Source organism: Trachypithecus francoisi, unplaced genomic scaffold, assembly GCF_009764315.1.
Source record: "Trachypithecus francoisi isolate TF-2019V2 unplaced genomic scaffold, Tfra_2.0 Lachesis_group17, whole genome shotgun sequence".
Taxonomy (NCBI): Eukaryota; Metazoa; Chordata; class Mammalia; order Primates; family Cercopithecidae; genus Trachypithecus; species Trachypithecus francoisi.
Genome location: NW_022681462.1, coordinates 6,150,390 through 6,438,747, shown reverse-complemented (window position 1 = coordinate 6,438,747; position 288,358 = coordinate 6,150,390). Strand labels below are relative to the sequence as shown.

Here is a 288,358-nt window from a genome sequence, read left to right as displayed (position 1 = left end):
TGAAACAAAAAACAATGGAAAATATTGACAAAAAGAAAATATAAACAAAATCAACAAACTTATAGCCAGACTACCTAAGAGAAAAAAAGTGAGAAGACCCAAATAAATAAAATCAGAGAAGTAAAAAAAAAAAAAAGGCATTATACCTGATATCACAGAAATTCAAAGGATAATTAGAGGCTACTATGAGCAACTATATGCCAATAAATTGAAAAACCTAGAAAAAAATGAATAAATTCCTACACACATATAACCTACCGAAATTGAGCCAAGATGAAATCCAAAACCTGAACAGATCAGTAACAAGTAATGAGATCAAAGCTGTAATAGAAAGTTTTCCAGCAAAGAAAAGCCTGGGACCCAGCGCAATTCACTGCTGAATTCTACCAAACACTTAAAGAATTAATACCAATCCTACTTGAACTATCCCAAAAAATAGAGAATGAGGGAATTCTTCCATATTCATACTACAAAGTCAGTATTACCCTGATACCAAAACCGGATAAAGACACACTTAAAAAAAAAAAAAAACTACAAGTCAGTGTCTCTATGAACATTGATGCAAAAATTCTTTTTAAAAAAATTAGCAAACTGAATTCAATTGAAAAGGTCAGTCACCAAGATGAAGTGGAATTTATCCTAGGGATGGAAGGATGATTTAGCATATACAAATTTGCTGGGCGCAGTGGCTCATGCCTGTATCCCAGCACTTTGGGAGACTGGGGCAGGTGGATCACCTGAGGTCAGGAGTTCAAAACCAGCCTGGCTGATTAAAAATACAAAAATGTCTCAACTAAAAATACAAAAATTAGCCGGGTGTGGCGATGGGCAGATACTCAGGAGGCTAAGGCAGGAGAATCACTTGAACCCAGGAGGCGGAGGTTGCAGTGGCCGAGATTGTGCCATTGCACTCCAGCCTGGGTGACAAGAGTGAAACTCCATCTAAAAACTAAAAATAAAATAAAAGTACACAAATCAATAAATGTGATACATCATATCAACGGAATGAAAAATAAAAACCATAAAATCATTTCAATTGATGTTAGAAAAGCACTTGATACAATTCAACATACCTTTATGATAAAAAAAAAAAACACTTAAAAAACTGGGTAGAGAAGCAACATATCTCAGCACAACAAGAGCCATATATTATAGATCCACAGCTAGTATCATACTAAGTGGGGAAAAGCTAAAAGTCTTTCCTCTAAGATCCGGAACATGAATACCCATGTACACCACTGTTATTCAACATAGTACTGGAAGTCTTAGCTAAAGCAATCAGACAAGATAAAGAAATAAAGGGCATCAAAATTGAAAAGGAGGAGCCAAATTTCTCCTGTTTGCAGATGACATGATCTTATATTTGGAAAAACCTAAAGAATCCACCAAAAAACTATGAAGACTGATGAACAATTATGTAAAGTTGCAAAATACAAAATCAGCACAAAAATCAATAGCATTTCTCTATGACAACAATAAACAATGTGAAAAAGAAATTAAAAAGTAATCCCATTTACAGTAGCCACACATGAAATTAAATATCTAAGAATTTACTTAACCAAAGAAGTGAAAGATCTTGACAATGAAAACTATAAAACACTGATAAAGGAAATTAAAAAGGACACCAGCAAATTGAAAAATATTTCATGTTCATGGATTGGAAGAATTATGAATCATATTGTTAAAGTGTCCATACTATCCAAAGGAATCTACAGATTCAATGCAATCCCTATGAAAATATCAATGGCACTCTTCACAGAAATAGAAAAAAAACAGAGGAATCATATTACCTGACTGCAAATTATACTACAGAGCTATAGTAACCAAAACAGCATGGTACTAGCATAGAAACAGAAACATATACCAGTGGAGCAGAATAGAGAACCCAGAAATAAATCCAAACAACTACGGTGAACACATTTTAGACAAAGTCGCCAAAAACATACATTGGTGAAAGGACAGTCTCTTCAATAAATTGTGCTGGGAAAGCTGGACATTCTTATGCAGAATAAAACTAGACCCCTATCTCTCGCCATAAACAAAAATAAAGTCAAAATGGATTAAAGACTGAAATCTAATACCTGAAACTATGAAACTACTACAAGGAAACATTGGGTAAACTCTCCAGCACATTGGTCTGGGCAAAGATTTCTTGGTAATATCCCACAACACAGGCAACCAAAGCAAAAATAGACAAAACAGATCACATCAAGTTAAACAGCTCCTGAACAGCAAAGGAAACAATCAAGAAAGTAAAGAGACAACCCACAGAATGGGAGAAAATATTTGCAAACTATCCATTTGACAAGGAATTAATAACCAGAATACACAAAGATCTCAAACAACTCTAAAGGAAAAAAATCTAATGATCTGATTTTAAAATTGACAAAAGATCTAACTAGACATTCCTAAAAATAAGACATACAAATGGCAAACAGGCATATGAAAAGGTACTCAACATTATCGATCATCAGAAAAAAGCAAATCAAAACTACAATGAGATATTATCTCACCCCAGTTAAAATCGATTATATATCCAAAAGATAGGCACTAACTAATGCTGGCAGGGATGTGGAGAAAAGGGAACACTTGTACAGTGTTGGTGGGAATGTAAATTAGTACAATTACTAGGGAGACCAGTTTGGAGCTTCCTCAGAAAACTATAAAAATAGAGCTACCTTATGATCAAGCAATCCCACAGCTAGGCATATACCCAAAAGAAAGGAAATCAGTATGTCAAAGAGGTCTCTGCATCCCCATGTTTATTACAGCACTATGCACGGTAGTCAAACTTTGGAAGCAACCTATGTCCATGAACAAACAAATGGATAAAGAAAATGTGGTATGTGTACACAATGGAGAACTATTCAACCATAAAAAAGAATGAGATCCCATCATTTGCAACAACATGGGTAGAACCAGAAGCCATTATGTTAGTGAAATAAGCCTGGCACAAACTTAACATGTTCTCACTTATTTGTGGAAGCTAAAAATTAAAACAACTGAATTCACAGAGATATACATAGAATGATGGTAACCAGAGACTGGTAAGGGTAGAGGGTAGGGGAGGGAAGTGGGGATGACTAATGGGCACAAAAATACAGGTAGATAGAATGCATAAGATTTAGTATTTGATAGTGCGACAGGGTAAAGACAACATTAATTTATTGTACATTTTAAAATAAAAGTATAACTAAATTGTTTGTAACACAAATAAATGATAAATGCTTGAGGTGATCTATACCCCATTTACCCTGATGTGATTATTATGCATTGTATGCCTGTATCAAAATATTTCATGTACCTCATAAATATGTATGCCTACTGTGCACTCACAAAAATTTTTCAAAAAGAAATGCTCCAAAGTTGGCAAGCTGTGACAGCAACACAATGGTAAAGATTCTCAGCTCTAGAATGAAAAAGGTCAGCATTCAGATTTGATTTCTATTACTTACTAACCATGTATTATTGATGAAGTACTTAAGCTCCTCCACTCTTTCCCCTCATCTACAAATTGAGAATCATATTAACATCTACCACATCGAAATTTTGAGGATTGAAAAAAGGCTATATATAACTAATTGAATGAGTAAGCAAGTTATAAGTCACACTTAATTCTATGAAAGTAACAAATAGTGGTGGAATTCCAAAGGAAGGAGGGGTCTGCATTAGCTGGTGCATTCAGGTATCTCTTCTCAAAGGAGATGATATCCTCCTTATGGGTGAGAAGGACCCACATTCATACAAAGCAGAAGCTAAAGAAAATACTTATGTAGACTTTTCCTTTAAATGACAGGGAGCTGACTGAAATTTGATAAGCCAGGGAGAAAGTGATACAAGATGATGTCAGAAGTCAGATGATACAGAATTTTTGAAGCCTTCATGAGGAGGCTGGTTTTGCTCTTTATACAAAGGAAAATATTTAATGGATTTCAAACAGGGGAGTAACAGTATGGCGGGAAGAAAACTGAACTTGGACCCAGGAATCCTGACTTCACACATAGATGCATACTCTTATTACCTGTGTAATTCTAACTAAGTTTCTAAATTATTCTATACCTCAATTTCCTCATGCAAAATGGTAATAATAATACTATACCAACCTCAAGAGTTTATTATAAGGATAAATGAGACAGTATGTAAACACCATAAGACATATCAATGTGGTAAACAGCAGGTGTGGTGGGGGTGGGGGTGTGGGAGGGTGTGTGTGGTAGAGGTAGTAGTGGTAACAGTAATATTTAAACTAAGTACAGAACAATTTAACATTCAAATGAAAGAGAAATTTGAGCCTTGAAATTGTTATATTGGCCAAATGCTTAAACAACAAATACTATTAAAAATGAAAATCCCCATCAAATGAAAATCTCAACCTCAATCATCCACTTTCTTATTATCTGAACTTTGTCTATCACAATGGGGCTATAGTATTACAGGAGGCTTTGGATGCTACTCCCCAGAAATCTACTTGACCCAATTCCATGAATTAGAGAGGAGATACAATATCTGGGATATTATTAGGAAATCAGGCCATCTTTGGAGTAGACTTAATGTTTATATTGAACTATCATAAGGATCAAAAAATGCTACTTCAAAAATTAATTGAATTAAAATTAATTTGAAAGATCCTGTCTTCTTTCAAAAAAAACTTGCTACAGCACTTAAAATTCATAACGCAAGTTTATAAAGAAAGTCTCCAGATCTTGAGGTTCACCTAACATCAGAGAGAGCAGCACTCACTTCATGTTGCGATCAAGAGACCTGGGCCACAGTTCTGAAGTTATACCCACAAGCACCACCTGGTTGCAAGAATATTACCAAGAACACACTAAGGGACACTTAATGTGACATGCTCTAAAATTTCCTTCTTTTAGGGCATTTCTTCTGCCTTCTCTCCTTGTAAAAGAAAAATACATTTTTACTCAGCCTATGTATGCATGCTCCCTTGATTTGATCACACCGAATAGCTTGTCCATTGAATATTTCATCACGAAAGTGCTTTGACTCTATATTGTCTTCTAAGAGGCTAGAGAAGAGTTTTTTTATTTTTTCTGAAAACTTGTGTTTGGCTTCTGCAGCCACAAGATTCTAAGTTTCTTGGGGTCAGGAACTAAGGATCAGTTTGCTCTCGCTACATAGTAAGCTACACCAAAACTTAATAGCTTTAAGCTATTAATCCTACAGCTCATAATCCTACAAGTCAGTGAGCAGTTATTCTGCTCTCAGCTGGGCTCCCTTAGACATCTGTAGTCAGCTGCAGGTCAGCTGAGCCTCTCTGGTCTAGAAGTTCAGTGCCTATAGTCTGGGATATCCTTGTTTCTCTCCACGTGGTCATTCATCCTCCAGCAAGGGGGATGGTGGCAAGGCTTTTTAAGACCTAGGCTTAAGATTACCTAGCACATTGTCACCTTTGCTGTACTCTGTTTACCTAAGTAAGTCCCAAGATGAGGTCAGATTCAAGATGTAGAAAAATATTCACCATTTTATAGCCACCAGGTCCCACTGCAAAAGGTATAGATACAAAGAAGAGTGAAAATTGGAGGCAGTTTAGCAATTAATCTTACTTACTTGTGACTATAGCTCCAGAATCAAGTCTAGTGGTTAGGCTATAGAAAATGCTCAATAAATAATTGCTGAAGGAATGATTGAATGTTGTATTTGGACCTCAGCCCCAAAAGATCTCTTATTTCTCACTGTGATCCCTGACTGATATCACAGATGTAAGTTGTGTACTCTCTTCTTCCTATTCCTGTTCTCTGGCCTCAGATCAGTCCTGATGTCAAGTAGAAAACTGCCAGTATAACCAGTCATCATATCATTATCAAGGAAAAAAATCTAATGGAAATATTTTCATTCTGACCAGGTTTAAAATATTTAAACTTTTTTACTTTGCATATCAAAGTGGGTGAGATAATTAAATGATTTCCACAAGCTGATGTTTTACAAGGATGGAGGACAAAAATATTGTGTCACACATACATACCAAATACCACTAGGATCTTTAAATACATAATCTTATTTAGTCCTCTACTATTGCATGTATTATTATCCCTATTATAAATATTGAGAGGTCCAAATAACATCCCAAAGGACACCCAAATTGTAAGAAGCACTAATGACTCCAGGTCATACTCTTTCTTCTACAGAATGTGTCCTCTCAGGTCTAATCAAAAGTCTTGAGTCTGAATCTTCAAGCAACCTACAACAAGAAAAGTCATGAAATCTGAAATGTGAATGTTAAATTATGAGTCCATATCCTTGAGGCAAGCCAATACCAGCTTCCTTTAGTGAACAGGTTATCTTGTAGTTATGCAGTAAATGGCAGAGGAAGATAGCTTCATCTCTGCATCCTCCATAGCAGAAATAAGAATAAGTTGGCCGGGCGCGGTGGCTCAAGCCTGTAATCCCAGCACTTTGGGAAGCCGAGACAGGTGGATCACGAGGTCAGGAGATCGAGACCATCCTGGCTAACACGGTGAAACCCCGTCTCTACTAAAAAAATACAAAAAAACTAGCCGGGCGATGTGGCGGGCGCCTGTAGTCCCAGTTACTCGGGAGGCTGAGGCAGGAGAATGGCGTAAGCCCGGGAGGCGGAGCTTGCAGTGAGCTGAGATCCGGTCATTGCACTCCAGCCCGGGCTACAGAGCGAGACTCCGTCTCAAAAAAAAAAAAAAAAAAAAAAAGTTAATAGACCAGATTGACTGTCAAGGAGTTCAGAACAAAATGGTGGCCTGAAGACACGCCTGGACCCCAGTGAGAGACCAGTCATGGAACCATTAGGAGATGAAATATATTTCCATTTGGTCACAGTGTAAGTGTTTTGTTCATGGCATTGATGAAATTATCTTTCCTTTCCTTAAATCTAACCCCAAATAGAAACAATTCAAACATCCTCTCTTTCTGAGATCTTCTATTATAACAAACCTCTAGGGCTCATTCAAATTCCTTGTATAAAGTAGATTTTTATTTCATCAAATCTTTTGAAAACAGAGCCAGGTGCAGTAGCTCATGCCTGTTATCCCAGCACTTTGGGAGGCCGAGGGGAGCAGATCACCTGAGGTCAGGAGTTCAAGACCAGACTGACCAACATGGAGAAACCCCATCTCTACTAAAATAAAAAATAAAAAATTAGCTGGGCATGGTGGTACATGCCTGTAATCCCAACTACTCGGGAGGCTGAGACAGGAGAATCTCTTGAATCTGGGAGGCAGAGGTTGCAGTGAGCCGAGGTTGGGCCACTGTACTCCAGCTTGGGAAACAAGAGCGAAACTCCATCCCTGCCACAAAAAAAAAAAAGAAAGAAAGAAAGAAAAGAAAAGACGTAGAAATTATGTGACAAGTTGGCATGGACAGAGAACTGGGAAGGCAGGGAGTCTTTTTCTAATACCCAATTTTGTGTAACAAGATTTGTTTCTGAGCAGAACTCTTCGTATCTCAGAGTACCATTCACTTCATATGGCAAATCAAACTGAAAAAATTAAAAAAAAAAACTATCATTATTGGACTAGCATATACCCTGAGTGCCTGCCACCTCCAGACGTCTATTGAGACAAATTAGTTCATTCATTTTCTTACATAGATTCCCATGCTTTAGATCCTGAGACCACAGCTCTTTGGACCAGGATCATACCTAGACTCAAAGAGCAGGCCTCAAGAGGATGGCTGGTGACCTCTGCCCAACAGGAGAAGGCTATCCTGGATAGCGTTCCTGGCCTCATGCACCCTCTACTGACTTGTATCCTGATGAAGCCACTCCCCACATAACACTGTATGTCATAGCTATTTTTTTTATACATTTCTCCAAAATACACCCAACAATCCAAGAAACCTGCCACCTAAACAACAGTTGATTTATTTTAACTCAAAAGACAGATGTTACAATAACACTATACAATGATAAGGTCTTATCTTATAGATGCAAATGAATGTTAATAATCCTTGGCAAAACATCTGGTCCCTAGAATTCAGCCAAGAAAGGCCTCAAAGGATGATCCTTTGATGATGAGGTGATAAATGGGTATATAATACCAAATTGCAATAATTGAACCAACATTTTGGGAGGGAGATGTAGGTGGCTGAGAATCAGGTTTGTTGGTTCTGCAAAGCTGGAGTTTGACAGTTAAATGATCTACTTTTTAAAAAAATTTTTTTAAATCGCTTTTAAAATTTTGTTTAGTTCTGCAGGTGATACAGTGCTTTTCTGACGGCTGGCAATCTCCACGGCGAGAGATGTCAGTAACTGGTTGGACATGACTGCATTATTACTGTGCTTCATAGTTGTCTACCCTGTACTTAAAATTATCTACATCTGGACCAACTGATTGACTTTATTAGGCCTCAATTTACTTATCCTTAAATGTAGGTAACAATACACGGTTGCTCTGAGAATTAAATAAGAAAATATTTGTAAAATTTCTAGCTTAGTGCCTAGCCCTTAGAAGGTGCACAGTATATTTTAGCAATTATTTTGTTATTAATAATGTTATCACTCCTCCTGACCCCAGTTACAGCTTTTCCTCAAAACTTAATCAAATATTCTCCCCTTTTTTCTCCCTACACTCCTTAGGAAAAGTCACCACTCCCAAGAATTCAATTCTTAGATTTATGTCCCCAAATCCTGTTTTTTTCTTTTCTTTTCTTTTCTTTTTAATTATACTTTAAGATCTAGGGTACATGTGCACAACGTGCAGGTTTGTTACATATGTATACATGTGCCATGTTGGTGTGCTGCACCCATTAACTCATCATTTACATGAGGTATATCTCCTAAGGTTATCCCTTCCCCCCTCCCCCAACCCCACGACAGGCCCCAGTGTGTGATGTTCCCCATCCTGTGTCCAAGTATTTTCATTGTTCAGTTCCCACTTATGAATGAGAACATGCGGTGTTTGGTTTTCTGTCGTGATAGTTTGCTGAGAATGATGGTTTCCAGCTGCATTCATGTCCCTACAAAGGACACGAACTCATCCTTTTTTATGGCTGCATAGTATTCCATGGTGTATATGTGCCTCATTTTCTAAATCCAGTCTATCATTGATGGACATTTGGGTTGGTTCCAAGTCTTTGCTATTGTGAATAGTGCCACAATAAATGTACATGTGTATGTGTCTTTATAGCAGCATGATTTAAAATCCTTTGGGTATATACCCAGTAATGGGATGGCTGGGTCAGATGGTATTTCTAGTTCTAGATCCTTGAGGAATCACCACACTATCTTCCACAATGGTTGAAATACTTTACACTCCCATCAATAGTGTAAAAGTGTTCCTATTTCCCCACATCCTCTCCAGCCCCTGTTGTTTCCTGACTTTTTAATGATCACCATTCCAACTGGTGTGAGACAGTATCTCATTGTGGTTTTGATTTGCATTTCTCTGACGGCCAATGATGATGATCATTTTTACTTGTGTCTATTGGCTGCATAAATGTCTTCTTTTGAGAAGTGTCTATTCATATCCTTTACCCACTTTTTGATGGGGTTCTTTGATTTTTTTCTTGTAAATGTTTAAGTTCTTTGTAGATTCTGGATATTAGCCCTTTGTCAGATGGGTAGATTGTAAAAGGTAGATTGTAAAAATTTTCTCCCATTCTGTAGGTTGCCTGTTCACTCTGATGGTAGTTTCTTCTGCTGTGCAGAAGCTCTTTAGATTAATTAGATCCCATTTGTCAATTTTGGCTTTTGTTGCCATTGCTTTTGGTGTTTTAGTCATGAAGTTCTTGCCCATGCCTATATCCTGAATGGTATTGCCTAGGTTTTCTTCTAGGGTTTTTATGGTATTAGGTCTAACATTTAAGTCTTTAATCAATCTTGAATTAATTTTTGTATAAGGTGTAAGGAAGGGATCCAGTTTCAGCTTTCTACATATGGCTAGTCAGTTTTCTCAGCACCATTTATTAAATAGGGGATCCTTTCCCCATTTCTTGCTTTTGTTAGGTTTGTCAAAGATCAGATGGTTGTAGATATGTGGTATTATTTCTGAGGGCTCTGTTCTGTTCCATTGGTCTGTATCCATGTTTTGGTACCAGTACCATGCTGTTTTGGTTATTATTGTAGCTTTGTAGTATAGTTTGAAGTTAGGCAGCGTGATGTCTCCAGCTTTGTTCTTTTGGCTTAGGATTGTCTTGGCAATGTGGGCTTTTTTGTTTTTTGGGGGTTTTTTTTGGTTCCATATGAACTTTAAATTAGTTTTTTCCAATTCTGTGAAGGAAGTCACTGGTAGCTTGATGGGGATGGCATTGAATCTATAAATTACCTTGGGCAGTATGGCCATTTTCACGATATTGATTCTTCCTATCCATGAGCATGGTATGTTCTTCCATTTGTTTGTGTCCTCTTTTATTTCACTGAGCAGTGGTTTGTAGTTCTCCTTGAAGAGGTCCTTCACATCCCTTGTGAGTTGGATTCCTAGGTATTTTATTCTCTTTCAAGCAATTGTGAATGGGACTTCACTCATGATTTGGCTCTCTGTTTGTCTGTTACTGGTGTATAGGAATGCTTGTGATTTTTGCACATTGTTTTGTATCCTGAGACTTTGCTCAACTTGCTTATCAGCTCAAGGAGATTTTGGGTTGAGACGATGGGGTTTTCTAAATATACAATCATGTCATCTGCAAACAGGAACAATCTGACTTCTGCTTTTCTTAATTGAATATCCTTTATTTCTGTCTCCTGCCTGATCACCCTGGCCAGAAATTCCAACACTATGTTGAATAGGAGTGGTGAGAGAGGGCATCCGTGTCTTGTGCCAGTTTCAAAGGGAATGCTTCCAGTTTTTGTCCATTCAGTATGATATTGACTGTGGGTTTGTCATAAATGGTTCTTATTATTTTGAGATACATCCCTTCAATACCTAATTTATTGAGAGTTTTTAGCATAAAGGCTGTTGAATTTTGTCGAAGGCCTTTTCTGCATCTCTTGAGATAATCATGTGGTTTTTGTCTTTGGTTCTGTTTATATGATGGATTATGCTTATTGATTTGTGTATGTTGAACCAGCTTTGCATTCCAGGGATGAAGCCCACTTGATCATGGTGGATAAGCTTTCTGATGTGCTGCTGGATTCGGTTTGCCAGTATTCTATTGTGGATTTTTGCATCGATGTTCATCAGGGATATTGGTCTAAAATTCTTTTTGTTGTGTCTCTGCCAGGCTTTGATATTAGGATGATGCTGGCCTCATAAAATGAGTTAAGAAGGATTTCTTCTTTTTCTATTGATTGGAATAGTTTCAGAAGGAATGGTATCAGCTCCTCTTTGTACCTATGGTAGAATTCAGCTGTGAATCCATCTCATCCTGGACTTTTTTTGGTTGATAGGCTATTAATTATTGCCTCAATTTCAGAGCCTGTTGTTGGTCTATTCAGGGATTCAACTTCTTTATGGTTTAGCCTTGGGAGGGTGCATGTGTCCTGGAATTTATCCATGTCTTCCAGATTTTCTAGTTTATTTGCATAGAGGTGTTTATTGTATTCTCTGATGGTAGTTTGTGTTTCTGTGGTATTGGTGGTGATATCCTCTTTATCATTTTTTATTGTATCTATTTGATTCTTCTCTGTTTTCTTCTTTATTGGTCTTGCCAGTGGTCTATCAATTTTGTTGATCTTTTGAAAAAACCAGCTCCTGAATTCACTGATTTTTTTGAAGGGTTGTGTGTCTATCTCCTTCGGTTCTGCTCTGATCTTAGTTATTTCTTGCCTTCTGCTAGCTTTTGAATGTGCTTGCTCTTGCTTCTCTAGTTCTTTTCATTGTGATGTTAGAGTGTCAATTTTAGATCTTTCCTGCTTTCTTTTGTGGGTATTTAGTGCTATAAATTTCCCTCTACACACTGCTTTAAATGTGTCCCAGAGATTCTGGTATGTTATGTCTTTGTTCTCATTGGTTTCAAAGAGCATCTTTATTTCTGCCTTCATGTTCATTATTTAGGAGCATGTTGTTCATTTTCCATGTATTTGAGCAGTTTTGAGTGAGTTTCTTAATTCTGAGTTCTTGTTTGATTGCACTGGTTTGAGAAACAGTTTGTTATAATTTCTTTTCTTTTACCTTTGCTGAGGAGTGCTTTACTTCCAACTATGTGGTCAATTTTGGAATAAGTGTGATATGGTGCTGAGAAGAATGTATATTGTGTTGATTTGGAGTGGAGAGTTCTGTAGATGTCTATTAGGTCCCCTTGGTCCAGAGCTGAGTTCAAGTCCTGGATATCCTTGTTAACTTTCTGTCTCGTTGATCTGTCTATGTTGACAGTGGGGTGTTAAAGTCTCCCATTATTATTGTGTGGGAGTCTAAGTCTCTTTGTAAGTCTCTAAGGAACTGCTTTATGAATCTGGGTGCTCCTGTATTGGGCGTATATATATATATATATATATATAGGATAGTTAGCTCTTCATGTTGAATTGATCCCTTTACCATTATGTAATGGCTTTCTTTGTCGCGTTTGATCTTTGATGGTTAAAGTCTGTTTTATAAGAGACTAGGATTGCAACCCCTGCTTTTTTTTGTTTTCCATTATCTTGGTAGATCTTCCTCCATCCCTTTATTTCAAGCCTATGTGTGTCTCTGCATGTGAGATGGCTCTCCTGAATACAGCACACTGATGGGTCTTGACCATGTCCAATTTGCCAGTCTGTGTCTTTTAAATGGAGCATTTAGCCCATTTACATTTAAGGTTAATATTTTTATTTGTGAATTTGATCCTGTCATTATGATGTTAACTGGTTATTTTGCTCGTTAGTTGATGCAGTTTCTTCCTAGCATCGACGGTCTTTATGATTTGGCATGTTTTTGTAGTGGCTGGTACCGGTTGTTCCTCTCCGTGTTTAGTGCTTTTTTTCCAGAGCTCTTGTAAGGCAGGCCTGGTGGTGACAAAATCTCTCAGCATTTGTTTGTCGGTAAAAGATTTTATTTCTCCTTCACTTATGAAGCTTAGTTTGGCTGGATATGAAAGTCTGGGTTCAAAATTCTTTTAAGAATGTTGAATATTTGCCCCCACTTTCTTCAGGCTTGCAGAATTTCTGCCGAGAGAGCCACTGTTAGTTTGATGGGCTTCCCTTTGTGGGTAACCCAACCTTTCTCTCTGGCGGCCCTTAACATGCTTTCCTTCATTTCAACTTTGGTGAATCTGACAATTATGTGTCTTGGAGTTGCTCTTCTCAAGGAGTATCTTCGTGGCATTCTCTGTATTTCCTAAATTTGAATGTTGGCCTGCCTTGCTAGGTTGGGGAAGTTCTCCTGGATGATATCCTGAAGAGTGTTTTCCAAGTTGGTTCCATTCTCCCCATCACTTTCAGGTACACCAATCAGACGTAGATTTTGTCTTTTCACATAGTCCCAGATTTCTTGGAGGCTTTGTTCACTTCTTTTTACTCTTTTTTCTCTAAACTTCTCTCTTCATTTCATTCATTTGATCTTCAATCACTGATACCCTTTCTTTCACTTGATTGAATTGGCTACTGAAACTTGTGCATGAGTCATGTAGTTCTCATGCCATGGTTGTCACCTCCATCAGGTCATTTAAGGTCTTCTCTATGCTGTTTATTCTAGTTAGCCACTCATCTAATCTTTTTTCAAGGTTTATAGCTTCTTTGTGATGGGTTTGAACATCTTCCTTTAGCTCGGAGAAGTTTGTTATTACCGATCGTCTGAAGCCTTCTTCTCTCAACTCGTCAAAGTCATTCTCGATCCAGCTTTGTTCCATTGCTGGCGAGAAGCAGCGTTCCTCTGGAGGAGAAGAGGCGCTCTGATTTTTAGAATTTTCAGCTTTTCTGCTCTGGTTTCTCCCCATCTTTGTGGTTTTATCTACCTTTGTTCTTTGATGATGGTGACATACAGATGGGGTTTTGGTGTGGATGTCCTTTTTGTTTGTTAGTTTTCCTTCTAACAGTCAGGACCCTCAGCTACAGGTCTGTTGGAGTTTGCTGGAGGTCCACTCCAAACCCTTTTTGCCTGGGTATTAGCAGTGGAGGCTGCAGAACAGCAAATATCGCAGAATGGCAAATGTTGCTGCCTGATCCTTCCTCTGGAAGTTTCGTCTCAGAGGGGCACCCCGCCTTTTGAGGTGTCAGTGGGCCCCTACTGGGAGGTGCCTCCCAGTTAGGCTACTCAGGGGTCAGCGACCCACTTGAGGAGGCAGTATGTCCATTCTCAAATTTCAAACTCTGTGCTAGGAGAACCACTACTCTCTTCAAAGCTATCAGACAGGGATGTTTAAGTCTGCAGAAGTTTCTGCTGCTTTTTGTTCAGCTATGCCCTGCCCTCAGAGGTGGAGTCTACAGAATCAGGCAGGCCTCCTTGGGCTGTGGTGGGCTCCACCCAGTTCAAGCTTCCAGGCCGCTTTGTTTATCTACTCAAGCCTCAGCAATGGCGGACCCCCCTTCCCCAGCCTAGCTGCCACCTTGCAGTTCAATCTCAGACTGCTGTGCTAGCAGTCAGTGAGGCTCTGTGGGCGTGGGACCCTCCGAGCCAGGTGCAGCAAATAATCTCCTGGTGTGTCATTTGCTAAGACTGTCGAAAAAGTGCAATATTAGGGTGGGAGTGTCCTGATTTTCCAAGTACCATCTGTCACGGCTTCACTTGGCTAGGAAAGGGAATTCCCTATCCCTTAGATTTCCTGGGTGAGGCAATGCCCCACCCTGCTTCAGCTCATGCTCTGTTGGCTGCACCCACTGTCCGACAAGCCCCAGTGAGATGAACCTGGTACCTCAGTTGGAAATGCAGAAATCTCCCATCTTCTGCATCACTCAAGCTGGGAGCTGTAGACTGGAGCTGTTCCTATTTGGCCATCTTGGCACCTCCTCCCTTTTTTCTTAAAAGATCCAAATTCAACATCAAAAACCAAAGTTAACTATCCAACTGACAACGTTCTAATATCCAGAATCTATAAGTAACTTAAACAAACCAACAAGCAAACAACAAATAATTCCATTTAAAAATGGCAAAGGAGCTGGGCGTGGTGCCTCATGCCTGTACTCCCAGCACCTTGGTAGGCTGAAAGGGGTGGATCATTTGAAGTCAGGAGTTCAAGACCAGCCTGCCAACATGGTGAAACCCTGTCTCTACTAAATACAAAAAATTAGCCAGGTGTGGGGGCAGACACCTGTAATCCCAGTTACTCAGAAGACTGAGGCAGGAGAATCACTTGAACCCAGGAGTCAGAGGTGGCAGTGAGTCGATATTGCACCACTGCACTCCAGCCTGGGTGGCAGAGTGAGACATCACCTCAAAAAAAAAGGGGGGGGGGCAAAGGACATGAACAGACACTTCTCAGAAAAAGACATACAAGTGGCCAACAAACATATTTTTAAAATGCTCCACATCCCTAATCATTAGGGAAATGCAAATCAAAATCACAATGAGATACTATCTCATACCCATCAGAATGGCTATTATTAAGAAGTAAAAAAACAACAGATGCTTGCAAGGCTGTGGAGAAAGGGCAATGCTTATACACTACTAATGGGAATGTAAATTAGTTCAGTCACTGTGGAAAGCAGTTTGGAGATTTCTCAAAGAACTTAAAACAGATAGAATATCATTCAACCCAGCAATCCCATTACTGGGTATATATCCAAAAGAAAAAAAATATTCTACCAAAAAGACACATGCACTTGTATGTTCATTACTGCACTATTCACAATAGCAAAGACATGGAATCGACCTACATGCCCATTAATGGTGCATTGAATAGGAAAAATGTGATACATATACACCATGGGATACTATGTAGACATATAAAAAGAATGAAATCATGTCCTTTGGAGCAATGTGGAAGCAGCTGGAGGCCACTATCCTAAGCAAATTAATACAGGAACAGAAAACAAAATACCACATATTCTCAATTACAAGTAGGAGCTAAACATTGAGCACTGGAGACCATACACGTGAGAACAATATACAGTGCAAACTACTAGAGGGGGGAGGGAGGAAGAGGAGAATAGGTCAAAAAACTACCCTTTGGGTACTCTGCTCACTACCTGAGTGTAATATAACCATATAACAAACCTACACATGTACCCCCATTTCTAAAATAAAAGTTGAGGAAAAGAAAAGTTATCTTCCTTGCATAAAATTGGCTCTTCTTCATTGCTTTATATTCTTAATTATATCTCTATTGTCTCTTAACTCTTAGATTCAGATCTTTAGCCACGTTTGTGTCCTCCCACTGTCACATTAGCCAGGGCAGCAAAATCTTACTCCGTTGGGTCTTTCCATTATTCAAGCTCAACTCTCAGTAGATAAACAATTGAACAGGTGAGCTTCCTATCAAACATTTTGTCTGCAGTTTGTCTTCTCTCTAACATAGCCTTCATTCTACCTAGATTATATCATACTCAAGTTCAATGGCTTTCATATTTCTCTGATTTATCTCCTCCAAAATCTGCCAATGACCTATTTAACATCTCCTACTACTGTACTACATGAGCCCCCTCTTCCAGCCAGATTTCTCTATTTATTGTGTCTTGAATATACATTTCTTTATTCTTCTCCCACTGCCTGGAATTGTTCTCTTTCCTACAAAGCAGGTGAAAACTTTGTATCCACGAAACAAGCCTTGGTATTCTGTTTTAAATCTTGACCATAATTCAGATTCTGGAAAAATGAAAATCCATTAAAAATTTTGTGTCTGTATGTCAACACAGTGTCCACAACCACCAATCCACATTGCTGTAGAGTGTTTCATCAAGTGGTTGCACCAATATCTTTCATCCAGGACACTCTTTACAATGAAACTTTGGCATTTCTCTTACCAAAATGTGGAGTCTATTTCTTCTTCCCTTGAATCTGAGCTTGTACTGTGATACGCGTTGGCCAATAAAATTCAGCTGAAGTGACACTGTGTGGTTTCAAAGACTAAGCTTTCAAAATTCCTCGTAATTTCTGTTTTCATGAACTTAGAATGTGTTGCTACCTGTTTGAGTGCTTTTGTAAGACTACCAAGCTATGAGGAAGCTTAAGCAGGCCATCTAGAGTAGATCTTAGATGCACTGGCCAATGCCCCAGCTGAACTCAAGCCCCATCCTATCTGCCAGCTAAACAGCAGCAAGGGTGAACCCAGATAAGACCAACAGAAAAACCACTTAAACAACCCACATAATCAGGAGAAATAATAAACCATTGCTTTAAGCTATTGAGGTTTAAAGTGACCTGTTACATAGCAATAATTAAACTCACTATCTACTCCATATATAAATTGTTCCAATTGTCAAAACACTTACTAAAACATTTTTAATATGAATCCTATCAGTCATGCTTTGTATTTGGTTGGTCTGAGCTTAAGTTTCTTCTTATCTAAAACTGTCATCCTACCTTTCCTTTCTAATGAATTTTTGAAGAAGTTAGACCAGTTGTATGTGAGTGTCCCATAGTCTAGATTTGTCTAATTGTTTGTTGATGGGTCATTTATTTTTAATCTCTATCTCTTACATTTCCTATTTCCTATCAAGTCTAAGTTAGAGTTAAAGTATTGATTACACTCAGGTTTGATATTTTCTTGGCAAGATGTCATGTACTTCAAAATGTATCCTATCAGGGAAGTTATAATATTAGGTTGTCTAACTATTAGTGTGATGTTAAGTGTGATTGCTTGATTAAGTTGGTGACAACCACATGTCTCCACTGTATAGGTATATATTTTTTTGCAATTATCAAGTAATCTGTGAGTTTCTTTGCTAGTTTAGAATGACTTGTTCCCTAATGGCCTGTCTCTTAAATGTATAACATTCATTATTGACCTGTTATCCCTGTAATCAATTACTTCACTAAGGGTTTCAAAATGGTAAATTTCTACTTTAGTTATGCCTTATCCATTCACCAGCTGTTATTCTTCTGGAATGAAGAGTTTTGCCTTATCAAATTGGGCTAAATTACAATAAAAAGTTCAATGTAAATGCTTTATTTCTTCTTTTATTCCATCTGGAACTGAATGTCCTGGCTCCAGTCTATGAATTTTTCTCTTCATGGAGAGACTTAGTTATCTGCAGTAGTATAATGAGGGCAGAATACAAATTAGAATTACTTCTATCATCACTAATCTCATTATGGCAAAATCACTGACTTCCTTGAACAAAACAATTCTCAACACCTAAAAGCTTTATCATGTAATTAATTCTGTTGAAAAAATAAACACATTGGGTCTGTTTTTCTGATTTTCATTTGCAAAAGTAATTAGAATAAGTTAGAAACCTGAAACTCAATTTTCCTACTCGTAGATTGTGCTGCAACAATTGCACAACAAATGTATTGTCATTCTTGTGGGTGACTTCCTACTGTGGAGAAAGCTCTCCAGTGGTAAATGTTTGTGCTAAAGATGGTATATCCAGTTATGTGTGTGGCAACAGCCCCCACTGAACCATGAAAATAATCACTGAACTTAAAGAGGATGAATTAAAATTATCTTGTCTGAGAAACTGAAAGAAATAGACAATAAAGAAAAAAGAAGAGATCTTCAGAGACCATCATACTTGCAAACATGCTCATGAGGGGAGTCTCAGAAAAAGATGACAGAGAGAAAACAGAAAGAATACTTGAAGTAATGACCAAAAAACAAAAACAAAAACTTTCCAAACTTGATGAAAAAATGTTAATCTATTATTCAAGAAATTCAACAAATTCCCTGTGAGATAAACTCAGAGAACCACACACAAATACATCATAATTAAACCATCAAAGACAAAGAAAGAGCCTTGTAACCAGCAAGAAAGAGGCTAATTAAAAACAATCAATTTCTGATCAGAAACCATGGAGGCCAGAAAGCAGCAAGATGGCATATTCAGTTTGAAAGGAATGTTATGAATAATTGTCAACAAGTTATATAACCTAGATGAAATCAATAAATTTCTTGAAAAGTCACTTATTGACAAAACTGACTCAAAAAGAAATAGAAAGTCCTAAGAGATGTATAACAAATAAAGGCGTTGCATTAAAAAAAAGAAGAAGAAAAGAAAAGAAAAGAAAAACGCTTTCCAGAAAAGTCTCAGAATCAGATGGCATTCCTGGTGAGTATTAAAAAAAAAAAAAAAAAAAGTACCAATCATCAAATCATTCACAAGCTCATTCAAAACATAAAAGAGAAGAGAATACTTTCCAAATGATTTCATGAGGCCATTATTACCCTGATACCAAAAACAAAGATATCACAGGAAAACTACAAACTAATATCACTTGTAGATATACAGGTAAAAATTCTCAACATAACACTAACAAACTAAGTCTATCAACATGTAAGAAGAATTCTACACCATGATTAAGTGGAATTTAGCCCAGGAATGAAAGCTTAGTTCAATATAGGAAGACCAATCAATGTACTTACACCACATTTAATGGAATAAATAACAAAAATATAATTATACCAATAGATGCAGTAAAAGCATCTGACAAAATCCAACTTCCTTTCACGATAAAAACAGTCACCAAAGTAGAAACAAGGTGTTTCTTCAACCTGATTTTTTAAAAATTTAGAAAAACTCACAGCTAACATCTTACTTAATGGTGAAAAACCGCAATCTTTCCTGTAAAATCAGAAAAAAATACAAGGACCTCAACGCTTGCCTCTTCCAGTCAACATTTTGCTGGAGGTTTTATCCAAGCCAATTAGACAAGAAAAAGACATAAAAGGCATCCAGTTTGGAAAGGAAGAAATAAAACTATGTATACTAACAAATGGCATGATCTTATATATTGAAAATATTAAATAATTCACTGAAAAACTATTATAACTAATAAGTGTTGGAAGACACACAATGAATGTACAAAAATCCATATTTCTATACACAGCAATGAATAAATGAAAATGAAATTGAGAAAACAATTCTATTTACAATGGCATCAACAAATAAAATAGGAATAAATTTAACAAAAGAAGTACAAGACTTGTGTACTGACAACCATAAAATACCACTTAAGGAAATTAAAGAAGAACTTCAATGAAAATTTAATGGAAAGCCATCCCATCTTTGTGGATTGGAAGACTTAATATAATAGTATTATGTTGAGAATATCCCCCCAAATTTATCTACAGAGTCAACACAATTCTTATCAAAATCCTAGTTGCTTTTTCTTGGCAGAAACTGACAAGTTGATCCTAATATTCATATGGAATTACAAGGGACCCAGGATAGCCAAAACAACATTGAAAATGAAAAACAAAGTAGAAAAAATTCTCAATTTCAAAACTTACAACAAAATTACTATAATCAAGTACGCAGTGTAGAACTCATATAGGATAGGCACAAAGAACAATGAAATACACTACAGAAATAAACCTATACATTTATGGTCAATAGCTTTTGACAAGGGTACAAAGATAATTTATTAAGTGAAAGAATATTCTTTTCAATACAGAGGCTTGAGTTAAATGGATACACACACACACACATACACAAATTGAACCCATACCTCACACCACACACAAAAGTTAGTTTAAAATGGATCATAGACTTAAATGTAGATGCTAAAACTATAATAAACTTTTTAACAAAAATGTAGGCTCAAGTCCTCATGACTTTGGATTAGGCAATGGTTCCTAAATATGACATAGAAGCACAAGCAAACAAAACAAAATAGTCAACAAATTAAACATCAAAACTCAAAATATTTGTTTTAAAGGAGACTATAAAGAAAGTGAAAAGACAACCCCCAGAGTGGAAAAAAAAATATTTGCAAAGCATAGTCTGATAAAGGACTAGTATATAGCATATATATAGAACTCCACAATTCAACAACAAAGCCATAAACAAACCAATTTAAAAATGAGCAAAGGACCGGGCACAGTAGCACATGCCTGTAATTCCAGCACTTTGGGAGGCCGAGGTGGACAGATCACCTGAGGTCAGGAGATTGAGACCAGCCTGGCCAACATGGCAAAACCCCATCTCTACTAAAATTACAAAAATTAGGAGGGTGTGGTGGCAGGCACCTGTAATCCCAGCTACTCAAGAGGCTGAGGCAGGAGAACCTGAGAGGCAGAGGCTGCAGTGAGCTGAGACTGGGACATTGCACTCCAGCCTGGGCAACAGAGTGAGATTCTGTCTCATAAATAAATAAATAAGCAAAGGACTTGAATAGACCTTTCTCCAAAGAAGATAAGGAAATGGCCAAGAAGTACATGAAAAGATGCTTGACATCATTATTAATTCTGGAAATACAAATTAAAACCACAGTGAGAAACAACCTCACCCCCACTAGAATGGCTATATTAGAAGGACAATAACAAGTGGTGAGAATGTGGAGAAAATAGAACCCTCATACACTGCTGGTGGAAATGTAAAATTGTATAGATGCTTTATTATAGAAAACAGTTGGAAGCTGCTCAAAAGATTAAATACAGATTACTATATGACCCCATAGTTTCACTCCTAGGTAGATACCAAAGATAATATAAAAATTTTCCACACAACTGCTCATTGCAGCCTATTTGTAATAGCCAAGAAATGAAAATAAGCCAACTGGCTTATGATTAACTGATAAATATGGCATATCCATACAATGGCCTACCATTCAGCCTTAAAAATGAATAAACTTCTGATACAGCCTATAATATCAATTAATCTTGTAAACATGCTAAGTAAAAGAAGTCAGACACCAAAGTCACATATTGTATGATTCCTTTAACATGAAATGTCCAAAATAGGGAAATCCACAGCGTCAAAAGTAGATTAGTGGTTCCCAGGGGATGAGGAATGGGAGAACAGGGCTCATTAGTCAACGTTAATGGGTATCCTGATGAGTGATGAACATGTATACGAATTAGATAGTGGAAATTGTTGTACAACTTTGTGAATATATTAAAAACCACTGAATTGTGCATTTTTAAAAGGTCAATTTATGGTACATGATTATAACTCAATTTTTCAAAATGAAAACATCCTTGTAAGGTCAGTGTTAGTATTATCTTTTTTAAAAAATGAAAAAAACATCTTGTAAGGTCAGTGTTAGTATAATCTAGTGTAAGTGAGTTGCACAGCTGGTTAGCTTAGATTTTGTGACTCCAAAGTATGTGTGCTTTACATTGCAAGACAATATATGTGCATATATATGCATATGTGTAGGTAAGTATCCTTATTTTTATATCTAAATATGTATGTATGTTTCCCAGAGGAGAGATACATCATTGCATTCATTCCCATGTTATTAATAGCCATTTATTGAATTTACTCTGTGCCAAGTACTGAGGACACAGAAAAAAAATAAAAAGTGACCCATGCCCTCAATGTGAATTACTTTAGTATATTAACTATGAATGAAACAATGGAAGAAAGTATACTCTAGATCATTAAATGAGCTCACCCTTCCCAAATGAGAACAACCAACTCAGATGCTTGCTGCTATCACAGGACTTTTTTGTTCCTGATCTATACTCCTTTTAACACTTTATTACCCCAACTGCATTATCTTGCTTGGTCCTGCTGTGGATTCTCCCTCTGACCCTCTGGAAAGGGTATCTGTCCTTGATCTCCCCATATCACCCAGGTATCATTAATGGCTTCAGCCCAGTTTCTTAACTGCAACACCACTGACATTTTGGACCAGATAACTGTGGGAGCTGTTCTGTGCACTTAGGAGGCTCAGTTTCATTTCTGCCTCGACTTGCTAAGCAGCAGTGACACCCTCTGCAGTTATGACAATCAAAATATCTCCAGACATTGCATATGTCTCCTGGGGAATAAATCACTCCTGGTTAAGAATTACTTAGCCTGACATTTTTACTCTAAGATTCTTCTTGGCCTGAACTGCTTGCTTGGGAGGCTGTCTCTCCTAAACCACACCTCTCTAAATCAATCCCCAACGACAGTGTACACCCACTGCAGCACCAGGCTGCGTGTGAAGGGTTATGTTAAATTCCTTGAAAGCTTGTTTTTAGTACTCTTCTTCAACAGCATCCAATTAGCTCTATTTAGCCACCATAATCTAGGGTATGTCTCTTTATAAAAACCCCTTTCTACTCTCAGAGAAATGCCCCGGATGGATTATTTAGTTTCTGGATCCAAATATGTCAACACTGAGTTGCTGTGAAGAGGAAGTAGGACAGGTCAGGGAAGGCTTCTGATCATCAGATGTTCTGGTTGCTTCAGTCCTGATTCCTCCTTCCTTTTATACATGCTCTATTTACCAGGCAGCACTTAACTGAGGCAGCTGCCTCAGTTGGAAAGAATGAAATTGGGCAGGAGCAAGCCTCTATCAGGCCCTGACTTAAGATGTTCTGGGCCAAAATCTGAAATGCAAGTAGGAGCTTTTAACCTAACAGGGGAAGGATAGATGTAAAGAAAAGACCAGAGAAAAATGTCTACAAAGGGAGTCATTCGTGATGAACAGTACCATTCAATAACTTTCCTGTTAGGAGAGGGAGCCTATGCAAAATAACTCAGAGGAAAAAAAAAATCCACTGTTGCTGTCTGTGGGAGGCAAATTCTTACCAAAATTATGAAATGGGTTGTATTGGAACTTTCTTTGACAGAAATCGTACTCACCTAGCTTGGGAGGAAAAGGAACTGAATAGCTCACATCACTGGGAAAACCAATGCCTAAGGGTGGACTGGTTCAAGCATAGCAGAATCATCAGGTTTCTCCTTTACTCTCTGTCCTCTTACCTTGCTGTTTGTTTCATTAGCAGGTACACTCTTTCTTTGTAGTGATAATCAGTCATCACCAGCATCTTATTTTAATTTTTTTTTTTTTATTTGTGGGGCACAAGTGTAATTTTGTTATATGTTTATATTGTGTAATGGTTAAGTTGGTGCCTCACCCAAATAACATGCATTGTACCCATTAAATAATTTATTGTCATTCATCCCCCCTCTCAGCCCCTCACCCTTCTGAGTCTCCAGTGTCTGTTATTCCATACTCTATGTCCATACGTACACATTATTTCACTCCCACTTCTAAATGAGAACATGCAGTATTTGTCTGTCTATGTGAATTGTTTCACTTAAGATAATGGCCTCAAATTCCATCCATGTTGCTGCAAAAGACATGTTTTCCTTCTTTTATATGGCTGATTAGTATTCCATTGTGCATATGTAACATATATACCCCATTTCCTTTATTCATGTATCAATGAATACTTACAATACAATGATTACATATCTTTGCTATTGTGAATTTTCATTATTTATATCAGCCCCAAGAAAGGACTCTGATAAGTCCTACTTGCATTACAACTGTACCTGTGGACCCATCACAGCATCAGGAGTCAAGAGTGAAGACAGGCCCACTACTGTCTGATTCTGTATGCCAGAAGAGGGGAAGTGCTGCTGGGATGGTAAAAGCCACAGAGGTCTTCTGGACAGTGAGGTTACTTTAGGGCTTTGCACTACTTTCTCTACCCTGCTCCCGCTAGGCATTTATTATCTTCTCACTATTTATCCACTGTCCAGCACTCCTCTCTGCTCTCTTTGGATTTATAGCTACCTATTTCCTTCTGCGCCAACTTTAACTGTATCCTTCAACCCCTCTGCCTCCCTATTAAGGATGAAATGCACAAATTGGGAGCCTGTGACAGAAATGTTTGGAGCCTCCTTGGGTGAAAAACTAAAAGGATAAGGATAGAGTGTATCAGGGTGAAATATGTAGGCAGTTGCCTTGCCTCACTGAGTGTGTACTGACTCAGCTCACTCTAGCAAAAGATGAAATTTTATTTAGTCATGTGCCACATAAGGATATTTCAGTCAATGACCACACGTACGACAGTGATGTCATAAGATTACAATGGAGCTGAAAAATTCCTGTTGTCTAGTGACATTGTAGCTGCCCTAACATTGTAGCACAATACATTATTCACTGTGGTAATGCTGGTGTAAACAGACCGACTGCACTGCCAGTCATATACAAGTATAGCATATATATGTATAGCATATAACGGTAGTGATAACAAATGACTATATGACTGGTTTACATATTAACTAGGCCATACTTTTATTGTTCTTTTAGAGTGTACTCCTTCTTACTAAAATAATAAGAATAAAGTTAGCTATAAAACAGCCTCAGGTAGATCCTTCAGGAAGTTTTCCAGAAGAAGGCATTATTATAGGCTGTTATCACAGGGTGTTACTGCTCCTGAAGCCCTTCCACTGGCACAAGATGTGGAGGCGGAAAATTGTGACATTCATCATCCTGACCCTGTGTAGGCCTAAGATCATCTGAATGTTTGTGTCTTAGTTTTTTAACAAAAAAATTTAAAAAGTTAAAAACCTTTACATAGAAAAAACTTATTGAATAAGAATATAAAGAAAGAAAATATTTTTGTGCAGCTGTACAATGTGTTTTAAGCTGTATTATTATAAAAGAGTCAAAAAGGTTTAAAAGAATGTTTATAAAGTTAAAAAGTAACAGTAAGCTAACATTAATTTGTCACCGAAAAAAGAAAACTGTTTTTATAAATGTAGTGTTGCCTAAGTGTATGGTGTTTATAAAGTCTATGATAGTTTAATGTTCTAGGCCTTCACATTTATACACCATTCACTCCCTGACTCATCCAGAGCAATTTGCAGTCTGACAGGCTACATTAATGTAGGTGCTTTATACAGATGTACCAATTTTTTTTTTTTTTACATTTTCACTATACCTTTTCTGTGTTTAGAAACACAAATACTTACCACTGTGTTATAATTGCCTACAGTATTTTGTACAGTAATATGCTGTACAGATTTGCAGACTAGGAGCTATAATCCATACTATATAGCCTAGGTATGTAGTAGGTTATACCATATAGGTTTGTGTAAGCACATTCTATGATGTTTGCACAAGAATAAAATCATCTAACAATACATTCTCAAAAATGTATCTCCATCATTCAGCAAGGTCTTACTGTATTTGAATTCATGCCAAAAGCTTAGGAATACATCCTCTCTGAGGTGAGCCCTAGCAAAATACAACATATGCTTGGAAAGCTTCTAAGGAAGCCTGGCATTTGCCTTATCAACTCAGACAACACCAATTTAAGAATCAGTTAAGGTTACACCAATGGAGGCCAGAATCTGGAAACAGAGCTTCCCCCAAGGCTAGACCTGTCAAAGTGGCCTCTCAGGGCCCTCACTCAAGGGAAAGTCCCTCGGAATCTGCTCAACATCTCTGAGCCTATTCTGTGTTCAGAGTGGATCAGGGGACTAACAACCAAAGAAAACACATCACAAACCCCCAAAAGGGCCAAACATAGCTTCCCTCATCCTCAGGAAAATGTCACCTTCCTTGTACATCTTTCACAGCTTCAATGGATTATGTTTTGTTGTGTTTTGTTTTTTTAACAGAAATTGGATCAGAAGGAGTAGAAAATTATGTCAAAACCAGATATCACAAAATTCGGAATGATATGTCGGACTCTCCAGTTTAAAATAGACCCAACATATGTTTTGTTTTCTTGCTATCGCATGATGCCCTTGGCCACTGGGGCACCAGCCACCAACTAGTTAAGGACTAATACTGTCATGATTACCAAAGGCATCACTACTATGTCTGTGTGGAGATCTGTATCAGCTGCATTGACTATGTCTTTAATACATACATGAGAGGCCAAAAGAATCATCTGTTTCTGATACATACAGTACACTTGGCAAATACCAGATGCTCTCAACCTCTGCCACACAGAATCACCTGGAGGGCTTTCAAAATATACATATGTCCTGCTTCATCCTCGGAAATGCTGATTTAATTAGCCTCAGGTAGAGCACAGGCACTGGAATTTATTTAAAATTTTCCCAGTGGTTCTGTTGTACAGACAGAATTAAATACCTCTAGCATATACAGAAAAACTGCTATTTATTTAGTTCTTGAATTGCATTAAATTTAAGTTTAATGCATTAAATTTAAATTTGCATTAAGTTCTTAAAAAGCATTATCTCATACAATCTTTTAACAACTCCACTAAATAATTACTGTTATCATATCCATTTCATAGATAATGTAATTTAACTTAGAGAAATTAAGCAATTTTCCCAAGATTAAATGGCCAGTAAGTTTTAGAAGCAGAAATGTGTATCTTATCTGTATGCCCAAAGAGTCATGTTTAACAATTACGTTATACTGTCTCCTACATGCTACCTTCTGAATAGATAGGATTATAGTAACCCTCAGAGTAGAGAAAAATATATATACCTAATAAGAACAGAGAAAGAAAATGGAAAGTCTCCAAATAGATCATGGAGACTTGCTAAATCTAAAACAAATAAGTGTATTGTTGCCCTAGCAGCTGTGAGGTCACTTTCTTGACTTCACATACACTATACAATTTCTTCTTTGGAGAAGGAAATGATGACAATGACAACTGTGACATGGCAATAACACAGGAATATGAGTATCCTTACTCTTTTAGGTACCAGAAAATTCATAAAAAGAAGATAAACACACTCACACACAATGCAAGATTTTAAACAAATCTTAGAATTATCCACATCAGCCCTCTAACTTTACATAAGAGGAAACTGTGATTCAACTTCATATATTTGAAGAAACTGACACTAAGTCTCTGGAATTCTAGTCTGAGCCACTTTTCCATGTCTACCCCCTCAGGAAGATTCATCAGCAGCAGAAAATAAACAACATGGTAGAATAGCATTCCTCCAACCTGTGCCCATGACATTACCAACTGAGCCACACTCATGTGCACATGCTGAGAGTCAGGAAACAGTTTGCAGGTACGTGGCCTTCTTGGGATAGTCTCAGATGTATGTTCTCCATAATCTGCATCCAAAACAAACAAACAAACCAGAGTCTGTTTTCCAGAATGGCTGCCTAACCATGATAAATGAGGCCACTGAAGCCATAAGGATTCAGGTTCCACTTTGTCAGACTTTCCAAAACTGTGGTTCTAGACACTCAGATCAAAATTACCCAGGGTGCTTATTCAAAGTACATGTTTGTGTGCCATGAGCCAAATCCAAATTTCTGGATAAGAGGCCCATTTTAACGAACTACTCAACTGATTCTTCTGCACATGAATGTTTAAGAACCACTGATCTCAGATAACGGCCTTTCCTTCTCTGGTGAGTTCCCAGAATAATCTGAATTAAATCAGTAACTTCACAACGAAAACACACACACACACCCAAAAATGTGTGTGTGTGTGGTTTTTTGTTGTTATTGCTTTCTCAGTTCTGATTCTGAACTCATGCTGAGGACCATGACATTCTACTAGGAAATCCCTAGATATATCACAAGCCAGGCTGTAAGGTCTAGACAGAGTCCTGATTCTTCTCACCTTTTCATGCTGGATGTAAGAACCAGCAGAGCATGGACACATCTGTACTCTGACTCCCTAGAGCCCCCTCACTTCACTGATACCTTATCTGTCATGAAGAGGACCATCTGAAGAGGTAAATGGCAGACACTGAGGCTTAGCTTCTGCCCTGTTCTGCTGTGCTTCCCTCAATCTGTGGCTTCCCGGAGAGTGACCCTCTGAAACTCCTGCAGTCATTTTCCATGTTTATGCTTTTTGTTGTGTCTGTTAGGCATTCAGGCTTTCAATTTCTGCTAGCAATGGAAGTACTAATGGAACTCTCTGAACAACATGAAAAGGTGTTAGCCCTTCTTTTCGTACTGTTTAACCAAAAAAGCAAAAATTCATGAAGAACACCAGGGCTTGCTCTTTGAAAAGAAGGCAATTTCTCCATATAAAAGACATCCATTTATTTTCATTCTAAAACTGATTTTTCAAGGCATCGATGTGCCGTCTGTGATTTTATAGCCTCATAGTACTAGGCCTATCTGATCAGGAATGCAAACCATCCTGACAATTTGATGTCATGCATTTGTGTCACAGGTAGAAAGAAGCTGGAGAACAGGGAAAGACAGAGGAGCTGCCTACACATACCATCTATATAAAATGTGTCCATCTAGGTATGGAAGTGAAACATGTGCCGTTATACATGGACCATAATACATTACCTAATCCAAATCCTTAGTGAGTCTCTTCAAATAGAATCAACCCATATATTAAAGGTAAATTTACTAAAATAGAAAAAGACTGGAAAATTCTTATTATCCAGCATCCTGAATAAACAAAATCTAAAGTTCTATCTAGTTTATATCCCTAGTTCAAATCTAGGTCAACATGATCAAGATTTCTACAACATGGCATCAAAAGAGATTACAAATGAAAACCTATTTTGGACAAACTGTTCAACTAGAATCTGATCATCGGTTATAGCTTCCAGTTCTTAAGAGAAATACGGTAGTGGTGGGAAATCGAAACAAAAGTTTGGGCCTGGGTAATGGGTATAAATGCACACCCCTGTGTTATGAAACCCCGAATCTGATATGCTTCAAAGCTGCATGAATCAAATGGTTAATGCTGAGCCCCAGTGAGGTAAGACTAATATATTCCCTCCCTCGGTCAGGAACTGGACCTAGGATTGAGCCCTTATGTGGAGACATCCATAGAAATATCTGTGAAGATCTGGAAAAAATGAAAGTGTAGGCTAAGAAAGCAATTGAGGATAACAAGGTAGCCAATAATAGAGGATGCAGTTATACATAGCATTCTGGTAGAATCAGCCAAGTGGAAAAAAGTCTCCCATTTAGTTCAAATTGAAAACTAATTTTCTTCCTCAATCACAAGACTTGTCATTTTACTCTGAGGTGACTATCTACAATCAAAGTTTCTCAAAACAGAGGACAGTAGAATTATGTGGCCAGACTGAGACACCTGCCACGGGCACCAATACAGGACATTTGTGCTTGGCCCAAAGAGCTGCCCATCATATTGAGTATTAAATCCAGGACCATCCAGCTGGAATACTTCATCTTCTTCCAGTTCTCTTAAATACAGAGACACTGGGCTCCCCAGTAGTGGGAGCATTTAAAGAGCACATCTTTAAAAGGCAATGATTATTAACTACCAAATGGTCTTACTCATTTTTTCTAGAAATATTTTAACACTTAGTAATACTTAATAATATGTCATACTCACATGTGCCTCTCACAGTATCAGAACTCAGTAAATGTTGTTCAAACCATAAGACAATGTTTTATAATACTTTACAATGAATATAAATATATTTTAATCATTTAAAGTAATAAAACTCTATGTTTACCCTAAATGTGTTTATAATTTATTATTAATAGTATTTTATTATACAAACTGGTAAAATAAAAGAGAAGCCCAAGCCAGGGGAACCTGAGTTTGTTAAAGATAGATAAAGCATGAACACATATTTCTAAATATCTACTGCTCAGCTCTCAGAGTGTTTCTTTTTCACTTTATGGAGGAAGACTGGAAAGCTTTGCAGATACAGTGGACATTGTCAATCTCAATCCACTTTTTACCTATTATTTTCTCTCTGCCTTTTGAGTACTTTGAGGAAATGTGAAAGGTTGGGAAGAGACACAAAGGTTGATTTAGTTAGTTAATCTGTCTATCAATGTACTTTTAAGTATACTTCTTTTTATCCTGTAGTATGAAGTGCACCATGTGTACTAGTCCATTTTCACACTGACGATAAAGACATATCTGAGACTGGGCAATTTACAAACGAAAGAGGTTTAATGGACTTACATTTCCATATGGCTGGGGAAGCCTCACAATCATGGCAAAAGGCAGGGCAAAGCAAGTCACATCTTACATGGATGGCAGCAGGCAAAGAGAGAGAGCTTGTGCAAGGAAACTCCTATTTTTAAAGCCATCAGATCTCATGAGACTTATTCACTATCTCGAAAATAGAACTGGAAAGACCTGCCTCCATGATTCAATTACGTGCCAGTGGGTTCCTCCCATGACACATGAATTGTAACTCCCACAATTTCCAAGATAAGATTCAGGTGTGGACACAGCTAAACCATATCACCATGCATTACAAGCAAGCGCTTTTTCATGCATTTTTCACATTCCTCACAATCACCCTATGAGACACATATACTTACATCCATTTGATAACTTAGGCTTAGATTTGCTGAAGGCTATTGATAGCTTAGATTTGCTGAAGGCTATTTAGTTAGAAAGTGATAGAGTTAGCAGTCCAGTTCAGCTCTGCCTAGCTCCAAATTAGTATACCTAGCAATTACCAGACATCACCTCCTGCTGTAACCAAGTACCTTGTACTAATGTAGTGTTAGAGATGGGGATAGAAGTGGAGAACTGTCCCAATTTGAACCAAAATTTGCAGAATTTAGATATTTCCCAGCATATTTGCAAAACTGGCAGGATGGGCATAGTAACATATATTTTCATGAGGTGACTTAAAGTCAATTTGCTTTGATTATTGGGGGATTTTTTTAAACCCTTAAATTCACATACCTACAAAATATTTGTACAAATTCACAAGGCTCATATATCTACTGCAGCCCATTTAGACCCAGTCAGAGCTCCTGGACTCAGGTCAAGAACTTCATTTCTAAGGGAAGAAAGAACCAGTCACAGCAACCTCGCAATATTAACAAAATCTTAATCATAGTGCAGGGTCATGTATTCACCTTTGCCTGTTGTCCCAACCATCCACTCTAATCCTATGGTAGTGGAAGCTGAAGAGGGGTGAGTACTGGAAAGATTACACACTTATGCAGAATTGGAATGCAACACAGGCTACTTTTGTGTAACAGAGAAAACCACAAACATACAAAAGAGAGCACCAAATCCTATCCAATTTAGTTCTAAAACCCCATACAGCTTTGGCACATTGGGCGATAGGCTTGAGAAATGGTAGTGAGGACTCTCAGAAATGTATAGATATCATCAGGGAGTAATTATTATGACCTGGGCGGGACTTCCAAGAAAAATTTTGGAGTTAGTCCTAAATGAGGAGAGAGACCAGAGACTTGACAAACATAGTGGCTCAAAAACATGGACACAGGCACACACACACATACTTGGTGGGGGCGGGGGCGGAGAAGAGAGAATTATTGTTATTGCTTGTTTTTAAGAAACTTGAGGCCGGGCGCGGTGGCTCAAGCCTGTAATCCCAGCACTTTGGGAGGCCGAGATGGGCGGATCACGAGGTCAGGAGATCAAGACCATCCTGGCTAACATGGTGAAACCCTGTCTCTATTAAAAAATACAAAAAACTAGCCGGGCGAGGTGGCGGGCGCCTGTGGTCCCAGCTACTCCGGAGGCTGAGGCAGGAGAATGGCGTAAACCCGGGAGGCGGAGCTTGCAGTGAGCTGAGATCCGGCCACTGCACTCCAGCCCGGGCGACAGAGCGAGGCTCCGTCTCCAAAAAAAAAAAAAGAAACTTGAGGGAGGGATTGGAAAGTGAAGAAAGCTTTCCTTGGAGTGAAAAATGAAGTGAGAAGACTGGAACATAAAGAGGGGAGTCTCCAGTGTGATCTAGGAACAAAGGCTCAACTTTACAAATGAAATTACTTTTATGTATTCTATTAGGACCCTTTTTACTCTCCCTTTTCTAGTGGGCCCATTGAATTCTGTTAAAGCTATACAAAATGATTTCTCAACAGATTGTTTACCAAAACCATAAATGTGTCATGTAAGAGCCTCCTATCTCCTATTATTTACTGTAATTCAAATAACTGTCAAAATAAAATGTTAGTTGCTTTTTCAGTCAGAAGAGTCCCTTCAGACTGGGAAAGAAATGGTAATTAAAAGAGAATCCCTGCTGAATGCCATTGATCTTTCACTCGGGATTGAAATCTTTCAGTAAGAAATCAGAACTGACATATTAAATTAATACGTGCATATAAAGTGTCAGTATGCTACAAGTATTTAATTTCAAATACTGATTGCAAAAAAATTAGACTATAGTCTTTTCTTAAAGCACTAGAGATTTCTACCTAGTTTGCTATAAATGGCTTAATTTTAAAGGTAGAGCTTCATATGTGCTACTTTTTAACTTGTAGTCATTGTATATTAATTATTTGTATGTTACAATGTTTTCTTGTTTCTGTTTTTCTGTGGTTTGGTGGTGTTTTTGATGCTGTTTTTATGACCTCATATCATACGGTAGAAATTGATTATGTTGTCATGGAAATAATCTTTTGTTGAAGAGTTTACTATGTAAAATCATCAGTTATGATAATAAAACACACTATGACAGCACTAGGGTAGGATTTTGTTGTCTATTGCTGCTGTTGCTTATTGATATTCTAGGTTTTGTTTTTTGTTGTTTATCAGTTTAGTTTTTTGGGGTTTTTTTTTTTTTTTTGCTTTTGGATACTGGAAAGGTTTTATTTGTTTCCAAACCCATTGGCTTTTTTAAGACATATCATACTCCATCTGCTACACTAAATAATCTGAACTGTTATTTTATAGTTGAGATTAAAGAAGACCATAATAACCAATTTAATCATCCAGAAATATCTGTTGGGCATCTACTACATTCCAGGCACTGTTTGGGGCACCCAGGACATTTCACTGAACAAATTAAGAGGTCAAATACTGCTTCAGGAAAAAGATGACACTTAATCTGGGTCCAAACATGGGTGAGTTTTACATAGGAATCATGACAATATTCAAAACACACAAGGAAGGTTTGTGGGTAAGAGGGAGCATGGTATGTTACTTAGTATGAATAAACAATTGAAAAAAAAAAATCTGAATGTCGTAAAGACTCCATATTAGAAACTGATGAGAGGGATAGAGTTATTTCTTACTCTGATATTTTGCACCTATTCACATTTTACAATTATATTGTATGTATTTCCTGTAATTTTATACATGTATTCCCATGTATAAAAACTGAAATTTATGTCTATGTCTGTATCTATACAGCTCTTCATGCTGGTCTTCAGAGAATTACCTTGCATGCTATTAATGTCATTTTAATGTTTAAAATTCTGTATTTGTCATTTACTCTGGACTATGCATATAGTTGTTTATATGTAGACCATACCTGGAATGAAAAAAAATCCAAAGAGGTCAAACCCTCATGAGCTTATATTTGAATAAGTAAGAGACATATAACCTAATATATAACAAATAAATGGTATGTTAAAATATAAGAAGGTGACTAGTGCTATGGAAAAAGAAAAAAAGAGCAGAGCAAGAGAGGATATAGTAGGAGTGGGGCTGCAATCTTATATAGCGCAGTAAGGGCAGGTCTCGCTGAGATGATATTTGAGGAAAGACTTAAAGGAGTTGAGGAGGTTATCTTTGTAGATATCTGGGAAAAGAATATTCCCAGACAGAAGGACAACCAGCTAGTCATACGACATAAGGTGGAAGTACATCAGGTGAGCTCAAGGAATAACTATAAGGTCAGTATGTCTGGAAGGAAACAAGCCAGGGGGAGAGTAGTAGGAGAAAATGTCAGAATATAGGAAGACTTATAAGCCTCTATCTGGAAATTGGAATATTCTTTAAGTAGAATGGAAAAACCATTGGAAGATTTTGAAATAAGGATTGACACAATCTAACTTAGGTTATAATTAGATCACTGTAGCTGCTCTGTTGGGACTGGACCATAGGAGGTGAGGGTAAGGATAGAAGAAGGAAGACCAGATAGGAATGAAGTTATCCAGATGAGAGAACATAGTAACATAGCTTTAAAAAACAGATGAATGAAGGGGTGGCCTGCCCCTCCACACCTGTGGGTGTTTCCCGTTAGGTGGAATGAGAGACTTGAGAAAAGAAATGAGACACAGAGACAAAGTATAGAGAAAGAAAAAGTGGGCCCAGGGAACGAGCACTCAGCATACAGAGGACCCATGCCGGCACTGGTCTCTGAGTTCCCTCAGTATTTATTGATCATTATCTTTACCATCTTAGAAAAAGGGAAGTGGCAGGATAATAGGATCATCGTAGGGAGAAGGTCAGCAGTAAGACATATGAATAAAGATCTATGTGACATGAATAAGCTTAAGGAAAGTGCTGTGCCTTGATATGCATATGCAAACATCTCCATAAACCTTTTTAGTGCATAAAGAGCAGCATGGCACTAGCAAGTCCCACCTTTCGCCCCAAGGCGGTTTTCTCTTTTCTCAGTAAACAGAACATACAATCGGGTTTTACACCGAGATGTTCCATTGCCCAGGGACGGGCAGGAGACAGATGCTTTTCTCTATCTCAACTGCCAAGAGGCTTCTTTCCTCTTACACTAGTCCTCCTCAGCACAGACCCTTCACGGGTATCAGGCCGGGGGATGATCAGGTCTTTCCCTTCCCATGAGGCCATATTTCAGACTATCACATGGGGAGAAACCTTGGACAATACCTAGCTTTCCTAGGCAGAGGTCCCTGTGACCTTTGGCAGTGTCCCTGGGTACTTGAGATTAAGAGAATGGTGATGACTTTTCACAAGCATACTGCCTTCAGGCGCTTGTTTAACAAAGCACACCCTGCACAGCCCAAAATCCTTTAAACCTTGAGTCACCGCAGCACATGTCTCTTGCAAGGACAAGGTTGGGGGTAGGGTCACAGATTAACAGCATCTCAAATACAGAACAAGATGGAGTCTCTTATGTCTACTTCTTTCTGTGTAGACACAGTAACAGTGTGTCTTTCTTTTCCCCACAATGAACAGATAATAGGAGGTGATCGGATTCTGGACATAATATAAAAGTACTGCCACGAGATTTGCTGATGGATTACATATAGGAGAGAGAGAAAAGAGAGTCAAAGATGACTCCAAGGGTTTTGACCAAAGCAACCAGAAGGATAGAAATGTCAACATTTGGAAAACACATAGCCAAAAAGTAGATTTACATGACTCAAGAACTCTAATTAAAAAGTGTAGATTGTGTTTGGGTGAGGGAGAAAGGACAAGATGGAGGAAGGTGAACAAGAAGGCACAATCCATGTTGCTTCCAGGTTCTTCCTCACCAACTTTTCCGCGTGCGGGAAAATGCAGCCCGCGCCCGGGAAGATGCAGATCAACTGAGCATACACCAGGTGAGGTCAATCCGAAGAGATGGAAACTTACCCGGCCACGCCTATGGAGACGCCCCTATTAGGCCCTTATCCCGCCCACTGCCCTCCCCCTTCCAGTACCAATGCATGAAAGTCCGCTGCCGGCAGGAGCCGGTGTGACTTCTTCAGCCCCGCATTTGTGGACTGGAGAACCTCACCCGACAGCACCGGCGCGACTTCCCTGGCCCCATACCTGAGGACTGGAGAACCTCGCCTGAGAGTGTGTGCATATTTGCAATAAACGGCTGCCGCTTTCTTATGTACTTTGGCCTCATGTTTAATTACTTAGCTCTCCTAAATTAAGTTACATTAAATTAAATTAAGACAGATTGGATTTCTGGTTTCTGGTTCAGCATGTAAGCAGCTTAGAAGTTGCTACTCTGTTTTAACAAGTAAAAAACCTAGGCAAACTGAAAAATCAACTCTTATTTCCATCAGAGAATTGCGATCACAAGGCAAACTGCTTCCCCCAGAATTGGAGATACAGATAAGAAAATACAGAACATCACAACCTACTGGGGAGAACCCACGAACTTCCATGGGAATCAGTACTGAGGTAGGAAAACCTAAACAGTATTTGACAAATTGGGAGGCTCAGTGTGAAAAAATCAGATAATTAAAAACTCTAGGGGACCCAGTTATGAGGCAAGTGGTACATTTTTATGAATTTTACCTCCAGAAGCTCTACAAGGTCCTCCCAGTGAATGTTGAACTAAAGTTTCTTCCTCCCTCTGGGATGGGGAAGGGGAGAGAAACTATTTTGAAATATGCCAGAGCATTCTGTTCTACACGAGGGCTACACTTAGGAGAAAATATTTTACCAGAGCTTAACATGAAGTTTTGTCAGAGCCTAGCCTACCTGGAGGAAGGAAAATATGAACTCCAACCAGTTCTAGCCTTCCTTGTGAGGGAAAAGAAATAGCCAATTCCAGCCCCATCTCTTCATTCTGCTTCACCAAAGCCAGGGAACCTCGGGTACTGAGAAACACTGCCACAGCCCACAGGTTCAGGCTCGCCAAAATACTGAGACCTAATCATAGGACTGTAGAATGTTTCCCCTTTCCCAGTACCCTACCACTACCTTACTAAAGATCTTTTACCCAGTACATTATGTCTCTCTTTCAACAAAAAATTACAAAGCATACTAAAAGGCAAAAAGAAAAAAGAAAACAGCTTGAAGAGACTTAACATGCATCAGAACCAGAGTTAGATATAGCAGGAATATTGAAATTATCAGACCAGGAATTTTTTTCAACTATGATTAATATGCCAAGGGCTTCAATAGAAAAAAGTAGACAATATGCAAGAACACATGGATAATGTAAGCAAAGAAATGGGAATTCTAAAAAATAATTTAAAAGAAACATTATACATTAAAAACTCTGTAAGAAAAATGAAGACCACCCTCCATGGGCTCATTACCAGACTAAATAGAACTGAGGAGAGAAGCTCTAAGCTTGGGAAGATGGCAAGAGAAACCTAACTGAAAAGAAAGTGAAAAAAAGCACTGGGAAAAAAACAGAGCAGAATACCCAAGAACTGGGAATAACTATAAAAGGTATAATATACCCACAGTATAAACAGCAGAAGGAGAAGAAAAAGAGAAAAGAATAGAGCAATGTTTGAAGCAATCATGACCGAAGGATTTCCCATAATTATTTTCATACACCAAACCACATAGCCAGGTAACTCAGAGAACATCAGTCAAGATAAATGTCAAAAGAAAAAATATGTATACACTAAAACAAAAAGTACATGTACACATATCATTCAAACTCAAGACAAAGAAAAAAGTATTGAAGGAAAACAGGAAAAGCCACCTCACCTACAGAAGAGCAAAGATAAGAACTACACCTAACTTCTCCTAAGAAATCATGCAAGCAAGAAGAGAGTAGAGTTAAATACTTAAATTGCTGAGAGAAAAAAATAATCAACTTAAAAGTCTGTACTCTGTGAAATTATCCATCAAAGGCAAAGAAGAAATTAAGACTTAGACAATCAAAACTGAAGAGAATTTGTCCTCAGTAGTAACTGCCTTGCAAGAAATGTTAGAAGTTCTTCAGAGGAGCCATTCCTTACGAGTCAGTCTGGAAGATAGCCAAATAGGAACAGCTCCAGTCCCCAACTCCCAGCACCAGCGACACAGAAGACCGGTGATTTCTGCATTTTCAACTGAGGTACTGGGTTCATCTCACTAGGGAGTGCCGGACAATCCGTGCTGGTCAGCCGCTGCAGCCCGACCAGCGAGAGCTGAAGCAGGGCGAGGCATCACCTCACCTGGGAAGCGTAAGGGGGAAAGGAATCCCTTTTCCTAGCCAGGGGAACTGAGACACACAACACCTGGAAAATCGGGTAACTCCTACCCCAATACTGCGCTGTAAGCAAATGGGCACACCAGGAGATTATACCCACACCTGGCCGGGAGGGTCCCACAGCCACGGAGCCTCCCTCATTGCTAGCAAGCAGTCTGCGATCTAACCGCAAGGCAGCAGCGAGGCTGGGGGAGGGGCGCCCGCCATTGCTGAGGCTTGAGTAGGTAAACAAAGCCGCTGGGAAGCTCAAACTGGGTGGAGCTCATAGCAGCTCAAGAAAGCCTGCCTGTCTCTGTAGACTCCACCTCTGGGGACAGGGCACAGCTAAACAACAACAACAACAACAACAACAACAAAAGCAGCAGAAACCTCTGCAGACGCAAACGACTCTGTCTGACAGCTTTGAAGAGAGCAGTGGATCTCCCAACATGGAGGTTGAGATCTGAGAAGGGACAGACTGCCTGCTCAAGTGGGTCCCCTGAGTAGCCTAACTGGGAGACATCCCCCACTAGGGGCAGTCTGACACCCCACACCTCACACGGTGGAGTACACCCCTGAGAGGAAGCTTCCAAAGTAAGAACAAGACAGGTACACTCGCTGTTCAGAAATATTCTATCTTCTGCAACCTCTGCTGCTGATACCCAGGCAAACAGGGTCTGGAGTGGACCTCAAGCAATCTCCAACAGACCTACAGCTGAGGGTCCTGACTGTTAGAAGGAAAACTATCAAACAGGAAGGACACCTATACCAAAACCCCATCAGTACGTCACCATCATCAAAGACCAGAGGCAGATAAAACCACAAAGATGGAGAAGAAGCAGGGCAGAAAAGCTGGAAATTCAAAAAATAAGAGTGCATCTTCCCCTGCAAAGGAGCGCAGCTCATCGCCAACAACGGATCAAAGCTCGACAGAGAATGACTTTGACGAGATGAGAGAAGAAGGCTTCAGTCCATCAAACATCTCAGAGCTAAAGTAAGAATTACGTACCCAGCGCAAAGAAACTAAAAATCTTGAAAAAAGAATGGAAGAATTGATAGCTAGAATAATTAATGCAGAGAAGGTCATAAACGAAATGACAGAGATGAAAACCATGACACGAGAAATACGTGACAAATGCACAAGCTTCAGTAACCGACTCGACCAACTGGAAGAAAGAGTATCAGCGATTGAGGATCAAATGAATGAAATGCAGTGAGAAGAGAAACCAAAAGAAAAAAGAAGAAAAAGAAATGAACAAAGCCTGCAAGAAGTATGGGATTATGTAAAAAGATCAAATCTACGTCTGACTGGGGTGCCTGAAAGTGAGGGGGAAAATGGAACCAACTTGGAAAACACTCTTCAGGATATCATCCAGGAGAACTTCCCCAACCTAGTAGGGCAGGCCAACATTCAAACTCAGGAAATACAGAGAATGCCACAAAGATACTCCTCGAGAAGAGCAACTCCAAGACACATAATTGCCAGATTCACCAAAGTTGAAATGAAGGAAAGAATCTAAAGGGTAGCCAGAGAGAAAGGTCAGGTTACCCACAAAGGGAAGCCCATCAGACTAAGAGCAGATCTCTCAGCAGAAACTCTACAAGCCAGAAGAGAGTGGGGGCCAATATTCAACATTCTTAAAGAAAAGAATTTTAAACCCAGTATTTCATATCCAGCCAAACTAAGTTTCATAAGTGAAGGAGAAATAAAATCCTTTATAGATAAGCAAATGCTTAGAGACTTTGTCACCACCAGGACTGCCTTACAAGAGACCCTGAAGGAAGCACAAAACATGGAAAGGAACAACCGGTACCAGCCATTGCAAAAACATGCCAAAATGTAAAGACCATCGAGGCTAGGAAGAAACTGCATCAACTAACGAGCAAAATAACCAGTTAATATCATAATGACTGGATCAAGGTCACACATAACAATATTAACCTTGAATATAAATGGACTAAATGCTCCAATTAAAAGACACAGACTGGCAAACTGGATAAAGAGTCAAGACCCATCAGTATGCTGTATTCAGGAGACCCATCTCACATGCAGAGACATACATAGGCTCAAAATAAAGGGATGGAGGAAGATCTACCAAGGAAATGGAGAACAAAAAAAAGCAGGGGTTGCAATCCTAGTCTCTGATAAAAAAGACTTTAAACCATCAAAGATCAAAAGAGACAAAGAAGGCCATTACATAATGGTAAAGGGATCAATTCAACAGGAAGAGCTAACTCTCCTAAATATATATGAACCCAATACAGGAGCACCCAGATTCATAAAGCAAGTCCTTAGAGACTTACAAAGAGACTTAGACTCCCATACAATAATAATGGGAGACATTAACACTCCACTGTCAACATTAGACAGATCAACAAGACAGAAAGTTAACAAGGATATCCAGGAATTGAACTCATCTCTGCACCAAGTGGACCTAATAGACATCTATAGAACTCTCCACCCCAAATCAACAGAATATACATTCTTCTCAGGACCACATTGCACTTATTCCAAAATTGACCACATAATTGGAAGTAAAGCACTCCTCAGCAAATGTCAAAGAACAGAAATTATAACAAACTGTCTCTCAGACCACAGTGCAATCAAACTAGAACTCAGGACTAAGAAACTCAATCAAAACCGCTCAACTATATGGAAACTGAACAACCTGCTCCTGAATGACTACTGGGTACAGAACGAAATGAAGGCAGAAATAAATATATTCTTTGAAACCAATGAGAACAAAGATACAACATACCAGAATCTCTGGGACACATTTAAAGCAGTGTGTAGAGGGAAATTTATAGCACTAAATGCCCACAAGAGAAAGCAGGAGAGATCTAAAATGGACACTCTAACATCACAATTAAAAGAACTAGAGAGGCAAGAGCAAACACATTCAAAAGCTAGCAGAAGGCAAGAAATAACTAAGATCAGAGCAGAACTGAGGAGATAGAGACACAAAAAACCCTTCAAAAATCAATGAATCCAGGAGTTGGTTTTTTGAAAAGATCAACAAAATTGACAGACTGCTAGCAAGACTAATAAAGAAGAAAAGAGAGAGGAATCAAATAGACGCAATAAAAAATGATAAAGGGGATATCACCACAGACCCCACAGAAATACAAACTTCTATCAGAGAATACTATAAACACCTCTACGCAAATCAACTAGAAAATCTAGAAGAAATGGATAATTTCCTGGACACTTACACTCTCCCAAGACTAAACCAGGAAGAAGTTGAATTCCTGAATAGACCAATAGCAGGCTCTGAAATTGAGGCAATACTTAATAGCCTACCCACCAAAAAAAGTCCAGGAACAGATGAATTCACAGCTGAATTCTACCAGAGGTAAGAGGAGGAGCTGGTACCATTCCTTCTGAAACTATTCCAATCAATAGAAAAAGAGGGAATCCTCCCTAACTCATTTTATGAGGCCAACATCATCCTGATACCAAAGCCTGGCGGAGACACAACAAAAAAAGAGAATTTTAGACCAATATCCCTGATGAACATCGATGCAAAAATCCTCAATAAAATACTGGCAAACCGGATTCAGCAGCACATCAAAAAGCTTATCCACCATGATCAAGTGGGCTTCATCCCTGGGATGCAAGGCTGGTTCAACATTCACAAATCAATAAACATAATTCAGCATATAAACAGAACCAAAGACACAGAACCACATGATTATCTCAATAGATGCAGAAAAGGCTTTTGACAAAATTCAACAGCCCTTCATGCTAAAAACGCTCAATAAATTCGGTATTGATGGAACGTACCTCAAAATAATAAGAGCTATTTATGACAAACCCACAGCAATATCATACTGAATGGGCAAAAACTGGAAAAATTCCCTTTGAAAACTGGCACAAGACAGGGATGCCCTCTCTCACCACTCCTATTCAACATAGTGTTGGAAGTTCTGGCTAGGGCAATCAGGCAAGAGAAGAAATCAAGGGTATTCAGTTAGGAAAAGAAAAAGTCAAATTGTCCCTGTTTGCAGATGACATGATTGTATATTTAGAAAGCCCCATTGTCTCAGCCCCAAATCTCCTTAAGGTGATAAGCAACTTCAGCAAAGTTTCAGGATACAAAATTAATGTGCAAAAATCACAAGCATTCTTATACACCAGTAACAGACAAGCAGAGAGCCAAATCAGGAATGAACTTCCATTCACAATTGCTTCAAAGAGAATAAAATACCTAGGAATCCAACTTACAAGGAATGTAAAGGACCTCTTCAAGGAGAACTACAAACCACTGCTCAGTGAAATAAAAGAGGACACAAACAAATGGAAGAACATACCATGATCATGGATAGGAAGAATCAATATCGTGAAAATGGCCATACTACCCAAGGTAATTTATAAATTCAATGCCATCCCCATCAAGCTACCAATGACTTTCTTCACAGAATTGGAAAAAACTACTTTAAAGTTCATTTGGAACCAAAAAAGAGCCCGCATTGCCAAGACAATCCTAAGTCAAAAGAACAAAGCTGGAGGCATCACGCTACCTGACTTCAAACTATACTACAAGGCTACAGTAACCAAAACAGCATGGTACTGGTACCAAAACAGAGATATAGACCAATGGAACAGAACAGAGGCCTCAGAAATAATACCACACATCTACAGCCATCTGATCTTTGACAAACCTGAGAGAAACAAGAAATGGGGAAAAGATTCCCTATTTAATAAATGGTGCTGAGAAAATTGGCTAGCCATAAGTAGAAAGCTGAAACTGGATCCTTTCCTTAATCCTTATATGAAAATTAATTCAAGATGGATTACAGACTTAAATGTTAGACCTAATACCATAAAAACCCTAGAAGAAAACCTAGGTAGTACCATTCAGGACATAGGCATGGGCAAGGACTTCATGTCTAAAACACCAAAAGCAACAGCAGCAAAAGCCAAAATTGACAAATGGGATCTAATTATACTAAAGAGCTTCTGCACAGCAAAAGACACTACCATCAGAGTGAACAGACAATCTACAGAATGGGAGAAAATGTTTGCAATCTACTCATCTGACAAAGGGCTTATATCCAGAACCTACAAAGAACTCAAACAAATTTACAAGAAAAAAACAAACAACCCCATCAAAAAGTGGGCAAAGGATATGAACAGACATTTCTCAAAAGAAGACATTCATACAGCCAACAGACACATGAAAAAATGCTCATCATCACTGGCCATCAGAGAAATGCAAATCAAAACCACAATGAGATACCATCTCACACCAGTTAGAATGGCAATCATTAAAAAGTCAGGAAACAACAGGTGCTGGAGAGGATGTGGAGAAATAGGAACACTTTTACACTGTTGGTGGGATTGTAAACTAGTTCAACTATTATGGAAAACAGTATGGCGATTCCTCAAGGATCTAGAACTAGATGTACCATATGACCCAGCCATCCCATTACTCAGTATATACCCAAAGGATCATAAATCATGCTGCTATAAAGACACATGCACACATATGTTTATTGCGGCACTATTCACAATAGCAAAGACTTGGAATCAACCCAAATGTCCATCAGTGACAGACTGGATTAAGAAAACGTGGCACATATACACCATGGAATACTATGCAGCCATAAAAAAGGATGAGTTTGTGTCCTTTGTAGGGACATGGATGCAGCTGGAAACCATCATTCTTAGCAAACTATCACAAGAACAGAAAACCAAACACCACATGCTCTCACTCATAGGTGGGAACTGAACAATGAAATCACTTGGACTCGGGAAGGGGAACTTCACACCCCAGGGCCTATCATGGGGAGGGGGAGGGGGGAGGGATTGCATTGGGAGTTATACCTGATGTAAATGACGAGTTGATGGGTGCTGATGAGTTGATAGGTGCAGCACACCAGCATGGCACAAGTATACATATGTAACAAACCTGCACATTATGCACATGTACCCTAGAACTTAAAGTATAATAAAAACAAAAAATGAAAGCAAAAATTAGAAATATTTTGTTATCATAAGGCACTTCCACTACCCGCTAAGTGGTACACTATTATTTAAAAGTGGATTTGAAAGGATGATTACCAGAGGCTGGGAAGGGTAGTAGAGGGGTGAAGGTAGGTGGGTATGGTTAATAGGTACAGAAAAATAGTATGAATAAATGAAAGCATAATAGGGTGAGTATAGTCAATAATAATTTAACTGTACATTTTAAAATAGCTAAAAAAGAGTATAATTGGATTGTTTGTAACACAAAGGATAAATGCTTGAGGGGACGGATACCCTATCTTCTATGATGTGATTATTAAGCATTGCATGCCTGTATCAAAACTTGTTATACACTCCATAAATGTATACACCTACTGTGAATTCACAAATATTTAAAATTTAAAATAAATTAAAATATAAGTAGACTTGGATTCATTGTAAAAGTATATAGCAAACTCCAAATCAACGACTAAAAAGGTAATGAGGTATAATTTATATTATGAAAAAGAAGAGAAAATGGAGTCATATAAAAGTCTAAATTAAAATCACAAAAGGCAGAAAAAGTATAGAAGACATTAGGAACAAAGAACAAGAATAACAAATAGAAAACAATAACAAATATGGTATTTATTAATGCAACTATATCAGTCATCACTTTAAATGCTAATGGTCTAAATACACCCATTAAAAGACAGGGATTGTCAGAGTGATCAAAGAAACAAGACCACAAGAAATACACTTTAATTACAAACACAATATAGATTAAAGTAAATGGATGGAAAAAATATATCATGCTAACACTAGAGAATGAAGAGAAACTCAGGCAGAAAATCAGTAAAGACACATTTGAATTCAACAACACCATCAATAAACCGGATATACTTGACATCTATAGACTACTTCAACTAACAATAGCAGACTACACATTCTTCTCAAGCTCACTGGAACATTCACCAAGATAGACCAAATTCTGGGTCATAAAACATGTCTTAACAAATGTAAAAGAAAAAAACTCATACAATGACATGCTCCCAGACAACAGTGGAATTAAACAAAAAATCAGTAACAGAAAGATAGCTGGAAACTGCCCCACCCCCCACAAATACTTTCAGCTTAAACAGCAAACCTCTAAATAACATAAGTCAAAGAAGAAATACAAAGAAAAATTTTTAAATATTTTGAACAAAATGGGAAAGAAAATAGAATTTATCAAGATTTGTGAGATACATCAAAAGCGGTGATTAGAGAACTTATAGCCTTGAATGTGTATACTAAAAAAAGAAGAAAGATCTAAAGTAAATTATGTAAGTTTTCTACTTAGAAAATTAGAAAAAGAAGAGCAAGTTAGATCCAAACTAAGCAGAATAAAAGAAATAATAAACATTTGAGCAGAAATCAGTGAAATTAAAAACAGGAAACCAATAGAGAAAAATCAATAAAAGCAAGAGCTGGTCCTTTGAAAAGGCCAATAAAATTGATTATCCTCTAGTCAGGTTAACCAAGAAAAAAAGAGAGAGGACACAAGTTACTAGTATCAGAAATGAAATAAGGGGCATCACTACAGATCCCATGGATATTAAAAGGATAATAAAAACAAATATTATGAACAACTCCATGCCCACAAATTTCTTGATCTAGATAAAATCAACTAATTCCTTGAAAGACACAATCTGACAAAACTCACACAGGAAGAAAAAGATCATCTGAACATGCCTATATCTATTTTAAAAATTGAATCAATAATTAATAATTTTTTAAAACAGAAAGCACAAAATCCAGATTGGTTCACTAGTTAATTCTATCAAACATTTAAGTAATAAATTATGCTAATTCTCTAAAATCTCTTTGTATTAGTCCATTCTCACACTGCTATAAAGAACTTCCCAAGACTGGGTAATTTATAAAGAAAATAGGTTTAATTGACTCACAGTTTAGTATGCTGGGGAGGATTTAGGAAACTTACAGTCGTCATGGAAGAGGAAGGAGAGGCAAGGCACCTTCTTCACAAAGTGGCAGGAAGGAGAAATGCCAAGTGAAAGGGGAAGAGCCTCTTATAAAACCATCAGATCTCATAAGAACTCATTCACTATTATGAGAAGAGCATGGAGGGGGAACCGTCCTCATGATTCAATTACCTACACCTGGTCTCTCCCTTGACACGTGGGGCTTATTGGGATTATAGGGATTACAATTCAAGATGAGATTTAGGTGGGGACACAAAGCCTAACCATATTGGTCTTCTAGAAGATATAAGCAGAGGGAATACTTCCCAAGTCATTCTATTAGGCTGGTATTATCCTAATACCAAAACCAGACAAAGGCAATACAAGAAAAGTAACATACAGACAAATACTTCTCTTAAACGTAGGTATAAAAATCATCAAAAAAAAAAAAAAAAAGCAAACCAAGCCCAATTATGTATTACAAAAACTATGCACTATGACCAAGTAGTATTTATTTCAGGTATGAAAGTCTGGTTCAACATTTGAAAGTTAAATAATGTAATCCATCACATCAACAGGCTATAGAAGAAAAAACACACAATTATATCACTAGATGTAGAAAAAGTATTTGACAAAATTCACCACTCATTAATGATAACAACTCTCAGCAACATAGAAGAGAATTTCCTCAACTTGATGAAGAACATCTACAAAAAACCTGCAGCTACACAATACTTAAAGGTAAAGAACTAGAAACTTTCCCACTAAGACTGAGTACAAAGCAAATTTATCTCCTCTCACCATTCCTTTTAACGTCATACTCAGAGTTCTACATAATACAACAAGTTAAGAACAGGAAATAAAATATATATGAGTTGATAAGAAATAAGTAACACTGTCTTTGTTCACAAATGACATAATTGTCTTTGTAGAAAATCCAAAAGAAACAAACAAAAAACTTCCACAGCAAATAAGCAATTACAGCTTGAAGGGTACACAGTTAATATGCAAGAATTGATTGCTTTCCTATATGCTATCAATGAAGAAGTGGGATTTGAAATTTAAAACACAATACTACTGACATTAGCATCCCAGGCAATAAACTACTTAGGCGTAAATCCAACAAGATATGTTTAAGTCTACATAAGAGAAACTACAAACACAAAGAACTAAATAAGTAAAAAGCAATCCTATGTTCATAGATAGGAACACTCAATATTGTTACCAAATCAGTTCTTCCTAACTTGATCCCAATCAAATTTCAAATTCCAGCAAGTTATTTTGTGAAATACTGACAAACTGATTCTAAAGCTCATGTGGAGAGGCAAAAGGCCTAGACTAATAAACACAATATTGAAGAAGAAGAACAAAGTGAGAGGACCAGCAGTACTCAACTTGAAGGCTTACTATAACGCTATAGTAATCAAGACAATGTGGTGTTGGCATAAGAATAAACAGATCAATGGAATAGAATAGAGAGTCAAGAAACAGACCCATGTAAATATAGTCAAATAATCTTAGGCAAAGGATCAAAGACAATTCAATGGACCAAAGAGTCTTTTTGACAAATGGTAATGGGGCACTAGACATTCACATGCAAAAAAAAAAAAAAAAAAAGAATCTAGACATGTAACTTACCACCCTTTACAAAAATTAACTCAAAATAAGTTATAAATCTAAATGTAAAGTCCAAAACTCTACAACTCCTAGAAAATTACAATAGAGAAAACTCTATAACTCCTAGAAGATTACAATAGAGAAAACCTAAATGGCCATGGGGATTGTCAATGACGTTCTAGATACAACATCAAAGTCATGATTTATTAAAGAAATTGTTGATAAGTTTAATTAAAATTAAAAACACAAAGACAATGTCATGAGAATAAGAAAACAAGCCACAGACTGATAGAAAATATTTTCAAAAGCTACATCTGAATAGGGACTGTTATCTAAAATATGCAAAAAAAAAAAAAAACCCTCAAAACTTAACAATAAGAAGAGCGGCAATACAATTTAAAAATGGGTAAAAGACACCTCATCAAAGAAGATATACAGATGGCAAGTAAGTATATGAAAATACATTCAACACTGTAAATCGCTAGGGGACTGAAAATTAAAACAACAATGAGATTCCACTACACACCTATGAGAATGGTCAAAATCCAAACACTGATAACACCAAATGTTATAGAGGATGTGGAGCAACAGGAACTCTCATTCATTATTAGTGGGAATGCATAATGGTACAGCCACTTTGAAAGGCATTCTGGCAGTTTCTTACAAAACTAAACATACTCTTCCCATACAATCCAGCAATCCCACTCCTTTGTATTTATTCAAATGAATTGAAGATTTGTGTCTACACAAAAACCTGCACATAGATTTTTATAGCAGCTTTTATTCATAACTGCCAAAACTTGGAAGCAATCAATGTGTCTTTCTGTTGGTGAATGGAAAAATTGTGATGTATCCAAACAATTGAATTTTATTCAGTACTAAAAAGAAATGAGCTATTAAGCCATAAAAAAAAATGGAGAGAACTTAAATGCATATTACTAAGTGAAAGAAGCCAATCTGACAAAGCTATATGTCACAATTCCAACTATCTGACACTTTGAAAAAGGCAAAATTATGAAAATAGTAAAAAGATCAGTAGTTTCCAGGTGTTTGGAAGGATGAATAGGCAGAGCACAGAGGACATGGAGGGCAGTGAAACTACTCTGTATGATTCTATAATGGTGAATACATGTCTTTATACATTTGTCAAAGCCTATAGAATGTACAACACTCAGAATGAACCCTAATGTAAATTGTGGACTTTGAGTGGTAATGTACCAATCATTCATTGATTGTAACCATTGTACTTCTCTGATGTGGGATGTCCTTAGTGAGAAGTTGTACGCATGTGGAAATAGAGGTATTGAAACTCTGTATTTTCTGCTCAAATTTTCTCTGAGCCTAAAACTACTCTAAAAATTAGTTCACTAATTTAAAAAACTAAAGAAATTGGTAATTCTAAAGAAAATATTTTTCAGGAGAAGTAGAGATTGTTATACTAGATTTTTAAGAAGCAGGCACAAATATATGTTATTTATAGGTGATGCACTTTAAATAGAAGCACAAAAGTAATTTGAGAGTGCAAAAATTTAAAAAGACACTATGCAAACCAGCAAGATTTAGAAAGCCGGTGTGGCTAAAATTTATATCAAATTTAGTAGAATTCAGGGCAAAAAATGTTATAAATCTAGAGACATTTCATAAGAGTAAATGAGCAATTCCTCAGAAGGATATAGCTTATTTTCTCTTCCTTACATGGGTGTTGGTCACTAAAAAAAATTTTCATCCCAAAATCCATGTCAGCATTGGCTGCTGGAGAGCTCATTCTGAGACAGTAAGGTTGACTCAACATATAAAAATTAATAAATACGACTCACCACAATAACCAAATAAAAGAGAAAAATCAGATGATCAACAAAGTAGACACAAACGTTTGGCAAAATTCAATACCTGTTAATATTTTTAAAATTCCACCAACTAGGATCTTGGTACTCCTACACCTAGTTTGAACTGTGACTGGGCAATTATAGCAACCGGAGCCTGACAAGGACATGATGACCACAAGATGATTGTCGTGAGTGAAAGTCTAGGTTGCCCCACCAACCAAGCCACTTGAACCAACAGAAGTGCTAGCTAAAAATGAGAAAGCTAAAACATTTAATACAGGTGAGGGGAGAAGGATTATAAAAATCAGTTATGGCCTTGGGCTCAACAGCAGCAACAAGAGTTGTAGCTCATCCCAGTAATGCTTGTAAAATTTTCCAAGAAAGTATGATGAATTAAGCTGTGGCAGGGTAGAGTAAACTTAACACGAGATACAAACTATCAGAGCAACGCAAGAGGAGGGACACTAATGGAAAATGCTCCTATTATGCACAGATCCCCTCAGACCACTCTATCATTTCTGTTTTCCCTAATCCCAGTTTCTATACATTTTGTCACCGATGGGCTATACCTGCAGCTCTTCTTTGCCCTACTGCCCTCAGGTTACCGAGTCACTTGTGTAGAAAGGCAGAAATGTCTGGACCTTACATTCTCACAACCACATGCCTACACCCTTTCTCTTCATTTGGTCCTTTACACTTGAGAGAGAGCATGGCAGAATGAAGCCCATCTTACTTGCTCAGGACAAACTCTGAGGTGTAATTTACACTCCATAGTTTCCTTATACCATCAGGTATAGCTATCCTCCAGGCTGAAGCTATCCTCCAAAAATTTTTCTCTTGCTTAGATTCTTCCCTTTGCTTTCCTACTTCCCCCATTTCCTTTCTGGTTTCTCTGGAGAGCAATTTCCTTGCACAAGAGGAGAGTCTGGTACTGGGACACCCAACCTAAAATATTTTGTTATAAACCTCCACAACACCTTATATTTCTACTTCATATTAGTCAACTCATGGGCAATGATTTGTTAAAAGCCTATCTTCCCTACTAGTGTGTAAAGTACATAAGCAAAGGGACCGGGTGCTTTTGTCATCCCTAGTGTCTAAACTACTTTGTGGCACATAGATTCAAACACATGTTGTATGATATATGAATGAAAACAAACCAAGAGTATCACAATTAATTAGTGAATTGGCATGTTTGTGATGTTTTAAAAAGAAACATTATTTGTTTCTTTTTACATAAAAAGGCTTTTATACATAAAAATGCTTTACTGCTTGTAAGTGGATTTAGTACATTGACTTAGGATAGATAAGCAAACACCACTACTAAAAATAGAAGTTCTTAGGAATCCACTTGTGATTTTTCAACCCCTCTGGGCACCTTTCTGTAACTGTTATTGGTTTGTTCTATATTTTCTAGTCTGATTATTCTTTTTAAAAGACGAGACAGACTCAAAACAGAAGCAAAGTCGGTACTAATTGCACCCATTACCAAAGTTATCCTGGGCATTCTTCTCTGTGGGTTCCATCCTTAAAGTTACAGTGAATTGTATGATGTTCAGAATATCTGATTACTTGAACAACATCAGCAGGGCACAACACATGATGTGAGCCCAAAATCACCACAGTTGCTGTTCACATCTGCTAAGCGGGGCCTTAACAAATTGTTCAGGTCATTAGAGAGGTAAATACAGGAAAGAAAACATGTACATTAATCCACACACTGGGAGCTCTTCATTGAAGAAGGAACTGACTGGTGAGTGCTCTTAGTCACTTAATGACACCAAATTGCTACAAGTAGAGTTTCAGAATAATTTTAAGGCAAAGAATACAGAAGAGATGAACAAATTCAAAAAAATCAGAGTCAGTTTTCTATGATAGCATGCCTAGAATTCTAACTACCAAACTGAGCCAATTTGAATTCTTTGTTTTTAAAATCTTTCCTCAAGTCTTCTTCTTCCTCTGTGAGCTGATTACACTTCATCCAATATAAATGCCAATTAAGACGTGTGCGTTAATCATGATACCTTGGCTCCACTTGTACTATCTTCCCTTTGGGAGCAAAAGGAAATTTGCTTCAAATAAAATAATTTGGGCCCCGTTATACGTTGAAGAGGATCTTGGTGAGGAAAAAGTCAATGTACATTGTGTGTAGAGGTATCTTTATAAAAGCCTCATGCTAAAATTTTAGAGGTTGTTATGCCATCTTAGAAAAGAACGAGGACTACGTTTCACTTTATCCACTATAGAAATATATTATTTGGATATTTTTAATTCAGTTACTAAATCTGTTTAACTATAAATGCAAATTCTTAAAAAATATGTATGTATGTATATATACACACACATATATACACATATACACACACACGCACACATACATATATATGACATATTTATTCCAAACTTTAGATGAACAGTTTATTCACAACAGCAAATGCAAAAAAAAGTGGGGGGGGAAAGTAGAGTTGTTTTATTTCTGTTCTGTTTTTATTGCGGGTGGCTTAGTATTTTATTGTGGATGTCTTAGTATTTCCTTAATTCTCCCCCTGTGGAATGACAGTCATTTTTAACTACTGAATGTATCGATATCACAGCTTTTTCAAAAATATTTTTTTGAAAATGCCATTATATATATATACATACATACATATATACATGTGTGTGTATATATATATTCTGAGTTACTTCACTTAGAATTATGGTCTCCAACTCCATCCAGGTTGCTGCAAATGCCATTATTTCATTCATTTTTATGGCTAAGTGGTACTCCATGGTGTGTATGTATACACAAAGAGGGGAGGGCACAAGCAGCTTTCCAATTGGACATACCCACCAGTCTGCCATGTCAACTTATCATTGCCATGGCAACACCTGAGAGTCACCGCCTCTTTCCATGACAATGACCCAATGACCCATGTATACACCATGTATACCCAATGACCCACGTATACACGCACATACCATGGAATACTACTTAGCCATAAAAATGAATGAAATAATGGTATTTGCAGCAACCTGGAGTTGGAGACCATAATTCTAGGTGAAGTAACTCAGGAATGGAAAACCAAACATTCTGTGTTCTCACACGTAAGTGGGAGCTAAGCTATGAGGAACCCAAAGACATAAGAATGATATAATGGACTTTGGGGATTTGGGGGGAAAGTGGAAGAAGGGGATGAGGGATAAAAGATTACACATTGGGTACGGTGTATACTGCTCGGGTGATAGGTGCACCAAAATCTCAGAAATCACACCTATAGAACTTCGTCATGTAACCAAACACCACCTGTTCCCCAAAAGCTATTGAAATGAAATAAATAAACAAAATAGGTCAATTAAAAAACAACTAGGAAATAAAAGGAGAGAAGGATGAAGAGCAAAGGTAGAGAGAGAAAGCACTGTGGAAACTTACAATGCAGACTCTATATCCCTTCATTGTCAGACTTTAAAAAATCTTCTGCTGAATTCTAGCAAAATGAATATTTTTATTGTTCTCTTCCTGAATCAAGGAGAGAGCAGTTAAATGTAGGAATCAAAATGCTTAGCTATTGTCAGTTACCCCAGGATACCACACAATGCATGTATCCAATTCCTCCTTGTTTGGAGCACCCTTGTAGCCATCTTCCTTTTTCAACAATACCCTTTGTCATGTACTTTGAATTATCAATTCGTTCTTCATTCAGATACTGTTTGTCTCCCTTCTTTCCAAAATTCATCATAACTGCTGCCCCATGGAGCACATTATTTCTTATGGTCTAGTGGGGTTATGCATTTATTTATCAAAATACTGTTTAAATCATTTTTAAGGTTTGAGGCAAGAAAAGGAAGCTGCAGCAGGTACTCATTCTGATGTTTTGAAATGAAAGTTTTTTCCTGTTTACTCAGTGAGATGAAAAACAAATACAGAATTAAATAATTGTAGGGATTTTGTTGTAAAACCTACTGTTCATATGTGAGTATCAGACCAATGTCCTTTTTTCCCCTCCATTCACACAATCACCATCTGTGATTGGCCAAAAAAGAGCCTATGGTAGCCTGGATGATGTAAAAAGGACAGAACGTCACAATATTTAACTGCACAGCTAGAATTACTTTATCTGGTAGTGACAGATCTTCAGCACTTATGTGATTTTTCTCTTCCAGTCTAATAGTATAAATTGCAACAGACCACGGGGTCTGGGCTCCTATGTCTTTGACATAGGCTCAATGGTCTGTGAAGACCATTGAAATTTAAAATAAAGGCAGCAATAAAAACCTTACAACAACTCAGCAATATAGATGTTATCTACATACAGCACGTGAGGAAACAGTCTCATTGAAGTTAAATTGCTCAAACTCATAAAGCTAATTATAAAGTCAAATGCTGAACTTGCTGGCCCAATTTCTGCCTCTCTGAAGTCAAATGTTCTTTATTGAATGCTGCATTTAATACAGCATACTTTAAGATAGCTCCAGCCCAGTGTGATGGCTCTTCTATAACTTCTACTGTATTCACTCTATAATTCCCACCAAAAAAAATCTTCATCTTGAGAGGTTGAACCGTATGAAATTACTGTTTTAATAATCCAAAAGTGGTCAAATATTGGCAATTTCCTATGGTTCAACCTAATATACTGTCTGTAACTACATAACAGGGTGGATAATTTTTAGTCTTTAGAAGGAAAAGAATTAAAAATGTATATTAGCATATGAATTCCTCATAGCAGTGCCTTGAGCTTTGTTGGGCATCTACCTTGATAAGCCAGCTTGAGGTAGGCAGATCCTTTCCAGGAATAGATTCCAACCAAGGTTTCTACTGGGGAAATCAGTTTGCCCCTGATGTAGAGATAGTATGAGGCAACAAGAAGCTTACTACAGAGTGCGAACTCCGGAAATTAGTGGAAATCATTTGGATACTGCTTACTCAGATCAAGAAACTGGATGTCTGAGGTACTCCTATCTCGATCTCAAGGATCAAAAGCTCCAGCTTGCATCCCAGATACTACTCTTACATGTTATTTCTTGAGAGTAGTCCGCCCTATGAGTCAGGAACCAAAGCTGTGTTTACTCACATGGCAGTGATAGGCATTCATTAAATATTCGTTGACCTAAGGAACAATCATCCCAATTAGACTGTCATTATTTTACTGGATATTACATAAGATGATCTGAATTCCCTACAGTGCCTTAAGCACGAGTTTGAAACTTGAAAGGCATGCATTTAAAAGCTCAGATTCTGATTGCCAGTCTAGCAGCTTCAAAGCTGGTAAAAATACTCTGCTAAGATAGATACATTAACCTTTGTCCCAGAGAAGATAAGATCATAAACTAATAACTTGGTCACATAAGAGAATGGTGCCACTCATTTTGATTGATAAAGGTATTAGGCAATAGCAAGATTCAGACACTTAGTTATCCATCTTCTCTGTCATTTAAAGTTGAGGCTAATACTAAGTGTAGAAAGTCTTATTCCACAATCTTATTAGTGACATCCAAGAAGTATGTGTGTTCTCTGAGCACATGTGTGTGTGTGTGTTTTCCTATTGATCTCTTAGTCACATGTATCTATTATGCCTTTCCCAATAATGTATAAGTTTCTTAAAGAGGCCAAGTTTTCCATTTATTTGGTACTTCCCCTCCAAAATATTTCCTTCTGATTACTAATGTTTTAAAAATAAGTAGATAATAATGAAGTTTAATTTTAATCTATATAAATTAAAAGACTAAGAGGACTTTATAACAGAAACATTTTTAAATATTTTAAAATATCATTTGAAAGCTTTAACTCCATTATAATGGAGAATGCTGCAAGTTGAGGAATATCTGAATATTTAATCCCTCATTATGAGCATATTTTAAAACATGCCTTTGGTTTATGTTTAAGATAATGAATCATCTGTATTACTATTATTACTACCATCATACAAGAGCATTAGGACATGTAATGACTATTACAAATGGACTTAATTTAGGAAAGACATTTTGAAGAAGACAAAAACACTGTGAGATTAAATAATTTATTACCATTGCTAAGATGAACACATATACTTAATACTCAATTTTATGCAGAACTTTAAAAAAATAGTTTTAATACAGTATCAAAATTTACACAACTTTATTTTGTCAAAAGACCAGTGTCCCTTGTATTAGCTTCTGCAGTCTCTGCTGCAGGCACAAAAGCTTATTTTAAATGTCTTCAGAGTGTAGGAATACAACAATTTAAGGATGAAAGCTTTCCTAGGAAAGAAGGTGTAAATATAGCAAGCAATTTTCTTTTATAGAGTAATAACATTTTAAAATATAACATTTTTAAAGGGAAGCTTAAATCGTTACCCAATTATGATAATTAGAGAGATAATTCTATAGTAAATTAATTCATAAATATTTTCTGAAAATAGAGGGATGATTTTTCATCACAGTAACATTTTCGAAAGTATAACAAAATTCCTTCACAGTCTCCTACTAGTGACAATTAACTCATTGTGTAATGAGCCCATCTAAAACAACAACAGAGAATATCTGCTATGAATCAAATCTCAGAAATGTAGAACCTATCCCAAAACTGGGAATTGTTGCATTTCTACTTTTATAATCTTAAACTACCATAAAAACGTAGCATTCGGTCACAGGCCTCTTGCACATTCATACAAGAAACTATCATTGCATTTGGATAAACACAAAATACCTATCATAGCATTTCCAGTACACACATTCTAATATTATATATATGTATATGTATACCAAAAATAAGAAATAAACTAAGCAAAGCTAGCACACCTCTTTTTCAAACCTCAGGCAATCTGAACAAGAGCTTTTAGCCTCAATAATGAAGGACATGCGTCAGTTTCATAAAATGTTAGATTGCTGCAGTAGGCAAAGAAAGCTTTTCTCATAAATGCAGTGCAATATTTTAAAGTTTTACATAAAGTTTATTAAATATACAGCATGTCTAGAAACTAAATTATAGAAATTGACATCTCACAGCTCGAAACACTTAGAAAAATTATGTTTGCTAGTTTTTAGTTGAAATTGTTAATATGAACATCAATGGATCCACTGAATGAATATGAAGGCTTGTATGCCCCAAGATGTGTCTTTATGAAAAACTTATTAAGACGAAAAGAAAAAGATGTATTTCTATTGATCAATTGAAGTCAATGGTACTCTCTTTTTTTTTTTGAGGCGGAGTCTCGCTCTGTCGCCCGGACTGGAGTGCAGTGGCCGGATCTCAGCTCACTGCAAGCTCCGCCTCCCGGGTTTACGCCATTCTCCTGCCTCAGCCTCCCGAGTAGCTGGGACTACAGGCGCCCGCCACCTCGCCCGGCTAGTTTTTGTGTTTTTAGTAGAGACGGGGTTTCACCGTGTTAGTCAGGATGGTCTCGATCTCCTGACCTCGTGATCCGCCCGTCTCGGCCTCCCAAAGTGCTGGGATTACAGGTTTGAGCCACCGCGCCCGGCCCAATGGTACTCTCTTATAAGCACTCTACAAAGTCTTACTACCCTTCTAGCTGGTAGGGAGAATTTACGTGGTATTTTTTAGCACCTCAGAAGTCAACACCAAGCTCCAAAAACTTAATCTTCTCTTGCATCCAAACTAATTATGAATCCGGAATTAGTAGTTTGTTGGTTGACTGAAGTATAAGAGGTAGATGCCAACTCTCAAACTTGGGAAGCTGGAAAATACCTCTTCATATCTTCAATATGACATGGTAGAAAACTCCCACCATTATGTGCAAGGAGTCAACTCTATTCAGAACACTGAGGCTCCACTGGACTCTTAAAACTATGCAGATTTCCCAATTACGATATTATATCTGGGGAATTAAAAACACTTAGTTCTAATGAAAACACTGGTACCAAAATGGTGATTTTCAAAGCTACTCTTTTTGAGATTTTCAAAGCTACCTTGTTTAAGATTGACTGTTGTGGACATTGAGGTGAGAGACACAGAATATTAGCTTGACGGGAGAAGTTGTACTACAGGTTTTAGAGGGGAGATATGTGCAATGTACAATCACTCCATGTTATTCCATGAGTCCAGGTTTGTGGAAACCCACTGTTTCCTTTTTCTTCTTCTTGTCTTCTATCTCTTTCTGGCAGTGGTGATCTCCTGTTTGAAAAAGAGCGCATCTCACATTGGTCCTTTGTACTGGTTTCCTGACAAATGTTGCCTAATTCCAGGACACGAACCTGCAGCATCTCCAAGTTTCCTCCACACAACCTTAAAAAAAAAAGAAGAAGGAGTGAGTATCTTACTTTTCCTCTTCCACAAGGAGATTTGCGTTTCTTAAGGGTAAATTAAGAGAGGACCAAAGATGAAGTAAAGACAAGAGACAAAATATCCACATGAATGAGTTCAAATACAAAATAAAATGTGATGACAAGCTTCTTAAAACACAAGAACTACTTAGTAGTTGGGACTACTAAACCTTGTTAATAACCAGGGTCAAAATTTTAAAATGATATATTAACTTACTGTAGTTACATTAAGTGGTCCCCAACTCTGACTGCACACTAAGCGCTTGAGGAGCTCTTAAACAGTAATCCCCATCCTCGAAGATTCTGATCTCACTGGGAGCAGTGAGGCATGGACAACTGTGCTTTTGTTGTCCAAAAGCTCTAAAAGTAATTATAATGTGTAGCCAGAATTAAGAACACCTTAGCAAGATCATCCTGCTTCCTATATTATACAGCCATAACAAAGGATATCAGTGTTTAATGCGCTGAGGAAAATGAAGGAGCTTTTGTTATTGAGCTATTTAAGTCCTGAGGTGGTAGTCTTAGGGCCACTAGTAAATTTCTCTGGCTTTTTCTACAGAGTGGGGTCATCAGTTGTCACAAATCTTAGCTACCAAGCAATATGATGTCTCGGATTTCCAAAACAGAAAGCATCCAAATGTAGGAAGATGATAAGAATAAATTCAAAATCACTGAAAGAGATACAATTACAATATGTTAGAAGCTGGGCCACATAGAGAGACAAAAGGTGTGATCAAGAATAATGTAAGCATAAATGTAAAGCTACTGAATTTGCTAATAATGTATCAATACACTAACATTGATTGGAATACACACACATGCACATGCATGTATGTGCACATGCACAATAACAGCCATACCCTCCCAGACTATTTCACGCAAAGGATTATGATCAGATTGATTGATTGCACAAAACTTTACAATACTCTAACATGAACATAAAACTAGTTTGTTCATTAATTATTCACAACTGTTTCTTTTGTTTGCTTTTGTTTCTGCTTTTAAATAGAAGTGGATACTACAGGGAAACCCAATATCATTAATAGTAATACACAATATAGGGTTCTGTTTATCTTCATTTCCAAGCCAAAGAAACTATTAATCTCAATGTCTCAGCATATACCAATACATGGCATAAATATCCTGTTGTACGCAAAAGGAGCTGAAGTTAGGGTTCTTAAATATCTGGAAAGGAATTATTAATATATAGCAATGGATGGCTCAAGCTATACACAAGAGAGTTAGGAAAGTCTCATTTCTTAATAAATTGACAAGAGACAAACACTGAATCAAGGAACCAAAGGATGCTACGGACTTTCCTTTTCTAGCCCTTAAATACAATTACATCTATCCAGAATGCTTTGAATGTGTGGTTTAGAAGCAGAGGGTAGTACGGGTGCGGTGGCTCAAGCCTGTAATCCCAGCACTTTGGGAGGCCGAGATGGGCGGATCACGAGGTCAGGAGATCGAGACCATCCTGGCTAACACGGTGAAACCCCGTCTCTACTAAAAATACAAAAAAACAACTAGCCGGGCGAGGTGGCGGGCGCCTGTAGTCCCAGCTACTCGGGAGGCTGAGGCAGGAGAATGGCGTAAACCGGGAGGCGGAGCTTGCAGTGAGCTGAGATCCGGCCACTGCACTCCAGTCCGGGCAACAGAGTGAGACTCCGCCTCAAAAAAAAAAAACAAACAAACAAAAAAAAGAAGCAAAGGGTAGACTTAAGGACCTTACAAGGATAACAGACACCAGCACCAGATGATTATTACAACTCAAAAGTGCAACTCCTCTTCAAATACTGAAATGTAGAATGCAATGAGCTTACCCCAGATATAACTATGTGGTGAAAGGAAACTTAAAGAAGGCAGAACCGGCCGGGTGCGGTGGCTCAAGCCTGGAATCCCAGCACTTTGGGAGGCCGACACGGGCAGATCACGAGGCAGGAGATCGAGACCATCCTGGCTAACACGGTGAAACCCCGTCTGTACTAAAAAAATACAAAAAACTAGCTGGGCGGGGTGCTGGGCGCCTGTAGTCCCAGCTACTAGGGAGGCTGAGGCAGGAGAATGGTGTGAACCCGGGAGGCGGAGCTTGCAGTGAGCCGAGATCCAGTCACTGCACTCCAGCCTGGGCGACAGAGCGAGACTCCGTCTCAAAAAAAAAGGCAGAACTTTGAAATAAACCGACAATACTAAGGTTGACACGGGAGTAGTGACTTATTAACTAAAAAAGGCATAACAGGTGTGTGTTTGAGACTGACTGAGATGACCAATCAAGTATTTCAATTGTCCTCAGGGAATTTACAAGAGCCAAACAGACAAACCTAAAATAAAACAACTACTACAAAAAGACAGATTTACTATTTCTTAGGGGGCAGTATATTAATTTCTGTAGCACAGTTTGGGAAGAAAATAGCCAACTACATACTAACCCACATAAGGTAATATGAATAATAATCTTTTTGCTGTGTAGATGTCAACAACATCTTATCTCTAGGAGCAATACTAGAAACAACAGGAAAACTTCTATTGTCCCAAATTCTATCGGAGTCTTATAACTCATCTCATATTATGAGAAAGCTTTATTTTTCTGTGACATTATTATAAAGGTATATAATTTCTCTACTAGAAACCAAGCCTTCATAATTTTCACTAGTTTCACAATTTATCTATGCAACTGCTTTACAATCTGCATTTTTCTTTATTCTGTGGCATTTACTATGTGTTTTTGATCACATAATTAATAATGGTGACAATAAAATTTTTTGATTGTTTCCAAATATATAAAATTGCTTAAGAATCAGATTTGGGTTTGTTTGCATTTTTTCCTCAAATTCTGGGGATCAAAGACAAATGTAGACAGAAAACATACTCCTAGAGAACTTTTAAAGGTAAACAAGGAGGGCAAGCTTCTGGCTTTCTGAAAGTATCTCATATAGTAAAAAATAAAAATAATACTGTATGGTGCCTTTCAATTCATTTTTGAAAATGCAGGCAAACAAAAAGACCAACATAAAACAAATCAAAATCCAATCCAGTAATGGGTCTCTATTGAGACCAAGATACGAATTTTCTAATGTCCAGAAATTGAAAGGAAGGAAAGGAAAGGGAAAGAAACTATCCTGGAATTTTTTGCAGAAATTCTGGCATTAAGCACCGTGGAGATGGCCCCCTCTGTAAGATACGTGCCTTTCACTTTTCGTTCCTCAGGAAAGGTCCTCAAAGGAAATCTTGGTGTACTCCTGACTTCACTATTCATTAGAAAATAGTTTGAGCAAGTAACTTAATTTCTGGATCTTAGTTTCTTCAAACATAGAATTAGAGTGTTTGGGTTCTTACCCAGGGGTTCATATCTGAATCGCCTGAGGTCTGATGTTAAACTCAGAGATCTGAATTATGAAGGAGGTCCATATACTATTCTTTGGACAAACACTGGAGAATGACTTCTATGGCCCCTTCTAGTTCACAGTTCCTATTGTCTGAACTTTCCCTCTCATTCCATAGTCAATAGATGAGAAGCAACAGGCATTCCTACGTATGTGGCTCACTTTTTAATATTTATCTGCGGGGGATATTCAAACTGAAAATCTTAAGCACAGGTTGAAAAGCTATAGAAGGTGAATGGTGGTGCATTTAGGAAAGATGACATCTAGAACTAGTGACCTTTTGAAAACAGACAATAGATATGCAGGAAAGAAAAACAAATAACGTAGGAAGAGTTGGAAGAGAAAAATCGGCCACAACACAGGCAAGCAAGAGACTACAAATCTCATTCTAGCACATAAAAAATGCCCAGGGAACTTATGTAACATTTACTGGATTCCAGAAACATCTCGAGGAGGTAGATGAGTAAGTGTCTGAGAAAATCTGGTCCTAACAGATTTAAAGCTGAAGGGTATTTCTAAGCAATTTCACATCCTGATAGGATAGAGAAAAGAATATGAGGATAAAAGCATAATGTAAAGCCAATTAAAATCAGTGTTTAACATGATCAGTGCTTAACCATGATTTCTTGCTTCCTCTACAATATTCCATTTAGCTATTTAAAACTTCACAAATTATATTATTGATTAAATGATACATCCCATGTATATTACTCAAAAAATTAAAATTTAGTCAGGGATTAATAGTAAAATCCAAGCCATATTAATGATTGCATTGAATATGCATCATGAAAATAACATCTTTTTTTTTTTCCTGTGGTCTCTGACTTCATGGATAGATTTCTATTTGTCTATCCTCTTTTTTCTTTTCTGAGACAGGGTCTCATTCTATTGCCCAGGCTGGAGTGGAGTGGTATGACCATAGCTCATTGCAGCCTCAAACTCCTGGGCTAAAGCATTTTTCCCTTTTCAGCCTCCCAAAGTGCTGGGATTCTAGGTGACAGCCACTGTGCCTGGCCTAACTATCTTTTAGGTTCTTATCTGTCTTTCTTACCTTACTATATTCTGAGTTTGGGTCAACAACTGAAAGCTAAAGATAATACTTTGCATGACATGAAACACACATATATGATATATGAAGACCTAAGCAAAATTACCTAGTAAGGTGGCAATTTTTTCCAAGAATCGTTACAAGTAAATCTAAAGGTGGCTGTATTTTCTTTATCATAGGTTTTTAAACACTGATCTTTAACAAACTTCTTAAAGGATAAAATAGAAACCCATTTATTTTTATCAAAATTAGAAACATATTTTAGACAGTACATTTAGTATTTAGAAATGTTTGTAGAGTCTTCTGGAATACAGAATTGGCTGATCATCTCTAAATTGAATATTTTGTAACATGATTGTGTTAATAAAACTATAATAAAATATACTGAATATAAAAACAAGGGAAATTTGTTTTATTTTCATATAAAAATGTAAAGGCATTTGGTTAGCATTTTAAAAATATTCATAAAACAATAGCTAAGCTACGATGTGGCTTTCAACACAGAATACACAATAAAGCACATTAAACTTACATTGCACATTTCTCTGACTATAGCTTTTTCTGTCTCACTAAGGTCATGTTCATACTCTTTACCCTGTTGACGATCTATAGTTTCCTGAACATCCAAGACCTGGATTTGTTGAAAAAGAAAAGCAAATTTCACATGGAAAAAACTTGTTAGTTATGATAAAACCATCAAGGAGCTCCACTTTGTAAAACCTTTAGTTTTCTCCATGTCTGCATATCAGAGTGGATTAGTATATGGCAACATATTTTTTAAATAGCTGATTGTTCTGAAATCTGTTTGAAATTATTCTATTTGATTTTCAAATGGCCATTAAAAGCAATCCATTGCATCACTAATAATCAATGGAATTCATTAATGTCTAAAATAAGTATATGCATTTACTTTGGTCATTAAGATAACCTCACTGTGTCAACCATTTGGATATAGTCAATAACTCTTGCTCCACTGTAACGATGACCAATATAATTAACTATGTGCCAAATGGTCCAAATGATATGTAGACATGGCCTGCATAAAAGATGATAGCGACAGGTGAAACTGGTCAAAACCCAGGAATATGCACATAAGAACTACTGACCTCGCAGTTCTTGCCTGGACATGTTCCCAGTGCCTGAGAAAAGGCATGTGGAGGTGGCTCTTTGATAGTATCAAAGAGAAGTACTGGCTCCTTATAGTGAAAATATTTGAACAACACTTTAAATATTTTTCATGAAAGCAAAATGTCTTGGAATAAAATGCCTTTTAAACAATTTTAGAGTCCTATGTTTCTACTTCTCTAAATTAGTCCTAAATAGGTCGAAAATAATATTCCTTTAAAAATGTCTAAAGTTTTCTTGTGGGTACTTTTTATACTACAAAAGGAGAAAACAACTTTGGCTTTCTGTGTTGTTTTTATCTATATCAGTTTATAAATCAAAGTGCTGAAGTAATGCAAAAAACTAATGCTCTTCCTAGAATTTCCCACAGAATCCACACCAACTGCAACACTGCTAAGCTACTTGATTCTACTGTCATCATGGTCAATGCTGATGGTCAAATCTAAAGGTGCTACCTGAGAATTTACACCAAGTGAGCCAAACTAAATGACTTAAGCATGAAGTGGGACCTTCAGGTCAAGTTCACAGACACTATCTGAATCTAAATAGAGTTCAATCCTGTAATAATTAATCTAATCACAAACTACTCTCATTAATTTGAAACTTCTAGCCATTATTATTATAAAAATGCCACTTCTGAGCCCTGATACCTCAGATTACAGTTAATTTACCTTCTTTACATATTTAGAGAAAATCACTGACTGTTCTCGGTGAATATTCATAGAAAACGTAAAGAGCTCCTTGAGCAAGCTCATTTACCTACAAATTTGATTTGTAATGCACCTCAGAGAAGTGTACTTCAAATCAGTTAATTTTTACTAAATGAAGTAAAGTTCCAATTAATAGTTATCATAAATTTTAAAACAAGAAAAATACAGTGTTATTACAAATGTACTAATTTCTTACAGTGATTTACATTTCCCCACAAACCATGACCACAGATTTTATAAAGCCTAGCATTTTCCATAAAATCTATCAGAAAGTGAGAAACTGAGCCACTGTACTAATTATTCTTTTCAGAACAGACATATCTCATGAAATAAATCAGCTCTAGACAGCTGGCTCTCAAAAACAAAACATGTCAAGTGGCCACAATTTCTTTTTCTTATATTGAAATCTTTTTAAGATGCATTTCCCAAAAATGATGTTTGTATATATTTCTGTGTCCTAACACAGTTAACTCATGGAAGCAAACACATTTGATATTCAAGGGCCCCAGTTTTCTAATAAAGATGTTTTAGTTGCTCAGTATCACTCATCTGCCAACCAACGACACTTGGTTGAGATATATATATCAAGAGAGGGAGATAAATATATATATCAAAATATATGAATACATATATCAAATATATATGTAAATATATATCAAAATATATATAAATATATATCTCTGAAAATATATCTCTAAATATGTATCTCTCAAAATATATACATAAATATACATCTCTCTCTTTATATATATGTATATATTTTGTTTGTTTGAGAAGGAGTCTCGCACTGTCACTCAGGCTGGAGTGCAGTGGCACAATCTTGGCTCACTGCAACCTCTGCCTCCCAGATTCAAGCAATTCTCCTGCCTCAGCATCCCAAGTAGCTGGGATTACAGGCGCCCACCACCACGCCGGGCTAATTTTTTGTATTTTTAGTAGAGACAGGGTTTCACTATGTTGGCCAGGCTGGTCTCGAACTCCCAACCTCATGATCCACCCGCCTCAGCCTCCCAGAGATAAAATTGTGCAAATTAGAACTAAATTCAGAGAAAATTGAGGAGCTCTTCCTTGCCCTCCCCTTCCTTTTAGGCCACACTAACAGCTGCATTGAGAAATCTGGAAAAGATTTCAGTGTGACCCACTATGCTGCTCTGATTCAAATAACAATTGCCATTTAATAAGGCAACAGGCTGAAATGGCTTTCAAACAGTTTGAATAGGAGGACAAGTTGCTGCTGTTGGAGTGTGTGCAGATGCTATAACACTACAAGATAGAAGCCAATCTCTGGTCCATTTTCTACTTCTAAAAGGCTTTTCAGACAGCTAGTGCCTGATTCATGCTAAAGTTCATCCAAGTGCTGCCACAGAGAACAAGATATTCAACAGTCCATAAACCAACACCCACCAGAGGCAAAGCCGTGCCCCCTCACACTGGCTGTGCCTTCCCAGGAATTCCTCTCAGTTGCTCACTTTGTGAATCATCCCAACAAAGACAGAAAATGCCAAGTGCGTTGTCAGTGGCCACTAGCATGGTTGCCCTACCTTCGCTCATCAATCATCAGTATATGTTTCGGAAAAGCAAATTCATTTTGTATAAGCTAAAGCAAAATATCCTGAGGGAGCAAAATCTTCTGCTAAAACTTAATCATCTCAAAATGAAATAAACATTGTGAAGTTCTCATCTATGTATTTGTTTTGTGCATGCCACAGAAAGTGCGGCTCACTCCAAAAGAGGAGTGCATCTTCAGGCTGATGATAAATCATTTTGAAATTGAAACAATTTTAAGAAGAGTTGTGAAACTCATGTGGTAAAAGCAGAATGGAAGCACTCTACCTGTTTTATGGGTCAGAAAGGTTTGATCAAAGCTACATGTTAGAAATTATAGACAGATTTGTTAGACAGTTTTTCATACTCTAAAACTGATAAAATTTCAAGAAACCGTCTCAATTTTAAGATGATTTTTATTGCCTGCGTTAGTTTCTTCTGAGATAGGTAAATATTTATATTGTTTATTGTTTATATTATTATATTGTTTATATTATTATATTGACTATTGTTGTACTTATGGTCCTGATTTTTCATTAATTTTACTTATTGGAAAGCTCATTATTGGTAAAGAAAATAGATGACAAATTTTAGGCAAATTTTTGTGAAATCACTGCAAAACTTGAAGACAGACACAAAAGTAAAGTAGCTTTATGTATAAGACCATATATCTATTTTCTATTATTCTATAACGGGGCATTAACTGGAGTTGGAGAACCTAATTTCTACTTAGAAGAGGAAAGACTAAGTTTGTATTTATTTCATTATTTTATTTAAGTTGTATAATGTACTTCAATTGCATCAAGAAAGAATAATGTGGCATCCTTCCATATTCTGACCAACTATTAACTCCCTGTATTTGAAGACATCCATGCTACAAACATTGCACATAAAATACCTATCACAGTTTTTTACAAATATGGATATACATGCACAGACTTCAACTTCGATGCCGATAGATATGAATCACATTACTCAAAACAAAATGATAAAACTAGAGATTCAACCATAAGTACTCAAACTCATTGTCACTTTAGAACAATTAAAATCACACTTCAAAAATTAAGATTTAAAAAGTTACACCATAAGGAGTCAAAAAATAAAATATCTATGGTTCAAGCAAGACTGTGAGGACTACTAGACTACAGCGAACAAGCCACAACACAACTGAAGCTCTGGATAAATGGTTGCATACGATTGGTTACCTTAAGAGAATGTACCACAGGTTCAGGCTGCTGGGAAGGTGTGGCATGTCCACTGAAGCTAGCTGCAGAGTTGGGTGAACTGTTACTCCCATCAGCCCCTGATGACAACCTAAAAGAACCCTTAGTAGAAAATCAACAACTTTGTTATTAAAACAAAAGTCGTTTATAACTGCAAAGATGTCATTCAATATTCAATTTCACTACCAAATGAGAATTAGCCATTTTGTTACTTTTTCCTAACCTATTCTACAATGCTATCGATCTGTTCATTGGAACACACTTGCTGATTGACCAGCAAGAAAACATAATGAAGAGCCACCTCAATACATTTCCAGATGCCATCTCTGAAATGCCCCACCCCCAAGGAATGGCCCTTAAACATATTTCAAGAATGATTTTTGAAACTCAAAGATACTCAAGAGTAGGAAATTCATGAGTTACTCCATAGCTGAGTTAAACACGCTCACTCAGCAAGCCAAATGCCATATTCCGTATGTCTCAGAATATGCAGACACATCACACTCTTGTGTTGGAGAAACTGTGTCTCTCATAAAACCTTTTTTTGAGGGAAAGACCTATAATAAAGCATTTTCAAAAAAGATTTATCCAAATTCAATATTTTCTTTAAAAACTGAAAATTGTCCTTTTCTGGTCTTTTTTTAAAGATGAAAAACATAATAGATATAAATTACCTATTTTTAGTTTAGTGGTTCTTCAACTTAATTGGTGAGAAACTAGAACCTATACATGATTAATTTGACATGTGCAGGCCACATTCTTCTGTACAAGAACTGGAAATTTCCCCTAAGGATCTGTACTTTTTCTAAAGGGTGCTTGGGGGAAGACTAATGGATCAGCAAAAGAAAGAGAGTATCAGTTATCTACTCTTCTAGAAAAAGCAGTCACATGGGAATTTTCCAAATCTATTTTTACATAGATAGATCATTACACTATTAGGGAACCTGAGATTTTAATTTCTGCCTATCAACCTATTTACAGAATTTTTCATGTCTAATTGATTAGTAATTGCTCCACTCAAGATGATTCTATCAATCTAATACCCTGAAGAGGAGTCACTGAAGGTGTATCATGAGAATTCATAAAGAGAGAGACAATGGTAGTTTGGAATATTAATTTGCAGAATCTCTCCATCACCCAGGCTGGAGTACAGTGGCACGATCATTGTTCACTGCAGCCTTCAACTCCTGGACTTAAGCAATCCTCCTACCTCAGCCTCCTGAGTATCTGGGACTACAGGCATGTGCCATTATGCCTAGTGACATTTTATCTTTTTCACAGAGACAGGGTCTCATTATGTTGCCCAGGTTGGTCTTGAACTCCTGACCTCAAGTGATCCTCCTGCCTCAGACTCCCAAAGTGCTAGGATTACAGGCGTGAGCAATTATGCTCAGCCAAGAGAATTTTTATGCTGTACATTTTAGAGACAAGAGGAGAAATCTGCACCCAGCAATTATAGGTATGGATTACATGTAAACCATGCTTTACAGGGAAAGCTTATTATTACTAACTTAGTGTTATTATTATTATTGCAGATTATTATTTTTGCAATTTGGAAGACTTTCTCTCTTTCTTTCTTGCTGTCATTTCTCCTATGTCCTCAAAGGCTCCCCCTGCCAGCTCACTAGCCTACTGAGGCCACATTCTTTTCCCTGCTCAAAGAGTTCTACAATCCAGTCAGATCCTGCCCCCAGCCTGACTAGTCAACAAGGAGAGGAAGCAGTAGAATACGGCACTTAGGTGGTTTCTTCTGCTTCTGTCCTCCATTGCTACTAAAACTAAAATGTACAGCAGGTGATGAAACAAGATTGTCAATTAGAACAGCCCCAATCCCCTGTGGGAAAAGAAATTATAAAATTTATTTTCCTATATTTGTAACCCAGATCAAATCATACACAATAATGCCTAATACATCTAATGGAAGGGAAATTATCTGAAGTTTAAAGATGGTTAAGGGACACACCCTTCACCCACCCTTACATTTTGGACATCTTCTTCCTCTGTACTTTGGATTCTTTGAAATCAAATGGTTCCAAAACTAAGGAGTTATAAAAGGAAGCTCCTCTTTCCTGAGTAATGCTGGTCCTATACTCTTCTCTTTTCCTCCTGGTACCACTCTTATGAATGATTCCCAAAGATTTCTCAGGTTACACAGAATTCACTTCAAACCTCTTGTTTAGGACCCACCATTGCAGTGCCATATTTCCTCTGACTTAAAAGTCATATTTCCTCTAATTTAGAAGGCGATAAACCTTCCCACTCTGAGCTACCTCCTTCCTGATTTTACTTTCAAATCCTTTTCTGCCCAGCCTTTCTGCTTCAAAGGTTCTCTTTCCAGACCTGGTAAAAAGATAAGCATATCAATAATAACATGCATGGGTCTCTATCGTTCAGGACATTTGGGTTTAATAGAACTTCTAAAAATCAATGTAAACAACATCCTTAAACCAAATCATCTGAGCCATTTTCCATTGTTTAAACGTAAACAAAGTCCTGTTGTGGCCATATCTATTCAAAATCACACATTTTTTTAAATGAAAGTAGTTTCCTTAAAAAAAGGGCGGGGGCTACAATAGTATCTTGCCTAGAGTATACGGGGAGGGGGGGAATTCATCATTTAGGGATGAAAGTTATACTTCAAACTAGCTTTGGGAGCCATGGACTACAAATCAACCAGAAAGATCAAGGCTTATATTTTATTTTGTTTTTGTGAAGCCATAAAGGTAACCAAGTGCCTGGTGAAGTTTAGTTCCAACAGATGTTAAATAATGTTCTAGATTGCAATAACAGAATGAAGCACCTCATTCTATTGTATCTCATTTAGTACTATAAAATAAAAGGTTAGTTTTCTATGCACTTAGTGGAATCAGACTAATATTTGGAGAATTATGAGGGTTCAATTTACATATACTCTCAGTTGACTAATATAATTTCACAGAACTATTTAAAAATATATGCTACTGAGCCAAACAGGGAATTTAAAAAGAGAAAAATCTTACTAAAACTGGAAATGTGACTTCCAGATTGAGTGGCTTGTTTTCAAGCTACACATGAACACACAGTGCATGCATCACCTCTGTCAGTAGACAATTTTAAAGGGCAAAGGAGTACTTTTCTGAGCTTGTCTAGAGGCATATGATTTTCAAGACCACTGACCTAAACTCCTTTTATCATGAAATGTCCAGGGTACCTTTGTTCTTCTCTCCTGCATGAGGTTGCTCCACTTTCACCCCCATATGTCGGGGGGAAAAACAAGAAAATCGTTTAGGAGGTGAAAAATTCTACTCCCATCCTCCCTCCCCAGACTTAGACATACAACTTTCTTTCATGTGTATGAACTTGTTTTCTACCCCCCAGTATAACTTTTTCTCTAGCAACAGAAGTCATCTGGTTATGCACAAGCAAATGCATCCAGCTGACTCATCTTCACTCACCGGGAGAGTGGGCAGGCATCGTCCTATTCCTCGGCACCCTTGCCACCACTGCAAGACCCGCCGGGCTCTGGGCCCCCAGCCTTTCTCCATATTTGAGCTGTTTCTAGTTGGAGGTTGCCTTCTATTCTGGCTGGCCTTATATTTGGAACAATATGGTACAATCACTCAGAAAAATACTGTTTCCCAAGTCTCAAGAAAGCAGATAGAACATGAAGCTTAATGAGATGAACCACAATGACCACAATGGCAAGCTGTAACATGCACCTGTAGCTAGGGAAAAAATAAAAATAAAAACAATCTAAAGTCCTATATATTAGACCTAATCCTGATTTAAGTTTCTGGTAAACATATAACTACATTATCAATTCTATCAAAAAGTAGATGATAAAGTCAAAATTACAGAAAAAACTTGAAGCTACTTAAACAACTTTATTTTATGGGTTTTACCAGCATAAAATAATAATATGTTTTACCTGGATATTATATAGAAATAAACTACATAACTTCAGAACTTAACAAAAGTTATTTGAAATACAATTGGCAGCACTATGCCCTTTTGTTAAGAAGTGCAATTTGGGTATACATATTCAATAATACTCAGAAAATTGAAACTGCACCAAATTTTTAACAAAATTTTTGCATATTGAAGAGTATGTAATCAGCTAAGAGGTCATCACTGCAGTAAAATAAATATTTTACATAGAAAATCTACATGATTATCAAACTTTCTATTAATAAGTTAACTAAAATTTTTTTGTATTTATTAGAACTAGAGACATCACATAATTGAAATGAAAAGAAAAAGGTCCTTAATTTTAGCTTTTTCCATCACCAAACTATAGAATCCTATTAAAATGATCAGAAACAAAATGAACTTATTGGAACATGATTTCCTCTCCTGCCAACTTTCACTAAGACCTATAACTAAGAATATTATGTCCCATGGAATAAGAAAATAATTTTAATAATTTAAATTATTAAAATTAAAATCCACAAAATGGTCCCAAAATTCTTGTGCCTAAATGTTGAGGTTGACTTTAGAAGACTGAAAATAAGGACATAAAATTTTAGTTCTCATCAATTCATTTTTTTTTTTGAAGTTAGTGCTCTATATCTGAATAGTACTGGTCCAATTTTCACTCTTCTCTAACTTTTGGAGGTTGAAGAAAGAAAATGCACAATGGTCTTAAGTGAAGTAAGAAAGAGTAGAAATAATGACCAGTAGTTGGTACTCACAAAACTGTTTTCTGAACCTATTAAATTGGCACCAGTTACCTATCAAATAAGTCACACATACTCTATTTCTCACATATAACAGAGGCAATTATATATTTGCACTTGGGTCATAATGTTAATTTCATCATAGCAACATTAACTTGAACATTGCTCTTTTGATAATTATTCCATGTGTAGCATCTTATTTGTTTCCATCATCAAAAGAATTATCTCCAAAAATTTATAATATGGTTCACAGCTTAATACTCACCTCCCACCCCAATCTGCATAGTTCTATTTCTCAGATGATCATTAATGAGTAATGCAAATTTTATAGTTATTTTTACAAATAAGGAGATCTAGTATCTGAATTTGATTATTTCCATAACATGCACCTCTCAGATCTTATCCTTTTTGGATTTAACAACTGAGTAAAACATATAGGAATTCTACTTTCATTCTTTCTTAATGTATAGCAAGGCTAAATCCCAATGCCTCTCCATTGTAACAAAGCTTATCATCATACCCATGAAATCTAAGGTAGGATCTATGTCCACTTGGAAGCCAGCTGGCAAGAGCACCATTTAGCTACTATGTCGAGAATTCACAATCATTTCCAACTTTCAGAAAGTAGATATTACATAAAACAATAGCTATACTTTAAGTATTGTAAAATGTTCCTTTAAAACATATTAAATATGTATTTTATAGTATTATTAATCTCATAATGGGGACAATAAACAGGGTCCAGATCTTTGTGGAAGAATAAACTGACGATATAACCATTTTAAAGGAAAAAGTACTCTTTTAGAACCAGGATTAATTAACTTTCTTCCCATGTCGGCATATATTTTTTTTTAATGTAGGTATATAGAAAAATGTGTTCTGGGCTAGCCATCATCTTTGACTTTCAAATAAACTACATCAAAATGGTATTTATAGACTAATGAAGGCTTGGTGTTTCACCAGGCCTACAATTGCCAATCATGGTGTTTTCTGAAGACAGATTCATAAAACATAAGAAGCCTTCAGTAATTCAGTCATTAAACTTGTTTCTGGCAACTTTGGAGCTCAAAATGGTGGAACTCAGATTCCGGTCACTAATTAGAAGAACAATTCCAAACAGTGTTAAGACTGTCACTTCCTATTTTCTGAAGAATTCTGTTTTGCTTAGTTTTGTTTTCTGTAGTTTTCTAAACTTCCAAGCTTGTGAAAAAGAATTCCTGAATGACCTTAACACTCCCATTGTGTGGGAAGTAAATTGTAGATTACTTACTCTGTGGTAAGTACTCAAAGAAATCATAAAAGAATATGAAGAATTACGAATCACTGAGTCTTTTTAAGTTTCACTATAACTGTACTATAGTCAATAGTTTTTATTCCTTGAAAACTCTGGAAACTTCTATAGAGGTAATAGTGTAGAGTTTTTCAGAAAATGAAAATTGTGAGGAGGAGGGAAAAGTGAAAATCAAGTACTGAAAGGAAGAAAAAGAGGGAAATCCAAACTGTACTTCTGACTCACCAGGCATCTCAGCAAACTTCAGACACACATAAATGTTCCTCTTGAACAATGAATAGAAAAAGTCCCCAAGAACTATTTGTTGGAAACCTCAGTAATAAAGAAAGTATAAAGTGACCTATGTTTTAAGCTAAGAAGAAGGAGAAGTCAGCCTGACTTGAAGACTTTTACCTTGCTGACTTTGAAAGGCATAAAGATGGGCAAATGAAATCACATATGGGCATTTGCATGGGTTTAGCATGAATCAGAGCCTTTAGTCCTCAGGACTTTCGGGATCAGATTCTGGTTAGTTCTTCAAACTTCAACAGGGTATAAAATTCTCTGTACTTAAACACGAAATCAACATGAAGTTTTCAACAACATCTGCAACATTTTCTCTTCAAACTATGATCATTCTAATAACAAAGAGTTCTCATCTATTTATTTAAAGATGCACAAGGTTCTCTAAGGCACTATAGTTTATCTTTCCCTTATTGCTCACAATGAGTTATATATGGAAATGAAGGAAACAAAAACCAATTTTGCAAAAAAGAGACCATTTAACTTTTTTACAGTCATGTTTCTTTTCTCAAATTTGCATGAATTAAGTGTTACTGTTCCTCATAGAAATAATAAAAAACACTAAGAAATGTCCAATATTACATGTTATCTAAAATACATGAATCACAAAATGATGATCACTCAGAATTTGATGTGTGATCTCTGCAATAGGGAAAATTACCTAAAAAATAAAGCTGCTAGAGAAATCCTTTAAAATGTTTTCATTAGTAATGAGCTCAAGGAAATTTTTTAATTCAATGAAAATTCTTCTTAAAAAAAGTTTTGTTTGCACACCAGAAAAATAGAAAACAAATATACTGGGTTTCTTATTGAACATATACATATATGTACATATGTATGTATATATATAAAAATATATATGCACTATATAAATATTTCCAATTGACTAAAAATCACATTCAATAGAGTAATATTGTAGTGTTACATAAAATAGTTTCTCACTTTGATATAAATCAGATGTAATGCACTTATAACAAATTTGAGAGCCCAGCCCTCTCATTCACTATAGAAGGCCAACTATGGAAGCCTGAAGATTGATCAGCTAAAGTGGTTTTCTGTTACTGAAAGATGCTTAATTTTTTATAACTCCTGAACTTGATTAAACTATCATACAATGCTTAATACCTCATCAGTGTGTATGCCTAGTTTCAGGGGGAGGATAAATTCAGTTTTCAATTATTACAGGGCAAGGCAGATGCTTTGCTTAATCTAATCAGGGAAATAATATTTTGTTCAGTTTGGCCAATCTTCATTCTCACATATTGTAAAACTGTCCTAGCATATAAATAGAAGCTCTGATTGGAAGAGACTTTAAAGGTCACCTTGGCAAACCCTTTCCAAGAGATTCTTGTGCATAGGCTTAGAAATGCTAAGATCCTCTTGCCTTACTCTAATGCTAATATTTAGTTGGTTATATCCAAAGAAAAGTGCATTTTTCATTTAAATTAACTAAAGAATCTATTCAATGCTGATTTAAAATAATAAGTAATTCCCTGGATGTATAGTCATTCATTTATTCACTTAATAAACATTAACTTTAGGTGATATTGCATGCAATGGCATATAGATACCTATTCCAACAAATTGTTGTTGAAAGAGAAACACAGTGAGTTCAAATCGTAGACTCCAGGATTGCAGTGCCTGAGTTTAAATTCTTGATCTGACACTTATGAGCTGCATGACTTTGGACAAGCTATATGACCTTTCCATGCCTTAGTTTCCTCATCTATAAAGTGTAAATAATAATGGTAAAATGGTACAGTCACTCTATGGGTTTGGAAATTTACATGGAAAGAGCTCTTAAAACAGTGTCTGGCCCACGTAAGTGCTCTATCAGCATTTGCTGTCCTTATCATGAATGTTTTTGCTTTGCTTGTCAACATATTTTATGACTTGTCAATTTACGTCCACATGTTTATTATTGAGAGTGTCAGTTCTCAACAGGGGTGGGGGTGATTTGGCCCCCAAGAGAAAACATTTGGCAAAAATGCCTGCAGACATTTTTACTTGTCAAAACTATGCAGTTTCTACTGGCATTTACTGGGTAGAGGCCAAGGATGTTGCCAAATATCTTTAAATGCACAGGACAGTTCCCTCACAAAGAAAGGATTATCTAGCCCAAAATGTCACTATAGCTGAGGTTGAGAAACCCTGATTTAGAGAAAGAGAACTATATTGGGAGATTGCAAAGCAAAATTTCTGGTGACAGCTCTACAGCAGATTTTGCATATGAGGACATGTTGCCCACAGGATTTGGAGCTTGAAAGGATTTAGAAGGAAACTCCTTAAGCTTCAGCCCTCAAGTGGTCTAAGTATAAAGGCGGCCACGTTTCCACCCCCAAATAAGAAATTACTCTAACAAAAGAAACAGAATTGAAAATACCCATATCATCCTACTGTAACAACACTAGCAGAAAGAGGATACGTTGTGGGCAGCCACAGGGCGGTGGTCCAAAGGAAAGAGTTCTTGAGATAGAGACATACAGTATGCTACAGTACCCAGAAAATCGTGACCCCAATCCCACATAGAGAATACAATCGGCAGAAGGGGCTCTGTGGAAATTATGGAAGATCATAAAGCTTCCTTAACAATTTGCTGGGCAAAGATTCTGCACTTAACTTGAAGCAGTCACATTAGGAAAGAATAAAATTGCCAGCAAATAGAAGTGGGGGCCTTGACACATGAAACATCTCAGTGTCAATGACAGCATTATAAGACAATCGCAAAAGATTAAATAGATAAAAAGATAAAAGAGAGATTTAATTATAAAAGATAAAAGAAATAAGAAGGAGAAATCTGGACCGGGAGGCGACTACTCTCTCCATCACATGTGGTGAAGGATTGTAGCCTAAGTACAGACTCCTCGGCGGGCAGAGGACTTCTTGAGGGTGTGTTTTTGATATAACAGCTCTCAATCACTAAGCTCCTACCATGTTAGGACTACCCTAAGTGCTGTCCATTAAAAGATTACTAAAATTGGCTAATCTGAGCTCCTAAAATGCTAGGCGAACATCCAAAATACAGAAATAACTCAAACATCTCAATAGCAAGGAAACAACCCAATTGAAAAATGAGTAAAGGACCTGAATAGACATTTCTTTAAAAGAAGACACAAAAATAGCAAAGGGATATATGCAAAAATTCTGAAAATTCTCTAATCAAGAGAAAAATGCAAATTAAAACCACAATGAGGTATCACCACATGCCTTTTAAAACGACTATTATCAAAAAGACAAAAGATATCTTGGCAAGAATATGGAGAGAGGGGAACCCTTGCACACTGCTAGTGGGAATGTAAATAAGTATAGCTATTATGGAAAACAGTATGAAGGTTCTTCAAAAAATTACAAGTAGGACTACTATATGATTCAACAATCCCACTACTGGGTATACATTAAAATTAAACAAAATCAGTGTGTCAAAGAGATATCTGCACTCCCATGTTAAGTGCAGCATTAGTCATAACAGCCAAGATACAAAAACAACCTAAGTGTCTGTGAATGGATGAATAAAGAAAATGTGCTATCTATATATGACAGAATACTATTCAGCCTAAAAAACGAAGGAAATCCTGTCACTTGTCACAACATGGATGAACCTGGAGGACATTACACTAAATGAAAAACATCGGGCACAGAAAGATAAATATCGCATGATTGCACTCATATACGAAATCTAACAAAGTTGATTTCTACGCAGAGAAAGGTGGTTACCAGGAGTTGGGAGGACTGGGAAGGAGAAGGAAATATCAAAGGATACAACATTTCAGTTAGACAGGAGGAATAATTTCAAGTGATCTACTGTACAGCATGGTGACTATAGTTAATAATATATTGCATTCTTGAAAAATGCTAAGAAAGTGGATGTAAAGTGTTCTCACCCAAAAATAACTATGTGAAGTGATGTAGACATTAATTAGCTGTATTAAGTCATTCCACAATGTGTATACACTTTAAAACATCATGTTGTACACAGTAAAGACATAATTTTATCTATCAATGTAAAAAAAGTTTTTTTAAAGATACTAACTGTGGGCCTGGTAATGTTTTCAGTAATTTATACCCCAGAGTGATTTTTCTTTCTTTGGGTCCCAGAAGTCTCCTTCTAGTCTATGCACTCATTCTTTAGCTCCTGGGTTGCAGCGAGATCCATATGATCCCAGGGAGGGTCAGGTTGGTTGGAATGGCTCAGCAGCCTTCAAAGGAATTGGATTATAAGCATGTAAATATTAATAACTAATACAGATGAACTACTACACACCAGATTAACATCAGCTCTGTGCTCATTTGACCTTCTCCACTCTAGGTACATAACTGTGGCTGCAATCATTACATAAAATGTATGTCTATCCTAAAAAACAAATGAAAGTAATATTAATTCACACACCCTTCATTTATTACGCCAAGTAATGGCTGAGAATGATGTCTGTGGAGTCACAGTGGATGTGGTAAGCAGCTTCAATTCAGAGAACCTAAAGTCTTAGGTTGCTGACATGTTCAGGAAAAGAAAATTAGTTCTATCTTCCTGTAGTTGAAGGATGTGAGCACAGGATGTGAGGCCCAGAGTAGCAAGAGCTGAATATGACATGACATGCAGGAGTCGCATGGGAAATCTCCCATGCCGTAAGAAGGATTTGAAATTTATTCTATGTGGAGCCACAGATGTAACAGGAACTGATTGGTGGTGGACAGATTGATCTGGTAATAGTGTGGAGAATGATTTGGGAGGGGCCAGACTAGCTGAGAGGAAGTTCCAATTAGGAGATCAACAAAAAATTTGAAGGGAAAAAATATTGCTTATTGCCTACACTGGAAAATAGCAGAAGAAATTAAAAGGACAATATTGATGGATTAGAGGGCAAGACCCTATGAGCTTTAATGTCTATTTGAATGTAGGTAGCGAGGTTGAAGGAGTTATCCAGGATGACTATCAGCTTTCTGGTTAGGTACTAAATGGTCATGCTATTAACCAGGATAGAAAATACTGGGGGAAGTAACAGATCTAACTCCTTCATCAGATTTTTAAAATCAAGATCAAAGAGGTGATTAATAATGCAAAGCCCTGAAGCATTCTTTGTCACAAATACCCTCCAAAAGGTTTTCTTCTGATATGTGAAATAAGAGAGTTTGCAAAACATTTAAATTTTAAATGATTTTAACTTCATGCAGTGCTCACTGTATCACTAATGAAAATATCTCTGCAAACAATAAAATGTTATTGGAAGGAAAAGAAAGTAATTTTGAAATACCTGTTCCTCCAGGTGAAACTTACAGATACAGAAATATAGTTCCCAGAAAAAATAAAATGAAATAAAAGTAATTACAGAAGGTTAGTAGGATGCCTTTTTACAAAAATTACAAAGGGCAAACTCCAGAAAGAAAAGAATTAATATCTTTTTAAAGGGCTAAGACAGCCAACACCTAGTGTCTCTGCAGCCAGAGTGACAGCAGACAAAGAATAACAATGAAGGCCTGGTTGAAAAAAAGAAAAAAGAGGCTGTTAAACAATACCTAGGAAACATAGGCAACCGCTTCTAGGCAATGAGTCTATGTGCCTAATACTTGACTTTTATTAACTATAGAACTCCCAGTGAGAAACACTGAAATTCCTACAGAAAAAGACTGATACTTCTAAATTGCTTTTCAATCAGGTTGGTATTAAAGAGTAAAAGGTTATGGCATTGCTGTTGAGAACATATCTGAATACTTTCAGGTTTAGGGCTTATTTTTTAAAAGGGAGAAAAGGAAAGCACAAGTAGGACAGACAGTGTAAGGGCATGGAACTGAATTGTCAGTATGGATGCAATGGCAAAGAAGTAATGCTAATTAACGTTGCATCTGACTTGCAGACCAGAGCCAATTAATAATTGTATTAAACACCTCAGCATGCTATCAGGGCCCAGTGGAATTGGGCTATGCACAGAGTTAGAGCCCCAGGAACTAAACAGTGACTTAAAATAAATCTTTGCTGGGTTGACTAATAAATATTCCACTGTGAGGTAGTGTTTGCTGCCCTAGCTTTGGCAAAAAGAAGGGTCTTAAGTTCTTCGATCAGTCTTCTAGTATGTGAAGCTCCCATGCAAAATAGGAAGGTCAAGACAAGAAAGATGTTAATAGAGAAGCAAGAAGAGTCAGTTTCTTACAAGCACAGCTACCGCTCTAGGATACATACAATAATACAAACAAGCACAGCTACCCATTAGGCTGTAGGTCCACTCATGCCACCTGCTGAAAGATCTATCATGGAGCATTAGCAATGATCTTATGCTTAAATGTTTACAAAAATGAGAGTAGCCAAAATGAATCTGGGCAGCGTGGCCTCTGCATACTTGGTAGTAGTAAAATCTCTGGCAGGAAAAAATGAAATCCACCATCAGCGAGACCATCATCAAAGCACAAAAGGAAGCATCATGGAAGCATGAGCTCTTATTGTCACAAACCAGTTCTTACTAGGAAGGAAGAAAATAAAGAGATTTTAAATATATGTTTATCTGTGCCCTACCTTCTTACAAAAAAAAATTACGATGGAAAACAAGATTTTTTTATTCAAACTATATATACACTCATTTAACTGAATCATATTCAAAAGGATAAGTCTAGGGCACACAGAGTTAAAACAAAATATAAAACATCTTTGCAGAGTCAGTCCATTGAAGTAAGTTCCTAAATCATCTGTACCCCTGGGAGACTAAAAAAGCTAAATAGGACTGGGAGCGGTAGTTCACACCTGTAATCCCAAAGTAAGCACTTTGGGAGGCCCAGGGGACAGATCACCTGAAGTCAGGAGTTCGAGACCAGCCTGGATAACATGGCAAAACCTAGTCTCCACTAAAAAAATACACAAATTAGCCGGGTGTGGTGGCACAGGCCTGTAATCCCAGCTACTTGGGAGGCTGAGGAAGGAGAATCACTTGAACCTGGGTTGCGGAGGTTGCAGTGAGCTGAGATCACACCACTGCACTCCAGCCTGGGTGGCAGAGTGAGACTTCATCTTAAAAAGAAAAAAAAAGAAAAAAAAAAAAAGCTAATTGGGTCTCTCTTTGCAGTTCACATTTGGCTCCTCTCTTTAAATCTTGGGGTGTCCAGGATACAGCCCACAAACCTCTTCTCTTTTTTTCCTCAACATTCATTGACAAGAATGGGAATTCAGTCCCATAGTTTATATATATAATATATATATATATATATTTCGTTCTTCCCAATTTTTTATCTCCAGCTCTGATAGCTCACATCCAACTCTATGTGACATCTCCTTCTTGATGTACAACACCTCAAATTGACTATGTCCAAAATAGAACTTGATTCCCCTGCACCTCCTAACCTGTTCCTCCCAGTCTTGCCTATCTCAGTAAACAGCACCACCAATCATATGATTGCTGAGATCAAAATCCAAGGAGTCATCCTCAATTCTTCCCAGGGTTGACACTCGTACCATCCCTGGGTTGCCATTCACTGCATAGTCTCTGTGAATTGTTCCTTCTGGGGCTGTCAGTACCCAACCTGTGAAGCCACATGCAGTCCCTTTCCTTTACAGTCCACATCCCACCTGTCATTAAGCACTCTTAGCTCTACTTAAAAACACGCTGTGAATCTAACCCCTCCTCACCATCTCCGCCCTATCACTGAGTTCAAGCCACTGTCAGCTCTCTTAGACTACCAAGCTAGCTCCCTAATGAGTGTACCAATGTCCCCTCTCCCTGTCTCTACCTTCTTTAGTCTGGTCTTTACCCAACATGGAGAGTGATCCTTCAAAAATGTGAATTGATGATATCACATCCCTGCCCAGATCCTCCAATTTAGCCTTCCATCAACTCACATCCAAATCCACACGCTTGAGCTTGGTCAACAGGGCACACAGGGTCTTCCTGTTTCTCCAACTTCATCTCCTTTTATTCTCCATTTTACCCACTCTGTTCCAGTCACACTGGCCTTGTTCCTGTTTCTGAACCTGTGTCTAGCTGATTCCTAATTAAGGCTTCTATCCTTGCTGTTCCCACTTCCAGAAATATTATTTTCCATGCCATACTTCCTTTACTCAAGTCTCCTCAGATGAAAGGCCTTTCCTAAATATCCTCCTACTCTAGTCACTCTCTTATTCTATGCCCTGCTTTTGTTTTCTTCACAGTGATTACCTCTTTTGGGTAATGTATTATATATTTATGGTTTTAAAGATAATAATCCAGCTACTAAAATATAAGCTGCATGAGACAGAGGCCTTAACTCTCTTGTTCAAGACTGTATTCTCAAACAGTATCTGTACATAAGATTCTCAAAAAAGACTCAAGGGGTGAAAGATTAAACGAATGGCCAATGCAAGCCATCAGCCTTCCATGACCTACAGAAATTCTACTCCCTATTTTTAAGGGATGTTTTGCTTGTGCTAAGAAAAGCAGTGGAAGCCCACTAATTATCTACCACTGAATAAATATTCCTGTACCAAACCAACAATAAATGTTAACCTTTCTCATTCCAAATAGTGAGGTCACTGCTTCTGTTTAGCCTATAAGAGATTCTGGGGATAATAGAGAGCAGAAGTAACTGGAATAAAAAATGGTTTCATCTCATCTCTCCATACAAACTTTGACCACAACTATTGTCACAGACTAAGGCTTCTTGCTTAACACAGTCTATTTTTTTCTAAAGTCTCTGGGTGATAGGAAGAAAATGGCCAAAATTTTGAGGGCATTACCCAGGTAAAGGTAACCCTTAACACATACAGTCGAAACTTTCTGAAAAGTTAACAGAAAAGTTCTGAAGAGTGACACTGTAAAGTGTTAGGAAAGGCAAATTTTTAAAAGAAACTTAAAAACTAGAATTTTTGCAATAGTATTATCCTGAAAAACAATCTGGTTAACCAGTAGTAAGTTCCCCAAGGCTAGTTAGAGATGTCTTTAAAAAAAAAATGAAAAGCATTTTTGCTAACTCAAGAGAGAAATAACCCAGAGACTAATGAGATCCATAAACCACTCACTGCCTGACCCTCAGCAAGTCACTTGTCCTCAACGCTAAAATGGAGAGGCCTATCAATTAGCTTCACATGGTAGCTGTGAAGGGAGACTAATAAGTTTGATTGCAAAGCATTCTGAAAACATTAAGTGCTACAGAGAGGCTTGAAAATTGCTAGGTTGACATCAGTCACTGACCAAGCATTGTGAATGTATTTGGTTAATCTTTTTTTAAAAAAGTTTATTTTATATTTAATTGACCAATAGTAATTACATGTATTTATAGCATACAATGTGAACATCAAACTGGCTAATCTTTTTAAGCTCTCTTCCACCATTTGGCTCTTCTGATGTCAATCGGTCCTGGGGAAAAGGACAAGTAAGTGAGGATTCTTCTCACTTTCCTCTAAGTCTTGTCCTGACCCACAGAAAACATGCTGAAGATGTGAACTAGCCTTTGTTCTCCTCTGTCCTTTCGAAAGCACCTTGCAGATTCCCAATGAAGAGATGCTGCAGAAACAGCCAACCAAAACACCTTCACCTTTCCTTTACAAGAACACATATATAATGACTAAAACCCACATATATGACAAAGATCATGTGAAAGGAGAATATTAATATGAAGAAACTGAAAAATGCAGAATTCACTTACTTCCTACTTTTTTCTGCAAGTTTCTCCTTTTTTCATGAAGTACCTTCACTCAAGAGAAAAGGGAGATTGACTTCTGACTCCTCCTTAGCCAGAAATGGTTTTCTTCATCCATCGAAAAACATAGATTTAGCATTTCACTTGTCTGTGAAGGTGTATATAGAAATTCATGTTCTTTCCAAGCTGCTGCCTATGTGGTATCTATTTCAAAGATAAGCCTGTGCCATATTAGTTTCTTACCAATCTCTCTAAGATAAGGAAGAGATCGCCAGGACACAAAAGTAATATAATCAATCACTCACTAAAGGGTACCTACAATCACCATAGACATATGTTTCAGAAAAGTACAAATTTCCTATTCAATGATATCACAAAAATTGTCCCTTCTATATGGGAGGATCTTCCCTTTTCAAGTCAAATGCAAGCATCCTGGTCTCCAAAAAGTTCTCAGCCTAAAGCTAAGAGATTAATTAGAAAAAAATACCTTGCCTCTTGCTCAACCAACGCTAGTTAAATCACAGCACACTTCAAATCCCAATACTGGTAACTCAGAGCAGGTTTTGGGATGACAGGACAAAGAATTTGAACTAATGCAAAAATAAGTAGCAAATACTAGGAAGAGCATTTGTATAAAGTCTTTATGTACAAAAGAAAACATACTCAGGCCTGTAATCCCAGCACTTTGGGAGGCCGAGGCGGGTGGATCGCCTGAGGTCAGGAGTTCAAGACCAGCCTGGCCAACACAATGAAACCCCAACTCAACTAAAAACAAAAAACAAAAAAATACAAAAAATACAAAAAATTAGTCGGGCATGGTGGCAGATGCCTGTAATCCCAGCTACTTGGGAGACTGAGGCAGAAGAATCGCTTGAATCTGGGAGATGGAGGTTGCAGTGAGCCAAGATCGCGCCATTGCACTCCAGCCTGGGTAACAAGAGTGAAACCCCATCTCAAAAAAGAAAGAAAGAAAGAAAAAAAGACAGTCATATAAGAGATAACCCAGAGACATGGATGAATAAATTATTTTAGTATCAAGCAGGGATCAGCAAACTACTGCCAGAGTTAAATCCAGGCCACTGCCTATTTCGTATATAAAGTTTTGTCCTAATACAGCCACACCTGTTCATTTACATGTTCTCTGTGGCTGTTTCCTGCTCTTCTCACACTACAATGGCAGGATGTGAGTAACTGAAGCAGACCATATGGCCCATAAATTTGAAAATATTTACCACCTAGTTCTTTGCCAAAAAAGTTTGCCAACCTTGCTATAGATAATAAAGAAGTCACTACAGATTGGAATAGTCTGGGACATTTCTGGAGAAGGAGGCAAGGTGCTTAAATGAACCGGAAAATAAGTGATAAACAGACAAATGTCCTTTGCTGAGTAACTGTTTATTGGAAGCTAGAAATTTCTTAAGAGTTCTAAAAGGATAAGACCTTCCCAACTGGATAAAACATTAGTAGAGAAATGAACTCTCGTGGTAAATATCAAAACAGATGGACTAAAAACTAAACCAGGTTTCTTGGCCCAGGTTTCTTGGAATCTATAGTATTCAGATGCCAATACTACAGCAGAGGCTTGTTTTGGCTGATGGTGGTGGAGATGGTGGTGGTAGTGTTATTTTCACAGCTATCTTGCTTCAAGAGATGCACAAGTGTCACATGACAAGTCTGACCAAAACAGAAATACTAGACCAGAGGTAACAGAAAATCTGGACACAAACACTGCCTCTGCCCATTAATAGGTGACATTCTCTCACCTGCAAAATAGAATAACCATGGGGGGTCAGAATGGGAATCATCATCAAGATGGACTCAATGCTGGGCCAGTATCCAGGACTCCAGCTGATACTCAGGATGTGGTTAGTGCTTGAAACAGAAACAAAGCACCAAGTTGCAACTGATGACACACTGGTCTCCATATTGTACTGTGCCCTGTCTGTAACCTGAGTCAGATCCAACTGTAAGGGTTATAGACGCTTATAAATATCCATCCTGCTCTGGCATAAGCTCTGTTTCTCACAGAAAAAAAGGTCCATTTCAGGCTGCAACCTCATCATTTAAGAGAAAAGAGCATAGCAGAAAAAAAAAAGAAAAAAAAAAAGAAATGGACACTATCCCTTCCATGACCTACAGTGTCTCTCCTTGGGCCCTAAAGACTTAAGATACTGAACACACACTGAAAACCCAGTAGGACTCATGCCTTCAAAAAACATTAACATAAAAGATATATCTAAAATAAAAACATAGTTTAATAAGGCAATAAAAGTATTTAAAATCAATGTGATAAAACCACTAAATATTTTCAAATGCTTTAAAGACCAATTATTACCAATAAATTATGGCATCATCTGTAGCCATGAGAAACTACCCCAAAATACCTCTATCTAGAATTGAAAGATGTCTTATCACACTCTCATGACTGATTCTGATGAATTTTATCAATATTAAGATCCTGAGCATGGTGGGTATTTAAGTGAACATTTGAGGGCAGCTGTCCCTACTTGCTCTCACGCCTATCTTGATCTCTTCTTCAAGTGACAACAGCTCAGTATGACTGGTTTCCCAACCAAGAGAATCCTCTCCAATAAAATCAATGAATCAATGCCCAGAAGACTGCATGAGACACCGTCTTCACAAGTGGCTATTTAGGGCTCAATCTTTTTTTTTTTTTTTTTTTTTTTTCTGAGATGGATTCTCGTTCTGTTGCCCAGGTTTGAGTGTAGTCGTACAATCTTGGCTCACTGCAAGCTCCATTTCCCAGGTTCACACCATTCTCCTGCCTCAGCCTCCCGAATAGCTGGGACTACAGGTGCCCATCACCACGCCTGGCCTATTTTTTTTTTGTTTTGTTTTGTTTTGTTTTCAGTAGAGATGGGGTTTCACCATGTTAGCCAGGATGGTCTTGATCTCCTGACCTCGTGATCCACCTGCCTCGGCCTCCCCAAGTGCTGGGATTACAGGGGTGAGCCACTGTGCCCGGCCTAGGGCTCAATCTTAAAATGACCTCTCCAAAGTCCTTTTCTTTTCTATTTTTCCCTTGAAATGGAGTCTTGTTCTGTCGCCCAGGCTGGAATGCAGTGGCACAAACTCAGCTCACTGCAACCTCTGCATACCAGTTTCAAGCAATTCTCCTGCCTCAGCCTCCCAATTAGCTGGGATTACAGGTGTCTGCCACCATGCCTGGCTAATTTTTGTATTTTTAGTACAGATGGGGTTTCACCGTGTTGGCTAGGCTGGTCATGAACCCCCGATCTCAGGTGATCCACCTGGTTCGGCCTCCCAAATCCAAAGCCCTTTTCCATTAGCAAAGAACCTAGGCTGCCATCACCAACTATCTGACAATTTAGAGAACTTACTAACAAAAGCATGCGAGTTTCACTGGTTAAAGAATCATGTATTAAAATGGGAGAGTGGTAGAAACATGAGTAGAAAGTGAATGGGGCTTGTTCCAAACAAAAAATTGCAAAGTACAAAGTTGATAAAGGCCCTTTTGTTTAAAACTCTTTGTCAGAAATATTTCATCCAAATTTTAATGGTAGCTTCTGTTAACTTTTGGCACTCAATACTTGCTAGGCACCCAAAAGCATAACGACTAATCATTCCCACACAATTTAGTTGTGACCAAATGTACTGGTTAGATTTATCTCTGAGTGTGCATTTTATCTTTTCCCCTTTGACATTTCTGTAGTTACAGATACTAAATTTCATCACATATGAAAATGCTTAAATTAAAAGAATTATCCCCCTTTGACATTAAGACACCCCTGCCTTGGGTGTCACAAACAATTGATAGAGCTTGGCTATTAAAAAGCCTCCCTTCTTGGAGCCAGCTTTTATATAAGTCCAGAATGGCTCCCATCTGGTCCTGGGTTTATTGGTTATTTGTTATCTGTCAAACATTAGAACTCCTGCCTTGCAAGTTGTTCTGTAGCAAGCGAGAGGCATTTTAGGTCATGAAAAGACAATACCTAATTCCTTTACTTGCTATGCTGCATTTGAGTCAGATTGACACTTCTTCTGTAATCTGTACATTTCTCAATTCAATCTTTTTCCTAATATAATTGCTAAGAACAACAATTAATAAAACTAACAAAAAATGTAATCCAAGGGCTTTAAGTGAAGATGTGAGCTGTCTTATTTTATTTTTCTCTTTTTTAATAATAATAATTCAAAGGTTGCTTCTATACCACTAACCTATATTATATAAGTTACAAAAATCGTAAAGAGAAAAAAAAATTCTGAAAGAGGGTTTCATTATTTTGGGTCTCAGTTAAGCATTTCTGAAATCACAAATAACTGAGGTGAGTAAATTTTTGTGAGATACTATGAAGTTTGAGGACAAAGAGTTCTCCCAAAGGTAAGAAATAGACTAGGTAGACACATGTGAACTAAGGAGAATAGAGTGCTTTCAAAGGGGAAAAAAAATTCTGAATAGACTGTGTCTTGACCAATAGTAAGTATTCCTTCCCACCTCCATTTCCTGGGCTTAACACTAGACCCTGGGTAAGGCTGGGAGCCTGGAATAGGGTAGAATCCAGGTAAGGGTGGGGGAATTTTCTCAGCCCAGAGAATATTGGAAAACTTGGGAGCTCCAATCCTAAGAGCTGTGGGGAATGGCCAGACTGTGGCAGCCAGTCAGTAGCCAGTCAACAGCCAGGCTCAGGAAGGGGGAAGTGTGGAAACCCACAGGACTAGACTTAAGACAGTAGGTGAAGACTTATATACCTGATTGGGGAACAGGTCCCAAAAGCCGACTCAAAGGGGCTGGGCCCATGGAGAACACTGTTATCATCTCTGTGACCCCAATTTGGGCTGGTGTGGCCTGAGGAAACACAATCTACTCAGTAACGCTATGTTTCCAATTGTGGCTGGGCTGTTTTTCAAAAGACTCCATTGATTATTGATGTTAGAATACTTTGTAGAATTTTTAATTCTAAAATAAACTCTAAATCATCTTCTAGTAAGAATTACTTACCAAGCCACTGAAGGCCCTTAAGTAGTGAAACAATTAAACTAAAGCCTATAATTTATTTAATATGTTCTTTCTTCATCCTGCTTCTCCAGCATGCTTTAATTAGTGTCATATGTTAACATGCTACCAGGTTAGACAGGCTCAGAGGCCCTCAACCTAAAAGATCATGTATAAGAGCTTCTTCTAAATGGTAAAAGCTACACTCATTACTGTGTCACTGTGTGCCTCCTATAATTCTTTCATTATGTCAGCCAGAAAATCTAAAGAAAGGCCTCATCCACTTCTTGGTGGCTATTTCAGATGCTTTAGTCTACAGAATGAATCCAGTAAATCAGGTATCCTTTGAAAAATAACATTTTCTTCCTCTGTATATTATTCTTTATGTGTATCACAAGCACAGATGACTTTGATTTATATGCAGCTTCTCTTTCATTATTCTCCCCAGCATAGCTACACTGAAAAAACTAATGTGTGATACCTCAAGTCTTTGTCATCTCTTTGTCATAACAATTTATTTTGGACAGTCTCAGAACTGAATTCCTGAAAAGTATGCCACATTTAAAAATAAAGAATACCTATTGTTGGGTGTAAATTACACTTAGATAAAAGTTATTTTTTTAGCATTTCATATGTTAGCATTCTCTTTTGTCATAATTTTTTAAATTCCCTCTGTGAAATGTCATGCCTCCTTTTATTGTATGCAATATGAGAAATGTTATGTCTTCTTTTATTATATGCAATATGAGATAATATGTGGTCCCTTTAAAATATGTTTAAGTGTGATATCTTTAAAATCTTCACATTAGTTCACAAACTCAGGTGAGAATATCCTAAGTTCAAGTGATCTTTACCTGGGCCAGTATGGCCTGAGGAAACACAGTCTACTCAGTAACGCTATGTTTACAATTGTGGCTGGGCTGTATATACCACCCTTCACAAGGCATTTTCTTCTCAAATAATGCCTAATAAATAACACTGCATCTCCCCCAAATAATACGACTGTTCCTAGTCTTGGGCTCTCTTTAAAAGGTTGCATTGGATTTAAAGGACAGCTTAGCGATCTTCATTGGGTATCACAGAGAACGTGGCAGTACAAAGAGCTGTGCATTCACTGGGTGATGACCTGCCATGGCGGCTGTATCAGCATTCCATCAGCACTTCCGGTGGGTTCCTCTTTACCAACTAAATACAACCAATTCAATCTTCACTGCTTCTCTCTATCTGTTCTTGAATAAACAGCCTTTATTCTGAGACTTGGTAGTTTGCAAATGTATAAGGCATGAGCCCAAGCCTTTATTTACACCTGGTCTCAGAATGTCCAGGGCTGAAAGGAACCATACTTACAAATGAAGGAAAGTTAGCTCTTTGGATCTAACCAGACAGAAATCCACAAGCCTTTATCACACTCATTTTATTTTTAAATATGTATATTGTTAGGGGAAACTAGAACTCTTATGTTCATTATACATGATTTTATACAAAGAATAGAAAGAAACATTAAGGGGACTGCATATTATCTCTCCAAATACACATAAAGTCAACACTGATTAGACTAGCGAATGAGCACACTATCTGTGTATCTGATATGGTCTGAGCCTTAAATATACATGCCCATGACTGTATGTTACTTAAATAGATTCAATAGCTATCTAATGAAATTTTATTAACTTTAGAATCCAGTGAGGTAGAGTAACCCCCATGATGTAAGTAGGCATCTGTAAATTAAAGATCCAATATAGTGTAAAGTTGCGGTTTTAAGGAATCCGAGTATCAAAATAAAAAGAATACACCTATTTTGTATATTCATTATACAGAAACACAAACTTTCTCTGGATAAAGACTCGTAAATTTGCAAAGCTGAGTAGGTCTTTCCATATCACCTGTGACAATTTTCTTTTATAAACAAGATATGTAAGACTTAGAGACGTTAGGGGTGTCCTTCCGGTCTAACAGCTGATTAAAGACAGAGCCAGGCAAAGAACTAGTTCTTGTAACCCCTATTCAGTGTTGTTTCTAGCAATTCACAGTGCCTCATTGAATTACTGGCAGAGTCCAAAGTCACTGCTGACTATGTCTCAGCTTCCTAAACACGGCTCAGTGATGTTTTGCTTATTTTTCACACAATGACAGCTTTTCAAATGTAATTTAAGAAAGTCTTGCCAGGTGCAGCGGCTCACCCCTGTAATCCCAGCACTTCGCAAGGCCGAGGCAGGCAGATCACTCCAGGCCAGGAGCTTGAGACCAGCCTAGCCAACATGGTTGGACCCCCTCTCTACTAAAAATACAAAAATTAGCTGGGCGTGGTGGCGCGTGCCTATAATCCCAGCTACTCAGGAGGCTGAGGTAGGAGTATCACTTGAATCAGGGAGGCGGAGACTGCAGTGAGCCGAGATTGCACCACTGCACTCCAGCCTGTAGAGTGAGTCCCTGTCTCAAAAAAAGAAAAAGAAAGTCTCAAATCACTTACAAATTTATTCACTTAAACTATCTTATATTGTCAAAGAATATAGATCTTTATTTATATGACATTTGTGATCTATATTATGTTTATATTTAGGCAACATAGATATTGCCTATATTACATTTATCTTTGTCTGCTTTATATGTAAAGGATATAGAAGGCACTAACTTTAATTATTAATGTGTTATATTTGTAAGCATGTTCACTTTGCTCAGGCTACAGGAAAGAAAACAAAAAATGAAAAGTAGAAAACTTTTACATGAAAAGTGCCTAAATCTCATTGTAGGAAAGGTCTCTGAACCACAGAGGAGGAGGGCAGCTTAGTTCAGATGCTTCCTTTCCATGAGTCAGAGCTGTAGTGACCTCCAGCAGGAAATGGAGATCAAAGTAAGACTGCTCTACTGGGAATCACAGCATCTTTAAAAGCTTCCTAGAGGCCAAGATGTCATAATTTACTGCTTTTTTGATATCTACATTTCAGTGGAATTTACTACATTCCAGAATCTAACACTATACAATGTTTTCCACTTTCTATGAGCCTGTTACCTTACTTTATTAGAAAATAGAAGACTGGATTACAGGCGCCCGCCACCACATCCAACTAATTTTTGTATTTTTAGTAGAGACAGGGTTTCACCATGTTGGCCAGGCTAGTCTTGAACTCCTAACCTCAAGTGATCCACCCACCTCGGCCTCCCAAAGTGCTGGGATTACAGGCGTGAGCCACCGCGCCCAGGAGGCTGAGGCAGGAGAATCACTTAAAACCCAGGAGGTGGAGGCTGCAGTGAGCCAAGATAGCACCACTGCACTCCAGCCTGGGTGACAGAGACAGACTCTGTCTCAAAAAAAGAAAAGAAAAGAAAAAAGAGAAGAGAAGAGAAGAGAAGACTGTTTCATCTTTAACTTTCAACTTTTTATTTTTGGTTTTTTTTTTTTTTAAGCAAAAGAAGAACAGAAAAGAATTTCTATAAGTTCATGGCAACATTAGCTTCTCTTATAATTCCCTTTCAATTTTTTTCCCCCAAATATTCCTTAGTATTGCTTCTCATAAGTATCTGCATTTCTAGTTGATATTACTATATAGCCAAACCTAAGACTGATAGGATCCCATAATTTTTTGTGAAAAATTCTGCCAAGGACAGGTAACAATAATGCTACATCTTTATGGCTATTACAAATCAAAAAATATGTTTTGAATGTACCTTAGTGATAGAATTATTAATATACCAGTGTAGATATAAAAAGACCACACTATTAAATATGAATTATTGATAACACAGTCCCAAGTAGTTTAGTACCTTTTAAATAATTCTAATAAGTTTAATCAGCAGCATGGCCATATTTTGTTTTCATTTCCCTTTCACCTATATTCTCCCATTAGAATGAAGATTTATCATCATGTATCAGAGGTTCTCAAATAAGAACCCTCAAATATGAGGAAATCTCTGAAGAATATTATGAACCCCCTCACTTTGAGAGCCTCCATGTCGCCTTAGACATTTTTCCTGTGAATTATACTCTCTCTGACGTTTTCTCTGACAAATTTTAGGTTTTCCCTTAATCCAGTCTCCATTTATTTAGGTTTTCTAGCATGATTTTTTTCTCCATAAATTTACTTTTCATATCTAATTATCTCTTTTATCCCAACACACCCACACCACTTGTGCTGCTCCCATCTGTCCCCTGAAAGCTCTACTGAACTACACATAAAAACCTTTTTCCTTTAATTATATAAATTATGTCAATTTAGAGAAAACGTTATTCCATAAGACTATTCATTTGGCAGAGTCCATTTTTTCCCAAGTGTGACTCCAGCAGCAACCAATCCTTAATGGATTTAACTGATTTTTCCTATCAGTAGCATCCAGATTCTACACAGGTTGTGCAACATAATTAGGGTCGCTCTTCATGAGAAAAAAAGTATAATTCTGCCCAAATTTCTCCTCAGGAGTGCCACAATGGTAATTTCTATGCAAATAACAGTTAAGGAATACCATCACTTGCTTTAAGGATCCTGGAAAGCCTTACTCTGACAGTTTTTGTACAACAGTTATAGATTTTTATTTTTCAGAGCAATTCCAGCCCTAAAAGAGTCATACATCTATGGCCCTATGAGACTAAAACAAACAAAAGGCAAAGCAAAGTCAGAAAATGTGAAAAGGATAAAGAGGGAAAAAATACATATCTATCTCCACAGCAAACAAGGAAACACACGAGGGGAATAATGTGTCTGAGAGAAGCCTCTCTTCTCTGCCCCCATGCTAGTAATTCTGCATAAACACCAAGGTGAGGTGAGGGAGGACTTCAGAGATGAGATGCTGGACCTGTGCTGTGTTGCCATGGAAGTGAGAGCTTGATTTGTTTAGCTCCTAGGTACCCTTCTCAGCACTTCTGGCAACAGTGACAAGTTCTTTTCCTTTGTTCCGAGACTGATCTGGCAACCACCTTGCCCCTTGCCAAGGCACTGAAAGACTGTATTGCAAGGCCACATTGTAACCAAATTACTTGAGAAGGAGACTTTCCTTTCCATTTCTAAAATTAGACTCTTCTGTGTGTGCTAGCACTACAGAAATAGAAACACTTGCTGGAAGGGGCTCACTCAGGGGTGATCTGAGTTACCATGCCTTTCAAACAGGTTTGCAGATCCACAGTCCATGTTTAGGTATATGATAGCAGGCAGTTCCAGGTGCCTTTACAGATTCAGAAACTGGCTTCCAAATGTTGGCTTCAAGAGGTGGATGGTTTGTTCTTGGGAGGGTCTCTGGGCAGAAAGAACATATACTGCTTTCCAAGCAGATGTTGGCACCAGAGCATTTGATCAAAAAGAACAAATTTCCCAGTAGGACTTTTAACAAATGTGCTTAATTGACTTAGGAGCTACAGCAAACTGCTTGTTCATGTCTCTAGTCAAGTCTCCTTATGATGCAAAATCCCAAGTCAGCATAAAATAGGTGAGAATAGTTTAATAATAATAATTTTACCTCAGCATTACATCTGAATAGTAACTGATGTCTTAACGGGTAGCACTATTTATTTATAATAAAATCATCAGGCAGGTATTCTATATCATCCATTTAAAGATATTTTCTAGTTGAATGGGCCTCATTGTAGATGCAGCATATAAACATATCGACTACGTCTGGATTAAAACATCTTTGTGACCATCAAGAAAAGGATAATGAACTGAGTAGAAAGAGCTAAGCAAGGTTTTGAATTTGGGCTAAAAATCAAATTTCAATTTTAAAATTTCAGTTTTAAAACCATGACTGTAACTCTCAGTTCCCCCTATCCACTCGTTTGGTTCACTCTGAACCAAAAGGCCCTCTCTTACCACATTCTGTTAGGCATACATTTTCCATGCAGGAGTGGGTGGGTATTTGTGTGTATGTAATCAATCTTTATGATTCTCAAGTATTTTGGAAATGTGTCAGGGAGAAGACCCTGTAAAATACACTTTTTGTTTCATTTATGTTGTATACCATGGCGTTAAGAAAAACTGAACATTCATTTCAAAGCAGGAATACAATACACGTCTAACAAATCTCAGATAGCTAAGCAGATCCAATGTTAGGTTTTAAGATAAATGTTGGAAAAAATGAATTTGTCAATAAGATAAAAATAGGTTTAGTAGCTTAATTACACTGAATCACATTAATGGTATTAACGGATTAAGGGAGCCACTGTGCACATGCTAGAAAGAACACTGAATAGGCCTACATCTTATGCCTGGCCTTCATTAGCTGCCTGACAGGAGGATGCTCCTAACCTCTGTGAACCCAATATACCTTGACCGAAAAAGGCGGTTGTCCTATGGATGTGACACACACAAAGTTCTATACAGCTTTGGAAATTGATGATTCTTTGTATAGAGAAAACCTGTATTTATTTGTAAGTAGGTAGAGAAGATAGGTGTGTTCCTTTTTATTTTGATACAAAACTCCTTAAAACTACTTTACACCCTACTATGTCATTATTTACAAAATGCCTACTTACGTTATTCAGAGTGACTCCATCTCACTGGATTCAAAAGTTAATGAAATCTCATAGACAGCAGCTACATTTATTTAAATAAATTTCTTTAAGCACGATTTTTGTTTGAAGTTCACATCACATCACATATGCATGCAGTGGAACTGACAGCCAATGTGAGCAGTTTAGCATTATGTGTATTATGTGTACTGTAAGAGATTATATGCAATTCTTTGAAAAGATTTAATTGCGATCTTTAAAAAATGTTCCCATTTGTTCATGTGCTCGGAAGAATATCCTAATGTTCAGGTGACCTTTAACTACCATTTGTATTAACTTTGAAGAGGCATTTTCTTCTCAATAATAATACCTAGCACATAATGCAGCATTTTCTAAAAATTATAAGACTGGTTCTTACCTTAGGATACCTTCGAAATGTTGTGTTCACAAACTGGATTTAAAATACTGCTCAGTGATTCTTGCAGGACACAGTACACACCACGGCAGATCAAGGAGCTCTACCTTCAATGGGGATGACCTGCCATGGTGGCTGTACAGAGGCTCCATCAGCACTTCCTGTGGGCTCCTCTTCAACACTGGATAAAACTAACTTAATCTTCACTACCTTTATCTGTTCTTCAATAAAGAGCCCTTCATTCTGGGACTTGAAAATTTTGCATATGTATAAAACATGGGCCCAAGCCTTTATTTACACCTGAGCCCACAAAATGTAAGAGCTGAGAAGAACCCCTTCATTTACAAACGAAAAAACTGAGGTCTTTGCATCTAACCAGAGAGAAATCCACAAGCATTTATTATACTCATCATGTTCATTTTTAAATATTTATATTGCTAGGGCAAAGTTGTGACTTTCTGTTCATTATACACAATTTTATATAAAGAATAAAAGGAGTACTGAGGAGGATTTCTTCCTCCAGGACAATGCTTTATGTAATTAGTCTAAACTCTAAACTAAAAGCAAAAATCCTGGCTACAAACGCAAAGGTATTTTACATACTTGGGGTTCCATCTGCCAACTACATTCTTACTTCTGTTTATTCAAAGACAAATGGACATACTTTAATAAACTTGGGAGTGAAAAGGAATACCTTCTGATCAAGACATAGCGAACAAGCTCTTATAATTGAAAATCAAGTATTCAAATATTGAGATTAACTTGGGCTAGGATGTCAGCTTTTCTCGCTGAATTAACCTTGCAAATCAGCTAACATCCTAGTTAGAAATAGTTTCTGCAGGGAAATCTCATGATACATTATTTGTAATAGTATCAATAACACCTAAGAGTAAGTTGTACAGGTAAATGCCTTTGTGTAATTCAGCTGAAGTCTCAGTCTCTCATGAGAATTCTCTTTACATGATGCTCACTGTTCTGAGATCCATTTATTGTGTTCCATCCTAGGGTCTTACCTACTGTCTGTATTCATGTTAGTTTGTATTTATAGTAGTTACAACTGGTACCTCTATTATATCTTAGTAGTAACTGAAGGCACCACTCTCTGGATATAGAAATTTAACAGAAGTACTGTTTTTGAATTGACAGATCAACTGCATTCTTTGCATATGTCCAATAGCATATTTCAAACAATGGGTTCTCTTTGCATTACATTACTTTGACAAGTAAACAGCTGTTTAACTAAAACTAAAACACTGTTTTCCCATTTGTAACATCACTGGAATCAGCAAGAATCTGGCATGGTATAACTGATATCATTTTTCTTTTGTAATGCTACATATCATGATGGTGCATCCCACATCAATAACATCTTAGAATCAATAAAACATGATCTTTCTTAGCCACTTTAGAGAGAAAAAAAATGAAACAAAACAAAATGAACCAAAAACCTTCTTTGGTAGCAAAATAGTAATGTATTTAAAAGGATATAACTGAACACTTTACATTGAGTAGTTCTTTAATCTTGTTTAGTCTTAACTATGCAAGTACTATGTATTCAAATATACATACACATATCAAGTATAGTTAAGGACTCTTCTGATTTTCCTTCAACACTTCTAACACTTTTACAGATTTTTAAAAATCAACGTTATCATCATTTTCACATTTGTTGTTTCTCTTTTTTTTTTTGATAAGACGGCATACATGCTTTTTGCTTTTTGATGTCAGCCTCAATTCCTTTTCAGAGGGAAACTAAGAAACAAAAATCATTTGGATTTTTTTTTCTATTTCTTTTACATTGCCAGTTGCCTGAGAGATGGCACAACCATGTTTAATAAACTAACTACATTTTGTAGGTTTCTTTGTAGCAAGTAAGAAGTTAGATGTTTTCAGTCAAGGGCCTTAGCACAGTCATACTGTGAATTTAACATAAAAGGCAAAAAGGAACACAAAAAAATTTTTAAAGGAAAATAATGAAGAGCAAAGAGAAAACTAACCCACCAGTAGTATTTTATTTCATGATACAAACAATCTCTTCTGTCATCATGAATTTTAACACAGGTACAGTTTGAGAAGAGACAGAAGTACAGAATTCCACCCTTAGCCTCAGTTTCTGTCACTCGTAGTCAACCAGGACCCAAAAATATTAAATGGAAAATTCCAGAAATAAGCAAGTTTTAAATTGTGGGCCGTTTGGAGTAGTGTGATGAAATCTCATGCTGTCCTGCTCCATCCCACCTGGGATGAATCTACACCATCTACACTTCCTGCCTGTTAGTCACTTAATGGCCATCTCGATGATCAGACCAATGGTCACAGAAACTCAGTGCTTGCATTCAAGTAACCCTTATTTTATTTAATAGTACTTTACTAATAATAACTTTGTTATTAGTGTTGTTAATCTCTTACTGTGTCTAATTCGTGAATTAAACTTTATCACATATATTTATGTATAGGAGAAAACATAGTACTGTAGGTTGTGGTACTATCCATGGTTTCAGGCATCCACTTGGGGTCTTGGAATGTATTCCCCTTGAAAAGGGGGGGACAACTACTGTAGGTTTATTTCACTTAATCTCATGATTTCTGGGCAGACTGTTAGCCAATGGAAGAAAGAAAAAAGGATTCTTATGTGCAGTACCTGATAGCCCAAATCATCACTAATGAGCAAAAGTAGTTCAAAAACAAAACAAGATTTAAAAGACCTAAAATGTCTTTCTAAAGGGTCTTTGCATTAATGTTCAAATTTCTTCTCCTGAAATACCAACCTGAAGATTGGTTAATCTTTGACATTTTATTTAAACTACTGCTTACAAGTTGTTTGAGGTTTAATTTTCCCTTAGTCATTTATGAAACAGAAATAATCACCAGAATGTAGAAAGAACCCTAGTGACTAATTTCTTAAAAAACTTCTTGTTATAAAACATTAATATATATTATTGTCCACATGCTTGGAAAGGAAACCAACCTAGAATCAGTAGATTTGTTCAACTCCTCAACAAAACATTTTCTGAAAACCACCTCCTCAAAAGACGAGCATCATTCTCATCAAGTTAACAGCCCAAGGAAAGAATTTTATAAGTGAAACATATGGGAAGACATTAAACATCCTGAAAAAAGTGCCACTTTAGTAAGGGGAAAGAAATGAAATCCCAAAGAAAAACTGTCATTTACTGTCATGACTTTGTTGCACTGAAAGAGTTCAATTATACCACAAAGAATTTTAGAAAGTACTAATTTAAGTATAATGTGAAACCTTCCAACTACCTACTGCTTCGCCTAGTTCAGAAATTAGCAAATTTTCTATTTAAGTAAGAGTACCTTCCCTGTATCCACCAACTACATGCATGATGTATATGAGCAACACTATCAACATGTCTTTATTTTCTACTTCTCATTATTTTATCTTTATCCTTTGTTCTTCCTTTCAAAATTACTTCACATTCTCATTTCACACATCTGCATCCTTTAGTGTAACACTTAGAAATCTGGATAAGATGATGGCCATCATGGAACGTAATCACACCCTACATTGATGAATGGCTATTTACAAAATGATTTCTATGATTTAAAAGAGAAAACATCATTGAGCTTTTAAATTTCAAATAAAATGCTACAACTTAAATGGCACTGACTAGCTATGAGCTTCTGGAAGTCACCCACCTGGGGCAGCATGCGATTTTCTTCCTCCAGCTGTCTTACTCTTGCCTCCAGCTGCCTAACATAGGACAAGGTTGATTCTAAAATTAAAAAGAAAGAACTCACATTATACACACAGGTCTTGTTTGGTGCACTGTCAGGATATTTCTGGCTTGATTTATTCAAACCAGATAGTGACTACTTAAGTCTATTATTTAAAATAAGAAAAAAAAAAAATCTCCCAGAAAAATAAAAACAGAAGCCACTGAAATGAAAAACAGTTTTGAACAATTTTACAATGTTAAGAAATATTAGATAAGATACAAACTGGCATGTTTACAGGTGGTAGTACACACAATTGATAGATGATTAGTATTAAGATTCTATACAGAACTCTTACAAACCAACAAGAAAAGACAAGTAAAGGTATGGAAAATATTTCTCAGAAGTGGAAACACATTAGACAAATAAATCTAAGAAAAGCAGTCCAACACCATTATTAATTAGTAAAATCACACACACTTAGAACAGGGCAAAACCAGAATTCAAACCTGGATCTAATACCAAAATCCAGTCTCTCCAATGCTCTAAGCCCTTTTAGCTATTTTTAATCACTAAATATTGAGACATTTCAAAGGAAGACTTTTAAAAATATTTCTGAAGTTTGATCCTCTTAAGATCGAACAAATATTTTTCTGAAGTAAAATCATTTCTCATAAATCTTTCTTAAATGTTTAGTATTTCCTGTTCTGAAATAAAATGTATTGAGGTCAATTAAAAATATATATATTAGAGAAATTTATAGGTGGTGAGATTGCAGGCTTTTTGCATACCAACCAGCCTCAGAATAATAGGCATCTTGAAGACAATTATACTCTTTTCTTCTGATTTTGTACATTTTGAGTCATCAGTGAGTTGTTCCACATATACAAGACTATTTTGTAATGTTAACTATAACCAAAATAAACTACAAAGCTCCATTAAAAAAAAAAAAAACAGAAAACACAACAAAATTTTTCAAACATCCAGTTCTCTTTATTTCCCCCAATAAAAATTTCAAGCCTTAAGAAACATATTTGTTCTTTTCACAAACCCACAGATATTGACAGAAAAAAACATGAAAGAGCTATTTAGAGTTAGAATGAATTTTGACTGATTTTGGCTGTGACAGAGACCCAAGTTTTTCACACATCTTTAGGCAAACCAGGAGCAGACCTGAAATTGATTATTGTTTTCATTCCTTCACGAGCTCAGGCATGTGCTGAAAGCTCAGAATCATTATCGTGCTTAGTTTCTGTTCCATACTGAAACTCTAAAGTTTACGGCTTTATATCAGGAAAAGGGGTTACAGGTCAAGAAAAGTGAATTTTTATTTCTGGGAACAATCTGATAGTAGCTCTTCTTCATTAAAGTGAAAATATTCAAGGTCCTCACATAGTAGCAATTCATTCATCACACAAGAACAAACATATTTCAGGTGCAGTGAAAGGTACACAGCAACAGACTTTCTCCAGAGCACACTTGTGTTACATTAGGTAGCTAGTCAAACATGAGCAAGACAGGAGAGGGCTCCCCACAAGCCCACCCACCAAGAATGTCAGGCAACCATCACGGGATGGTCAGGTGTTTGTTAACTGTCTCTCTAAAATAATAATTAGCTGCAGCCAACACCAGGGAAAGGCAGTCTCCCAATAAACAGAAAAAACCTGGCACTGGTGATCAGCGGTTTCCCAATAAGACCTCTGGAGTTGGGCAAGTGGTCTCAAGCATGTGTACTAAGAGGAAAAATAGCAGTTAAACCAGTATATGACCTTCCTCTGGGAATGTGAGACGGCTAAGGGAAGAATGCCTCAAGTGAGCATGCATACATCTTCAGCAAACACACTGTACATGCTCCCCTCCCAAGTGCTAGCAGGCCACTGCACATGTGGACAGTCCACCTCAAGGGAAGAATCAGGGTAGAAGGGATATGAAACCCCAAAGCACACCAATGTATAAAAACCCAAGTCAAAAGGTCAAACAGTGCACTTGATCTCTCAAGTCACCCACCTGACCCTCTTCCAAATGTACTTTACTTCCTTTCATTCCTGCTCTAAAGCTTTTTTTTTTTTTTTTTTTTTGAAATAGGGTTTCACTCTTGTTGCCCAGGCTGGAATGCCATGGCGCGATCTTGCCTCACGCAACCTCCGCCTCCCAAGTTCAAGCGGTTCTCCTGCCTCAGCCTCCCTAGTAGCTGGGATTACAGGCATGTGCCACCACACCCAGCTAATTTTGTATTTTTAGTAGAGACGGGGGTTTCTCCATGTTGGTCAGGCTCGTCTTGAACTCCCAACCTCAGGTGATCCACCCGCCTCGGCCTCCCAAAGTGCTGGGATTATAGGCATGAGCCACCGTGTCCGGCCATTCTAAAGTTTTTTAATAAACTTTCACTACTGCTCTAAAACTTGCCTCGGCTTCTCCTTCTGCTTTATGCCCCTCAGAAGAAATAATTCTTCTGAGGAGGCAAGAACTGGGACTGCTGCAGACTCATATGGTTTCGCAGCTGGTAATACTTCCATAGTTAATATTGAAGCAGAAGAACCTCCTCAGTGTTCGTGTTCTTCAGCATCAGACACACAAAAAGGGCAAGAGGCAATACAGTAGTGCACCTAAGTGTTTGGAGCCCCTAAGGATCCACAGGATGGATATTGATGCCCTGATCTGAAATTCTTCATGGAAACACAATTATTTTTATGTGGAAATAGTTTATATGAACCCAGTTCCGCTTTTGTGACCTCTAAAGCAAGGAGCTAACATTTTATTTTCCTTTATTTTTTTTAATTTTCTAAAATACATAAGCATCAGTCCTTAATTCACAAATACAACAATTAAGCTCATCTCTGGCTAACTCAAAGCAGGCCTGTTTTCCAAAATAGCATGCAGAAAGCCCCCATCACTGACATTAACATGGTGACCCATAGACCTCACACCATTGGAGAGGATTAGCTTTGAGCATTTCTCATATAAGAAAATAGAAGCACGGGTAAAGAAAATTGAAGACATTTGCTAAAGATATCCTCTCATTTTTTTAGCTTAATAAAATGTTAAAACTCTGCTTTCTGGACTCTTCCAAAGAGGGAAAAAAGTATACAGCATAAACGAATAGTAACGTTATTGATTTCATGAGTCTGCTTTACTCTTGCAAATGAATAAGTGATTCGCAGATCATCAAGATGTGAATGTAGATCGCCTGATTTACCCTGTTTTGCAAGCCCTGCTCTTTCCTCTGGAAAAACAACCACTTGATAAGGCCATCCAAATGAAAAGTTGATCAGCAATATTCTATTTAAACCGCACAAAAATAAACTTATATTCTTTTTTGTTCACAATTTACACCTTATCTTTATTGCCCCTATGCTGCACTATCTGTAAGGCTGTGATACTTAAAGCAACTGAAAAGACTACAGAGATTGATTCAGATGATATTTTTAAAATGCTATTGAAGGGAATTTGTTTTAATTTAGTGACTGTCTTCAGTCTCTTTATCTATTTCTCTTTTCAAAATCTTTGCAGTTTATATATCTGATGTTTTCACCAAGTCTCTACTTACATTATGAAACTATTATGTCAGTTCAGGAAAAAAGGGGTAAATTTCTGAGTTTGGAAAATATTCTCTAACTCCCACTTTTAATGTTCCATTACAATAGATCATGTACACATCTTTTTTCTAAAGCATTCACTGCAAATATGGGCTGGGACAAGAAGAGACAGAGCATATTTTTAAACAGATAAAATAATGAAAAAGAATAGCTTTACAGTGAAGGCAAAGGCAAAAATATTTTGAGTTCATTCATTCAACAAATATTTATTGTCACTGATTTGTGTCAGGCACTGTTCTAGAGTTAGGATGAAGATAAAGCCAGTTATTGCAAATCTTGATAAGTTTCTCAGAACACACATTCCCTATTAGATTACAGATGTTCCAGAAGGTCCTGTTAATTGTTCCAGGCTCTTAGCCCCTGTTGCAATTATTACTTAACAATTAATGGATACTCAAACAAAAATACGCTCTTCCTGGGGGTAAAACACAGGAAGAATATCTGATCTACATGTATAAATAAGAGTACTCAGGCTGTTTTGTTTTATTCAGAAAGAAATTGATTACGCCATCCCTTAATGGGAGTGGAGTAGAAAAATATTTTTCCGGAATATACTGTGAAATCAGCATTGTGTCACCAAGTCCCTATAGGAAAAGCCATTAAATAAAAAAATCCAATCTCCCAACTGTGACATGAGAAAAAAAGAAGAAATATTTGTTTAGTTAAACCCTTGGGATTTTGAGGTTTGTTACTTACCATAGATCAGCTGAGCCTGACTAGTAGTGCAAAACCAATAATTAAATTTTTTAAATGTAAGCTATATTTTAAATAAAATAGAATAAAATAAAGTATGAGAAACTCAACACTTTTTTTAAAAAGGTCACATCCAAATCCATATCTCAGTCATAGCTAATTATTAGGAAAAATTGATAGAATCTTCTCATGGTGTGAAGAACAGAAGAAAGAAGCCTTTTGGGTACTGGAACACATTGACGACATCTGCTACAACCCTCTTCCCCATGCTGCTTTTTCCCTTTTTTGTCCTTTTTCAAGGGTGTCAACTATAAAATAAGCTGATCTCCTGGTACACTCAGGGAACATGATGGATAGCTGTACCTAAGGGAAGTGTCTGACTAAAACTGGCATTCATTTTATCATAAAGTCATTCATAGAAAGCTGCATTTGAATGTACTATAATTTAAATTGACCATTACATTTTATACCACTGGCTGACAGCTTCACAAAACTGAGATTTCAGAATGCCATTTTTGGCTTTTAGAACTCTGAGAATGAGGCTCCAAAAGAAAACCAAAAATAGCCAAATTATCAGGTACAAAGTATATAAATATATAATGCATTAAAAAAGGAGCCGGGTGGGTGGTTCACGCTTATAATCCCAGCACTTCAGGAGGCTGAGGCAGGTGGATCACGAAGTCAAGAGATTGAGATCTTCCTGGCCAACATGGTGAATCCCCGTCTCTACTAAAAATACAAAAATTAGCCAGGCATGGTGACGGTTGCCTGCAATCCCAGCTACTCAGGAGGCTGAGGCAGGAGAATCGCTTGAACCCGCAAGGCAGAGGTTGCAGTGAGCCAAGATCGTGCCACTGCACTCCAGCTTGGGTGACGGAGCCATATTCTGTCTCAAAAAAAAAAAAAAAAAAGGAGCCTATAAGCAGTTGGGGGAAAATAAGAGGGAAAAAACAATAAGGTACTTTGAAATTTAGTGGTAAATCCTGTAAAAGGGGAGCAAAGAAAAGTCAGCATTAGCAGTAGTTCTTATGAAGGAGAAACTCAAACTTAAAATACATCAATAGAATTTTGATAGGCCAGAGTGATATGAGTGGAACCACAGATGAATCTGGGCCAGAAGCCAAAAATGATTCTATTGTAAATACAGAAAGAAAGGAATCACGTGACAGAAAAGAAAGGGACATGCAGGTGCAGGAGGAGAGGCCAGGTTATTTCCCACAGTCACTTATCTTGAAAAGCTAACATCCAATCATGAGAATCCAGTGGCAATTTGCTTTAAACCTCCCAAAAGTTATTTTATTTCTCTTTCCACCCTGGGAAACCTATGGGCATCTAGACATTAGAAAAGTAAAGTGAAGCAAACAATATTAATGTGAAAATCCAATGAAATCCTCAAGATGTTCTTTGGGTGAATCTCAGGCCCATTTTCAAAGCAGAAATGATTCTTTGAACCTACGTGTAAAAGTTTATAGCATCTCTTGCAAGAAAAACAAATTAAGAAACATGCATAAGAATTCCACTAAATTCCGCATCTTCTAAATTCAACTTTTAGCGGTAGAATGTACCTTAGACGTTTTCTAATTCAACTTGTGCCACAATCCTCTGACTTGTTTTGCAAATGAGAGAACTAAAGCTCAGAGTGTGATGAACCTGGTTGCTAACAATGGAGACTAGTCAAATACATTCAAACAATTGTGTTTCATTACTCGAGCACCACATTAATTCTCATATTGGATCTACTAATCATAAAGTAACATACATAGATAAATACTAAGTTCTTTTTTCTCTCTCTGACTTTAGATAGTCTTGATGGATTTACCTTTACGGTAACTTGATATTTCCTTGGACAATATTCTTGACTTGATTTCACTTCAGCTAACCTGAAATGCATTCAATGGTATAAAGGAGCTCTGTTCATTTTTTCTGTGAGTTTGAAAACACTCTGATAAAAATGCTAAACCCTCTTAACTTCCCTTTTGTTTCTAAAGCAGTGTTTCCCGACAGAACATCTATCCTTGAAATCACCCACAAATTACACTGATGATTGTATACAAAAGGTTTATTATTGGTATTTGCAGCTGTCTAAGGTTTGTCACACTTCTGAATGGTTTTGATTAGATGAAGTGCTGTCATATCTCCAAAATTTCAGGGCAGAAAATAAAATCTGGTAATGGTCCATTCTAACAAACTACAGCATTTGTAAGAGTGTACAGAAGGCTGGGCACAGCGGCTTGCACCTGTAGTCCCAGCACTTTCGGAGGCCAAGGCGGGCAGATCACCTGAGGTCAGGAGTTCCAGATCAGCCTGGATAATATGGTGAAACCCTGTATCTACTAAAAATACAAAAATTAGCCAGGCGTGGTGGTGTGTGCCTGTACTGCCAACTACTCGAGAGGCTGAGGCAGGACAATTGCCTGAACCTGGGAGGTGGAGGTTGCAGTGAGCCGAGACAGTGCCATTGCACTTCAGCCTGGGGGGACAAGAGTGAAACTCCATCTGAAATAAATAAATAAATAAATAAATAAAGTATACGAGGAAAATTATCTGGAAGACTATAGTGGCCATGAGTTTACAGATGTTAGCTTTTATGTGGCTCTCAAAGAATCAGTCTCTGTGTTGGCTTGATTGTTTATCCCTTTCAAAAATCATGTTGAAATTTAATTGTCATTGTAACAGTATTAAGAGGTGGGACCTTTAAGAGGTGACTAGGCCATGAGGGCTCCACCCTCACGGGTGAGATTGGTGCTCTTATAAAAAGATGAGTTTGGGCCAGGTGCGGTGGCTTACGCCTGTAATCCCAGCACTTTGGGAGGCTGAGGCAGGTGGATCACGAGGTCAGCAGTTCGAGGCCAGCCTGGCCAACATGGTGAAATCCCATGTCTACTAAAAATACAAAAATTAGCCTGGAATGGTGGCAGGCACCTGAAATCCCAGCTACTCGGGAGGCTGAGGCTGGAGAATTGATTGATCCTGGAAGACAGAGGTTGCAGTGGGCCCAGATTGTGCCACTGCACTCCAGCCTGAGTGACAGGGCACGACTCCTTCTAAAAAAAAAAAAAAATGAGTTTGGCCCCCTCTTGCTGTCTTACCTTCAGCCATGACATGATGTAGCAAGAAGGCCCTTACTGAATACCAACCCCGTGATCTTGGATTCCCCAGCCTCTAGAACTGTGAGCTAATAAATTTCTGTTCACTATAAATCACCCAGTCTGAGGTATTCTGTTATAGTAGCAAAAAGTGGACTAAGATAGTCTCTCTCAGCAAAAGAGGCCAATAGCCACATGCTTTCCAATTCAAACTTTTCAATAAACCCCAAGCTCTAAAGATATGATTTGCACTCATTCCACAGGAATCCCACCATCTACAGGGTTTTTCATATCCCTAAGGAAATTACTTCAGAACTGTGTATTTTAAAAATTATTACTGTTCTGAAACAAGTGTTTTTCTTCTTCAGGAAAGCAAAGGTCAACCTCCTACTTAGAATCCTTATTAACTCCACAAGTATAAGTGATTATATTTCTCACTGAAATTTGATGCTTTTCTTATTTAAAAAAAAAAATTGGTTAGAACCAGCACTTTCAGATTTGCCTGGATATTTAATTCATACTGCTTTATTAACAGAAATAGAATTTTTAATGGGGCTTTAATTGCCCTAAATAATCTAAAATTGATATCAGATCTTGCTCTAGTCCACTATTTATGAAGCATATTCTACTCTCCTCAGACCTTTTTCTCTCTGCCCACCCAAAAGAGATGACAGTTAGTTCCTCTCCCTCTCCTCCCATGCAGAAACCCTTTCAGTTTGTCTTTGGCCCAGAGCTCTCTCAGCTCTGTGTCTCTGCCCACACATTCCTCTAGCCAGCAGTACTTTCCTTATTCTTCTCTGCCTAGTCAAATACTCCCTATTCTTCCTTTCATGGAATGAAAAATAGCTTTGTGATAATTAGAAATGGCAAAGATTGGAATATACTGCTTTGCACTATAATGTGCTCATGTTGTTGGAGGTATTCAGAGAAAGCGCAATGAGATTTTGCAAAGCTCTCTACCTGTGTATATTGTTAGGCTGATCCCTTTAATTCTGAAGGCCAGTAATTCTATAATATCAAATTCTCCCACTCTGCAAGTCTCTTTCAATTTTCCTTTTCCTCAACTTATCTGTCAGTGAATCACATATTGAATGTCTTGTGATTTCTCTACCTATTTCTTACAGTATTGTTTTCAATTTTTGCCCAAAAATGCTACATGACAATATTTCACTAACCCTCAAACACTGACTAGTTGTGTTCCCTGCAGGAGTTTAATGAATATTTGGTAATTTACTTTAATATTAAAACACTTCCTCACCCAACAGTTATTATCTGCTATGTGCCAGATATTGTTCTAGGTCCTGGGGATACAGTAGCAATCAGGAATGATAAGATCTGGGTGTTTATGGAGCCCACATTCCAGTGGGGAAGACAGGCAGTAAAAACCAAATAAGATATTCTATGAAGGTGATTTGTACAACAAAGGCAACAAAACAAACACAGAGTACTAGGATAGAGATTCGGGGAAGACAGCTACTTCAGGAAGCAGGGTCAGGGAAGAGCTCTCAGAGAACTAAGATCTGCATGTGAAAAAGCCAACTATGCAAAGATCTTGGAGAAGAGGGTTTTAGGCAGAAAGAAAGGCGGTGCTCAGAAGCACTGGCTGGGAAGACCCATATTCTGGAATCTAGTCATGGAGAGGGAAGTGACAGCAGCTTGAGACAGGAATCTGTTTGTCTTGTCACCTTCCTCCACTGCTTAAATTTTTAAAGCCTTGTGCTCTTTTTGGCTGTTTATACTTAGACCTAGTTTTAGACTCTTCAAGTTATTATGCTTTCCTTTTAACAAAAATTTAGCATTATGCGTGGTTCCTCTCTCTCACACCCCACTTTCCCTCCATTGGGAAATTTTTTTTGACCCTACCTCCAAAATATCTTGAGAATCCAACCTCACAATAGTTTCTTACAAAGGACCTGCTTCTATTCTTGCCTCCTCCTCCCCCAGAGCTATTTTCACTCACAGTCTATTCCAAACCCATAGCAGCCAGGGTTTTCTTTCTAAAATGCTAAGTCTGATCGCATCATTCTTTATTCCAACCTCTGCAGTAGCCTCACCATTTTGCTCCAAATTAAAGCCAAAGTTCTTAAAAAGTCCATCAGGGTCCTATGTGATCTGACTACCTGTTTTCTCTCTGACTTCATGCCCTCATTCATTCTGCACCAGCCACAGGACCTCCTTTCTGTTCCTGAACACCATAGGTGTCTTCTTGCCTCAGGAACTTTGCCTTAGTTGTACCCTCTTCCTGGAATGCTCTGCCCCCAGTCAGCTGTTTGGCTAACTTCCTCACCTCTTACAAGCCTTCATCCAAATCACAACTTCTCATTGAGACTCGCCCAGTCCTCTCATTTGATCCTGCCACCTGCCACACCTCCAACCCTCACTCCTGATCTGCTTTATCCTGCTGTATCACCGTACTAACTTTATTTTCATCAAAATACTACACCACCTTCTACCATATACATTAGCTTGTGCATATGTTATGTGTATTATATAAGGTCTGTTTTTCCCTACCAAAATGTAAACTCCACAAGACAGGGATCTTTGTCTATCACGTTAAGTGACATAGTTGAGTACCTAGAATAGTGTCTGGCACAATAAAATTCTATTGAAGGTATCAACCAGTGATGTAGAAGGCCCTCTAAAGGAAATTATTTCATAGTATAGACCTATACTTTTCCATTATTTCAGGCAAAGCAGGATTTGTATTTAAATGGGGCCCAATACCAATTCTGTAATGCCGTTTGAAAATCACTCTATGGAACATTAAACTTTGGATGGAAACTTTGAACAGGTTCTCAGATGATGTCAGATCCAACCATTTGTGGGTAATTTCAATAAAAATCTTAAGTGTTCACCAGGCTCAAAAAGGCAGAGGAGGGAGAGAAGAGGGAGAGAGGGGGAAAACGGGGGCAGTGAGAGAGGGGGAGAGAGAGATAGAGAGACAGAGATAGACATTGAGAGACAGAAAAAGGGAGAAAGAGCACCTGTGGGGGAGTGCTATGGCCTGAGCATTGTGTCCTTCCAAAATATGTATGTTGAAACCTAACCCCCAAGGTGAGGGTATTAAGAGATGGAGCCCTTAAGAGATGACTAAGCCATGAGAGAATGGGATTAACACCTTTATAAAAGAGGCTTGAAGGAGCCCTTTCCGCTTCATGGCAGGCGCTATCTATGATTAATGGGCTTCCACCAGACACCAAATCTGTGGGTGCCTTCGTCTTGGACTTTCCAACCTCCAAAACCGTGAGCAATAAATTTCTATTGTTTATAAATTACCCAACCTAAGGTATTCTGTTATATCAGCCTGAAAGGACTATGAAGGGGTGGCAAGAAGAAAGGAAGACACAGAATTAGGTATGGAGGGGTCTACACAATATAGACTATTTCTACCACTAAAGTCTTGGAATACAATCTAAATGCCCCTCAGATAGAAATCTGCTTAATAAGGTTCTCTTTTGGTTACAAATGCCCACTGGAAGGAAGTTAAACTTCACCTAAACATTCCACCCCACTCCACCTCCCATCCCACCCCACTGGAGGTGTACTGAGGGAGCAGGAGCAGGCACAGCAGTGAGCAATGCACGGGGCAGGTGTCAGACACTGACTGAGGTGTTCTGCACTGCCAGAGCGCAGTCTGAGGTCGGGGGTTGGTGGGGTGGCGGGGTGGGCAGGGGGCAGCAGTCCATATCAAAAGGGCATCTTTTTGTGAAGAGAAAAATCTAAAATTTTCAAAGGAAGGTAAAAGCAAAGCTATGTGCTGTCCTGTATAATTATAACGAAGGCTGAAAATACTGAATCATTTTCCAAGAAGGGTTTGATGAAAAAATCATGAGTGCTGTTCTTTTACTGCCATGCAAGTGCTGTGCTTTCTGAAACAGCAGTGATTTTGGTTTCATTTAGTATTTTCTATAACAGAGTAAACAAATGAACATCTAAAACTGACGGTTTGCACATAAATCAATTTAGAAACTAGAAAAAAATTATTAGGGTCTATTGTACCAGAAGATAATCACCATAAATGTGTTCAACCCCCTAATCTTCCCAAAGCAAAGAGTTTTTTGGGTTTATTTTTTTTTTTGTATGAATTTAAAAGGTATAAGTGCAGTTTTGTTACATGGATATATTGCAGAGTGCTGAAGTCTAAGCTTTTAATGTAAACATCACCCAAATAATGTACATTGTACCCATTAAGCAATTGGTTTTTTATTTTATTTTAAGTTCTGGGATACATGTGCAGAACGTGGAGGTTACATAGGTATACAGGTGCCATCGTGGTTTGCTGCACCTATTAACCCGTCATATAGGTTTTAAGCCCCGCATGCATTAGGTATTACCATTAAGTAACTTCTTATTACTCATCCCCTCTCCCACCCGCCTATCCTCCTCAGTCTCTAATGTCTATTATTATTCCACACTCTGTCCATATGTACACATTACTTAGCTCCCACTTCTAAGTGGGAACATGTAGTATTTCCCTTTCTGTTTCTGAGTTATTTCATCAAGATGATGGCCTCTAGTTCCATCCATGTTGCTGCAAAAGACATGATTTCATTCTTTTTTTTAAGGCTGAACAGTATTCTATTGCGTCTATACATATACCACATTTCCTTTATTCAATCATCCACTGATAGACACTTAGGTTGATTCCGTATCTATGCTATTGTGAAATGTGCTACTATAAATATACAAGGGTAGGTACCTTTTTGATATGATGATCTCTTTTCCTTTGGGTAGATACCAAGTAGAGGGAGTACCAGATCAAATGGTAGTTCTATTTTTAGTTCTCTGGGAAATTTCTATACAACTTTCCATAAAAACTGTACTAATTTACATTCCCATGAACAGTACACAAGCGTTCCTAAAGGAAAGAGTTTTTTAAAATGGGGCAAATGGCATTTTGTCATATATGTGCTGTTATTCACCTGTTTCCTTGGTCCTTGGGAATTGGTACCTGGTGGTTTCAGCTTCCATTTCTCTCTCTAGATGGGGCTCCATGTGGTCAAACTTTGCCTTACAGTTTGTTTCCAAGCTGCCCTATGACTAGCACAATGCTACGTGCTAGAACAAGTTGAATAATGGAAGAAAGGAAAGAGGGAGGGAGGGAGGAAGGCCCTCATCATTCTGTTCCCAGATACTACCGAAAGTTTTGTGTTCCCAGGACAGTTTCAAGTAGTGACTCAAGATGCAATTACATTCCCACCTATAAAACACACAATAACAAGCAATCTAAACAGAAGCCTGGCTCAGAGGAACTTTTGTATGCCCTAAAATTGCCTTCACTTTTACTCTTCCCTTTGAAAGCATCAACCCCACAAAGGAGGTGCCAGGTAAGTGGCAATACATTGGGCTACAGAACTGGGGACTACATGGAAAATATTTCAATCTCTCAAGAGCTGTTTAGCATGAACACCATCATAACAGCTATTCAGGGTCAAATGTGTCTTACTTTCCACTGTAATGTTGCTGCTGTTATTGTTATTTCCCAGAGAAAATTACTGCCTTTCCTAATGCCAGAGGATAAAAGCAGATGCCATTTTAATAAATGTAACAATTTTCTTTAATGTATGTGGCCCTGTTGTAACTGCATCCAGTCGGTATTGTCAATGAATGCACAAAAAAGGAAATTGGTAAAAAAAGAAAAACAGGAAATCTGTAGAAAACAAATTTTCAAGAGATAGTAAACCTATAAAAATGTAATTTTCTCAGGATAATTAGTGTGCCTTTTATGCATATTTAGATGCTTTGAAAAGCCTATGTATGGTTGGTTTTTTAGTTACACTTTTCAGAAAAACAAAAATAATTTTTGTCAAATTATACAGCAAAGCATCATTAATTTGAACTTGATCAATTGGAAATTCATAAACAAATTCATTGAATTTAGCCAGCATATGCTCTGTACTGGCTATGAAACAACAGATGGCAAAACAAACTCATATACAATGTAACAACTAAGGAATGTTCCTTTATATAAGAAAAGCGAAGTTTTCACATTTTACTTAGCATTATCTATCTGTACACAAACTGATTATTTCAGATAAATCCAGTTAGTTTAGATAAACGAAATTAGAAAGCACATATTTTAAACTTTTTTGTATGTTGGCATTTTTCATGTATTTATCAACAAATACTTCATAATTACTCTGTTAACATATTTATTAAGTACTAACTACGTGCTAGGGATACTCCATTGAAAAATAAGCAAACAGGACTCCTTCCCTCCAGGAACATTCTAGTAGGGAAAACAGATACATAATAAGCACACCACTGCCCTGTATGCCCCACCACCACTTTAGCTTAGATCTACATCATCAGAGAGGATCTGGGGTATCCAAGTTCAGACCTAAATATAAACATTTGGGAATGAGCTTTCCAAGTAGCAAGAACAAAACTTGAGAAGTCCCCAAGATGGCAATGAGCCTGAGAGATTCAGAGAAGGGACAGAAGACTGAACTGGTCAAAGTGAAGTGAAGAAAATGAAGGGTGAAAGGAGAAGACAGGGAGGATGCAGTTGTCTCCTCGAACGGAGACAAGTCCCAGGGCATCAATAAACTAACATAAGGAGCTTGGATTGTGTACTGTTTGCAGGAACACATTGAGGAAGGGGGGTGTGGTGTACTGTGGGCACATAATCTGATTTGTATTTTAAAATGATCATTCTGGCTGTCCTATGGCACCCGGAGAGAAAAGAAACAGGAGTGGAGAGAGGGTGACCACTGAGGGAGCTGCTGTGGGACTGGACCGAGAGATGACTATGGGTTGTGCATAAGCCAGGGCAGTGATGCAGAAAGCAGCCAGCTTAAATATGTCTCCAGGAGGTAGAGCCAACAAAACATACGCATAGGGTAGATGTGACATATTAAGGGAAAATAAGGAATCAAAGATCATCGCTATATTTTTGGCATGAACAACAATCATGCAATGGCTTGGAGAAGCAGCACAATTGGGGTTTGAAACCAAAAGTTCTATTTTGTTCATGTTAGGCTTAACATCTCCACCAGACAAGGAAGGGAAGATGCAGAGTACACAGTTACCTAGATAGGTCTGGAGTTCAGAGAAGAGACCTGCAGTCTTGGTTTAAATGTGAAGTCCACAGCAAAGAGCTGTTGAAAGAAAGTATGGGGATGGACAAGGGTCTGACGACAGAAGTCAGGTGCAAGAGGCAGAGCTACGAAGCAGAAACCCTTCCCCAATTAACTTTATCCCCTTCTCGCCAGCCTCGAACCTTAGAAAGCTGAGCAAGTATCCAGCCTCCCTCAATAGACACAGACACAAATCTCCTGTCTTCCACTTGGGTGCATTTCAGTGAGTTCTCTCTATCCTTCAGTCTTACCTCTGTTCTGTTCCTAAATCCAACCCTCTCATTGTCTTGCTTATCTCCTGCTGCTTCCTTTCAGCATGCTTTTTTCATTCTTCTTCATCTGGGACCCCTTGCTCTTCAAGGGAAATTTGGAAAGAGTGAATTATGCACAGTGACAGAGTGTAGGTTCTGTTAGACTTCCCGGATTCAGATGACAGCTCTAATTCTTCCAGTTTGTAACTTTTCGCCAGTGTTTTAACCTCAGTTTCCTCATCGGATAAAGGGGATAATTACAGTATCTTCCTTATTAGATTGTTGTGAAAATTAAGTGAATTAATAATGAAAAGTTCTTAAAGCGAGAACTAGCACAGAGTAGGCATTTGGTAAATATTAGTCTAAGCAGTCAAAGTGAGAGCCGAGCAATGCTTAAAACTCTTTTTTTTTTTGGCTTACTCTACTCATTCCCAGTAATTACGGAATATTTCTCAGTACTTGCTCCTTGTCTCCCCTGATTCATATCAAGGAGAGACAAAACTCTTTCCAAGCATACAGACATTTTATTCCATGTATTCCTATAGATTTCTATGTTAAGGAACCGGGGCATACTAACTGGGTGAACTATACCATGCTGAATGTTATGTCCACTAAAATTAGAATAATTATACTACTAAGACACTGTATGCAGGGATATCATTTGTCACAGCTTAAAAAATTTTTAAATGTAACAACCATACTGATTTAGCATAAAAGGCAAATATGACAAATCTTTAAGAGTAATTCTAAATAACTGAACATATACACAAGGAAAGAAGAAGTTATTTTATCAGGGCATTTTAAGGGACCAAAGGCCAAATGCATACCCACCACAGGAAGGGATTTTACCAGTTCAAACAGCTCTGGGTTGGAAGCGTTCCCTTTTAATTCAAACTCTGTGACTGTCCAGGCATATTAGCATCATTGGGTTTTAATTTTCAATAATCATTCATGAATACTGAGGTAGATGATCTTTCAGACCCTTTAACACCCACAATTCCTGGGTTACAACTGCCATGCATTTTACAATAAGCCTTATTACTTACTGGTTTAACTGCTAAAGGCAGCTAAGATAGTCTTTCTAAAGGCATATGCATATTATGTTGCAATTCTTTCATTTCTTCATTACACAAACATTTATGGAATATCTACCATGTATAATATAAGGCTTTGGGAAAGCAGAAAATATTTAAGACAATGTTACAATGTTCTGAGAAAAAGAATAAAGCACACCCATGTGACAGATGCATACCAGTTCTGACTATGGCAGTTAAATATCCTTAGCTGAGGCTTGTTTACATTTCAAAACACTCTTCTTAAAAGTACTTCCATACAGATTTCTGTCCTAAACTCTGTATGCTTAAAAACTCTTTGCACTTAAAAAATTACCTGATTAAGAAAAAAATAAAAAAACCTTCACCTTAATCCTAGTATAAAGGAATATTACTTGATGTCAGTAAGAACAAATTATTGAATGCTTGCAAAAAACGGTCAAAAAGTTATGAAAGAACAACATATTCTATGCTTTTTATTTGATAAAACTATTCTAACTAAACAATGTATCAATTTTTTTTTTAAATTTTGGTAGTAAAATTGAAATAAGAAATAAATCTCAAGAGTCCTCTTAAATCCCACCAACACAGGGCAACCTAAATGTGTTCACCAGTTCTTTATGCCTTTTAATTTTAGAAACACTTCACAATAGTGTGGTAGGGAGGAAAAGTTCTGGTCAGGAAAATTCCTGCGGACCTTGAAGTTCATTTGGGCCCTTCAAGTTTCACAAGGATTCCATCATTTTGTCTTCACTAAATAGTTACTAGGCAACAACAGACTAGTCAATTTGGTCAAGCAAGCAAATCAGATGACACAAAATAATGCTAATGACATTTATTTGATTTATTATGTATCAAGCACTTTGCCTAAAAGCACATGCATTTTTTACATGTATTTAATCTTCACTGCAAAACTAAGAGGCAAATATTATTATCCTTATCTTACAGATAAAAGACTGACAGCTTAAAGATGTTAAGTAATTCCTCAAAGTCACAAAGATAGTAGGCTGCAATTCTGGAACTTAACCTGAGGCGTGCCCAGCAAAGCCCACTTCTGCAGCATTATAAATAGTTCTCACTGCTGGAGAACATAGACGCTGCAGAGAGACAAAGTAAAGGCCAAATTAAGCAAGTTTCAAAGAATTTGAGCGGCACCAAGTCTGCTTGATTTAAACCCTCCTCCTTATCATTATACTTGAATGCAACACTATCCCTTAGTTGATGCATTTGTTGAAGGAATGAAAACCATATTTTGCCTAAGACACAATAACTGCATCATCTCCTTAATCAATTCAGTGGTGCCTTCAAATAAACAAGAGTCAGCTGAAGTGAAGATGGCACGTTTCAGTCAACAACCAAGCCATCCAAATCAAAGTACTTGAATCTGCTAAGTCATTAGTGGGCTTAATAAATACAGATACCACTCACAATGCAGTCTGCAAAAAATTTCACAAACTTCTTACAACCCAACTCTCAGAGGTAGATAGAAGAAAACGACAGACACAGGCAAAGCACAGTTTCTTCTGGCTTGTAAATGTCTAATTTTAGTTTCCAAATGAACTATTTTCCTGAATCTCTCCTGGATTTTCTCTCTTCTGGACAACTGAGGAACCCAAGGAAATGTTCACTCTGTTCAATTTAAAGTCATGGCTATCAATACTGTTAACATTATTTTTGGTGGATAACAAAAGATAATTTGATGTATATCACCTAACAGAAGTCATCACAGACATTAGAACAGAAGTTGCTTATTCCCCACAAATCAAATATCTCAATGTACTATTTTTAAAGTAATCCATTCTTGTCCACAAAATCTTATGGACTTTGAGAATATATATCAATATTTATGCTACCTGAGAAATCGGGGTAAATACAATAAGCTTCTATACCTAAAGTAACTATTATCTTCAAATGATGGTTTCTTAGGCTAACTACATCTCCATACAGGCTATAATTATACATATAACGACCAAAAGGATGGTTTCTTAGGCTAACTACATCTCCATACAGGCTATAATTATACATATAACGACATTTCAAATTCATGCTGGCCATACAATTAATCTGTTAAATTTGGTTCTGCTTACACTAATTTTGAGATTGATTTTTTATATCACAGAAATATTGTGTGCTGTATTATAAAATCACATTCTTAAATCAATAATTTTTATTCACCCTCACAAAATGCAAGAGTGCTTCTTTAACTTTCAAAGCAGATAAAATAGAAAATATTTAAGTTTTCATGTTAGTTATCCCTTTTCAGTGCATGGTCATTTCAACTGTTTATAGGAAACTTTAAATTATAAATGAAAAAGAAAAATATAAATAAAAAGTGAAGAAATGAATAGAAGAGACTATTAAATCCATGTACCATGGGGAAGGAACTGTGATTTATTCATGTTTGTAAGCCCAAGTCTGACACCAATATTTTACCCCAAAGAGTTGCTAAACTAAGGTGCATGCCTCTCAGACATAAAAATACTACCTTTGAGTATTTAAAGAGTTAAAAATATCTCTGTAAAATTCAAGACTAGGAGAGCTAAAAGAAAATACAAGCAGTTGACTTTATGGAATAAATACAATTGTGAATAACATAGAAGTGCAAATAACAACAAAAACATTCCCCTTTAGAATACATTAAAATTATGTTTAAAAAGTCTACCTGGTCCCACATGGTTTGAGTGAGACATTCTAATTAAAAACAATAATAATTAAATGATGTTTTAATACACTTAGGAAACTTCCAATTCTTATCTAGTAAGATATCTCAGGGCATGCTAGGTGGAGGGAGGCTGGCCAGAGGAGTGTCTCCTGCTTGTATTTCTTTAATTAATAATTAACATTATTCTATCCTGGCTCCGCAGGGAGTACATAGCTATAGGGAGCATCACCACTGTATAAAAAGAATTATGAATCTATTTCCCCCTTGAGAGAGGACAAAGTCATGCAAGATTTTAAACAATGCAAGAAATGGAGGGTCTGCTAACAGAGCTGTCTATAAATACACCCTTCTCCCCTCTGTTGGCAGCTCAGCTTTCTGTCATTAGCACCAGTGACCCAACTGGGGCCTCTGTTTGAGGCTCCTGGCTTAGCAGATTTACTGAGAAAGGCTTCCTAAATCATCATGTTATACACAGGAACAGGACAAGATGAATTGTTTTTAATTTGCAGTTTGTCCTTAAGAAGTACCCAAGAACATTAAGATGGAATAAAGCAATAGGCCCATGGCCCCTGTAAATTCAAATCCATGAAAAACGGTGGACACCTCCTACGTTTATAAACGTATATATCTTTCCATAAATGACCATTTTAATGAACTGATCTATAGAGAGATCAATCTTCTTAGTCTAAATAACAATTCATTTGAAATGTATTCTATTTGCTCTCTATGCTGGGGTGACTGAGAAGTCAATTTATCATCAAGAGACACCAACTTCTCATATCCTATCATTGCTAAAAAGCTAAGAATTTAGTTCCTAATACATATGGAGAAAAATGAATCGCTTGGAAGGGGTACACATAATAAGTCTGAAGCTACAGCTCCTCAATCCTCTTCTAGTAAGAATCAATCAGTCTTTTGCATAGAGGTTTAGAAAAATACCCTCTTGGTGACAACCAACATGATTGTGTATTTGCTAAATTTGTAAGGAGGATTCAGAAGCTCAGCTAAATAATCCACATAAGCTTAGAGAAGGTTCTTCCCCAGGAAGAAGCATCAAAAAGGGAGGCATTTGGAACTTTCTCAGACCCACAGGGTCAGAAACTTTCTGCCATTATCTTCTGTTCCCTCGGACCTAAATAGCAAGCAGATGATATAGTAGCACCAAAGTTATCTCGAACACAAAATCTCCCTGGAGCCCTAACCCATACACTCTCGCAGTGGTGAGATTCACCCCCCATTTCCTACACCTTCAGAAGCAAAATTCTGTCTTGCTATTCAATACCTCTGCACCTGAGTTCTAAGCTGACTGCCTAGTCACTTTGTGTGTGGTGCCCAATGAATTCCCCAGTCAACTTTCAAGACATTACACAGGGTCCTGGTCTGTGAAGCTTGGGTCTTTTACTTGACTTCAAGTGCTGAAACAGTCAAAACTCAGAGGTCTCTCTTGAGATGATGGCTGGTACATGAATGAAATGCAGATTTACGAGGTATCAATTCCTTATACATTCAGCATCATTGTGGTGTCAGCTATAACCACTGTTTATTTATTCTATTGTCTTTTCCATATATTATATTTTACTTTTATCAGCATCTAAAAAGAGTGTGAAATATTTACTGCAAAACAGCATTTACCAGGAGTTAATGAGTTCTTTTTGACATTTGTTCTGGTGCTTAAGAGTTACCCTGTCTTTGACAATATTCCCTTTATGCTACTTTAAGAACCAGCTCCCTGAAAACATCATCTGGAACTTGGTGTGGACTAGCAGTTAGAAGCATGGATGTGAGAGCTAGACTGTCTGGGTTTGAATCCTGGCTCCAGTACCTACTCTGTGGACTTGGGCACATTATTAAACTCTTGTGTCTCAGTTTTCTCATTTGAAAAATGGGTTAATAATAGTACCTACCCCATAAGGTTGTTGTACAGATTGAGTTGCTATGTGTAAATCACCAAAGACAGTGACTGGCATGTAGCTCCTTCTAGCTATTTATTATTACCTGCTTCCATTCTAGTGCTAACTACAGTTTTGATATCACCACCCACGCCTCCCCCTCCCTATTTCCGGCCCTCTCCAGTGGAGTTGGTTACTTGCTTTACTCTGCTCCTGCTCCAGCACCATGATGGCAGATCTAGGACTATGCTCATCATTGGTGCACAATCGTCTACCCATTGCAGCCCACATACTCTTCAGACTAGCTTCCTGTCCTTGGTTTTCATGGGCTGCTGTGTCACTCAGCCATATATACTTAACACCAGCAAGACAGAGCAGTTTTCATTAGGTGCGCTCACTACTGCATGGAGCACTAAACATAAGCATTGGGAATTTGAAATAGGAGTGAAAACCAGACAAATACAAGTGAATACAAGGATTCAAAGAGAAGTGAATGTCTTATGTTTTGGAGTACCATTGAATAAATGACTGTGCACATAAAATTTGTTCAACTAGTGTTAGTAAACTGACTAACTACACTCTAGTTGTTAATAAACATTTAAATTGGGCCAAAAAAGGTCATCAATAAACAGTATATTTATTTATGCAATAAATATTTGAATGTTCCAGATGCTGAAATATAATGGAGAATAAATAGATAATAATAGATGAGAAACAAGAAAAACAAAAATATTTTAAAATGTATTAAGTGCACTGAAGGAATGATCGGATAGTCAGAGTAGGCATCTCTGAGAAATGACAATTTAAGTTGTTAACTAATGAATCAATGAAAGCCAGTTGTGGTTACAGGATGAGCATTCTAGACTGAAAGGATAGCTCATGCACAGGCCCTGCAGTGTGGATGAGCTTAGCACGATGGAGGAACTGAAAAACAGCCTTCCTTATTAGGGTCTAGCCTATGAAACAAGCAGGGAAAGGTGACACAGAGTGTCATAGGCCATCGATGGAAGGACAGCAAAGTATTTTTTAAATAGAGAACACAATGAGAAAGAAGAGTATTAAGCATTAAGTCTTATATCTGTCTCAAATCAGCTGAGTGATCAGGGACATGTGATTCCTTCTCACTCTAAAATTCTATTAAGTCTCTGTAGGAAGTGATGTATTGATAGGCACAGACAAGACATATTGGCTTTAACATCTTGGGCTGACTATACAAAAATTCTAAAAGAAGGTGTTTGAGTAGATGAAATGCATAGCATACATCAGCCTTTACTACAAGAATAAAGAAGATGGACTGGATTTTGGAAACTTTGTGGTAATCTGGTGAGTCAAGGAGAGAGTGGAGTGATAAGAGGTAATCCCCCAACTTCATACATAAAGTCTCCTACTTGAGAATGGAGGTGGTGTGAATAGAGAAAATGGGAACTGGAGATTACACAGCTACAGGCAAGCAGATTTGTAAACAACTTAGAGTTTAAAAAATCATTTTCATTCCTTTTTCCAAACTAAAATGGAGACTTCTAAAATTTAATCTCCAAAGAATTGTTCAAGGGCATCAATCAAAATTATCTGCAGGGGAGCTTTGAAATAAACATCCCTTTCCAGTCCCTCCTGAAAAACTAATTTCTGATTATGAATACAATTCTAATATTTCAGGTAAAATTTCCTCTTAATGAGGAAAAAGAAGAGTCTGGGGACAGATGAACTGAGTTGCCTGGTTAAGTATTTAATTTTCCACTTAGCTTTGCAAGACAGGAGAGATAGCCTTAGTTCACGAAACATTAATATTTATGAAAAATGGCATAATGTTTCATTTGGAGAGAAGATCTTGGAGAAATGCTATACTGGCAATGCCAGTGTAGACTTTTGGATCACTCCATACAAGGGTAGGTATGCTCCTTAATATAGAAAGTAAACCTCCAATTAACATGGAATGGATTTTGTGAAAATACATTTACAGATAAATTATTTAAATGGACAGCAAGGAAATCAGAATAACTACATATTTTCATTAAAGTTTGCTGCTTGAAAGAAAAATCTAAAATAATTGGTGCCTTCAAATCTTAGCTGAACTGACTTGGCTATGAGAAATACAGGCTTTTAAGGATAAGAAAAATCTTCCACTTTGCCATCTTCCATTTACAGGTACATCTCTAATAACATGAGATAAACTTAGTTAATTTCCCAATATTTGGAGCTAAAATTTGCCCTCTGAATAGAAAGTCCACTTTAACAGAAAATAGAAGAAAAATCATAACTCTGGTTTAGGGATGTTTTTCTAGCCATGTACAATAAGACATACAAAAAGAAAAAGACATTTTTAAAATATCTGTGGCAACTATTGTTAATACTTTCAATTTAATAAATGTCAATGACACCTTACCATAAAAAAGTGACATTTTGCCATTTTGTGAATAACTGCTTGAAATAGAAGGGGGAATCTTCAACCACACATTTATTCGGCAAACATTTATGGGCAGTCAACTATGTGTCTGTACAAAAATAAAAATCCTTAAGAGTATACTTCATAGAACATCCCGTTACTAAATAATTTCTAACACTTTTTGCTTTATCCTTACAGTAGTCATTGTCTCTATTCAACCGATAGGGCAGATGGGATCTAGCTAAGTGAAGTGAGTTTTTTCAAGTACTAAGATCATATCTACACCAGTAAACCACTTCAACAGCTTCAAAAGAATTGACCACTGAGCTTCAAAAATAACCTGTCAATTATGTAAACAACAAAGTTAAAAATAAAATTCAGATAAGTCACTGGACTGATCTTCCTATGCATTCAACAGGACCAAAGTTCCTTTGTGTGGGTCCTCAGATCCAGTATAAAACAGAACATTCTGAGGTTTTGCCTAAATATACAAGAGAAAAAAATCCAAAAAAGATATAAATCAGTTTTCCACTAATATGCAAAAATAGCTTATAGGAGAATTATATAAACCAACGGTGTCCTGCCAGAGATTAATGGTTAAAAGCTGTCCAAACCAAATTTGATGCTGGGGCAGTTCTTAGGATGATTCCAAATGAAAACTGCCAACATTGTATTTGAAATGTATAATCTCAGCTGTTAACTAACCCAAATCTCTATTTAAGTTATTTTGACAAATATGTCTAAGGGAAAACCTTGACATTATGTTCCTTGCCAACATTCTGTCTGAATCCTGGTGTCCCAACACCAAGCTGACCCCTAGTCTAGCTGGCCTACAGAATTTCACTGAGCTGGGAAATTTCTGACTTCAAACTAAGGAGGGAAGTTGGGACTGGCTGTTCTCTCAGTTACACTCTAGTTACATGCATTCATTCTCACAGGTCCCACACACCTACTGTCTGCCTCAAAGAGGGAATTCTCACTGTTATCCATAATATGAAATACACTGCCAAACATACAGCAGAGTCTCAAATATATTTTATTTGAGAAGATTTGATTTGCTTGTGTGCATTCATCATCTAAACCTTACCCCTTTGCAAAATTTACAAATCCCACCAATCTTTCAAGAGCTGGCCCTTATAGCCTTTTATTTTGGCAGAGCCCCCACTGACTAAATCAGCCTGTAAAGGTCAGTCCCATCTCTGAATTCATACCATACTTTCCCTTCACTCAATGGAATATCATACAGATTAACACTGAATCCCATTCTAATTGATTCCATATGGTGGTCTTACCTACTCAGTTATATGCATTCCTTGAGGGTCATTTGGTTGATATCCCACAGTGTCTGGCACAATATTACTCTCATGGTATAAACTGCAGAAGTATTTTCTATGTGAGTAAATATTTTTAGTCTCAAAATTATTACCATAACTTGATTCAACCACTTAAAAAGTCACTTTTATTTGTACCAAGTTTATTTTATAAAATCTTCCCATTCCCAAAAGGCTGCTGGAGGGGGGAGAAAAAGTGAGCTGTTCTTTAGTTATTTATCCAAAATGCAGTCTGCTAAAACAATTAGTATTTTTTCCTACTGTTGATAACAAAAATGTTTAAACAGATTGTATGTAAGGAATTACCTCAGTCAACCTCATGGGAGGTGGAATGAGATGGGCAGAATTCCAAAAGTTTATTTGTAAATGAGTTGTTTTGAAAGAGGAAAACACATTCCCAGTGGCAAAAATAATGCTCTTTGTGGAGGTTAGTTTTCCAGAAGCCTATGACAGATGAAGCAAAGGGGGATGGGAGAAAGAGAAGTTCTTCTAGTAAGGGAATAGAAGCAGATATGGGAAGGCTGACTTTAAGACCAACACCAGGCTCTGGGAAGGGAAGGAGGAACAATTACAGTCACTATCCACACCCTTTCCTTTAAGTGATGATCTGGGAACCAGGGACCAGTGCTCCAGTGCTGGGAGACAGGAAACTCCAAACAGCAGTAGGGTCTATACTATAACTCTCAAGAGGAAAGGGAGAAGGAAATACCAAGTTAAAGTTGTGGGAAGGGAAGGAACCATCTGTGGCCTCCCAACTGGACAGGCCATTAGTGTATCAACAGCCTCAGAAATGCATGGGTATGCTCAAATGGCAGGCATCTGAGAAATCAGTGAGTCCAGCCTTTTCCAAGTTATATCCCTTACAATTCCAGAATCCCTCACCAAATCAACAGCTGTACCAGGGGGAGAAATATTCCATGGTCAATCAGTTTCTGACTTGCTAGACTAAATAAAATCATAGAGCATCACTGGCTATTTTAAGATAATAATGAGCATTATAAATCTTATTGATGTTGGGGGAACATATACTATGCAGCACTTCCAAAACTATTTTAACACAAAATGTTTTTTGGAAAGGAAAACTCTACACAGGTCATAAGTTGCAAAATACACATCAACCCACCCTTCTCATTCTACAGATGAGGAAACTGAGGCCTAGAGAAGCAAAAAAAAAAAAAAAATTCCTAAAGATTGTAGGCTTAGTATGTGGAAGAGCAGGAATCAGAAGTTAAAATTTTCTACTCTAGGTCAGTACTATCTCCTCTATACCATCACACATCTGACCCCAGGTCTGACCACAGGTTCAATTCTGCTGGACAGCTATGCCTTAGCCCTGCCTTCTCTCCTGACAATCCTGAGGCTCTGCTTCCACTCTCCCACTATGGCTAAGTGCCCGAGCTCATTCAAGACTGCCCTTGATTCCTGTCCCTGGTCTATTCTGCTTCATACTAGATCCAATCTCAACTCCTAACTCACCTGATCTCTGCAGATTACGTGCTTCCAGAATCCCCATGACAACATGACTGATCACTAGCCAAAACTTCACCTGTTGCCCTTAATGGACCTCCTCAATGCTAATTACCTGCTTGCAACAACACTATCTCCTGGTATCATATGCTCCCTGAACAGGCCAGGCCCTGCCCTGACTATCTGACTAGAATGCCTCTTATAGCTTCTGCTGCGTCCAATCAAAGTCCCTGCCCTCCCTGTGAGTACCTGGCACTCCCGTCCCACCCCTGTTCCTTCTGCTGCCCACTGAGCTATTTGTTGCCACAGGCAACATCATGTTTCGTGCCTGCAGGACAACCTTCTGCCACAGCAAGTATCCATGGCAACCAGATGGGGCTGGCAAATAGAAGTAAAGTCCATAGGCAATTCCCTAAAGTTAGCTTAGCCAATAGATGATTTATTAGAGCAGTGAACGTTTGGCAAAACTGAGTATACAGGACTCCAAATCCTCTTTGTTGCACCATGGTCTGCTGTGCAATGACATGGCTTAAAGCAAGGGCCTGGAAAAAGAGAGGGAAGCCCCAGGCTTGACTGGCCTAAAAACAAAAATACTGCCCAGAGAATGAAACAAATGAAGGTAGGATGCAAATCAAGGTATCAGTTCTCATTATTCCCACTTCAGATTCAATTACATTTACTGAAGGCTTACAATGTGCCAGGCTTACAATAAGGAATATTTTTTTAAAAAGTTAATATTGCTTTATAATTTTAAAGAATATAGCACACATGAGATATGCAGGCTAGTTGGGAAAATAAAACTGAAATGTATAAAAAGAAAATTTTACTTAAAGGCTATTAAGATAAAAATAGAAGACAGAGTTACAACAAAAAAGAATATGATTAGTTGCCAACTGGATTGTACAAAGAGCCATAGCCATGAATGTTCAGGACAATACAATTCCCCATCTATAAACATAATAAAAGACTTTCAGGATGCAAATGGCAACAAGTTCATCTAATGTAACATCTATCCTTCCATAAAATGAGCATGTTAAGACTCAACTAATGTGAGAATTAAATAAGACAGTGTATATAGAAGCATTTTAGAAACATAAAGTGCTCTCTACAAACTTAGTTATCCTGCTTTTGTATGTCGGGATTATAGACTAACAAGTCTATCCTTGATATATAAAACTAGAAATATTATATCAAATCAGTTTTAAGACTTGTAAATAGTCAGATTTTCAAAATTAGAGATCGATTTACTTAGTACATAATAGGTGCTGAATAACTATCAAATAAATGAATGTTAAAATGAAAGTGCTGCACAGAAAGTATTTCCTTTTTGCCAAGTTAAAATCCTTAAAAATCATTTTATAAAGCAGATATTCAATAACCAAATCATGTTTTCTTAATGGGACTGTACTGTAATTGGGTGTTTGTTTCTGACCAAGGGTGTGGTATTACAGCTGTCACAGATATGATCTATAATGTCATAAAAGCAAAAATAAAATCGTCATAAATCTTTATAATCATGTAAAATAGTAAAGTTATTCTTCAAAACCTGTATTATGGGCATCATGCATGGTATACTGATTATACAAAGGGCCCTAATGCATCATAAATTGTAACTACATCACAAAATACAACTTTATTACATTATACATTCAAACCTAAACTTCTGGAGTCACTATAATAAACATTAAACATTTAATTATTAATGATTTCTTGCATTTTTAGCACTGTATCCAGGTGTTCAAACACAGTCCAAGAAATTCTAATTTAGGTCACATTTTCTCCTGATAAATTTAGAGTGCAAACAGGCACTCTAAATCATTCCATACACTGAGAGCTGCCCTCAGGGTCCTTTGCTGTAACAAACGTCTATCTACAAACATTGTGTTTGTAGTGACAAGTCACGTTCCTACACCTCAAAAATTAGTCTGCAAGTTACCATTTACTCAATGCTTCTCTTAATCATTTTTTCCTATCCTTTGCTTCACTCAAAGATAGAAAAGCAGATGTCCAATATCACAGCCAAACAGGGCCACTCGGAAGCAAGTGCCCTGATCTTCCTTATCTACTGCAGCCTCCAGTTTATCTGAACTTCCAAGTACAGCTGGGCTTCTCAAACTTTAATATGCACTCAAATCACCTGTGGATCTTGTTAAACTGTAATGCTGGTTCAGGAGGTCTGTGCTGGGATGTAACTCCTGCGGCTGCTTTTCCACAGACAACCCTTTGAGGAGCAGAAATAGAGCACTATGAAACCCTGAATCCCTGCACCAATGGTGAGACCTTGAGCAAGTTACACAGCCTTTAGAGCAGGTTTTACATCTGCAAAAGGGAAATTACATTGCTACATTTGGGGGAATTGTTATAAAGACAAACTCATAGAAAAACTCTTAGCACAGTGCCTGAACATGCAGTTAGATTCTCACTAAATTTTAGTTACTTTCTCTTCATTGTAAAGTCATTAAAAACAACGATTAACAGATCATTAGCTTAAGCTTTTAAAAGCAGTCTCAAACCTAATACCATAAAAACCCTAGAAGAAAATCTAGGTAGTACCATTCAGGACATAGGCATGGGCAAGGACTTCATGTCTAAAACACCAAAAGCAACGGCAGCAAAAGCCAAAATTGACAAATGGGATCTAATTAAACTAAAGAGCTTCTGCACAGCAAAAGAAACTACCACCAGAGTGAACAGGCAACCTACAGAATGGGAGAAAATCTTTGCAATCTACTCATCTGACAAAGGACTAATATCCAGAATCTACAAAGAATTCAAACAAATATACAAGAAAAAAACAAACAACCCCATCAAAAAGTGGGCAAAGGATATGAACAGACATTTCTCAAAAGAAGACATTCATACAGCCAACAGACACATGAAAAAATGCTCATCATCACTCGCCATCAGAGAAATGCAAATCAAAACCACAATGAGATACCATCTCACACCAGTTAGAATGGCAATCATTAAAAAGTCAGGAAACAACAGGTGTTGGAGAGGATGTGGAGAATAGGAACACTTTTACACTGTTGGTGGGATTGTAAACTAGTTCAACCATTATGGAAAACAGTATGGCCATTCCTCAAGGATCTAGAACTAGATGTACCATATGACCCAGCCATCCCACTACTGGGTATATACCCAAAGGATTATAAATTATTCTACTACAAAGACACATGCACACGTATGTTTATTGCGGCACTATTCACAATAGCAAAGACTTGGAATCAACCCAAATGTCCATCTGTGACAGACTGGATTAAGAAAATGTGGCACATATACACCATGGAATACTATGCAGCCATAAAAAAGGATGAGTTTGCGTCCTTTGTAGGGACATGGATGCAGCTGGAAACCATCATTCTTAGCAAACTATCACAAGAACAGAAAACCAAACACCGCATGTTCTCACTCATAGGTGGGAACTGAACAATGAGATCACTTGGACTCGGGAAGGGGAACATCACACACTGGGGCCTATCATGGGGAGGGGGGAGGAGGGAGGGATTGCATTGGGAGTTATACATGATATAAACGATGAATTGATGGGTGCTGACGAGTTGATGGGTGCAGCACACCAACAAGGCACAAGTATACATATGTAACAAACCTGCACGTCATGTACATGTACCCTAGAACTTAAAGTATAATAATAAAAAAAAAAAGCAGTCTCAAAACAACTCTCACCAGAATAGCTAAAAGCCAGCAAAAGCCAAAATCCTATGTTTGAGCATTGATGGAAACTGTCAAATAAACAAGTTAAGGCATTGAGACCTGAGGAATGTTATGAATGATGCAGTGTTAAGGAGGGCAGGAGGGAAATAGGAAGCGGTGGAAGAGGAAGGCTGCTCCAAATAATTGACTATAGAATTTGAGACATGAAAGTGTGTGTATTTCCCTCTCTCTCAGCCTTATCACCAGGGAACCAAGAATTCTAAAGGATTTTTAAAACCAGAACAAAAATAAGAATCCAAATCACGATATCTAGATTATGTCATAAGTCAAAACACCAGCATGTAGGAATCATATATCTATGGAAAGGTCTAAGGACACTGTCGTTGAACTTAGGGGAAATGTGAATGTCAAAAGTCACGTTATATGTTTTCTCCCCAAAAGTCACCAGCACTGCAAGGACCAACAGTTCCTCGATGATCTGAATTCAAGAGAGACAAATGGCTCAAGCTCTGGGAAGAAAAGGACTTTGGCAGTCTTCCTGGTTTCTGTCAATTCACACCTAGCAAACTGAAATGGAAAATAGATGGAACTAATCCTCTCTTCCTGAAAAGTACATGCAGTTGTCCATATAACCTTGCTTCCATCTAGCATCCTGGAAGAATTCTGGGTGCTTTTTTTTCTTAACAATACACAGTGCTGTAGACCTTATATAGTTAGATGTCAGGGGAACAGCTCTGATAACAGAAATTCCATTTTTCTTTTGTCATCTTTGGGGCACATCCTTAAATGGGCATTCTCAAATGCTGAAGTAGATCAAATTGTTTGTTGTTTGCTTGACTGGTCTGGTCTGGACTGACTTGGTTCCTAATATGTCATCATCACTGTGGTCCAAACTTGCTTAGGCCATGTATAAGTTGGAATAAAGGAAAGCCGTTTTGTCTAAAAGAATTATTTTGAGATGTCTTTCACATCCAAGATAAACACTGGGGATTTCTCGTTGCTTCTAGTAGCTGCAATTGACAGGACTGAGTACAAGAAAATTAAATTCCTGCAAGAATATGAGCTAACCTCCTCAGTATCCTAAGTTGGTCCTCAATCAGTCAGAAACTGTGTCCCGTATTAGGGGACAGCTCTACTACCTAGACTTCTCCCTTACCAAAATAAGCCAGCATCCACTCAACAATCAGGTGCATCAGTAAACACAGTCATGACGTTTTACCCAAGGTATGTCCCTGTCTCACTGTAAAGTCTAAGTGTAGGTTAAACAGTGGTTAAAAATGGAGACTGAAAATGGCTCTACCCCTGTCACAAGTTGGATGAGACCTGGAGAAAGTAATTTATTTAGGTCTTTGGTTCCTCACATCTCAAATGAAACAAACAGGTAAAAGGTGATGGTGTGAATAGTGTGACTCCTCCAGGACCTTGTGCAAATATATAAAGGGCAAAGAACTGAAGGATAAGGAAAAATAATATTTTTCTCTCTTGGGCAAAGTGCACATTATATTATAATCACTTAAGATACAGCCATAAAAAGTCTGCACATGAAGCTGACATTCAGCCAACCGTGCTGTAACGCAGCCAGCCTCAAACCCCACTGCCAAAACCCCAGAGCATTCTCAAAAGAATTCAAATCTTCAGCACGCATCCTTTTAGGTCCTCAGCACAATGGTCAAAGTCAATGACAACCTTTTACATTGGGATACACAGTAACTTCTTTAATTTGTTCAAAACCCTTCCTAATACTGTTTTCTAAATGTGACTGTCCAAAGATGAACCATTACCAAGGAGATTCCTGTTCCCCAGTTTACTAATCTGTCCTAGTTCATCCAACTGCCTCAAACTTTATTTTTAAAATCGCTTTTATTGTTCACCAAACACTATACACAATCTTGTCACATCTCACTTAGGATCACCATTATTTTCTGGGCAATATCTTACATTGTGACATTAAATAAACTATCACTATACCATAAAATATTTTAGAAACATAGTCTGTAATGCCAACTAGGGTCTGTGAAGCTTTTATTATAATTAAGCTGGCAGTGTCGTTTAATGTGCTTCAAGCTGAAGTCCATAAAACACATTTGCAAAACTGCTACGATCTGTGTAGCTGCCTATTAGATTTAAGAGCTAGGTCTGATGTCAAGAAATCTAATTTGAACCATCACAGAAAGGTCTCATATCATAAATTGATTATTTTCTCTTTGAACAAGAAATACAACTCTGGAATTTTACTCTATACATTGCTACCCTTCTTATAAAGTTTTTTTTTTTTAATTTTTTTTTTTTAGACGGAGTCTCATTCTGTCACCTGGGCTGGAGTGCAGTGGTGCAATCTCGGCTCACTGCAAGCTCTATCTCCCGCGTTCAGCCATTCTCCTGCCTCAGCCTCCTGAGTAGCTGGGACTACAGGCGCCTGCCACCATGCCCGGCTAATTTTTTGTACTTTTAGTAGAGATGGGGTTTCACCGTGTTAGCCAGGATGCTCTCAGTCTCCTGACCTCGTGATCCGCCCACCTCGGCTTCCCAAAGTGCTGGGATTACAGGCATGAGCCACTGCACCCAGCAAAAAACTTAATTCTTTTACGTAGAAATAATGCCTGTGTTCCCATATGACCAACAAACATCATATTTTACTCTCAGTACAGCAGAACTATCATATTAATAATGGTATTTTCCTATTATTTCTATAGAAAGCACAATCCCAAGTCCCAGTTGGAGAATTTTGGAAACTGAGGAACCCACGGATCTCCCTTCCTCCGAAAGAGAGTTCTGGCTTCTAGAAGAGCTGCCCCTCACTTTTCCCAGCCCACTCTTGACAAAAGGTACAACCGTCACCACCTTCTCTTCTCTTCATCCAACAGCCTGGAATTTACAAGGCCAGGATTCAATCCTAAGTCTACGTGACTCCAAAGCCAATCACATTGTCTCCACTACAGTGCAGACATCAATGATTAAGTGTATGCAGCAGATCTGCCAAAGGAGTTGGGCCGGTGGACTTTCAATAAACATGAGTTCTCTTTCTTCCTCCTCATAAAAAAATGCCATTTGGAATGAAGTTTCCTCTTAAATTTCAGGGAATGTCAGTATCAAGTAGAAACAGAACCTTCCAACAAACATTCAAGGTGGGTATTATTAGGTCCTATTTTTCAGTTGAGGAAAACCAAAGCTCATAGAAACTGTGTTGTTGTTGTTGTTGTTTTCCATGTCTGCCTACCTAGAAGGCAATATAACCAGATTTTGAGCTTCAGCTTTTATGAATCCAAAAGAAAGTTCATCTGGCCACCTCCAACATTAAGTTGATCTTCTAAGTTCAGCAGCTTCCTAAATAAAAACCCACTCCCTCAAACACACACTGAATGGGTCCAGACCTCTTAGATAAATCTGTTGATGAAAGCTCCCCCAACACTGTCTTCCATTTTAGTCCAAATAGTTTGAGTGGGAGGAAGGGAGGAGTTCTCTCTATAGTGGTACAGACAGCTCAAAGATGGGGTTTCAGAACAGAAACATTTTGATAAATATGAAATGTCTTGCTTGACAAAATGTCTGAAAATGGTGAACTATACTGACTTCTCACAACTAGTTTGAGGAAGAATCAAGGGTTGCCTGAAATGGTTTGGTACTGTCAAACCACCAAGTCTCCAGATACTCTCCTTAAAGGGCGACTCATGCTATGAGAGTAAAAATAGGATGATACTGGGGTAAATAAACTTCAGAATTAGAGTGACACATGTAAAACACACTTTCTAAAGACACTTAAGTGTTTACTGTTGAAAATATGTCATCATCATAGCTGTGTTCAGAAAGGCTTCTCTTTTCTGCATTCTCATGCACAGCCTAGCTCACTTTAAATGGCAAAAGACACTGCTCAAAGCACTCAGTCCTATCTATGACGTATATCCACTTGTCCATACCCACCATCTTGCCTTGCTAAGTAAAACAACATAGCATGAGAAAAAGACATGAATTTTAAAGCCATGGAGACATGTGTTTTAATCCTGGTGCTGTCAATTTTCAGGTACATTACTTTGGGCAGTCTTTAATCTCCCTGAGCCTCAGTTTCCTCACCTGCAAAATACAGATAAGAATACCCTGTATAGTTACTACAAGGATAAGAAACAACCAAATTAAATAACTGCCATGAAATAAACATTCAATCAATGATATACTAATTATTACATCAATAAAGAAGAACAAATCCAGTTTTCATTTGTCAGTGTCACTCAATATGCAAAAAAGGACCATTTACTCAACACAAACTTATTAGCTCATTAAATTTCTACCCTACCTCCTATCACTGGGTTAGGCACTAGCATTATTCCTGTCAGTGAAGGGAGACAGCAAGGAGCTTGACTACAATGACCTGATTGCACTGGGACTTGAACACAGTGTTTTTAAAAAAAGCATATATGATAATTTCTGCACTCTAGAATTAATATATTTCATCATGACAAACTTTATCTATCTTTTTTTCTTGCTTTGCATACTTAAAAGTAGATAATCCCTCTAACTGATAAGACTGTATCGTGTAATAAAATGACAAATGAGTTTGAAAACAGTTTATTTAAAAGAAACAATTTCTTTATAAAGGCTTGTATCTATTCAAAGCATAGGAACTAAATTATAAAGATAATCCCCTAGATTGTTCTGATTTGGGCCGTAGTTCTTAAATTTTTATAAAATGCTTAATCTTATCTCTATCTAAAATTAGTAGAGGGCCACATAAATTTTGGAAAAAGCAAAACCACCATTCTAAATTTTCAATCAATCATTCCAAAATAGGCTAAAATTTCCTGAACTAGAAAAAAAGTCTTCCTAACATGGCAACAGCTAGAAAAAAAAATTAACTCATATCAGACAATAACCTCATCAAGTCTGGCAGTATCCTACTAGATTGTCTTGTCTGAGAGGATAAGGCACTGCATCTTTCTCACTGCTGTAACTCAACATCTAGCTTAGGCCTGGCACATAGTAGGGGTTCAACAAACAGCTATTGCCTAGCCAAGTGATGGAAAAATTACTTGAAATTTTAGTATACCTAGAAGATCTCCAGTTATAAATAGTATGAGTCATTAATTGCATGAGGCTACTGTATGCAATAAACATACAGTAATAAAGCATTTATAATTTATACTTATATGACATAACCGCTTATACAACCATATATCCAAATGTCATTAATTGAGAAACCCCACATTTTTTTCTGACATTTGGATGTATGGTTGTATAAGTGGTTATATAATGTGAGTTAAAATTGGAATATTTCTATAAAGCATTTTCAAGCTAACTCAAAAATAATTGTTGTTTTAAAAGATCTGGGCCAGGCACAGTGGCTCACACCTGTAATCCCAGCACTTTGGGAGGCCGATGCAAGTGGACCACCTGAGGTCAGGAGTTCAAGACCAGCCTGGCCAACAGGGTGAAACCCAGTCTCTTAAAAATACAAGAATTAGCTGGGTGTGGTGGCAGGCACTTGTAATCTCAGCTACTTGGGAGGCTGAGGCAGGAGAATCGCTTGAAGCCAAGAGGCAGAGGTTGTACTGAGCTGAGATTGCACCATTGCACTCCAGCCTAGGAAACAACAGTGAGACTCCGTCTCAAAAAAAAAAAAAGGATCTCATACATTGGAAGTTTCACAAAACTTACAGTGAAAGGAGAGACAGGCACAGCCTTCCTGTTATATTCATCACTGTAGCCATTACACTTAGCACAGTCCTGGCACTTAGCAAGACTTAATATGATGTTTGTTAAGGCAATGAAAGAAGGAAGAGAGCAAGAGACAAGAGAATCACTTCTTGGAGTGAATTTATAGTCCAATTAAAAAGAAATGTGTCAATCTTCACATTGTCATTTTGGGTACCTAATGTCATTATCTGTGAAGCAGGAGGACTTGATTATTAAATCAGCAATGCTGATTACACAATCAGAAGTACTCTGTACTGAAATAAATTCAGCAATTAATCAAAGTCAATGTGCCCACTTGTAAATATCAATATTGAATTTTAAGCATATAAACCAGCCAATCAATTAAACCAAGACCATGACTTTAATCAGTGAATGCTGAGATACAATTTGCTGGATTCTGACTGTAATGAAACTTGTGTCATTGTTGAAACCTAATCCTGCTGCCTGTGAGGCAAACACACAAATTATAGAATCTCTTGAAAACATTAATATCTACGGACTGTACCCTTGCCTTCTGAATAACTCTAGCAGTAGATGTTGCATACTATAGAGTACTCTTCCAACTTCCAACTCTATAAACACAGAGGGGTTACAGCGTTTAACAGCACAGGAACCAAAGACTGCCCAGGTTCAAATCTCCACCTTACTACTTACTAGCTATTTGACCTGGGGCAGGTTACTTAACCTCTCTGTGCTTCATTGTACTCATCAGTAAAATGGGGATAATAAATAATACTTACCTCATATGCTTGTTGGAAGATCAAATAAGTTTATACTGTATTTGCTAAACTAACTGTTCAGTAAACACTAGCCATTACTAGTAAACATATGTATTCACCTCCATTCCTTAAAATGATCATGTATCAATGGTATAATGTCCTAAATATAATCATGACCACCATTATACTTTTTTTATTTTCCTAACAATCCTGAGGATAATATCCTATACTTTTTTTTTTTTTTTTTTTTTTTTTGGGAGACAGAGTCTTGCTCTGTCGCCCAGGCTGGAGTGCAGTGGTGCAATCTAGGCTCACTGCAACCTCTGCCTCCTGGGTTCAAGCAATTCTCTTCTCATTCTCTTCTCTTAGCCTCCTGAGTAGCTGGGACGATAAGTGGACACCACCACGTCTGGCTTTTTGTTTGTTTGTTTGTTTTAGTTATTTTTAGTAGAGATGGAGTTTTGCCGTGTTGGCCAGGCTGGTCTCGAACTCCTGACCTCCTGACCTCAGGTGATCCGCCCACCTTGGCCTCCCAAAGTGCTGGGATTACAAGCGTGAGCTGCCATGCCCAGCCTTATCCCATACCGTTTTATTGAAGCATATTAAAAGGAGTATATTGAGGTCAGATATTTTCTTTAAAATATTTGAGAATCTATCTCACAGATGACCCCATGGATAAAAGTTTGGAGAGTGAGCAATAGGTGAACCCTATTTTTTGTACATTTACTATTTCATTATTTCTCAGTTTTACTTTCATCACAATGTTACTGTGGGTGATCCCGTCCCACAGTTCTCGCAATTTGAATTTCCTATTCCACCACCAGCACAGTTGCAAATAAAATCACTTAGTGTTCTTTCACCTCATAATTAAGTCTACTTGGCCCGGTGAACTCTCACATAAATGCACCAGTGCTAGAGAAAATTTTTGATGCCACTGCACAAAAGTCAAATTTTTATGCATATCATATTCCTCAGATTTAAAATTCTACTCAGAATACATTTTCAGTGCCATTGTTCAGTATGAGGGCATTTCAGAAACATTTGTTTGAAATGTCAGTTCTATGAATTCTCCATAAATCAAGAAAGCCCAAATAACAGGTACTATATCCAATTAAAACTACAGAGTCAAAGGTCAACTTTATTGTAAGTGGCATTAGTCATGAAATGGCTTTGGATTTTAGTTAACATGCCATATTTCCTAATAAGAATGCACTTAACAACAGCTTCGTTCATAGATATGCAAGGAACAATCACAATTGCCACCGAACTGAAATAATTTATGTAACTACTTTCATTTGATGAAAATCACTAGGACATAGAGATCCAACATCCACTCTTCCATCATTTTGTTCCAATCCTTATCTCTTTCACAGATCCTTCTGGCTTTACCTGAGATGATGACCTTCCTCAGCTTTTAGTGTCAGTTCCCCAAAAGCCTGTGCAGACCGTTAGCTCCTAACCAATCTCCATTAGGAGACACTCACCTTAACCAATATCTTCCTTGCCCATTAATGATGCCAGAACATAACAGTTTAAACGACCCCTTATACTTGTCAAAAAATTGATCCTTGCATTCACCAAGGACATTTCAAAACCTTTAAGGATATGGTAATTTTCTACTCTCAATTTTTAAAAAAAAAAAAAGTATCTGGTAGTTTCTCATCTGCACTATAAACATAGCAACAATTCGGACAGAAAAAAATAATGATTTCATCCTCATAAGGACCAATTCCTCATTCATTCTCCCAAGTCTTCTGCTCATAGCAATTACTATTCTTAGAATCCCTTTCCTGCTTGGTGCCCCTTAGGAAATGCCTACTTATTCTACCAGGTTCAGGGTTCAACAAGTTCTTTTCTACCTGTGACAGTCCTTGCTCATCTTCCTCCATTTCTTCATGCAGTAAATACTGATTAAGCACTTACTCTGTGCCGTATTGTGCCAGGAATTCAGAGTATAAGAGAGAGAAAAATAACGACCGATGCCCCCTGGGTTCTCGTAGTCCAGTATTATGTCTTTTTGACTATTTTTAGTTTTAACCACAAAATTATACACACTCTTTCATTTAATACTACATCATAACTATTTACTACATGTCATGACTGGGGAGATACAGAGGAAAGAGACATAACCCCAGGCCTCAAAAAGCGCACTCCAAATCAAGTACAGGGGATAGACAAACAAGTCAATGAAGAATTGCCATGTAGCAAGATGGGTTTGTAAAAGATCTTTCAGGGGTGAGGATGAGGTTGGGGAAACCAGCAAGTTCATTCAAAGAAGCCATGGCATGTAAAGAGAAGCACTGGCTTGGGGATCCAGAAACCTCGCTCGACCTGCTTCACGGAGCCAGGTACGACACTGAGCACACCATGGAACTTAACTTCCCCGCCACCCCCACTTGGTTTTCACAGCTAAAATGCCCTAACTAAGACTGTTGATTTGTCTCACAGGGTCAGGATGAACATCAAATGATAGGAAAAAGAAACTGTGATTTACTAAGGACCCATTCTCAATTCTTACACTAGACTGGCTACAGAGAAGGAAATAAAAGAAAAGTGAAAAAGACCTTACATAACATACACAAATAAATGTAACATACACAGGGACTCTGACTTAGATATCTGTAAAAATGAGCTTTATGTTGAAATCACAACATGAAACTAAGATAAAGAAAGGTGACTTTGTATGGTAAAGATGGTGTCTGGACAGACTAATTTCTATCCATATCTCTTTGTGCTAAACAAATAGTATAAAACCAAATACATTTTTTCCCAAATGGTTTTCCTCCTATAATCATGTGGGTTCATTTTTCTGTTCCAAAATTCTAGAAATCATGCCCATTTCTGTCTTTGACAGGTGACAGAAAAAGAATTCGTGTGGGCCAAATATTACATGTTACCTTCAGTGGCTTTCCCCTTGAGCTCAACTCCAGTAAATTTATCTCAGAAGCTCCTCATTACAGCTTGCTTCATCTCACCCATACAAATATCTCCTTCTACTATCCTACGTGAAACAACTCTTTCACTTTAATGAGGCAGATCTATTTATGGTCTTATTTATTTATTTATTTGAAGATGGAGTCTCGCTTCAGTGAGAGACTCACCCAGGCTGCAGTGCAATGGCATGATCTCAGCTCACTGCAACATCTGCCTCCCAGGTTCAAGTAATTCTCCTGCCTCAGCCTCCTGATTAGCTGGGATTACAGGCGCCCACCACCACACCCGGCTAATTTTTGTATTTTTAGTAGAGATAGGATTTCACCTTCTTGGCCAGGCTGGTCTCAAACTCCTGACCTCGAGTGATCCACCTGCCTCGGCCTCCCAAAGGGCTGGGATTATAGGCATGAGTCACTATGCCCGGCCTATTTATGATTTTTTTTATTATACTTTAAGTTCTGGGATACCAACTTGGAAAGACTGCAAAAAGGAAGTGTAATATCACTCTTTCCATTCATCACTGCTTATAAAATAGAACCAGAGTTTCAAAATCCAGATTACTCAGATGATACTTAAGACTAAACTTTGGAGTTTGTGTTTGTAGGAAAAATAAATATGATTAAATGTGACTCAAACCAGATTTGTAAAGCAAGATTCATTGATGTTGCAAGGCAAACATCACAAAGGCAATCATGCTCAGTAAAAGCACTGCTTCCACATGGGAGATTATAAAAGTGGGCCAGTCTCTCATACTGGCTGTCATGCCCAAGACTGCTACCTGTTTTTATCATGTGGGGTTATGTTGTATATACTTTGAAAAGCTTCCTTAAATCCTCTGGAGAAAAATAAAGGAAGAGTATAAATTCATTGAGTTCACAAACTCCAAGGTATTCCCTTCTTGAAAGTCAGGCAGCAGCAATGCCTGAGCATATAATGGCATCCCTGTGTTTTCTGCTCCTATGTTTCTCTTGCATCTAACTAGTGTCACTGGATCAGATTCTAGAGTAAGCTGCTTCTACACAAACCAGATTCAGCATCAACCCTAGATGACTAAGATTGCCCTTATTGGGGGAAAAAAAGGGGAGAGAGGATTGTCAACTCACCAACATATCTAAGTCAACTTACCAACAGATCAGCATTAAATTGCCCTTGCTAATGGCCTATATCTGAATCTACTCAGCATCAAGAAACATTTTTTCCATATTCATTCACTTATTCAACAAATATTAATTTAGACCTACTTTGCATGATACATGGTATTTACCCTGAAGGATCATCTTATGGTCTAGATACTGAAGTCCAACTCTATCCATTCCTTCTTCATAGGAAGGCTGTGTCCCTATCTTACTCCCCCAGTGTCGGAGGCTGTGCATTGATAACCTAACAGGCCAGCCCCTCTAGGTTTGGGAATCTCAGTCGCTTTGGAAGGGCCTAGTTTGCCTAGACCGAGGTGTACTCTCTGTTTCTGAATGCTGGCTGCCTCTCAGGCCACTGCTAGCATACACTGTTTTGTCACCCAGATGCCTCTTGCTCACCTCCCACAATTCTCTCTCCTTTTTCTAGAACAGGGCCTGCTACACATGGCAAAGCTCATGTTACTTGCACAGCTGCTCACTTCTTACAGTTTTACTTGGTAAAAACTCACTCTTCAGCCCCATGTCAGACATTTTCATACAGTTGTAAAAAGAAATGGATAGAGGGGAAGGTAAGCACCAGCTGATTTCCTGAGGACAGCAGCAGGGAATCATGGGTAATATTACTTCAGGGATTTTATTTAATTGTCTTTTTGCTTAAAATGACCTGTCCCTTACTTTACCCGGTTTCTTGATTTTCTTGATTCAGTATGCGTATTCACTGATGATAGCCATTTCTAATGTAATTGCAGCAGCTGGAATGTCCTTTTCTGAGTCAGACAGACTGTAACTGACCATCCTCCATTCCCAGCATTTTCTTTCTCATGTTCAATGCTGCTCATCCAACCATCAGCCAACGTGCCAGGAAATCTGTTTTCAGTGGCAAAGCTAGGAAACAAAAGACGTCTGGGCTCCAGAACAGAGTACAGCCTCGGGATCCCAAGCAGAGATTATGAATTTTAATTCTCTTATTGCAGCACAGATGCATCCAAGCAAGAACATTAGAAGAGACTAATCAAGGAAGAAATCAGCAGGGGGCATCCATGCAGTAGATCACTGACAGCACTCTAAACTTAATACAGCCAAGGCTAATAGCCTCCTCAAATCGTCTTCTCTCATTAAAGATGTCCTGAAAACAAGCTACCCAAGAATATTGCTACAGTTATCACAGTTACCAAATTGGCAGTCAATATTCTCTAAGTGCACTGGGCCAGGAGCTGAGGATTTCCTGTGTAGCCTTTACTCTTCCAGACTGAGTGTAGCTGTAAGAGGAGTAAGAGCGGAGGTATCAGAAATAAATAATGCATGAGAACTACAGGTGGAGAAAGCTTTATTCAGGCCTTCCACGCTGATGCATGCCTAAACCCTGCATTTGCTACAAGGTGACTAGATTTGCTACCCTGTGTGCCCCAAATGGTAATGAGAATGATAGGGTTGAAGAAGAAACTGTACCTTTGATCCTGTCCTTAGCCTCTCTCCAGCTGTTCTTGCCCACTATGTGTCTCAGCCCCTCCCAGGCCTCTCCCCTCCAGACTCTTGAAACTTGGCTAGCTAATAAAATCACAGCATTTCAAAGGCCACAAAAGTAAACAGAAGTGGTATGCATGGTTAAATATGTCCTATTTGGTTAATGGCCCAAATTTCAAACCTCCTATCACTGCCTCTCCTAATTCTCACCTATTATCTGATCTCTAGATTAGTGATGTCATTACAAACCATTTTAAGTGATCTCCTAGATTCCAGTCATCCTAGAAAAAGTTTTCAGGGGGACATCACACACCGGGGTCTATTGTGGGGAGGGGGGAGGGGCGAGGGATGGCATTGGGAGTTATACCTGATGTAAATGACGAGTTGATGGGTGCAGCACACCAACAGGGCACATGTATACATATATAATAAACCTGCACGTTGTGCACATGTACCCTAGAACTTAAAGTATAATAAAAATAAATAAATAAATAAATAGATAAATAAATAAATAAATAAATAAAATAAATCAAAACTAGAAAAGGGATAGTAACTTTAAAAGATTTCCTAAATTCATCAAATCCTCAGGAAATGCATGATACCATACACCTCAGAAAGGTTTTTCTTAAGAATTTCTTGACTCAAATTTAGCTGAGCCCTGAAACAGAATTTAGGACCTAAATACTCATTGAAAGTGTTAAAATGTTTCTTTAACGAATGGTGGATTAAGATCACTTTTTTCCCATAATGCAGTCTATAATTTGATTGAAATGAGGACTCTCCTTCATTTAAATTCCTTTCCAACATGAAATTCCATGTTGCTTCCTAGGCAATGCAGGGGTCTGTCTAGCATTTATTCATGCACCAGAACCCTCACTTCTGTAATTACCTTCTATCAAACTCAGAGTCGTGGGCATCATTTCGGTCTTGCACATTCCCTCTCCTGCTGCCATTTCTCAACCAGTGCTACTCTATCAGCTTTAAATGACCTGAAAAAACCTCCTTGGCACAAACTGCCATTCAGCCAGTGCATACACTAAAATGGAATCATTTTTCAACATAACATCAACCCAGGAGGTTCGCTGGCTATGCAAGATGGTTCTGATGCCTGGGGCATGACCTTATAAATCTCTTCTGCAGTCTGTGTAGGACGGCACTGCCAGGAATCACAGCTGTAACCACTTCCAGAGATGAATATGTTGTTGATGGCAGATCATTGTGTCTCAAACATGGAACAGGTTAGAAGATATTACCATTTCACAACCCTGTTTACACCCCTACACACTGCCAGTGGTTGGTGCCAAGCTTCAGCTAACCATCTGCCAAATGCCACCCACTTTGGCCAAATGGCCTGAAAAAGAATTAAGTCCTATACCCAGTTCTACACCAATATCCAAGTCCCCGACATCACCTCACACGAGAAGCTCTGATACTCACCTGGATTTGGTGACCAAATACTTTGTCCACTGCCCTTTGTTATTAAACTTCACTGATCTTACTGAGGAAAAGGCTTTCCCCTGCCCCTCAGAACTCACAATGTAACACAGAAAATCTACCAATGAGGGGCCACTTTCCACGGCCCTGCACTGTGATTCCACTTGAAATATAGCATCATTCAGTCAGTTAACTCTTGCCTACTGAATAGCTACATCACAAATGTGCCAACTCTTAGCCTTAATCCTTGGACAATCATATAAACATGCTCTGGAAACAGAAAAAAAAATACCTAGTTATTTCACACAAAGGTCACACAATAAAAAAATAGGCTCGTACAAAGACTAGTATCCAAAGAGCCTAAGAGAAAGACGTGGTTTTCAAAGCACAGAGCTAGAAGAGAGGAACTGCCTCCCTGCTGTTCTGAGCAAGTTTCCCCAACTCATCCACAGTCCTCTTAGCATACCAGTAAGAATCCATTTCACAGAAGCAACCTTGCTCTTGGCTTCCCTCTCATTTCCTCTGATCATTTTAGTGCCACTGTGGGAAGCATTTGTAATGCACTTACAGACACATGCCCCCACCTCTCAATGAATAAGTATTTCCTCAGTAAATCCCACTGAGAGCACACTCCAGAAAAAAGCAGTGCTTGCAAAACATCTCAGGTTCATTTTTCAGAATTCAGAATGAAATGACTAACCCCTGGTATACAATAAAAATGATTAAATGCAAACACTACTGAGCCTGTATAATAAATATTTCATATATTAATATGTTTTCAAAAGTCTTATTTCATTTTTACTGCTTTTCTATATGGCGTTATTCTATTTTAGTACATGGAATGAAATAATCTTTCATGAAAAAAGTAGGCATTTCTGGCCAATTTTAAATAAGCAAATAGATAATTATGCTATTAATTTGCTATGTAAATTGTTTAAACTTCTAACTCTTTCTTCTTTCCACTATTACAGCAGTTCACTTCTTCCCAAGGAAACTGGAAAATTCCCTTTCAAGGTAAACTGTTCCTTCCCTCACGCCCCAGATGTACAACCCAGGTGTTCTGTCCTATGATTCTTTTGTAAAACCAGCCAGAATCCTGATAAAAGCCCTTCTGAATAATGCCTGCTTAAGGTGCATCAAATATCAAAAGCCACCAAAATTCCTTTTCCTACTCTAGAAAGGAAAAACACACTGGTTAGGGATCACCTCCATGTAAGTAAGAAATAATAGGGTGCTTGGTGACAGTTCAGCTGCCTTCTCCTTCTGCAGGCTTATGTATGCTTCAAAAGGTCCTCTTCTCATTTTCACTTGCTGTTTATGGAAAAGGGAAAGAAGAAAACTACCACATTCCAGGAACTTCTCAGTAGGTATGTTATAAATAGTTTTTAAGTTATTTCATAACATCCTGGCACAGTAGGGCAAAAAGAAACCCTTCTGAACTATTAATGACTCTTTGGGATACACCTTTACCACAGGTGCTGTTGCAATAGCAAAAAAGGGCACCCAGGCCATCAGACACATATTTAGAAGCTTCTATAAGAGGGAAATATTGAGAAAAAGAATAAAAAGAGGCAATGAAAGCTATACCCATGAGATCCTGCCAGTGTGCTAAAGTTCCTGATGTCATTTTCACATAGAGGAAAGGAAAATTGCTGCCTGTAGATTTCACATTTTTAAAACCAACTTCTTTTTTCATTTTCAGGGCTGCCTGCCTCCTTTCTCCTTTTCATATATGTAAGAAAGATGTCAACACTTACAGACTTAATTAGAAAGTCGTAGAAAAACCTGTCAGCTAGATATGCAGAATCCTGACACAGAAGTTCTCAGGCACACATCACCTGGGCAGTGATACTGGTGGCTCTGCAACTGACTTTCTCACCTGGCCTTTGCCGGAAGCCAGAAGCCAATATGATAGGGGAGGGAGGGAGATTCCTCCAGGCACTTCCTTTTCAGTCTATCCTCCAAGGAATTTCCTGACACTAGATAATGATGCTAATACTCAAGAGAAGAAGTCACTAAACAGATACCACCTTCTTAATTTGCAGAGAAATGATCTGGAACGATAGTGAGTGGCAGAAACTCACACTTCTAGAAAGAGGGGCCATTTCTTTTTTTAGGAGCCAAGCACTTGCCACACATACCCCACACCTATTGTCAGCCCTCTGAGGGCCCTGATGGTGAACTCCAGTGGCATACTTTCAAAAAGAGGTCAAACTTCTTTCCACTAGCAATGTGGAAGCTGATTTGCTGCATCACAACACTGTAAAGCTATCAGCATATTATTAATCAGTTACATTTATGCCATAGGCAAAATCTGTCCATTTGTGAATAAGTCAACTCACCATGGAAGATCATGGCTTAGTCAATGGAAACCTTAAGTCCCACTATATAAAAGAATGAAAACCTTGCTATAAAATTCAAAAACATTAATCTTAAAAACTGTGAGCAAAAAATAAATACTTAAAGGTCCAATAAACATACTGGTTGAATTGACCTCTTTCTTTGAAGCTCTGAGACATGATTTACTGGGGGGTGGAGAGGGGGTATTTAGGGAGGTGTCTGATTCATTAAAATTAAAAATATATATATCCAAAACAACTGGTCCATTCAATGAAAATCTAAGCACAGAAATACACAGCAACTAAAATCTGACACACTTCTTCAGCAATCTGGATGCCATAAACACAATGTTTTGAATTTACACCAGATAATGCAGACAATTCAATTACTTAAATTCAGGCTATCACGTATTTAGTCCTCAGAATTCCAAAATCACTGTCATAATTATTACTACTTACTAACACCACCAACCCATCCTGGGCATTTCAGGGAGCTAGCTATTAGAGGTACTGGCCTTAGTAGTTACCATGTACTACTTTGCACCTAAAGTCCTCTTCAAAGCACCAAGACTTATAGCGACCTAAGAGTTTTAAATGTGATATTTTCCAGAAGTTCTCCTCTACAATCCAGCAACCCAGAAACATTATCACTTTTTCAAACATAAATCTCCAAGTTCTGATGCTGTTTAGACAAAGTGTTTTATCTGTCATTGTCAGTCAGTCCCTACATAATCATAGAGGAAATGACTGATAAAAGATATGAATCAAATTGTCAACTCTGAATAGAGTTATATGCTTGAGATGGACAAGGAAATAAACTAATTCCAAGAAGCCACTCCTAGACCAAGAAGGTCAGTAAGTCCATAACACTGGCCTTAAATATTCCTACAAAATGAATAAAAATGCCATGACTTGGAAATCTGATTTTTTAAAAGTTTTATTTAAGTTACGGTATACATGTGCAGGACATGCAGGACGTGCAGGTTTGTTACATAGGTAAACGTGTGCCATGGTGGTTTGCCACATCTATCAACCCATCACCTAGGTATTAAGCCCAGCATGCATTAGCTACTTACCTTGATGCTCTCCCTCCCCTGCCACCCCCACCACAGACCCCAGTGTGTATTGCACCCCTCCTTGTGTCCATGTGTCCTCATTGTTCAGCTCCCACTTACAAGTGAGAACATGTGGTGTCTGCTTTTCTGTTCCTGCATTAGTTTGCTGAGGGTAATGGTTTCCAGCTCCATCCATGTCCCTGCAACGAACATGATTTCGTTCCATTTTATGGTTGCACGGTATTCCATGGTGTATCTGTACCACATTTTCTTTACCCAGTCTATCGTTGACGGGCATTTGGGTTGATCCCATGTCTTTGCTATTGTAAACAGTGCTGCAATAAACATAAGTGTGCATGTATCTTTATAGTAGAATGATTTATATTCCTTTGGGTGTATACCCAGTAATGGGATTGCTGGGTCAAATGGTATTTCTGGTTCCAAATCTTTAAGGAATTGCCACATTCTCTTCCACAATGGTTGAACTAATTTACGTTCTCACCAACAGTGTAAAAGCATCCCTATTTCTCCACAGCCTCGCCAGCATCTGCAGTTTTTTTACTTTTTAACAATCGCCATTCCAACTGGCGTGAGATGGTATCTCACTGTGGTTTTGATTTGAATTTCTCTAATGATCAGTGATGTTGAGCTTTTTTCATGTGTTTGTTAGCTGCATATATGTCTTCTTTTGAGAAGTGTCTGTTCATGTCCTTTGCCCACTTTTTGATGGAGTTGTTTTTTTCTTGTAAATTTGTTTAAGTTCCTCATAGATTGTGAATATTAGACCTTTGTCAGATGTTTCTCCCATTCTGTAAGCTGTCTGTTCGTTCTGATGATAGTTTCTTTTGCTGTGCAGAAGTTCTTTAATTAGATCCTATTTGTCAATTTTTGCTTTTGTTACAATTGCTTTTGATGTTTTTGTTATGAAATCTTTGCCTGTGTCTATGTCCTGAATGGTACTGCCTAGATTTTCCTCTAGGGTTTTTATGGTTTTGGATTTTATATTTAAGTCTTTAATCCATCTTGAGTTAATTTTTGTATACAGTGTAAAGAAGGCGTCCAGTTTCAATTTTCTGCATATGGCTAGCCAGTGGAAAACTGATTTTAAAGGCCTATGTCTGGTATAATTTTGGCTTTTCTCCACATGGAATCCTCCAGCCTAGAATGTTGTAACAGGTACAGCTGGTAGGCAGCTAATGGGACCTAATATATGCCACAGATGTTGACTCCCCTTCTATCAAAGCTGCCAGCCAGTAACCAGGGGGCATGAGCCCTGACTCTGGTCTTCTCCAGCTGGGGATAGCCTGGTCCACTCATTGCCCTGCACTGTACACCTGCTCTCATTTCTATGTGTGCCATGACATGGAAAAGCTGGAATGGTGTTCTAAGCCCCCTTGATTTCTCCCAACTTGGCTATCATATTGGGTTTAGAAGATTATCTGCTCTATTTTAAAATCAAGGGAAAGTGATGCCAATATGGGTTTGCACACTATCCTAGGTTCAGCTTCTTTTTATAAGCAATATCATATATGTCACTGATGGGCCGTGGTGGAATAGAAAGACACTCAGCCAGGAACAAAAATCCTTCCCTATGACAGCCACAGTACCTTCATGGCCCCTGAGAAGATGTCTGCACAAATGATATATCCAGGGCTCTCATGTCCCATTGTAAGCCAGAATTAATCATATAGAGTTATTTATTTATTTATTTATCACCTATGTGAAAGGCAGGTACGAGTGGCCTACAACACTAAAAGTAGGCAAAACTAATCTCTTTTCCCTCATCCTACTTAAATCTAACTAAGTAATCACATCATTCTCCTCTTTTCCGGAGACTGAGAGAGGGCTGTGGAAGGCAGAGGAGTCTATAGGTCCCTGTCAAGACCAAAACTGAAAGGTCTGGACCAATAGGAAATAGGAGAAAATGTGTATCCTTTGTTAAGTTGAAAATTATGCTGCAACTCAAAATGTGCCTGTGCTGCAATAATAAATGTTTTTAACTCAGGCATTTGTTTTACTGAGACATATGTCTCAAATATGCCTAATTCCCTCCATCTGTCTCTTTAAATAAGACTGTAGTGCAAGCTATCCTTTGCCATCTCTCACCTGGGTCTGCACCAGCCTCCCACTGGCTCTCTACTTCCATTCTTCCTGGCTACAATTCTCCCTTCAGGAGTCAGCATGAGCTTTCTCACATATAAATCAGGTTATGTCCTCCCTCTCCCTAAAACTCTGAAAAAAAAAAAGCCTTCCCATTTTTCTTTGAGTAAAAACCAAGCATTTTACTCAGCCTGCAGGGCCTTACATGTTCTATCTACATTTCCAACTTCATTTCATGCTATGTGTCCCTTTGTCTACAGAGCTCCCAACACATCAGGCTCTGACAGCCCACCAAACATTCTTTCCCACTTCAGGGTCTTTATACTTACTGATCTCTCTTATCTTCTCCCAAAGTTTCAAGTGAACAGTGTCTTTCTATCCTAATCTTCAGCTTAAATATCATCTACTCAGGGAGGCCTTTTCTGATTGCCCTAGCCATAGTAGCTCCCACATTGCTATTTTCTCTGAAGCCACTGTCACTTACTTTACAGCACTTACCACCAGCTGTTTTCACTAACTAATGATATGTTCAGTCCTTTATGCCTTTATCTCACTCTTACTCAGTCTTGTTCACCCCAGTGCCCAGCACAGTGCCTGTCTCCTAGTGGAGGTCTCCATCAGTACTTGCTGATTGACTAACACACGAATAAACGAGAAACCACAATATGGTTAGATCCATCTATGCATCTTTTTGTCACTGAGCCTCTACTCAAAGATTAAGACATTAAGGTTTTCTTAGTTCTCTAATTATTCTATGTGTACTCCTCAATATTTGCCTCTAAATGAGCAAGGAATATATTTACATTTTATAAAAACCAAAGTTTCACAATTCATCATCAATTGTGCCAATAGCAATTGCCGTATAACCCACAATATAAGTTATTCGAATAATCCCCCCAAAAGAGTTACATGGTCAAATGAATCTGCAAAACACTACACATTTTTTCTTTTTCTTGTTTTGACTTGGAAATCCACAGTGTGTTTTAGCATATTAAAGACACCAAAAGAATTCCAGTAAGGAAACCTGACTTTGTTTTAACCCAAGATTTTCCATGCTTGTGACAAAAGAGTCAATTTTTCTAATAATGCCAATTAACATCCCTACAAACTAGTATACCTCAAAATAGACTTTGGAAACAATTTTCTAGATAAATGTATAGAGGAAAATGTCAAATGCAGTTTTCTTAAGAGACGTCCTTTTGGTTCACAGTAAAGAAGCTGGTGATATAATTTGAAACACTAACAATGATAATTAAAAATCAATTATCTATAGACCAGGGGTTGATTACATAATTTCAGAATTATCTACACTATTTGGTTCTTCTGCCTGTCTTGCAAATAGTTAAATGATCACCATTAGTGATGTTACTAACTATGGATTCAACAAACAGCTAAGTCTGAAACAGTGAAACAGCAACATTTCATCATGGACACAAATAGGGACACAAATATAATTCATTTGTCATAGTAGAGAGGCACAGATTCAAGCATATTTAATCTCCTATAAACACAGGAAATGGCAAAAAAAAAAAACAAAAAAAAAAACACCTGTTCTCTTTCCCACCCCACAACTATAAATGACAGATATTCATAGGGTCCCTCCCATCAAAACCAGAAAAAAAAAAAAGCAGACTGAAAAAAACAGAGATTCCATGTAAGCCTGAGCAAAAAAGTTACACCTCTATCATTTACATGGATTATATAGTTAATAATTAACTATAATGGCTTAAATCTAAGACTGATCTTTGAGTGATTACAGACATAGAGATTGAGGACTCACTACAATTGAAATGTCAGCACTGATGCAAGAATAAGAGAAGAGAATTATAGAAGGATGTGGCCAGAATAGGGCAGAGCAGAGAAGCAGACTGTAGAATGACTCAGAACCAGACAATAACAGGAAATGAGGGTCTGGCTTGAACCAGGACAAGCACCATCTCGACCCCTCTGGGATAAGATTTGACCCATAGCCTAGTACCAGAGACAAGTTCTTCAATTTGATCTGCAGTTGAAATATAAAATATTAAGTATTAAAATAGAAAGCATCTGACAAAGATATACTTCACTGCCAGCATGTTCTTATAAGACTAGAATGTCCTGGTGGGCTTTAACTACACCCCCTTCAAAAATAATAAAACCATTAAATTAAGCTTCATTAATTGAAAATTCATGACAATTCAGACAACAGAGATGAGGTTTACATACTCTGTAAAAAGTAGATGGAAAGCAGATGAATAGTGGAAAGAAGATGGTAGGGATAACAACTGAGATCTTTTCAAGATCTGGTCCATGCCTACGTCTCCGCCCCACCTCTCACAATTTCCCATGCCACCTCTACCACTGTTGCACCCTGTGCTCCAAGCATACTAAACTACATAGACTCCTAAGTGTGCCACCCTCTCTCATGCTGCTCCCTTTGGTTATAATGTCCTTCTACCACCCACGTCAACCCCTTTGCCCAACTAAACCCTACTCATCTTCAAGACTTGGCTCAGGTGTCTTTCATGAGCTCTTCTTCAACCCAACCTGGCGTAACTGCATCCCCTAGTCCTCATACAATCCTATCAAAATACTTACACTAGGTTGAATGATCTATTTTCTTGACAACCTATTTGCCAGGCCGATATCCTCATGTCTGTCATATTGAATAGTAAACAAAAACTAATAAACATAGGCAGAATAAATAAATACATTAAAAAATCCATATTCAAAGAAGAGAGAGAAAAAAGAGTGGTAATCTGAATCTGAAGTCATCTGATAATAAGAAATCCATCTGAAAGTCATCTGATAATAAGGTCCTATGTTGCCTACTGACTTATGTACCTGAATACTTTCATTTGGCATGCTAACTATAGCTTGGGCAGTTCTGCCTGTACCCTGGAACCTGGGTCAGCACTCCAGGTCCCTATCTCATCCTAGTGCTACTTAGGCCACCTCTGCTTACATTACTGAAACTCTTACTGCCATGTTAGTGAAACTATCAGCAACTAAAGGGTCATAAGGCTCTCTGTACACAGACCTTTAGAAATAATTATCACTTCTCCACTGCAGAGAGCAGATGTGATTTCTCCCTCCAACACAAGTCATTTGAACCATTAATGTAGACACTGAACACTGAATTACACATTTTCAAGGTTCACTGACTAGGAAAATGATGTTAATTTTGGTGCTCTGGTCTTAGGATGTATAATTTAGGCACAATCAGATTTGTTTTTCCAACATGGCACAAGTATACATATGTAACAAACCTGCACGTTATGCACATGTACCCTAGAACTTAAAGTATAATAATAAATAAATAAATAAATAAATAAAAACATTGATTTAATTTTAATGATGATTGGGGGCGGGGGAAGGAGCAACAGGGCCCCAGGACATGAAATGCAGTTGTCTATCGGTGTGTTGGAAAATACACCACTAAACTTGGTTCTGGAAATGTCATTTTCATGCCGAATTAAAGGTAAACATAATTATGTCTCACATCAAAAGTACCTAATTAGACACACTCTTCGAGGCTAAAATATGCAGGCAGACATAACTAATTTTAAGTTACTTCATAATAACTTCATTATTTATGAAGTGTCAATCAAAAACATTAAACTAGTTTGTATTTATAAGAAGAGCTTAAAAACTGACAGTGATTTCCATTGTAATTCATTCACGGTTTTCTGCTTTGGGAAATACACAAGTGTCTGATTATTTTGATGCTAAAAGGAAAAAAAAAAAGAACAAAAGGAAATTTTAAGTAAGGAGTGGTGGGAAGTGAAGATAAAGCTTTGTGAGTCATGATGAATTTGCCACAAATAAAATTGCTGGGATTGTGACCAGGTAGAAAACTATTTATCACACAAATCTGAAGACCTCTGTCTACTCCATTCCTCTATAATGAATAATCACCATGGCATTAGTGCTCCTACTCAGCTGTGGGGAGTAAACTGTCAATCATCCCAAGAAATGAGTTCGGGGTGAAGCTGATGCCAGGCTCTGTAAAGGAGCCTCTGAGAAGGACTGGATGGAAAAAGACCCCAAAGCTTCCCCAGAGGGCCTCTGCTATGATCTAAAACACCCTATGGCAGCTCTCTGTGGAAGACGAAAAACTCAAAGACAATAGGAAAGGAATTTAAAAAGCCTACAGTCCTGCTCGAAATAGGAGAAAAATTTCACACTCCCAAAAGTGGTTCACATTTATATGCACAGAATGTTGTATGCTGGGTGCTACAATGTCCCATTTCTTAAAATCAGGCAAACTGTGAAAAGAGGAAGAATTTGAAAAGGGTAAAGTGAGAAAATAAAGGAGAAAGAATTGGCTTAGAGCCAAAAAAGAAGAGCCCTGTAAACACTGGCTCTGGAAGGCTGAGTTTGCTGTAGATCTGATAGAAAAAGAATGTGGAATGACAGAGAATCAACCACACAACTCTAATATGCATTCCACAAAGAATGTGACTTCAACTTCAAATCATGACAGAGTTATTAGAACTGAGTCTTTCTGTCCTCCTGCCATAAACAACTAGAAAGTTAGTGAAACACTGGCCTGTTTTCAGACATGGGACAATAGGCACTGGAAGACAGTAATTGTTGAGAGAAGAGAAACTGTCAAGGTGAACCCATGTTTGCCCTGGTTTTCTGCCTGAGGTTACTTTCCAGACTGTGGCACAGGAAAGTGAAGCCCAAATAGAAAAATATGTCCCTGAGCTGAGGAGATGCAAATTGAAGCTCTCAGCCACTGAAGCAACCAGAATGTGTAGGGCAGAGTACTGGAAATGAGACAATTCCACAGGAGGAAACAGGGCACTTAGAGGTTAGCTTGAAGGTCTCCCATGAGTCCTTGACAAAAGTCTGGGTTACAAAAGTGAAGAGTGAAACTCTCTCAGTCCTAGCAGAAAGTAACTACTGTAAGGCTGGGAGATGAACAAAGATACCAGATGTCATAACCATGCTGAAAGACATTGGAGCCCTGGTTCAGTCAGAGTGGAGAGATGTCAAATGCCTCAGCACTCTGTTAAAACCACAGAAAGGGCACCCCTTGGAGAAACACCATTCCCTAAAGTAAAGGTCATGTCTGTAGGACTAAGGATAAAACCCAAAATAGGGCCAACCTAAGGGGGAATAAAACTAAGTCCAACAGGATGAAGAAAACCCACCAGTAATCTAACTGTTTTCCAGAAGAAAATTCAATTTCCTTTTAAAGAACACAACGTATCCCAGATTCCCTACAAGGAATTATCCTTGATGTTCAATTTACAATAAAAAATTAACAAGTCATACAAAAAGTAGAAATATGTGACTCATAATAAAGAAAAATAAGCAGCCAATACAGAGACCAAGAGATGACCCAGATGTAAAAATGAGTAGATGGGATTTTAACATAGTTATTATAAATATGTTCAAGGGCTTAAAGGAAAATATGGACATATGAATGAACATATGGAGAAATCTCAGCAGAGATACGAAATATATAAAAGAAAGCCAATTCTAGTAGTAAAAAGTAATACGAAAAATTTAGCAAGTAGTCTTAGTAGCAGATTGAAGACTATAGCATAGAGGTTCAATAAGCTGGAAGACAAATCAATAGAAATTATCCAATTTGAAGAACATAGATAAAAGCATTAAAAAAATTTTTTTAAAAAGAGCCTCAGTGAAGAAAGCTTCAATAATACTAAGTGGTCTAATATGTGCAAATTGTTAGCTGACAGAAAAAGAAAAGAGAGAATGGAATAGAAAAATATTTGAAGAAATAATAGCTGAATATTTTCCAATATGATGAAAAACATCTACTTATAGATCCAAAAAAGCTCAGTGAACCATAAATACAGAAATACAAAAAAAATTACAACTAGGCACATAATGTCAAACTGCTAAATATCAAAGATACAGAAAAAATCATAAAAGCAGCCTGAGAAAGACACATACATTAACTACAGAGAAATAATAATTCAAATTACAGCTGGCTTCTCATCAGAAATAATGGACCCAAACAACAACAAAACATCTTTATATTGTTGGGGGTTGGGTGGGGGGGACTGTCAACCAAAATTCTATACCCAGTAAATATACCCTTCAAATGTGAGGTTGAAAAAAAATTTGCAGAAATAACAAAACCTAAGAAGATTTATATCCAACAGACCTGTACTACAAAAAGAAATTTCTTCAGGCTAAAGGCAAATGATATCAGCTCAAAGGAAGCAAAGAAGAACATTGGAAATACTAAATATGTGGGTAAATACAAAAAGCAACCTTTTCCTCTTAACTTCACTAAAAGAAACTATTTAAAGGCAAAACAATATTATACTATAGGGTTTATAATGCATATAGAAGTAAAATATATGACATAACACAAAAGACAAGGGAGTAAAATGTAATTATATGATAAAAAGTTCTTAAACATGAAGTGTACAATATAAATTCTAAGACTGATAAATTCAGTATACATTCTGTAATTCTAGGAGCAATAGTTTTAAAAATATAAACTGTTAAAGTTATAAATATTAAATTAACATTAGATTAATCTAAGTATTAGATTGAATTAAAATGAACCAAAGAAAAGAGAAAGAAAAAGAAAAATAAGATGGAACAAATAGAAAACAAAGTTTTAAAAGTTGCATCTCAACTCAACCATACCCTTAAGAACATTAAATAGAAGTGTACATGGCCAGGTGTGGTGGCTCATGCCTGTAATCCCAGCACTTTGGGAGGCCAAGGTAGGTGGATCACTTAAGGTCAGGAGTTCGAGACCAGTCTGGCCAACATGGTGAAACCACGTCTCTATGAAAAATACAAAAAAATTAGCCAGGCGTGGTGGCATGCACCTGTAATCCCAGCTTCTTGGGAGGCTAAGGCAGGGGAATTGCTTGAACCCAGGAGTCGGAGGTTACAGTGAGATGAGATTGCGCCACTGCACTCCAGCCTGGGTGACAGAGTGAGACTCTATCTAAAAAAAAAAAAAAAAAAAAAAAAGGAAAGAAAGGTACTCAAACTATATTCAAAAAGCAGACACTGCCAGACTGGATAAAAAAGCAAAATCCAACATTTTACTGTCTAAAAGAGACTAATATAAAATGTAAAGCCATATATATGGGGTCAAAGTAAAAGGATGAAGAATATATGCCATGCAAATAATCTGCATAAGAAAGCCAGTGTGGTTATGTCAATAACAAAAAAGAGTCTTTAAGACAAGGATTATTACTGTAGATAATGAAAGACAATTCATGATGATTAAAAGGTCAATGTTTTTTCGAAGATAAGTTGTAAATACTTACCAGTTATAAATACTTATGTGCATAAGAACAGAACCTCAAAATAAAAGAAGTTGATAGAACTAAAGGCAGAAAGAGACAAACCTACAGTCACAGTTGAACATTCTAATACACTTCCCAGTAATAGACACAAGAGCAAACCAAACATTAGTAAGGATTTAGAAGATTTGGGCTGGGCATGGTGGCTCATGCCTGCAATCCCAGCACTTTGGGAGGCCAAGGCGGGTGGATCACTTAAGGTCAGGAGTTCAAGACCAGCCTGGCCAAACATGGTGAAACCCCATGTCTACTAAAAATAGAAAAATTAGCCAGGCATGGTGATGCACACCTATAATCCCAGCTACTCAGGAAGCTGAGGCAGGAGAATCACTTGAATCTGAGAGGCTGAGGTTGCAGTGATCCAAGATCACATCATTGTACTCCAACCTGGGCAACAACAGCAAAACTCCATCTCAAAAAAAAGAAGAAAATTTGAACATTATCAATCAATGTGACTTGAATAACATTTAGAAATCACTATATTCAGAAATGCAGAATTCCATTTCTGTCAAGTGCAAACGGAGTATCAATCAAGAAAGAGCAATAAAAGACATAATAAATTTCAAAATGTTGAAATATTATAGATTATAATATGTGAAAACAACAGAAATAAACTAGAAATCAATAAGGATATCTAGAAATGCCCAAGTATTTAAAAATTAAACAACACACTTGTAAATAACATATTTTTCAAAGAAAAAAATCACGGGGAAATAGAAAATAATGTATGATAAAAATACAACATTTCAAAACTTATGTAGATAAAACAGTGCTTAGAAGGAAATGTAGAGCTTTAAATACTTAGAAAAGATAAAAGGTTTAAAATCAGTGATTTAAGTTCCCTTTTTAATGAGCTATGGAAAAAGACAAGAAAATTAGATCCAGAGTAAATAGAAGAAAATGATATAGGTAATACAAATCAACTTAAGTAGAAAACACACAAACTATAGACAAAACTAACAAAGCTACAGTTTGTCCATTTGAAAGATCAGTGAAATTGACAAACCCCTATCAATATGGATCAAAATAAGGAGAAAATTATACAAATTGGAAATGTCAGAAAGGAAAGATATGTCATTACAGATCCTATAGATATCTTAACTCATACCAGTAATTTTAATAATGTAAATGAAATAGATTTCCTTGAAAAGTACAAGTTACCAACATCAATTCAAGAAGAATCAGCATAACTTTAATGCCAAAAACCAACCAAAGAACGATTTTATGTTTAAAAATTACGTATCAGAATTCGTCACAAAAATAGACCAAAAGAATCAAAAAGCAAATCTGATCAAAATAATAGCAAATCCAAAACCAGCAAATGTTAAAAAAGAAAATTTCATGACCAAGTGGAATTTATTCAAAAAATAAGTTTGTTTGAACAAAGTGAATCAGTGTAATACATTTTAGCAAAATAAAAAAGAAAACCCATATTATCAGCACAGTCACAAAAAAAATTGACAAAATTAATACCCATTCATGATTTTTAAGAAAATCTCTCAAGAAACTGGAATAGAAGGGAATGACATTATGAAGAATATCTATAAAAAATGACAGGTAACATTGTGAAATATTGAATGTGTTTCCTTTAAGATCAGAAGATGAGTAGAGTACTTCTACTCAGTATAGTACTTGAGTTCTGAGTATTACATCAAGACAATAAAAATAAACAAACTATACATATTGGAAAGTAAGAAGTAAAACTGTCTTTATTTGCAGATACATGATTATTTACGTAAAAATCCTAAATATTTTACTAAGTATCTACTAGAATAAGAGAATTTAATATTGTCATAGGATACAAGGTCAATATATATAAATCAACTGTGTATTTCTATATACTAGAAGAAAAAAAGAAAACATTTTAGTACCATAAATAATACTATAAAACTTAAGTCATTTGGAATGAATTTAACAAAAGATGTGCAGTGCTACTATTCCACAAAGTACAAAACACTGCTAAGAGAAATTAAAGTAGCTTAAATAAATGAGAAGTATGGTTGGGCATGGTGGCTCACGCCTGTAATCCCAGCACTCTGGGAGGCCGAGGCAAGAGGATCACATGACGTCAGGAGTTCGAGACCAGCCTGGCCAACATGGTGAAACCCCATCTCCACTAAAAATACAAAAATTAGCCAGGCATGGTGGCTCATGCCTGTAATCCTAGCTACTCAGGAGGCTGAGGCAGGAGAATCGCCTAAGCCTGGGAGGCGGAGGTTGCAGTGCGCCGAGATTGCGCCATTGCACTCCAGCCTGGGCGACAGGAGCGAGACTCCATCTCAAAATAAATAAATAAATAAATAAATAAATGAAAAGTCAATGAGAAGATTTCATGTTATTAAAATATACAGATACAACACAATCCAAATCAAAACATCAGCCTTTCTTTGTAGAAACTGATACAATTATTTTAAAATATATTTGACCCCAAATTGTTGAAATAATCTTAAACAACAACAACAAAATGTAGAGGACCCACACTATTTGATTTCAGGACTTACTATAAAACAACAGTTATCAAGACAGTGTGGTATTAATATAAGGACAGAAAAACATAACAATAAAATCTAAAAAAGGAACCACACATATATGGTTAATTGATCTTTGACAAAGTTGCCAAGGTAGTTCAATGGGGGGAAAGAACAGTCTTTTCAACAAATTGTACCTCGATATCCATATAAAAAAAGAAAAAACTCTCAAAACTTTCCTCATATGTTAAGAACTAATAATAATAGCAAAATGGATCACAGACCTAAAGTTCAAATCTAAAATAATAAAAGTTCTAGTTAACACATAGGGAATAACATTTGCAGTCTTAGAGTATGCAAAGACTTCTTGGAATATAACAAGTACAGACCACAAAATTTTTAAATGGATATACTGAACTTCATCAAAATGAAGGATTCTTCTTCATCTAAACACTACTAAGAAAATGACAGGTCAAGCTACAGATTGAGAGAAAACATTCTTATTCACTATTATTTATACATATTTGACAAATATGTATATATCTTTGAAAAAAATCCTTGATTACAGAATATATAAAGAACTCTAAAAACTCGAGGAAAAATATTAACAGCTAAATCAAAAAAGGCAAAATACATGAACAGACACTTCACTAAAAGATCACAAATGGCTGATATGCACAATATAAAGTGTTCACTTCATTATTCATCAGAGAAATGCAAACAAAACCTAAAGGACACTGTTATATACCCACTAGAATGGCTAAAATAAAAAGGCCTCACAATACCAAATGTGTATGAGGATGCAGAACAATTCAAATTTTCAAACACTTATGATGGGAGTGTAAGATGATATAACCACTTTCAGAAATTATCTGGCAGTTTTTTATAAAGTTCAGCACACACCTACCCTCTGACTTGCAATTCGATTCCTAGGTACTCATCCAGAAGAAATGAAAATATAATATCAACAAAAGACTTGTATGTACGTGACTTTATTCAGAATAGCCAAAAACTAGAAACAGCCCAAGTCCCATCAACAAAACCATATATAAACAAATTGTTATATTTATACATTAGAAGAGAAAAAATATTTTTAAAAAAGAATGAACAGATAATACATGGAACAACATGGCTTAATCTCAGAACCATTATGTTCAGTGAAAGAATCCAGATACACAAGTAAATACTATATGGTTCTGTTTATTTTAAGCTCAAGAACAGGTAAAACTAATGTATATGATATAAATAAGAATAGTGGTCACCTAAATGGTTTAAAGATTCACTGTAGGAGGGTAAAAGGTTACTTTTGGGGGTGATGGAAATGTTCTAAATCCTTATTTAAGTATTGGTTACATGGACATACTGTTGGCCAAAACTCATCAAATTGTATACTCACAATATATGTATTTCACTTTGTTTAAAATTTCACCTAAAAAAGTAAGAATCTAGGATTTCTGGTGGCTCCAACATCCTATGAGTATTAATTTCTAATGTCAAAGGATAATCTGAAGTTTATGAGTGAAACTAGTCAATAATATAACTTTATTAACATGTAGTACTACTTCCTCACCAAAAGTTTGTGATGGAGAGAGAGAGAATGGGCCAGAAACAACTTTTCTGTTAGATGTATGTGCTAACATCATTGCCTCCCACCTCCACCTCATTGATCTTTAACACTATCTCTCTAACACTAAACAACAAGGGATTCTCTCAGTAGCTGGATCCTAACTTTTATCACTGTTGGCAAACTATTAATACTTGGGTTGTAAGCATCACACTCTCGTTGACTAAGAAGCGGCTCACCCAAAGCTATGATGCATTTTCAAACACAAGTAAACTGAACTTGAGACGTCTTTAAATAAGATCTAAATTGCTCTTATAATGGATGAAAAAGCCAAGGTCCAGAAAGGGTAATGACTCTAGCTGAGCTGCATAACCTTGAAGTAAAGAAGGAAGGGCCTTTGCCTAGCTGGCCCACAGAGAGCCAACTCTAGATGCTAGGCCAGCACAAGTGCATGAACCATCAAATTCTATGGAACTAAAAAGTGCTAGGGAGTGAAAAGGTTCTAAGAGAGAGAGACACAATACGTTAAGTGAATGCATGCCTTGTGTTTAGGGGTAGGGGGATGAGGATAGTATGTAGTTCACAAGAAATTTTAAAATGGCATATTCCTTTTGAATTTCTTATTCTTTCAGGTTTTAAATTTAAGGATTAGGCAATTTTGCTTCATGAGAAATAACCTGTAGTTACAGCACCAATTTTCTTAAAATTAGTGTATCAAAGAGAAGTCTGCACTCACCTGTTTATTACAGCACTTTCCATAATATCCAAGATATGAAATTAACCTACATTTCTATCAGCGAATGAATAAAGAGAACAGGTATATATACTCAATGGAATGTTACTCAGTCATTAAAAAGATTTCATTCTGTATTTGCAGCAACAGGAATGAATCTAGAGGACAATATAGTAAGTGAAATAACCCAGGCACAGAAAAATAAATACCACATAATCTTACTCATATGTGGAGTCTAAAAAAGTTGATCTCATAGAACACAATACAATGATGGTTACCAGAAGCTTGGGTGGTTAGAGGAGAGAAAGGAGGAGATGTTGATCAAAGGATATATAATTACAGTTAAAATAGAAGAAATATTTTTTAAACTGCAGAATAGGCAAGTTTATAGAGACATAAAGTAAAGAAGTGATTGCCTGGAGCCAGGGGTGAAGGGGAGAGATAGGTGGTGGGAGGGAGAGAAACGAGGAATGACTATTAATGGTTATTGAGGTTCTTTGGGGAGTCATGAATATGTTTTAAAATTGTGTAGTGGTTGTACAACTCTGTGAACAAACTGAAAACCATTGGATTATATATTTTTAAGTGGGTGAACTGTATGATACGTGAATTATAACTCCATAAAACCTTTTTTAAAAAGCCTGTCTAGGGCTTTGGAATTGCAATGCAAATTCCCAAAGACCTTGAGAAGATAATACTAGCCACACACCTCAACTGAGTCTTCTGGAAGGTCAACTTTCTAGTTCACAGTCCATTAAGCTTCATGCTAACAAGGGTACAAACGCAGACCAGAAGAGAGGGGACTGTGGAGCACAGAGACTCCAAAGGTCCTCTGGCAAATCACAGCTGGCCTTGGACCACCCCAGGAATGTTGATCTTTGGCAGCAGTTTCATCAATTAAGAAGGAGATGGTTTGTTCCTTCCCCCTCCTGCCTCCTGCTGAGCTCTAACACACACACTAAAAGAGAAAGTAACCTGGAAGAAATGAGAAAAATAAGAAAGCAGACCAAGGCCAGGTGCAGTGGCTCATGCCTGTAATCCCAGCACTTTGGAAGGCCGAGATGGGCTGATCACTTGAAGTTAGGAGTCTGTGACCAGCCTGGCCAACATGGTGAAATCTGTCTCTACTAAAAACCAGAAATTAGCTGGGTGTGGTGGTGGGCTCCTATAATCCCAGCTACTCGGGAGGCTAAGGCAGGAGAATCGCTTGAACCCAGGAGGAAGAGGTTGCAGTGAGCCGAGATTGTGTCACTGCACTCCAGCCTAGGCAACAGAGAGAGACTCCATCTCCAAAAAAAATAATGATAATAAAAAATAAAAACAGACCAGGCTACTCCCATGCCTAATCCCTCAGACTGAGTTGAGAAGGACAAAATGATAAGATGATCCTTGAGCCAGATATCAGATTGAAGTATTCAGCTGGACAAGACAGAATTAGACTTTGTTATGCATCTAAAAGTGACCAGGAAGCTCTGGGATATACCTGAGATATCATTAAAACACATCAAAAAGCAACTCAACATAGCACAGTTGAAGGGTATAATGAAGAATATATAAAATCATTTTATTTTATGTACCCAGACCCATTCAGATTTAAAAGAAAAAAAAAGTCCAGTTCATTTATGAGGAAAGGATTTTCTTGATTTTATTCCTTAAAAAGGGAAGGAGAGTGAAGAAAATACCCAAACAAATACAGAGGATCTAGACACTCTGGCATGGGGGAAAGACACTAAAGATACACAGGTTCTCATGACACTTCTATACCGACAGTCACCTACTTGCATCTCTAGCCAGTACCAATGTCCTGAGCTCTAGGCCAGCATATCCAATGGCAAGGTCCGTGAAGGTATGGCCTCCCCAGCCTCATCTCCCCCATGTTCACACGTGCTCACCTAATCCCATCCATGCCAAGCTGTCTGGACCCCGTGGTCTCTGTTGCTTTCCATGCATGCTGCTCTGTTGGTCCAATACATCCCTTCCTAATGTCTTTGAATTATTCCAGCTTATCTTCCCAAACCCAGCACAAGGGTCACCACCTTTTAGAACCTAGGGGAGGTAAGTGCTACTCTCACTACATAATGGCATTTTCCAAGAAGAAAACATTAAGGGGCAGGTCCTTAGGAGACTCTGCACCTAAGGGCTAGAGTCTCATCTTACTCATGTTAGCATTCCCTATGCTGGGCAGAGTGCCTTATATAGAGGGTGCTTAGGAAATGTTAGAGGAAGGAATAAGTGAATTTACCAATGAAGATATGAAGTCTATCGAGGGTTTCAGAAAATTCTGAAATGTAATGTCTGAAGCAATCATCACATAGCAAGTCAAAGCTGGGGCACTGACCTATAACTTTAAACAAGTCATGTGATTTTTTTAATGCTTCCATGTCTCCAATGTCAAATGGAAAGAAAAATGAATCTCTAAAGGTTTCTTTTCAGCTCTAAAATTCTATGATTATGTGTCCATGTAGGATCTCTATGGAAAGGGGCTTAATTTAAAGAAGAAGAAAAGAAAATGAAGGACATTTTGGGTTTTCTGTTCCCAAAGAGTTTTCAGGAGAAAAACAACCAATGATCTGTTCTAAATGGCTTAATCATGCCTGCAAAATGATAGGCCATGTAAGATGATTCTTACATTTTACCTCCTTTCCCACTTCCTAATTATTAGAAAACAGACATAAAAAGGCACACAGATAGAAGCTTCCCATGAAGGAAGACAAGTGGAAATTTTCCCAAAGAATTGCCAGCTTGGTACCCAGGATCCAGCCTCTTCATTTAAGCTGCTGAGTTATTGTGAAAGAATGAAAAAAGTCATCAAGGGAAAAAAGAATAATCAAAAAGTGTGGCCTCAGACAGTCCTAGCAACTCAAAGCAGTTTAGAACTGGCCTGATCTTGGACAATTAGGAGACTATGTTCTCTCCTCCTCAAGCTGTGTAGTAATTCTAAGACCCTAGTGTCCTTAGCACTGGCTAGACGCTGAAAACCAAGTTCACTGCTGGAACAGGTGATGCCTAGCTAAGCCATCATTCACTGGTTTGCATTTGCAATCCAGATGTACATCAACCTTCAAGTTGAAATACAACAAATCCCATGACACAAGTTTACCTATGTAACAAATCTGCACTTGTACCCCAAACTTAAAATAAGTTAAAAAAAATACTTACTGTATTAGTCCATTTTCATGCTGCCGATAGACATATCCGAGACCGGGCAATTTACAAAAGAATGAGGTTTATTGGACTTACAGTTCCATGTGGCTGGGGAGGCCTCACAATCATGGAGATTGTGAGCCAAGAGAGAGAATGAGAGCCAAGCTAAATGGGTTTCCCCTTATGAAACCATCAGATCTCGTGAGACTCATTCACTACCACGAGATCATCACAGGAAAGACTTGCCCCCATAATTCAATCACCTCTCACCAGTTCCTCCCATGACACGTAGGAATTGTGGGAATTACAATTCAAGATGAGATTTGGGTGGGGATACAGTCAAACCAAATCACTCACCAAAGCATAAAAACCACCCTGGGCCACTTTAGCCAGTCATCTTCAGAAAGTGGTGTACCAGGAGCCAGTAAGCAAAATAAAAAGCACTCAAAAATATGTTTCTAGGTCCATAACCTTGTTAACCAATCCTAGAACTGCCATATTCCTGGGAATAATTTTATATTTATACTCAGAAATTCCAGTAAGAAAAAAACTAATGAGTTTCTAAATTTACCTAATAGGAATATAAGGAGGGGAGATGCCCTAAATCTATTTCATATGATGTAAAATTATCTCAAAGCTATCAATCTGAGTAAACTGATTAACTATGAAATCCTTCCTTCTTGAGCCAAATTTAAACAGGATACTTACAGAGGGTAAGGAAACATCATGAGGCTAGCCCATAGCATCTTCATGCTCTGACTCAGTCTTTTCCTAATTAGTAAAAATGGACCTACAAAAATACCAAAACAAAAGGGCAGATTTACTCAGAAGATTCATGATGAACTTTTGCCTCCTGATTCTCAGAGTGAGAAAGGATTTGGCTTTTGCTTGTGGGTAAAAATAACAGAACAAATTCTAACTTATTACAGATCAATCTAGGTATAAAGGTCATCATGAAGATAAATAATACCAAGAGTATACAGGGATGCATATGGCTACAAAATATTACATCAAGCAGTCAGCACTCTAAAGCCAGATTAAAACTGGAACATTACATGGGCCCCTGTATTCAGGCTCAGTATTGGTCAATAGTAGAAAGCTCCGTCCTAATTTCCATCTTTCACTCTTTGTCATGTGATGTAAATAAAGGATGTGGACAAACAGCTAAAAAGTGAAAATTTATTTAATAAAATGAGTGTTTGGTCTATATGATGGTAAATAGCTGGTATAAGGTCTCTATGATATTAAATAGCCGGTGTAACTGATTCTCTTTAAATGGCACCTCTAGCAGTGATGATCTATTTCACAGTGAAACAATTCTAACTTTAACGTCTAGCTATACTGGGCTACTGTACTCCATTTACCAAGGGAGGCACTCTACAAAGGACTACAAATACAGGTTGCTGTATTCATGCCACCATGTAGCTGGGGATGCATTCGTTCAAGGCCAGCAGGCCTAATATAAAGACTGAGGGCTTATATTAATGTAACAGATTCATGGCAGGTTTAAGCAGGTTGCTGTGAACTGAATAATTCCCCACCAACCCCCACTAACAACAACAAAAATTCATGGGTTGAAACCCTAGCTCCCAATATGGTGGTATTTAGAGATGGGGTCTTTCGGAGGCAATCAGATTTGGATGAGGTCGTGAGGATGATGCCCTCATGATGAAATTAGTGTCCTTATAAGAACAGACACCAGAGAGCTTGCTTTCTCTCTCTTAACCCACACACACCAAGAAGGCCAGAAGGCCATGTGAGGACATAGCAAGAAGATACCATCTGTAATTCACAGAGAGAACCCTCACCAGACACTGACCTTGCTGGCAGCCTTGATCTTGGACTTCCAGAATCTGGAATTGTGAGGAATAAATTCTCATTATGTAACCCCCACAGTATATGGTATTTTGTTATGGCAGCCAGAGCAGACTAAGACATAGGTTACGCCTAATAGATTATAATGGCTAACTTCATGGGTCAACTTGGCTAGACCACGGTGCCCGGTCATTTGGTGAAACACTACTCCAGATGCTGCTGTGAAGGTACTGTGAATGTAATTAACACTGACAATCCATAGATTTTAGGTGAAGCAGATTATCCTCCATAATGTGGGCGGGCCTTATCCAATTGGTCAAAAGCCCTAAGAGCAAAGACTGAGGTTTCCTGAAAAGGAAGCAATTATCCCTCAAGACTGCAACACAGAAACTCTACCTGAGCCTCCAGCCTGTTGTCCTGCTCTGTGGATTTTGAACTCAAAACATTAACTGTTGCTTAAATTTATGGCCTGCCAGCCAGCCCTAAAAATTTCAAACTTGTCATCCCCCACAATCATTTCTTAACATCAAACTCTCTCACTATATATATAATATACACACTTACATACACACACATATACACACACATACTCTAATACACAGGTTAAGCAGAACAGTATAAAAGAAACATGGGATAGACAATGACTGGGACCAATGGTAAGGGCAGGGGAAAAGAAAACAATACATAGATATTTCACGAATGATCTACAAGGGTTGGGTAGTTTTAGAGTTCACTAGTACAGCATAGCTATTTTATACTTATCAACTGATTTAGTACCTCTCCCATCCTCCAGATACAGTTAAATTAAAATGTTTAGTATTGTCTAATATGATCATGTTTAGTGTTAATATATCATCTTAGTGCTTTCCATAGAGATAACAATTGCCCAGTTTTCTCACTAGCATAGTTCATAATTCATTTTTCTTTAATCTTTGCCATCAGATATGCCTTATGCCTAACAAATGATTTTTCTTCATAAGGAACAAACATCAGATGTTCTATAAATTCCATTTTTTTTCTAGACTCCCTCCTCACAGTTACCCCATGTCCTCCTACTCCCAACTCCCGTTCTGCTATATAGCTGTCATCCTGGGACTTCCCTTTTCCTTTCTCTAGCGTTATATACGTATATATTTTTTTCCAGAACCCAGGTTCTCCTTTTTCCTTGGTTCACTCATTCATTTTGTTGGGTTACATCCTCCAGTAACCTTCCAAGAAGGTTGTAAGAAACGTACATTTTCAAACATTTTTATTTCTGAAAATATAATTAATCTCATACTTGATTGATCATTTTCATAGGTATGAAATATTAAGCTGAAAACAATTCCTCCTCAGTTCTAAAGGCATTGTCCCTTTGTTTTCTAGAATTCAGTGTTATTATTATAAAGTCTAACTCCATTTTTTTCTGTTTATGTCTTTCCTTTTTCCCATCATTGGAATACAGCAATGGTTTTCCTTGAGCTAGGCTATCCCCTCCCATATAATGAGGTGTTCAGTGCACCCTTTAGAAACACGTCTTTCAGTTTTGAGAATTTTAAAATATGATTTCTACGTTAATTTCCTGTCCCCCATCCTTGCGGCCTCTTTCAAGAATTCATATTAGATCTGAACCTCACAGATTGATCTCCTAGTTTTCTTATCTTTCATACCATATTTTCTACATATTTGCTTTTAGTTTACTTTCTAAGAGTGCTGTCTTCTAAACTTTCCTTTGAATTTTTTTTTGGCTATATACTGTTTTATTTATAAGACCTCTTAATTGTCACTTAATAACTCTTTTATTGTAACATCCTGTTCTTAGTTCATAAATGTAACATCATCCTAAATCTAAGTAATTCAGTATGGTTATCTTAACATATTCTTGTCTTCACTTCCTCTCTCTTTTCCTTTTTCCAATTTGTCAAGTTAGTCTGTCTTTCATGTTGAAAGCTTTCTTCAAATACCTTGCAATATCAGCCTGCATATTCACATTTACGAGTTGAGGCACTGAAATTCACCTTTAAAGGCTGGAATATATAGGCTGAGCATGTTGCCCTGAAGACTTCACTGAAAAGCAGTCAGTCAGAAAAAGTCCTTTTATTGAGAGACTCTCAGATGTAAGGATTTGGAAAACTTTTTATCCAAGAATCATTTTTTCTCAAGGTGCTAGTATTCTGCTCTCCTGCCTGTGGTGAACCTTCTATGTAGACTTACTGAATCTTCTGGTTTTCAGCTCTGTAATTTACTTTTCCTCTCTGCTATATATGATGTCCCTGGGTGTGGAGCTTCCCAGTTAATTTCTCCAAAGAACAAACTTCAGTTATTCTATGAGAAAAGAACGGGAGCTGATGGGGAGAATATCGCATGACCATGTTAGGTGGAGGAGGGCCAAGGATTCCAAAACTCCCTGTTCCTATGACCCTTCTGAATAAATGCATTTGGGGAGTGTTCAGACCTACCTGCTGTTTCTGTAAAACACACTACTTATAAGACCGTTAGGAGTTCTAAAATATTAATCTACTTGCTTCTGGTTTATATCCCCTTCTGCAGGATGGTAGGTAATACTTTTCGCTGTTTTGTTAAGTTTGTTACCACTCCTCTTTCTGCTTTTTACCTTGTTAAACTTTATTAACACCTACTACTCACTGATACCACCTATCCCATATTCTTTAGCCTTAGAGAGTAATACTTATTATTAACACGTAACTTTAGTCTGCTAGTATTTAAGTGGAGAGGCAAAGGAGTTAAAAACAAGAAGTAAATTTGTGACATTACACTATGTCCTTTCAAGCAAAAGGACCAAGACCATCTTCTTAGTCTCACAAACAGAGCTGAGCAAACATATTTGGAAACGAACACTCCTCACTATCCACCTCCTTTAGCTTCCAACCAGGGTGTTCCATCTTTAGGCAGAAATTAAAAGACTGGAAGGAAGCTCACACATCCAAATGGTACAGGACTCTAGCCTCTATCCGTTACCTCACCAATGCCATCATTTGCTAAAGACAGGGACGGAAAGCTACTGATAACTGATACAACTAGCCAAGTTCTGATATATTTCTGCCTCTGAGCTTACTCTAAGCAGCCAGTACTTGACTTAGCTTCCTGATTTGGTACTTCTTTTCTGCTCAGAAACAAAGGAAATGATTGCCCTTGTCTGTGCCTCACCTCCCATCAGGCATGGACAGTTGTTCAGCAACAGAGACCTCCTAATTGGGCCAAATCTTTGGGATATAATGATGGATCAGGAGGAGCTTGACAGGAAAGAAAAAAGCCAAAATGACCTATTAGCCTGTCAGTTTATGAGGCAACCCCAGCATCTCTGTCCTAAAACTCACCCGTATACCTCTGACACCTGCTGTGTAGGGCCTGTGAAACCAAAGCAAGCAGCTTGCATAACACAGACAAGGAGCAGTTCTGGCTCATACACAATGCCCCCCACCTCCAATTAGTTCTCTTGCTTCCTGGACTCTGAGTCCAGCTAATCTAGTCAGTGATAGTTGTTTGCCCCTCTTCACTATAGTTTAGCTTCCTGGATCCAATTCCTTACTCACCTAAACACACATGCTATATACCAACCCTGCCCCTGTGCTCTGTTCACTGGCAATTTATTATTCAGGTTATTCTGATCCCTATGGAAGACCAAACTCTATAGCCACATAACTGACCCACATTTGACCACTGCCTCATAACTTTTGTTTAGTAAATCCTACAGGAGAAGTGACATAGTGTACTAGTAACACATTATATGCTGTAGCCAGACAGATCTGGGTTCAATTACAGTTCTGCCACTTACAAGTTGTGGGACACTGGGCAAGCCACTGCATTTCTTTGAGTCTATTTCCCTGATCTAGAAAATGGAGATAATATAAATCCTAACTCAAAGGTTGTTAGGATGTGAAGAAATAATACAGCAACTAGTAATTAACACAGTGCATGAAACAGAAAAGGTACTTGATTATGTATTAGTCCCTCCCATCAAAGCTGACTTCAACTAGTAATGAATTTAGTGGCTTTCCCATGGTGGACTGCATAAACTGCCTACAAAGCATCACATGGACCCTGTCTGCCTTGAGTTCCTACATTAAACACCTTTGTCTTTATTGCTGACTTCTGGATGCTTCTAAATCAGTCAGCCTTCAACTACACACGCAAAGCCAAACTTTGAGAGCCATTGCAATATCCAATGGACCTTAAAAATAGAAGAAAAAAAAATTAAAAAGAGAGTTTATTTAAATTAATTTGAAATTGTAAAAATAACTACCAAAATGACTCCTCTAGGTTTAACAGTTCTTGACTGAAATAGAAAAAGCAGCTACGCTCAGGGGTACACAGTAATTTACATAATATAGCACATACCCACAAAGTATCTATTACTTTTCATCCTGGGTGTTTAAATGAAAATGTGAAGATACTATTTAACTCAGAGCTTTTCTTTGGCATTTTATGATCACATTTTCTTTGAAAATCTGGCTAGTGGCAACATTCTACATGACTGACTATCCAGGACTCTTCATTTAAAAAATCAGCTTTCAAAGTTATCTAGTAATTTTTTTTTCTTTTTAGGTATTTTTCTTTGTTATCAAAGTATGAAATTATATAAACAATATTTTTAAAATTAATGCTAATTTTTCCATAATTCCTGAAATTTTGCCAATTTCCATTTGCTAAGATAAATCATCAAAACTCTCTGGAGTCTACCACTCATTAGTCTAAAGGAAAGGTGCAAATCAACAGTCCAGACTGACATAAACACATATATATGTTCACCCACCAAGATCTTAATAATTTCTCCAATGAAATGAAAACAAGTAGGGTGTACTTGACAGGCTATTTCTACACAAAATGAATCTGACACTCACTCAGCCTGGCAATGCCACTACTGTGAGAAAGCATTTAGCAGACAGGACTTGTAATAGCAGAACAACTGACAGCTATGCATGCTCTGTGTTGAGTATAAAATAAAACTCACCAGCAAAGCTAATGTGGATAGAAAATACAATAGTACTGTTTATCGAAATAGATCATCTGAAATATTACAAGAGAGGAAATGGATGTTAACTCTTCCTTATGTCCAGAGTCAGCCTAATATTTGCATATGCTCACTTAAAAAAAAAAATGAAAGGCTTTTGTAGTGAGGGGGATGATGGTCCTAATGGGAGCATTGAGACAGCACCAATTGAAAACAGAGGATTTAAAAGCATATGCTTAACTTATGACAACTGAATGTGAGCCTGAGAGATGGAATTGCTGGTGAGGGAAAGTGCCACACCCTTTCTCTGGAGAATTTGATGAATCCTCAGTATATGTTAGCAAAGACAAATTTACTGTAAAGATAATGAAGCTTAAGCCTTGGGACCCGCACTTGTAAGGGCCTCTTCCAAGAACATAGGAGGAGCCCTAGCAATATTTTCACACAGACTTATGTTTTTCTAAATCCTGAGAAAATGAAATCTATTACCACAACCATTAAGATTGCTTCCTTCCACTCCAACTTTTCTTCTTTCACATACACACACACACACACCCTTGCCAAGGAGTATGGTAGTGTGCATGGGCATTTTGGGAGCCAGCTAAAGAGCAGCAGAGCTGGGAGCACATTTAATTGGGAATGACTGGGATATGTTTATGTGCCCCACGTAAGGTAAGTTATTGCTCTGGGTCCTGGTGGAGGATGCTCCTACCATTTACTGTCCCAATTCCCCTTGTGTTGTGGCCCAAAGATGCAGGGCCAAAGATTGTGAAATAAATGTGGCCTATGTTATTCAGTACCAAGAAGGGATGAGGTAACAAAGGAGAAAACAAGACCTGAAATAAGTGTTCAGAGCCAAAAACTAGTCTATGGAAAAGTGTCCCAAATCTTACAGAAAGATACTTACAGTGAAAGAAACTTGATAATTTTCCAAATTTGACAGCAATCCTAAAAAATGCACATGGCATTATGAATAAAAGCTAAAATTTTCTAAACTAACAATAACAAAAAAAGCTCAATCAATATTGTCTATTATCTTCCTATTCTCTCTATAGAAGATATTAGAAAAATTGTTATTCTATGAAACGATCAAAGAGTATGGAGCCAAAAATGTTTTTTTTAAAAAAGGACAACAGAGGTTATTTAAAACATTATACAATCGTCCTAGATATTTTGTGATAATGATGTCACATTATCAAAATTTTTTTGAAAATCTGTAATTTGTTGTGATTTCTTTTCTGATTCACTTGTAACTTCGTCATTTTTTTCTTTTTTCTTTTCTATTTTTTTTTTTTTTTGAGATGGAGTCTCACTCTGTCACCCAGGCTAGAGTGCAGTGATGCAATCTCAGCCCACTGCAACCTCCACCTCCCAGGTTCAAGCGATTCTTCTGCCTCAGCCTCCCAAGTAGCTGGGACTACAGGCGCCCACCACCACTCCTGGCTAATGTTTTGTATTTTTAGTAGAGACAGGGTTTCACTGTGTTAGCCACGATGGCCTCAATCTCCTGACCTCAGCCCACCTTGGCCTCCCAAAGTACTGGGATTACAGGTGTAAGCCACTGCGACCAGCCTGTCATTTTTTTCTTTAAGAGGTCCTTCAAAACTTTGTTTCAAGCCCCATGAAACCTGAATCTGCCTCTGTAGATCCTTATAGATTATTGTCTTCAATGTTCCATAAGATAATTGAGTCTTATTCCTGATATATATGTGAAAGCCTTAAAAATTTAGAAACTTGACCTTACTTAGTGTTAACTGAACAGCTCATGTAAATCTTCCAAAAATATAGAATACATTAACCTGAGAAGTAGTAAAAGCATAATTTCATCTAAGATTTTCTTTCATTTAAGTATAAAGCTTCAGGGGCATCACTTAACCATCATCCAAAAGAATATGAACATAGAAAGTCTATGAGATTTGTCCTTGCAATAGCTTTTTAGGAAAAACTGTTGATATAGCTTTTCTGAGCCTACCAAACTTCACACCAAACATAATGAGGTCTAACACCACTACCCATTTCACCCGTTTCTCTGAATTGAGTTCAAGGGGAAATTTCAGATGTCTCTAAATCCTGATAGTTAGATTTTGGCTAGTTAGTTTTTATTGTAAGTGTAATTCTAGGCAGAAGTTCAAAATAGCCTTGAATTACATTGAATTCCACTCTCCAGTGTTCCCAATGAAATATGGGTCTATTTGGCACTCCTCTGAGGTTAACTGTTTAAAACACAGCCAGTTTCAGGCTGAATGAGGGCCATGTGCACTCAGTAAACCTTCTCAAAAGCCTCCAGGGTTCACTGTGGATGCCAGCATGCTCGAGCTATATTGGCGCTCCACAGTCATCCCATTTGATCCCAGTCAGAATGAACTCAAGGGCCTGTGTACTATGTTGAATATGCCAAATATCTTTTTAAATAAGAGTTTTTAAAAACATGGATAAAAACATAGCTTAAATGATTTAGGTGTGCGTCATATGTAAAAAGGCAATGAGCACTTGAAACACTATTATTCCCAACATATTTAATCAATCTTTTCATAGATCCTAGTCGTGTTGGGCAAAAAAAAAAAAAAAAAAAAGGATCAGAAATAGCAGTACTGGTTGTTAAAGAGATCTGCCCAGGGAGCTGGCTTGAAATCTATTCTGCAGCCTTGGCTAGGGATGGTGAGAACTGGAGAACTGGCAAGAGAGTGGGGTCTGGGGGGGTGGAAGAGGAGGAGTTAATTGCTATTTTTAGGGCCAGTGAAAATTGTTCCATTTTAGAACAGCATCTACTTCTCAGTTGGAAATATCACAAACCAAGCCAAAGAACATATTTCATTGTCCATAATTACATACTACACTATCCCTATATTGTATATTAAAAAAAAAAAAAGGATAAAGCTGTCTTCATTTGCCTAAGCACATGGACACTCACAAATAGAAAAACCACAAATATCTTGCTTTCAGTAGGGAATGGGTCTGGCAGCTACTCACTTTTTCTCCAAAGCAAACCACATCACCCACGTGAATGTTAATAGTTTCAGCCTTAATTCACTGCTAATGTATTTTAAACATTTTCATTTGAACAACCTGCTAATATTCCTTTTCAAAAAGAGGACATAACTAAGGGTCAGGTCTATAAGTAGGCAACAATAGACGCCACAGGGAGGCAAAGGGACAGAGAAACTCAAATAACAACAGTAACCTGGAAGCTGACATCCCATGTAAGACTCTCAGTGAAAATCAAAACCATAAACTATAAATCTGCAAAACCCAAGGCTTTCTTCAATTCATTTCACATAAATCACAGTGGATCTTTTTTGGAGGAAGAAGATTATGGGGGGAGGGCATTATTTTTAATTGACAAATATATATAATTGTATATATTTATTGGGTACAATGTGATATTTTGATACATGTATACATTATGGAATAATCGAATCAGGCTAATAACATACCAGTCACCTCCGATACTTATCGTTTCTTTGTCCTCAGAATCCATTGTTTTAGCTATTTGGTTTGCTTTTATTAGAAACAGGGTCTTGCTATGTCACCCAGGCTGGATTCAAACCCCTGGGCTAAAAGCAATCCTCCCATCTCAGCCTTCTGAGTAGTTGGGACTATAGGGGCACACCAGCACACCAGATTCTTTCAGCTAGTTTGAAATATACAATACGCCGGGCGCGGTGGCTCAAGCCTGTAATCCCAGCACTTTGGGAGGCCGAGACGGGCCGATCACGAGGTCAGGAGATCGAGACCATCCTGGCTAACACGGTGAAACCCCGTCTCTACTAAAAAATACAAAAAACTAGCCGGGCGAGGTGGCGGGCGCCTGAGTCCCAGCTACTCGGGAGGCTGAGGCAGGAGAATGGCGTAAACCCAGGAGGCGGAGCTTGCAGTGAGCCGAGATCGCGCCACTGCACTCCAGCCTGGGTGATAGACGGAGACTCCGTCCCCCCCCAAAAAAAAAAAAAAAGAAATATACAATACATGATTATTAATCATAGTCACCATGCTATATAATAGAGCACTATAACCTATTTATCGTAAGCAAAATTTTGTACCCTTTGACCGACATTTCCCCTTTCCCCACCCATATCCTGTAACTCTCACACCCCTAGCCTTTGGTAACCACCATTCTACTCTCTATGTCTATGATATCTACTTTTTCACATGTAAGTGACATCATGCAATATTTGTCTTTCAGTGTCTGGCTTATTTCACTCAGCATAATGTCCTCATTCATGATGTGGCAAATGATAGAATTTCCTACCTCTTAAAGACTGAATAGTATGTCATTTTGTATATATTTTACATTTTAAAAAATAATTCATCAACTGTCAGACATTTAGATTGATTCCATATTTTGGCTAGTATGAATAGTGCTGTGATAAATCTGGAAGTGCAGATATCTCTTCAAAATACTGGTTTAGTTTTCTTTGGATACATACCCAGTAGTGAGACTGCTGGATCAAAGGGTAATTCTATTGCTAGTTTTTTGAGGCACCTCCACACTGTTTTCCATAATGTCTGTACTAATTTACAATACCATCAACCGTGTGCAAGGGTTCCTTTTCTCCACATCCTCACCAATACTTTCGTTTTTCATCTTTTCAGTAATAGCCCCTATCACAGGTATGAGGTGATATCTCACTGTGGTTTTAATTTGCATTTCTCTGATGATAACAGATAATTAGCATTTTTTCATATATCTGTTGGCCATTTGTATATCTTCTTTTGAGAAATATCTACTCAGGTCTTTTGCCCTTTTAAAAACAGGGTTATTTGTTTTCTTGTTATGAAGTACATTTAGTTCCTTATACATTTTAAATATTAGCACAGTTAATCTTAACAGGTAGCTGTGTTAAGAACACAGGTAGAACTCTCCACAGAAGAGATTACTCTAGTTACTTTGTTCAACTATAGGCAACTTTGACACATCTGGCAAAGGGGCATCTGAAGGATAGCTTTTCTTCCTTTCTCTGGCTTGTCCTTCCCCTTTCAATGCCTTTTCATTTTTCCCTTTCCCTCTTCCTATTCCTTGTCTGAGACTTGGGAATTTCAGGAGCATCCATGAGCAAAGTCTAGCACCACAGGTCATAAAGTCACATAGTGGCAAGTGCTGTGGAGAAAAATGAAGGAAGGTAAGAGGCAGAAGTAACCTGGAGAGGTGGGGGGTGTTGTTACCATGTTATTTTATATAGGCAAGTCCGGGTAGGTCACCTTGAAAGTGTGACATTTTGCCAGAGACCTGAATTACATAAAGGCTTGAATCATGCAAGTACCTACAGGTGAAAGGCAGAAGGAAAAGCACATGCAAGGGCCTACTTCGTGTGACTAAAGAAGAGAAATGCAAAGATGGCCTGGAGAGGAATGAGTGAGGTGGAGCATTCTGGGAGGTGAGGCAGAAAGAAGGCAGGGGCCTGATCACAGAGGGCCTGTCTTTTAAGTCCTACAAGAAATGCTGGATTTAGACTGTAAGAAGGTGAAGACAATTGGAAGGGCTGCAAATAGAAGAGTGACATAATGGCAGGATGACTCTGGTTGTTGTATGCAGACTAAACAGTAGAAAGCTAGGGTGAAACATGGAGACCAGTTCAAAGTCTACTGTAATAATGCAGGAGAGAAACGATGGTGGCTTAGACCAAGGTGTTGGTAGTATAAGTAGAACAAGTGAATGGATTCTGGATATGTTTTGAAAATAGAGCTGAAAGGATTTGCTGGTGGTTTGGGTATGAAATAGACAAGATGTAAGAGTCAAGGGTGACTCCTAGGATCCTGGTCTAAGAAATAGAAAAGATGGTGTTGCCATCTAGTTAAGACAGGGCAGGCAGCCAGGGGAGCAGGTTTGGGGAAGATGGGGATATTAGAAGCTTGGTTTCAGACATGCTAGGTGTGAAAACCTACTGGATATTCAAGGAGAAATATCAAATAGGCAGTTAGATATAAGAATCTGGAGTTCTGAAGGAAAGGTCAGGCTGGAGATAAAATTTGAGAGTTGATAGCATAGAGATGATATAAAGATTAGATGCATGGCATGAGACTGGATGAAATCACCTAAGGCAAGCCTGTTTAACCCACAGCCTGTGGACCACATGCAGCCCAGGACAGCTTTGCCTGTGACTCAACACAAATTTGTAAACTTCCTTAAGACATTATGAAATTTTTTTGTGATTTTGTTATTTAGCTCATCAGCTATCATTAGTGTTAGTGTATTTTAAATGTGGCCCAAGACAATTCTTCTTCTTCCGGTGTGGCCCAGGGAAGCCAAAAGATTGGACACCCCTGACCGGAATGAATGCAGACAGAACAAGGAAGAAGGCCAAGGACTAAAACCCCAGGTAACCCAGTGTTATAGTGTGTAAGTTGGAGGAGATAAAAGGAAATTAGCAAAGAAGTCTGGGAAGGAATCCTGCATAAATTATCCTATTTGCCCCACTGTAAAAAGAGAATGAATCAACTTGCAGTTCCTAGGAGCCATGCTCTCTACTATAGGAAGAAGGCTGTTCAAGTGTCTACATCATCCCACTCATCTTTCAGTCTAGCACATATTCTTATATACACAGACACATACTCTCAAGAACACACACTCACACACACCCCCTCACACCCAGCTTGCACATCCACAAGACCAGCCCAATATACAGCTAGAGTGCAAACTTAGGAGGCCATTCTTGGAAATATCCTGGCCAGGACTCTGAGCAGACAGGCAGAGAGGGGGCGTGGAATAGAAACTCACTCTGGAAGTTTGAGGCTCTGTTTCAATTCAATTACATAGAATGTCTTCCCAAAGGGAGCGAAAGGCAAAAAGTAAATTATTCTACTTGTCTCCAAACATTCATTCAATTTTAAAGAAGAATGGATTTCTTGATGAAGTTTTATTACTTATGAACACTATCTAGAGGCTCTCTTTGAATGTGTATAGGCAGTGCAAGACAAAGAACTCCATGGCATAGTCTCCCCTTATGCATCAGGGATACAGCAATCCTAAGGGTGCTGGTCTATCTTCAGGATTATACTGTATTTCTACAGGATGTCACAGTGCCCAAGAAAGGTCAAGTTTTACACACTCTAATTAAGTATTTTCACTTGCTTTGTGCTGCTTGCAGTATTTCTAGTGCTTTTCTGAACTAAGTATTCATTTAGTCCCCGCTGGTCTCTTTGTTAATGAATGCTTTAAGTGGTCTTGAAAAAAAAAATGTTCTCTGGGCACCTCTTATTTCTGAAGCAATGGAATTGAAGCTGTAGTCATATATTGCCAAACTAATGGAGTAATCCAGTGGGAAGAGAAGTGGGCAAACCAAATGCCCTGGTTACATATATGTAGCTGAATACTCGTACTTTCTATATGTGAACTGTTGTGCTGGCATCATATGAACATTCTCTATTCCAAAGAACTTGCCTGTGATGGCTCTATCGGAAAGCAGAATCTTGAGATGCAAGAGACAGCAATACTCTGCCTTAAACTGACTTTGAGCATGAGGTCTGACCCTGCTGTAGTATCTAACAAATACGATTACCACTTGCTATGAGATACCACAGAGAATTTAATGAAACCTAGCAATGTGTGAATGGTTTATTGATGGCTACCATTGGTCATGAGCATCTCCTAGTGAGGTGAAGACATCTCTTGATTACCTGGGGACACTTGAGTCACACCAACTTATCCAGAAGTACCTACTCTCACAATCCAGGCCTTCTCATGAGAAAACCCTTAGGAGCCAAGGAAATCTGGGCAGAAGTCCATTTGTATTAGACTGAGAAAAAGAAACGTTTCTGGCAATTAGTTACAGAAAAACTGAGTCTTTATAAGTGAACCTTATTATTCTGTTTGCAGTAAATTCCCAGAACATCTTATGTACTCCTATTCATACTAAAATAACAATGAGAAAATTTGAAACCAATAATAAATTCTGAATAATTACCCCTCCATTATCCATACCTCAATTAAGGCTTAAGTAGAAAAAATCAGCTTAACCTTTAGGAGGGGTAATTGTGCAGCCACAGGAGACTGAATCATCCCACTGACCTCCCAAATTTCCTCAACAATCCTAAAAATCTCACCATCTGAAATTGGACTGAAATTAGAGCATTTTCTTAACTGAAAATACCCCAAAGCCCTATAACACATCCTATGGCAGATGTTCGCTACTTATTGGATGAATGAATGAATGAATCATTCATTTCATTAGCTCTTTCACTGCAGCCCACCTAGACACTGGATCCTAAGAAGGTGGTTGAGGTAGAAGGGCCAGAACCTGGCTTAGGCTGGGCCTCCGGGCAGTTGAGAGCTAAAGTGCATGAGTGAAGGATATCATGAAAGGGTGTGTGAAGAGTGCTCTAACATCTCACTTCAACCTACAATACAATTTGCACCCTCCAACCAGCCTCCAGGTCAGTTCTCACTGTGCCCACGGTGCCCCACTCTCCTCAGCATCCAGGTGATGCATCTTCAAGTCACTAGCATTGTTACCTCTTTCCGAACAGCAAATGCACTGCTAACTTATTCTTATTTCATCAGATGGTAAGTCCCTGAGGACAGGGACCATGACATGCATATGTTTGCATCCTCGACACCATCCAACACCATATTTTGCATATATTGAATGTTCACTCAGTAAATGTCAGGTAAATGGAACTAAGTAAGATGAAGCACACATTGTGGGAATATAACCAAAGTGATACTACCAGGGTGCAATGTATGCTGAATTTCAGACTAGCTTAAATGATATCAGTCTTAGCATATGAATTTGCTTAACTGATGTTTGAGTGTTCAAAATGGCAGCAGGCCTGTGCCAGAGTCACTTTGGATGTAAAATACATTCAAATGCATTGGTGATGTCCACACAGCACCAATAAAGGGAAAAGAGAGAGAACACCTGGGCTTATAAACTACCTATTTTATACGCTGCTTCTCTCTATAAGGTATAGAGTCTCTCTATAAGAATGGCATCATGGTTTTCAAAGTGCTACCACAGTTTCTTTCACATTCTCCCTAATGAAGGAGGTTTCATTACCCCATTTAAGAGATGAGAAAGCTGCATCTCCAAGAGGCTTTGTACATTTCCCAAGATCACCTGGGGAAAAGTGATCTAGGATGCAAACGTAGGGGTCCTGATGCCTGTTCAGTAGTATGTCAACTTCATTACTAAATCAGACAGTTTTCATTTCTTTCTTTAAAAGAACCCACCAAATTTGCACGAGATGCTTTTGTAATGCCAATGTGTATTTTGAAAATTGTTACTTTTTGTGAAGGCAAGATCTATCAGAAATAGGAGATCTAATAATCAAAGGTTAAACTCCCTGAGGCAATAGAGAGACAATTCTGGCTAAATAAGATAGTTAGCCAGCAAACAGAATCATTATTCTAAAAGAGGACACTCTTTTATATGTCTAAATGACCTTTTTCTTTACTAAGGCAATAACCTGAGCAAGGTTGTCTGAACATGTATGTACCATACACATATACATTCCACAGCCAATGAGGTTTATGCCAACTCCAGGCAACATCACCCTCACATGATGCTTCCTGGCAGCAATGTCTAGTGAAGGTCATGAATGTAATGTGACTACTAATATAGCCATGCCCTGCTCAACAGGCTGAACTATGGAGCCAAATCACATTGCTACTCCTGCAGGCAAAACAGCTACCATGACATTAGAGCAGCTAAAAAACGATTGGACAAATTTATCATGTTTGTGTAAACCCAGATTTGAATAAATTTGTTCCACTAAAGTTTTATTTCAAGCGTGACTTATATTATGGACACTGGCAAACATCTTCTTGAAAACAACACTGATCAAAGGAAAAATTCTTGTGGTTCTCTGTCAGATTCTTTTTACTCCCACCCTTACCCCAATTCTAGCTGAGATCCCTGGGAAAGCTCAACAAAATCACTACACCAGCAGGAGACCAATGGTGTTTCAGGGATGGCATGAGTTTTTCTGGTTTTTTACTCCATTTTCCCATATTATTGTGGTCCCACACTACCTGTGCAGCCTCCAAGATGCACACTGATTTTCACATTGGTATTTCTCTGGTCCCCATCAGTCTTCCCTGCTCTTTGACCATCTGGTTCCCCTCAGATCCTACTTCTCTTTTATTGTCTTAAAAGCTAGTTTGGGTGCTAAACTCACTACCTTGAGTACCTTGAGTAAATCTCCCTATTCAGATATGACAACACTTTAGCAGGACAGCGAAGGAAGTCCCTGAAACATAGCTTCATAAAGAAAAGGCCCCACTTGAGTTTGGGGAAGATGATCCAGTTATCAAACTGGCCCTTAAGATGAGTAATGAGAAGTTTAGCATCCAGTGTCCAGAAAGACAAGGAGAAATCAAGTTTGACATGTGTCATCATCAGTATTGAACAGGCCCAATTTGGCAAGAAAGGCAAAGAAGCTTCCTAGTTTTAAGTCCATTAAGGGCAGAACTTTGGCTAATGGAGAAATTTCTAGTCCTTGGAGAATAGGCTCTGGGAAGATCTAGGAAGGTGACACAGCTCCAGCCACTCAGGCAGAGTTTCGAATAGTCCCAGACTCAAAGAGAAACATTACGCTGAAGTTGAAGCATGTGCCTTCTGAAAATGCCAAGAGGATCAGGTGAAAGCTACAACTTCATGGGCATCCAAGGACCAGACACAGGAGTACAGAAGCAGAACTAATTCTACCTCCACCCACCATGGACTGAAAGCTCCCAATGGGCACATTCCTTGTCCTACTCAGTATGGCCAGGGATTGGAGAGGCCTGAGCCCAACGAAGGAGGCACTGGAGTAAAAGGCTGGGATACGGTGCTGGGAAAGCCAGGGCCCATTGGCTCCTTGGTCACAGCTTTCTCTCATGTCTCTTCTGCTCTTTACCATCTGAAGGACTTAATTCCAATAGGCCAGCCTCTAGGAGTATTGATGGTGAGGCAATCAGTGCATATGATCCTGTCCATAAAAAAACAAGCCTTATCCAAAAACAATGTCAAAAATGTACTCCCCACCATTCTAGGCTTCCTGTTTCTGTCAAGTTCCTTGCTCTTTCCATCTTTAGTACATGATAACCCCAACTGGTCAGCACAGCACAGCCCCTAAGTTGATCATCATTGCAGGAAAAAGTCATAACCTAGGTCATTACAACCATTTGACATCCAACCTCACCTGGGCCTTCAAGGTGGCCCAATCATTATTTTATTCACTTAGTGTTGGCCCTAAGTCACCTGACCTTCAGCAATTATCCTAAACTTTCTCAAAAGCCTTAGCTCCACATCTTACCCACCTACTCACTCTCAGCAGAGGACTTCATTCCATATTTTACAAAGAAGATTGAAGAAATCCAACTGGAAGTCCTCCATATTTCCTTCCATTCTGCTTCAAAATCTCTGTACTTCAGCTTCTTTCTCATTTCTCAAGAAGAAATGGACCCTCTCCTCATCAAGACAAACACAGACCTGATCTCTTTCCCTCTTGCATTTTCAAAGACATAACTTTATCAGGTAACTACTTTCTCTCATAATTCAATTTAAATTTTGTCTGCTAACTTCATCCCTGCCACAGATATATTCCAGTCTCTCCTGTACTAGATTCTGCTTTGCTTTTCAAACTATCATCCCGTTCTACCTAAATTCTGCATGAGAGAGTGTAAACTCGGATGCCAAACAGTCTCATCCCAGACCAGCTCTCTCCATAGCTCTCTGTGGAGAAAGACTCAGGCCAAGTTCAGGCCATGTTGGATAATGGAGTCTGATGAGGGGTGGTGAGGTGTGGCAGGGAGAGTGTGGCCTATCTGCTGACATGGAAAAATACACTGTCTTCCCTTTACACCATCCTCCCACCCCGTAACTTCTCACACCCTGACTTTAAGTGAGATTTTAATTAATTAATCAACAGAAATTTTCTCATTCTTTGTTCTTTCCAATACCCTCCTTTTTCAAATTCTTTGTTCCATTGATTTCTGTACCACAGCACCAGTTTCATTCTTCCTCATCTACCACAGCCATGCTTCCACAGCCTCCCCCATCTCTTACCTGCAGGTTTGCTGTGGGACCCTGTTCTTCATCCCCTACATCCTCAACTCCTTCCTCAGAAGCCAATTCACTCCTTCAATATAATGTACAGCTACCAAGTCAACATCTCAAAGGAGAACATCCCTGATAAATCCTAACATGGCTATGATTTAAGAAAGTATAAATCCAAACCAATTATTATAGCTGATTAAGGAACAGCCCTTACTGCTGATTTTTTTTTTCTGTTGGTGAAAATGATGTCAACATCTTATCACCATCTTCATTATCTTTCTCTTCCCCTCCATCAGTTGCTAATATCCAAAGATTTGGCATCTACAACATCTTTTATATCTTCTCTCCACATCGGGTTCAGAGAGGGACTCTCCTTGTTCAGATCCTCATGGTTTCTCATGTATGACATCACAATAGCTTCCTAACTCATCTCCCTGCCTTCAATATCTGTTCTCTAATCTGCCTTGTAGATACCTGAATAAACACCTGATTGAGTTTCTTTTAAATGTTTTATTACCTCACTCCTCCACTCAAAAGAGTGTCAAAATTCCTTACACAATCACCTAAGACCTCCACAATATGCCCAAACCTATCTTCCTCCCAAATGTTTTTCATGTAACTTCCTCCCCACTAGACTTGCTTGACTGCTTGACTTGCTAGACTGCATGACTCCACAACCCTAGCTTCTCCCACCTCTCATGTTTTCCTCCATTGTTTTTGGCCCCTCATTGTATGCTTGCCCCTAGCTGTTCATTTTCCTCTTTCACTATCCCACCATAACATGGGTTCACCTCTTAATTTAGGTTTCACTTCAAATACCTTCTTCTTCATGAAAGTTTTCCTAATCCTTTAATTGAAAATATTGTCTTCATTCTTTGAACTCCTACAGTGCATTGGGCCCCACTGTGACAGCCATCACATTCTGGACTGCATTATAATTAACTAATGCCTTGCCACCACACACATACATATGTAGTACTCTAAGATACCTTATGTCAAGGACCAAAACGTACTTAAGATTGTGCTTTCAGAATGTTCACACCATAGCATCTCGCACACAGAAAGTATCCAGTAAATGTTTTACAAACTGAATAAAAGGAAACTGAGGTCTATCATATACTGAGTCATGGAGAGTGAGCTTATTGACATTCATGGTATCAGACGGGCAGTACTATATGGACTTCAGTTGAATGTTCCCCCTATAAACAAGCTCTTTCCCTTTCCATCTCAAACATGTTTGTCAATTTGCATCCGTTTGAAATTACTACCAGTTATTTTTAAAACCTTCAAGCACAAAATGAAAAATAAATGGCCCTCATTCAGCAACACTTTACAACTGGTACCTGATTTATTTTTTAATTTTTCAGATGAGTCTGCAGGGCTGTTCAGTCTTTACACAACTTCTGAAGTCACAGGGAATTTACCAAATGTAAGTGGCAGTCATTCATGCAACTTGGACATTAGGCCGGGAAGGTTATATTTATCTGCCTGGGCAAGGAAGTCAAATCCAGTGAAACAATACCTAAGTCAACTGCAGGGCTTCTAAATGAGGATAAAAAGGGCCTGCCCTACTTTTAATTTTTACAGTGAACAAAGAAGACCTAATCCCCTAAAAAATATCTGAGTTCCAAATTAATTCTGATCGGTACAATTCATTCCCTCCTTACACGTGAGCTATTTTAGTGAGCTACTTTATAATTGAATTTTCTTTAGGTAATTCACAGCTAGACTGACAGGTTTTAAACTGATAACACTGATCAATAAGCCACCAAGGACACATTGTGCCCACTTAATAAGTAGTAATAATAAGCAGGTTTCTGACATCTGAAAGATATTCCCATTAATTAATTCTCATATGCCATCCTAAAAGGTGCCTTGACTCCACTTAAAAAAGATGTGTAGTCAATTCCAACCAGGGGGTTCATTCTATATTCCCATAGAAATAATACAATAACCAATGCACAATTACAGAAACTGCAACATTTACTCTTGTTTTTAATTTTCCAACAATAGCCATTTCATAGGGTCTTCTGCATTTTGACCTGTAATCAAAGCATATCTGAATTCTGAGCTTTTTTTGAGCTAACTTGAATTTGCAGTTCTGCCATGTAATTTATTGTATATTTCAGGATTATGAGCAGTTAACCTCTAAGGATCTTGAATTCTACATAGGATATGTACATCTCTTCATCTCTCCTATCAACCCATTCATTATCTCAAATATTTCTTTTTCCAAACTCTCCTCCCATTTATTGCTCTTACCTCTAAGAAGGAAATGTGGGGGGCGGAGCAAGATGGCCAAATAGGAACAGCTCCAGTCTCCAGCTCTCAGTGGGAGCGACGCAGAAGACAAGTGATTTCTGCATTTTCAACTGAGGTAACGGTTGAAAGTTAACAAGGATATCCAGGAATTGAACTCATCTCTGCACCAAGCGGACCTAATAGACATCTATAGAACTCTCTACCCGAAATCAACAGAATATACATTCTTCTCAGCACCACATCGCACTTATTCCAAAATTGACCACATAATTGGAAGTAAAGCACTCCTCAGCAAATGTACAAGAACAGAAATTACAACAAACTGTCTCTCAGACCACAGGGCAATCAAACTAGAACTCAGGACTAAGAAACTCAATCAAAACCACTCAACTACATGGAAACTGAACAACCTGCTCCTGAATGACTACTGGGTACAGAACAAAATGAAGGCAGAAATAAAGATGTTCTTTGAAACCAATGGAACAAGATACAACATACCAGAATCTCTGGGACACATTTAAAGCAGTGTGTAGAGGGAAATTTATAGCACTAAATGCCCATAAGAGAAAGCAGGAAAGATCTAAAATTGACACTCTAACATCACAATTAAAAGAACTAGAGAGGCAAGAGTAAACACATTCAAAAGCTAGCAGAAGGCAAGAAATAACTAAGATCAGAGCAGAACTGAAGGAGATAGAGACACAAAAAACCCTCGAAAAAATCAATGAATCCTGGAGTTGGTTTTTTTAAAAAATCAACAAAATAGATAGACCGCTAGCAAGCCTAATAAAGAGGAAAAGAGAGAAGAATCAAATAGAGGCAATAAAAAATGATAAAGGGGATATCACCACCAACCCCACAGAAATACAAACTACCATCAGAGAATACTATAAACACCTCTACGCAAATCAACTAGAAAATCTAGAAGAAATGGATAATTTCCTGGACACTTAAACACTCTCCCAAGACTAAACCAGGAAGAAGTTGAATCCCTGAATAGACCAATAGCAGGCTCTGAAATTGAGGCAATAATTAATAGCATACCAACCAAAAGAAGTCCAGGACCAGATGGATTCACAGCTGAATTCTACCAGAGGTACAAGGAGGAGCTGGTACCATTCCTTCTGAAACTATTCCAATCAATAGAAAAAGAGGGAATCCTCCCTAACTCATTTTATGAGGCCAACATCATCCTGATACCAAAGCCTGGCAGAGACACAACAAAAAAAGAGAATTTTAGGCAGGGCACTGTGGCTCAAGCCTGTAATCCCAGCACTTTGGGAGGCCGAGATGGGTGGATCACAAGGTCAGGAGATCGAGACCATCCTGGCTAACACGGTGAAACCCTGTCTCTACTAAAAAATACAAAAAACTAGCCGGGCAAGGTGGCGGGCGCCTGTAGTCCCAGCTACTCGGGAGGCTGAGGCAGGAGAATGGCATGAACTTGGGAGGCGGAGCTTGCAGTGAGCTGAGATCCGGCCACTGCACTCCAGCCTGGACGACAGAGCAAGACTCCGTCTCAAAAAAAAAGAGAATTTTAGACCAATATCCCTGATGAACATCGATGCAAAAATCCTCAATAAAATACTGGCAAACCGAATCCAGCAGCACATCAAAAAACTTATCCACCATGATCAAGTGGGCTTCATCCCTGGGATGCAAGGCTAGTTCAACATACACAAGTCAATAAACGTAATCCAGCATATAAACAGAACCAAAGACAAAAACCACGATTATCTCAATAGATGCAGAAAAGGCCTTTGACAAATTCAACAGCCCTTCATGCTAAAAACTCTCAATAAATTCTGTATTGATGGAACGTATCTCAAAATAATAAGAGCTATTTATGACAAACCCACAGCCTATATCATACTGAATGGGCAAAAACTGGAAGCATTGCCTTTGAAAACTGGCACAAGACAGGGATGCCCTCTCTCACCACTCCTATTCAACATAGTGTTGGAAGTTCTGGTTACAGCAATCAGGCAAGAGGAAGAAATAAAGGGTATTCAGTTAGGAAAAAAGAAGACAAATTGTCCCTGTTTGCAGATGACATGATTGTATATTCAGAAAATCCCATCACCTCAGCCCAAAATCTCCTTAAGCTGATAAGCAACTTCAGCAAAGTCTCAGGATACAAAATTAATGTGCAAAAATCACAAGCATTCTTATACACCAGTAACAGACAAACAGAGAGCCAAATCAGGAATGAACTTCCATTCACAATTGCTTCAAAGGGAATAAAATACCTAGGAATCCAACTTACAAGGGATGTGAAGGACCTCTTCAAGGAGAACTACAAACCACTCCTCAGTGAAATAAAAGAGGACACAAACAAATGGAAGAACATACCATGTTCATGGATAGGAAGAATCAATATCGTGAAAATGGCCATACTACCCAAGGTAATTTATAGATTCAATGCCATCCCCATCAAGCTACCAATGACTTTCTTCACAGAATTGGAAAAAACTGCTTTAAAGTTCATATGGAACCAAAAAAGAGCCTGCATTGCCAAGACAATCCTAAGTCAAAAGAACAAAGCTGGAGGCGTCACGCTACCTGACTTCAAACTATACTACAAGGCTACAGTAACCAAAACAGCATGGTACTGGTATCAAAACAGAGATATAAACCAATGGAACAGAACAGAGGCCTCAGAAATAATACCACACATCAACAGACATCTGATCTTTGACAAACCTGACAAAAACAAGAAACGGGGAAAGGATTCCCTATTTAATAAATGGTGCTGGGAAAATTGGCTAGCCATAAGTAGAAAGCTGAAACTGGATCCTTTCCTTACTCCTTATACGAAAATTAATTCAAGATGGATTAGAGACTTAAATGTTAGACCTAATACCATAAAAACCCTAGAAGAAAACCTAGGTAATACCATTCAGGACATAGGCATGGGCAAGGACTTCATGTCTAAAACACCAAAAGCAACGGCAACAAAAGCCAAAATTGATCAATGGGATCTCATTAAACTAAAGAGCTTCTGTACAGCAAAAAAAAAAAACTACCATCAGAGTGAACAGGCAACCTACAGAATGGGAGAAAATTTTTGCAATCTACTCATCTGACAAAGGGCTAATATCCAGAACCTACAAAGAACTCAAACAAATTTACAAGAGAAAAACAAACAACCCCATCAAAAAGTGGGCAAAGGATATGAACAGACATTTCTCAAAAGAAGACATGCATACAGCCTACATACACATGAAAAAATGCTCGTCATCACTGGCCATCAGAGAAATGCAAATCAAAACCACAGTGAGATACTATCTCACACCAGTTAGAATAGCAATCATTAAAAAGTCAGGAAACAACAGCTGCTGGAGAGGATGTGGAGAAACAGGAACACTTTTACACTGTTGGTGGGACCGTAAACTAGTTCAACCATTATGGAAAACAGTATGGCGATTCCTCAAGGATCTAGAACTAGAAGTACCATATGACCCAGCCATCCCATTACTGGATATATACCCAAAGGATTATAAATCATGCTGCTATAAAGACACATGCACACTTATGTTCACTGTGGCACTATTCACAATAGCAAAGACTTGGAATCAACCCAAATGTCCATCAGCGACACACTGGATTAAGAAAACGTGGCACATGGCCAGGCGCAGTGGCTCAAGCCTGTAATCCCAGCACTTTGGGAGGCCGAGACGGATGGATCACGAGGTCAGGAGTTCGAGACCATCCTTTCTAACACAGTGATACCCCGTCTCTACTAAAAAATACAAAAAGCTAGCCGGGCGAGGTGGCTGGTGCCTATAGTCCCAGCTACTCGGGAGGCTGAGGCAGGAGAATGGCATAAGCCCGGGAGGCGGAGCTTGCAGTGAGCTGAGATCCGGCCACTGCACTCCAGCCCAGGCGACAGAGCGAGACTCCGTCTCAAAAAAAGAAAAGAAAAAAGAAAATGTGGCACATATACACCATGGAATACTATGCAGCCATAAAAAAGGATGAGTTTGTGTCCTTTACATGGATGCAGCTGGAAACCATAATTCTCAGCAAACTATCGCAAGAACAGAAAACCAAACACCACATGTTCTCACTCATAGGTGGACACTGAACAATGAGATCACTTGGACTCGGGAAGGGGAACATCACACACCAGGGCCTATTATGGGGCGGGGGTTGGGGGAGGGACTGCATTGGGAGTGATACCTGATGTAAATGACGAGTTGATGGGTACTGACGAGTTGATGGGTGCAGCACACCAACATGGCACAAGTATACATATGTAACAAACCTGCATGTTATGCACATGTACCCTAGAACTTAAAGTATTATAATAACAACAATAATAATCATAAAAGAAGGAAATGTGACTTCTTGTTACCAATGTTAACCCTGTATTTCTTCCATTCTTGTCTCTTCTAAATCTTATTTTTCCTGTGTTCATTCTCTCTTTCATTCTGTACCTATCATCATGTTCGGGATTTACTCTCCTCTATCCCTCATAAAACAAAGCAACAACAACAAAAACCCCGACCCATAACTTTAAGAGTTTCACATGATTCCATCACTTCTTTCTCCTTCCTAGAAGATCACCAATGACCTCCTCCATTCCCAACCCAATGACTTGGTCTTATTCTCCATTTTCTTTAATGTGTAGGGCATTTGATATAGCTGGGCCCTCCTTCCTTCTGAAAGGCCCCTTATCCCGGCTGTCAAAACTCCCAATCACTATCCTTTGCTCCTCTTCTGTCTCCTCTGATGACTCTTTTTTCTCCTGGTGCCAGCTATATCTTTGTGTTCCCAAAGGTACAGCTCTTACCATCTTTTACTTATCACCCTGTCTACCAAAAGTCTCTATCCCTTCCTTAACCTTGTGAATGGTTCCTTAATTCTACCATTCACCTAGGAGATAAAGGCTACCTCCCTCTTTTTGACTCCCTCTCCTTCTTCACCACCCACATTTTAGCAGCCAGCAAATCATTCTGGGACATTATTTGCATCGTCATTGATATGCTTTATTTCTTCCACATAGCCATAAGATAAGCACCACTTCAGTAAATGCTATTATAACCTCTTACAGAAAACTATACCACCCAGTTCCTTGCCATGAAGTGGGGCCATGTGGTCAGTCTGGCCAATGGACCATAGGCAGAAGTAATGTGGGTCACTTCTAGGTGGGAACAGAGAAGAGCAAGGTGTGGTAAGTCCATGTCTTCTCCCGTGTCACACCAACAGCAATGCTGAGAGAGGGAAGCCTTCATCAGTGGTGTCCCAGAATACCTATAAAGAACAAAACCTCCTCACTAAGCTACATCATTCATGTAGTGAGAGGAAGAAGCAAACCTTTGTGATGCTAAGCCCCTGGAATCAAAGAGTTCACGTGTTCTTCACATATAACCCAGCCTGCTTTCACTCCTGCCTCATCAAACTACTCCATCAGACAAAATGCTCTTCTCTCCATCCTCTCTTGCCCAAGTGATACTATTCTTCTTTCAACTTAATCATCACGTCTTCAGGGAAGCCTCTGCTGATGTCCCTGGCTAGATCCAGTCCCCTACTTATATGCTGTCATGACACCATATATTTTTCCCTTAGAGTACACATCAGTGTTATTTATTTGTTGGTTCTTGGATTAATGTCCATCTCCTCTTCTAGCCGTGGGCTCCACGAGATCAGGGACACCATGCTTGTTTTAGTTCACCATTAAAACCCAGTCTAGAACAGCAGAAAGTAAGAAATGAATAAATGCTTGTAAACTGAGACAATGTTGCTCGTTTTTTGTTTCTGCAATGTCTAACACAGTGCTTGGTGAAATACTTGGTTTTTCACATGAATTAATTAATCAATATGACACTATCATACACGACAGATATAGGAATAAATGTCTTATCTCTATTTAATTGTTTCAGGATGGGGTCCACATTTTTATCCTTGATACCACTGCTACCACCACTACCCCAAGAACAAGGAGACAGCATCAATAACACCTACATGGCATCACCAAAGAAACTGCTGGGAACCCTCCGAGAATGTTAAGAGGACTTTATGAACTATGAACAGGAGCTAGGTATTAATTCTTTCACATTCATCAAATTTAACAGCCTTTCTCATTTCTCCAAATACCTGAATAATTACCCCAGCTAACCCTGCCTGCTGAGAGGGAAAATACACATAAACCACGCATTGAAACATATGTGTATGTGAATATATATGTATATGTGTGTATGTGTGTGCATGCACATGTATCTTCCTTAAGAGTAGAGCTGAGGGAAATAAGCAAGGGGATACATAAGTAAATATGGCACTTTCATTTAATACCCAATTGTGCCAATCATCACGCATAGCCATCAAAGCCAATGTTCGCTCAGATGGGCACAAAACCAATCACACCTGTCCTTTGTCCCAAATCTACATTCTGAGGAAACATTTTATTTAAGCTAGCAGACAATCTCAGCAACTGGCATCACCATTCTTGCATGTTTCCAAGCAGAAACTTAGAAATCATCCTTGACACTTCTTTCTGTTGGTCTCTATGGCTAATTCATCAACAAGTCCTATCAATCTTTGCTCTAAAACATCTCTCAAATTCACTCTCTTCTATGCATTGCTACCATCAGCCTTGACTAAGCCACCTCTTCTCCAGTTTAGAATACTGCAATAGCTTTTTTAACTAGTCTTCTCCTATTCAATCAATTTTCTACCATCTCTGAGTGATCTCTTTCAAATTCAAATTTAATTCTCCCCTCCCCAACTCAACTGCTTTTAGGATGAGATGAAACCTGTACTATGGCTCAGAAGACCCTACAACATACTGTACTAGGAACTTGCCCTTTTCAACCCACTCTGGTCTTCTTGTTCTTTTCATGCTTCCTGCTCCCTCCTCCCATGGGATCTCTTGCCTGGAAACTCTTCCCTCAATCTTTGCCCTAGCTCCTATCCTACTCATTCTTCAGCTCTCAGCTCAGGCAATGCTTTCTCAAGAAGCCTTTTCTAGTCTCTTGTTCCAGATAAAAATCTCTAAAGCAGCTTATGGTGTTAGAAGTTTCAGTCACAGTTTATCCTTGATGGGGGTAGGGACTTGAAGAAAACAAGAGGGGGCTTCTGGGTGCTGGTAAAATTCTGTTTCTTAATGTAAGTGAAAGTTACACAGGAGTGTTGAGGTTGTGCAAGTTTGTTGAGCTATACACCTATAATAAGAATAGTCTTCTTCTGTCTGTATATTTTACCTTTTCTATTATTTATTTATTTACTTACTTTTTTTGAGATGGAGTCTTGCTTTGTCACCTAGACTGGAGTGCAGTGGCGTGATCTTGGCTTACTGCAGCCTCCACCTCCCCAGTTCAAGTGATTCTCCTGCCTCAGCCTCCCTAGTAGTATAAAAGGCTTTTTAAAATACCAAGGGATGAGTTCGTGTCCTTTCCAGGGACATGGATGAAGATAGAAACCATCATTCTCAGCAAAATAACACAAGAAGAGAAAATTAAACACCACACGTTGTCACTCATAGGTGGGAGTTGAGCAATGAGAACACATGGACACAGGGAGGGGAAGATCACACACTGGGACTTGTCGGGGGGTGGGGGGCTAGGGGAAGGATAATATTAGGAGAAAAACTTAATGTAGATGACGGGTTGATGGGTGCAACAAACCACCATGGCACGTGTATATCTATGTAACAAACCTACACGATCTGCACGTGTATTCCAGAACTTAAAGTGTAATAAATTAAAAAATAAAAATACCCAGCATAGCCTGATCACAGTGCAATTCTCCTTTTACATACTATGCATTTTCACAGCTGCAATTTTACATCATTTGATTAACATCTGACACTCCACAGAGTGGAGAGCGTAAGCTCCACAGAAGCAGGGTGAGTTTCCTTGCCACTGACCCTACAATACCTGGCCTAGTTAAGTACTTAAAAAATAGTTGATGAGCCTGGGAGCAGTGGCTCACGCCTGTAATCCCAGCACTTTGAGAGGCTGAGGCAAGTGTATCACGAGGTCAGGCATTTTGAGACCAGCCTGGCCAACACAGGGAAACCCTGTCTCTACTAAAAATACAAAAAATTAGCTGGGCATGGTGGTGGGCACCTACAGTTCCAGCTACTCAGGAGGCTAAGGCAGGAGAATTGCTTGAACCTGCAAGGCAGAGGATGCAGTGAGCTGAGATTGAGCCATTGCACTCCAACCCCGGGGAACAGTGTGAGTCCATCTCAAAAAAAAAAAAAAAATAGTTGATGATACAGCCAGAGAAACCATGAGGGGATGAAGCCCACAGAGAAATAAAAGACTAGGTCAAATTGAATAACACAGACTACCCAACAAAAGAAATTATGGCCACCTTCTCCCCTGCTATGGGCATTCCACTTGTTCGGGGTTCCTTTCACCTCCAGGGCCCATCCTGGGGTAGTGCAGCAGAGGTTCCTGCTCCTTAACCTAAAAAGACCAAGCCCCATGATGCTCAAGAAAGAAAAAAGAAAAAAGAAAAATCAATAAAATGACCAAAGAAGGGACAGTAGGCAAGGAGTCCCAATAATAAGAACAGGAACAGCAAGAAGAAGTAGAATAGGTAAAGATGAAGAAAGGAGCTGCCACTGAGACAGCAATGAAGGAAGGAACAAACAGACCCTGCAACCAGCAACACAGACCAAGGGAGGTTAAGCCAAAGAGGAGGGTGCAACATGATACAAACAATATTTATTAATAGAAAAGGAAAAAGAAACAGCAGAACCCATAGAAAATAAGCATTTGTAGAAGAAAGTGTCAAGACTAAACAGCAAGCAAACTGGCAAGGCCACTATTCCCAGAGGAAAACTCACATGAAACCCACCAACATTTTCCCAAAGAGCAACCCTTATTTTCCACTCATACAGGTCCAATATTTTCAGATAATACATCCATGTGTTCAGCAAATATTCACTAAGCACTCAATATATACCAGGCACTGGGCAAACTTGGGGTCACAAAGGATTTGCTACCTACAGGAGAAAGCAGAGCTCTCAAGACAGAGCTGCCTTAAGAAAGGTCTAAAGCGACCCATGACCCTTGTTTACCCAAAGTTTACCAACACATTGTTGCAGTATTATTTATAGGTCCCAGGAGATACCCCTGGGGGAGGAAAGAACTCATGAAACATACAGCACAGACAACATTAGGTAAAAAGTGTCAGACCAGAAACATATAAAATGAATGGAAAACACGCACACACACATACACACACAAGAGAACTAAACTAAAATGGAAAGAAAGGGAGTAAACAGAAAGGGACTCGAATGAAAGACAAAATAGCAGAGAAGAGAGGTCAGATAGGAGTATTGGGAATATGACAGAAAGAAAGAAAAAATGACATTTACAGTAAGAGACCACCGTATCTAAAGTCTTTCAAATGTACTTCTAATATTCCTCTACTTGCTCTAGTTCAATAGATCAACTCTAGCAATGACAAATGATAATTCAATGAACAGAGACTTGATTGTTTATTATGCAAATACCTCAATTTGGTGGAGTGTTTTGATATTTTTTCAAGAAGCACATATTACAAATTTGAATCACATTGCAACTCTTCCTATAATATATCCACTTCTGGAAACTCAGGAGAGAAACTGCCAACCACTTCTCAGGAAACCCAGAATGTCCTGCCCTTGTCTCCTCCTGTTCTCCGACTCTCTCTGTCACTCAGCTTCTACCCTAGGTAAACTGACTACCATACAGATGTCACTAAGCATTTCCTAACTTCTTTCCCCTGGCCTGGTTTGTATCATCTTATCCTTGATAGGCTAGTACAATATCTTTTTCAACAACGTTCAAGCAGACAGTTTACTTTGTTTTCTAACTTCAAACTAAGAATATTTTCCAAAGGTTGCAGAGACACAGGCTTGGGTACATGAGAAAAATGGTAAAATTCCACTATAGTCTCTGTGCCAATTACAGAATAGGATCCAGGGCACATTTTTATTGCTCATGCTTGGAAAAGCACTCCAGCTTAAAATCTTACTATATTTTAAGTGGGCTTACCAAAAATTAAACAGGCAACAAACTCTTAAATGAATTAACATTTGCTTCCAAATGCTTCTTGCTGTCCCCAAATGCCCTTCCCCTGCCCTTCACTCTCACAATAACCTCACAGTCCTTGCTCACATGTTTTAGAGAAGCAAAACCTACAAGTACACAGATATCATCTACAAAGCCCCTGCCTGTCCTTCATGGCTGCTGGCACAACTGAAGGCATTTACTGTTTCAAGATCCTCAAAAGCAGAGGTAATACAAAGAATAAGGCAATGAAGCCATTTAAATATAGCTATGGCACGGCCTGGCAATGTTACAGCAAATTAAATTTTAACGAGACACAGAAAACGCTGAACCTTCAGAAAGTTTATCAGAGGAAGGGGCATCTGAAGGACACAAATGCCCCAGGGCCCAGGTGTAGATACAGAGGAATAACTACATGCTACGACCACTCAAGGTCAAGAATTTGCAAAATATACAGATAACCAGATGCAAGGAGACCAGCCCCTCTGCAAATTTGCTGGCTTTTACTTAGAAGGCAAAGAAAATTGATAAAAGCTACTTCTTGAAGGCTCAGAGAAAACTGATATGTAACAAGGTCAAGTTTCTGTGTCAATGAAAGATGCTGTATAAGCAAAGGCAGCTAATCTAAATAAAGCTGCTGACCAATGACCCAGTGACCTCAAAGCTTCCACAGTGTGTCTTATGAGGCCGTTCTTCAGGGACAATTCACATATGGGCCCTGTATCAGATTGTTTTCATGTGCTTCTTCAGATTCACTCTACCCTCCTGCTCTGTACCCCAGGAGGCTGCATAAAACCAGCTTCCCTGCCTTCTAGCATCTCACTGGACATGGCCAGTAAGTATCCCTGGCAAGAGATGGGAGCAAAGAAAGAAAGTAACGGGGGTTTCCTCCTCTTTCCTAAACCCAGTCTGTGGTCTGGCATTGGTGCATCCCTCTGCCTAAGGCAGAGCTCAGGTCTGGCGGCCCTGCTCCTATAGTGACAGCCACTTCCTCCCCTTGTTCCAGCAGCTCTGATCTATATGAGTTACAGCAATGGATTGTCCAGACCTCTAGCTTCCCACTGGGCTCAGTCACTGGCGAGCATCTGCAGGATAATAGACAGAAGGAAGAGAGTAAGGTCCTGGTATTTATTCCTGGACTTCCTCCCACCAGTGTCATCTTGGGCTGCATTCATTCCTTGACTGAAGGTCACAGCCCCGCCCTAACCTTTTCTAGACTCCCATCTGTTCTTGCCAAAACAGGCACTTCCCTGAGATGATCTTTAGGACAACTATGGTAGCTAAAGGTATGGATTTTGTCATCAGACTATCTGACATGATTTTTCTAATCAATATCCATGTGACCTTGGCCAGTGACCTTCCCTCTTCAGGCTTCCTCACCATGAGGATCCTAATGAAACCCAGTTCAGACCAGTGTCCTGACAACGAAACCATGTAGGTGGCACTCAGCTCAGCCCTGCCATGTAAAGTGCTTGATAAAAATGAACTTACTATTGTCTCCACTGTTATTTACAATTACCATGCCCTAACTCCTCACTTTCGACTTCCACTATAGCCTGAAATTGCTACATTTGTGTTGAGCCTCTGCCTTGTCAGAAGCCACGTGTTAAAACAGAAACACCCCAGGCAGGACTGAGTCAATTGCCACAGTGAGAGCCCTAGGATGCCAGGGACTTTGAGTGGAAACTGAGGCCTCTGGAGATAGGCCGGCCACAAGGCAGAGAAGACAGCACAGGAAGGGAGGTGGGCAGACACCAAGGGACTGTCTGCTTCCCTGTCTCTGGGAGGGCAGGCCATATGGGTACAAGGAGCATCTGAGCACACCGCTCCATTTGGCACCTGGTTACGATGCCAGGGCTTCCCCATAATGGAAGTAAGCAAGGCTGGAGACCCAAGCAAGGGAGACCGTTCCAGGGCCAGCCAACCCCAGAATACACCTTTCATCCTAAATCTATCATCCTTCCTGATGGCTGGCAGAATATTCTTCCTCTAGGGCCAATGTTTCTATGGAATATTCAGAAAGCAGAAGCATTTATCACAATGACATATCCTAACTTCCAGAAATTGAGACATCTAGAAACAGCCATCTGGGTAATATCACTTATATCCCCTGTCACTTTCTGAAATGATCCAGTGAGAGAGAAAGATAAAGTTCTGTGACTCTGAGCAGAGCAGGTAAAGCATGGGTACTCCTGACAAGTCTCCCTGCTCCCCGGTGCACACTGGAGCATTTTGATAGCGCTCTATCTTTTCTCTCTGAATGGCTTGGGCCTCTCTAAATAGCTTATAGTACCAGCAAAAGATTGGCCCCAATTCCAATATCCTCAAATTTTCAACTTGTTTATTTGAATCAATATATCCTTTTCTTTGTCCTGTGATCTATAGGAGAGAATTAAACAAGGCTGTATTTTATAAAATTGTATTAGAAGGAAAAATATGTCATCTCTCTTCTGTGTCCCTCACATCCCCTATGATATCTTTTTATAGGTTTATGTTTTTTCACGGCCTAGTCTTCTCCATTTCACCTTTTTATCAAAGCACAAAGCAGCCACTTTTATCAGCTGCCATCAAAATAAGACACAGTTTGGAAACACTCAAATGAAACACTTCAACTTTAAACAAGGTGGTTTCAAGGACCCCATTTTGCTTTGTGAGCTCCTATTGAGTTAAAAGCCTAAATGGTCTCAATGAGCTAAAGGAGGAAAATGCTCCAGCTACTTTAAGATTGCAGAAGAAAAAAAAAAAAAAAAAAAGATTGCAGAAGAACCTCCTATGAAAAGTACCAGTTGCATGATGTATACAGGGGAAAAATTGCAGAAGGGAAATATATCTTTCAAGTGTGTTTCTTCTTTCCCCCAGGAATAAAAAAAGACACATGTCTGCAATCTAGATAAGCATTAAAATAAATTTTAAATTTCTGTTTATTCACTGTCACTGGATATGAGTGGGTTACTATTACTTTTCTCAAGCAACATATTTTCATTGTAACCCAGTATCAAGAGAGTCCCAGTGACCACTGTGTTCTGGTCACCTTCAAATTACCCCACTAATGGGGGGCAATCACTCTCTTTACACATATCCAGAACAGTCTTGGTTCCTGGGCAGAACCTGCACTATAGCATAAACACATTTTGAGAGGATATGATTTAGAGTGCAGCACATCTGAATCTTCACAATAAAAATATCATTGAGTGAAAATCTTATGAATTTTCATAGAAAAATGTTGAAAATTATAATAATCACAACTCCCTCAAGAACTTCACACATACTTGGATCATAAGGATGACTGGAATGAACTGTCCTTTCTCAAAATAAATATATTTTCAAATCATGAAGTCAAAAGTAAAAAGTCCTGAAATCATCAACCTCTGAAAACAGAACAGGGCAGAAACCTATCCAACAAGTGAAATTTTAGCTTCTTTTTTTTTGTTGTTTTAAAGAAAAGATCGGGGCAGAGCAAGGTGGCTGAATAGGAACAGCTCCAGTCTCCAACTCCCAGCGCGACCGACAAAGAAGACCGGTGATTTCTGCATTCTCAACTGAGGTACTGGGGTCATCTCACTAGGGAGTGCCGGACAATCGGTGCTGGTCAGCTGCTGCAGCATGACCAGCAAGAGCTGAAGCAGGGCGAGGCATTGCCTCACCTGGGAAGCGCAAGGGGGAAGGGAATCCCTTTTCCTAGCCAGGGGAACTGAGACACACAACACCTGGAAAATCGGGTAAATCCCACCCCAATACTGCGCTTTAAGCAAATGGGCACATCAGGAGATTATATCCCACACCGGGCCGGGAGGGTCCCACGCCCTTGGAGCCTCCCTCACTAACACAGCAGTCTGCGGCGATCTAACTGCAAGGCAGCAGCGAGGCTGGGGGAGGGGCGCCTGCCATTGCTGAGGCTTAAGTAGGTAAACAAAGCCGCTGGGAAGCTCGAACTGGGTGGAGCTCACAGCAGCTCAAGAAAACCTGCCTGTCTCTGTAGACTCCACCTCTGAGGACAGGGCACAGCTAAAAAACAACAGGGAAGCAGCAGAGGCACGTGCAGATGCGAACGACTCTCTATGACAGCTTTGAAGAGAGCAGTGGACCTCGCAACATGGAGGTTGAGATCTGAGAACGGACAGACTGCCTACTGAAGTGGGTCCCTGACCCCTGAGTAGCCTAACTGGGAGACATTCCCCACTAGGGGCAGTCTGACACCCCATACCTCACAGGGTGGAATACACTCCTGAGAGGAAGCTTCCAAAGTAAGAATCAGACAGGTACACTCGCTGTTCAGCAATATTATTCTATCTTCTGCAACCTCTGCTGCTGATACCCAGGCAAACAGGGTCTGGAGTGGACCTCAAGCAATCTCCAACAGACCTAAAGCTGAGGGTCCTGACTGTCAGAAGGAAAACTATCAAACAGGAAGGACACCTATACCAAAACCCCATCAGTACGTCACCATCATCAAAGACCAAAGACAGATAAAACCACAAAGATGGGGAAAAAGCAGAGCAGAAAAGCTGGAAATTCAAAAAATAAGAGTGCATCTCCCCCTACAAAGGAGCGCAGCCCATCGCCAGCAACGGATCAAAGCTGGTCAGAGAATGACTTTGATGAGATGAGAGAAGAAGGCTTCAGTCCATCAAACTTCTCAGCGCTAAAGGAGGAATGACGTACCCAGTGCAATGAAACTAAACATCTTGAAAAAAGAGTGGAAGAATTGACATCTAGACTAATTAATGCAGAGAAGGTCATAAACGAAGTGACAGAGATGAAAACCATGACACGAGAAATACGTGACAAATGCACAAGCTTCAGTAACCGACTCGATCAACTGGAAGAAAGAGTATCAGCGATTGACGATCAAACGAAGGAAATGAAGCAAGAAGAGAAATCAAAAGAAAAAAGAAGAAAAAGAAATGAACAAAGCCTGCAAGAAGTATGGGATTATGTAAAAAGACCAAATCTACGTCTGACTGGGGTGCCTGAAAGTGAGGGGGAAAATGGAACCAAGTTGGAAAACACTCTTCAGGATATCATCCAGGAGAACTTCCCCAACCTAGTAGGGCAGGCCAACATTCAAATTCAGGAAATATAGAGAACGCCACAAAGATACGCCTCCAGAAGAGCAACTCCAAGACACATAATTGCCAGATTCACCAAAGTTGAAATGAAGGAAAAAATCTTAAGGGCAGCCAGAGAGAAAGGTCGAGTTACCCACAAAGGGAAGCCCATCAGACTAACAGCAGATCTCTCGGCAGAAACTCTACAAGCCAGAAGAGAGTGGGGGCCAATATTCAACGTTCTTAAAGAAAAGAATTTTCAACCCAGAATTTCATACCCAGCCAAACTAAGTTTCATAAGTGAAGGAGAAATAAAATCCTTTACAGATAAGCAAATGCTTAGAGATTTTGTCACCACCAGGCCTGCCATACAAGAGACCCTGAAGAAAGCCCTAAACATGGAATGCAACAACCGGTACCAGCCGTTGCAAAAACATGCCAAAATGTAAAGACCATCGAGGCTAGGAAGAAACTGCATCAACTAACGAGCAAAATAGCCAGTTAATATCATAATGGCAGGAGCAAGTTCACACATAACAATATTAACCTTAAATGTTAATGGATTAAATGCTCCCATTAAAAGACACAGACTGGCAAACTGGATAAAGAGTCAAGACCCATCAGTCTGCTGTATTCAGGAGACCCATCTCACATGCAGAGACATACATTGGCTCAAAATAAAGGGATGGAGGAAGATCTACCAAGCAAATGGAGAACCAAAAAAAGCACGGGTTGCAATCCTAGTCTCTGATAAAACAGACTTTAAACCATCAAAGATCAAAAGAGACAAAAAAGGCCATTACATAATGGTAAAGGGATCAATTCAACAGGAAGAGCTAATTATCCTAAATATATATGCACCCAATACAGGAGCACCCAGATTCATAAAGCAAGTCCTTAGAGACTTACAAAGAGACTTAGACTCCCATACAATAATAATGGAAGACTTCAACACTCCACTGTCAACATTAGACAGATCAACGAGACAGAAAGTTAACAAGGATATCCAGGAATTGAACTCATCTCTGCACCAAGTGGACCTAATAGACATCTACAGAACTCTCCACCCCAAATCAACAGAATATACATTCTTCTCAGCACCACATCGCACTTATTCCAAAATTGACCACATAATTGGAAGTAAAGCACTCCTCAGCAAATGTACAAGAACAGAAATTATAACAAACTGTCTCTCAGACCACAGTGCAATCAAACTAGAACTCAGGACTAAGAAACTCAATCAAAACCACTCAGCTACACGGAAACTGAACAACCTGCTCCTGAATGACTACTGGGTACAGAACAAAATGAAAGCAGAAATAAAGATGTTCTTTGAAACCAATGAGAACAAAGATACAACATACCACAATCTCTGGGACACATTTAAAGCAGTGTGTAGAGGGAAATTTATAGCACTAAATGCCCACAAGAGAAAGCTGGAAAGATCTAAATTTGACACTCTAACATCACAATTAAAAGAATTAGAGAGGCAAGAGCAAACACATTCAAAAGCTAGCAGAAGGCAAGAAATAACTAAGATCAGAGCAGAACTGAAGGAGATAGAGACACAAAAAACCCTCCAAAAAATCAATGAATCCAGGAGTTGGTTTTTTGAAAAGATCAACAAAATTGACAGACCGCTAGCAAGACTAATAAAGAAGAAAAGAGAGAGGAATCAAATAGATGCAATAAAAAATAATAAAGGGGATATCACCACCAACCCCACAGAAATACAAACTACCATCAGAGAATACTATAAACACCTCTACGCAAATCAACTAGAAAATCTAGAAGAAATGGATAATTTCCTGGACACTTACACTCTTCCAAGACTAAACCAGGAAGAAGTGGAATCCCTGAATAGACCAATAGCAGGCTCTGAAATTGAGGCAACAATTAATAGCCTACCCACCAAAAAAAAGTCCAGGACCAGATGGATTCACAGCTGAATTCTACCATAGGTACAAGGAGGAGCTGGTACCATTCCTTCTGAAACTATTCCAATCAATAGAAAAAGAGGGAATCCTCCCTAACTCATTTTATGAGGCCAACATCATCCTGATACCAAAGCCTGGCAGAGACACAACAAAAAAAGAGAATTTTAGACCAATATCCCTGATGAACATCGATGCAAATATCCTCAATAAAATATTGGCCAACCAGATTCAGCAGCACATCAAAAAGCTTATCCACCATGATCAAGTGGGCTTCATCCCTGGGATGCAAGGCTGGTTCAACATTCGCAAATCAATAAACGTAATCCAGCATATAAACCGAACCAAAGACAAGAACCACATGATTATCTCAATAGATGCAGAAAAGGCTTTTGACAAAATTCAACAGCCCTTCATGCTAAAAACGCTCAATAAATTCGGTATTGATGGAACGTACCTCAAAATAATAAGAGCTATTTATGACAAAACCACAGCTAATATCATACTGAATGGGCAAAAACTGGAAAAATTCCCTTTGAAAACTGGCACAAGACAGGGATGCCCTCTCTCACCACTCCTATTCAACATCGTGTTGGAAGTTCTGGCTAGGGCAATCAGGCAAGAGAAAGAAATAAAGGGTATTCAGTTAGGAAAAGAAGAGGTTAAATTGTCCCTGTTTGCAGATGACATGATTGTATATTTAGAAAACCCCATTGTCTCAGCCGAAAATCTCCTTAAGCTGATAAGCAACTTCAGCAAAGTCTCAGGATACAAAATTAATGTGCAAAAATCACAAGCATCCTTATACACCAGTAACAGACAAACAGAGAGCCAAATCAGGAATGAACTTCCATTCACAATTGCTTCAAAGAGAAAAAAATACCTAGGAATCCAACTTACAAGGGATGTAAAGGACCTCTTCAAGGAGAACTACAAACCACTGCTCAGTGAAATCAAAGAGGACACAAACAAATGGAAGAACATACCATACTCATGGATAGGAAGAATCAATATCGTGAAAATGGCCATACTGCCCAAGGTTATTTATAGATTCAATGCCATCCCCATCAAGCTACCAATGACTTTCTTCACAGAATTGGAAAAAACGGCTTTAAAGTTCATATGGAACCAAAAAAGAGCCCGCATTGCCAAGACAATCCTAAGTCAAAAGGACAAAGCTGGAGGCGTCACGCTACCTGACTTCAAACTATACTACAAGGCTACAGTAACCAAAACAGCATGGTACTGGTACCAAAACAGAGATATAGACCAATGGAACAGAACAGAGGCCTCAGAAATAATACCACACATCTACAGCCATCTGATCTTTGACAAACCTGAGAGAAACAAGAAATGGGGAAAGGATTCCCTATTCATAAATGGTGCTGGGAAAATTGGCTAGCCATAAGTAGAAAGCTGAAACTGGATCCTTTCCTTACTCCTTATACGAAGATTAATTCAAGATGGATTAGAGACTCAAACGTTAGACCTAATACCATAAAAACCCTAGAAGAAAATCTAGGTAGTACCATTCAGGACATAGGCATGGGCAAAGACTTCATGTCTAAAACACCAAAAGCAACGGCAGCAAAAGCCAAAATTGACAAATGGGATCTAATTAAACTAAAGAGCTTCTGCACAGCAAAAGAAACTACCATCAGAGTGAACAGACAACCTACAGAATGGGAGAAAATTTTTGCAATCTACTCATCTGACAAAGGGCTAATATCCAGAATCTACAAAGAACTCAAACAAATCTACAAGAAAAAAACAACCCCATCAAAAAGTGGGCAAAGGATATGAACAGACATTTCTCAAAAGAAGACATTCATACAGCCAACAGACACATGAAAAAATGCTCATCATCACTCACCATCAGAGAAATGCAAATCAAAACCACAATGAGATACCATCTCACACCAGTTAGAATGGCAATCATTAAAAAATCAGGAAACAACAGTTGTTGGAGAGGATGTGGAGAAATAGGAACACTTTTACACTGTTGGTGGGATTGTAAACTAGTTCAACCATTATGGAAAACAGTATGGCGATTCCTCAAGGATCTAGAACTAGAAGTACCATATGACCCAGCCATCCCACTACTGGGTATATACCCAAAGGATTATAAATTATTCTACTACAAAGACACATGCACACGTATGTTTATTGCGGCACTATTCACAATAGCAAAGACTTGGAATCAACCCAAATGTCCATCTGTGACAGACTGGATTAAGAAAATGTGGCACATATACACCATGGAATACTATGCAGCCATAAAAAAGGATGAGTTTGCGTCCTTTGTAGGGACATGGATGCAGCTGGAAACCGTCATTCTTAGCAAACTATCACAAGAACAGAAAACCAAACACCGCATGTTCTCACTCATAGGTGGGAACTGAACAATGACATCACGTGGACTCGGGAAGGGGAACATCACACACTGGGGCCTATCATGGGGAGGGGGGAGAGGGAGGGATTGCATTGGGGAGTTATACATGATATAAATGAAGAATTGATGGGTGCTGACGAGTTGATGGGTGCAGCACACCAACATGGCACAAGTATACATATGTAACAAACCTGCACGTTATGCACATGTACCCTAGAACTTAAAGTATAATAAAAATAAAGAAAGAAAGAAAGAAAGAAACTTAGATGAACAACAAAAAAAAAAAGATCAATAAAAGAAGTCTGTGCATTGGAAAATAAGATGTTCAAACCTAAGCTAATTATAAACATAGATCAATGAAATACAATTGAGAGTCAGAAATAAAACCTCTCATTTATGGTCATATGATTTTCAACAACAGTGTCAAGGCAATTCACTGGAGAAAGGACAGTCTTTTCAACAAATGGTGCCAGAACAACTGGATATCCACAAAAAAAGAATCAAGTTGGAACTCTACCTCATACCATATACAAAAGCTAACTCAAAATGGACCAAAGATCTTAAAAGTAACAGGTAAAACTATAAAACTTTTAGAAGAAAACATAGGCATAAATCTTCATGACTTTGGATTATGCGGGTTTTTCTTCTTTTTTTTTTTTTTTAGATATGACACCAAAAGCATAAGCAAATAAAAACTGGATTTCACCAAAAAATGTTTTTATGCTTCAAAGGACATTATCAAGAATGTAATAAGACAACCCACAGAATGATAAAAAGTATTTGCAAGTCATATTTGATAAGCAGCTTGTATCTAGATTATAATTAAGGACGTCTATAACTCAAACAATAGAGACAAATAACTTGGGCCAGGCGTGGTGGCTCACTCCTGTAATCCCAGCACTTTGGGAGGCTGAGGCAGGTGGAACACCTGAGGCCAGGAGTTCAAGACCAGCCTGACCAACATGGTGAAACCCTGTCTCTACTAAATACAAAAAATTAGCCAGGTGTGGTGGCACATGCCTGTAATCCCAGCTACTTGGGAGGCTGAGGCAGGAAAATCACTTGAACCCAGGAGGTGGAGGTTGCAGTGAGCCAAATAACTTGTCTTAGTACGTTTTCAGCTGCTATAACAGAATACCTGAGACTGGGTAATTTATAAAGAATGAAAATTTATTTCTCCCAGTTCTGGAAACTGGGATGTTCAAGATCAAGGAGATGGCATTTGGTCTGGTGGTACCAGATGATACATCCACACATGCCAGAAGGGCAAGCTGCCCAACTGCTATATGAAGTCTCTTTTAAGAGCCTTAATAGCCTCACGGCTTACTCACCTCTTACAGACCCCACCTCCTAATACCATCACATTGGCAACATCTGAATTTTGGGAAGGATATATTCAAACCATAGCACAACCCAATTTAAAAATGAGCAGGAAGAGAAAGGCAGAGCCAATGACCAAATAGAAGCCTCCACCAGTGGTCCTCCTTGCAGAACACCAAATGTGACAACTATCGGCAAAAAAGCAACTTCATAAGAACCAAAAATCAGGTAAGCAATCACAGTAGCTGGTTTTAACTTAATATCACTGAAAGAGGCACTGAAGAAGATAGGAAAGATAGTCTTGAATTGCTGAGGCGACCCCCTCCTCATCCCCTGGCAGAGGCCATGTAGCATGAGGAGGGAATCTGTGTGCTTATGGGAGGAACAGTGGGCAACTGCGGGATTTTGGAATTCAGTGCTGCCAACAGTGGGCAGAACTCAGCTGGTGCTCATAGAGGGAGCATTTAGACCAGCTCTGGAAAGAAGGGAATCACCCATCCCAGCTGTTGGAACTTGAGTTTCAGCAAGCCTAACTACTGCAGGCTAAAGTGCTGTGGGATTCTAAATAAACTTGAAAGGCTGTCTAAACCACAAGGATGCAACTCCTAGGCATGTCCTAGTGCCGTGCTGGGCTCACAGCCAGTGGACTTGTGGGGAACATGACCTAGTGAGACACTAGTCAGGGTGGCTAAGGGAGTGCTTCTGTCACCCCTCTACAAGCACAGGCAGCACAGCTTGCAGCTCCAAAAGAGACTGCTTCCTTCTGCTTGAGGAGAGGAGAAGGAAGAGTAAACAGGACTTTGTTCTGAAAGTTGGATACCAGCTCAGCCACAGTAGAACAGGGAATCAGGCAGAGTCGTGAGGCCCCCATTCCAGGCCCTAGCTTTCAGATAACATTTCTAGACACACCCTTGGCCAGAAGGGAACCCACTGCTTGAAAGGAAAGACTCAATCCTGGCAGGATTCATCACTTGCTGACTAAAGAAGCCCTGGGGCTCTGAATAATTAGCAGCAGTAACCAAGTAACCATACTGTGGGCCTTGGGTGAGACTCAGATGTGCTGGCTTCAGATGTGACCCAGCATACTCACAGCATATTCAGACTACAGACAGCCTCCTTCTGCTTGAGAAAGGAAAGGGAAAAACAGAGGACACTGTGTCTTGCAGCCTAGGTACCAGCTTATCCACAGTAGGGGAGAGGACCCAGCAGTCTCTTAGGATCCCCAGTTCCAGGCTTTGGGTTTTAGATGGCATTTCTGTACCTATGCTGGGTCAGAAGGGTGTCTAAGTCCCTGAAGGGAGAGTCCCAGGCCTAGAAGCATTCAGCACAAGTTGACTGAAAAGCACTTGGACCTCAAGTGAATTGTCAGTGTTACCCTGGCAGTACTTCCCACGGGCCTACAGTGGTGGTAGGCATGGGGAGAGATTCCTCTGCTGGCGCAAGGGGAGAGAAAGGTGGGGAAAACTTTGTCTTGTGGTTTCAGGGCCAGTTTAGCTGCAGAACAGAGCACCAGGTAGATTTCTATGGTTTCCAACTCTAGGCCCTGGCTCCTGGACATCTCTGGACCTGCCTGGAGCCCAAGGGAATTTTCTGCCCTAAAAGGAAAGACACAAGAGTGGCTGGATTTACCACCTGCTGATTGTAGAGCCCTAATGTCCTGAGTGAGCATAGGCAGTAGACAGGTAGTGGTTATAGTGGGCCTTAGGCAAGACCCAGTGCTGTGCTGGCTTTAGTAAAGAAAGAAAGAGAGGGAGACTCTACTTGTTGGAGAAAAAGTAAGGGAGGAGAACAAAGCTCTCTGCTTGGTAATCCAGAGAATTATTCTAGAACTTATCCAAGACCACCAAGGCAATACTTCTATGAGTCTGCAAGAACTATGGTGTCACTGGGCTTGGGGTGTCCCCTAACGCAGATAAAGCTGCAGTGACCAAAATCACAATACCAAAGTCCCTTCAAATACCTGGACAACTTTCCTAAGAAGGACAGGTATGAACAAGTCCAGACCGTGAAGACGACAGTAAATATCTATCTCTTCAATGCCCAGACATCGACGAACATCTACAAACATCAAGATCCTGCAGGAAAACATGACCTAAATGAACAAACTAAATAAGGAACCAGGGGCCAATCCTGGAGAGATAAAAATATATGACCTTTTAGACACAGAATTCAAAATAGCTGTGTTCAGAAAACTCAAAAAAAATCAAGATAACACACAGAAGTAATTCAAAATTCTATCAGATAAATTTAACAAAGAAATTGAAATAAATAAAAAGAAGCAGAAATTCTGGAATTGAAAAATGCAACTGACATACTGAAGAATGCATCAGAGTCTCTGATAGCAGAATTGATCAAGGAGTGGAAAGAACTAGCAAGCTGGAAGACAGGCTATTTGAAAATATACAAAAGAGATAAAAGAAAAAAAGAGAAAAAAATGAAGCACTCCTACAATATTTGGAAAATAGCTTCAAAAGGGCAAATCTAAGAGTTATTGGCTTTAAAGAGGAGGTACAGAAAGAAACGGGTAAAAAGTTTATTCAAAAGGATAACAACAGAGAACTTCTCAAACATAGACAAAAATATTAATATTCAAGTACAAGAAGGTTATAGAACACCAAGTAGATTTAACCCAAAGAATGTCCAAAGATCACATATAAAGAAAAGATCCTAAAAGTATCAAGAGAAAAAAAACAAATAACATAGAAGGGACAGTCTTCTCAATAAATTGTGCTGGGAAACCTGGATATCCATTTGCAGAAGAATAAAACTAGACCCCAATCTTCCACCATTTTCAAAAATCAAATCAAAATGAATTAAAGACTTAAGTCTAATACTTCAAACTATAAAATTACTAACAGAAAACATTGAAGGAATTCTCCGGGACACTGATTTCTCCGGGACAAAGATTTCTTGACAAATACCCCACAAGCACAGGTACCCAAAGCAAAGATGGACAAATCAGATCACCTCAAGTTAAAAAGCTTCTGCAAGGTGAATGAAACAATCAACAAAATGAAGAGACAATCTATAGAATGGGAGAAAATATTTGCAAACTACCCATCTGATATAGTTTGGATATTTGTCCCCACCCAAGTTTTATGTTGAATTGTAATTACCAGTGTTGGAGGGGGGGACTTGGTGGGAGGTATTTGGCTCATGGGGTAGATCCCTCATGAATTGCTTAGGCCATTCCCTTGGTGAAAAGTGAAATCTCACTCTGAGTTCACATGAGATCTGGTTGTTTAGAAGTGTGGAGCATCTCCCCCCACGACTCTCTTTCTTGCTCTGTTCTCACCATGTGATATGCCTACTGCCCCTTTGCCTTTTGCCATGATTGTAAGCTTTCTGAGGCCTCTGAGGATACCAAGCAGATGCCAGCACAATGCTTCCTGTAAAGCCTGCAGAACAATTAGCCAATTAAACCCTTCTTCTCTATAAATTACCCAGTCTCAGGTATTTATAGCAATGTGAGAATGGCCTAACACACTATCTGAACAAGGGATTAATAACAAGAATATATAAGGAGCTCAAACAACTCTATGGGGAAAATGTAATAATCCAATTAAAAAACTGACAAAAGATCTGAATAGACATTTCACAAAAGAAGACACACAATTGGAAAATAGGCATATGAAAAGGTGTTCCACACCACTGATCATCAGAGAAATGCAAATCAAAACTACAATGAGGTATCATCTCACTCTAGTTAAAATGGCTTTTATCCAAGAGACAGGCAATAACAAAGGCTAGCAAGGATGTGGAGAAAAGGGAACCTTTGTATACCATTGGTGGGAATGTAAATTAGTTCAAACACTATGGAGAACAGTTTGGAGGTTCCTCAAAATAACGAAAAATAGAGCTACCTTATGATCCAGCATTCCACTGCTAGGCAATATACCCAAAAGAAAGGAAATCAGTATATCAAAGAGATATCTGCACTCCCATGTTTAATGCAGTACTGTTCACACTAGCCAAGATTTTGAAACAACCTAAGTGTCCACCAACAGATAAATGGAAGAAGAAAATGTGGTATATACCATGGAGTACTATTCAGCCATCAAAAAGAATGAGATCTTGTCATTTGCAAGAACATGGATGGAACTGGAGGTCACTATGCTAAGTGAAATAAGCCAGGCACAGAAAGACAAACTGCACATTCTCACTTATTTGTGGGAGCTAAAAATTAAAACAATTGAAATCATGGAGATAGAGAATAGAACAAGGGGTATCAAAGGCCCAGAAAGGTAATGGGGGATGTTGGGGGAAAACTGAGGATGGTTAATGGACACAAGAAAATAGAGAGAATGACTAAGATCTAGTATTTGATAGCACAACAGGGCAGTTAGAGTCAATAATAATTTAACTGTATAGTTTTTAAAAACCTAAAAGAGTGTAACTGGATTGTTTGTAACACAAAGGATAAATGCTTGAAGTGAAGGGTACTCCATTTACCCTGATGTGATCATGTGATTATTACACATTGTATGTCTGTATCAAAATATCCCATATGCCATATATATATATATATCCCCCACAAAAAAAAAATTAAAAATGGCCAAAGGATTTGAATAGACATTTCTCCAAACAAGAATACAGAGAAATTGAAACCCTCATATATTGTTGGTAGGAATGTAAAATGGTGCATCCAATTTGGAAAAGTTTGTCAGTTCTTCAAAAAGTTAAATATAGAGTCACTGCTTGATGCAGCAATTCCACTCCCAAGAGAATTTAAAACAAAAGTTCACACAAACACTTGTACACAATGTTTATAGTGGCCTTCCTCATAACAGCAAAAGAAAAAAAATGGAAAGAACTAAAATTTTCATCAATTGATGAATGGCATATTATCCATGCATTGGCCTATTATTTAGCCCTAAAAATAAAATATGGACAGCAACATCAATGAACCTTAAAAACATCATGCTAAGTATGCTAAGTAGGAGTTGCAGGCACAAAAGGCCCACATAATATTGCACGAGTCCATTTGTATGATATGTCCAGAATAGGCAAATCCATAGAGACAGGAAGTGTTACTGGTGGAGGGTATTGACTACAAGTCATCCAGGTTCTTGGCATTTTGAACAAAGAATTGAACGAAACACAGAAAGAATGAAGAATGAACGAAGAATGAAGTGAAAAATGAAATAATGAAAGCACTTATTTACTGAAATGAAAGTACACTCCACAGCGTGAGAGCAGGCTCGAGCAGGTGGCTCAAGAGTGCTGGTTTCAGAATTTTCTGGGGTTTAAATACCCTCTAGAGGTTTCCCATTGGTTATGCGGTTATACCCTATGTAAATGAAGACTCAGCCAGTGGCCAATCTGATTGATCACAGGAGGCTGAATCAGAGGCTGAAGTGAAGTTACAAAGTTATACCCTATGCAAATGAAGACTTGAAAGTAGATTCGTGGGTTGCTGGGAACTGAAAGAAGGGGAAATGGGGAGCAACTGCTCCCCATGACGTTTCTTTTTGGGATGATATTTCTCTTCGGGATGAGGAATGTACTGAAATTAAATAGTGGTGATCACTGTACAACTCTGTGAATATACTTAAAACCACTTAATTGTAAAAGGGTGAATTTTAGGATATGTGCATTACATCCCAATTAGACCTCAAGTTTGAAAAAAAAATTCGAATTTGGGGGGTACACAGATCTTTAAAGTATGTAAATCTTGGTAAAACTCAAGCAATTCCATTATAAACTTACCACAAAACATATATAAATACATAAAATGACAAGTTGAAAAAAAGATCTCAAGTTATAATGAGCCCTAAAAGTATGATTTCAGAAGGCTTTCAAGGGAATTCTCCAACAAAATTATCACATCATCTCTCCAGTAACTGCCACTGGAAGGATCTGGAAAATATCCTCATTGAATGAGCCAAGAACATGCCTTTTTCAAACTCCAATTCCCAGAAACAATCTTTACTTTGGTCTGAAAAATCAAACTCAATAACTGTTGATGAACCCCCTTAGCAAAGCAAAACTCACCCCAGAAACACTGCTCAATGAATCTTCATCATAAAAGTGAATACTGCCAATTCATTTCCCAAGTAAATAATATGCCTCCATGTAGGACAGAGCTGTTTTACAAGGTTCCGGATCTTAACCTAAGTGATTCAAACTGGAATGCACTTGGCTACCTCCCAGCAATATGTAGTTTGCTACAATGTTATTTTAAAGAGGGAATAGGAACAGGCCAGATTAACCCTACAGAGAGTAATCTGTTAGCAAACACAAGGCTTTAGTCTGCCGGGTTTCATAAGCATGCCACTTTATGCCATCTCTCCTTGGGGCTTCATCATCAAGTGGTGTCTCTCTCCTGCCCACCACTTTTAAACAAACAATAGTATGACATGTACCTTGAGCATGAGGACATTTAATTATCTCTTTTTCTGACCCAAACAAGCTGACTGTGCAAACTCTGCAGTCATGTAACGACCTTCACATCTGGCTGATTAAAATGACAGTGAAATGTCTGCTTAGGGAACCTCAAAAAGCATACTCCTCTCTCTTCAACATTTTAAATTTCAGTGCACTTGGGAGAGGAAACCTGTCTTCTCTTTTCAAGCTTATTTGCCTTTATTTTCAGCTGCCAAAGAAATTCTTAATTATAACAATCCTTTATACTCTTGGATAAGTAGTGAATATATTAGTATGATGCTCCATCTTATAAGGATAACATACAATTTTAAAGAGATACAAAGGAGTTACATAATCTTCAGCAAAGTCCATCGCAGACCCATAGAACTAAGGTTATACATGACACCTATCAAATGGCTTAATGCTCTGTAAAAATAAATAAATAAATAAGATTGGTTTTATGTAGACTGGGCCCATGTTTCAAAAGTAGTATGAGTTTTTTAATCTTATATAGTGGTTTTATAGTAGAAAAATGATCAATTCCTTGACAAGAAAGAACCTCAGTGACTATGTGAACAAATTTAAATTTTACAATTTAGTCACTCCAATTAACCTAGTATCCTCATAAGACAAAGCTTCCAAATAACTTTCAAGATCTTTTTTATATTCTAAATGTTTGATCTGTACAATGTCCAACAAACGAAAATATGGGCTACACAGGCTGTGCCAGGAATAAGTCGTAGATACTAAACATTTTTAATAGGTTGTATTGTTTGTTTTCTAATTTAAAAAAATGAACTCTGAGTACCACTTTTTTTTTTTTTTTTTGAGACAGAGTGTTACTCTGTCACCCAGGCTGGAGTGCAGTGGTGCAATCTCGGATCACTGCAACCTCCACCTGCCGAGTTCAAGTGATTCTCCTGCCTCAGTCTCCTGAGTAGCTGGGATTACAAGCGCCCACCACCACACCCAGCTAATTTTTTGTATTTTTAGTAGAGACAGGGTTTCACCATGTTGGCCAGGCTGGTCTCGAGCTCCTAACCTCAGGTGATCCGCCCAGCTCAGCCTCCCAAAGTGCTGGGATTACAGGTGTGAGCCACTGCACACCGTTATACTATCCTGCTACCCTGTGGCAATATGCATAGTGGAAAAAGTAGTCAGGCAGCCCAGGGGTTCAAGTCCAGAGTTTTCATGAACTAACTGTGTATGAATTTGGGAAAGTCACCAGGAAAGCTTCAATCCTGAGCTTTCAACGCTGTAATGTGGAGATAGTAGCTACCTTTCAAAATTACCATGAGGATGCAACAAGAAGTGAAATATTTCATGCATAACACAGCACACGGCACTACACCAAGCCACCAATCCCTATTAGACCATTCATAATAGGCATCCCATAAATATCCTTCTCTTCATTGACAAAAAAAAAATTACACTATATTCAGCATTCAATCATAGCAAACTTTGTTCTCTCTCTCTTAAAAAAATATGTAATGGTTAGGGTTAGCACAGCATCACAGTTAAGAGCTCCAGCAAAAAGATGGTGAAATCTGAGTTTGAATCCTAGCTCTACTGCATACTGCTCAGTGGACTTAGACCAAATTTCTTGACCTCTCAAATTCAGTTACCTTGACTTTAAAATAGGGACAATAAAGTACTTCCTTTAATGGGTTGTTATGGGGTTTAAATAAGACATTAATGTAAGCTGCTTAACAAAGGGCTTGCCACACACTGGCAATTATTGTTATTACCTAGCAAGATTGTTAACAATTTTTTCTTCTGAATTCATGTATAAATCTTCTGAATCTCCACGATGTTACATGCAAGCAACATCAAGACAGATATTGACAACTGCTTTCTGCCTCCTGTACCCAACTTCCCCAACCAAATGAGCTGGGCCTGCCTGTTGTGTAATTATAACTGTAATTAAGGATAATCTTGGTGAACTACTAGTAGATTACCTGTGCTCTCTAAGACATGCCAGTAATCTAAAGAGAATATCTGACTTTGGTGGAAATGCATGAGCTATATCCGAGTGAGTGACTCTTTACACTGAGCAAGCTTTGCAGTTAGCCGTCTTGGTGAAGCCATCGGATTCTGAGTCTATCCTCAGAGAGAATCCCAGTATAAGAAAAATGCCGAAATAAGCATCATTAAGAAATGCCCTTTTGCATCAAATCAGCATTTTGCACAAATTAGTTAACCAACTGAAATACATTTTGATGAGCCACGTAAAAAAGAAATTCATAGAAAAGCTGGACAAGATAGAAAAGAATACAACAGAATCATCATTCTTACAGGGGAGGGGCCCTACCTTGTTATTTTCCTGAAAGACAATCTAATACCTTTTTGGTAATTCAGCATCATTTGAGTATTCAGGGATAAGAACAGAAATAAGGATAACGTGGACATAAGAGACCTGACAAATTTGTGCAAATGTGAGGCCAAAATGATGAAGCAGCCATTTACAAAGAAAAAAGGACTCACACAGGAGATCTGGATTCTCATCATGCCTCCACTAGGTAAGTCTAAAGTTTATTTAATCTTGTCTGTCCTGAGTTATCACCCCTTGATACTCTGCAGGACACTTTTAAATTTTTAAAGGAAATGTGAAATATATGGGTGAAGGGTTAATAAAAAATTTAAAAAAGGATTCTCATAAAAGGTCAAGAAGTATGAGGTCTCACGCCTCCTCTAGCCTTCATTAGTTGCTCTTCCACTTCCCTGTGCAGCAAATCCTCTCATCTCCTCTTTCATTATTAGCTGTATCTGAATTCCACCTTACGAAGAAGGCCAAGTCAGAAAAGGATTATAGAAGTCAGGCACAGATCATGCCTTGTCATCTGTCCCATTCTCCCAGCTGTCTCCAGCCTCCAACATTCTGATCTGTCAGGCACATTCCCTAAACTTTTCCAATGGCCATGATTGTGTTGCTTCTCTGCTCAAACACAGGGAGCACCTTCCTACTGCCTTCCTCATACCAGTCATAGTATGCTACTAGAGTGCCCACTAGGTACCAAGTACTGCACAGGACCTTTCCTTCATTATTCCCAATGCTTACAATCACACTGGAAGTAAGCTGTTACTATTCTGTTATTGTATTATTATTCTTAATATTATTCAAACACTATATTTGGTCACATCTGTATTTTCAGCCTTTTTTCTAGCATCATTCGTTGAACCTCAACCAAACTGAACATCTCACTCTTTTCTGTTCACACTTTGTATTTCTTTCCCTTTGAGCCCTTGCTAGTCAGTGGCTTTCCCTCCAGCAGGAATGTACCCCCTTTTCAAAGCTGATCTCAAACACATATCCTCCACCAAGACTTCCCTTAGCCAGAAAGAGAAGACAATCTGTCTTGTCCAGCTTTTCTTAGCCAGAAGAGACCTCACACTTCTTGATCTTTTATGAGAATTGATTTTTATTTTTTATTAACTCTCCACCCACATTTTACACATTTCCTTTCAAAATTTAAACATTCTCTCTTAATTATTTAAGATCCCCTTTGTACCATTTGTATGGGACTTACACTGAATCTTCTGCATCTCTTTTTCCTCTGCTAGGCCACCCATTTTCAGGAGACTGAATATTATGACACTGATGCCTGTGCTCAGCATTAGGTGCACAATACACATCTGCTGCAGGAATGTCTTATGGATGGACACCAAGTTTGAAAAGAAAACTTAGTCTCTATTTTCAGTGTCTTATACATTCTACTTCTCTTATTGATTGGTTTTTCTTTTTTTTTTTTTTTTTTAATACTTTAAGTTCTAGGGTACATGTACACAACGTGCAGGTTTGTTACATATGTATACATGTGCCATGTTGGTGTGCTGCACCCATTAACTCGTCATTTACATTAGGTATATCTCCTAATTCTATCCCTCGCCTTCCCCCCTCCCCACAATAGGACCCGGTGTGTGATGATCCCCTTCCTGTGTCCAAGTGATCTCACTGTTCAATTCCTACCTATGAGTGAGAACATGCAGTATTTGGTTTTCTGTTCTTGTGATAGTTTGCTGAGAATGATGGTTTCCAGCTGCATCCATGTCCCTACAAAGGACATAAACTCATCCTTTTTTATGGCTGCATAGTATTCCATGGTGTATATGGGCCACATTTTCTTAATCCAGTCTGTCACAGATGGACATTTGGGTTGATTCCAAGTCTTTGCTATTGTGAATAGTGCCGTAATAAACATACGTGTGCATGTGTCTTTATAGCAGCATGACTTATAATCCTTTGGGTATATCCCCAGTAATGGGATGGCTGGGTCAAATGGTATTTCTAGTTCTAGATCCTTGAGGAATCGCCACACTGTTTTCCACAATGGTTGAACTAGTTTACAATCCCACCAACAGTGTAAAAGTCTTCCTATTTCTCCACAGCTTCTCCAGCACCTGTTGTTTCCTGATTTTTTAATGATTGCCATTCTAACTGGTGTGAGATGGTATCTCATTGTGGTTTTGATTTGCATTTCTCTGATGGTGAGTGATGATGAGCATTTTTTCATGTGTCTGTTGGCTGTATGAATATCTTCTTTTGAGAAGTGTCTGTTCATATCCTTTGCCTACTGTTTGATGGGCTTGTTTTTTTTTTTTTTCTTGTAAATTTGATTGAGTTCTTTATAGGTTCTGGATATTAGCCCTTTGTCAGATGAGTAGATTGCAAAAATTTGATTGGTTTTTTAGTCTTTTCCCTAATTTACCTTTTTCATTCGCAAAAACCAATATCAAGGTAAGCCTCCTACAGTATTCAATTATTTTTCAAAGTACATCTAATGGTTGCTATTTAATCAGGGCTCTGGTTGGTTCTACAGTTTAAGTGTACAGAAAACTACCTATGCTGTCTACAGTCATACCACCCTGAACGCACCGGATCTCATCTGATCTTGGAAGCTAAGCAGGGTCAGGTCTGCTTAGTACTTGGATAGGAGAAAACTACCTGTGCATACTTGGTTAACAATTCGAACTAATGAGATTATCCACTTTTTCATTTAGACAAGCTTGCAGATTAGGAATAAGTATTTAGCTTCATAGTTTTCTCTTACCACATTGCACGTCACTGAAGAAGGCATTTCATGTAATTCACTGATGGTATTTTTAGCTTTTACATAGGTCTCCAAGGAAATTTAATGGAAATTAATGACCCTAAAACCTTACATCTGTTTTGATTAGTTTCTGATTTTAGTAAACTGTTTTTCACAGCCTGAGATGAACTCATTTGTACTCAGGCTTATAGGTATATGGAATATCTACTAAGAAGCTATCTCTATCAGAAGAGATGATAAAAACTACTCAACCTTTCATAATGTGGTAATTATTATTCAACAAATAATTAAAACATAGTGTCTTCCCTAAAATCAGCCAACAAGCAGGACAAGAAAAGAATGTGTAAACACTCAGGTAAAGGAAGATGAATACATAATCAAGGTGTAAGAACAACTAAATCGATTCTGAATAACTTTAGGAAACATCTAAGGGGGTTCTGGAGAACATGCACATTTGAAAGGGAAATGAAAGCCAGAGAAGAAAAAAAAAAAAAGGTAGGATAAATAATGAGTGACTGAGGTGAAATAGGTACATTGGAGAAAAAGACTGAGGAGATGCAAGATGAATCGATATGGGAATAAGAATGAAATACAAGAGACAATGAAAATAGGTGGTGGTTTAATTTTTTTAATCATAAAGATAATTGCAGCCAAGACATTCAGAAGTGACAAGAGCAGCTGCTGAGAAATGAAAAGCTAGGCAAGCTCGAGAAGAGCCAGTTCAAGGGCTATTCACTGAGGTTCTGCTCAGGACAAGGTACCATGCTAAGAACTGCTGAGCAGATCCTGCCCTCCAAAGAGACCCTGCCCTCCAGAAGCCCAATGAAAAGGCAAAAACAAAGTTAGCACTGCAGCCATGATACATGGCATGATCAAGATGCCTGTCAAAAGAGCAGCAGCCAGAGATCATGAGGAGAAGAAAGTAAAGGACTATGAGCTCACGGTTTCACTCCCTAACGAAAGCAGTGATACAGCACTGGATGTTAACTACATGGACAGATACCCTCTATTTTAAATACTGAGGAATAATACCAAGGAATAAAAGATGGTCTAGCTAGCCTTTTAGTGTAGAGAGTACTTTTCAGGTTTCCTCATGACTGAGCTTTTAGAAAAATTTTATCCTTCAAGAAATTTGAAAATTATGCTTGACAAACAACCCAGCACTTGCATTTCCAATTTGATTATGCATCCACCAACTTTTCCCCCTTTTTGACAGAAATTAGGGAACATCTTTTATCCACTCAGACTGCAAAATAGGACTCCACAAAATGGAATCAATTCAAGTAAGCATCAGTGAAAGAAAGGGAAGAGAAACACAAGGCCCTTCCCTCAAGGAGCCTTCAGAAGCTGCAATTTAGGGGTTGGTTATGGAGGCCATTCTCAGATTTACTAATATAACATGTGAGTATTACTATAAAATCTTTTACAGCGGGAGTCACCAAACAACAGCCCGTGGGCTAAATCCAACCTGTTGCTTGTTTTTGTATAGCCCACAGGCTAAGAATGGTGAAATTTTTAAAAATATTTTATGATGTAAAATATATAAAACTCCAATTTCATTGTACATAAATTTTATTGGAATACAGTCATACCCATTCATTTATATATTGACTACCATTTATTTTCACTATAATAATGGAGTTGGGGAGTTACAACGGAGACCTTTTGGCCCTGCAAAGCCAACCTAATATTTACTGTCTAATTTGAGCATGCCATGATTCTTCAATACAAATGTTTAGCATGTATTCCCTCTGCTATTCTTCAAAGGATGAGACAAGGAAGGTATGTAGTCTCATCATTATGGAACAAGCTCTGGAGTAAGAAAGACAGTGCTCTAGTCCTGGCCCCTCAGTCCCCTGTTATGTAATTTGACTTAACCCTGTCAGTCTCAATTTCCTTGCCTACCTGGGAAAGTACTGTCAATATGCACCAACCAATCAGTAGCCCAGGTCTACCAGGAGCTGGACAGGCTGGTGCTTTCTGAAGAAGTGAGAGTTAAGCTTAGATCTGAATGACACTAAGAGACAGTCCTGCAGAGGTGAAAAAAGAGGTTCCCAGGCAGAGACACTGCCTAATGAAGACAGGCCTTACAGGGGGAAGGCTCAGTGGGTTTGGGAAAAAGAAATGGGGACAATGTAGGCTGGAGCACTGCAGGCAAGGCAGAACCCTCCAGGGGAAGGTAAGGAAATTATGGTATTATTATGTCACCCCATTAAGTTTTAATCAAGGTAGTGAGTGATCCAATGTGATTTGTTATATAGAGACAAAAGAGGGGTAATTGGGAGACTAGAAACTAAATGAAATTGTGCAGGCAACAACAATGGTGATGCCTTGGAGTAGGGTAGTTATAATAAAGATGGAGAAATATGAGAATGACCTGGATGTGGAGTGGTGAGGGGATGTGTATTAGATCATTCTCATGCTGCTATGAAAAAATACCGGAGACTGGGTAATTTATAACAAGAGGTTTAATTGACTCACAGTTCCGTGTGGCTAGAGGCCTCAGGAAACTTTCAATCATGGTGGAAGACACCTCTTCACAGGGTGGCAGGAGACAGAATGAATGCCAGCAGGGGAAATGCCAGAGGCTTATAAAAGCATCAGATCTCATGAGGCTCATTATCACAAGAACAGCATGGAGGAAACTGCCCCCATGATTCAGTTACCTCCATCTGGTCCTGCCCTTGATACATGGGAATTATTACAATTCAAAGTGAAATTTGTGTGGGGACACAGAACCAAACCATATCAAAATGCAAGGAATCAAAAGCAACTAGGAGATATTTAGCTTGAACAATTGAGTGGTACCATTTTCTAACATCAGCAGTCTCAGGGGGAAAGTAGCTGAGGGGAAGAAATTCAGAGTCTGGTTTTGGGCATGTTACATTTCAGATGCCAATTAGATATCCCAGTAGTGATGCTGAATAGGTATCAGGTGTTCATTCAAAGTCTTATGGAAAAGTCATGGCTATAGGTACAGATTTGGAAGTCATCTGTATTAAGTCAGAATTTAAAGCCATGGGATCAGACGAAATTATGTAAAATGCAGGAAGAAAAGAAAGATGCACATAAGATAGCCCTGGGACCTTCCAACATTGAGAAGTCAAGCAGAGGAGTAATATCAAGTCCAAGACAAAAAACAACCAAAGTAGGCAAAGGAAGTGTGACATTATGAACACCAAGAGACAAAGCGTTACGAGGAGAGAACAGCCATCCCTGTCCAATGCTGTGGGTGGTTGAATAGGAGAGTTGTACCCTCTGGATCACCATGGGTGATCTCAGTAAAGTAGGGGGAACTGAAGAGCTACTGGAGTAGGATGAGACAAGAACAGGTAGTGAGAAGTGAAAACAGTAACTACAAACATCCCTGATGAAGCTCAGGATCTTTTTCCTGGAATAATAATGTACACTAACACATGCAGCATCAAATATTAGGGTTGATTACATTATAGAGAGACCCCTCTAAAGCCATGAACTCCCTAAGGTTTTAGGCACCCCATTAAAAAACCTTGGTCTACAGTAAAAATAAAAAAATAAAAAAATCCTGCCAAGGCTAAGTTCTTTTACCCAACTGACTCATTCTTACATTGGAGCCAAGAGTCATGAGTCTACAGACAATTCTAATATTTTATAAAGCCTCCTATATTGCCTATGTAGTTATTTCCTTTAAGAATGTGTCTCTTTTCCACAAAGTGGAATTACCTGGATTCAGAACCCATAGACTTAATTATGGTGAGTTGAGTCTGCTTGACTCCAGCTGTTTCACTGATTTCTATAAGGGACACTACTAGACTGAGGAGGTAGTACAAGAGCCAGGCTCCTGAGAGACTCTCTATAAAAGGCTACAGTACCTTATCCTGCTACCAACTTGTTTTTCTTTCGATCTCAGGCTAGGGACACTATGATTAGCATAAGGTGTTTTACCATGAAAGCAATTAAGATGATTTTATTCTTCAAATTCTTCCATGAGAGATTCTGGTGTCATGCTAGTTGAATGAGCTGCCAGAATATCTTATCATCAGATCCTAGAGAGTCAGAATTTCATAAAGACAAAGTAGTATTCAAGGAACTAATTTTTAATGCCTCCAGTTTGCTCCTAAATCTTATGCCTTTTAGTATAAGGGAAATATTCCAGATTATGTAGGCCAAGTGTACTGCATTTTTTAAAGCAATATTAAGATGTGAGAAACATACAAGCAGAGCTTATGTGGATCATACTTTGCAGCTCAATTAAGCACCCAAGCAGACCCTCAGTAGCAAAAGAATAAGACAAAAGTAGACCCTGAACCTGAAATAATTCATTCTTCTAATTTCCTCCAGCATTCACCTACTAGACCCTTCCAGAGGGCCAGTGCCCGAGCAAAGGTCAAGAGCCGAATGACACACACCGTACCTGTACTCACGGGGCCTCAGACGATAAACAAGTAAAAGTAAAAAAAAAAAAAAAAAAAGAAATAAATTTTCAAATGAGACATTTTGTTGTTTTGAAAAGAATAATCAAACAAGGGTCAGAACACAGAGAATTTTTTTTAAATGGATGATCACAGGAGGACTCTTGGAGGAGGTAACATGTGAGCTGAGACTTCAGTGACAAGGAGGGTCAGCCATGGGCAGATGTGAAGAAGAGCGTTCAATTTACATTTTTAAAACCACATTTCCAACATAGAGCTTCAAACCACTTGAAAATAACCTGTGCTCTGCAGTTTAGCAGCAGTATTTATAATAGCAGGAAAATAAATATGAACTCCTGGGATTGCCTATAAAAGGGAATGAGTCATTATCTCTTTTATGATGTTTTCAATGACTAATTAAGAGAGCAGGGAACAAAAAATATAACTGCTTGTACTTTTACTGCCTGTGTTCAGGAATTACATCATCTGCCCAAGGCATCTGTCCCTCGAGTAAGTCTATGTTCCTAAATTATCAGTCATCAGTTACCAATATCATAAGCAAAGAAGGGTTTAGTTCCATTAGTGTAAGTAAGTGTGCAAGTTTCATCCCGCCTCAAGAAAACATTCAAAACACAGAAAACGCAAGTAAAACATGAGATACAAAGACTACTGAATATGCTGGGCTTGATGTTGCCAAATACCTTTCACTGCTGATTCTGACAATGAATTGCCCCCTGCCCAAAATTGTCCCAGCAATACTTACTCAAGCATGATTTTACTGACATCATTAATATTTGTATCAGCCTCACTAAGATTCTCTGACAACTGCATAAAGAAACAAATTTTCCCAGTGAAATGTCACAGGCAAAATTCATCTATATCCTGCTTATGCTAAAGCAAAATTAGTTCAAGATGAAAGTCATATTAATTCCCTGGTGAAAACCCATTTGTTGGAGCTGATTCATCTTTGCCTCAGACAAAACACAGTGTAGGCTCTTTGTGACTAATTTGTACTCCATAGTGTTTTGAAAAATTGATCATTTTCATGTTTCATTCAGAAAAAAATATCTAGATATAGATCCGGCTGCTCTGACTATGCTTCAGTATGGTTCTATTACCTTTAAAGACAAATAGACCAAAAAAAAATTATGGCCACCTAGAGCAGAAACCAGACGTCCATAATACCACCAAGTATGCCTTTCCTTTTTCTCTCTTTCTCTCCTTTCCTTTTCAGTCATCTTTTTCTCTCTTCTTCCCTGTAGCTCAGGCTTGCTACCAGTACCAGTCTTACAAAACCTTGAAGAACTAAGGTCTAAAACGGTGGGCAATCACTGACCCACAGCTTTTTTCCAGAATTACAAGCAAAAATGTTACTAATCTTGCCTTAAAAATACTTCTTTAAAGTACTTTATAAAAACCAAAGAAAACATTACACATGTCCAAAAAACTCAGCCAATCAAAGGAAAAAACAAAATGCACAGTAAATAGTACAAATTTACAGACATAAGTCTGTATCGTAATCACATACAATTAAGCTCCTCATAAGCTAATAAGGTAAGGGGGAAATATACTGGAAATAAAATGACAAATGAAGCTTTGGATATACCCATCCAAGGAAAACAAAATTGCCAAAGAATTTTGCTAAGAAAAGTACCCATGTCACAGCAATCACAGACAGTGGTAGAAAAATCCTGTTGGTGGCTTGGTTTTTCATAAAAGAAACTCAAAAGCAAGCAGAAGTTCAAAGGATCTTCAGAAGATTTTGCAATCACAGGTATCCAGTTCCTGTATTGCAACTGTGTATTTGGAAAACCTTAATGAGAAGTCTTGTTATTTAAACATATTATTGTCCAATGAATGGAATTTTAGAAGACAGATAAAAACATATCTCAACTTGACTTTGAAATTTAATATGGTCAGGTATAGCAGAAATAAAGGGGAGAAAGGGCCGGGCATGGTGGCTCACGCCTGCAATCCCAGCACTTTGGGAGGCTGAGGCGGGCGGATCACTAGGTCAGGAGATCGAGACCATCCTGGCTAACACGGTGAAACCTCGTCTCTACTAAAAATACAAAAAAATTAGCCAGGCATGGTGGCGGGCACCTGTAGTCCCAGCTACTAGGGAGGCTGAGGCAGAAGAATGGCATGAACCCGGGAGGCGGAGCTTCCAGTGAGCAGAGATCGTGCCACTGCACTCCAGCCTGGGCAACAGAGTAAGACTCCGTCTCAAAAAAAAAACAAAATAAAATAAAAAATAAAGGGGAGGACGAGGAGGAAGAAAGACAATGTGTAGACTTTTATTGCATGAAAATGCTAATACCAGCAATACTAAAAGCAAATATTTATTGTACACTTACTATGTGCCAACTAGTATTGTCTCATTTAATCCTGAGAACAACCTTATAAGATGGGTACTATTATCTTCAATTTACAGATAAGGAAATTAGGGCACAGTGAAGTTAAGAGACTTGCCCATATCACAGAGCTTGTATGTGACACAGCCAGAAAATAATGCTGGACTGACTGACTTCACAAAGGAAGTTCTGTTAAGAGTTATTCTCTGATGTCCAATGAGGGAACGTTAGTCTTCAGCTCTACTCTGCACCATGTCCTTGGAAAAAGTATTTCAATCTTTCAACAACTCAGTCATTTCTGCAATTGTGAAATGGGACTGATCTGTCTTATAAGTCACAGTATAGACTCACAACAGAGTGGTAAGTACTATACAGAGGGCACTGGTGTCCAAATTACAGAACCTTTCACAACTCTTAAAATCTAGGTGAGCATCTCTGCACAAGGGCAATCAGACCATTAACAAACCCACAGGGCCTTGTGAAACTGGCCTCAGAGGCTGTGAACTCTGACAGGAAAGAAGACTGGACCAACAGATAATCACTATAAACACACAGCTATTAAAATACACACACACACACACACACACACACACAAATGGGGATGGTTCCGTGTGTCGAACAATGGCTATGAATAATTCCAGGAAGGCTTCCTGGAGAAAGAGGGTTTGTGGGCTATAATATTTCAGAAGAGAACAGTGAAAAGTAAAAGAATATTCCTCCACACACACAGGTAGACTGGACAAGTCTTCGGAGCATAAACCTGAGATCCAGACATGCTATCTACGCAGCCCGAAAGGACAAAAACCAATTCCCGCTTAGAACATTTCTTAAAAGACAAACATAAGAAAGATATTGCTGCCATGGTCCACTTCTCTTCCCCTCCAGGCTATTTTTCCACAACTAATAAAATCATTTAATAAAAAAGCATAAAACCTTGAATTATTTTTAAAATCTGAAAACATGTATCCTTCCCTCTGTTGCCAAGCAACACACTTCAGCTACAATATGATCTGAGACCTTGATTAACATTCTCAGCTGTATAGAAAAGATATAGAAACAGGATATCTTGATTACAGAATGACACTTTTAAAAATAAATAAATGGAACAAAAAACAATGTAAAGAAATAGAACTCATATCAAATCAGTGGGTTTTTACACTAGAAACAACAAGCCATTGGTTCTCGAATTTCAGAAGCCTAACAATAAAAGAGGATTCTATGCAGCTACTCAGGTTACTAAAGACAAAAACAAAACAATGTCACTCTTTCCACATTAGCTAAAATTATTTTTAGTTATTGAATTGTTTTCACTAGCTTTTACCTCTTTCTCAGAATAAAAGGTGTTAAAATTTGCCTATAGAAATTACTCAGGATGCATCCCCTCTCAGTATTTCTAGAACAAAGAAAAAGCCACCAATATTCAGTTACAAAATTCTAAAGTTGCAGATCTAGTCCATCCTAAGAGCCTTCTACTTGTGCTAGGAAATCAGATTTCCAAACTGTGGCAGAAATGTAAGAGAGATATTTTAAAGGTGTGACTAGCATGCCCATTAAATTCCTTAATCCTATGAAGTGGATGGAAAGAGTGGGAGGGCTGGGGAATAGTTGCCATTACTACATTTGGGAGACATAAAGATGAAGATGTAATAAAACACAAGGAAGAGATGAAATTCATAATACCAAGGTTAACAACACTAAATGTAATGAAGCTAAAATGCAAGAATTGGGAAAATACAATTTAAAAGGTTCACTTGCAAAAAATCATCAGTTTTAGTTGAAAGGAGGTTTAATAGGAAAAAAAAGTATGACATAGTTGCTAAAAAGCCTTTTATAAAATGACTAAATGCTTGCTAAGTGCTGGACATTGTGGTAAGTGTTTTCAGTCTTAGTTATCGGGACAGGTATCCACCCTCTCATCCATTCAAAATATATTCAATGAGTATCTACTATGATCCAGGCACTGTACTAAGAACTGGGTACCCAATGGTAAGCAAAGCAAAATAGATACAGTCCTTGCCCTCATAACAGCTATTACTGAGAGAAGCACCAAGGTTTATTACATTTATTTTATGGATGAGGAAATTAAGGCACGTCAAGTAAATTTCTCACAGAGCAAGTAAATGGCTGGCTTGGAATTTTAACTCAAGTCCATTTGACTCCAAAGCTTAGAGTTTTAACTACAGTTCATTACACATGCCCTGAATGCAAGAGGTGATAATCCCATTGTAGCTTGCAGTGATATCACACTTGGAGAACTGTGTTCAGTTCTATGTGACACATTTTAAGAGAGGCACTGAGTTCCTCTCCATATATTCCAATGTATTGAGCAGGAAAATGAAATGTCTGGAAAATATATCAATTCTCGTTGTTTAACCAGAAGAGAAGAGTTAGCTGGAAATATGATAAGCATCTTTATATAACAGAAGGATTTTTACATACAAAAAGCATGAGATTTACTCTATGCAGCCTTGAGACAAGAGCAGGATCAAGGAGAGAAACTAATGCAGAGGAGGAAGCAAGTATCAAGATAGGCATCCCATGTTAACAAGTTAGAAGATTTAATATTGTTAGGATGGCAATACTCTTCAAATTCATCTATAGATTCAATGCAATCCCTTTCAAAATCCCAACTGCCATTTTTTCAGACAATGACAAGCCTACACTAAAATACATATGGAAATTCAAAAGACCCAGAATAACCAAAATAACCTTGGTTTGGGGAAACAGTTAAAATCTCCTGATTTCAAAACTTACTACACAGGTACAGTAATAAAGACACTCTGGTACTGGCATAAGGAGAGGCATATAGGTCAGTGCAATGGAATAAACAGTAGGAAATAAACCCCTACATTTATGGTTAATAATTTTTTTTGAGACGGAGTCTCCCTCTATTGCACAGGATGGAGATGGAATGCAGTGGTGCAGTCTCGGCTCACTGCAAGCTCCGCCTCCTGGGTTCAAGTGATTCTCCTGCCTCAGCCTCCCAAGTAGCTGGGATTACAGGCATGCACCACCACGCCCAGCTAGGTTTTTTTATACTTTTAGCAGAGATGGGGTTTCACCATATTGGCCAGGCTGATCTCGAACTCCTGACCTCATGATCCACCTGCCACAGCATTCAATCAGGAGTAAACAGTATTTTCAACAAGTGGTGCCAGAACAACTGGATATCCACACACAAAAAAATGAATTTGCACTTCATGAAAAAAAAATGAACAAAAATGGATCATAGACCCAAATATAATAACTAAAAACTGTAAATATCTTAGAAGAAATAATAGGTGTATATCTTCATAAACTTAGGTGAAGCAATGGTTTCTTAGCTATGACTTTAAAAGCAAGGCAATAAAAGAAAAAAATAGACTTCATCAAAATTAAAAGCTATTATGCTTGTAAGAAAATGAAAAGACAACCCACAGAAGGAGAAACAACTATTTGTACATAATATATCTGATAAGGGACTTACATCTAAAACGTACATAAAGAACATTTACAACTCAATAATAAAAAGATAAACCAATTAAAAATGGGAAAAGACTTGAATAGACATTTCTCCAAAGAATATACAATCAATAACACATGAAAGGATGTTCAACATCATTAATCAAGGAAATACAAATCAAAACCACAATGAGATACCACTTCATATCCACTATGAAGGTTATAATAAAAAGGCAAACAATAGCAACTATTGGGGAGGATGTGGAGAAAGTGGGACCCTCATACACTGCTGATGGGAATGTAAAATGGTACAGCCACTTTGGAAAACAACTGGCAGTTTCTCAAAATGTTAAACAAAGATCATGTGGCTGCCAAATGTTGACATTCCACTCCTAGGTATTTATCTAAGAAATATGAAAACATTTGTATATAAATGTTCATGTCTGCAATAGCAATATTCATAACAGCCAAAAGTGAAAGCAACCTAAATGTTCATCAATCAATGAATGGATTTTTTCAAATGCAGTATATGCATATAATATATTAGTGCCCAGTGAAAGAAATGAGGTACTGATATATGCTAAAGATGGATAAACCTTGAAAACAACATATTAAATGAGTGAAGACAGTCACGAAAGACAATATAGCATCTTCTCCCATTTATATGAAATGTCTATGATAAAAAAATTGATAGAGAAAGAAAGATTGTGAGGGAAGATGGGAAATAACTACTAATGGGCATGGCGTTAAATGCAAATAATATTTTGGGGAGATAAAAATGTTCTAAAGTCACTTGTGGTGATAGTACAACTTTGAATATATACTAAAGCCATTGGACTGTACACTTTAAATGGGTAGATTTTATGATATGTGAATTGTATCTTAACAAAGATATTAAGTGAAGAAAAAGAAAAGGAGAAGGAAAGAGGGAAGTAAAGAAAGCCAGTCAGCAGCCTAAAGGTGCCATCAGACAGTTGAAGTAGATCAGAGAGCATTATTTAGAGAAATGGAAAGACCTGATTCCTCATATCTTTTCAAATCTCCAATGTAGCCATTCCAGGTATTTGTATGGCCAGGCTGTGGGGCAACAACATTGATGGTCAGAATAATACAGAGATAGTGAGCACTTTTAGCCGATTAAATACAGAAGTAAATTCTCCTTTAGACTTATTATGCCTTAGGCTACAGGCTAAGCATATCAGGTTGTAATTATATTTTAGTTTGGTCAGGAAATGTTTCTTTTCTTTGACACAAGTAATTGTCCTGTAAAATGGTGATTATTGTATCAAACATGAAAGCAATGATTCGAATCTATATTTTTAGTGGATGAAAGTGAGATAGAATTATTGAGGATCATTTGTTTTTCAGGACTCCATTTTGTAGAGCAATAGTTGACAAACAATGGACCATAGAGGCCAAATTCAACCTGGTGGCTGTGTTTGTATATAAAGTTTTACTGGAACAGGTCACACACATTCATTTATGTACTATCTATATCTGCTCTTGTGTGCAGAGTTAAATAGTTGTGACAGAGACATACACAGCACAAAAAGTCTAAAATATTATCTAGCCCTTTACAGAAAACGTTTGCTGACCCCTCTCTCTAGAAAAATATGACTGATTCAACTTTTTAACAAATAAAAATTTATACATCCAAATGAACACTCTTTTCTTCGAAGCACTCACTTCATTAAATAGTTCATATTTATTTCAGTGATGCCACCATCGCACAAGGCTTTTCTGAAATTTCCTTTGTGGACCACTGTCTTTAAGGTCTTAAATACATGCTTTTTCATATCCTACCAGTGGAAAACCTTGGCACTTATGTGTAAGTAGGTAATTATCTGGAATCAACATGGTAAATCAAAATAGGTAAAACTATCATTGGTTTAAAATCAGGAATGTATCTGAAGAAATTCAGCTGGCATTCCCAGGAAGCATGCAAATTGTCTTTTAAAGCAATTTCAAATGAGTTCCAAAATGATTTTGAGTAGAGATAGCATCTTTGGAATAATTACTGAACCTCCTACTGTCATTATTTTGAAAAAGAAAATTCATTTGGATATATCAATTCTGGTATATTGGTTACATCTGTCTCTTCACTTCCCAGTCACATCTCATATTGGAGACTTGGAATATATTTGTTATCAACGGGTGGGAAAATGTGTCTGATATGCCCCTGAATATTCTACGCCAAGAAAACAGATTTATGAAGACATTAATTCTCCATGGCTCAATTACCCATGATGCGTTCCCTAATAGCTGGAGGGCCTGTACATCTCCTTCCCTGACTAGGTCCAGAAATTCATTCTTCTATAAAAGTGAAAAATTCCAGCCCCAGTAGGTCTAACAGGGAATATTCCTCTTTGCATGACTGGCACATAAAAATAGGAAGCTTTTGTATTTCAGATGTGTTCTAAGTCTTTTGTCTAAGATATAGCATAATGGGTTATTCCATTAATTTTTAAAGTTGGAAGTCATTTTTATGTATATCAAAACATTATGCTATATACCTTAAATATGTACAATGTCAACTGAAAAATTTTAAATTGGGAATCATTTTTAAAATGATATATATAAGCAAAGACTTTTTCTCAGTGTCTACACTGTAATATTCACATAAACCAATGCAAAATGCATCACCTAGATTTTCTAGTTTTGCTTTATTCTTTAAAGCATAGTGATATGGTTAGAATATGTCCCCCACAGTTCATGTGTTGGGAACTTAACCCCCAAAGCAACAGTGTAAAGAGATGGGGCTTTTAAGAAATAGTTAGATTTTTGAGGGCACTGTCCTCATGAATGGATTAAGAATATTATCATGAGAGTGGGTTAATTATAAAAGGGGGCAGTTTGGCCCAGTTTCCTCTGTCTTGTGCACTGCTTCCACTTTCCACCCTTCTACCATGGAATGACCCTTGCCAGATACCAGTGCCACACTCTTGGACTTCCCAGCCTCCAGAAGTATAAGAAATAAATTTTTGTTGTGGTATTCTATTACAGCAGCAGCAAACAAGATAACACATGTAGTAAGAAATTAAAAACACTTAAAAATTTAAATGTGGGGGGAGAAATTTATAACCTAACAAATTCATTCTAGATTTTTATGATTCTTTTTTCAAATACTTTACCATTTTCTTTCATAGCTCTAATTTGATAGCAATTATGAAATGAATTACCTTTACTGAATATTTCCTTAGTATTTGATTTACTTATCATATAAAAGTAACTCTTGTGTTACAATTATAGTTCATCAGCTATATATTATTTCATTATATTACAAAATTACAATAATAACTGCAATTGATATAAATAGGTTTGGGAATACACACAGTTAACTCTTAGTAAGCAAAATTCAACTCAGGAGACAAGTGTGTAAACGTAATAGAGAGTATCTCCTTCTAGCTGCAAGTATTATGAGTTCTACGAAAATCAGACAGTATGTTTTACAGGAAAAAATAGAAAGTATCAGTTAATCTGTTAAGTAGGTTAAATAGAAGCTGGTTAAGTGCACATCTACTACATAGTAAGTGTATATATGGTATAAAATTTCATGATGGGACCAAAATGCTTGGCAGTTGATGATTTTAAATTCCAAGAGAAGCCTTGTACACAGGCTGATTCTATTCTTGAGTAGCCATCTATGAACCCAAACCCACTTACGACATTTCTACATGGCTAATCTCTTATTCATAAGCTAGTGTTTGCGACTGGTATACTAGGAAATGAAGTCAGAAAAGCAAATAACCACATAAAATGCCAAGAAAATTAGGACCTTCAACACAAACATTTTTACAAAATCGGAATTTATTTTCAAAAAAAGGATGTTGTCCAATCCAGTGGGTCAAATGTGGTACTGACAGGGAGCAGGGCTGGAGGCTTTCATGAGGGTGGAGCGACCATTTAAGAGCCAATCAAGAGACCCTACATCCCTGACCACCTGCATATTTTTTCCTCTAGATTTATGGACCATTTTATTATGTGCTATTTTTGGTCATGAGGAAACAAAAGAGAATGTATCAAAGAGGATATCAATGGAGATTAACTTTTATCAGTATTTTGTAGGTTAAGCCGACCTTACTTAGCTTTTAGACAATGCATTGGTGGTTTTGTCCTATCGTTAAGCACACTGACCTTTCTGATGCCTGATCTGCCGGAATGTCATTTCGCTACTGAGAAGAAATAATGAAGTACAAAGCTTCCTTCCTCAGAAATGTCTGACCGGCTAAACTGTCTGCAATTTAAGGAATACTGAGTGATAAAGTTTCTGGAGAACAAAGAACCACTCCCTGTCTGTGGTTTTCTGCCCTCATTCTTTGAAAGTGCAATTGTCTTTCTTCAGAATCGTTATTATAAAGGTAAACTGCTTTCAAAAGTTTAATGACAGCTTACTGAATTTCTATAAATAATCACATCTTGTTCTCTGATGTTAATAGTTTCGTATTTTGTCCTTATATAACATAAGCATGACTTCATTCAAAAAATCCTAAATTATCTATTCAGCATGTGTAGTATACCTGATTTAACAGCCTTTTAAGGAAAGAATATAATAGTACACTGGAGTAAAGGAGTTTAAGATTAAGTAGAAGGCAAAATCAAAAGAGATTATGGAAGGGAATATTTGTGCCTGTACTGACAAATATATGCACGAAAGGATGTTCCAAGAATACTAACTTCTCAGAAGTCCCTAAATATAGCTTGACTTCTGATCTCCATGCATGCATACTGTTTCCTCTACACCAATGACCTTGTCTTCTCTACCTGGCCAATCACATTTGTCTCTAGATTTAACTCAAGTTGTCACCTTAGTGAAGCTCTCCCTCTTCCCCATATGGTTGGTCACCTCCTACTCCTTGTTCCCATAGATCACTGCACTTATCTCTATTATATTTACCACACTGTACTGTCATTGTTTCTGACTCTGTCATTTCTACTATATTTTAGCCTCGTGAAAGCAAGGACAAGGTCTAAGTTTTATCTGCTCCAAGGTCTGGCAGTAAGCCTGATATATAATGGTCAATGGAAAACTGTATTATAAAATGGATGAAATAGAAAAAGAAAAATGAAAATGTTCGGTAATAGGGGACAAAGTGAAGTAAAGATATTATTGAAGTGAAGTGGAAGAACATTGTACACTCACTTTCTTTGGTAAAAGGTATTATACACATGGATCTCTAAAAGCATGGGGGAGGGTAAGCATCCAGGGGTGAAATTTGCAAAGCAAGTGGGAAGGAGGGCATTCCAAACAGAGGAAATTGGCAAGCACATAATATATTGAATAGTTGGAAGGCAAAGGAAAGATGGGATTTGTAGGAAACTTTACAAGCAGTTTGTCATTACAGCAGAACAGGGGTTCAAAATGAGCCTAGACACTTAAAATGATTGCAATTTTCATTATACGTCAACGGTAACTCAATACAACTGACTTTAAAATGCAAGATCATGGACTATTTTATAATGCTGTCTTGTTTATTGTTCTGAGAGTGTCCTCTAAGTTGGCATTTATTTCTTCATATTTCTGGTAGACTGTTTTTCCACAATTATACTGCAGGGGTTTCTGAAGGAAAATACTGTATTATTCATCTTTGCATCTCGTATGGCATCTAACACAACACATAGCACACTGCAGGCACTCTATACTACTACTTTGGTAGTGGGCTTAAGGGGCCCAGGAAAAGAAAATGTGTGTGTGCATGCACAGATGCATGTCGGTGTGAAGGCAAAAAAAAAAAAAAAAAAATATATATATATATATATAATTCAACAACCAATCTCTAATACCCATGATCATTTCAGTTCATTCAATAAAAAATAGAGGAAGAGCTTGGAGAATTCAGAGCTTCATAGTTTGGAAGACATCTCACAGACTAAACATGTAAGTAATGAATAATTAGCATATCTTTATAGATGCATAAAATTATTTTCTCATTTCAGTAATATATTTTATGTCTAAACCTTTCAAGAAGTGAGTCTTTAATTGTTCAAAAGGTTAAATACTACCTTAGAAAAATTTAACGTCAAAAATCTGTAAATTTTGCCCAGTCTCTCCTTGTCTAGCCTCTTCAATAAGTTGGTGCCACAGGGAAAAATGTAGGAATTGTACCAGATGAAAGAAATTTCAGGGAAATCACCACTAGATGATGATAGGGTAGTCTGGGATAGAATCCTGACTGGTCAAACAGGCTCTAAAGGATATTTGGGGGACAAATGTTAAATTTTAAATATGGACCAGTAATAAGTAAGATGTAAATTTACTGACATGGTGATATTATTATAAAATTGGTGATTATTAACTTAAAAGTAGACTACAAAGCAGCATGTAGAATATCATTTTATTTTGGTTTATAAAACATATGTATATAGAAATGAATATGAGAAATGTACAATAGGCTACTAACAATGGTTATGTCTGCGTGGTTGGAACATGGTGTTTTCATCTTCTTGAATTTTATGTGTTTTTTCTAATTTGCTACAATGTATACCTATTACTATTGGCATAATTAAAAGGTTTTTATTTTAAAAAATTAGAGAACTACATAACTTATTCTTTCTTTTACCTATATAGTTCTACTTTAAAATATTGTAGATTACAGTTTCCAGTTTGTTTTAAACTCTTCTTTCTCATAAATAAAAAGAGGATATTTAGCACTGTTTATCTGCAGTCACAAGGTATGATAGATTTGCTGAAGTTACTTAAGAGCATTTTCACTGAGGGAAATTTTATGTTGCTGTAGTTTATTCCTATTTCCTGTTGTTTTTGTTTTGGTTTCTGAGCATGATTTTTCACACAAGATGTTGTATCAGACAAGGTACCATATGTTGCCAAACCTCAGCAGGAGCAACTCAGAGTCTGTAAAACAAATTTAATGATGCTTTTCCATAAACTGACTTCCCTATGATCATTAAAATATGTACATATTTTAAGAAACCAATAATCAGGCAAACCTAATTAAGAAAGAGATAATTACGACTAACAAAAAGGCTGGCAAATCACATTCAGAGATGTATATTTGAATGTTTGCCATGATTTTCATGTACAATTAATATAACAACTACATCATATGCTTTAATTCCTACATAATTAAGACATACTACATCAAGCTTTTTGAAAGAAAACCAATATTTTGGGCACTTTGCTTTTATTGCATATAGAAAAAGAATTTTCCTTCCATTCCAGAAATTTATGCCTTTAGAAAAAAAAAGCACCTTACTAATGCTGGCTCTTTTTACATGACATCAACATATATAGATAAAAAAGTAAATGAATCAATTATCTACTTACTTTGTCTTCCTAACACAACATTCATTTTAAAGCACCGAAAAAGTATGTCATGATTTCCTGTTAAAAATGGCTACACGAAGGAATTTTCCTCCTTCAAAACCAATAAAAAATAAACCAAAAAATTAAAGATAGAAGAAACTTACACAGTGACAACTACAAAATGCAAACTGTGAAGCACACCTAAACAATGGAAGGTGCTGTCACTACATACTCCTGCTTCGACATCAGGGGAAATAGATGTTCCTAAAAGCTCAACACAGATTAGGCCTCCAGGGGGAGGCCCATCCAATGATAAGGGAGACCAAGAGGTGTATGTCTGGGGACAAGAGGACTAGGTGATAATCACAGGGACTATCTCTGGTGGCAATAAAAAGACACAGAAAAAGTCACAGAATATCATGGGAGAGAGAGCTAAAACTTAAACCTTTTTTCACATTCTTATTTGTATTACCTCTAACCTAACCTTTGAGAGGTGGGTCTGACAGAGGAAAATCAGCAAGACCATGAGATTACAAAGTCAGGCTTTGACATTGGCAACTTTGCTGTGCATGACATCACCTGTTAAAGGCTAAATGCTAAGGCAACACAAACCCACAGGGCAAAGAAAATGCAACTATTTGGTTGCCTTGAACTAAAGCCAAAACTGAAACTTCAGATTGCCCGAGTTCACATTCCCTTGACCCTATGAGCAAAAGATGAAGAACATAGCAAAAAGAAAAACACAATGCAACAGGAAAAAGTTTCAGGTAAATAGTTCTCCATGACCTATGTCATATTTTAGCTAGAAAAGCTCATACAAGGAGAAACAAGTTTAAAAAAAAAAAAAAGATAAAAATAATGTGGCAAAGTTCAGATTAAAAAATAATTAAAAAATGAAAATATTACTGAAATAAAAAACCTATTAGAAGGAGAAATAAATGAAATGGATACAACTAAACTCAAAATCAAAAACAAGGTAGACAGGATACAGTCATCAAAATGGGAGGTTAAGAAAAAAAGACAACAAACATACATAATTGGTATTTTAGAAGAAGAAAAAGAATTAATGTGGATAAACATTCAAATATATAATAGGTTTCATTGGCAATCAGGAAGGAACAAATTAAAACCTAAATGAAATACTAGATTACACCCATCATATTGGCAAAAAATTTTAAGTTGTACGACAGTCGTTGTTGGTGAGCATGTAGAACAATAAGGAGTTTCAGTCACAGCTAGTGAGAATGTAATTTGGAATATCCACTCCGGAACATGTGGCATTATCTATTAAAGCTGAAGACAGACACATTGCTATGACCCTGCAATGCCACTTCAGGGTATACATGCTTAGATGCACAAGTATGCATATGGGAAAATCTTCATGATAGCTTTTATCACAATTGCCAAAACTACACATTTTGTGGATTATTCATCCAATGGGATACTATATAGCAGAGGTCAGCAAATTTTTTCCATACAGAGCCAGACAGTAAATAAATATTTTAGGCTTTGAAAGTCTATGATCTCTGTTGCAGATATTCAACTCAGCCACTGTAGTGCAAATGTAGCAACAGGGAATAAATAAATCAATGCACATGGCTGTGTTCCAGTTACACTTTATTTATGGACAATGAAGTTTAAATGTCATAATTTTCACGTCACAAAATAATATTTTTCTTTAGATCTTTTCCAACCACTTACAAATGTAAAAACCATTATCAGCTTACAAGTCATGTAAAAACAGGCAACAGGCTAGACATGGCCTACTCATCATAATTTACCGACCCATGCTATAAAGCAATACAAAAATATACAAAGCACAACTATCTGTGCAAGATTAATGAACCTTCAAACACAAGATTGGTTTATTTTAAAAAATGATGAAGTTCAAAGACAATACAGCCTAAAGAAGAAAAACCATGATATCAATAGACATAGAAAAAGCATTTAACAAAACCCAACATCCAGTTCGATTTAAAAAAAAAAAAAAAAAAAAACTATCAGCAAACTAGGAATAGAAGGGAACTTCCTCAACTTGTTTTTTTTAAATCTACAGTTAACATCACATTTAGCAGTGCAAAACTGGATGCCTTCCCCCTAAGATTCAGAACAAGACAAGAATGTCCGCTCCCACCATTCCTATTCAACACCATATTGAAAGTCTTACTAGTACAAGATGACAAAAAAAGCAAATAAATAGTATAAAACTGGAAAGCAAGAAATAACACTATCTTTACTGCCAGATGATGTGATTACCTATGTAGAACATTTCAAAAAACTGACAAAAAATAAGCCAACAACAACAACAAGAAAACCTTTTGGAACTGAAACTAGTAAGGGAGTATAATAGGTCAGAGGATACAAGGTTAACATACAAAAGTCTATTGCCTTCCTATATACCAGCAACAAACAATTGGAATTTGAAATGTAAAAAAAAAAAAAAAAAAAATTATGATAGCACCAAATAAGATATAAAATACTTAGGTATAAACCCAATAAAATTGGTCTATATGTGCTAAACTACAAAACTCTGATGAAAGAAATCAAAGATGACCTAAATAAACTGAGAGATGAGACATTCTATGTTCATGGATTGGAAGACTCAATACAGTTAAGATATCAATTCTTCCCAACTTGATCTGTAGGTTCAATGGAATTCCAACCGAAATCCCAGCAAACTGTTTTACAGATATCAACAAACTGATTCTAAAGTTTAAGTGGGCAGACAAAAGATCCAGAATAGCCAACACAATACAGAAGAACAAATTTGGAGAAATCACACAACCCAATTTCTATAATTACTTCAAACTACAGTAATCAAGAAAGTGTGGAATTAGTGAAAGAAGAAACACATATGTCAATGAAATAGGATACAGAGCTCAGAAACAGACCTACACAAATACAGTCAATTGATCTTTAACAAAGAAGTAAAGTCAATTCAATAAAGTCCTTTCAACAAATGGTAATGGGATAATTGTATGTCCATCTGTACTCCTCCCCCATCCAAAAACACACACACACACACACACAATTATTGTAGATACTGACCTTATATCTTTTATAAAAATTAACTCAAGAAATTAATGAGATACCTAAACGTACACTGCAAAATCAATCACTAAATTATTAGCATCCTGGCAAAGTCTTTCAAATATGTGACCACTGATCTTCATCCACTGTCCAAGTGGTGGGGTAATCAATGGAAAATCCTAATAATTCAAAGTAGACATTTTTTATGCAGCACTTACTGTTCACGGATATCAATCTAAATGCTTTACATACATTGACTATTAACTCTCTTCATACTTAATGCCCCTATGAGGTAGGAAATATTAGCATCCTCTTCTTACAAATGAGAGCACTGAGGCCCAAAGAGGTTATATAACTTGTCCAATGTCATACAGTAGCAAGTGGATAAGCTAGGATTCAAACCTGGTCTGGCCCCAGATCTCATACTCTTAACATATTATATATACTAATGTCAACTTTTTCCTTAGAAGGCTGTACTTATCCAGGTAGTCTTGTCTCAGTAGAGTGTTCAAGATCAGCCAAACTTGGTCCCCAATGTCTCTCCAGCCTCACTGAACGTGTCTGCTGCCATATCTTGGCCCTCTACTCACCTGCCATATCCTGCTGCTGACTGCATACCTTCCTTCCCCAAATTACAATTCACTATACAGGGTTATCCTACCAAAGCTGTGCCATCTATAATCATGTCATATTTATGAGAGGGGGGTATTTTTGGTTGTTCTATTTTCAGTTATTAGACTTTGCTCCTTCTATGCCTGAGTTGAGGCAGGGAGAAAAGAAAATCACTTACACAGCAAATTTTTATACTTGAAATAAATATTCTTTAATATCCAGTCATTAAAAGTATATTAGTCTCCATTTGAGGGGTTCCTAAAGTGCACAATAATAAAAATTTTAAGAGGCAGTTCAATCTCTGTTTGGCCTAGATCCTAGAGCCTGGGGATTCAAGCAAAAGTTATTTATCTCCCCTTTTCTCCCAGCTTCCTAGAAAAATGCAGAACAACCTCTTAGAACAACTCTTTTTGTTTGAAACATAGGTAATTTTATCTTTGACTTGGTAAAGAACCTGCTCCAAGCTACACACAAATCTAAACTCTTCATAAAACAAGATTGTGGATCACAATAGCTGCAGTACCACCTTGCCACCCAAGCCATTCTGTACCTGTATTTATAAGGTGTGAGATAATACAGATTAATTTAAGGTAATGACCTAATACCCTAATAGCAGGCAAAAGGGGTCCAAGGACTAAGTGAGCTTGAAACTGTGAAATTCTGGACACACTGACAGCTTGTTTAAGTGCATATTTCTTCTTTCATAAATAATAGTGACCAAAGTGATCATCTGAAAGCTGTCAGAGCTGACATAAAAGTATGAAGCCCTAACCAAGACTATAGTAAGTTGAGAGCTCTTCACTTCTCATTTCTTTGATTCTGGGATGTTATATCTCCTTTATACATAGTTAATAATAATTACCTTGCATATGAGGTTTATTCACTTCTAAGTTGCTGAGATTTCAATGAAAAAATAGGGACCTGAGAGACAAAAGAGATGGCTATCTAATTGTCAAACAAATATAAATTAGGCAGACCATTATTTCCTCTTTGGAGGGAGTAAGGGACCTAACATTTATCAACAGCCACTATTAACTGCTACCTACACTTTATAAATAAGGTGAGGCATTGAGAAGTGACATAAGGTGTCCCCAATGACATGAAGCTTAGGAAGAAACTGGAAACAAGATCTGTACAGAGTGTGTGTGCCTCCAAAGCTCATGTCCCTCTCACTATACCAGGTGACTTCTGAAAGAAGTTTTGTGAAAATTCTGCCTGCACACTGAGGGCACTAAGAAATGTGTCACCAGTGCAGGTACACACAAAGGAAGGTTATTATTGACATTTTATTTAAGACTTTCCACTTTCGAAATACACACAAATATATAATCAAGACACAAAAATTTTAGATAAAGCCCTTTGATAGCTTTCCTCCCAAATATATATTTATGTTTTCTCTTTCAGTGTGGAAAGCATGAGAAGTGATGCATTCTCCCTGTCAACTATGAAGCCAAAGGGTCCTCTCTCCCATTATAAATACTCTGAACACTGCCATTCAGCAACAGTAACTTTGGAATGGGTTCATGGGCTTCAATCAGTCAGCTATTCCATCAACATTTACCAAGAGCCCTACTTATGCCAAGCCAAGCATTTGATATGTAGACAAAAGATGGCTTCTACTCTCAAAAAAAATCCGAATTAGAATTGGGAACACACATGGTAAACAAACTATTATACTAGGATAAATGCTATGGAATCTGCAAAAACTCAAAAGATGAGGCCTTTACCACACAATGAAAATGACAGAATACCAGCAGAGGCTTCCAGTGCAGAATTTGGCCAAGCATACCTGGCAAGTACTCAGAAGCAAGCAGCCAGGTATGACCAGAGCAACTTGGGGTGTGAATGTGTTAGAGGATATGGGAGCAATTTGGATATAAGGTCTATGAACTGAGCTGAGTCCAGATATTGTAGGCCTTCCTGTGTCATGTACAAAAAGACACTGAGTTTTATGCAGAGGCACAAAGATAGCTCTGCTGGCTTGTTACCAGAGAAACAGCATGAACTGGGAGGTTTTAGGAAGGTCGCTCTAAAATAGAGAACAGTTTGGAATGGGGTAGATATTAGACATGAGGAGAACATCAAGGTAGGTGCCCCAACACCGGAAGTCCCAAGTGAAAAATTATGTGATCTAGGCTGATTGCGCACGTCTGAGTAACACGGGATAGGGGACACACAGAAGCAATATTTTGGAGAACAAGTTGCCCAAATTTGTTGACATTCTAGGATGATGGATAAGGAAGAGTCTGGGATAATACGCAGTATTCCAACCAGGAAAATTGGGATGCCTTCTCTCAAAGAACAGAGTTTGGTAAAAAGGAAAAGGAATATTTTTAGTTTTAGTTATTTTTCCTTAATTAAAAAAAACCTCTGATTGCTTTATTTCTAACATCCCTAGTAGTGTAGCACTACTAAATAAGATTCCATTAGTTACAATGATAGTGATAACACCCACAGGATGTTTTAAAAATAATAGTCAAGCAAATGGCTTGACCCATACTCCCCAGAATAAAGAAATGCAGGAGGAAATGCACATAACCAAGAATAATAAATAAGAAAATAAATATATGAATAGGAGAATACATTTCTGCAAGTACAAATACAAGACATGACCAAAATGAGCATGACTCATACTTCAGTGGATTTACCTTCTTCAGCCAAAAATCATATCCAGCTTCCTACAGGAAGTTTGCACTGTAAGTCCATGCTGCCTCCCACTCTTTTCCCCAAAGGGAACATTCAGATTTATCTTCCTCATGAACACTGACAAAAACAAACCCTAACTAGAATTTAGAGTTTATCTAAATTTGGAAGAACCAAGGAAGAACAGTTATCTCTAACTCAAATGCTCTTGACAATGGTCAGATAACAGAAGTTGGTAAAGAAGTCTGGATGCAATGTAATAGGGAGTGATGAAGACTAGAGCAAATGAAAGCATGCTTGTCCCCCACATCAGTGGTTTTAAAACACAGTTGCAACTCCTTGTCACTTAGCTCATCAAGAAGAGGTGTCTATGACCACTCTGCTTGCATCTTGGTGGGCTTATGACTACTTCAACCAATACTGTACAAGACAGTAGCACAGTATGACTTCTGAGACTAGGTCACAAAATGTCAGGTGGCTTTTACCTTGTTCTGCGAGAGCACTTGCCCTTGGATCACTGAACCACACTGGAGGAGCCCTGACTATCCTGAGGTGCCATGTTGCAGAAGACACATTAAAAGAATACATGGAAATTCTGGAATCTGCATCAAAATTTGGGGGATGCTCAAGGAACTACAAGTCATCCCAGCCCAGGTATATGATACATGAGTAAAGTTATCTCCGGATGGTCCCAGGCCCCAGAATGTAAGTCTCCTCAGCAGAAGCCCGAGACATTGTGGAATAGAAACAAACCATCCCTACTATGCCTTGTCCAAATTCCTGAGCCACAGAATCTATAAACATAATGAAAGGCTGATGTTTCATTACACTAAGTGTTGAGATGGTTTGTTACATAGCAATAGAAAACCAGAACACCTCCCACTAAAGAGGCAGCCACTGTGCTGTTTCCACTGACTGTTGCCAGGTGCCGATGCACGGCCAGTGTTAGGGAACCTTCCAGTTTACCAAGAGAAAACAGACACTTAGATTTGTACATGAATTTTCCAATTGTCCAAGCACCATTTGGGACAAATAAAACCTGACTGTGATGGCATTTGGCCCTTGGACCACAGTTGCAACTCCTCATGTAGTATGTAGATTATCTGGAGGCAGATATGTGCCTTCACAGACAGCTACTTCCAACGAGCATTCAGACCACCTTGCCATTACTACTCTGCACCACACAGGCTTTTGTTGTTGTTTTTCTTTAGATAATGTTAGGCAAGAATCAGCTCTAGTGAGGAGTGAGATATTTCCAAAAACATTCCAGGATTTGCTCTAGTTCTGTATCTCTAATGGGTTTTAAGGTCCATTTGCTAACACCTTAAAGTCATGATGATAGCCAACAGACATCAAGGGCCAGTTAAGTTTGGAAGTCATAAATATAAGTTTAAATGGCATGCCTGGATTCTGTGACCTATAAAGCAGGAATTCCACTGTTGAATAAAAAGTGAGCCTCATACATAACAATAACTCAACAAAATATAAATATATAAATAAATGAATGAAGAAATAACCATCTCAACAAATGATTGATCTTACCTTCCCTTACACTGTATTTCGGCATCTCCATAAAGTCAAAATCACGACCTAACTTAGGTCTCCTTCAGTCTTAAACTAATGTAAATTTTTAACTCTGTAAAACAGAAACTATAAATTCTCAGAAGTTCCTACTACCAATGCAGACCTATCTGTACAACTAGTTCATTATAGTCCACTATAGATTAAAACCTGTGCCCAAAAGTATTAAACAACCAACAAAAAAGGTCATTCTCTGTGAACAATTCAGTAGAAGGTTTTGCATACAAGTCAACATTTAGTACTAAAAGAAAAGGGGGGAAAAAAAGGAACAGACTTCTATTTCCATGTCTTCAATTTTCCCCAAATATCACCCAGGCCTAAATTAATCTTTTTGTAAGTGACTAGGGTTCTATTTGTTTGTCTGTTTTAATTTTCTATATAAGGAGCACAGAAAAGAAGTCACATGAGACTCAGGAAAGAGTGTTTACTTTCAAATAGGTTGTGTTCAACAAATTAGCATTCTATTTACTTTCTGTGAAATCACTGTACCACAGCCATCTGTACTACTGAGCTATGATATAAATTATCATATCAAGACTGAATATTAAAAAGACTTGGATATGTACTCAAGCAGCAAACTCAAATCTATCACCACGCCTTCAGAGCAGGGTGGCTCAGAACGGCCAGATCTGACACCATGACCAAAAATATTCCTTGTTTCCTTTTGGGCTGCTTGAGTCAGACCAGACCCTGGCCCAGTACGCACAGAGATATCCTTGAGAAAGATGAAAACTGTCTGCTTCCCCTTAGCTGAATTACAAATGAAGAGTTTTTGAGGTCTGATATGGGGTGCCAAGGAAATTTTGTTTTATATGGTATTTATAAATGAATGCTAAAGACCATGATATGCTAAGAATTTACAAAATGATGAGATGAAACATCCTGAGACAAATCCCAGGCTGCCAGCTCTTCTAATAATGTTCCTTTTGCTGTGCCTGCCCTTTATCACATGTGTTGGGTGAGCCTAGAGGAGGAAAAGGAAGGGAAAGCTTGAAAAAAAAATTATTCTGAAGCCTATAAAGTCACTGTGAAAGTTTCTCCCTCTGAGTCAAGCTGGGTTTAAGACATTCCTTGACCCTACGGCAGGCAAGTGGTTCACCATGTGCCCAATCAATTATCTCAAGATCCTGCTCACCAAACCAGGCACTTCTTGATTTACATCAACACAGGATTCCAGGAGATGTGACTACAGGGAATAAAAGATCATGTGTTGTAACCTATACCACTACTTCAATATACTCTGCTGCAGTGGAACTATATCTTCAGTGAGTTACCAAAGTCAATGTCGGTTGATGTGTATATCTGGATGTGTGTGTGCAGTGGGGTGATAGTGGGAGACTGTGCTGACACAAAACTTCATTGTATAGATAAAATTAGAAATTTAGTTTAGTTTCTTCTGGGCTAATGAAATTTGGTATCTTGAATACTATAAAAACCAGTCCTTAAGAAAGAATATAACATATTCTTATAAGAACTCAGAATTGAAAGCAGACATGCGACTAAGAAACCTAAACTTGAACTCACCGTTTCCGAATGGCAATCTACTGATGTCACAATAAAAGTCACCTTTTTCTAATTAAGCCAATAAAACATGAATTAAGTCCAAAGGGTTCCAGAGCAAATAATGGAGATTCAAACAGGAAAAGGCTGAGTTGGTGGATTCAAATATAAATATTATGTTTCTTAGTAAAAGTTTATTGTTTCTTATAGTGAGCATTCAATATTATCAGCACCTCAGCAGCTATAGGTCGAAAATTGCAAAAGCTTGGTTTCCTTTAAAGAATTTATATTTTGTTTCCTTTACAGCCCCAGAAGGCATAATGAAATAAAGAACAGATGGTGGACATGAAGGAGGAGAAACTGAAGGTGAAAGTTTTCAAAGATATACCTGTCTTTGAAAAACATTTATATATCTTTGAAAAATTTATATATCTGTCTCTGAAAAACAAAAGCCCTATGCCTGTAAATTAACTTGACTGTATGTTTTTCACAACACACCTATCATTGCAGCTGAAATCAGGTGACAAGGAGAATCAAAAAATATGTGGGACCATCCATTTACTGGACTAGAAATCTGCATGATGTGTCCAAAATGTTTGCTTCTTTTGGTGTCACTGTGGGTAACACCAGAGGTTTTCAAGTCAGTTTTGTAAAGTCAGCTTTGTTGAATTAAGAGCTTAAGCAGAAATGGGAACAAACAAACCACCCAAACGTAGAGTTTGCTCCAGTTGAAGCTGGAGCTGTGCAAGGGATCTGTGGGGTGGCAGAGCCTGCCTACTCTTCCCTATGCACTCCCAACAGCCCCAAGGAGGCTCCACAGACCTTCTAGGGCTCAAAGGAGCACAGTTTGGAAACAATCTGAGATTTAAGATAGAACACAACAAGCTAAAATGAGGTCAAAATACTAAAGTGGAAAAACATCAAAGTAAATGAAATGTAAAAGTTAAATTAATTTTACTACACTAGACTAGCCAAAGGGTCCACAAGGTTGCAAGATTATTTGTCTACCTTTATTGTTTAAACAGAATTAATTTATTGATTTTCACTTAGCAGAATATTTAGAATATTTCTGCCTCCCAGGCAACTAGGTCCTATTTTCCCCCAAAAAAATTACATCTTCATTTTGACTCAGAAGATATTAGTCAGAAGATAGATTTTCTTAACTGATGACTCCTTCGTTGTACAAATTCTCCAGTAATTCAGCATAACCTTTACTAGAAAAATAAAATAAGTAAAAAGGGATTAAATCATGGTACAAATCTGGGTATACAAAGCCCTCAAGCACTGATCATTGTAAAACCTCTTTGTTCAGGAACCCTTAATGCTATGGTTTGAGTGTGTTCCCCAAAGTTTACATGTTAGAAACGTAATCCTCAATGCAGCAGTGTTAGGAGATGGGGCCTAATAAGAGATGATTAGGTCATGAGGGCTCTGCCTTCATGAATGGATTAATATTGTTATCATAGAAGTGGGTTAGTTATCAAGATAGTGATCCTGTTATAAAAACAAGTTTGGCCCCCTCTTGCTTGCTTGCTCTCTTGTGCCCTCTTGCCCTCTTGCCTCCCACCATGGGATGATGTGGCACAAAGGCACTGGCTAGATGTCATGCTCAAGGACTTACCAGCCTCCAGAATCATGAGCCAAATAAATGTCTGTTCATTATTAATTACCCAGTCTGTGGTATTCTGTAATAGCAACGCAAAATGAACCAAGACATTGAAAAGAAATTTTAAAAACAAACTATTCAACTTGGAGTTCAATTTAAAATCCCAACAAGATTTTTTTAATGCTAAGGAACTAGCCTTCCTTGTCCACTTAATCACAAGGTTCAAAGAATGACGAACATTTCATATTCCTATCTGCGTGAGAAACTAATATTGCTATTAGAAAACATTCTTGGATTGTATTTCATGCCCTAGGTGATCTAGCCTTGACTCACTTTCCAAAATTATCTGCCACCACCTAGCAAAGACCTAAGCACAGACCTACTCATCTCCTCACTGTTCCTTTAACACAATTTTCTCATTTCCACCTCTACACTTTCTCTCCCAGACTTCCTCACCCCTCCTGCCAGCCTATCTAAATTTAACCATTCCTTAACAATCAACCTCACAACCAACCTTTGAGAAGCCATCCCTGACAATAGCAGCCAGTGACCGATCTTCCAGGCTCACAGCACCAATTGCTAATTCTGTCTATTTTCTTGCTTAACCACACATCTTTACTGTTACTTACCTCCTTCCATGGACATGTCCGACCATGAAACACCTCACATAATACCTACTACCATGCTGTACCCACATGGAATACACAATAAATATTTGTTGAATAAATGAGTATGTGTTTATTCTCAATCTCTCATCTACACATGGAACGGTACAGAGATTTACACAAAGCAAATGAAATATGAGCAGAATTTGGTTTCCTACTACTACTCACATCCATGAGTCTTATCAGCTCATGCTTCCCCTTATTGCCATTGATGTTTCTTTTACTACGTTATTTATCTCCGGACACACTCTGATTAGCCTTTAATTTGTTGTAATAAATCTCTATTATCCTTGACATTATTTAGCACGCATGGCTGCCTAATTAGTCAAGGCAATGATTTATAATGAAATTGCCATAGATTTTGCCCTTCCCTTCAGTTAATGCTACCCTCCCCATTTCACTGAAGAGCCTTACTCCAAACTAGTTCAAATGTCAGCTGTAAAGTAATACAAGTAAAGTGCCTAAGAAAGGAGAAAATGACTGGTCTTTTGCCTAAAGGTTCCAGGAAAAAATCATCAAAACCCATTTAAATGGGACATAACTAAAACACACAAAGAACCTGGTGCCACTGTTTCATCATTAGATAACTCTCTTCCAAACTTTAGTTGATAAGCCACACTCTCTCATGTAGCACAAAGACAGCAAAGAGGCCTGAGAAAATCAGGTCTACAATGGAGTAGAAAGGGAAATCCTTCTCTCTGATTTTCCAGAGCACTATCCTACTAAGCAACGTGGAGAACTATGTAAGGGACTACACATAGAATGCACATGTCATGCATATGGCCAGTCCATTTGTAGTCTGCCATCTGAGACCTGACCAAGCAAAAGAAAGCTACTGTCCACAGATTTTGGAAGTATACAAATTACAAATCCCAAGTCACCTCTATTATAGCCTCTTTAGCTCCCTGTTTGCTGAGAAGTGTTCAGACTCATCACTGTGGTGCTTCAAAGAGGATGCAGTTTATTCTGATATTGCTAGATGAATTGCTGCAATCCTGACAGGTTTCTGACCAGGCACAGGAGTGCAGAGAGAATGTAGAACAATGGTTCTTTATACGTCATGCTATGCATGGTGAACTTTCCACCTACACACAGAATTCCTGTCAGAACAAACATATCCTCATTGCTCCATGTCAGAAGTCCAGGCCCAGGTGCACAACTCCTGGAGGAAGTCAGGTGAGTAGCAGGTAGGGAGAAAAGCCGCCAGTCCAAGCCAGCTAGACATACAGGTAGATTAATCCCGTTTCTTACTTTCCTTGTAAGAGGAAGGGCAAGAAGCTAGAAGCAGCACGGACTGTGGTTTCTGGCTTCCTCACCCAGAACCTGCCTAAATAAAACTGAGTTAACACTGTGGCTTCCAAGTTTATTAACATACAAACCTGTGTGAAATCAGACTTTCTATAACGGATGGGATTTTTAAAATAAGGTCTTAAAACATGTTCAGCACTATAAATGAACTTTGTTGCATTGTTGAATCTGAACACTTCATTATATGTTGCTATTATTCCAAAACAATGAATAGTCATGTAAGAATACAATGTTATCACTATTTCTTTGGAGAAAAAGATTGCCCTTTAGTAAATGTATGTAATTTTTCACTGTAAGTGTTTAAAGGATCTTCTTCTATGAAATTAGGATGTTAGCAGATAATTATTTTTACCATCTACACCTAACGAAGTAAAAAGTTGGCAATTCCAGGTTTATTATCAGGTTTTATTTACCTGTGAAATCTAAATTCTGGTACTACCGACTCAGAAAAATCTCTATGCTAAGCCCCTTGCTTGATGAATAAACTATTTTGCCCACAGAGGTTGATGGTGTACTAAAGGCTACACAGCAAGAAAGTGGCAAAGCCAGTTCTGAATCTAAAACTCCAGCTCGGTAGGCATGCCATCATCAAGCCCTTTAGGAAGCTGGTGTATCACACTATTCTTTTTAAACCCCATGGGAATTTAAGTCAATTATTTTAAAGTGTTTTAAACACATTTTCAATAAATGTCATTTTTATTCATAATTAAAACAGAATGTATCTAAAGGAGGTTTATAAAATTGTTTTTCATTGCTGTAAAGCTGTAAATAAACCTTAGATGCCATATGTCAATTTAAGGTAACCACATGTTACCTTAACATATGGGTGAAAGTCCACAGGGATACTTGAAATGTAAAAATAACTACATATGCTTTGCGAATACAAATAATAGAACCAGCTTAGCTCCCTTTTTCAAATGAATGCGTTTTGTATACCTGGCTGTACAGACTCTGGCAAAAATGGTTCCACTAAAGACAGATTGATGTGCTAGGCCAATAAGCCCCAAAGTGGGCAATTTTGAGACTGCAATGGGAAAAAAGCCAAAGAAATTAAAGACGAAAACCACATGGCACATAGTTTTAGAATAAGGGACTGAAGACTTGAATTCAATCTCCATTTAGGTGCTAAAGAGATACAGAAAGGAAAAAAAACCACAATTTTCAAGCCTGTTCTTCCACAGATTTTGAAAAGCTTGATTCCAAACTGTTTCTCATGAAAGTCACTATACTGGGGGAGCTATTCATGGCAAACCACCTGGATGATGTTTATTCCTAGACCTCAAATTGATCATAATTATAAATGTACTCTCTTCATAAGTGTCCTCATATGTAAAATAAGCTGCTAAATTCAGCCACTTTCTCCAATGACTCCATAACCAGAGCAATTCTGGTCAGCTTTCGTAACAGTGAAGAGAACTGCCCTGCCAATCAACATAAGACCATTAACAACATGCACAGCCAAACAGATTCCTTTAAATTCTTCACAGCATCCCCCTCAAAAACCGATGTCTCACAATTGCCTTTGTCTGTTACTTTCACTCTCTCTTCCTTACTATAAGTTGACTCTTACCTCACTTTCCTGTTAAATCACATCTAATCCATCATCCACAGATATGACTAATGACTTGCCTTTCAAGGTCTTATTACTCTGTTTGGGTGGATGGGTGAATTGGCACTTGCTGTCTAGGGAAACAGAAGAGATGCTGAATTAATGAGCTTGGTTCATTTGAATTCTCAAGAGTGATTCAACAGACCAGGTTCCTATGAACAAAAATCTGCAACTCAGGCATTTTGACCTTTTAAATGCCATCAAAAGAGGAATGTAAGTGTACTTTACTTCTGCCTATAGTAGCATAAATCAGAATACCTGGCTTAATTAGTTTTGTTTGCAGTAAGCTGAGTTATTAAAAAACGCAACTCCTTGAGAGCATTTGGTGTTGCCATCTGGCCCATCCCTTTGCTCCTGGTCTCTTTCCCTTCTGTTTCTTGCATTCCAGAAACCAACACTTCCCCAGACACAGCACTTTGGCTGTGAATGCAAGTGGCTACGTAAGGACCAGACTAAGGTCAGACCATCTTCTCAAGAATGTTTATCTGGAAGGAATATGGCCTTGGGGTGAGGAGGATCTGTGTGGGAGGAAAAAGGATACTAAGGTTGTTGAACTCCCAGGTTAGGAATAGGAATACTCCTTCTATTAAAAATGCATTTTGTTAGTTGAACTGTGTGTCCCATCTGGCTTAATCAGAGGTTTCCAGGCAATAGATACTCATCTTATCTCCCACTCTCATTACTGCATGTGTCTAATTTTCTGGGATTTACAATAAGATTTGAGAAAAACTGGTTCCTTATTCCATTTAGGGTCTCTATCGTTAACATGACCTCCACCTCAAGTGGCCTCTATGTGTAGAAGAATAAATGTCGTCTTTAGACAACTGACTCCATACCCTGGGAGTCAGCTTGATTCTTTCTAGCCTGCTGCTAACTGATATCTGGCCTTGGACAATTCACTAACGTTCTTTGGAAGTCAATCTCTTCATTCAGAACATGGGCGGGTTGAGTACATCACAGCTCTAACATAGAGTACACTTTATGGCTTTAAGTTCTATGATTCCATGATGTTCTAAACTAAATACAGCTATATTGCCCTCATTTCTTCCTATTCTTTAGCATTAATATATACATCTATTCTCATTTAACTGAATTAATAACTACATACATCAATATATTCATATATATAAATACGCATGTACATATTCACTACCAATTGGGTTTCTTTTCTACTGATAAGAAAACACACACCATGCCCCCAAAAGCAATTCATGCTTTTTAACATTTTTTAAGAACTAGCAATTATAGACACTTAGGAAGTTATAGCTATATACAGTCTAGATCAGGGGTTTCCCTAAAAGTCAAAAAGTCCCTCAATAATTAGGAGAAAGATGAGAAGACTTTTTACTTTTCTTTATAATCAAGACCAGAAGGCAAAATTCTGAGTTTAATCCAATGATGACTATATTTGACTAAATTTCACTAGAAAAGCCAACTCACCCAGGGAGTATCAGAAACCACTTTCAAATGCCTGGCCTTCCAAAGTTAATCTAAATGTTCTATCCCTCAACCATACCAGCAGGCAAAACTGGTGCTATAAATATTTTGTTTGTCAGGTTTTAAAATTTTTAAAGGATTTACTTTCCTTCATATGGCTGAAAATGAAGGTGAAGAACCTATTAAAAAAGCCATTCAATATCTTTAAATATAATGCATTTAACATTCTTAAATATACATACAAGATAAATGTTGTGTGTGCGTGCGTGCATGTGTGTGTGTAGAGATGAAATAATTGAAATATAGTTTTTGAGCAATTACCAAATCCACTCTTTTTCCCTTAGATATCCCCTGTCTCATAGAAAAGCCTATAGAAGGCCTAAATAACTAAGGTTCTGAAAAATTTTAAAATAAAAGATAAAACTATTAGATATAATTCCTGAAGTTTAACTTATCTGGTAATTGAATATGTGCCTAATTTTTATCAAGAGCCAGGACGAAGTCTCAAGACTTCTTGTATTCTTCCATAATGATTTGAGACAAAAGTTCCATAATACACATAATTTGTATTATGTAAAAATGCTAAATGAACAGCCATCTGTGAATAACCCAGTTATTGCCTTTTATCTTTGGAACAACAAACCAGTATTGCCTTTATAAGGATGACAATGTAATCTGCTACTCCTCTGTCATTTTCCCTTTTCAAAAACACCTCTTCTGCCTCTCTGCTGCTAAAGGATCCTCTATCTAAGAAAGAGGAGAGGTTCTTTCTACTGGAAACACTTGAACAGCACTCTAAAGAGAAAGCAATTTATGTCAGGAGCAGCAGTAACTTGAACCTCACTCTTTTGCAGATTACAGACTTACAAATTAGAGCTGAGATTTTATGTCTGTATCCTCAAGTGTCCCATGGTCTACTCTTGATATTGAATCTCAAACTTCCTAGCTCTCTTGAAAATCAACCCATTTCAGAACAGGTAACTATTCTTAATATGTCCCAAAATCAAATTCAAAATAAATATTTTTTCCAAATATGCTCAATGCTCACCATAAATATTATGTATTAAAGTACTATCAAGGGCAACTTGGTTATACCAAAGTATCCAAGAAGCAAATATTCGAGTTGATAATATTATAGAAACATAGTGCCTCACTTATCTGTAGTTTAACAGGTAAGTGTAGAAACAGATATCTGTAGAAACTCCGTCTCTACTAAAAATACAAAAATTAGCCGGGCATGGTGGCACATGCCTGTAATCCCAGCTACTCAGGAGGTTGAGGCAGGAGAATCACTTGAACCAGGGAGTCGGAGGTTGCAGTGAGCCAAGATCACACCACTGTACTCCAGCCTGGCCACAGAGCGAGACGTCTCAAAAAAAAAAAAAAAAATGAACTTTGAAAAGCTAAACTACTTAATGGCACCTGGACTATGCACTGAAGCTGATGTAGTTTACTCTTAGAAGGACACCTCATGGTTATTTATCCTTATTTTAAACACATTTCTAAGCAGAGCAGTTATCTGCATTCCCAAGCTATGACTAACCATTGGAAACAACAGAAAAGAATTTAGAAACAATGAGAAAAGGAGCTACAGTCAGGCCTGCTGAGGTCAGCAAGGAGTGCAGCTGACATCATGGCAGTACTAGAAGTGACTGGAAATCTATTTTTAGGAGATTTTTTTTTTAAAAAAAGAATACTCATACAGGGTCATTTAATGAAGGCATCCACAGTTCTATCTCTAACCATCAAAAGTAAGTCGTAGAGCCTAAGGTGATAAATTTTAGCCTGGAAAACTTACTCCACTCACAGATACACTGACCCAAAGCTGCTACACAAGTAAAACATTATAATTATTTATTTTCTTAAAGCTTTATACTCTTAGTTCTGACCAGTGGAGATCGACTAAGATCCCTATATCCATGCCTCCAGAATAATCTGTCATTACTATGACTTAACTGTATAGCCTTACATGTTTTGTACTTGTATTGCATTCATTTATTCGTGTACTTATGCATTTGTATTCACATGTCCGATTCATTTGACACTTGTGAAAAGCTGTGACCTGATGAAATGGAATAACTCACCATAGCTTTTCACTTCCCCATCCTTTGTTCTAACCAATTTCAGGTAAAATGAAACGATAAATGCATCACTAATTCAATGGTCATATTTTTTTCTACTGTATCTTTTGAAAAGTTGATGCCAGAAGATATCAACATTTCATTGGTTTCAACTGAGTCTAAAGGACAGGATTATAATCAGTTGAAAGAAATTCTTGGTTTACTTTATGGCAGCAACTAGCTTATGTGACAGGATGCCAAAGGCACTTGAATATTAGTTTGACCAAATAGAAGCCAACTGAATGTTTGGCATTGTGCAGACGCAATATTAAAGTTACTGAAATGTATATAAACATGTGAATATACATACATACACAATGTTGATAGGCAATCTCCGTAGGAAAAAGATGAAAATGACCCTCCAGATTTAAATTACGTTTATAGCATTATATTATTGTCAGTGGAGTTGAAAACCTTCCATTGTACTAGGAAATACCTTTCTAAGCCATCTAGGTTTTCCAATAGTTTTCCTCTGATATATATTGCAATTTTCTTAACAAACTACATTTTCAATATTAAGCTTTCTATGGTATTAAGTCAAAATGTATCCTTATGATAAATGTAATATGCTTTGCATATACAAGTATGGTACAATAAATCAATTTTATCAAAAACTTAAGTCGATGTCTTATCAAACTGTACATAAGGTTACCAAATTACAGTATTGAAGCTTGAAGAACAAAAACCATTATTTATTTCTTTAACCATCTATCAGTTCACACAATAGAAAATACACACAGAGGAACTCAATTAAAACCAGTTCTGGTATTCCATAATTGTAACTGCTAAAATTTTTCTCCCAGGAGACATTCAATTTCTATCGTCCAAATTCATTCACAAGTGATGTTCTGACTTTTCTTAAGCAAAATAAAAGATTTATGAGAGTAATTATTCATGCTATAGTGCACACTACTTAATTCAATGACAATCCTGCTTCAGAGAAATACTGGTGGGGTCTTCCACACACAGGTTATCTGACCCCTCGTAGACAAGGCCACTTTGTGTTATCAACATTTTTTGTTTACTCATTATTAACCTCAGCAGAGGATAAGGAGCAGTCTTAAAACTCAGGGTGAAACCTATAAAGTGGGAGATTTGAAACACAAAATTCTCTTGTGGGAAATACCCATTAGCATTGCAGGCAGTGCATGATCTACAGATGTTACCGACCTCCACCGTAAATAGGTTAGAAACTCACGTGCTTCTTTTTCTATCTGGATGTGAAGGCTTTAAAAAGTAAAGCAGTCATTAGCCTACTCATATGCCAGAGTTTCCCTCAAATTAGCCTAACAACTCCACCCATCAAAAACACAAATTTTCAACCCATATCCCAAAATAGTATGCTATTAGATAACTTTAGTCTAGAATGGAATGAAGTTTTATAGTAACAGCATCAGTCCTTCTCAGTTCTGGAGTTAAGCAAAGGAAAAGGAGAAGTTTTCTTCTTCCCAGGAAGCCTGAGTGTTTGAAACCTTCACTCACACCAACCCATCTTAAGCAAAATCACTCATTGAGGACAATGGTTTCCAACTGGTCCACTCATTAGAATCACCTGAGGAGTTCTTTGTGCAAAGTGCCCAAGTCCAGTGCCAGACCAACTCAATTTGCATCTCAGAGTGCAGTGCAGGGCTCAGCCCCTGGTATTTTTTCAAAGCTATCACAGTGATTTTAATCTGCAGCTAGATTGAAAACCACTGCTCTCAAGCAATGGTTTTCAACCAGGGGCAATCTTGCCTACCACGCCCCCCAACTGTGGAACATTTGGCAGTGTCTAGAGACATTTTTTATTATCACAACTAGGGGAATGCTCAGAAGTAAAGCCCAGGGATGCTGCTGAACCTCCTGAAATGCATAAGGCAGCATCTCACAACAAAGAATTATCTGACCCATAATAATAATAGTGTAGCTGTAAAGAAACCCTGAACTAGAAGAATTGTTGGGAGAAGCAGCCTGCTCTTTCCATCTTGAGAGATACCCTCACAAAACAAGAAAAGAATCAATAGAAAGCTTTCAGGAGGAAGACTTACAACCCTGACACTCTATTCAGCAAGACCAAAGTAGTTCTAAATGGACCTTGTTTAATGCAAGTGAGTAACTTCCTCATGCTTGTTCTCACTGGCTGGAGTGATGTTTAAGGAGGGCATGTTACTGCTCACTGAAACTTGCTCTAACAAGGCAAAGGCAATCAGACCCACCAGGATAATTAAACAATTCCTTTTTTTGTTTTTTTTTAGAAGATGAAGAAGAAAGAAGATAATGATTTCTTTGTCTATTTATTCCTTCTCATTTGCCAGTCACCAGCAATATGTGCTTCTAGAATTAATATCAAACTATTTTTTACTATTTTTTTCTTCTGCATTCATTATGTCCAGTGGGTGAACTACTTGTAAGGATCTCTGATCATCACAATCTTCTTTGTCTTGAAGGCCAATAACAAACACAGCTATTGCTAGAAGAGCCTAAATCATTCAAGACATCCATGACCTGAGCTAAATAGTTACCTGTTTAAAAGCAAAGTCCTGCCAGCTAGTATCTGGAAGCAAAACTCCTTCATTTCGTTGTGGAAGGAAACACTTTCACCTAAGAAAATTCCATTCAACCTTGGATATCAATGGAATTAAGTAAGTGAAACCCCCATTCTCAATAGTTGAGGCGGTCAGTTTATGAACACTTATAAATAGCAGTGGTTATTCAATTACTTAATTTACAAATATGAAATAAGCAAGCAACATGAATGAATAGACAAATGCCTTCATGCCTAGATGTGATACGTGCTGAATCTACTTCCTATTTGAAAATGGAACTCTACATAAACTAGAAAGAAATCATTGAACAATAACTTCTAAAGAATTAATGCATTTTTGAGAATTTTGTTTAGTTTGGAGGTTTAAATATTTCTTGTTTTTGCTTTTGTTGTTTTCTAAACACCTACTAATTAAGAAATTATTACACAGACTTAAGATGCTTTTAAGAGAGGAAAAATACCTAAAATTTATCTTTGCATTCCCAAAAGAAACTCTTAAATGAGTTCAACTCTTTTATCCACCGAGTATGTAATTATAAGCACAAGAAGATTTATAAATGCTCAAGGCATAGTCAACGAAAACAGTCATCTTTTTCACTGATGTTCTCTCAGTGTGCATATGTGTGTGTTTTGGGAGGGAATGCATATCTTTACAGGTAGGACAACACCCTGCCAATGTATATTTCATTTCTGTTTCAGTCTGCCATAATGCACACACACTTCCCATTTGTTTTCACGTGCTTTTTGTTCATGTAAAAACATGCAAGTGCTCATCCAAAACACTCATATTTCACACTAACTGCAAACAGAATGACTCTGGAAATGAGTCAGCAAATCTGCAATTCTGAATTAACCTTGATACTGCTACCTATCTATTTATACACCAATGATTCAAACAAATTGTGAGGATTTAAAAATGTGAAAAAGCATGTCTTACCATCCATATCAAAAATTAATTTGTAATGGCAGGATAAATACAAGTTTACCAATGCCCATGTTTATCGGCTGATGATCCATAAACATCTCATTGTGCCACTTCATTTTCCAATTAATTACTGAAATTAAAATACAATGCAAATGCACTGCAAATATACTCTGAGGATATCAACTGTCAGCATAAGATTGGTCACTTAAGAATGAGAAAACTAGAAGTAGACATAAGATTTGAACTTCAGTATCATTCTATTACATCAGTTTTAACTAAATTAAATTGTAAAATTTTAAGAAACATTTACCTGCCCCACAAAGTTTATCTGTATCCAGGCAATAAGCTACGACGTAATGTCATCTTTACCAGGAGATACACCTTACTTACAATGCAAGGCATTGTTTAAAAGCTGCATGTAAAAACTTTTCTTAGAAGTCAAATTATATGGTGATTAAACTAGAGTTCTTTATATAAAGAAGCCCTTTTGTAAAGAGAAATTGTTTTTTAAGTGATCCACTTGTCCCTAATATTTTCTTTCTAGTTTAAGAGACAAAGTTTCCTTATAATGGTGCATATATTTACTGCTCAAGCTCATTAAAAAGTAATCAAGAAATGGAAAAATCATTAACTTTACCTTCCCATTACTCCCTTATCCCCCCTCCAAAGACAAGCATGGCCAATGACCAATCTCATGATAATAACACAACCAAACCATCTTTTTAAATGACTTGCATCTCTTGTACGGAATTGGGCAGCCAAGACTGCCTACAGCAATGGGGTGGGGATGGGGGCAGCATCTCCACAGCTCTTGGAAAGAGTGAGTGAAGGTTCAACCTTGGAAAGGCACCAGCCAGGAAGCCTCAACACAACAGGTGAATTGGCTTCTCTGGGCCTCTACCTCCCAACAACAGAGAAAGCAGTAGCCGCCCATCTTTCCCAACCTTTTTATTTCCACCTGTGCTTAAAAGAACACTGCATGCATTTGAAGTCAAGTTTCAGGAGTCAATTTTCAGCACTATGAAAAAAGGATTAAGATAAAATAGGAATCCAACAGGTAAATCCCCAAATACAATATTGAAAAGTACCCCTTCTTGTCACTGCTAAAACTGGCAGCCTCCTCCACTACTGCTTGGAGTTGGCTGAAGACTCCAGAGCACCTTTCAAACAAAGCAAAAACCCTCAGATATTTTCAATGAAAACAAAACCCTACAGTTAATAGAATCAATTGTTTTAGCTCCAACTCAACCACAGGTAACATAAAAGGATTGTGGAGTTGTTTTTGTTTTTTATTCTTTAAGAAAGGATTTTTCTCTCTTAAGTTCAAAGTGGTTTCAGATCCAAGACGCAGAATATTAAAACTCTTCGAAAAGGTTTAAAAGCTCAGGTTTAGCACTGCCTCAGCAAATGTAGCGGACATTATGCTTTAGAAACCAAGAGTGTCCAAACACATCTGTACATTTTAAAAAGGTACTTTCAAACAATCAGAAAAGATGTCTCTTGCAATGTAAGAGAGCATATTATTTGGAATATGTATAAGGGAGTTTGATGACAGTGTTGGTGGATTTTGAGTGAGTAGAAAGGGAATCAGCTGATGCATTTTAGATGCAAAGAAGTGTCACAGATTCAGGCCCCCAATACAATGAAAAAAATCCTCAAGGTAAAGTCAGGCATATTTGTAGCCATTTGGGCAAACCAGCATCAAGCCCATTTAGGAACATCATACTTCTTTTTTAATGTTATTGGTTTTTCACAGAAATATTCATTTCTTCTTGTACATAACCTATTAACTGGATACAAAATCCTTTTGGCAACCATTCCATAGACAAGCTCTAGTAGGAAGCAGCACACCACTAAGAAAATGCTCAGGTTTAAGATGAAAGACTCTTAAAATGGTTCTATTTTTTATCTCCAATACCCACAGATTTCCCCTTGACAACTCAGGGTCCTAAGGAATTACCGTTCCTCTCCCTCCCATAACCCCTCATCCCCAACCTTCTTCACACTGACTGATAACTGTATAGAATAAAAACAGATGGAGGAGAAGAACCCCACATCATGATTTTGGGTCCAACATTTGCTCCTTCTCCAAACCCACTCCCTAGCTAGCACCTGCACTTTCTTACATGGCTGGAAAGCCCATCATCATTCATAACTGTCTACTGAGTTCCCCAGCCCAAGCAGCACCCCAGCACGTACTGACCCACCGTTCATGCCACTGTAGACATTCCGGTGATGGGGTGACCCGTCCTCCTGCGCCTGCCGTCTGAGGGTACCCTCCCTGCTGCCTCCGCCACTGCCTCCACCTCCTCCACCGCCTCCTCCGTGTTTGTGATCAGGGCTCCCTCCATAATGTTGTTTGAGGTGCTCCGGGCTGGTGCCCCTGGCTCTGGGGAGATGCTCTAGGCTCCCCCCGAGGGCGTGTTTCTGAAGATGCTCCGGGCTCCCGCCACTGTGCCTGGCGTGTTCAGGGCTGCCCCCTGACCGGTGCTTCTGGAAGTGTTCCGGGCTCCCACTCAGCACGTGCTTAGGCAGTGTTTCGGGGCTGCTCCCTGGATGCGGGTGCCTTTGCTGTTCGGGGCTGCCCTTGCACAAGGGTTTGTGGTGCTCCGGGCTAGGTCCTTTGAGTGCTTTGGGATGATCTGGGGTCCCACAGGCCCTGGGTTTCTGTGGATGCTCGGGGCTGGCGCTCCTGTGCTTGGAGTGCTCTGGGCTGCCCTCGCTCTGGGGCTTCTGCAGGTGCTCCGGGCTGCCACTGCTCGCGTGGTGCTTGTGGTGGTCCGGGCTGTCAGTGCTGCCAGTGCTGGAGGTGCTGCTGCCGTCACCCACATCCCGCACGTAGGGTGTGGTGGAGGCTGTGAGTTGGCACAGGCTGGCCTGGCTGTCGATGGAGCAGCGGCTGCCCGCGCAGCCTGCACCCTTCTCCTCATCTAGAAGCACACAGAGCTCCTTGAGCTCCATGTTCTCCTTCACCACTTCCTCCTGCTTCACCTCCAGCTCCTTCAGCTTCTGCAGGTATAAGGCCACTTCCTTGTGCATCACCCCGGCAGTGTAGCGACCCAGTCTCTGCCACTCCCGGGACACCCTCTTGCCTTTCTGCCGGTCATCATCCAGGAAACAGCAGAGGTCCCTCAGTTCCTGGTTGTCCTCCTGGAGTTTCTGGTTGATATCCTGAAAAGACAGACACAACCATTCAAGGGAAGCACGCATCTGAGCTGTCAGCAGGCTCAGACTTCCTGGAAAGGGAGAGCCTGCAACTGCTGAATTATCTGTGAGGTTAGCGGAGGAGGTAAGGGAGTAGGAGGAAACTGAAGATTTGTAGCTGTCCATAAAAATTAAACTAAGTATCAGTTCTATCCCTGCACAATACTTTATTTGCATTATGTCATCTAATTTTTACCCACACATTTAGGGGATAATAATTATTATGGCTCTTATACAGAAGAGGAAACCGGACCTCACAAAGCTTCACTTGTGCAAGGTCACCCAGTCAGTAGTTAGGGAGCAACCAGTTCATTAACAAGAAATCAGTCACTAGAAGAAAAACAAGGCTCCCCGGCCCCACCCTCAAGAAAGAAAAATAACTGCTTGTGACCTATGAAATGCTTAAAAGCCCTGAAACAACAGACCTTTCAACAGAGTAAACAGCAAGCACTGCTTACATCTTCAGCCCTGACATGGAATATGCAGTCCCAATTCCCCTGGTAGGGAAAGGCACAATTGCCCTCTAGTGGCATTTCAGCCCTGCACATCCAACCCCTACTTGCCACACCTACCTGAACATCTCCCTGGCATCTCTCACTTATCTCAAGCAACCTGAGTCTTAAATTAAGAGACCTCTCTCCCCAAACTGCACCTCTCAGCAAATGCCACCTCTTTCTGTTCCACTGTTCTTTATATGAATATGGGGTCATCCCTGGCATCTCCTTCTCCTTCAACCTTCCATTTCAAAACCAAATAAGGCTTTGGAGCTCTACCTCCAAAATTTAGCTCATCTTGTCATTCCCATGTTTGCAATCTTTTAATCTCATGGCCCTCAGGATACAATGCAAAATCCTTTAAGTCAAAGTCACACAAGGCCCCAGATGCATTGACTCAGCCTACTTCCCCTGCATGAATGATGATTCATTTGTTTATTCACAAATATTCAGTAAGCATTTATTACTGTACTGGGTACCAGTCTAGGTAGTAGGGATATATCAGTGGACACAGCAAAGACCTTGATATCGTACAGCTTTTATTGTGGTGGGAAAGACTGGCAAAAAAAAAAAAAAAAAAAAAAAAAAAAACACGTATAGAACATAACATCATGCAGTGAAAAGTTCTGGAAAGAAAATTGAAGCAGGTTAAAGAACACTCTTTTTCAAGAGAAGATGCCTCTACAAAGAAGGGAAACATTCAAGAAGAGACCAGGGTGGAATGAGGGAGCCAATATTTGAGTGGAGATGATCCCAGGCAGGGAGAGGGTAAGTATAAAAGCCCTGAGACCAGCATGAGAGCAAGAGCTCAAGTACTGGGAGGTCAGCATGCCTAAAGAACAGAGGGCAAGTCAACAGACATGGGAAAGGGGGTCTGAGAGGCATCAGAGCCTAGAATATGCAGGCCATGGTCAGTGACAGTAAAGGCTTTGGGTTGTTAGGGAGCTAAGGATAGAGGAGTAACATTACATGATTCCTTTTGTAAAGAGTCTCCATAGTTGTGTGGAAAACAGACTGGCTGGGGTAGGGGAGGAAAGAAGGGAGGGTCAGGATAAAGTGGAAGCTGCAAGATCAACAAGGAGGCTCCTGGGCTGGTCCAGGTAGAGGGAGATGATGGTGGTTTGGATGTGTGGTAGCAGTGGAGAAGGTGGGAACTCCCCTCCTCATCATGCACTGAGGCTGTGTTTCAGGTCCTCAAAGGGCAAGGCCTTTCCCTCTTTCACTTGGAATGTTCTCCCCAGCCTTCTAGAAAACCATCAGGTCTCATTTTATAAGTCACTTCCCCATAGACACCATTCTATAGAAGGTCCACCCCCAATCTATGGTCTACCACCATCCCTCAGACTTACTACAATTTGTAAGCACAAATGTGTGAGTGTGATCATTCATTTTAGGCTACATCTTCTCCAGAATCACAAGAACAGAGACGTCATCTATTTCCTTCGGTGTTTTGAGAACACAGCACTCCCAGTGTAGACACCTGAAGCCAAGGAATTTTTAAAATGACTAGTGGAGTTGCCACCTATTCTCCATGTATGCATACAGTCAAGGGGCCAGCAGTTCCTTGAAGCACTGTAGTTTGGTAAGGATGAAATAGGGGCAGCTACAAGGCTGCTACCTAAGATTTCACTGCTTCAAAAAGCCTGAAAATCTTTGGTCTTGCGAACCAATCCAGAACTAGAGGTACTCAGAAAGGGGACTGCATTCACTTAGACTCAACATAGACTCAACCTATGCCCCTAACATAGACTAAAAAACAAATTATAAAACACCTGTCAACCACATCCTCCACTTCCTGACAGTCATGGGAGTGAATTTGCGGGTCTTAGGAAGAAGCTTATGCAGCTTAGTTTCTAACTCCAGTTCTAACTCTTGGCATCACCAACAATTCTGTTTCTTTGTTTCCAATTCCCACCTCTCCTTTTTGCTTCTCATTGCCACTTTCTGATTTCAGGCCTGACCTTTGCCAGTAGCCTCCTAGGCAGCCTCCCTGCCTTCGTTTGCCCCATCCACTCCTTCCCCTCACCCACTCCGACACAAGCACTCCGCAATCAGACTGACCTTCAGAAATACTCCCTGCTACATAAAGATGGCAACAACAGAAACTGGGGGCGATTAGGGAGGTAGGAAGGGAGGTAAGGGTTAAAAAACTATCGGCTACTATGCTCAGTACCTGGGTGATGGGATGAATCATACCCAAACCTCAGCATCACACAGTGTACTCAGGTAACATACACGCACATGTACTCCCCAAATCTAAAATAAAAGTTGAAATCTAAAACAAACAAACAAAAAACAACATCAGCTGGGCACAATGGCTCATATCTGTCATTCCAACACTTTGGGAGGCTGAGGTGGGTGGATCACTTGAGGTCAGGAGTTCAAGACCAATCTGGCCAATGTGGTGAAACCTGTCTTTGCTAAAAACCCAAAAATTAGCCGGGCATGGTGGCAGGTGCCTGTAATCCCAGGTATCCAGGAACCTGAGGCAGGAGAATCACTTGAACCTGGGAGGAGGAGGTTGCAGTGAGCCAAGATCAGGATACACTACAGCCTGGGCAACAGAGTGAGACCTTGTCTCACAAACAAGAACAAAAACAAACAAACAAGAAAAAAACACCAAAAATACCCCTGCATGTTTTGCCTCTCCTGTTTATCAATCCCCATCACCTTTCCTTTGCCAGGGAAAATGAATAAAACCCTCAGCCAGGCCTGAAAGGCTTTCCCCTGCCCTTCCACCTTTAGCTGTCAGCTAATTATGAACTATGATTATGTCTGTGCATTCCAACTAGAAAATGTCATCTTCTACCGCATATGAACCTAAAAGGAGAGAGTCCTCTGTGAAGTCTCCCCTGGCACAGAACAGTACCCGTGGATGAATGAATGAAGTAACTTTCCCACTCACTGTTTAAGGCCTGTATCACACTAGCTAGAACAATCACTGGGCATCAATTTTTTTCTCCTTTCTAATGGGGACATCTTAGCTTCTGGAGGGCAGGGTCTATTCCAAAAGTCTTTCTTTGAATATGCAACATATCTGGCATGGTGTCTTGCATACAGTGGACACTCAATATGTGTTTATGGACTGCTCAACCATATAAAGCCCCAGGCCTCTGGCCAAAACAGGCTACAGCTATAGCTATTGAGAAGAATTTCTTATTGTTTTCAGCAAGCACTAGCTACGTCAGAGTCTACAGTACTAAGAGAATAAACTATCCCTTGATATTGATGCTTTAGAGGAAATCAGAAGCTGTGGATATTTGGAGAAAACAATAATAAACAAAATTAATCTTTCTAAGCTCCAAAAATTATTCAACATTTAGTTTAATCCTGGTATTTGATAGAAAGTTCAAGTCATGTTCTCTTTCATCTAAATAAATTTTCATATGAAAATAATTCCCTTTGACTATCCTACAGCTATTTCTGATTTCTCTAGAGCTGGAAAGTAAACAGGACTGGTGCTACCCAGGGCTTCACGGAGCTAATGCTTTTTCCAAAAGGAGTGAAACATACACGTCTCAGCACTCCAGATGGAGGAGATAGGAGCGGGTACTGGCCCACTTCCTTTTCTATATCACAGTTTCTTCTTTCTATTATTAGTTTTCTTGAGAATATTATTTACTATTCAGTTCTGAGCTATTTCCTTCGCCTTCTGATGAACAGCTAAGCAGCCAGCTTGATAATAACCTTGTGATCCAGCTTCTTCAAATCTGCCTCATTAAGACTTGGGCTTTCTTTTGCAAAACACTAGGTGTCCTTTTAACATTGCCATAGGCCACCAGATATTATTATCCAAATGTCTAAGTGGACTTTAAAAACTTTAAGTGCACTTCGTAGCACACCAACCAGTATTTCAATCTTATGCCTGAAGACTATCAAGTACTGTATCTACAGTTAAATAATTGTTTTAATTTGTTATTTTGCTTCATTGCAGAGCAGGGTGGTGGGCAGGTGGGTGGTTGGGTTAGGAACCAATGAGGGAAATTAATGCAATGCAGAAAACAAATCTACAGAGACTCATCCCCAAATCAGCCCCCAATCGGGATATAGAGCAGCCTGAAGTGTTGGTATATGCTCAGCAGTCCGAAGACATGGTTCTCAGGAATCCAGTTCCTTACAACATAACCCTAACTAGAATCTCCCTTCTCCACCCCTTCCAGGACCACATATCCTAAGCAAAGAATGTCAACTAGCCAAAAGAAAAGGAAAGCAGGCCGATTTTGAACACTTTATGTCTGTCTGACCTTGAGAAAACTATCTAACCTCACTGGGGTTTCTTCATCTAGGGTATATTCATCCTCATAAAACCTCATGTGGAATTAAAATCTCCATGAGCAGATGAGGAAACCAAGGGACAGAGAGTTTAACAGTTTGCCAAAGCTGCCCAAATTTTCAGAATCCAAATCCTTTATCTTTCCACTTCTTGGGGCCCCTACACTGCCCTGCCTCCCAAATATTTAAACACAAACAAGTCAATCAGTGCTAGGACCCGGCCACAGGCCCCTGAGAAGTAAAGAACTGATGCTGTCATCTCCTGTGTCCACAGCTACAATAACACCTAGTAGCCTTACAAATACTTAGATGCAATTTCAAAGTCAGCTGATAAAACGAGGCATAAAAAAGAAAAACTATTATGGTCTTAATTCCCCCACATATATAGTTCTCAGAGAGTACCAAGCCCTCAGATGCACCCCCCCCATAACAACAACAACAACAACAAACAGTTCTTTTCTTCCAGTTAAGCCAAAATAAATAAACGTACCTATCATTTATTCAGTCAACCACATTTATGGATTACTATGGTGTCCAAGGAAGCTCTAAGCCAAAATAAAAGAGAAGGGAGAAGGCTGGCCTCTCTGAAGAGTAAAATCACAGCACACTCGGGGTGAGTCAGAAGCCTGGGAGTCTGCTCCTTGCAGCAGCACAAGGATGACATGAGAAGAGTAGAGGCTGCATCAGAAAGCAACCTGGCCCCATCATTTCTGAACTTGATAAGGAAGTAGACTAGAAAGTCTTTTAATGCCAGGTCATGAATCTAGATCACGAGGAGACTTTCCTACTTGGGTGTAAGTGCCTTTAGCTGACCTAATAGCTACTTCTCTACATGAAGCTAGTGGAATGAAGCCCAGGCACTCTACCAACCCACTCTACCACCCCCCTCCCCTACCCACACATAGACCCTCACACACAGTCAATCCACACAACCTAAAGGAAATTTCAAGTGTTTCTGAGTTATTATTTTGATGCTCCATACTATTAAAACATTTAATAGTAACTCTTCCAACTGTTCTAAATCACACTATGGTTCAGACCATGGAAGAAGCTCAAATTAGAGGGTGACAAACTAATGTCCCCTTGTCCAGCTCTGCCTAAGAAACCAAAATCTTGGAGACACACAGCCATAGATTTGTAAGTCCTTTCCTGATGACAGTAACTACCATTTTATAGTCAAGTATTAAACCTTCCCCCGCATAATCATAACTTGTCATAACACCCTCAGAAATAGTTATCATTGCATTGTATTGGTGAATAAAATGAGGATCTGAGAAAGTAATTACCCAAGCTCACCCTCCTAGCAAATGAAGTTTCTAGAATTCACTCACCTCTGAGATCATCTTCCTACTACACTAGCCTGCCTCTATTCCCCAAAGAGCCTGGCACTTAATAAATACTCTGTTAGTAATGAAGCAAACCAAAAGAGAGAGCAAGCCTTGGGATTTTTCTGACTGGAGGAATATTCCTACATGCACCCACTCTAGGGACTATATGACAATGAGTTCCGGCCTCAGGAGAAGGCCATCTCCACCCGAACTGGGCCCAGCACGTAGGTGAGCCTTGGGCATTCCACCCTTCCCACTCTTCCTTGCCCCAGAACCCAGAGCTGGAGCACTGAGGCAATTCAGGAACAGCATCTGCTGCCTGATATGTGGGGATGGGAGTGGAAAGGGGAAAAGAACAGCTTGTGCCTTCGGGAATTTACTCCCTGAAGTCCCTGCACTGATCTCGTTTGTGTCTGGCTTCCTATAAACAAAGCAGAACAATGAGAGGAAGGAATACCAGGAGGCACCAGCGCTAGCTGGAAGGAGAGGAAGTTTGCGGTGCTCCCCAGCAGGGCGGTTCCCGGCCACCCGTGTACTGCAGCTGGGCAGGCACACTGCTCCAGACGCGGCGCTCTCCAAGGAGAAAAGAAAGTTAGTGGGCTTGGGGGGACGGGGGCCGTTTCCCCTCTTTTCCTAGAAGAGGGTGGCAGAGGGGCTGGCTCAAAAAGAAAGCATCACTGACCAACACCTGGGGTACCTGTCAAAACCCGGCTCCTTCCACACTGAGTCTCTTTGCTCCTCCCCTTTCCCCCAGTCAACCTAGGGTTAAATGGGAAGGGGAGTAAGGCAACTCCAGGCGATGCCTTCCAAACTCTGGGAGAGGGAAAGCACAGGAGTCTGTAGAAGCGTGAAGGCAGAGCTTGAACTCCTATGTACCCGGTGACACAAGACAGCTCTGAGGGTGGCGCCCGCTGCTTCTCCCGGGCACCCCGCCAGCCGCTCTCCCTGGCAGTGGCGCCCTTTCTCGCCCTCTGCCCGCCCAAGAGCTGCTGGCCCAGAGCAGCCGCATCCCCGACCCTCCAAGGCGAAGATCTCCTGGACTCACCCCCTCACTGGCCTTTCCCCCTAACTGACTGAAACCTGGCTCCCCAAGCACTGATTTTCCAACCTCCCTAAGAAATAAAAGGTTGGCGTGCCCTTCACCTCCCTGCCTGCTTTCCAGTGTCCTCCTCGTCCGCGCCTCCCGCCGCAGTGCACCGCGAACAGCCAAACACTGGCCCACCCCGTGTTGGGGAGAAGAGGGATGCAGACGCCTCCAAAGTTTGGAAAAGTTTCACAGGGGCTGGGGACTGGGGGCAGGGGGTGTCGACCGGGAGAAGGGAAGGATCACCTGTTGAGGGAGGGAGGGAAAGTTTGCCTGGCCCCGCCTCTCCGGGGCACCCCGCTCCCGCCGTGCCGCGCCTCCCCACCTGGCCCGCGCTCACCTTGAGGCCGCGGATCTCGCCGAGGTGCAGCTGCAGGCGGCGGTTCACCTCGCGGATGAGGTTGCTGTGGTCCAGCATCGCGCTCACCTTCTCCGCCTCGGCGCGCCGCAGGCTGCGGATCAGCTCCTCCTTGCTCCACTGCAGCAGCTCCTCGTCTGACACTTTGGACAGGTCCTCCACGGGCGCGGCTGCGGACGAGCCGACCGCGGCTGGGGAACAACTTTCCGCCGCCGCCGCCGCCGCGCCTCCGGCCGCCTTCGACATGGTATCCGCGCGGTGGCAGGTGCAAGTGGGTGGAAGAGGCGAGGCGACTTCCGAAGGCGCGGGCGCGGCGGGGCCGCCCTCCGCCCACACCCCTGTGCGCTCCGGCGAGTCAGCGGCACCGCCCAGGGGCCGCTGGGTTGGGGCGGCGGGGGTCGCGCTGGGTGGCCATCCTACCTCGCCATCCCCGCGCGCGCGCCCGCGCTCCCCCAGGGCCCGGCAGCCAGCCGCTCGCTGCTACTGAGGCCCGTCCCAACTCCGAGCAAGTCCATGGTGAGGGGCGCTGGGGAGCCCGGGGCAGCCGCGGGAAAACCTCGGGGACGGCGGGGGAGCTGCACCCCCGTTCCCCTGCCCTCTCCTCCGCCCTAAGCCGAGACTGTCGCCCCCCGCACTCTCTGCCTTGCACACAGGCGCGCACGCACACGCACTTTCCTCCCCCTTGCCCAGCTGCAGCCCCCGGCTTCTCCCCTCTCCTAGCGTGGAGGGCGCGCTGGGCCCCGCGGCGCCTCCCCGGCTACTCTAGCGACGCCGCGGTGGCTGCCCAAAGGCTGCCGCGCTCCTCCTGTCGCCTTCGCTGCGCCCGCGGCCGCTCCTAGGCTGCTCCGAGAAGCCTTCGATTTGCAGAGCCGAGTCGAGAAGGGGTGGAGGGTGGGGGACCGGCTGGAGGAGGAGCCTGGAGCTGGGGCCACCCGTAACCCGCAGCAGCTCCCGCATGGGCTGGACGCAGCTGCCACTTGACCGCTGTCCGGGCCCCCGAGGTGCGCTCCCCGTTGTCCAGCCCGGGAGGGCTGGGGGCGCGGCTCCTTCTGCTCCCGGGTGCGGGTGGGGCTGGAATGGGGAGAAAGTGCGGAGCTGTGGCCGCCCGGGCTTTGGGAGGCTCGCGCGCGCCACCGTGTGGCGGAAGAAGCTCCCTCCTCTGTCCTCTGTCCTGGTGACCGCGCTTGTCACCAGGCGGGGGAAACAGCTGCTGACCCAAATGCGAGGTGCTTGGTATTTGGAGGGATAGGGCATCAGGAAAGATAGGGTAGCAGGATCTGAGGGATAACCAGTTGTTTGCACTTTGGAGAAGGGGAGAAGAGGCAAATGGCAAAAACGGGGTTGGGGGAAGGGGTAGCTTGAGAAAATCCAAATGGTCTGAAAAGGGGGAAAAGAGGCTTCAGGGCACTGCTCTTTAGGGACTACCCATCCCCACCTCCCACCCTCGCCCCACCCCTAGGCCTTTGTCTTTTCTAAAAACCCACTACTCTATGAAGAAGCTTCGGGAGAAGGTACTGGATCTTTTAAATTTTTATTTGAAAAATATCAAAGCCTTTAGGCGAAAATAAAATACCTTCATCTCCTGCTTCCTGAAACCTGGATTTTAAGGTCAGCACAGTCACCTCCCCTCGGAGCAAAGCAAGCCCCCCTCAGGCAAGCTGAAATGCCAGCCAAGGAGATTTCCATTTTCTTCTGTGCCGCAGGCTGCCAGGCGTTTACTGGGTCGGCTTTTTTATGATGGTTATTTCTGGAAAGAGGAAGTCTGAGTCCCTGGCTTCTATCTTTGGGCTATCCTCTTGTAAAGTTGAGTGGAATCCTCTCTGGGCTGAAAACATGCTTTTGCCTAAAGAGGTGGATGCCCTTGACTGGCATGTTATTTCCAGCGGGGGACAGGGCCGGAAAATGGCAAGAATCTACCCCATTGGGTTTCAGTTAACCTGGGTGCAGAGGGAATAATCTCTATCTGATAGGATGAGAATCGAAATCAGTCCCTTCACCCGCCGGTCAATGTGTGTCCTCTATTGGGGACACTGAGACCTGGCTCCCAGGAGAGGCAAGGAGAGGTCACTGCTTACTGTGACCAAGAAGGCCTTAACATTCCCCTCAGCTTGACTAAGCTTTAGACAGGTTTCTTCCTAACTGTAGGCCCCTGACCTTCCTTTTCTCAGAGCATTTACTTTAGCAAACTTACTGATGAATGTTTCCTCTGACCCTGTGATATGTAAATCTCTCAGCCTCTTGCTGGGTTTCACAGCCTGGGGATCTTTCTCAGGGATCTGTGAGGCATCCCTTTGAAATATAATCATGAAGGAAAAGAGGGTCCCTATCTCCCAGTGTTTGTGGAAAGCAGGAGCCTAACTAGTAAGTTCCAACTAGGAAACACAAATGGCCTCATTACACTAACCAACTTCCCACCCTAATCTCCTCCACTACTCTTCTACTAGCTCCCCTCCTGTTTCAGTGGAGTTGACTCTGCCTCCCTCTCTCTCTCTTCCCTATTGCAGTAGTCTTGCATAAATCCCCCTTGTCTGTTTAACTATATCGGATACAATTTTTCTTTGACACCTCCAAGCAGCTCTCCTGCCCACAGAAGGCTCTGCTCAACACAGTTCCTAAGACCGGTTTTGTCACAGAAAGGGAAAGTGAAGGTCAGAAAAAGGTAAGTCCTATCTCTGTTACTTGTCAGTTCTTGTCCTTGAACAAATCATCCGACCTTACTGGCCCTAGGGCAGCTAATGATATGATATACATGAAGTGCTTGATCGAGCAACCCTACAGAAATGCAACCTTATTATTACTGATATTACGTACTACACTGGGCAGCCTCTTGTCTAGAAATAGGAACCAGGACTTCTGTGTATTCCTCTATCACGGGTTCTTCAAGAGCCCTATTCTAAAATGAAACAGCCAGCCCCTTCTCTCCTAACTCCCTCTGATCAGTTAGCACCTAATGGATATGAGAAATTAGATAGATGGCTGAGAGGAGAAATTAGACTTGTGTTGGGAGGACAAGGAAGAAGGAAAGCAAAAAAAAAAAAAAAAAACTCTCTGCAAATTATATACACTAGCAGTGGCTTACGGTTGAGCTACATCATCTTAAGGTTTTGATGTTTCTAATTTTGGTCATTGATTCAGAATAATAATTTTCTACATGAATGAATAATGTTGCTTCATGTTGCTAAGGTCATATATGGTGTCAGGAGTTTCACTTGACTGCTAAAAACAGAAACTCAAAAAACAGTCACTTTAAAAAAATCACTTATTTTTTCTTACCTACGTGGCATTCTAAAGAGAGGCAGCTGAGGGCTGGTATGGTGTCTTCATGAGTTGGTAAAAATCTTAGGCTCCTTCTCTCTGCTCAGTCCCCTTTGGCATGATTGCCTCATGTCCATAACATGGCTGTTGGAATTCTAGCCATCCAGCTACATGTAAGGCAGGAAGAAGGTGATAACAACTGCAAAGGGGTACATGCCCCTTTAAAAAGTTTTCCTGGTGGCCGGGGGTGGTGGCTCATGCCTATAATCCCAGCACTTTGGGCGACTGAGGCGAGTGGATCATTTGAGGTCAGGAGTTCGAGACCAGCCCGGCCAATAGATCAGTCTGGGCGACAGAGTGAGACCCTGTCTCAGGGAAAAAAAAAAAAAAAAAAGTTTTCCTGGTAATTGACCCAGTTAATTTTGTTTATGTTCTAAGAGGCAGAGCTTACCATATGATCACCTCCCAGCTACAAGGGAAGCTAGGACATTTGTTAAAGTTGGGTATATTAATGTCACAAGTAAAATCTGGGTTGTTTTAATAAGAAAGAATAAAATAGATATTAGGTAGGCAACTAACAGTTTCTTATGCAAACCTTAGCAGTTTCTTATGCAATCTGAACTCCGGGTAAGTTAAATGGAGGTTTCTGAAAACCAGCCATAAATGACCCTAAGTCTTTAGTCCTGATGGTTTTATGTCATATGATCTTTTTGAGTCAACTCTATTTCATCCCAGCTCACTGTTGCCCAGCCTAGGTTCTCACTATGTCTCACCTAACCCTCCTCACTGGTCCCTCTGACTACAGCATCACCTCTGTCAGATCTGCTTTCCACACAACTTCCCAAATGAATCATCTCTAGTCATAAAAAGTCAAGTCTAGCTGCTTTACCCCAAGATAGATTGAATTATTGCTGATAATTTTTCACAACCTCCCTATAAAATGAATTAACATTGGCTGGGTATGGTGGCTCATGCCTGTAATCCCAGCACTTTGGGAGGCCAAGGCAGGCGGATCACGAGGTCAGGAGATCTAGACCATCCTGGATAACATGGTGAAACCCTGTCTCTACTAAAAATAAAAAAATAAATAAAAAAAAAAATAGCCACCTGTGGTGTCAGGCACCTATAGTCCCAGCTACTCGGGAGGCTGAGGAGGGAGAATGGCGTGAACCCAGGAGGCAGAGCTTGCAGTGAGCCCAGATCGTGCCACTGCACTCCAGCCTGGGTGACATAGCGAGACTCCGTGTCAAAAAATAATAATAATAATAATTAACATCCCCCTCCACCATGTGACATTGTAGTGCCTCCACTACAGAGAACAGTTTTTCTCCCCTCCCCACTGGGATTGGGAATCGTATTGCAAGCATATGACGTGCTGTACTAATGCATGTGTGTGCACCTGACGATGTACCCCTTCTCTGAAGAGGTCTCAAAAGGCATCTGTCTGCCCACTCACCCGCCTGTACTTTCCACACTTCACCAGGAGAAGAGCTCACCTTGGGTAGCTGCTGTTCCTTCAGTCTGAGCCGCACACTCAGCCACACCAGCCAACCTGAAGACCTGCAGCGTGAAGCAGAGCCATGCTCACAGACTCACAGATCTGCATGTGAGAAAACAAGACTGTTGTTTAAGTTGCTGACTTTTGGGGAGATTTATTGTGCAGCGTTACTAATGCAATAGTTAGCAGATACAATCCCCTGCCTAAATCCCTTTGGGGCATCTCAGCACCTTTCTGTGGAGTGAAGCTACATTTCTTAGCAGAGCATATAAGATGAACACAGTCTGACGCTTACCTACTTTTTCAGCTCCACCTTCTACCATACTTTGCCTCATATTTCATACTTTTTCAGTTCCAAACTGTCTGTAGCTCCTTGTCAGCATTCAGTGTACCTCTGTGCCACACTGATGCTCTTTTCTCATGCATGGAGTGCCTTCCTTGCCTTTTCCTTCTGAATAACTTCTGACCAGATCCTTCAAAAGGCATCATCTACTCCAGATTGCTGGCATCAGCCCACATTTCCCTGGCAGAGGCAAAGGTGAGTGTCCCTCTCCACTCCCATAACCCCCAGTGCATACCTCTAGTGCAGTGCCTAAAATAGAATGCTGAATTGTAGGAAAATATAAGCAGAGGCTCAGACTAATCCAGTCCAATCCCAACAAAAGGGTTTAACTCCAGCCAGGATTTAATATTATCTGTTTTCTGCTTTCTCCAAACCATACAGATTTTTGTCATGCTCTACGGAACTCCTTGGTGTCATTAGGGATGTTATTGAAGACATTGCTTATGACACCCCATAATGCCTTATAAAGACTGCACCTAATACCCATGGTCCAAAATTTTCATCCTATGGACACTGAGTTTTGCAGTTGGTTATGTATTCCTCTTTGCACTGGCTTCTAGGAAGTTAGATCTAAATTTGTGGCCCACCTTCAGTAATTTAGAGAAAATGTAAGGAATGTAATTTGTCAACTAACCTGACTTCCATCATTTTCTCACTTTCAAATTTCTCCCTCACAATTTCTTCTTTTTAACCCTGTGTGTGTATCTTTGCAAGTTACTGCTGGCATTTTTAATAAGGCAGAAAAGAGAGGAAGGGAGAGAGGGAGGGGGAGAAGAGTCTCGTCTTCAGTTATAGACCCTATAATGTTTTCTGTCTTTCATTTACTTTGGTGTCTGCTTTGGCTTGAACATGTGTCCCTCCAAGATTCATATGTTGAAACTTAAACCTTAAGGTGATGGCATTAAGAGGGGGCCTCGGGAAGGTGAGTAGGCTGTGAGGGCTCTGCCCTCATGGATGGGATTAGTGCCCTTACAAAAGGACTTGAGAGAGCAAGTTTGTCCCTTTTTGCCCACCCTTCTCTTCTACCAGATGGGGACACAGCATTTGTCCCTTTTTGCCCCTTCTGCCTTTCCACCATGTGAGGACACAGTAAGAGGCGCCATCTGTGGGGCAGAGAGTGAGCCTTCGCCAGACACTGAATCTACTGGACTCTTGATCTTGGACTTCCCAGCCCCCAGAAATATGAGACATATATTTCTAATATTTATAAAGTATCTAGTCTAAGGTATTCAACTTTAGCAGAACAAATGGACTAAGACCATGTCTTTTTCCTCTTTTAGCTCCTAAGTTCCCTGAAGACAAGGTCTATTTCCTAACACAGAGTTAATATTCAATAAATACAGGAGGGAAGGAGGAAAGGAAGAAGGGAGGAGAGAACAAGTTTTCCAAGGGCCTTCCTTCCAGTTTTTTAAAATATCCTTGTTTAGGTTGGGTCACCATCCAAACACATACACAAGACCTCTTCCTTTTGAAAATATAATTACTGTTTAGTATATGCTATTTTTGAAGTCAGAAGAGTGATATGTAGTTCAGAATTTTTTTTAATATTTCAAAATTGTTTAAGTGTAGGATAATATGATGCTTTAACAAGTTAGCTTCTCTGCAAAAATGCACTTCAGGCAATGAGTTTATTTGCTGTTGATGCCAGACATAAGTAATTATATATACGAACAAGGCTGAGGTTTATCTCATTTTTCTGTGTTATCAAATAACACAGCCAGCCACTGAAACGCCCTATCTTGCTCCATCAAGAACCAATTTCCCGGGCAATACCTCAAAACTCAATAGAAGTACATTTGATTTTAGCTTTGTTACCTAATTCTGAGTTGAGATCCAGAGAACACAGCCATTGTGTGGAACTAGTAAGTAGCTGAGAATGCCCCCAAAATAACAGAAACCTCCAGTGGTGATGTTATTGATGGATGCCCCCAAAGGTACTTACACTGTGAGCTACTCCCAAAGTGCTTTGCCTTATCCAGCCCTACAAACTGAACATTTAGGAGCTTGCTGCCCTTTATCCGATTTTGTTCCCCCAGGTACTATGGCAGAAATGGCCAGGGAAGGGTTTGTCTAACCACCAGGAGTACCCAAAGAAGAGAGGTCCAGCCAGCCTGCCTCTCAGATTGTTAAGATTTCAGGTGTCTTTTGGCTCATGGAAACAGCTGTTCTGCCCCCTCCCCAACCCTAGAATCACAGTTACACTCTGTGGGTTGGTTGAAGCATGAGAGAAAAGCCTAAAGCAGAGGGTACTTTAGGAGCCTCTATCTTTTGTTGTTTGTAAAGAAAATTGGCATATCCCTGTGTAATAATCCCTGGACCAGTAATGCTATCTCTACTATTAACCTTCCTCCAGGTCTCTATTGCATGAACTGTCAATCTTGGCTGCATATTGGAATTACCTGGGGAGTTTCAGATGGCCCCTCACTGGATTTAGTTTGTCTGGGGTGCAGTGTGGACACTAGGTATTTCAAAACTCTCCATGTGATTCTAATTGCAGCAATTTGAGAATTACTGTTGTGGATAGTATAGAACACCACTCTGTAGAAATATAATACAAGCCACAAATGCAAGCCACACATGTAATTTTAGATTGTCTAGTAGTTGCATTTAAAAAGTAAAAAAAAAGTGATACTAATTTTAATAATATATTTTATTTAACCTAACATATCTAAAATGTTATTTCAACATGTAATCAACATAAACATTATTGAGAAATTTATACTTTTTTATTAACACTTCAAAATGGAGTGTGTAGCTTGCACTTACAACACATCTCAATTCATACCAGACACATTTCAAGTGCTCAGTAGCTACATGTGACTAGTGGCTGCCATATTGGCCAGCACAGCTGGAGACTATTTGGGGGGGTGAGTGGAAAAATGAGGGTGGCACCTGTAGTGGACTGAATAATGCCCTCCATCCAAAAGGTATCCACCACCAACTCATCCTTAGAACCTGTGATTTTTATCATGTATAGCAAAAAAGGACTTAGTAGGTGTGATTACTTTAGATATCTTAAAATGGTAAGATTCCCTTAGCTTATCCAGATAGGCTCAAAATGCAATTGCATGTTTCCTTATCCGGGTGGGCCCAAAATGCAATTGCATATTTCTTTATAAGCAGGAGATTTCACAAAGAAGAGGAGAAGGCAAGAACCACAGAGGCAATGATTGGAGAGATGTGGCTGCAAGTCAGGGAATGCTAGCTGCCACTAGATACTGGAAGAGTCAAGGAATGGACTCTCCCTGGAGCCTCCAGAGAAAACCTAGCCCTTCTGACACCTTGATTGTTGTCTCATAAGACTCATTTCAGACTTTAGGCTACATATGAGAGAATAAATTTCTGTTGTTTTTAGCCACAAAGTTTGTGACCATAATAATAAACTAATATAGCATTTATAACAAAGCACTATGTTTTTATCTGTTAGTATAGTTATCACAGTCTTTCTTACTTTATACCTGGTGGATACTTATTGATTTTCTTTTAAGAGGGCAGCGATCTGTCTTATTCATGAATGAATTCTCTGCTGCATGCACCTGGGAACTAAAGTGTTTACCATAGGAGCACAGTAAAGGTTGTTCAAATGGATCTGAAACTCAGTCTCTGGGGTGCCCGTATTCTTGTGTGCATACAGGGAAAGCACAAAGGGAAGGTTGCTTCCTGAAGAGATCTCCATATGGAAGACCTGCAGATCACAAACAACCCACACAGCCATTGCCTGGTCGCCTGGTCACTTGTGTTTTTGAGAAGCCATAACTCCAAGAATACCGAAGGGAAGAAAATGCTGAAAAGCAGGGGCTGCCTAACAGGTCTGGCTTGCAAGGCAAACTCTCGGCAGACCTGGCCAGCTTCTGCTTGTCCCAGGGCAATCCCACCCCCATAGGATCTGGAATTTTCCAGTCCCTTTGCTAAGATTCCTGAAATAGACTTAATGAAGAGCCTCAGAAGTGAAAATGCCTCTTCACACATTTGCTCAAAAAGATTGCTTTTCTCCTAACACAGAAATCAGCTGCCTTGAGGATGTGCAAGTTTGATTAGGGAGTCTGCTCTTGCCTATTTCTCAAAACAGTTCAGGCCCTGACAGCATCATTATCACCCCTAGGGCATTTGCTTCAAATGCCCCCCATATAATCAGAAGTTATAAATGATAATCCAAAACTTGAGGTACCTTCATTGCCTTTCAGAATGAAACCTTCCAAGGGGCCATGGTCATATTGTGACTGGACAAGAACTATCATGGATGAGGCACATCATCTTTTGGAACCATCTATGGAACAGACATTATTATTCCATTTTGCGGAATAGGAATCTGAGGCTCAGGCCAGACAGATGCAGCTAACGTTGAGTGGCATCCTGATAATCACCTTCATCAGAAAAGGCAGGAGTGCTCTGAGGACTATAGGTGGCTCTCAGGACCCTGACCTCCATGGCAGCCTTCAAGGAGTGGCAAAGGGGGTCCACAGTGGCATATGCAGTGAGATCCAAGTTTTAGCCATTCGGAGTAGAGCACGCCAAGAATAAGAACAGGTTCTGATGGTGACAGAAAAGGAGTCCCTGTGTTTTTGTCACCCGGGAAAGGAGTCCTAATTAGAGGATAATTTTCATAGAAGGGAGTCATAACTTGATTCCTGTTTCTCTGGTCGCATCTACAGAAGTTCCCAAAACATGCTCTTTCCCACTTGGGGATGTTCACATACGATGCTCTGTGCCTAAGCACTACTATGCTGCTGGATAATACCTACACCTTCACATCTCAGCCACAAGGGCATTGCCCCAGATACACTATCACTGACCGACTTATCTACAGTACCTACTTCATCTTGAGTTCACCACCTTGTCTGTTGCCTTCATGCCACTTATCATTTGCAGTTATTTTCTATTCTGTTTGTTCATATTCTACTTTCAGCTGTGGAAGGCATGAGGGGAAGAGCTGCGTTGGTGTTATGCCTGACCTGTACTAGGTCCCCAGTAACTCTTATTGAATAGATGGAGTGCAGGTTTTGAGTATTTGCTGATCAGCACATACTGAGCTCCTGGCCATGCTGTCCTTTATCCCAGTACAAATTCCCCTCAGGAACTCTGATTCCATTGGTCAGGAGTGAGACCCTGGAAATGTGTAACTAAAGGCTGCTTCTGATGCAGTCAGTAGAACGTGTGGGACCCCTGTACCTGCCTCCCTCACACAATCTTTATTTGTTCTCTTTGCAGTAGGAGTCATGGCAGCAACAATAATTCACACATTAATTTCTGGGTCTTTGTGGTCCCTGGGAGTATCCTATGAATCCTGTTTGCATTTATGCCATTTGTCTACCCATCAGAATCTATGAATGAGATTTTAGGGCTACTGTTATCTCCTATACATGGTGAGTAAACATTCCCAAGGAAGGAGAGACAAAGGCCACCACAATCTTTGGGGGGGAATATTCAGGGCAGCCAAGGACTTCAGCTTTCTAGAAGACTCATTCTAAGTTCCTTAGAACCTAAAAGCAACACACATCCTCTAGAAGGTTACAAAAGAACTCATTCTCTCAGAAGCTAGACCACCTAAGGTTGGCTAAATGAACTTGACACAGGCTTGAGTGAGAGGAAACCAACTTTAAAACCCGTTTTAGCAATAGTTGGAGAATGAAGCTAGAAATGGCAACAGTAGGGAGCAGGGAGCCTAGCCACATGGAGGTGGCATCAAATAAAAGAGCAGGAAAGAAATGGAGTACCTGAGAAGCAATCTTTACTCTGGGTCCTAACTATGCAGCCTGTGTTCCGTGGACCGGCAGCATCAGCTTCACTAAAGACATGTTATAAATTCAGAGTGTCTGTCCCCACCCTAGAACTACTGAATGGAATCTGCCTTTTGACAAGATCTCCAGATGATTTGTAAGCACATCAGAGTTTAGCAAGCACTGACCTAAGCCAGTGCCATGGAGACTTGGTGAACTAGAGAAAAATCCCTTAAAATTTAGGAAATTTCTTAGCTTGGGGGAAATTCTACTATGGGCTTATCCAAACCTCAATCACATGCAAGGATAATTTGACTGGGGAAACAAACCGCTCTCTCATTGCTGAGCATCTCAGCTCCTCAAGGAGAGTATAAGCTCATCGGAGCAAGGGAGTGTTCATTAAACTTCTGGTTCTCACAGAGTGCAGCCCTGTGAACTAGAACTGGAAAGTTGGTAAGCAGTGACCGGTCAAGTAAAGATAAACCTGAAGAGTTGACTGAGATCCACTTCTGCCATTTTCTCTTAAACCTTCTTTGCCTAGAACTTCAGCCAACCCTCCTAAGATGGTGTGTGAATCACAAAACTTTAGAAGATTTAGGATCCTGTTATTAATGCTCATAAGTGTAATTTATCATTCCTCAGAGGTGGTATTTCCGGAGTTGGAAGTGTAGCTGTGTTACTTTAATCTGCGTTATGTAAAGGTGCAAGAAATTGTGAAACCAATTTGGACAGCAGCTGAAAGCAAAACAAAAACAAATCATTGGTTCTCTGGTTCATTGACTTTCATCTTCTCCCTAGAGCAAAAGGAATTCTCTAGCACCTCGTAACATCACTGCTGCTCCTTCACCACCCATTGTGGATGAATGTCAATGATAATTCTTAGCAAGGGGCCATATGTCATGTACTGAAAACGTTACCTCACATTTAGCCTCTATTGCAGGAATCTGTTTGATATCACAGTGCCCTGAGTTTGTGCAGTTTATTTTTTAAGAAAACTGATGAACAAAATGATCCATATGTGTTCATCCACATATGGATTATCCAGACATGTTTATCCAGACATGTGTGTGTGTACATTTTTAATGTGTGGATTCTTGCCGTTACAGCAATTAGAAAAGACCTTGGACGGGGAGAGTAAAACACATGGTTAAAATATATAATTACATGCCCATTTTCTCAGGAAAAAAAATTAATTCTATAAATTTTCTCAGGAAAAAAAATTAAAATCTATACCAGCCAGGATCTCCAGTGCTGCTTCTGTAAGAAAGTATGCTCCAGAGCTTACCATTCTGTTTTTTCCAAGAAGTGAGATGTTTAGAAAGAAGGCTCTCATGTTTTGATGGCTCTGTCAGGCCTGTAGGTCAGGGTGGAAAGAGCCCAGGAACCTGGACAACCACTCAACTAGAGAAGAGATCTGACCTCTAGTCACCACCTGGCCAGGGGGACATCCAAGTGTCACCTCTGCAGCTCTGTTTTCACACCTTTAAAACGAGAATGAAAATAAGTGTCAGTCATAACTCTTTGTATCAAAACAGTAAAAGGAACACGTTTTGAAAAGTACAAATTGCTACACCAAAATGCGATGTGCGAGTATTTCTTTATGGATGTCACTCATCCCTATTTCGCTATGTCTTTCTCTAACCAGCAAAGGTATTCCAAGGATTCACCACTAATCTAACAGAGGGACTAAAGCCCTTAATTGCTTCTGTCACTCTGGAGTTCCAAGAACCACCCATTTTACATGACTCATGCTAAGACCTAGAACTTTAAACCACAGCCAAACCCTACACTACGTGGGAGTAAAGAGGGACATAATATTTTAAGGTGTAGTCATTGGCCCCCTTCCCCATCTCTACACAAACTCCCCAATTACTACTACAGGCTTAGGTAGTCCATAAGGAACCTTTGTGTGAATTGGCAAAATCACCCCTTCCTCAGGTGGTGTCTCAAGCAGTGTATTAGTCTGGGTTCTCCTGAGAAACACAAGCAATAGGACACACACACGGAGAAAGAGGGAGAGACAGACAGACAGAGAGACAGAGAGAGAGATGTATTATAAGGAATTGACTCATGCAATTACAGAGGCTGAGAAGACGCAAAATTTGCGGTCAGCAAGCTGAAGATCGAGAAAGTCAAGCGTATAATTCTAGTCAGAATCTTAAGACCTGAGAACCAGAAGAGTCAACGGTGTAAGTTCCAGTGCAAATACAAAAGCAGAAGACCAGTGTCCCAATTTGGGGACACTCAGACCACAAATTCTCCCTTCCTCTGCCTTTTTTTGTTCTAGTCAGGTCTTCAATGGATTGGATGAGGCATACCCATTTTAAGGAGGACAACCTGCTTTATTCAACCTTCAAATGTTAATCTTATTCAGAAACACCCTCACAGACACACCCAGAATAATATTTAACCAAGTATCTGGGCATTTACTGTAACCCAGTCAAGTTAACACATAAAATTAACCATCATAAGTAGGATGCATGGAGAGCCATAGCTGTACTCCACTCCCCACCTGCCCCTAGGCTAGATACCCTAGTGTAGAGTTCAATCTACGCAATCACAAACAGTGGCCCTGCCTACTATCTACATTGCAAACTGCTCTAAAAAATGGCTTCCTCTCCTCTCTAGAATCAGATACCCTAGAGCCCAGCCTTTGTGGCTCATTCAATTCATTGTATCCTCCTTCAGTCCCATCAGAGATTCTGGACTGATCATGGTTTTGGCCTCCATATACTACCTAGAGCTACTCCCAACAAATGTTATTTCACTTTACAAATTGTTAGAATGCAGCTACCTTTTAAATTTTTACCTGTGGCTCCTCAGACAAGCATCTGATTTAAGGGACTTACATAGGTAAGGGGTATAATACTGAACCATTCCTTTCAGTGGAAGCAGCACAGATTTCCCTGGACCAGTGGGTCTGTGCAACACGTTCAATTTCCCCTGAGTAAGGAATAAGAGAACAAATACAATCAAAAAGGAAAAACATCAGAGAAAAGACTAACACGAGTCCACAATGCAAGGAATGATGTAAATGAACAGAGAGATAAACAGAAATAACAACTGAGAAAGCATTCAGTGTGCACTGCATCCCAGAAATGACACTTGTGCAGAAGTGTAGCACACAGAATGAATCACTGTTTACCAGCCACAGACAGGGTGCTCTCAAGTTCAACAATTAGGAGTGGAATGTGCAGTGCCTGGAGATGAGTGGTATAGGTCTGGCATCAGAAAGCAAACAAACAAAATCTACTTTTATTATTTCTCCAAAAAAAAAAAAAAAAAGGAGAGGTGGAGGGGAGGCACATAAAATTTCCCATATAAGTTTCACATGTACAATGTACAAATGTTTCACAAAGTGAAGGGTTGGAATAAATGGCAGTTCCAAATGGGTAAAAACAAAAGGCTCAGATGTTGTTGGCTAAGAAATATAAACAATGCAGCCAGGAAAGTCTGGGGGAATAGAGTTCTTGCTATGGTAACAGGTTTAGAAACCAAACATGACTCTGATGTGGAAATGCAATTTTTTATGCTAGAAAAATAAGCATAAATTGCCTTGCCTTAAAATATATATTTTCAGTGCTCATCCCTGAGATCTGAAAACCTGGAAATGAATCACAGACCCAAGAAGGCAGAAGCTTTGAGATTGGTAGTGTTAGGTGATTTTTCACACAAAGAGTGTGGAATTCTGGCCTTTTGACTGCCAAATGGATAGAATAGCTGTCATAGGCAGATGTTCTTCCTGCCAAATCAACAGCTAGCCTTGTAGAAACTCAGCCTAACCATAGTGATTGGGAAACCCAATTTCAGGCCATCTTGTCCAACAGAAATTGTGGACAAGACCCCCAAATACCCTTAGTATTAGAGAACCTGGACCTCAGTATCCAAATAAGGCATGTCATTCATTACCCATTATTCTCACCAATCCAGTTTCCTTGCCAAGGTAACCTAAGCATAATCCCCCTTCATCAACATATTTGCATGTCCAGTGTGCATCTCAAACCTAACCCACCCAAACCTGGGCTCCTAAATAGTCTCCCAAACTTGTTCTCCCTGCTGTCTTTCCATCTCAGCAAATATCAACTACATTCTCCCTGTTGCACGGACCGAACACCACGAAGTCACCCTTGACTCTTTCTCTTATAACCCTCATCATGTCATCTGTAATTCTATTGTCTCTACCTTCAAAATACATCCACGTTTTGATTGCTTCATACCCCTTCTACTGGTATCACCCTATGCAAGCCACCACAGTTTTTTCCTGGATGATTATTGTAGCCTCCTAGCTACACACCCTGCTTCTTTGCCACCCGCAAGCCTGTTCTCAGCATAGGTAAAATATAAATCAGATCATATCATTCCAATATGCAAAACTCAACAATGTCCTCCATCTCACTCAAAATGAAAGCTAAAGTTCACATAATGTCCTAAAAGGCTTTGCACTATCTCTTCTCCCATACCCCAGTACCTGCCTGACCTTATCTCTGTTACCTTCGCCCTTGTTCATTCTGCCTCAAACACATTGACTTTGTCCCTTTTGACATAACAAGCTTAGTCCTTCCTCAGGTCTTACTGATGGGACAGTACTTACTGCTTCCTCTGCTTAGAATACTCCGGCCCCAAGTATCTTACCTCATCACTTCCTTCAGCTTTTAAGGTCTCAAACATCTCCCTAAAGGCTTTCTTGGTCATGTTTCTTGAAATATAATACCCTCACCAGTACTTCCAAACCTTTTCCCAATACAGATTGGCAGAGAAAGGGAGAGGGGTGGTTCCTCCCAATAGTCCCAGGGTGGAAGTCTATCTAAGGTTCTGCCATCCTGTAGCTGCACAATCTGGAACATGTGACCTCCTAGCCAGAGAAAGGGGAAACAGAGCTTGGAGGTGGCACACTAGCTCTTAAATGCCTGGACATGAAAATGACATGTCAGTTCCATGCCTATTTCATTGGCTTCAACTAGTCAGTTTCACATAATTGCAAAAGAGCTAGCAAGTGCAGTATTCCAAGTGTTCAGGAAGGAAAGGAGAAGCAAACATGAATGAATTCTTTACCATGAACAGCTGTTTCTTCTGAAATCCTTCACTTCTTGGGTAAGTGGAATCTATCATCCTGTCTTACTGCTCTAAAACATGCTTGTCCAACCCATGGCTCATGGGCCACATGCAGCCCAGGATGGCTTTGAATGTGGTCCAAAACAATTTTTTTGTGATTACATTTATTTATGTATTTATTTATTTTATTAAACTTTAAGTTTTAGAGTATATGTGCACAACATGCAGGTTTGATACATAGATATACATGTGCCATGTTGGTTTGCTGCACCCATCAACTCATCATTTACATTAGGTATTTCTCCTAATTCTATCCCTCCCACAGCTCCCCACCCCCCGACAGGCCCCAGTATGTGATGTTGCCCGCCCTGTGTCTAAGTGAACCGACTGTTCAATTCCCACCTATGAGTGAGAACATGCGGTGTTTGGTTTTCTGTCCTTGTGATAGTTGGCTGAGAATGATGGTTTCCAGCTTCATCTATGTCCCTCCAAAGGACATGAACTCATCCTTTTTTATGGCTGCATAGTATTCAATGGCATATATGTGCCACATTTTTTTATCCAGTCTATCATTGATGGACATTTGGGTTGGCTCCAAGTCTTTGCTATTGTGAATATTGCTGCAATAAACATACATGTGCTTGTGTCTTTATAGTAGCATGATTTATAATCTTTTGAATATATACTCAGTAATGGGATTGCTGAGTCAAATGGTAATTCTAGTTCTGGATCCTTGAGGAACTGCCACCTGTCTTTCACAATGGTTGAACCAATTTACACTCCCACCAACAGTGTAAAAGCGTTCCTATTTCTCCACATCCTTTCCAGCATATGTTGTTTCCTGACTTTTTAATGATTGCCAGTCTTTCTGGCGCTAGATGGTATCTTATTGTGGTTTTGATTTGCATTTCTCTGAAGACCAGTGATGATGAGCATTTTTTCATGTGTCTGTTGGCTGCATAGATGTCTGCTTTTGAGAAGTGCCTGTTCCTATATCCTTTGCCCACTTTTTGATGGGGTTGTTTTTTTCTTGTAAATTTGTTTAGGTTCTTTGTAGGCCCAAAACAATTTTATAAACTTTCTTAAAATATTATAAGTTTTCTGCTATTTTTTTTTTTTTAGCTCAGCAGCTATCATTAGTGTATTTTATGAGTGGTCCAAGACAATTTTTCTTCTTCCAATGTGACCCAGGGAAACCAAAAGATTGGATACCCTGCTCTAAGATTAATCTTAGAATGATTTCATTCATTCCTTCAGCAAATATTATTTGAGTGCATCTTTCTATGCACAGGACATTACGCATGATGTCAAAGATACAAGATACGAGAGTTAGTGTTATATTTCTGGCTACAGAACCCCATGGCAGAGTGAGAGAGGCATGCTACAGTGTGTGACACCAATGTTGTCCCCTACCCAAAGTCAATGGCATGCTGCACACTCCACACTGGATGAATGTTCACAATAGACAGAATAGTCTTATTTCTCCCAGGAGTGTTGCTGTCCTAAGAGAGTGCTACCAATTAAGCTTCCCTAAAAGTACTTGCATCCCTCTCAGAAGCTTATAGATCCACGGTAGACATATGTAACCATATAACTAATCATGATATCCTTTATTCAAGAAACAACAACATATAAATGATCATTCATCTTCCCAAAATTGAGCACAAATATTTTCCTTCTTCTTTGAACCTCAGACATACACTATAGAATTTTTTGCAGCAATTAGGAATAAAAATCTAAACATGCTCACAATGTGAATAGAGTTTAATTTTTTTAATGAAGTGTTTAGTAGTAGAAAATTTAAGATAAAACAAGATTTGTGAATAATACGACATATGTAAGATAAAAACACAAAACAATATTGTCCAAGGAAGCATGCATATTCAAATATATATGTGAAACACACTGAAATAGCTACTTATGGGAAGAGAAGGGAAAAGGAGTGGGAATCAGAATGAAAGAAGGGGAAATAGAAGATGGCTGAATAGGAACAGCTCCAGTCTCCAACTCCCAGCGCGACCGACACAGAAGACCGGTGATTTCTGCATTTTCAACTGAGGTACTGGGGTCATCTCACTGGGGAGTGCCGGACAATCGGTGCTGGTCAGCTGCTGCAGCCCGACCAGCAAGAGCTGAAGCAGGGCGAGGCATTGCCTCACCTGGGAAGTGCAAGGGGGAAGGGAATCCCTTTTCCTAACCAGGGGAACTGAGACACACAACACCTGGAAAATCGGGTAATTCCCACCCCAATACTGCGCTGTAAGCAAACGGGCACACCAGGAGATTATACCCACACCTGGCCGGGAGGGTCCCACGGCCACGGAGCATCCCTCATTGCTAGCACAGCAGTCTGCAATCTAACCGCAAGGCAGCAGCGAGGCTGGGGGAGGGGCGCCCGCCATTGCTGAGGCTTAAGTAGGTAAACAAAGCCGCTGGGAAGCTCGAACTGGGTGGAGCTCACAGCAGCTCAAGGAAAGCTGCCTGTCTCTGTAGACTCCACCTCTGGGGACAGGGCACAGCTAAACAACAAAAGGGGAAGTAGCAGAGGCCTGTGCAGACGCGAACAACTCTGACAGCTTTGAAGAGAGGAGTGGATCTCCCCACACGGAGGTTGAGATCTGAGAACGGACAGACTGCCTGCTCAAGTGGGTCTCTGACCCCTGAGTAGCCTAACTGGGAGACATCCCCCACTAGGGGCAGTCTGACACCCCACACCTCACAGGGTGGAGTACACCCCTGAGAGGAAGCTTCCAAAGTAAGAATCAGACAGATACACTCGCTGTTCAGAAATATTCTATCTTCTGCAATCTCTGCTGCTGATACCCAGGCAAACAGGGTCTGGAGTGGACCTCAAGCAATCTCCAACAGACCTACAGCTGAGGGTCTGACTATTAGAAGGAAAACTATCAAACAGGAAGAATACCTATACCAAAACCCCATCAGTACGTCACCATCATCAAAGACCAGAGCAGATAAAACCAAAAAGATGGGGAAGAAGCAGGGCAGAAAAGCTGGAAATTCAAAAAATAAGAGCACATCTCCCCCTGCAAAGGAGCGCAGCTCATCGCCAGCAATGGATCAAAGCTGGTCAGAGAATGACTTTGACGAGATGAGAGAAGAAGGCTTTAGTCCATCAAACTTCTCAGAGCTAAAGGAGGAATTACGTACCTAGTGCAAAGAAACTAAAAATCTTTAAAAAAAGAGTGGAAGAATTGATAGCTAGAATAATTAATGCAGAGAAGGTCATAAATGAAATGACAGAGATGAAAACCATGACACGAGAAATACGTGACAAATCCACAAGCTTCAGTAACCGACTCAATCAACTGGAAGAAAGAGTATCAGTGATTGAGGATCAAATGAATGAAATAAGCAAGAAGAAAAACCAAAAGAAAAAAGAAGAAAAAGAAATGAACAAAGCCTGCAAGAAGTATGGGATTATGTAAAAAGACCAAATCTACGTCTGATTGGGGTGCCTGAAATTGAGGGGGAAAATGGAACCAAGTTGGAAAACACTCTTCAGGATATCATCCAGGAGAACTTCCCCAACCTAGTAGGGCAGGCCAACATTCAAATTCAGGAAATACAGAGAACGCCACAAAGATATTCCTCCAGAAGAGCAACTGCAAGACACATAATTGCCAGATTCACCAAAGTTGAAATGAAGGAAAAAATCTTAAGGGCAGCCAGAGAGAAAGGTTGGGTTACCCACAAAGGGAAGCCCATCAGACTAACAGCAGACCTCTCGGCAGAAACTCTACAGCCAGAAGAGAGTGGGGACCAATATTCACATTCTTAAAGAAAAGAATTTTAAACCCAGAATTTCATATCCAGCAAACTAAGTTTCATAAGTGAAGGAGAAATAAAATCCTTTACAGATAAGCAAATGCTTAGAGATTTTGTCACCACCAGGCCTGCCTTACAAGAGACCCTGAAGGAAGCCCTAAACATGGAGAGGAACAACCGGTACCAGCCATTGCAAAAACATGTCAAAATGTAAAGACCATTGAGGCTAGGAAGAAACTGCATCGACTAACGAGCAAAATAACCAGTTAATATCATAATGGCAGGAGCAAGTTCACACATAACAATATTAACCTTAAATGTTAATGGACTAAATGCTCCAATTAAAAGACACAGACTGGCAAACTGGATAAAGAGTCAAGACCCATCAGTCTGCTGTATTCAGGAGACCCATCACACATGCAGAGACACACATAGGCTCAAATAAAGGGATGGAGGAAGATCTACCAAGCAAATGGAGAACAAAAAAAAGCAGGGGTTGCAATCCTAGTCTCTGATAAAACAGACTTTAAACCATCAAAAATCAAAAGAGACAAAGAAGGCCATTACATAATGGTAAAGGGATCAATTCAACAGGAAGAGCTAACTATCCTAAATATATATGCACCCAATACAGGAGCACCCAGTTTCATAAAGCAAGTCCTTAGAGACTTACAAAGAGACTTAGACTCCCATACAATAATAATGGAAGACTTCAACATTCCACTGTCAACATTAGACAGATCAATGAGACAGAAAGTTAACAAGGATATCCAGGAATTGAACTCATCTCTGCACCAAGCGGACCTAATAGACATCTATAGAACTCTCCACCCCAAATCAACAGAATATACATTCTTCTCAGAACCACATTGCACTTATTCCAAAATTGACCACATAATTGGAAGTAAAGCACTCCTTAGCAAATGTAAAAGAACAGAAATTATAACAAACTGTCTATCAGACCACAGTGCAATCAAACTAGAACTCAGGACTAAGAAACCCAATCAAAACCGCTCAACTACATGGAAACTGAACAACCTGCTCCTGAATGACTACTGGGTAAATAACAAAATGAAGGCAGAAATAAAGATGTTCTTTGAAACCAATGAGAACAAAGATACAACATACCAGAATCTCTGTGACACATTTAAAGCAGTGTGTAGAGGGAAAATTATAGCACTGAATGCCCACAAGAGAAAGCTGGAAAGATCTAAAATGGACACTCTAACATCACAATTAAAAGAACTGGAGAAGCAAGAGCAAACACATTCAAAAGCTAGCAGAAGGCAAGAAATAACTAAGATCAGAGCAGAACTGAAGGAGATAGAGACACAAAAAACCCTCCAAAAAATCAATGAATCCAGGAGTTGGTTTTTTGAAAAATCAACAAAATTGACAGACCGCTAGCAAGACTAATAAAGAAGAAAAGAGAGAAGAATCAAATAGACGCAATAAAAACTGATAAAGGGGATATCACCACGGACCCCACAGAAAGACAAACTACCATCAGAGAATACTATAAACACCTCTACGCAAATCAACTAGAAAATCTAGAAGAAATGGATAATTTCCTGGACACTTACACTCTTCCAAGACTAAACCAGGAAGAAGTTGAATCCCTGAATAGACCAATAGCAGGCTCTGAAATTGAGGCAATAATTAATAGACTACCAATCAAAAAAAGTCCAGGACCAGATGGATTCACACTGAATTCTACCAGAGGTACAAGGAGGAGCTGGTACCATTCCTTCTGAAACTATTCCAATCAATAGAAAAAGAGGGAATCCTCCCTAACTCATTTTATGAGGCCAGCATCATCCTGATACCAAAGCCTGGCAGAGAACACAACAAAAAGAGAATTTTAGACCAATATCCCTGATGAACATCGATGCAAAAATCCTCAATAAAATACTGGCAAACCGGATTCAGCAGCACATCAAAAAGCTTATCCACCATGATCAAGTGGGCTTCATCCCTGGGATGCAAGGCTGGTTCAACATTCGCAAATCAATAAATGTAATCCAGCATATAAACAGAACCAAAGACAAAAACCACATGATTATCTCAATAGATGCAGAAAAGGCTTTTGACAAAATTCAACTGCCTTTCATGCTAAAAACGCTCAATAAATTCGGTATTGATGGAACGTACCTCAAAATAATAAGAGCTATTTATGACAAACCCACAGCCAATATCATACTGAATGGGCAAAAACTGGAAAAATTCCCTTTGAAAACTGGCACAAGACAGGGATGCCCTCTCTCACCACTCCTATTCAACATAGTGTTGGAAGTTCTGGCTAGGGCAATCAGGCAAGAGAAAGAAATCAAGGGTATCCAGTTAGGAAAAGAAGAAGTCAAATTGTCCCTGTTTGCAGATGACATGATTGTATATTTAGAAAACCCCATTGTCTCAGCCGAAAATCTCCTTAAGCTGATAAGCAACTTCAGCAAAGTCTCAGTATACACAATTAATGTGCAAAAATCACAAGCATTCTTATACACCAGTAACAGACAAGCAGAGAGCCAAATCAGGAATGAACTTCCATTCACAACTGCTTCAAAGATAACAAAATACCTAGGAATCCAACTTACAAGGGATGTAAAGGACCTCTTCAAGGAGAACTACAAACCACTGCTCAGTGAAATAAAAGAGGATACTAACAAATGGAAGAACATACCATGCTCATGGATAGGAAGAATCAATATCATGAAAATGGCCATACTGCCCAAGGTTATTTATAGATTCAATGCCATCCCCATCAAGCTACCAATGAGTTTCTCACAGAATTGGAAAAACGGCTTTAAAGTTCATATGGAACCAAAAAAGACCCCGCATTGCCAAGACAATCCTAAGTCATAAGAACAAAGCTGGAGGCATCACGCTACCTGACTTCAGACTATACTACAGGCTACAGTAACCAAAACAGCATGGTACTGGTATCAAAACAGAGATATAGACCAATGGAACAGAACAGAGTCCTCAGAAATAATACACACATCTACAGCCATCTGATCTTTGACAAAACTGAGAGAAACAAGAAATGGGGAAAGGATTCCCTATTCAATAAATGGTGCTGGGAAAATTGGCTAGCCATAAGTAGAAAGCGGAAACTGGATCCTTTCCTTACTCTTTATACGAAATTAATTCAAGATGGATTAGAGACTTAAATGTTAGACCTAATACCATAAAAACCCTAGAAGAAAACCTAGGTAGTACCATTCAGGACATAGGCATGGGCAAGAACTTCATGTCTAAAACACCAAAAGCAACGGCAGCAAAAGCCAAAATTAACAAATGGGATCTAATTAAACTAAAGAGCTTCTGCACAGCCAAAGAAACTACCATCAGAGTGAACAGGCAACCTACAGAATGGGAGAAAATGTTTGCAATCTACTCATCTGACAAAGGGCTAATATCCAGAATCTACAAAGAACTCAAACAAATCTACGAGAAAAAAATAAACAACCCCATCAAAAAGTGGGCAAAGGATATGAACAGACATTTCTCAAAAGAAGACATTCATACAGCCAACAGACACATGAAAAAATGCTCATCATCACTCGCCATCAGAGAAATGCAAATCAAAACACAATGAGATACATCTCACACCAGTTAGAATGGCAATCATTAAAAAGTCAGGAAACAACAGGTGCTGGAGAGGATGTGGAGAAATAGGAACACTTTTACACTGTTGGTGGGATTGTAAACTAGTTCAACCATTATGGAAAACAGTATGGTGATTCCTCAAGGATCTAGAACTAGATGTACCATATGACCCAGCCATCCCACTACTGGGTATATACCCAAAGGATTATAAATCATGCTACTATAAAGACATATGCACACATATGTTTATCGCGGCACTATTCACAATAGCAAAGACTTGGAATCAACCCAAATGTCCATCTGTGACAGACTGGATTAAGAAAACGTGGCACTTACACACCATGGAATATTATGCAGCCATAAAAAAGGATGAGTTTGCATCCTTTGTAGGGACATGGATGCAGCTGGAAACCATCATTCTCAGCAAACTATCACAAGAACAGAAAACCAAACACCGCATGTTCTCACTCATAGGTGGGAACTGAACAATGACATCACTTGGACTCGGGAAGGGGAACATCACACACTGGGGCCTATCATGGGGAGGGGGGAGGGGAGAGGGATTGCATTGGGAGTTATACCTGATATAAATGACGAATTGATGGGTGCTGACGTGTTGATGGGTGCAGCACACCAACATGGCACAAGTATACGTATGTAACAAACCTGCACGATATGCACATGTACCCTAGAACTTAAAGTATAATAAGAAAAAAAAAAAAGAAAGAAGGGGAAATAATAACATACAAGAGAATCCTTACATAGACCATAGTGCTAATGTGATACCTACTGAGGAATATTACTAACTTAGCAAATACACAATTTTACATTCTAAATTCTTTTTGTTTTTTGAGGAAGCACTCCAAAAACATTTGGAATGGATTAATGGAAAGGCATCAGTTTAAAATTAGTCTTTAGACTGGGTATGGTGGCTCACGCCTGTAATCCCAACACTTTGGGAGGCCGAGATGGGAGGATCATCTGAGGTCAGGAG

General features: G+C 38.7%; 1 protein-coding gene across 4 annotated transcripts; it reads right to left on the bottom strand.

Moving 5' to 3' along the window:
• Positions 1-56,857: 56,857 nt before the first annotated feature.
• Positions 56,858-265,178, bottom strand: CCDC85A (coiled-coil domain containing 85A). 4 transcript variants are annotated; one of them, XM_033239106.1, is made up of 7 exons: positions 264,087-265,178; positions 255,572-256,535; positions 97,991-98,067; positions 70,120-70,254; positions 66,668-66,787; positions 62,615-62,713; positions 56,858-57,613 (listed from the first exon to the last, which is right to left on the bottom strand). In XM_033239106.1, the coding sequence occupies exons 1-7, from the start codon at positions 264,348-264,350 to the stop codon at positions 57,524-57,526; spliced, it is 1,749 nt and encodes a 582-aa protein (XP_033094997.1). In that variant the 5' UTR covers positions 264,351-265,178; the 3' UTR covers positions 56,858-57,523. The 4 variants fall into 4 exon arrangements, with proteins under 4 accessions (XP_033094997.1, XP_033094998.1, XP_033094995.1 ...); XM_033239107.1 differs by lacking the exon at positions 62,615-62,713; XM_033239104.1 differs by lacking the exons at positions 62,615-62,713; positions 66,668-66,787; positions 70,120-70,254.
• Positions 265,179-288,358: the final 23,180 nt, after the last annotated feature.

Bases quoted from the DNA above. Each gene is read 5' to 3' on its own strand.
- CCDC85A (XM_033239106.1), bottom strand. From the start codon at position 264,350: ATGTCGAAGGCGGCCGGAGGCGCGGCGGCGGCGGCGGCGGAAAGTTGT. The intron at 66,788-70,119 runs GTGAGTGAAGAT...TTTTCTACTAAG, and splicing joins GATGCCTGCCCACTCTCCCG to GGTTCTTTTAGGTTGTCATC. The intron at 62,714-66,667 runs GTAACCAATCGT...CAACAAATCCAG, and splicing joins CTGTGGTACATTCTCTTAAG to GTCTTGGATGTTCAGGAAAC.